Consider the following 247,951-nt stretch of genomic DNA (forward strand, 5'->3'; position numbering starts at 1 on the left):
ACACAACACGTGTAATGTCTCTCCCGCTGTGAATGGTGTGATGTTTTTTCAGGCTGCATAACTGGTTAAAGCTCTTTCCACAGTCAGTGCTCTGGAACACTCTCACTTGGGTGTGTGTGTCTCGGTGCTTTTCCAGTCTCACTGATGTTTTGAAGCCGACAGAAAAGACAAACATTTCTCCTTCTAGATTCTAAGTCCGGTGATATTCAGTTACAAGGAATTGAGAGACTCAAGTCAGATTGAGATGTGACGTTTGAGATTTCGGTCTGTAATTCCTCCTCTTCTAATATCCTGCAAAACCAATTTACAAAAGTTACTTTTCTTCCCCTCATTTTGGAGAAGGTGCCCTGAGGGTAACGACAGTCTGGCCGTGGGGTTAATCCTTCGGGTCCTCAGTCTTATTGAGGAATGTCCCCTTGGATCTATTGTGGTGGTGATTCTTTTGTATTTTTGTTATTATGGGAGGGTTTATGTGTTGTTGACTTTATCCTACTCTGGTACAGACGGGGCTTTTATCTGTGAAAGGAGCAGTTTGGGGAGACTTTGGTAAAGAGAGTTGGAGGAGGGGGTAATGGCGCACGCCTGATTGTGGCGTGAAAATCTGTTCCTGTTCTCTCTGTCGCCTAACTTAAAAAAAATTTTTTTTTTTAATTAAAGGTTTTCATAAAATATCAATAACAAAATGAGAAAGAAAAAGAACCCAACAGGGTTAAGTACAAAACACAATCTAAAAAAGCAACCCCCCAAACCCCTCCCCCTGTACATAAATAATAAATTAACATTAACACCCCGACTTAACACAACAGGTGTATACACCGCCTCAGACCCTCCAGTGTAAATAACATAAACAAAAATAAAGTAACCCCCCCCCGCCCCCGAGCTGCTGCTGCCATTGACCAATGTCTATCGTTCTGCCAGAAAGTCTAAGAACGGTTGCCACCGCCTAAAGAATCCTTGCACCGACCCTCTCAAGGCGAATTTCACCCTCTCCAATTTAATGAACCCTGCCATATCGCTGATCCAGGATTCCACGCTTGGGGGCCTCGCATCTTTCCACTGTAGGAGAATCCTTCGCCGGGCTACCAGGGACGCAAAGGCCAGAATTCCGGCCTCTTTCGCCTCCTGCACTCCCAGCTCCTCTGCCACCCCAAATATTGCGAGCCCCCAGCCCGGTCTGACCCTGGATCCTACCACTCTCGACACCGTCCTCGCTACGCCCTTCCAAAATTCCTCCAGCGCTGGGCATGCCCAGAACATATGGGTGTGATTTGCTGGGCTCCCTGAGCACCTAACACACCTGTCCTCACCCCCAAAGAACCGGCTCATCCTTGTCCCAGTCATATGTGCCCTGTGCAGCACCTTAAACTGTATGAGGCTGAGCATCGCGCACGAAGAGGAAGAATTCACCCTCCCTAGGGCATCTGCCACGTCCCCTCTTCGATCTCTTCTCCCAACTCCTCCTCCCTCTTACCTTTCAACTCCACCACCGAGGCCTCCTCCTCCTCCTGCATCACCTGGTAAGTTTCCGAGATCTTCCCCACTCCCACCCAGCCCCCCCGAGAGCACCCTGTCCTGTACTGTGTGTGGCAGTAGCCGCGGGAATTCCACCACCTGCCGTCTGGCAAACGCCCTTACCTGTAAGTACCTGAAGGTGTTCCCCGGGGGGAGCCTGTACTTCTCCTCCAGCTCACCCAAGCTCGCGAACTTCTCGTCCACAAACAGGTCCCCCAACTTTCGTATCCCTGCCCTTTGCCACCCCGAAAACCCTTCACCTGTTCTTCCTGGGGTGAACCGGTGGTTCCCCCGTAATGGGGTCCACGCCGAGGCCCCAACTTCCCCCCTATGCCGCCTCCAGTGCCGCCAAATTTTGAGGGCCGCCACCACCACCGGGCTCGTGGTATACATCCGTGGAGGGAGTGGCAGCGGCACCGTTGCCGGTGCCCCCAGACTCGTACCCATACAGGACGCCGTCTCCAGCCTCTTCCATGCAGCCCCCTCCCCCTCCATCACCCACTTGCACACCTTCGTCGCATTGGCGGCCCAGTAGTACCCACAGAGGTTGGGCAGCGCCAGCCCCTCCCTATCTCTACTCCGCTCCAGGAACACCCTTCTCACCCTCGGAGTCCCTCGCGCCCACACAAACCCCATTATACTCCTGTTCACCCGCCTGAAAAAAGCCTTTGGGATAAACACGGGGAGGCACTGGAACAGGAACAAAAACCTTGGGAGCACCATCATTTTGATTGACTGCACCCTGCCCGCCAAGGACAGCGGCAACGCGTCCCACCTCTTGAACTCCTCCTCCATTTGCTCCACCAGCTTTGTAAAGTTAAGCCTATGCAGGGCCCCCCAGCTCCTGGCCACCTGGACCCCCAAATATCTGAAGCTCCTCTCCGCCCTTTTTAGTGGGAGCTCGCCAATCCCCCTCTCCTGGTCCCCTAGCTGAACTACGAACAGCTCGCACTTCCCCATATTGAGCTTGTACCCCAAAAAGTCCCCGAATTCCCTAAGGATCCTCATTACCTCTGGTATTCCTCCTACCGGGTCTGCCACATACAGCAGCAGGTCGTCCGCATAAAGCAACACCCTATGCTCGTCCCCACCCCGCACCAACCCCCTCCAGTTCCTCGACTCTCTCAGTGCCATAGCCAGGGGTTCAATCGCCAGTGCGAAGAGCAGGGGGGACAGGGGACACCCCTGTCTTGTCCCTCGGTGCAACCAAAAGTACTCGGACCTCCTCCTATTTGTGGCCACACTCACCATTGGGACCATAAGACCATAAGAGATAGGAGCGGAAGTAAGGCCATTCGGCCCATCGAGTCCACTCCACCATTCAATCATGGCTGATTTCAACTCCATTTACCCGCTCTCTCTCCATAGCCCTTAATTCCTCGAGAAATCAAGAATTTATAAACTTCTGTCTTAAAGACACTCAACTTCCTGGCCTCCACCGCCCTCTGTGGCAATGAATTTCACAGACCCACCACTCTCTGGCTGAAGAAATTTCTCCTCATCTCTGTTCTAAAGTGACTCCCTTTTATTCTAAGGCTGTACCCCCGGGTCCTAGTCTCCCCTGCTAATGGAAACAACTTCCCTACATCCACCCTATCTAAGCCATTCATTATCTTGTAAGTTTCTATTAGATCTCCCCTCAACCTCCTAAACTCCAATGAATATTGGAGGGAGCGTGGTGCGGAGCGGGGTTGGCATCAATGGGGTCTTCAGGGACTTCTACGAGGAATTTTACCGATCCGAGCCCCCACGGGAGGAGGGAGGGATGGGCTGTTTCCTGGACCAATTGAGGTTTCCAAAGGTGGAAGAGGGACTGGTGGCGGGACTGGGGGCCCCGATTGGACTGGAGGAGCCCAATGGAGGAACTCCAATGGGACCTCATACAACAGCCTAACCCACCTGACAAACCCCTCCCCAAACCCGAACCTCTTCAGCACCTCCCACAGGTACCCCCACTCTACCCTATCGAAGGCTTTCTCAGCGTCCATCACTATCTCCGCCTCCCCCTCCCTCGCCGGCATCATGATAACGTTCAAAAGCCTCCGCACATTCGCGTTCAACTGTCTCCCCTTCACAAACCCTGTCTGGTCTTCATGGATGATCTGCGGCACACAATCCTCAATCCTCGTGGCTAAGACCTTTGCCAGCACCTTGGCATCTACATTTAACAAGGAAATCGGTCTGTAAGACCCACATTGTAGGGGATCCTTGTCCCGCTTCAGGATCAAGGAGATCAGTGCCTGGGACATCGTCGGGGGTAAAGCCCCCCCCTTCCTTGCCTCATTAAAGGTCCTAACTAACAGCGGGCCCAACTGGTCCATATATTTTTTATAGAATTCGACCGGGAAACCGTCGGGCCCCGGTGCCTTCCCTGCCTGCATGCTTCCTATCCCTTTGATCAGCTCCTCCAGCCCAATCGGGGCCACCAGTCCCTCTTCCACCTTTGCAAACCTCAATTGTTCCAGGAAACGGCCCATCCCTCCCTCCTCCCGTGGGGGCTCGGATCGGTACAATTCCTCGTAGAAGTCCCTGAAGACCCCATTGATGCCAACTCCACTCCGCACCACGCTCCCTCCCCTGTCCTTAACTCCCCCGATCTCCCTAGCTGCGTCCCGCTTCCGAAGTTGATGCGCCAGCATCCGGCTTGCCTTTTCCCCATACTCATAGACCGCCCCCTGGGCCTTCCACCACTGCACCTCCGCCTTCCTGGTGGTCACCAGGTCGAATTCGGCCTGGAGGCTGCGCCTCTTCCTCAACAATCCTTCCTCAGGCTCTTCCGCATACCTCCTGTCTACCCTCACCATCTCCCCCACCAGCCTCTCCCTCTCCTTCCGCTCCCTCCGCTCCTTGTGATCAGCTCTCCCCTCACCACCGCCTTCAGTGCCTCCCATACCATCGCCACTCGGACCTCCCCGTTGTCGTTGGTCTCCAAGTACCTCTCTATACTTCCTCGGACCCGCTCGCTCACCTCCTCGTCCGCCAACAGCCCCACCTCCAAGCGCCACAGTGGGGGCTGGTCCCTCTCCTCCCCCATCTCCAAGTCCACCCAATGCGGGGCGTGGTCCGAAATGGCTATTGCCGAATACTCGGTATCCTCTACTCTCGCTATCAGCGCCCTACTCAAAATGAAAAAGTCGATTCGAGAATAAGCCTTATGGACATGTGAGAAGAATGAAAATACCCTAGCCCCCGGCCTTGCAAATCTCCAAGGGTCCACCCCTCCCATTTGGTCCATAAATCCCCTCAACACTCTAGCCGCTGCCGGCTTCCTACCTGTCCTAGACCTGGAGCGATCCAGTGCCGGATCCAACACCGTGTTAAAGTCTCCCCCCAATATCAGGCCTCCCACTTCCAAGTCTGGGATCCGACCCAACATACGCCGCATAAAACCCGCATCATCCCAGTTCGGAGCATACACATTGACCAGTACCACCCTCTCTCCCTGCAACTTACCACTTACCATTATGTACCTACCGCCATTATCTGCCACAATGCTCGACGCCTCGAATGACACCTTTCCCACCAAGATCAAGATTTTTGGCATCTAGCCCCGAGTGGTTAGCATAATTGCTTCACAGCTCCAGGGTCCCAGGTTCGATTCCCGGCTTGGGTCACTGTCTGTGCGGAGTCTGCACGTTCTCCCCGTGTGTGCGTGGGTTTCGTCCGGGTGCTCCGGTTTCCTCCCACAGTCCAAAGACGCGCAGGTTAGGTGGATTGGCCATGCTAAATTGCCCTTAGTGTCCAAAATTGGCCTTGGTTGAGTGGGGTTACTGGGTTATGGGGATAGGGTGGTGTGGGCCTCGGTAGGGCGCTCTTTCCAAGAGCCGGTGCAGACTCGATGGGCCGAATGGCCTCCTTCTGCACTGTAAATTCTATGAATCTATGAAACACCTGACCTACCCACCCTTTCCTCAGTCTTACCTGGTCTGCCACCTTCAGGTGTGTCTCCTGGAGCATAACCACATCCGCCTAAAGCCCCTTCAGGTGCGCGAACACGCGGGCCCGTTTAACCGGCCCATTCAGTCCCCTTACATTCCAGGTTATCAGCCGGATCGGGGGCTACCCGCCCCCCTCCCCCGCCGACTAGCCATGACCCCTTCTCGGCCAGCCACGCGCCCGCACCCCACACCCGGCCCGTTCCCCACAGCGGCATACCCCTGTCTCGACCCCCCCCCCCCCACTCGCTCCAGCTCCTCCTTGACCTTAGCAGCAGCAACTCGATCCACCCCCCAGCTAGGACCCATCCTAGCTGGTGTACTCCCCATTGCACTTCCGCAAGTCAGCTGACTCCTGCTGACCCCGGCCACTCCCGCCTCCCCTTCGACTCCTCCCATTGTGTGGCAAACCCTCCTCTCCCGCTCCCCATCGACAGGCTCTCCCCCTCCCCCCTCCGTTCTAAGCGCGGGAAACAATCCTCGCTTCCCCGTCCCGGCCCCGCCCCCCAGTCTTCGGCGTGGGAAAAAAGCTTGCGCTCTCCACCTACCAGGCCCCGCCACCAACCAAAACAGTGCCCAACCCGCCCCATCCACCCTCCCCAACCCGAAAGAGAAAAACACAGAGAAAAAGAAACCCAAAACAATGCAAAGCCCCCCCCCCCCCCCGGCGAACCAAATATAGGCATAACATATCCACCGCAGTCCCCAATCGCCCATCCCGACCCTCAGTCTGTGTCCAGCTTCTCGGCCTGAACAAAGGCCCACGCCTCCTCCGGAGACTCAAAATAATGGTGCCGGTCCTTGTAGGTAACCCACAGTCGCGCCGGCTGCAACATGCCAAACTTTACCCCCTTCCTGTGCAGCACCACCTTCGCTCGATTGTACCCGGCCCTCCTATTCGCCACCTCCGCACTCCAGTCCTGATATATCCGAACCTCCGCGTTCTCCCACCTGCTGCTCCTCTCCTTCTTGGCCCACCTGAGCACACACTCCCGATCGACGAACCGATGGAACCGCACCAGCACTGCCCGTGGAGGCTCGTTAGCCTTGGGCCTCCTCGCCAACACTCTATGGGCCCCTTCCAGCTCCAGGGCCCCCTGGAAGGACCCCGCTCCCATCAGCGAGTTCAACATGGTGACCACATAGGCACCCACGTCCAGCCCCTCCCGCCCCTCCGGGAGGCCCAGAGTCCGCAGATTCTTCCGCCTCGACCGATTCTCCATCTCCTCAAACTGCTCCTGCCATTTCTTGTGGAGTGCCTCGTGCGCCTCCACCTTTACCGCCAGGCCTAAGATCTCGTCCTCATTGTCAGAGATCTTTTGTCGAGCCTCTCGGATTGCCACCCCCTGGGCCGTATGTGTCTCCAGCAGCTTATCAATAGAAGCCTTCATCGGCTCTAGCAGGTCCGTTTTAATCTCTCTGAGGCAGCGCTGGATACCCTCCTGTTGCTCCTCCGCCCACTGCCTCCACGCTGCCTGGTCTCCGCCCGCCGCCATTTTGCTCTTACCTGATTGTTAAGCCTCTTTCGAATTGAAGCATTTTAGAGGGTCAATTTGGAACTGAGTAAATAAGGCACCTTCAACCAAATTAAACCGAATCTAAATATTTATTATATACCCTTTAAAACAGAGATAGGGCCTCTAGGATGTGCAAGAAAGATTAGCAAGAAAGGATGATATCAGAACTGAGAGTGTAAGTTTCAGGAGGTATTGAACAGGTTGGGGATATATCCCCTGGGGAAGAGAAGGTTGAAGACTGACCTGATAGAGACTTTAATGGGTGTGATAGGATTGACATCATCAGGGTGGCATAGTGGTCAGCACTGCTGCCTCACGGTGCTGAGGATACGGGTTCACTCCCGGCCGTGGGTCAGTGTCCATGTGGAGTTTGCACATTCTCGCCATGTCTGCGTGGGTCTCACACCCACAACCCAAAAAGATGTGTAGGTGAGGTGGATTGGCCATGCTAAATTGCCCCTTAATTGGAAAAAAATAATTGGGTACTGTAAATCTATATTAAAAAATGTTTTTTTTTAAAGTCATCGCTGTGATTACAGAATAGAAATTCACAACTGACAATTCTAGTTGTCACAGAAAAGCCTTCTTCCTCTCAAACTATAAATGTCTGACCCCCCCCCCCCCACCCATGCTCTCCTCACTATTGATTTTAACACTAATTTATCCTTCTGTCCTCCTGCTTTTCCCCAAGTCTCCTCCCGTGAAGATGCTGACTCTCGGATTCAGTTTCACTCTCACCTATTGCCTTCCCCAGATGCTAAGGGCGAACGACACAATCAATCCCCGTGACTACCAACATGAACTTTGTGTCAGGGTGAGGTCACTGCACCTCCTCCATTTTTCATCCCAGTCCCAGGAGTTTGGACAGTGTCGGCCGCAGCTCCCACAATCCCCCGCGCGGGTGAACCCGCTCTATCCGCCGCACGGGCGGGTGATCAGGTACTGCGCATGTCCAAGAGTGAGGGGTAGCTGCGCATGTGTGGAGGAAAGCCCGCCCTCTGACCTGCCTGCTGAGGTATTGGCCAATGGAAAAGTGGGAGGACCGGAAGGACTCTGGTCCTCCAGCCAATCAGAAGGCAGACGTGTTAATGAAGACACAGGCTGAAACTTCTTCCTGTCTCCAACATCTGTGAGTAAAACACTTTCTTTTCTCTCTCTTTTCATTTATTTTCTCGTTCTGACCTTCAATTGGTGACTTGCAGCAGCTGAACGGAAAGGAAGTGAATCAAGGGAGGGTGCAGACTCTGCAAAGCTTGGCCCAGGTCTCTCTCTCTCTCTCTCTCTCAAAGACATTGACATCCTTTGCTCCCTCAGCTTGACACATTTATTTGTTTGGCTAAAAGGGTGGTCTCTTTCCTAATGTTCACAATTAAAAGGGTTGTTCCCCAGAGTTCTCCCTGTGTCTACGCGGGTTTCCTCCAGGTGCTCCGGCTTCCTCCCACAAGTCCTGAAAGACATACTGTCTGATAATTTGGACATTCTGAATTTTCCCTCTGTGTACCGGAACAGCACGGTAGCATAGTGGTTGGCACAATTGCTTCACAGCTCCAGGGTCCCAGGTTCGATTCCCGGCTTGGGTCACTGTCTGTGCGGAGTCTGCATGTTCTCCCGTGTGTGCATGGGTTTCCTCCGGGTGCTCCGGATAACAGGCGCCGGAATGTGGCGACTCGGGGCTTTTCACAATAATTTCATTGCAGTGTTAATGTAAGCCTACTTGTGACAATAAAGATTATTATTATTATTAGAGTTGGCTAAAATTTAAATGGACGGTAAATAAATGTCGGACAGAGATATGTCTAGTGTTTTTACATGGTACAGATTAGATATATTATGAAAACAAATTACTGTGAAGGCTGGAATCTTAAACAAAAACAGAAAATACTGGACAATCTCAGAAGGTCTGACGGCATCTGTGGAGAGAAAAGGGAACTAATGTTTCGAGTCTGCATGACTCTTTGTGACAGTTAGAGAGAACTGGAAATGGGGTCAGATTTGTACTGTAGTGGGGGAGGGGTGGAATGGAGCGGTGGGGCTGGATAGGGGCCAGCAATAGGTGGAGATATAGACAAAGATGTCGAGAACAGAAGATAAAAGGAATGCAAATGGTGGTAATTCAGGCTAAGAAGGGTGCTGATAGTGGAGATGCCAGTGTTGGACTGAGGTGAGCACAGTAAGAAGTCTTACAACATCAGGTTAAAGTCCATCATGTTTGTTTCAAGCACAAACACTAGCTTTTGGAGCACTGCTCCTTCCACAGGTGAGTGCTGATAGTGATACATAAAAAGGTTAGAATGTGCAAATGGCAGAATAAAGGTGAGCAGTGTGTCACGGGCAACTTGAAATAATTCGAATGGGGGGAGGGGAGGAAAATAATGGGGAGGGAAAAAACGATCAATGGAAGAAATGAAAATAAAAATGGGGTAAAGGTGGTGGAGAGTCTGAGGTTGTTGAACTCAATGTTAAGTCCGGAAGGGTGTAACATGCTGAATCGGAAGATGAGGTGCTGTTCCTCCAGTTTGCGCTGGGCTTCACCTGAACATTGCAGCAGGCCAAGGACGGACATGCGGACTGAGAGCAGGGCGGTGAGTTGAAATGGCAAGCGACAGGAAGGTCTGGGAACTGCTTGCGGATGGACTGGAGGTGTTCTGCAAAGCCTGGAAAAATATATTCATTTTGCTTCCGGTTTGCACCCCTCTATCACCTCCACATGGTCTGTCTCCGACACTTCCCTTTACTTCCTTGACCTTTCTATTTCAATTTCTGAGATAGACTGTCCACTAATACCAATTAAAGACTTACGACTCCCACAGCTACGTCAACTACAGCTCTTCACACCCCACATCCTGTAAGGGCTCCATCCCATTCTCTCAGTTCCTTCACCTCCGTCGCATCTGTTCCGATGATGCCACTTTCCAAAACGGTGCTGCTGACGTGTCTTTATTCTCCCTTAACCGTGGCTTCCCACCCACTGTGGTCGACGGGGCTCTCAACCGTATCCGACCCATCTCCCACACCTCTGCCCTCCCCCTCGCTCCTCTCTCCCAGAACCAGAATAGATCCCCACTGTCCTCACTTTTCACCCCACCAGCCTCCGCATTGAAGAAATCATCCTCCGCCAGTTCTGCCAACCCCAGCATGATTCCACCAGCAAACCCATCTTCCCCTCACTTCCCCGGTCAGCATTTGGAATTCTCTACCCCAGTGGACTGTGGAACATCAGTCATCAAGTATTTTCAAATCAGAGATTGATAACGTTTCAAGGGAGTGAAGATATCGAGGGATATGGGGGACTGTGCGGGAAAATGCTGCTGAGGTAGATCGGCCAATGCTGTCATTGAATGGTTGAGCAGGTTTGGTGGACCGAATGGCTGACTGCAGCTCAGATTTGTTCTGGTCTTTGTGTCCAGGACAGGAAGCAGTGAGCATGGATCTGTCAATCAGCCTGAATCGGCACCTTCAGGAGAATTGGGAGGGTGAATATTAGATACAGCAGAGTGAGAATGGAGGGAGAGTGTGTGGGACGGAGATTTACAGATGTTGCGGAATGCAAGAGGAAAGAATGTTCCAGAGAAACTAGAATTTTCTGTTCTGAATTTCTATCCTGTACTGACAGTGATGTATTTTGTAAATTGTTTTAACAGGAGATTCGAAGAGGACGAATTACAGACAGAAATCTAATACATGTCGTCTGGATCTGACAGTCCCTCAATTCCTTGGGACTTGAATATCATTGGCCTTCGAATCTAGAAGGAGAAATGTTTGTCTCATCTGTCAGCTTCAAAGATTTTAAACACCATTGTGACTGGAAAAACACCCGAGTGAGAGTGTTCCAGAGCACTGACTGTGGAAAGAGCTTTAACCAGTTACACAGCCTGAAAAAACATCACACCATTCACAGCGGGGAGAGACTGTACACGTGTTCTGTGTGTGGACGAAGCCTCAACTGATTGTCCGAACTGGACAGACACGAGGAGACCCAAAACATGGAGAAACCATGGACATGTGAGGACTGTGGGAAGGGATTCATAGCTCCGTCTGTGCTGGAAATTCATCGGCGCATTCACACTGGGGAAAGGCCGTTCACCTGCTCTCAGTGTGGAAAAGGATTCACTCAATTATCTGACCTGCAGAAACACGAGCGAGTTCACACTGGGGAGAGGCCGTTCACCTGTTCTCAGTGTGGGAAGAGATTCACTCGGTTATCCAGCCTGCAGACACACCAGAGAGTTCACACTGGGGAGAGGCCATTCACTTGCTCTCAGTGTGAAAAGGGATTCAGTCATTCATCTACCCTGCAGGCACACCAGAGAGTTCACACTGGGGAGAAGCCATTCACCTGTTCCCAGTGTGGGAAGGGATTCACTCAGTTATCCCAACTGCGTGCACACCAGCGAGTTCATACTGGAGAGAAACCTTTCATCTGCTCTCAGTGTGGGAAGGGATTCACTCACTTATGGAACCTGCGGACACACCAGCGAATTCATACTGCGGAGAAACCGTTCGCCTGCTCTCAGTGTGGGAATGGATTCAGACATTCATCCGCCCTGCAGAATCATCTGCAAGTTCACACTGGGGAGAGGCCATTCACCTGCTCTCAGTGTGGGACGGGATTCGCTCGGTTATCCAGTTTGCGGACACACCAGCGAGTTCACACTGGGGAGAGGCCATTTGCCTGCTATCAGTGTGGGAAGGGATTCACTCGATTATCCCACCTGCAGAGCCACCAGCGAGTTCACACTGGAGAGAGGCCATTCATCTGCTCTCAGTGTAGGAAGGGATTCACTCAGTCATCCAGCCTGAAGTCACACCAGCGGGTTCACACTGGAGAGAGGCCATTCACCTGCTATCGGTGTGGGAAGAGATTTGCTTGGTTATCCAACCTGCGGACACACCAGCGAGTTCACACTGGAGAGAGGCCGTTCACCTGCTCTGAGTAGGTGAGATATTCAGTGATCCATCCCAACTATGGAGACACCGCCGAGTTCTCACTGGAGAGAGGCCGTTCATCTGCTCTCAGTGTAGGAGAGATTTTGTGTTTCATCGCACATGCTCACACCCCAAGTTCACAATTGATTACAGGGGTAGGATTCCGCTGTTTTGCTCTCAATTGCATCCAGGACAGCATTTTGTTAATTCTGTCAGTTCAATAGGGATGGGCGGAGGGTTTCGTCCTGCTGGACTGGTTGGTCTCACAAATTTGCCTCCAGTGGCTGATGATCATTGAGCCACGTTGTGAATTCCTGGCTTCAGCTTTCACGAGGATCTCAGAGCGAAAGGGTGTTTGGTGGTTGGAAGATATTTAGTTCCCATTTCTGTTTGGAACCTCTGAAAGCATGCCACGTTGCCATTAAGATGGGCTATGGTGGTTACATGGTTCCTTTGTTTAATTATCCACATGTTTTTCACAAAGGAAACTGGCGAGGTTTGAAAGGCAAGTTGTCTGTGGTAGATTGGGACATTTCAACAATAGATATGACAATAGACAGGCAATCACTAATTTTTAAGGTATTATTACATGTTGACATCAAATGTAGACTCCTTTAAGGAACAAAAAGCCACAGGAAAAGTGATGCAACTGTGCCTAACGAGAAAATTTAAGGATTCCATTAGATCAAAGGAAGAGGCTCATAAAGAGGCCAAAATAGCCGTACGCCTGTGGATTGGGAATTGATTTAGAATTCAGCAAAGGAGGACCAAGAAACTGATAAAGAGAAAATAGAATATGAGAGCAAACTGATGAGAAACATAAAAACCAACAGGAAAAGCACCTATAGGAATGTGAAAAGGAAAGGATTAGCAAAGACCAATGTGGGTCCATTCCAGACAGAGACAGGAGAGTTTATAATGGGGAATAAGGAAATGTCAGAGAAACTAAACAATGTGTATCTGTCTTCACAGAGGAAGACACAGAAATCGTCCCAAAAACACGAGAGAACCAAGGGAACTAGTGAGCACGAGGAACTGGGTGTGGTCAGTTAATCCTTGTTCCACTTTTCTTCAATATTCTCTTGGCTGCCTGGGCGTGGCAGTGGTCACTTGATTGGCTCGGGCAGGGCAGGAATAACTGTGTTTATTGGGTCAGGCGGAGGGTCTGTTGGGTGGTGGAGTGAGTTTCCCTCCCTGAGTTGTCCCCTTTGGAGGCCCCTGGTCTGCTCCTCCTCTGGTCCTCCTCCACAGCCTGTATGGCAACTGCTCGAGGCAAGACCATTAGAAACTACAGAGAGTCGTGAACACAGCCCAGTCCATCACGTGAACCCGCCTCCCAACCACTGACTCTGTCTACACCTCCCACTGCCTTGGGAAAGCAGGCAGCAGAATCAAAGACCTCTCCTACCTGGGTTATTCTCTCTTCTAACCTCTTCTATCGGGCATGAGATACAAAAGTCTGAGAACACGCACTAACAGATAAAAAACAGCTTCTTCCCCGCTGTCACCAGACTCCTGAATAACTCTCTTATGGACTGAACTGATCTCTTCACACACCTTCTCCACTGAGTAGTACTGCATTCCATATGCTTCACCCGATTCCTGTGTCTATGTATTTACATTGTGTATTTATCTATGTCCTATGTTTTGTTTTTCATGGATGGAACGATTTGTATGGACTGTACGCAGAACAATACTTTTCACTGTACCTCAGTGCACGTAACAATAAAACCAATCAATCAAATCATCAATCAATCCTCTCTGGATAGGTTCCACTGGGGAGGTAGTAACCTGTGGGTTGGAGGGTTTGAGTGAGAGTTTGAGTGTTGTGGATCAATGATGTTGGAGCCCTCATTGAGTCTGAGGGTGAGGCTGAGGGGGGGGGATAGGCACCCTGCTCCAAGTGGGATTATATAGTGACTTCCTGAATGCCCTCCTTGTTGAAGCAGGGTCTCCCGTGGGGTGGCAGTGTTTTGACGCCAATGAGGCTACGTAGCTCTGCCCCGAGTATCCTTTTTATGACGGTGCACGGTGCAACGTTCTTTCATTGGGCTGATGTTGAATCTTGATATTGTCATGTGAATAAAGAACATTAGACTTTGTTTCATAAACATAGTTATTTATTACTAAGACTACACAAACAAATTACAAAAATGTCTAGGATTAATACAGTTGGAAATAATGGTCTAACACTAACTTACACTAAGATACTACAGAGCTACTCTAATATGCGACTGCTGCAAACTCCTCACCAACACCTTCTCCTGGAACCCATGGTGTCCGGGTCATGTGTCTGCATACTCATACCACCTGATGGTCGTATGTTGGAACTACAACAGTTATACATATATTATTATTTACGTACAGATGATAATATAGATGACAATCTACTTATCATCACATACGATGCTGGTTCTTGTCTGGCATCCTTTGGCCAATCCTGGTGTTCCTCTCTTTTGGAGTTACTTTTCCTTGAGGAGATAGCGTGCTGATGTAGGCCCCGATTTGGTACATTGTATCTCGGGGGTTTCCTTTGCCGTGAGCGGGGATTGAGGATCGCACTCCTCCCGTGATGCTGAGTTGTTGGGTGTCTTGACGAATTTTCCTCTCGTGGGTGGAATCTCCTTGGTGGAGGACGGCGTGAATCTTCTTGTGTGCGCTGCCCTCGGATGTGGTGAGAGAGGAGTGAGGTTGGGTGTCCTGGCACAGTGTGACTATCCTTGCTTTCCTGACTCCTGTGTACGAGGGTGTACAGGGCTGGGCCAGGTCTTGTACTGTGGTCACTTTCCTGTTGCCCCCTTTTGCTTAGGAGGTTCCTTCTTGGGCGGGGTGTCCTGAGAGGCTGAGTGATGTTTTGAATGAGCAGCTTTTTCCCTTTTTGTCTTGTGGTGAGGGGCGTACGTCAGGGGACCGTGTGCTCAGGGCTGTATTCTGGTCCCTGTTATCCTGAGATCCTCTGCTTTTGGTAGTACTTTTTAAAGTCCTGTTATTGTTAGTCTCTTGGAAGCTGCATCGATTAGAATTTGAACCAATTGTGTGAATATTTGCTGGTCTTCTCTGTGTAATTGTGTTGAGTGATGATTGTTCTGTGCTGTTCCGGTGTTGGGGCTTTATTGCGTCCTTTTAGGATGAGTGTCCTTGTTGATTTTTTTCCTGAAATTTAAGTATGTTATTTTGGGGTTGAAGAATCGTTGACCGTTTCCTGTAACGGTAGACAGGTCTTGTACCCGAGAAGGGGACATAAGGATGTGTTATTGATGCCTCTGGTGTGACTGGACCTGGGGGTTCAGTGTGTTCTGATGCCCGCCCGAACATGACGCCGTGATCTTATTCTGGTGGGTGGTGCGAGCACTCGCTACGTGGGAAGGTGTGCACCATGTTTTCATGGCCTTTTCCTCCTCTCCCTTGTTCTCCAGTATATCCATTGGTACATACGGATGCACCAAGCTTAATGATTATACTGACCCATCTGTATTGTCGTCCTCCTGTCCTCTCCTGTACTTCTGTATTGCTGAGAAATTTATGCTGTGCTGCACCAATCCTGAGCTTTTGTTGGATATATATAAATACAAAAACCTGCAAATGGCTAAAACATTGGCTCTTGTTCCTCCCAGACTAACTCACTCTCCGTGTCTTCCCCCATCGTGGAAGTCTCACTGCTGGAAAGATGGATCTCCCGCAACAGTAAACCTCCCTCTGAAGGAACATTCCATTAGACTTCGGATTCTGGACACATGGAAAACCATGACTTGGATTTTATTGTGGTCATTCCTGGAACCCTCTTCCTTTTTCCTCATCCCCCGTTTATTGTACGAATGCAAAAGTGGGTGGGTGTTGGGAAACCCCTCTCACCTAGTGTGTGTAGAAATAAACCAACCTCTTTATTTCATCTTACCTTGAGTTTGCTGTGCAAGGTATTCACAGAGAATTGAAACATTCTCCTTGGGAAAAATGGGCGAGGCCCCAGCACCGATCCTCTGACCGGAGAGGGGCTCGCAACCACGGACGTAAAACGCATGGCCTCCACAAAATAAATGGCCAGAGAATTGACGGGTCCTAAGCCGCGCATGTGCATGGCGATGACCTGCAGCAGTCGCCCTGTACAACATGGTGCCGGCCGCGCGCGGACCTGACCTACCAGATAGTGCTCCCCTGGACCTTGCCTGGGCCACCAGTTCCCCATGCCCTCGCTGAAGTGCCCCCCCCCCCCCCCCCCCCCCCCACTGTGGAGCCGCTGGACACAGTTTGCCACCATGCGGCTTCTCACACAGCTGGGACCACACGTCAACTATGCGGTCGGGAACTCGGCCCATCGGGGGTGGAGCAGCGGGGGAGGGCCTTTAGCTAACATCCTGAGGCCGTCCTAATGGCATGCGCCGTACTCCTCGATGACGCCGTTTTGGAGGGTGCGGAGCGTCCAAAAACAGGTGCCAACCCCCCCCCCCCCCCCCGATTTGGTTGGAAAAAGGAATTCTCTGCCTGATCGTTGAACCCCCGGCGGGGGTGAATGGGGTGTTTAGGGACTTCTATAGCAAGCTGTATGAGTCGGAATCCCCAGCCGGGGTAGAGGTGGTTTTTAGAGGGGTTGGAGTTCCCGAAGGTGGATGAAGAGCTGTTGGAGGCCCTGGGGGGCCCAATTGGACTGGTAGAAGCGGTGGAGGAGCTTGAAGCGATGCAATCGGGCAAGGCCCCAGGTCCGGATGGGTTGTTAGAAATTCTCGGGGGTATTGGGACTGCTGCTAGTAAGGGACTCGAACAAGGCAAGGGAGCTGGAAGTGCTCTTCCCCTGACGTTGTCGCAGTCTTCGATCTCCCTCATTTTGAAGCGTAAAAAGGACCCGGAACAATGTGAGTCATACAAACCGATCTCCCTGCTAAATGTGCATGCCAAACTATTGGCTAAGATCTTGGCCTTGAGAATAGAGCATTGTGTCCCAGGGTGCCAGGGGAGGACCAGACGGGGTTTGTGAAGGGGAGGCATCTAGCGGCCGACATCAGGAGGCTACTCAATGATACCTCCAGAGGGACGAGAGGTAGAGGTGGTGGTTGCCATGGATGCCGAGAAGGCCTTTGATCGAGTGGAGTGGGATTATTTGTGGGAGGTCCTGGGGCGGCTTGGATTATTTGTGGACTGGGTCTGGTTGTTATACCAGGCACCGGTGGCATTTATACAGACAAACCGGGCGAGTTCAGATTTTTTCAGGCTGCATGGGGGGACTGCCCTGGCTATAGAACCGTTGGCAACGGCACTGAGAGCGGCAGGGGTCTTGCAGGGGATAGTGGACATTATATAAGAGACCATCCTTTTAGCCAGACAAATAAATGTGTCAAGCTGAGGGAGCAAAGGGTGTCAATGTGTTTAAGAGAGAGAGAGAGACCTGGGCCAAGCTTTCCAGGGTCTGCACCCTCCCTGGATTCACTTCCTTTCCCTTCAGTTGAGGAAAGAAATGGAAAGGGGGAGATAAGAAAGTGATTTCCTCACAGATGTTGGAGACAGGAGGAAAGCTCTTTCTCGCTCGCGCTGATTGGTCAATACCTCAGCAGGAAGGTCAGGGGGTGGGTTTTCCCTCACACATGCGCAACCGCTCCTCTCTCTTGGACATGCGCAGTCCCGGGCCGGGGGGAAGATCACCGAGAGGCTTCTCGCTCTGGCCGGAGTTGTCAGCCGGTTGCCTGGAAACCTTGTCTCGGGGAGTGGGGCGGAGCTGATGTATCCGCCCGCCGGGCCTCCGCACTGGAACCGTGAGACGTCACCGCGGATGCCAATGCGTGCACCGGAAGGTTGCTGACCAATGGGAAGAGTTGGTGAGCCGGAAGGACTCTCTTCCACCATCCAATCAGCTCCCCCGTTGGCTGAATGCGGAAGCAAAACTGGGGCCTCGCACAGACTGAAAACTCCTGTCTCCAACATCTGTGAGTAAAACACTTTCTTTTCTTCCCCTTTCCATTTCTTTTCTCATTCTGACCTTCAATTGGTCACTTGCAGCAACTGAAGGGAAAGGAAGTGAATCCAGGGAGGGTGCAGACTCTGGAAAGGTCCAGGCCTCTCTCTGTCTCGTAAAGACATTGACATTCCTTTGCTCCCTCAGCTTGACACATTTATCTGTTCACAATTAATCAGTGGTTTCTCCAGGCGATTGCTGACATTTAAGAAGACAGTAAATTAATGTCGGACAGAGACATGTCTCATGTTATATGGTACAGATTAGATATATTATTTATGGTTCTCTATTAAAGTACATTTATTATTAGTTCTAACCTTGTAATATTGTACTGTCGCTATCATAGATTATCATAGAATTTACAGTGTAGAAGGAGGCCATTCGGCCCATCGAGTCTGCACCCTACCCAAGGTCAACACCTCCACCCTATCCAGGCCAATCCACCTAACCTGTTATTATTATTAGTCTCTGGATTTCTCTTCCACAGGGGCCAGTGGGGCGTGGGGGTCATTGAATATATTCATGCATGAGTTGGACAGATTTTGAATAAATTGTTATTTTTTAAAATCATGTTTTAAACAATGAATGCAACAGAGTAACAGAAAAAGTGGTGGGAAATGGGCACAAAGCGGAACAAGAGATATTGCCAACATAAATACAAGCAGCATATTGCAGAATTATTTTGGAACAGGATGTTTGAGGGCCCAGAGCCTCGAGATGAAATGCCAGATTAATTGAACAACCAATTAACAGGTTAAAATAGTGAATGGGGAAAGAAGGTAAGATTATATAAAAACGGAGGATAACAATTCAGTTTATAAACCCAAAAATATTGCAAACAGACTAACGGCTTAATCAAATTAAAATGAATAACACAACATAGATGACATAGAACTCCTATAGTGCAAAAGGCCATTCACCCCTCAAGTCTGCAGTGAGCCTCAGAAAGAGCATTTCACTGAAGCCCACTCCCCATTCTATCCTCGTAACCCGGTGCATTGATCATGGTCAACCCACCTAACATACACATCTTGGACAATATGGGCAATTTAGCGTGACCAATCCACTTTAGCTGCACATCTTTGGACAGTGGGAGGAAACCAGAGCACCCGGAGCAAACACACATAGACACGAGGAGAATATGCAAACTCCACACAGACAGCCACCCAAGGCTGGAATTGAACCTGGGTCCCTGGCGCTGAGATAGCAGTACTAACCACTGTGCCCTACTCCCAGCCTAAGTTAAATTGAATTCACTCTTGGAAAGCCCAGGAGGAGCAAGTCAGTCAAATTGGAGCCTATGTATTTGAGATGGGAGTCCCGTACTTGACCCAATGCATCAGACTCAGAATGAATTACAGACATTAAAAATTGCATGGAAATGCATTCCATAATCAGCCTATGCCAGTTTTTAATAGAGGGAGAACTGACTGGTCTGCTTCCGAATGAGCCTGATGAATGTTAGTCCATCCTCACCCAATCCATAAGACGAGAGCCCAATTGACGAAGCCTGATTTTCAGGAGACCATACCCTCCCTTAGCGATTGGAGCTTAACAAACTTGAGGCGAGGTTTCTTTTTGTTCCAGGTAGAGTTATAGATGTTTACAGCATGGAGCCAGGCCCTTCGGCCCAGCTAGTCCATGCCGCCCAATTTCTATCGCTAAGCTAGTCCCACCTGCCAGCATTTGGCCCATATCCCTCTCTACCCACCCTGCCCATGTAACTGTCTAACTGCTTTTTAAAGGACAAATTGTACCTTCCTCTACCACTGCCTCTGGCAGCCCATTCCAGATGTTCACCATCCTCTGTGTGAAGAAATTTCCCCTCTGGTCTCTTTTTTTTGTATCTCTCTCCTCTCACCTTAAACCTATGCCCTCTAGTTCTAGACTCTTCTACGTCAGGGAAAAAATGTTGGCTATCTTCCTTATCAATGCACCTCATTATTTTCTAGACCTCTATAAGATCACACCTAAGCCTCCTACGCTCAGGGAAAAAAAGTCCCAGCCTATCCAGCCTCTCCTTATAACTCAGATCATCAAGTCCTGGCAGCATCCTTGTAAATCTCTTCTGCGCCCTTTCTCATTGAACAATATTCTTCCTATAATAGGGTGACCAGAACTGAACACTGTATTCCATGTGTGGTCTTACCAATGTCTTGTCCAACTTCAACAAGACATCCCAACTCCTGTATTCAATATTCTAACCAATAAAACCGAGCATACTGAATGCCTTCTTCACCATCCTGTCCACCTGCGACTCCACCTACAAGGAGCTATAAACCTGTACTCTTAGATCTCTTTGTTCTGTAACTCTCCCCAACTCCCACCCATTAACTGAGTAGGCCCTGCCCTGATTTAATTAATTCCCCTAACGACTCTGGTTGACAGCAGCATAGGCAGCATCTGCAGAGGGTACAACAATCTGGGCAACACATTCACTTTAATGAAGGCGATCCTCCCTCACCATGAAATCGGAAGAGCCGACCACTGGGCAAGGACCCACCTAATAGTCACCATCAGCTTTGGAAAGTTGGCCCCATATAGCAGTCTCAACGAGGAGCCATTGACATTCCCAGGTTTTTAAATGGCATGGTGTGGGGGGGGGGGGGGGGGACATCTGAAGGGGAAGTTAGCAAGAGGAGGGGGCTTACCCCTCAACCTCTCCCCACCGGCATGGCCTCAGACTCAGTAAAATTGATCTCGATACGAGAGAGGATACTAAATCTATCCAATAATGTCCGGGCCTGAAACACTGGGATCGACACAAACAGCAGCCCGTCATCTGCACACAGCATGATCTTGTGCTGCCTCACCCCACCCCCCAATCCAGATATCAGAGGATCAAATCTAATATCCTCCGGCAAGGGCTCAGTGGCCAACTGTTGCTAACTTTTGCCTTAGTTTGTTTGTTGTTTTATCACCTTTGCTCTTGAGTCGCCAGGTATCTTTCTGATACCGCCACGTGGTTCAAGTCCGAGTAATGATCAATAATCCAATACACCGCTTAGTAAGATTTAAATCAAAGCACATTTATTATACACAGTAATCACTACTCGTGCATAAATTCTACGTCTAAGCTACTTCTACCACTAACAGGCCTATACTTAACTTGGAACTGGCCCACCAGGTCAGGGAAACGAATGGCCTTTCGTTCGGGTTCTGAGCCTGCGGGATTCGAAGTTGGTACAGATTGGTAGCTAGGAGCACCTATCTCATAGCGAGCGTTGAAGTAAGACTTACTAGTTTTCAGCGATGGCTGGACACCCGGTCACTGTCAAGGGTTGGTTCGCGTTGCTGAGTAACCCGGTCAAGAAGAGCGATTTGAACTTGGACTGTATTCTTATAGTCCCCAGGGGCTTCCTGCCTTTCGGGGCGGACCCTGTACCTGGTTCCAAGTGATTGGACTTTGTCCCAATCACTTGGTTCAATTTTCTCCAATGCTGGAGTGATTCCTTGATCGATGGGTGGTCTTGAGGTGGTCGCACACCTCCCTTTGTGTAGGCTTCTGCTGGCGCCACGGAGTCTGGGTTGGCTTTATGTTTCTAAATGTTGCTCATTGTTCCCGGGGATTGCTCATTAATATGCAGATGGCTGGTGTTTTGTTATGCTGATGGTTGCCGGTATCGATCTCGTCTGGCCTTTCCAGCCAGAGGTAAATATACACTCAACCCGCAGCTGCTTGTTTGTGTCCTGTTGGCTGACTTTCTCATCAGCCTTTGCCGTTCGGCATTTTAAATCGGGAGTTAGCCATTCTAAATCGGGAGTTAGCTATTTTAACTGGCTACACAACGCAAACAGCAAGGGAGACAGAGGGCAGCCCTGTCCCGTCCCTCTCTGAAGCTCAAACTTCGACACCCTTATACCATTGGTGAGCAGCGCCGCTGCCGGTCTGTGATGTAACAATTGAATCCACTCAATATAATCCTCACCCAACCCGAAGCCTCGCAGCGGATACACCAGATAATTCCACTCAACTCAAGGAAAAGCTTTCTCTCATCGAAGGAGATCACCAGCCCATCCAATGCATATTTCTGAAAAGCCTGAATCACATTCAGCTCCCTTCCAACATTGTTACTGGAAACTCTTCCCCGTATAAACCCAGTCTGGTCCTCCCGCACGATTGTCAGAAGGATGTCCTCCAGCCTTATCGCCAAAACATAAGATCGCAGTTTCAAGTCAACATTCAAAAGAGAGATTGGGTGAGGAGAGGCCCACTCCTCTGGGTCCTTGTCCACCTTCAGAATCAAAGAGATATTAACCTCATGAAGAGACGGTGGCAGTATCCCAGAGTCAAAAGAGTGACAATACATATCTACCAACGGGTCCAACAACAAATCCGCAAACCCCCGATAAAACCCCACAGCCATCTGGTCCCGGGGCTTTACCCGGCTGCAGCTCCTTCATGGCCTTTGACACCTCTTCCCTAGAAAGGGGAGCATTCAGATTTTCTGAGGCCTCCAGAAGCTTCAGGGAAGAGAACGACTGTTCCACACCCACCAACACATTACCAGACTGCTCAGACTTGTATAATCCTGCATAGAATTCCCCAAATCCCTGTTTATCTCCTCCGTCTTCATGACCCTTTTCCATCCCTTTGTCAAACGGACCAAGTATTTGCTCGGCTTATTCCCAAACTGGTACAATTTCGACCTCTCAAACTTTCAACTTTTCTCGGCCTGCTGAGTAAATAGGGAGTCCAAAGCCACTCTTGCTGCGTTAACCTCCTTCAGCAATAGCTTACTCGGGTCCTCCATATGATTCTCCTCCACCATCGCCAAACAAACCTCCAGACGCCGCTGGTTCTCCAGCATTCTGCACCTTTTATTAGCAGTGTGAGAAATGATCAGCCCCCGAGCATAAACTTTACACGTCTCCCACAAAATGGAGGGGGAAATACCAGGAGTCAAGTTAACCAAACTTTATTACTGACACAATATTAAAATAAATTTAACATCACACCAGAAAACAGCTGACAATTAGCCCTGAAACAATGCTAATCAATACAATGAATACAGTAACCCTTAACTGCTACCTTTATTCCCACTCAAACAACAAAAACACCATGTCAGCTCTCAATCCACCAGGAAACAAAGTTAGCCCTCAGAGATGTTCTTTGAGAAAGAGAGATCTTGTGTCACTGCTTTAAAGAAAAGATCTGAATCTTGTTAGTACCATGCAGAAAGTCTGGCTGTATTTCATCGGAAGCTGTTTCAGCTTGTTACAGCTCACCTTCTAATTCCACTCTGCTTGGAAAGAAACTGCTAATTTGGCTCCAGACATATCTTTTCAACTGAACTGGGATGCTTGACCTCTGCTCATATCTTCAACTCATTCTCAACTAAAACACTGCTTTCCTGCAAAACGCCTGATACCGTGGCTCCTCCCAGTACTGACATCATCTTACCAAGCTGAAACCTAATTAACTCCACAGGGAATCCCCTTCATCCAAACAACTTTCCATTAGCCCATGTTTTTTATGATGCTTTAATTGCACCTTTGGCACCAAAACTTAGTTGGCTTTCAAGCTAGGATTTCTTTTAGAAACATGACTGCAGCAGTCACACACACTAACTCAGGCTTTTAACCCTGACTGCGCCAAATACCCAGAATACAAAAACTCTGAAATTCCTACAGTCATCAAATTACAAGCCGAGGCCAACGGCCAAGGTTGCAGCGTGGGGGTGTTGGTGGTACCGGGAGTTTATCTACCAGAGGATTTAAGTGGCAGTTGAAGTCACCAACCACAAAAGCGTTCATTGAAGCTAACTCTGCAAAATCCTCAGTAATGAACTCCGGGGAGTAATTTGGGGATCCATAAAATTCATTATTGAAACAACATCTTAATTCACCGAACCTCTAATGATCACATATCCACCTTCTTTGTCCTTGATGCCGGTTTCAACCTTAAAAGTGATATTTTTATTAATAAGCATTTCCACACCCTTGCTACTTGACTGAATGGAGGCAGAAAACGTGCCCCACCCAAACCCGCCTCAATTGAAAGTGTTCCTCATCACCAGATGGGTTTCCTGCAATAAAGCTATGTCGACTTTCTCCTTAAGAAAGGAGAGGATCTTTTTCCTTCTGATTGGGTGATGGATGTCCCGTACATTCCCTGAGAAAATTTGCAGATTAACTGCTGCCATTAGTTAGGCGACAGTGAGAACAGGAACAGATTTTCACACCACAATCGGGCGTGCGCCATTACCCCCTCCTCCAACTCTCTTTACACCAGAGGCACCAAAGTTTCCCCAAACTGCTCCTTTCACAGATAAAAGCCCTGTCTGTACCAGAGTAGGATAAAGTCAACAACACATAAACCCTCCCATAATAACAAAAATACAAAAGAATCACCACCACAATAGACCCAAGGGGACATTCCTCAATAAGACTGAGGACCCGGAGGATTAACCCCACGGCCAGACTGTCGTTACCCTCAGGATACCTTCTCCAAAATGAGGAGAAGAAAAGTAACTTTTGTAAATTGTTTTTACAGGATATTAGAAGAGGAGGAATTACAGACAGAAATCTCAAACGTCACGTCTCAATCTGACTGAGTCTCTCAATTCCTTGGAACTGAGTATCACCGGACTTAGAATCTAGAAGGAGAAATGTTTGTCTTTTCTGTCGGCTTCAAAAGATCAGTGTGACTGGAAAAGCACCGAGACACACACACCCGAGTGAGAGTGTTCCAGAGCACTGACTGTGGAAAGAGCTTTAACCAGTTACACAGACTGAAAAAAAAATCACACCATTCACAGTCGGGAAAGACCGTACACGTGTTCTGTGTGTGGACGAGGCTTCAATTGATCGACAAACCTGGAGAGACAAGAGGACACCCCCACCCTGGAGAAATGTTGGAAATGTAGGGACGGTGGGAAGGGATTCAGGGTTCCATCTGCACTGGAAACTCATCGGCGCATTCACACTGGGGAGAGGCCGTTCACCTGCTCTGTGTGTGGGAAGGGATTCATTCAGTTATCCACCCTGCAGAGACACCAGCGAGTTCACAACGGGGAGAAGCCGTTCACCTGCTCTCAGTGTGAGAAGGGATTCACTCAATCATCCCACCTGCAGACACACCAGCGAGTTCACACTGGGGAGAGGCCATTCACCTGCTCTGTGTGTGGGAAGGGATTCACTACTTCATCAAGGCTGCAGAGACACCAGCGAGTTCACAACGTGGAGAGGCCATACACCTGCTCTGTGTGTGGGAAGGGATTCATTCAATCATCCGACCTGCGGAAACACCAGCGTGTTCACACCGGGGAGAGGCCGTTCACCTGCTCTGTGTGTGGGAAGGGATTCATTCAATCATCCGACCTGCGGAAACACCAGCGGGTTCACACCGGGGAGAGGCCGTTCATCTGCTCTGAGTGTGAGAAGGGATTCACTACTTTAAGGAGTCTGCGGATTCACCAGCTAGTACACACTGGGGAGAAGCCGTTCACCTGCTCTGAGTGTAAGAAGGGATTCAGTCAATCATCTGACCTGCTGACACACCAGCGAGTGCACACTGGGGAGAGGCCATTCATCTGCACTCAGTGTGAGAAGGGATTCGCTCAGTTATCTGCCCTGCAGTCACACCAGCGAGTTCACACTGGGGAGAGGCCGTTCACCTGCTCTCTGTGTGAGAAGGGATTCACTACTTCATCGAGCCTGCGGAGACACCAGCGAGTTCACACTGGGGAGAAGCCGTTCATCTGCTCTCAGTGTAAGAACGGATTCGCTCAGTTATCCGATCTGCAGAAACACCAGCGAGTTCACACTGGGGAGAGGCCGTTCATCTGCTCTCAGTGTAAGAACGGATTCGCTCAGTTATCCCACCTGCAGAGACACCAGCGAGTTCACACAGGGGAGAAGGTGTTAACCTGCTCTTAGTGAGAGAAAGGATTCAGATATCCAGACACCCTGCAGGAACACTAGCGAGTTCACACCCGGAAGAAGCCATTCACCTGCTCTGAGCAGGGGAGACATTCAATGATCCGTCCCAACTACGGAGACACGAGCGAGTTAATTATGGGGAGAGACCATTCATCTGCTCTCAATGTGGGGAGGGGTTTTGTGATTCATCACACCTATTGTGACTCCAACAAGTTCACAATAAATTACAGATGTTGGCTCCGTTGTTATTGTTTCTGCTCTCACTGACATCCAGGACTGCATTTTGTTCATTCTGACATCTGGTGAATGGTGATGATTGGAGGGTTTCTTTCTGCTGGACTGGCCGGTCTAACACCTCTGCCTCCAGTGGGCTGACTATTTTTGAGGCTCGTTGCGATTCACTGCAGTGGTCCTGTTTTTATTTTAAAGAAGGATCCTGTTTTGCAGGGCCTGGGTGTTTTTAGTCGCCAGAAGGTGAAATTGACAAAGGAATGTGTTTTGCAGTCTGGGCTAATGGACTGTGGTTTGACTGGGATAGTACTTGTGGAATTAATGTACTTTGCAGCCGTCAGGGATCATTTGTTTTCCAGCTTGGGGAGATGAGGTCATAGCTGGGTGGAACCAAGGAAGGCAGAAAGACATTTTAAAAATCTTTAGAGAGCAGTTTTTGGGGAAAGATTTGGAGGAGTTGAATTCTCGGTCCACAATTCTCCCACAGTGAGACAGATTGAGAGCTGTATCTTTCTTTTCCTGTTGTTTAATGAGAGATTCAGTAGTTGTGGTTAAATGGGTGATTGTAAGCTGTTGTTTTTGGGTGTGATGTTAAAATGTTTAATATTGTCGCCATAATAAAATTTTATTTTAAAAATAACCAAGCCCTATTTCTTCATGTGATCACTCCTGGAGCGAATCATTCTTTCCGCACAGTCTGACAAATAAACTGAAATATTGGGGTTTTGGTCCAGTATCTCAGCCACTGTTGGGGTCTGGTCTGGGATCGGAATAGTGACCGATGTAACAATTGGTTGGAGGCCCATTTCCCAGTCAGTCCTCCAGCGCCTACCTGACTCTGAATTAGTGCGACACACATGGCAGTTTCCCAACTGGGATGCAGACCCCGTTTTTCTCAGCTAAATTCAGCCCACAGCTCCATCTCCCGGCTGTCATTGATATGAGCAATAGAGACAGAAAGGTGCAGAGGAGCAAGTGGAAAGTCAAAACTTGTGGCTCGAAATCAATACTTCAACATTTGTCAGTGAAATATTTTTATACTGGAGTTTTTAATTATTAGACTTAGGCATCGGAGGCAAAGGGTGGAGGGTTTTAAAGTATAACTTCTCCTTTCTAACTAGTGTCCGCCATAGCTCAGTAGGCAGCTCTCTCACCTCTGAGTCAGAAAGTTAAGACCCAGTCAGGGACCTGTGGACAAAAACCAGTTCCAACATTCCTGGTCCGACCACGGAGTGAGTGCTGCACTGTCAGAACAGCCTTCTTTCAAATAAGATGTTAAACTGAGGCCCTGTCTGCCCCTCTCAGGTGGGTGTAAAAGTTCCCACAGCCACTATTTTGAAGAGCAGGGGAGTTATCCCCGGTGTCCTGGTCAATATTTATCCCTCAATCAACATCACCAAAAACAGATCATCTGCTCATCATCACATTGCTGTGTGTGGGATCTTGCTGTGTGTAAATTGGCTGCTGCGTTTCATACATTATAACAGTGACTGCACTTCAAAAGTACTTCATCGACTGTAAAGTATGTTGGGCCTGTTGCTCTTTTTAATAATGATGCTCTTTAAAGTCGCCAGATATCAAATGATACCACCACAAGGCTTTACCGGATATCGATCAAAGGACCACACAACCAGTTAGTCAGTTCAAGTTCAAAGATGGTTTATTTACGCACAAGGATTACTTCGACATGCAACACAAAACACGACAAGTTAAACTACACCTAACAACTACAATAACCTCTACTTAGCTTCAGGGCAACCGACTCTATGCAGATGGACAAGGCCTTTGTCTGGATCTTGTGTGGCTAGGTGGAAGAAGTGGCTCTTTCTGCTGGGCCCATCCATCTGGTAGCGATCGTTGGTCTTGAACTTGTCTGTCTGGTCGTTATACTGCATTTGGGTTGGCATAGGCCGGATCCAAGAGAGACCGAGCATGGCTGTGTCTCTTCTTATCCCTCTGGGATTTCGCGCTCTGGGGCGGTCCTTAACTTGGACCCAATAATGCGACAGGCTTCGATTTTGGCCCATAAAGGGGCGGGTGCCTTGATGGCTGGGCGTGTCCTCAGCGGTCATTGACCTTGGCTGTTTGGGCTCCCTGACCAAAGGGAGTGGCGTTACTTAGTCTGTATCTGTATCGGTTACCTGAGTACAGTTCTTTTGTTCTGGGGAAATGGGCCATTAGAATGCAAACGAGCGGGGGTTTCGATCGCGTCTAGCTATCTGGGTTGCAAATACACACACAAGCTCGGAGTCTGTCTGAGTCCTGGGTTGGCCATAATTCCCATGGTCCTTTGCACATGGCCATCTGAGCTGGCTACAGGACATCCTCAGGTGTGAAAGGCGCTATAGAAATGCAAGTTTTTAAATTGAAGATTTCTATTATCTGAACTTTTATCTGGAACTTAATTGATTTCAGACACCCACAAATTTCCATTTAATAAATTCACTTTGGTTCAGACAAACCAATTAAGGCAAGATCAGAATTCTCTAGATTTAAAAGTTTATTAAATGAAATGATTTACTGAACAACTTTCAGACATTGACTTTTACAACTTCATGTGGGTGATCAATCTGTAGAAGCATAACCCTCTCTGGCTCCTTCTTTGACAGTAATTCTTGTGGAATTCAGCCTCGCGAGTTTGGCTCCTTTGACAGTAATTTCCTCGGAACTCGGTCTCGGGAATCTTCAGTACTTGGCCAACAAGGAAGACCTTCGGAACCTCTACCTTTATCCCCAAAGTGTCCATTAACTCATGTCAGAGTTGGGCCTGTTGTAACATGATAATTGTCAATTTGGTCACAAGATTAATTGAATTGGATCCCCAATTACTTATACTGCCTACTCTCATTATCTTAGACAGGAATACAATAGAACTGTTTCATACCCTTAGTGTTGGGTGGGGTTACTGGGTTATGGGGATAGGGTGGAGGTGTTAACCTTGGGTAGGGTGCTCTTTCCAAGAGCCGATCCAGACTTGATGGGCTGAATGGCCTCCTTCTGCACTGTAAATTCTATGATACTATCCCTTTATCTGATTCTGTACAATCCCTTATTCATACAGTTTCAAATGTTGAGGTTAATCAGAGTTTGAAGGTCTCTCTTGCCAGTACATTTATCTTCATTTCACATTCTTTACATACACAGCAATTAAGCTTTTACATTTTTACAGCAAATAAAATTCAAGCTTTCACTATCACTACTGATTCACAGTGGATTCATTAGTTGCAAATCGATTAAGGCTCACTAGGTATTACTGCTACTGGCTGGTAGCTAATTAATACAGTAATCTAATTCATACATTTGGTTAATGCAAGATATACTGGTTTAAAAAGACAGTTTGTGGAAGGCAATAGCTTTCTTCTTTTCTAATTTTTGTTTTCATTAAAAAAAAATTTTAAGAAAAATAAATTTAAAGTACCCAATTCAGTTTTCCCAATTAAGGGCCAATTTTAACGTGGACAATCCGCTTAGCCTGCGGGGAGAATGTGCAACTCCTCACGGACAGTGACCCAGAGCCAGGATTGAACCTGGGACCTCGGCGCCGTGAGGCAGCAGTGCTATCCACTGCGCCACCGCGCTGCCCTCTTTTTTTTTTTTTTTTTCCAATCTTGATCAGGTTGAATAATAAGCTTATTCTTGAGTCAGACTTAGATAGAACATGATAGCCCGCTATTTATCAGAATACTTTCTTTGTATAAACAATTTCTGCTCGCTCTGCAGTTTAGAAACATTTGGGTTTGTACAATCTTAATTTATAAAACAATAATTTGGCCATTACAATATTATCTATTACATTGTTTTGCGAATTATAACTTAATCAGAGTTCATTGTTGCATAATCAACTGTTTTGTGACTGGCTTCTAACATGAAATCAATATGTGATTAACAAAGAAATGTTCCATAATCTGTGCTAGAAGCTAGATGTTACGAGTTTAAAATGACTTCCTTGACCTTGTTACTTATAGCCATGAATATGGAATTATAAAATTAAATGGATTTCCCAGTCCTACCTACAGTTTTGTACATTACAACAATGACTACACTTAGCACTACATTCATTAAGCTTCACCCGATGTCTGTGTATTTACATTGTGTATTTATTGCATGTCCTCTGTTTTCCATGTATGGAACGATCTGCTTGCACTTTATGCAGAACAATACTTTTTATTGTATCTCAGTACACGTAACAGTATATTTAAATCTAAAATCTAAATCTTTTGGAGGTTCTATGATGTTATAGAAAAGGATTTTTTTTTTTTAGATTTTCCTCAAACTTGGGATATATTACAGTTGGTTCCCTCATTAAAATGATTGATGAAGATTGAGGTTTAATTTTGAGTAATATTTTGATTCTCTCTGAAATTCTCAATGAAAATCTAAACATACTATATCCTGAATAATTTGTTTTTAAAATACAGGCAAGTTGTTGTGATCAGGAGTGCATTACCTGAAAAGGGTGCAAGAAACAGATTCAACTCTTTCTTCAAAAGGGAATTGGACAGATCCTTGAAACGAAAAGAACATTTCTGGACAATGGGATTAATTGGTTGGCTCTTTCACAGATCTGGCATTAGCACGATCGGCCGAATGGTCTCATTCTGTGTGACCTGAGCCTCGTATGCAGTTAACGTGAGTGGTAATGAGGGTAAAGAGATCTGGGTATAAATGGACCTGGGCATCCTGTCAATAAGTCACTGAAGGCTATCATACAGGTGCAGCAAGTTATTAGGAAGGTTAATGGGATGTTGGCCTTTATCACAAGAGGATTTGAGTACAGGAGAAGTGAAGACTTGCTTCAATAGTGTAGAACCTAGGTTAGACCGCAGCTAGAGTACTGTGTGCAGTTTTGCTCCCCTTACCTTAGGAAAGATAGTATTGCCACAGAGGGGGGGCAATGAAGGTTCACCAGACTTGTTCCGGGGATGGCAGGACTGTCCTATGAAGAGAGATTGGGGAAACTGGATGTGCAGTCTCCAGAATCTTGAAGAATGAGAGGTGATCTTAAAGGAATTGAAAGTCTGGAATCAAGGACCGGTCTCGGAGGATACATTTCTTTACTCAAGAGGGCTGTGGAAGTGCAGTCATTGAGTGTGTTTAAAGTAGAGACTGACCGCTTTCTAAATACCAATAACACAATGGGATGTGGAGATAAAGGAATTGAAGTGGATGATGAGCCATGAATGTATTGAATGATAGAGCAGGCTTGATGGGCTGAATGGCCAACCCCTGCTATGTTCCAATGATACAAAGGTAAGCAGGAAAGTAAATTGTGAAGAGGACATAAGGTTAAAAAGGAAGATGTTAAATGAGTGGAATAACACCTGCCAAATGGAGAATAACGTGGGAAAATGTTTAATTGTCCATTTTGGCCAGAAGAATAAAAAAAGCTTATTATCTAAATGGTCAGAGATTGCAGAGCTCTGAGACTCAGAGGGATCTGGGTGTCCAAGAGCATGAATCACAAAAGGCGAGTATACAGGTACAGCAAGTAATTAGGAAAGCTAATAGAATTATTGTTTGTGAGGGGAATTGAATACAAAAGTAGGGAGGTTATGCTTCAGTTATACAGGTCATTGGTGAGACCACATCTGGAGCACTGTGTATAGTATCGCTCTCATTTAAGGAATGATGGAAATGTGTTGGAAGCAGTTCAGAGAAGGTTGACTGGACTCATACCTGGAATTGGAGGCTGGTCTTATGAGGAATGATTGGACAGGCTGGGCTTGTGTCCGATGGAGTTTAGGTGACTTGATTGAACCGTATAAGATCCTGAGGTGCCTCGACAGGGTGGATGTGGAAAGGATGTTCCCTCTTGTGGGAGGATCTAGAAATTGGAGTCACTTTAAAAGTAACAAGTTGCCCATTTGAGGCAGAGGCTTGGGAGTCTTTGGAACTCTCTTCCTCAAAGGGCAGTGGAAACAAAGTCTGAATATTTTGAAGGCACAGCTGGATAGATTCTTGATAAGCAAGGGGGTGAAAGGTTATCAGAGGGGTCGGCGGGAATGTGAAGCTGAGGTTACAATCAGATCAGCTCTGAACTTATTCAATGGTGGAGCAGGCTCGAGGGGCCGAGTGGCCTACTCCTGTTCCTAATTCGTATGTTATCACATCCTTTATAATAGATTGTAGCATTTTCCATCCTGCTGATGTCAGGTTAATGGGTCTGTGGTTCTTCGTTTTCTCTCTCTCTCCTTAAATAGTGGGGTTACATTTACCACCTTCCAATCTGCAGGAACCATTCCAGAATCTATAGAATTTTGAAAGATGATCACCAATGTATCCACTATCTCTACAGCCACCTCTTTCAACACTCTGGGATGTGGATCATCAGCTTTTGGGGGTTTATTAACTTTCAACCACTGGGTTACGGGGTTAGGGTGGAGGTGTGGGCTTAAGTAGGGTGCTCTTTCCAAGGGCCGGTGCAGACTCAATGGGCCGAATGGCCTCCTTCTGCACTATAAATTCTATGAGAATTTCTCCAGTGCTACTTTTTCAGTTCCTCGTGCTCACTAGTCCCTTGGTTCTCTGGTGTTTCGGGGACAATTTCAATATCTTGCTCTGTGAAGACAGACACACATTGTTTAGTTTCTCTGCCATTTCCTTATCCACCATTATAAACTCTCCTGTCTCTGCCTGGAATGGACCCACATTGGTCTTTGCTAATCTTTTCCTTTTCACATTCCTAAAGTTGCTTTTCTAGTCGGTTTTTATGTTTCTCCCCAGTTTGCTCTGATATTCTATTTTCTCTTTATCAGTTTCTTGGTCCTCCTTTGCTGAATTCTAAAACAAGTTCCCAATCCTCAGGCCCGCTACTATTTACGCCACTTTATGAGTCTCTTCCTTTGATCTAATGGAATCTTTAACTTTTCTTGTTAGTCAGGGTCGCATAACTGTTCCTTTTGGAATTTTTGTTCCTTAAAACAAGCTATATTTAATGTCAACAGGTAATAATTCCTTAAATGCTGGCAATTTCCTGTCCACCATCGTGCCTTTTATTGTAATTTTCCAGTTTCCCACAGACAACTTGCCCCTTAGCTTGGCAGTTTTCTTCTGTGAGAAACACCCGAATAAATTAAACAAAGGACCATGTAATCACCATTGTCCATCTCTATGGCAACGAGCATAATTTAGGGGGGTTCCAAAATGAAATGTGAAGTAAATATATTCTTACCTCCAAACATCCTTTCACTCGGTGATCCTTGTGAAATTTGAAAACAAGTATTCACAACAAGGCTCAAAGAGCATCAGCCCACTGACGGTCTGGAATGCACTGCCTTTTCCTTCGCTCTAATGGAACCGTTAACTTTTCTTGTTAGCCATGGTTCCATCACTTCTGTTGGATTTCTGTTCCTTAAAGAAATCTATATTTATTGTATAGATGTGATATGAAAGTCTCCAAAATCCCAGAGGGCCATAGGTGGCTCTCCGCTTTGACAGAGAGCTGACTGGTGGTGATTTAACCTGAGGGTCAATGCACCTCAGGTGATGGGCAATGTTGAGAAGCTAGACCCTTCACGGATAACCTCAGCCGGTACTGGAGATGAAGTTGTGCTGTTGGCCCCTTCGCATCATGAACCAGCCATCCAGCCAACTGAGTTAACTGACCCACTGGTAGATATATAATACTTCCTTGAATATTAGCTATTGCCTGTGTCCCATCAAACCATTTAATGTGGTTTCCCAGTCCACCTCAAACAACATGTCCCTCATACCCTGATAGTTTTCTTCTGCGAGAAACACCCAGATAAATTAAACAAAAGAACCATATACCACCATAGCCCATCTTCATGACAATGTGGCATGCTTTGGGAGGTTCCAATCTGATCTTTGTGAAATTTAGCCAGGTATTCACAACAAGGCTCAAAGAGCATCAGCCCACTGGAAATAAAGTTATTAGTCCAGATAGTCAAGCAGAAAGAAACTCTCCAACCATCGCTATTGACAATATGGCAGAATTAACGAAATGCCATCCTTGATGCAATTGAGAGCAGGATTAACAACAGCAGAATACAATTCCTGTAATCACTTGTGGACTTGTTGGTACCTCCGTAGGTGGGATGGATCACTGAATGCCTTGTCACAGTGAGAGCAGGTAAATGGCCTCTCCCTGGTGTGAACTCGTAGGTGTGTCTGCAGCGACGATGAATCACTGAATCCCTTCCCACACTGAGAGCAGATGAATGGCCTCTCCCCGGTGTGAACTCGCTGATGTGTCCACAGGGTGGATGAATCAATGAACCCCTTCCCACACTGAGAGCAGGTAAATGGCCTCTCCCCGGTGTGAACTCGCTGGTGTACCCGCAGGTTGGATACGTGAGTGAATCCTTTCCCACACTAAGGGCAGATGAATGGCTTTTCCCCTGTATGAGCTCGATGATGTGTTCGCAGGGTGGATGAATCACTGAACCCCTTCCCACACTGGGAGCAGATGAAAGGCTTCTCCCCAGTGTGAATTCGTTGATGTACCCGTAAGTTGGATAAGTGAGAGAATGCCTTCGCACACTGAGAGCAGGTAAATGGCCTCTCCTGTGTGTGTACTCGCTGGTGTGACTGCAGGTGCGATAACTGAGTGAATCGCTTCCCACACTGAGAACAGGTGAACGGCCTCTGCCCAGTGTGAACTCGCTTGTGTGTCTGCAGGTGGGAGAACTGAGTGAATCCCTTCCCACACTTAGAGCAGGTGAATGGCCTCTCCCCAGTGTGACTGCGTCGATGAGCTTCCAACTCCGATGGGGCTTTGTATCCCTTCCCACAGTCTCCACATTTCCATGGTTTCCCCATGGTTTGTGTCTCGTTCACACAGAGAAAAAGGGTAGGGTCTCTCCCCGCTGTGAATGGTGTGATGTGTTTTCAGGCTGTGTAACTGGTTAAAGCTCTTTCCACAGTCAGTGCTCTGGAACACTCACTCAGGTGTATGTGTCTCGGTGCTTTTCCAGTCACACTGAGGTTTGAAATATTTTGAAGCCGACAGATCAGGCAAAGATTTCTCCTTCCACATACAAAGGCTGATAATATTCAGGTCCCAAGGAATTGAGAGACTCTGTCAGATGTAGAGATTTGGTTTGAGATTTTTGTTTGTATTTCCTCCCCTTCCAATGTCCTGTAAAAACAAATTACAAAAGACATCTGTCAGTACAGGACAGAAACTCTGAACAGACAATTCTACTTTCACTGGAACATTCTTTCCTCATCTGTTCCCAAATACCATCTCCGTCCCACACACTCTCTCTCCATTCTCACTCTGCTGTATCTAATATTAACCCTCCCAATTCTCCTTATGGTGCTGATTCAGGCTGATTGACATATCCAGAGTTGCCACTTCCTCTCCAGGACACTGGGACCATAAAAAGTAGCAGCTGCAGCGAGCCATTTGGCCCATCAAGCTAGCTCAAACATTTATGAGATCATTGGCCTAACTACCTCAGCACCATCTTCCCCCACTATCCCCCATATTCCTTTATATATTCAACATCTAGAAACCTATCAATTTCTTGAAAATAGTTGACGACTGAGGATCAATAGCTCTCCAGAGAGAGAATTCCAAAGCTTCACCACATCCTCGAATGAGGAAATCCCTCCTCACTTCAGCACTCTCTCCATTTTCCTACCTGTTCCCCACAACTTTTGACTCCCTCGTCAATCAGAAATCTGTCAAACAAATCGTTGAAAATATTCAATGACCCCCAGACTCCAGTGGTCCCTTTGGAAGAGAAATCCAGAGACTATCAACCCTCTGAGGGAAGAGATGACTGGAATATATAATGTAGCTACAGTACAACATAGCAAGACTAGAAATAATAATAAACATACTTTATTACTGAACCATAAATAAGATATCTAATCTGTACCATGAAACAACACGAGACATATCTCTGTCCGATATTAATTTACTGTCCCTTAAATGTCAGCCAACTCCTGGGGAAACCAGCCCTTTAATTGTGATCATTAGGGAAGAGACCATCCTTTTAGCCAGACAAATAAATGTGTCAAGCTGAGTGAGCAAAGGATGTCAATGTGTTTAAGAGAGAGAGAGACCTGGACCAAGCTTTCCAGAGTCTGCATCCTCCCTGATTCACTTCCTTTCCCTTCAGTTGCTGCAAGTGACCAATTGAAGGTGAGAATGAGAAAATAAATGGAAAGGGGGAGAAAAGAAAGTGTTTTACTCACAGATGTTAGAGACAGGAGGCGGTTTCAGTCTGTGTGAAGCTCAATGGACATTCACACAAAGCCCGCGCAGGAAGGTCAGTGAGGGGCCTCTACCCCGCACATGCGCAGCTTCCCCTCACACTTGAACATGCGCAGTCCCGGGGAGAAAGGGAGGGCACGGGGGATGCTCGCCCTGGCCGGAGCAGCCGGTTGCCTGGAAACCATCTCGTGGAGTTGCAGGGGGAGTGGGAAGAATGGGTGGGGGCGGGGCTCCCGTATCCGCGCGCCGGGCCTGCGCACTGGAATCCCGGGACGTCACTGCGGAGCAGAGTGATTCCTATTGGCTGCTTCAGGCAGGGTTCCATTTTAACGTCACGTCACAACACAGAAGTTGGAGGTAAGCTTCCCCCTCTGGGCAACATCTGGGAGGAAATCCATATTTCCCCCTTTCCATTTATTTTCTCATTCTGGGGGAACATTGGTGACTTACAACAACTGAAGAAAAGGAAGTAAATCCAGTCTGTATGTTACACACATTTTCAGTCCAGTTATGTAGGCATATATCTGTCTGGCAAGCCAACATGAAGATTTTCAGATCTCTGTGTCCAAGACAGGGAGCAGTGAGCATGGATCTGTCAATCAGCCTGAATCAGCACCTTCAGGAGAATTGGGAGAGTGAATATTAGATGAATATCAGGTGAAGGAGCAGCGCTCCGAAAGCTAGTGACATCGAAACAAACCTGTTGGACTTTAACCTGGTGTTGTAAGACTTCGTACTGTGCTCACCCCAGTCCAACGCCGGCATCTCCACATCATGGCTCTCTCTATTAATGCAAAGCAGTTTCCCAACTGGGGTGCAGGCCCCGTTATTCTCAGCTAAATTCAGCCCTCAACTCCGTTGCCTGGTTGTCATTGACAAGAGCAATAGAGAGACAGAAATGTGCCCGAGAGGCGGCATGGTGGCGCAGTGGTTAACACTGCTGCCTCATGGCACCAAGGCCCCAGGTTCAATCCTGCCCCAAGTCGCTGCTTATGTGGAGTTTGCACATTCTCCCCGTATCTGCGTCGGTCTCACTCCCACAACTCAAAGATGTGCCGGCTACGTGGATTGGACATGCTAAATTGACCCTTAATTGAAAAAACAATTGTGTATTCTAAATTTATTTAAAAGAAAGAAAGGTTCCCAAGGCTCACATGGGAAGTCAAAACTTGTGGCTCCAAACCGACACTTCTACATTTGTCAGTCAAATCCATGTTCATAGATTATCCTAGAATTTACAGTGCAGAAGGAGGCCATTCGGCCCATCGAGTCTGCACCAGCTCTTGGAAAGAGCACCCCACCCATGGTCAACACCTCCACACCCTATCTCCATAACCCAGTAACTCCATCCAACACTAAGGGCAATTTTGGACACGGAGGGCAATTTATCATGGCCAATCCACCTAACCTGCACATCTTTGGACTGGGAGGAAACCGGAGCACCCGGAGGAAACTCACGCACACACGGGGAGGATGTGCAGACTCCGCACAGACAGGTTATTTATACCTGGGGTTTATTACTAGATTTAAGCACTGGAGGCAAAGGGTAGGGGATTTAAAGGGTAACTTTCACTTTCTAACTTTGTATTGTCTATAGTGTCAGTCGTGGCCCAATGGGCAGCTCTCTCACCTCGGAGTCAGAAGGTTGTGGGTTCAAATCTCAGTGTAGAGGCCTGAGAGCAATATTCATCCCAGCAATGAGGGAGTGCTGCACTGTCAGAACATCCTTCTTTCAAATAAGATAATAAACTGAGGCCCTGTCTGCCCCTCTCAGGTGAATGTAAAAGTTCCCACAGTCACTATTTTGAAGAAGAGCAGGGGAGTTATCCCCAGTCTCCTGGTCAATATTTATCCCTCAATCAACATCCCGAGAAACAAATCATCTGCTCATTATCACACCGCTGTGTGTGGGATCTTGCTGTGTGTAAATTAGCTGCTGCATTTCCTACATTACAACAGTGACTACACTTCATTGGGTGCACAGCACTTTGGGACATCCTGTGGTTGTGAAAGGTGCTATAGAAATGAAAGTTTTTAAATTGAAGATTTGTGTTATCTGGAATTTAATTGATTTCAACCACCCCCAACTTACCATTTAATAAATTCACTTTGGTTCTGGTTATCATCAACTGCTAGGGGGGAGGAGGGGGTGGGGAGGGGAGGGAATGAGGTGGGGAGGGAATGAGGTGGGGAGGGGAGGGAGTGAGGTTGGGAGGTTGGTTCGGGTGTTGGGGGTGGGGTGGGTCTGGGGGTTTTGTGTTGCTTTTATTTTGTAATGTTCTGTGCTGTAATCATTAAAATGCTAAAATCTGAATAAAAATACTTTTTAAAAAAATCTATCCACTACTCCAATAATGGCCGGGACTGAAACACTGGAGGTCGACACAAACAGCAGCCCGTCATCTGCACACAGAGTGATCTTGTGCTGCCTCACCCCACCCTCCAGTCCTGATATCAGAGCCTCCGATGAAAGATCCTCCGGCAAGGGCTCAGTGGCCAACGCAAACAACAAGGAGACATAGGGCAGCCCTGTCTAGTCCCTCTCTCAAGCTCAAAATTCAACGACTGTAAACCATTGGTGAGCACCGAATGTTCAATTAAAGGTTGCCACCTCCGGGTGAGCCCCTCTACTGACCCCCACAAAGCAAACGTGACCTTCTCCAGCCGCAGGCATTCTGCCAGGTCGCTCACCCACATTCCTGCTTCTGGCTGCTCCGAGTCCCGCCAGCACAACAAAATCCGTCTCCGGGCTATCAAGGACGCAGAGGCCAAAACATCGGCACCTCTCCCCACCTGGAGTCCCGCATCCTCCGACACACTGAATATCGCCACCTCCGGACCCAGGGCCACCCCCACACCCATAACATCCGAGAACCCCTGCCCGAACCCCTCAGTCTCAGACACGCCCAGAACATGTGAACGTGACTCACGGGCCCTCCGCACACGGCCTCCCCACCTTCCACCCCCGCAAAGAACCGGCTCATCCTCACCACCATCATGTGGGCCCTATGCACCACCTTAAACTGGATGAGCTCAACCTCGCACACGGCGAGGACGCATTCACTTTCCGCACGACCTCGGCCCATGTCCCGGCTGCACCTCCCCTCCCAACCCCTCCTCCCATTTGCTCTTAATCTCCTCCCCCGGGGCACCCACCCTCTCCATCAATTCCCTGTAGATATCCGATACCGTCCCCTCCCCTATATCATCCTCTGAACTTGTCCTGCAACACCGGAGGCGGCAGCCCCGGGAAGAACAGCACCTCTCTCCTCAAGAAATATCTCACCTGCAGGAACCTAAAGCCGTTCCCTTTTGGCAACTCTCACAATTCCTCCAACTCCTCCAGTCTCGCAAATTTCCCCCCTGTGAACAAGTCTCTAAAGTTCTCTCTCCGACCTGCCGCCACCCCCGGAACCTCGTATCCAGCCCCGCCGGCACAAAGCTGTGGTTGTCAGGTATCGGTGCCCACACCGACATGTCCTCCAGCCCGAAATGCTGCCAGCACTGACCCCACACCCAAAACGCTGAAACCACCACCGGGCTCACGGAGTTCCTGACCGGGGAGAACAGAAAAGGTGCCAACAACTGTGCCCTCAAACCCGTGCCCCTACACGATGCTACCTCCACCCACCCACACACCGATCTCTCCTCCATCACCCATTTTCTCACCATCGCAATGTTCGCCACCCAATAATAATTTGTCAAATTCAGCAACACCCCGCCCCCTCCCATCCCATCTCCAGGAACACCTGCTTCACCCACGGGGCCCATACACATACACACAGACCTCCTTCAGCCCCAAACCCTCACCCCCTCCACCTTGGGGAACTCCAACCCATCCAGGAACCGTCTCGACCTCTCCTTCCTGGTTGGGGCTTAATCACGTACAGCCTCCTATAGAAGGCCTCAAATGCCCCATTCACCCCCTCCAGATGCCCCTCTCGTTCCTCACTGTTCCAATCTCCCTCGCCGCTGCCTGCTTCTTCAGCTGATGGCCCAGCATCCTGCTCGCCTTTTCCCCACTCATACACTGCCCCTCTGGCCCTCCGCAACTGCCCCGTGGACACCAACCAAAACTCCATCTGGAGCCTCTGTCTCTCCTTTAACAACCTCTCCTCCAGTGCCACCGAGTCCCTCTGATCCACCCTCAGAATATCCCCTACCAGCGTCGCCCTCTCCTCACGCTCCACCCTCTCTCTATGCACATCGATTGAAATAAATTCCCCCCCTAACTACTGCCTTAAGTGCCTCCCACAGCGTGGTGGCTGTGACCTCCCCCGTGTCGTTGAACTCCACATAGCCCCGTGTGGAAGCCGTCACTCGCTCACACACTCCCTCATTCGCCAACAGCCCCACATCTAACCTCTACTGCGGCCATTGGGCCTCCCGTTTCACCACCCACAAATCCACCCAGTGCGGCGCGTGGCCGGAAACCACAATCACCGAGTAGTCCGAGTCGGCCACCCCGGCCCACAGCACCTTGTCCATAACAAAACTGTCGATCCGGGAATACACCCGGAGCATACGGGAGAAATACGAAAACTCCTTCGCCCTCGGCCTCCCAAACCTCGGTGGGTCCGCCCCTGATGTGCTTCATGACCCTCCTCCCCCCTCCGACTTAAAACTCGACCGATCCAAACTCGGATTCAGGCTCGTATCAACATTACCCTCCATAATCATCCGGTGCATTGTCCAGGTCTGGGATCTTCTCTAACACCCGCCTCATAAAGTCGACCTCGTCCCAATTCTGGACATAAATCAGGACTACCGGCATCCCCCCCAACTTCCCACTAACGGTCACACACCTACCCCTCCAATCGGCCAAGATGCTCCCCACCTCAAAAGCCACTGTCATATTAACCAACACCACCACCGCCTCGTCTTCATGTCGAACCCCGAGTGGAACCCCTGCCCCACCCACCCCTTCCTCAGCCTCGTCTGATCCCCCAACTTCAGGATCGTCTCCTGCAAGAACACCACATCCGCCTTCAGGCTCCTCCAATGCGCAAAAACATGTGACCGTTTAACCGGCCCATTCAACCCTCGCACGTTCCACCTGACCAGCCTGGTCGGTGGGGCGCCTGACCAGCCTGGTCGGTGGGGGGGGGGGCCTGACCAGCCTGGTCCGGGGGGGGGGGCTCCCTTGCCGATCAGCCAGATCCCATTTTAAGCCAGCCCCCAACCCGGGTCACCAGGCCTGCCTTCTGAAATCTGCCACCATCTCGCCCTTCCCAACTGCGACACACCAACCGCAGTCAATTCAGAAACCCTCTTCCCCCCCCCTTCCCCCCACCCCCATCACCCAAACAAAAAAACAACCCAATCACCCCCCCCACCACCCCTTCCTCCTGGCAACCGCCCACTTCACTCCCGTTAACTAGCCCGCCCAGCTAGCATGGTGGCCCCCGGCCAAGGCCGCTGACTTCCCTCCGCCCTTACAGTCCACCCCTCCCCCATCCTCTCAGGCACAAACAAAGAGAAACAAAAGGCACGCTCACCATCACTGCTTCGCCATCGAAACCTGCGAGGGAGTCGAGGGTTATGGGGAAAAGGCAGGAAAATGGAGAGAAAGCTGAGATGAGGAGGGATTTCTTCACTCGAGGATGTGGTGAAACTTTGGAATTCTCTACCCCAGAGACCGTGGAGCCTCAGTCATCATGTATTTTCAAGCCAGACACTGATAGGTTTCTCGATATTGAAGTGATCGAGGGAACTGGGGAATAGTTGGGAAAATGGTGCTGAGGTAGATCGGCCAATTATCTCATTGAATGGTTGAGCAGGCTCGATGGGCTGAATGGCCAACTGCAGCTCCTATTTCTTATGATCTCTGTGTCCAGGACAGGAAGCAGTGAGCATGGATCTGTCAATCAGCCTGAATCAGCACCTTCAGGAGAATTGGGAGGGTGAATATTAGATACAGCCGAGTGAGAATGGAGGGAGAGTGTGTGGGATTGAGATTTAGAGCTTTTGGGGGAACAGAGGAAAGAATGTTCCAGAGAAATTAAAATAATCTGTTCTGAATTTCTATCCTGTACTGACAATGATGTCTTTTGTAAACTCCTTTTACAGGATGTTAAAAGGATAGGATTTACAGACAGAAATCTCAAACATCACGTCTAGATCTGACAGACTCACTCGGTTCATCAACCATTAAATCTGGAAGGAGAAATGTTTGCCCGACCTGTTGACTTCAAAAGATTTTAACCATCAGTGTGACTGGAAAAGCACCGAGACACACACACCCGAGTGAGAGTGTTCCAGAGCACTGACTGTGGAAAGAGCTTTAACCAGTTACACAGCCTGAAAACACATCGCACCATTTACAGCGGGGAGAGACTGTACACGTGTTGTGTGTGTGGACGAGGTTTCAACTGACTGTTGGACCTGGAGAGACACGAGGAGACCCAAAACATGGACAAACCGTGGAATTGTGGGAAGGGATACAGTTTCCCACCAGAGCTGGAATCTCATCGACGCAGTCACACTGGGGAGAGGCCGTTCACCTGCTCTCAGTGTGAAAAGGGATTCACTCAGTTATCCCACCTACAGACACACCTGCGAGTTCATACTGGGGAGAAGCCGTTCATCTGCTCTCCGTGTGGGAGGTGATTCACTTAGTTATCCCACCTACAGACACACCAGCGGGTTCACACTGGGGAGAAGCCATTCACCTGCCTTCAGTGTGGGAACGAATTTGGACATTCATCCACCCTGTGGAAACATCAGCGAGTTCACACTGGGGAGAAGCTGTTCATTTGCTCTCAGTGTGGGATGGGATTTATTCAGTTATCCACACTGCGGATACACCAGCGAATTCACACTGGAGAGAAGCCATTCACCTGCTCTCAGTGTGGGAAAGGATTCAGACATTCATCCAGCCTGCGGAGACACCAACAAATTCACAGTGGGGAGAGGCCATTCATCTGCCCTCAGTGTGGGAAGGGATTCAGACATTCATCCAGCCTGCGGAGACATCAGCGAGTTCACACCGTGGAGAGGCCGGTCACCTGCACGGTGCGGGGGAAGGGATTCACTCAGTCAACACACCTGCGGAGACACCAGCGAGTTCACGAGTGATGACAGGGGTTGGATTCTGCTGTTATTGCTGCTGTTAATCACATCCAGGACTGAACCATGTTCATTCTGACGGGGTTAAGTTTGTGAATAGGAGCTTAAATTTAATTTTAGTGGAGTCTTGTTATTCCCAAATTGATGTTTTATTGTTGCTAAGTCCCTCCTCCCTTCAGTGGCGGCAGCCAAATATTCGGCAATTGTCCTCTCTGACCGCGCCCCTCATTTTGTTGATTTTGGCCCTTCCCAACGCCCACCTTGGAGACTCGACACCACGCTGAGGTCTGATGATAAATGTTGTGAGTGGTTGTCTGCGGCCAAAGCTCAACAAATCAGAGTCAATATCTCCTTCCACACTCTGGGAGGCCCTAAAGATGTAATCATGGGGGAAATGATCTCACATAAAGCTCACACCATGAAAACAGAGATTGGAGCGACAAAGACTGGTGGACTCCATTTTGGAAGTTGACCGCCAATATTCACTTGTCCCAACACCGGAGCGACTGACGTACAGGATGAAATTACAGCTCCAATTTGAACTGATATCTATGGATAAGGCTGTGGGTCAGTTACGCTGTTCCAGGGACACCTTGCACAAACATGGGGAGAAGGCTGATCACCTTCGGAATAAGGAAGGTAACCTGGATCAGCTCCTCTCCAGGTTAATGCAGCTTTCGGTTCATATCTCCGTGAGCTGTATGAGTCGGAGCCTCCAAATACATCAGGTATGATGGTTTTTTTGGATGGTTTACATTTCCCGACCGGAGAGGGAGGCAGGAGATGGGAATTGGATTCCCCCCCCTGTGCCGGGCAGGAATATTGATGTGTATTGGGCAGCTGCAATCAGGCAAAGCCCCAGGTCCGGACAGCTTCCCAGCTGAATTTTAGAAATGTTCTCGGAGCAGCTCATACCTTTGTTAATGGACATGTTTAACCACTCGCTGTGCAGGGGGTCACTACCCCTGACCCTCACTCGAGCCTCAATTTCTTTGCTCCTCCAGGGGGACAAGGACCCAGTAGAAGGTGGGTCGTACCGACCCATTTCACTTCTGAACACCGATGTTAAGCTGTTGGCTGAGGGCGTCGTTCCAGCTGGAGCCGTGTCTCCCAGTTATCGTTCCTGAAGATTGGACAGGCTTTGTGAAGGGATGGCAGTTGTCGGCCAATGCTCAACGCCTCTTAAACATTGTCCTCTCCCCCTCCACTGCTCTGGAGCCTGAGGTCATTGTGTCTTTGGATGCTGAAAAACACTTGATAGGCTGGAATGGAACTATTTATTTGAGATTTTGGGGAGATTTGCAATCTGTCTTACATTTGCCTCCTGGATTCGTCTGCTGTATAATGCCCCCGAGGCCAATATTCATACAGATTTTAAAAATAAATAAATTCAGAGTACACAATTTTTTTTTTTCAGTTAAGGGGCAATTTAGCATCGCTAACCCACTTACACTGCACAACTTTGGCTTGTGGGGGTGAGACCCACGCAGACACGGGGAGAATGTGCAAACTCCACACGGACAGTGACCCAGGGCCGGGATCGAACCTGGGTCCTCGTCGACTGGTGTGTAAGGGAACCCTTGGGTGGCACTGAATGTAGAATGGGATTAGAACTTGAATAATTACCAATCATAGTGTTAGGTTAGTAGCATGAACTTTATTCATTTTGTTTAATTTCCATTAAAGTTTGTTTTGCTAAGAGGAATGTAATCCTGTGTTATGGTTCTTTTAGTTAATTACTGAGTGTTTGGATTTCTCTTTAAATATTAACAGTCCCGACCGGGATTGTAACAGCCTGGGAGAGCATATTTCTTTTTTTTTAAATATTTTACTGAAAATTTTTGGTCAACCATCACAGTACATTGTGTCTCCTTTACACAATAATATAACCGTATAAATAACAATGACCTGTTTTATAAACAAAGAATAAATAATATATAACAAAAACTAAAACTAAAACTAAATGGCAACTGCCTCGTCTCAGATAAACACTCTCCAAAAATATGATTTAACAGTCCAAAATACAATTATTTATAGCAACGACCTATACATATTATACATATATATTAACAAACCTGAGAGTCCTTCTGGTTCCTCCCCCCCCCCCCCCTCCCCCCCCTCCCCCCCTGGGCTGCTGCTGCTACCTTCTTCTTTTCCATTCCCTCTATCTTTCTGTGAGGTATTCGACGAACGGTTGCCACCGCCTGGTGAACCCTTGAGCCGATCCCCTTAGGACGAACTTAATCCGTTCCAGCTTTATAAACCCTGCCATGTCATTTATCCAGGTCTCCACACCCGGGGGCCTGGCTTCCTTCCACATCAACGGTATCCTGCGCCGGGCTACTCGGGACGCAAAGGCCAAAACATCGGCCTCTCTCGCCTCCTGCACTCCCGGCTCCTGTGCAACCCCAAATATAGCCAATCCCCAGCTTGGTTAGGCCTGGACCCCCACTACTTTCGAAAGCACCTTTGTCACCCCCACCCAGAACCCCTGTAGTGCCGGACATGACCAGAACATGTGGGTGTGATTCGCTGGGCTTCTCGAGCATCTCGCACACCTATCCTCTACCCCCAAAAATTTACTGAGCCGTGCTCCAGTCATATGCGCCCTGTGTAACACCTTAAATTGAATCAGGCTTAGCCTGGCACACGAGGACGATGAGTTTACCCTACTTAGGGCATCCGCCCACAGCCCCTCCTCAATCTCCTCCCCCAGCTCTTCTTCCCATTTCCCTTTCAGCTCATCTACCATAATCTCCCCCTCGTCCCTCATTTCCCTATATATATCTGACACCTTACCGTCCCCCACCCATGTCTTTGAGATCACTCTGTCCTGCACCTCATTCGTCGGGAGCTGCGGGAATTCCCTCACCTGTTGCCTCGCAAAAGCCCTCAGTTGCATATACCGGAATGCATTCCCTTGGGGCAACCCATATTTCTCGGTCAGCGCTCCCAGACTTGCGAACTTCCCATCCACAAACAGATCTTTCAGTTGCGTTACTCCTGCTCTTTGCCATATTCCAAATCCCCCATCCATTCTCCCCGGGGCAAACCTATGGTTATTTCTTATCGGGGACCCCACCAAGGCTCCCGTCTTTCCCCTATGCCGTCTCCACTGTCCCCAAATTTTCAAAGTCGCCACCACCACCGGGCTTGTGGTGTATTTCTTCGGTGAGAACGGCAATGGGGCCGTCACCATAGCTTGTAGGCTAGTCCCCCTACAGGACGCCCTCTCCAATCTCTTCCACGCCGCTCCCTCCTCTTCTCCCATCCACTTACTCACCATTGAGATATTGGCGGCCCAGTAGTACTCACTTAGGCTCGGTAGTGCCAGCCCCCCACTATCCCTACTACGCTGTAAGAATCCCTTCCTCACTCTCGGGGTCTTCCCGGCCCACACAAAACTCATGATACTCTTTTCGATCCTTTTGAAAAAAGCCTTCGTGATCACCACCGGGAGGCACTGAAACACAAAGAGAAATCTCGGGAGGACTACCATTTTAACCGCCTGCACCCTCCCTGCCAGTGACAGGGATACCATGTCCCATCTCTTGAAGTCCTCCTCCATTTGTTCCACCAATCGCGTTAAATTTAAGCTATGCAATGTACCCCAATTCTTGGCTATCTGGATCCCCAAGTAACGAAAGTCCCTTGTTACCTTCCTCAGCGGAAAGTCGTCTATTTCTCTGCTCTGCTCCCCTGGATGCACCACAAACAACTCGCTTTTCCCCATGTTCAGTTTATATCCTGAGAATTCTCCAAACTCCCGAAGTGTCCGCATTATCTCTGGCATCCCCTCCGCCGGGTCCGCTGCATATAACAACAAATCATCCGCATACAGAGATACCCGGTGTTCTTCTCCTCCTCCTCTAAGTACTCCCCTCCACTTCTTGGAACCCCTCAATGCTATTGCCAGGGGCTCAATCGCCAGTGCAAACAATAATGGGGACAGAGGGCATTCCTGCCTTGTCCCTCTATGGAGCCGAAAGTATGCAGATCCCCGTCCATTCGTGACCACACTCACCACTGGGGCCCTATACAACAGCTGCACCCATCCAACATATTTATCTCCAAAACCAAATCTCCTCAGCACCTCCCACAGATAATCCCACTCCACTCGATCAAATGCTTTCTCGGCATCCATCGCCACCACTATCTCCGCTTCTCCCTCTGGTGGGGGCATCATCATTACCCCTAGCAGCCTCCGTATATTCGTATTCAGCTGTCTCCCCTTCACAAACCCAGTTTGGTCCTCATGGACCACCCTCGGGACACAATCCTCTATCCTCATTGCCATTACCTTGGCCAGAATCTTAGCGTCTACATTTAGGAGGGAAATAGGTCTCATGCGGGTCCTTTTCCTTCTTTAGGAGAAGCGATATCGTTGCCTCAGACATAGTCGGGGGCAGCTGTCCCCTTTCCTTTGCCTCATTAAAGGTCCTCATCAGTAGCGGGGCGAGCAAGTCCACATATTTCCTGTAAAATTCAACTGGGAATCCATCCGGTCCCGGAGCCTTCCCCGCCTGCATGCTCCTAATTCCTTTCACTACTTCCTCTATTTCAATCTGTGCTCCCAGTCCCACCCTTTCCTGCTCCTCCACCTTGGGAAATTCCAGCCGGTCCAGAAAGCCCATCATTCTCTCCCTCCCATCCGGGGGTTGAGCTTCGTATAATTTTTTATAAAATGCCTTGAACACTCCATTCACTCTCTCCGCTCCCCGCTCCATCTCTCCTTCCTCATCCCTCACTCCCCCTATTTCCCTCGCTGCTCCCCTTTTCCTCAATTGGTGGGCCAGCAACCTGCTCGCCTTCTCCCCATATTCGTACTGTACACCCTGTGCCTTCCTCCACTGTGCTTCTGCAGTACCCGTTGTCAGCAGGTCAAATTCTACGTGTAGCCTTTGCCTTTCCCTGTACAGTCCCTCCTCCGGTGCCTCCGCATATTGCCTGTCCACCCTCAGAAGTTCTTGCAGCAACCGCTCCCATTCCCTACTCTCCTGCTTTCCTTTATGTGCCCTTGTTGATATCAGCTCCCCTCTAACCACTGCCTTCAGCGCCTCCCAAACCACTCCCACCTGGACCTCCCCATTATCATTGAGTTCCAAGTACTTTTCAATGCACCCCCTCACCCTTAGACACCCCCCCTCATCTGCCATTAGTCCCATGTCCATTCTCCAGGGTGGGCACCCTTCTGTTTCCTCCCCTATCTCCAAGTCCACCCAATGTGGAGCGTGATCCGAAATGGCTATAGCCGTGTACTCCGTTCCCCTCACCTTCGGGATCAACGCCCTTCCCAAAACAAAAAAGTCTATTTGCGAATAGACTTTGTGGACATAGGAGAAAAACGAAAACTCCTTACTCCTAGGTCTGCTAAATCTCCACGGGTCTACTCCTCCCATCTGCTCCATAAAATCTTTAAGCACCTTGGCTGCTGCCGGCCTCCTTCCAGTCCTGGACCTCGACCTGTCCAGCCCTGGTTCCAACACCGTATTGAAATCTCCCCCCATTACCAACTTTCCCACCTCTAGGTCCGGGATGCGTCCTAGCATACGCCTCATTAAATTGGCATCATCCCAGTTCGGGGCATATACGTTTACCAAAACCACCGTCTCCCCCTGTAGTTTGCCACTCACCATCACGTATCTTCCCCCGCTATCCGCCACTATAGTCTTTGCCTCAAACATTACCCGCTTCCCCACTAATATAGCCACCCCCCTGTTTTTCGCATCTAGCCCCGAATGGAACACCTGCCCCACCCAACCTTTGCGTAGTCTCACCTGGTCTATCAGTTTCAAGTGCGTTTCCTGTAACATAACCACGTCTGCCTTAAGTTTCTTAAGGTGTGCGAGTACCCGTGCCCTCTTTATCGGCCCGTTCAGCCCTCTCACGTTCCACATGATCAGCCGGGTTGGGGGGCTTTTTACCCCCCCCCCCCTTGTCGATTAGCCATCCCCTTTTTCCAGCTCCTCACCCGGTTCCCACGCAGCTGTGTCCCCCCCAGGCGGTGCCCCCCCGCCCATCCCACCCCATACCAGCTCCCCCTTCTCCCCAGCAGCAGCCCAATAGTTCCCCCCTCCCACTCCCCCCGCTAGATCCCCCACTAGCGTAGTTACACCCCCCATGTTGCTCCCAGAAGTCAGCAAACTCTGGCCGACCTCGGCTTCCCCCGTGACCTCGGCTCGCACCGTGCGACGTCCCCTCCTTCCTGCTTCCCTATTCCCGCCATGATTATCATAGCGCGGGAACCGAGCCCGCGCTTCCCCCTTGGCCCCGCCCCCAATGGTCAACGCCCCATCTCCTCCACCTCCTTTCCTCCCCCCACCACCTCCTGTGGAAGAGAGAAAAGTTACATCGCAGGATTAATAACATAAAACTCCTCTTTCCCCCCTTTTTACCCCCCTCTTCGCCCCCCATACTCGCCCCACCACTTTGTTTCAAACGTTCTTTTTTTTAATAACCCGCTCATTCCAATTTTTCTTCCACGATAAAAGTCCACGCCTCATCCGCCGTCTCAAAGTAGTGGTGCCTCCCTTGATATGTGACCCACAGTCTTGCCGGTTGCAGCATTCCGAATTTTATCTTCTTTTTGTGAAGCACTGCCTTGGCCCGATTAAAGCTCGCCCTCCTTCTCGCCACCTCCGCACTCCAGTCTTGGTATACGCGGATCACCGCGTTCTCCCACTTACTGCTCCGAGTTTTCTTTGCCCATCTAAGGACCATCTCTTTGTCCTTAAAACGGAGGAATCTCACCACTATGGCTCTAGGAATTTCTCCTGCTCTCGGTCCTCGCGCCATCACTCGGTATGCTCCCTCCACCTCCAGCGGACCCGCCGGGGCCTCCGCTCCCATTAACGAGTGCAGCATCGTGCTCACATATGCCCCGACGTCCGCTCCCTCCGCACCTTCAGGAAGACCAAGAATCCTTAGGTTGTTCCTCCTCGCGTTGTTCTCCAGCGCCTCCAGCCTTTCCACACATCGTTTATGGTGTGCCTCGTGCATCTCCGTCTTCACCACCAGGCCCTGTATGTCGTCCTCATTCTCGGCAGCCTTTGCCTTCACGACCCGAAGCTCTCGCTCCTGGGTCTTTTGCTCCTCCTTTAGCCCTTCGATCGCCTGTAATATCGGGGCCAACAGCTCCTTCTTTATTTCCTTTTTGAGTTCTTCCACGCAGCGTTTCAAAAACTCGTGTTGTTCAGGGCCCCATATTAAACTGCCACCTTCCGATGCCATCTTGGTTTTTGCTTGCCTTCCTTGCCGCTGCTCTAAAGGATCCACCGCAATCCGGCCACCTTCCTCTCCTTTTTTCATCCGTATACAGGGGGGATTCCCTTCTGGTTCACCGCACAGCACTTTTAGCCGTTAAAATTGCCGTTGGGGCTCTTATTAAAAGCCCAAAAGTCCGTTCCACCGGGAGCTGCCGAAACGTGCGACTCAGCTGGTCATCGCCACACCCGGAAGCCTGGGAGAGCATATTTCCACTGAGATTACCCTAAAAAGCTGATGAAGGACATTTATTTTACCCTGGATAGTAAATAGTGTTTTCCCCCCACTACAGTTGGATCTAAAATAAATACATTTGCCTCTGTTCCATTGAGTCTACAGCACAGGGTCAGGCCAGTCACCTTGATTGGTCTCTGTCAATATTAATGCTCCATATGAGCCTCCACCCACCCCTCTTCATCTCCCCCATCAGCATATCCTTCTATTCCTTTCTCCCTCATGTATGTGTCTAGCTTCCCCTTCAATGTATTCAAGCTGTTCACCTCAACCACTCGCTGTGGTAGCGAGTTCCACATTCTCACCACTCGCTGGGTAAAGATGTTTCTCGTGAAATCCCTCAGTTACCTGTGATCCAGTTAAGGAACAAATTGATGGAAGAAACTATATCGATGGAACAATTCTAGTAACGGACACTAAAGAGGCGGCGGAAGGTTTTGCAGAATTTCCAAATCAAACACCGGCACAGAAAGGACTGAAAGCTGATCCGAAACACCGTGGAAGTGGGAGAGTGTTCCAACTAGGGGCTGGTTTAGCACACTGGGCTAAATCACTGGCTTTTAAAGCAGACCAAGCAGGCCAGCAGCAAGGTTCAATTCCCGTACCAGCCTCCCCGAACAGGCGCCGGAATGTGGCGACTAGGGGCTTTTCACAGTAAATTCATTGAAGCCTACTTGTGACAATAAGCGATTTTCATTTCACCTGAAACACTGGTTTGTGTGGTGGCTTGTCTTTTTGGATATTAGTGAGAAAGGTCTGTGGAAACAATGAGAACTCAACCCTCTTTCATTAAACAACAATAAAAGTCTTCAATAAAGTAGATGAAAGATAATGAAACATTACAAAGAACAATCTTATACTTCGGTACATTAACAGTGAGCATTTAGTCTCTCAAAGACGGGGAACACAAAGGCATCTATTTCCCACATGATCCTCAACTCTACCGAGACCCCTCCTTTTCCCAAACAACAACCATAAATCCATTGGTCAAATCTAGCCAGTAGCTACCACACGGTACGGCCTAAGTGACCAGGACTTGGGAATGGTCTTCGGTTTAGCAAAGAAAATGATCTTTTGCACAAACTGGCCTTTTGTCTTCAGCACTTCATCTGTAGATGAGCTGTTTCCCTGGGGATGGCTTCCCCTCACTCTCTCTCTTACTTGTTTATTCAACACCTCATCTGTGACCAGCCTGCTTCCTGGCTCACAGCGCTCTGCAATTGAGACATTTAATAGTCAAAGAATAGCCTGTTCACTAATCTTTCCTGTTCCTTCTGTTCTCTTAGTTGCTGCCCAGACATGGTTTACAAAGTACTTGGCTGTTTGATTTTACTTGTGCAAAAAAACAAGACATTCATTTTAATAGCATCCTACCCTCCAGATCTCGGAATGAGCAGAAAGGGTTAATGACCATTAACACTGAACTAAATGGTCCTGTTAGTGAGATGCAGGATACAGCTGGAAAAAATCCAAACCACTGGACTGAGATCAAAAGACCAGTCACAACCTCAGAACGATTGGTGTAAACTGATTGGTGAAATGTGTGGAAGGTTCAGAAAGAAAATGCAAGATGCAAAACGAGGAGGCTGTTGATGTTGCTCAGGAAAAATTCAATGGAATCCGATCTGAATGGGATCAGGAGAAACTGACAGATTGAGAATGGTTTAAAGCTCAGACCAAACGAGAATATCAAACCTTTTTGCTTGAGCAGAAACAGCATCTGGATGATGTTCTTAAAGTGGCCCAAGGAAGATCTTGGCCAAATAAAGAACCAGTTCTTGGTTCAAAACGAAGCCATTTTGAACTTATCTCAAAAAGAGAATTTAAAATGTTTAAGGCTGGAAATTGAACTTTAATCTGAAACTATGAATTAGGAACAGCAGTCGGCCATTCGGCCCCTCGAGTCTGCTCCGCCATTTGATAAGATCATGGCTGATCCAATTGTATTTCAAGCTCCACATTCCCGATAACCTTTGATTCTCTAACAAAGAACAAGAATCTATCTACCTCTGTGTTAAACATATTCAGTGACCCGCCTTCTGCGGCAGAGTTCCAAAGTCACACATCCCTCTGAGGGAGAAAGAATCTTGTCTCTGTCCGAAAAGGACGGCCCCTAATTTTAAACAAGTGCCCCCTACTTCAGGACACGTCCACAACAGGAAACATCCTTTCCATATCCACTTTGTCAATACCGTTCAGGATCTTATTTACTTCAATCAGATCAACCCTCACTCTCCGAAACTCCAGCGGAAACAATCCCAGTCTGTCTATATGACTGTACGACAACATGTAACGAAGAGAGGGAGAGACAAGTTAACTACGGAATTAACAAAGATGTTTTTTGTCGAGTTGAAAGATGAGGATGTATGAGATAGGAGCAGAAATAGGCCATTCGGCCCCTCGAGCCTGTTCCACTTTTCATTAAGATCATGGCTGACCTGGTTGTGTCTCCAGTTCCATACTACCCAATGACCTTTGATTCTCTTGCCTAATAAACATCTAGCTACCTCCACCTTAAACATATCCAATGAACCTGCCTCTACCTTCTGAGGCAGAGAGGGCCAACATTGCACAATCCTCTGAGAGAAAAAGGACAATAAAGTTCAAATCTGAAATCAGCAGAGTCTGTTTTGAAGACAGGTTGAAAGTTCACCTGTGGAGAACAACGAGGAATCTTCAGTTGCACGCGGACCTTTGGCTGGAATGACTGCAAGAAGCAAACTTTCAGAAACCAGGTAAAAAGTGTGACATTTTTCATCTCAAAATGGACGTGGAACTCAGCAGAGAGCTGAAAGATGAGTGAATTTGGACAATGGGGGATTGATCAATGTGTATTTAATGCTGTTTCTCTCTGATTCCTATCACCCGATGCCATTAATCCTTCTCAAACACTCTGATTAGAAACATCAGCTATCGTTCAGGGGATACAATAATGACCTGATTGCGTAAACTGCACATCCACTGACTTTGTAAAACAATTGCTTTATCTTGCTCCCTATCCAGTTGTATTTGTGTCTTTTTATGGAAGGTTTACTCTACATAAAGATATTTCACTAGTCCTGATAAAGTGACTGACTCCAGCTATGCTGCATGGAATCCCCACTCTTTTTAGTGACTTCAATGTGTTGATATCACAAAATTGAAACAAGAAGAATTTTATACTCCTGAACCTTGTGTCGATCTTCACCATGTGGCGAATCTGGGTAACATTTCCAACAATCTGATCCACATACTGTTGGGTGCAGCCACCGTCTAACACAGCACAGTTGAATGAGTCTGTGACAAACACACTCATCACTGGATCACTTCATGCTGATCTTTCAGAAGGCCTTTGACAAGGTCTCACGTGGCAGATTACTGTGTAAAGTTAAAGCACAGGGGATTACGGGTAGTGTTTTGAGAAGGATAGAAAACAGGAAGCAAAAAGTTGGAATAAATGGGTCTTTTTCCGATTGGCAGGCAGTGACAATGGGGTACCGCAGGGATGTGTGCAAAGACCCCAACTGTCCACATTATATATTAATGATTTGGACGAGGGAACTAAATGTATTATCTACAAATTTGAAGATGGTACAACGTTGGGTGGGAGGGTGAGCTGTGAGGCAGATGCAGAGATGCTTCAGTGGGATTTGGACAGACTGAGTAAGTGGGCATGTGCATGATATGTGCAGTATAATGTAGATAAATGTGAGATTATCTGCTTTGGGAGCAAAAATGGGAAGGGCAGATTATTATTTGAATGGATGTTAATTGAAAGAGGTGAATGCTCAGCAAGACCTTGGTGACCTCATACATCAGTTATTGAAAGTAAGCGCGCAGGTACAGCAAGCAGGCAGTAAAGAAGGCAAATGTATGTTGGCCTTCATAGCAAAAGTATTTGAGTATCGGAATAGAAATGTTTTACTGCAATTGTATCGGGCACTGGTGAGGCCACACCTGGAGTATTGTGCGCAGTTTTGGTTTCCTTATCTGAGGATGTTATTGCTCTGGAGGGGAAGGTTTACCAGGCCGATTCCTGGGATAGCGGGACTGTCATGAGCAGAGACTAAATTGGTTAGGATTATATTCATTGGAGTTTAGACGAGTTAGAGGGGATCTCATAGAAACTTACAAAATTCCAACAGGATTAGACAGGGTAGATTCAGAAAGAACGTTCCCGATGGTGGGCGAGTCCAGAACTAGGGGTCATAATTGGGGGATAAGGAGTAAACCTTTTAGGTCTGAAGTGAGGGGAAATTTCTTCACCCAGAGAGTGGGGAATCTTTGCAATTCACCATCACAGAAAATAGTTGAGGCCAAAACATTGTGTAATTTCAAGAAGGAATTAGATACAGCTCTTGGGACTAAAGGGATCAATGGATATGGAGGGAAGTCTCAGGGTATTGAACTTGATAATCAGTCATGCATCATAGACATCCAACAGATCATCTTTCTTGTAAACCTCATCAATGAAACCCTAATGGAAAATCCAAACTTTAATCAGGATCCAACTGACGGGCACCCAGCTCCCAGAATACTTTGCTTCTGATTTTCCTTTTGTTAGGAAGTGAGGATGCCGAGGCCAGACCTTGTTTCCTCCTTGGTGGGGATGTAACCCCTGTCCACATCTCCACTTCATTCTTCCACTGGTCATATGGCTCAGACTCCGAGAACATCGGCGAGTAATCAGACCCTGACAATTTCCACTTGCTTCAGTTATTTCTCACAAAAACTACTGGGATTGTAAGATTCTGTCTGAACTATTATTTTTCAACCTTCACCATCCGGCAAGCATTCTGTGTTCCTATGTTACAATCCTGAGAGCTTTATGGTGAAGGAAGAAACTGGAGCCAATCTGTACTTGGTATGGATTTATTCACAGAGTGAAACATTACAGGTAGATACCTCCTGACCCCACTCCACGTCAGTCAGTGTTTCTTGTTACAGAAAGGAGGGGAATTAATTTAAACAGCTCTGATTTCTCCTCTCACTACTGGTCTGTAAACAGAATGGAGGTTTTAATTCCTGATCTCCCCCTTTATAAATGGTGGCGTATTTTTCTTCACCTTTCAGTTTGGTGTGAGCTCGAACCTCCATTAATAATCCAGCCTTAGGGTGGACTCAATCTCTATTTGGTGTGGATTTGTTCACAGAGTGAAATGTTCCATTTATAAACCACCTGATGTCAGTCAGCGTCTCTTTCTGCTCCTTTAAAACAAACAATAACATTGACTGGGCAGTGAAACAAAAAACAAATTATCAAAGTAAAGTTATAAAACTTGAAACTAAAATGTTATCTTGTGAGTCAATGATGCAGCCCAACCCCCGCAGTGCCCACCGGGCATGAAGAATGGCTCTTTATATTTGCTCAAGTAACCATCCAATCAATACTGTGGATACTGAAACCCAACAGATACAATTAACACCACAATCAGAGAATCTAAAATGTCTCTCATCAGTGTGACTGCCTTGGTGTCTCAGCAGCTCGGATGAACAAATAAATCCCTTCCCACACACAGAACAGGTGAACGGCCTCTCTCCACTGTGAACTCGCTGGTGTGTCTGCAGGTGGGATGACTGAGTGAATCCCTTCCCACACGCAGAGCAAGTAAAAGGCCGCTCCCCATTGTGAATTCGCTGATGTGTTTGCAGGTGGTAAGACTGAGCAAATCGCTTCCCACACTCAGAGCAGGTGAATGGCCTCTCCCCGGTGTGAACTCTCTGGTGTCTCTGCAGAGTGGATGAATCAATGAATCCTTTCCCACACATGGAGCATGTGAAAGGTCTCTCCCCACTATGAACCCGCTGGTGTGACAGCAGGTTGGATAACTGAGGGAATCCTTTCCCACACGCGGAGCAAGTAAAAGGCCGCTCCCCATTGTGAATTCGCTGATGTGTCTGCAGGTGGGATGACTGAGCGAATCCCTTCCCACACTCGGAGCAGGAGAACGGCTTTTCCCTGGTGTGAATTCGCTGATGTTTCTTTAGAGTGGATGAATCAATGAATCCCTTCGCACACTGAGAGCAGGTGTGTGGCCTCTCTCCCGTGTGAACTCTCTGATGTAACTTCAGGTTGGATGACTTGGTGAATCCTTTCCCACACTCAAAGCAGGAGAATGGCCTTTCCCGGGTGTGAGTTCGCTGGTGTAACTGAAGGTTAAATAACCGAGCGAATCCCTTCCCACACTCGGGGCAGGTGAACGGCCTCTCCCCAGTGTGGCTGCGTCGATGAATTTCCAGCTCGGATGGGACTTTGTATCCTTTCCCACAGTCCCCACATTTCCATGGTTTCTCCATTCGGCAGGTGTTTACGTGACTCGCCAGGTTTGGCAATCAGTTGACAGCTTGGCTCACACACACAGAACACGTATGGTCTCTCCCTGCTATGAATGGTGTGATGTTTTTTTCAGGCTGTTAAGTTATTTCCACAGTCAGTTAACTGGAAGACTCTCACTTTGGTGTGTGTCTCAGTGCTCTTTCAATCACACTGATGATTAAAATCTTTTGAAGTAGTCAAAACAAACATTTCTCCCTCGAGACTCAAAGGCCAATGATATTCAGGCTCTGTGAATCTGAATGTCTTTGTCAGATGCTGACATGATGTCTGGTTTGAGATTTCTGTCTGTAAATCCTCCTCTTGAAACATCCTGTAAAAGGAGATTCCAAAATTCATTACTCAGCACAGGATAGAAATTTAGAAAAGACAATTCTGTTTTTATGGAATATTATTTTCCATCTTGTTTCCCCCAAAACTGTAATTTCCATCCCACACACACTCCCTCCATTCTAGCCAGGCAAATAAATGTGTCAAGCTGTTGGAACAAAGAATGTCAATGTCTTTAAGAGAGAGAGAGACCTGGACCAACCTTTCCAGGGTCTGCACCCTCCCTGGATTCACTGCCTTTCCCTTCAGTTGCTGCAAGTCACCAACTGAAGGTGAGAATGAGAAAAGAAATGTAAAGGGGGAGAAAAGAAAGTGTTTTACTCACAGATGTTGGAGACAGGAGGAGGTTTCAGTCTGTGTGAAGCTCAATCTTTCAGTCACACAAAGCCCGCGCGCTGATTGGCTGGAAGACGAGAGTCCTTCCGGTTCCACAACTCTTTCCAATGGTCTAAACCTCAGACGGAAGGTCAGGAGGCGGGCTCTCCCCTGCACCTGTGCAACTTCCCCTCTTGCTTGGGACATGCGCAGTCCGGGGCCAGGGGGAGCTTACCGAGCTGCTTCTCGCTCTGGCTGGAGCCGTCAGCCGGTTTCTTGGAAACCTTTGTCTCGAGGAGGTACAGGGTGAAAACTGGTGGGGGTGGGGCTCCGTGTCCGCGTGCCGGGCCTGCGCACTGAGACCCGAACGTCACCGTTGAACAGAGTGATTCTTATTGGCTGATTCAGACCGGGTTCCCGTGACGTCACAAAGAGGACTTTGGAGCTGAAACTTCCTCCTGTCTCCAACATCTGTGAGTAAAACACTTTCTTTTCTCCCCCTTTATATTTCTTTTCTCATTCTCACCTTCAATTGGTCACTTGCAGCAACTGAAGGGAAAGGAAGTGAATCCAGGGAGGGTGCAGACTCTGCAAAGCTTGGCCCAGGTCTCTCTCTCTCCCTTCAAGACATTGACATCCTTTGCTCCCTCAGCTCGACACATTTATTTGTCTGGCTAAAAGGATGGTCTCTTTCCTAATGTTCACAATGAAGGGCTGTAGGAGATGGCTGACATTTAAGGGACAGTAAATTAATATGAGACAGAGATATGTCTAGTATTTTTAAATGGTACAGATTAGATAATTATGGTTCTGTAATAAAATACATTGATTATTATTTATGGTTGTGTAATATTGAACTGTCGCTATTTCTATATTTCCAGTCATCTCTTCCCTCAGAGGGTTGTTAGTCACTGGCTTTCTCTTCCACAGGGACCAGTGGAGTCTGGGAGTCACTGAATATGTTCAAGGATGAGTTGGATGGATTTTTAATATTTATTGTGTTATGCTTTTTAAAACTATTTTTAAAATAATGAATGCAATAGACTAACAGAAATATTGATGGAAAATGGGTATAGTGTAGAACAACTGATATTGCCGCATAAATACAAGCAACACATTGAGAATTAATTTGTAGCAGGATATTTTTGGGACTAGAGCTGCTATGTGAAATGCCAGATCAATTGAACAACCATTTAAAGGTTAACACAGTGAGTGGGGAAAGAGGGTAAGATTATATAAAAACAGAAGGGTAACAATGCACGTCCCAAAATATTACAAAACAGACTAACAGCATAGTCAAATTAAAATAACATGGATGACACAGAATCTCTATTGTGCAGAAGGAGGCCATTCGCTTCTTCAAGTCTGACCATCAGAAAAAGCACTCACCGAGGCAGACTCCCCACCCTATTCCCATAATCCGGTGCATTGATCATCATCAACCCACCTAACCTAACATCTTTGGACTCTAAGGGGCAATTTAGCATGACCAATCCACTTATCCTGCACATCTTTAGACTGTGGAAGGAAACCAGAGCACCCGAAGGAAACCCACGCAGACACGGGGAGAATGCGCATCTCCACACAGACAGCCACTCAAGGAATCAAACCTGCGACCCTGGCTCTGTGCGGCAGCAGTGCTAACCACTGTTCCTTACTCTGGGCTCCGTTGAGTTGAATTCACTGATGGAAAGCCCTGGAGGAGCAAGTCAGCCAGATTGGAGCACATGCATTTGAGATAAGGGTCTCATAATTTAACAAATGCATCAGACTTAGACTGAAGTAGACATTAAAAATTCCAATGGGATACATTCCGTAATCAGTCTGTGCCAGTTTTGGATAGAGGGAGAACTGACTGGCCTGCTTCCATATCGAGCCTGATGGATGTTGGGTCTATCCTAACCAAATTCCGTGTGAACCTAAGATGAGAGGCCAATTGATAAAGCCTGACATTCGGGAGACAACTCCCCACCCCCACCCCCCTCTTGGTATTTGGAGCTTAACAAACTTGAGATAAGGTTTCTTTTTGTTCCAGATAAATGTACTAATCATTCCATTAATTTCCTTAATGACTCTGGTTGACAGCAGCATAGGCAGCATCTGCAGAGGGTACAACAGTCTGGGCAACACATTCATTTTCATGAAGACGATCTTCCCTCGCCATGAAATCGGAAGAGCCGATCACTGGGAAAGGTCCCACCTAATAGTCACCATCAGCTGTGGAAAGTTGGCCCCATATAGCTATCTGAAAGAGGTGTCATTGACATTCCCAGATATTTAAATCCCAAGAGGGGAGCACCTGATTGGGAACTTAGCAAGAGGAGGGGGCTTACCCTTCAACATCCCCCTCTCCCCACCAGCATGGTCTCTGACTCAGTAAAATTCATCTTATAACCAGAGAAGTCACTACATCTATCCACAATCGGGTACAGCTGGTTAAGATGAACATTTTGCTGTGGTTTTTATTTTTATCTCGGTGCCTAATGGTCTTTTTGCCAAAATTGTTCTTTATGGGGGTGGATAGATTGGTTTAATCGTTTGTGTGGGCAGATAAGGTGGCAAGGATTAGGAAGACGGTGATTCAGAGAGGGCGACAGTCAGGCGGCTTGGCCCTGCTGAACCTGTTATACTATTATTGGGCGGCGACGCAGAGTAGGTGTGGAGTTGGAGCAGGGAGACGGAGGCTTTGTAGGCTTACATTAAAGGGTCGGTGGGGTTAACGGGTTACAGGGATAGGATGGAGACATGGGCTTATGTAGGGTGCTCTTTCGAAGAGCCGGTGCAGACTCGATGGGCCGAATGTTCTATAGTCCGGGGGGGGGGGGGGGGGGGGGGAATGCGGTCTGATCATGAGAGGGGGAACTTCACCACTGTTCACAGGATCCATTGACTGACAGATCAATCCCAGAACAGGGAAAATGACAGGCATGGCGAGGGAACTGAGAATGTTCATGGAGCAGACGGGGGCAGTGGACCCCTGGCAGTTCATGGAGCAGACGGGGGCAGTGGACCCCTGGCGGTTCATGGAGCAGATGGGGGCAGTAGATCCCTGGCGGTTCATGGAGCAGACGGGGGCAGTGGATCCCTGGCGATTCTTACACCCGGATGAGAAGGAATTCTCGTTCTTCTCACCAGTACACAAGGTCTACACTCACATCGGCTTCTTTGTTGTGGGGAAATCGGTGCTTCCCGAAATAGCAATCCACGATTGTAATCTCAGACCATGCTCCACATTACATGAATGTGAGGTTGGAGACAAGCCAAGCCCAATGCCCCACATGGAGGTTGGACACGGCCCTCTTGGCCGCCAAGGTCTTCTGCCAGCAAACATCACCGGCCATCAGCAAGTGCATCACTAACAACCAGAACGGGGAAGTCTCACCTTCCACGCTCTGGGAGGCACTGAAGGCTGTGATTAGGGGATAAATAATCGGCAAAAGGCTCGCAGAGACAGGGAAGAGAGAGCGGTTAGGCAGCAACTGATCAACTCCATTCTGGAGGTTAACAGACGATACTCCGAGGCCCTGACCATAGAGCTTCTGCTGGAGAGGAAGAAGCTGCAAAAGAACTTTCACCTGCTGTCCACCAGGAAGGCAGTGCACCAACTCCGCCAGGCACGGGGGACCTTTTGTGAGCACGGAGAGGGCTAGCCGCCTGCTGGTTCACCAGCTGAGAAAGAAGGCAGCCACGAGGGAAATAGCTCAGGTAAAGGATAACAGAGGCAGACTGGTTTAATAATAATCTTTATTATTGTCACAAGTAGGCTAACATTAACACTGCAATGAAGTTACTGTGAAAATCCCCAAGTCACCACACTCCGGTGCCTGTTCGGGTACACTGAGGGAGAATTCAGAATGTCCAATTCACCCAACAGTATGCCTTTCGGGACTTGTGGGAGGAAACCGGAGCTCCCGGAGGAAACCCGTGCAGACCAGGGGAGAACGTGCAGACTCCACACAGACAGTGACCCAAACCGGGAATCGAACCTGGGACCCTGGCGCTGTGAAGCAAAATTGCTGACCACTGTGCTACCGTGTCGCCCAACCATAGCCGTCCCGTAGCCCAACCAAAAAAGGTCAACCAAACATTCGAGGCCATCTACCGGGGACTGTACACCTCCGAGGACCCCCCTCCCTCCCCTCCCCCGGAGAGAGTTCGGAATCTTCTTGGGCTACAAACTCAACCTGGGCAAGAACAAAGATTTCCCGGTGAGGGGGAGGGGCAGAGCTGGAGGGCCTCCCAGTTAAAATAGCCCGAAACAAATTCCGCTACCTGGAGATCCAGGTTTCCCACGAGTGGACACGGATCCACAAGTGGAAGCTGACCAGAACGACCCACAGAGATGGGATGGATTCCTGCTTTCCCTGGCGGGGAGGATGCAGACGATCAAGATGAACGTACTGCCCAGGTTCCTCTTCCTGTTTGGATCCTTACCGATCTACATCCCCAAGGCCTTTTCCATTCAATAGATAAGGTGATTATGATGTTTGTGCGGAGGGGCAAGAATTCAAAAATCCCTAAAACAGTACTACAATGGAGAAGAAACATGGGAGGCCTGGCCCTCCCGAACTTGCAATACTATCACTGGGCAGCCACGGCCGAAAGAGTGAGGAGATGGGTAAAGGACCCTGACATGGAATGGTTGATGATGGACGAGTCCTCATGTACAGGAATGACCCTCCTGGCCCTCGCCACAGCAACACTCCCATCCCCGCCAGCACCAGCCCAGTGGTGGTAGCTACCCTGAGAACCTGGAACCAGATGTGGCAGCATTTCAGTCTGACCGATGTGTCCATCATGGCCCCCATCTGCGGCAACCATAGGTTTGCACCAGCCATTCTCGACACCACCTTCAAGAGGTGGAGACAGGACGGGGGAACACTGATGGTTAGGGACGTTTACACGGGAAATAGACTAGCGACCTTAGAGGAGCTGGCGGAGAGACTGGACCTACCAAACAGGGATGAGCTTCAGGTCAAAAACTTTCTCTGCAAGGAGACACCAGCACACCCAGAAACCCTGAGAAGCACAATGCAAGAGGAGTCACTGGACGCAGACAGTCTGGGGAAGGGAAACTGTGGGACCTGAACGGACAACTCTTGATAAGGATGCGCTCCTTACTTGACAAAACCTAGGAAAAATGGGAGGAAGAGCGAGGGACGGAAATAGGGTGGGGACTCTGGAGTGAAGCACTGAACGGGATCAACTCCACCTTCTCCTATGCAAAGCCAAGCTTCATGCAGCTGAATGCTGTGCACAGAGCACACCTGACAAGAACCCGAATGAGCAGGTTCTTCCCGGAGATGGAGGACAAATGTGAATGGTGCCAGCGGGGCCCGGCAAACCATGCCCACATGTTCTGGGTATGTCCCAGACTTGTAGAATTCTGCACAGCCTATTTAAAGGCTGCAGACTGGCTGGCAGACCTATCGGGATTTCTCCACTTGGAGAAGATCAAGCTCACCGTCCGAGGGTCAGAGGATTGTTCCCACAAAGTGTGGAGACCATTCACCAACTTGTTCCAGGACCTGTTTGAAGCCAGCGGCCAGTGGAACACTGGGGAGGGAGGTGGACGTATGGGGGCCAACGGGATCACGGAGCAGGCAGGAAAGGGATGTGGGGAGGGGCGGGGGGGCAGAAACCAACTGACACAGAGACCAGAGAGCAGAGAACAAAAACACAAGAATAGGAAGCCCCAAGGGAAGGTTTAAAACAGGACAGGGAGTGCGCGGGGTGGAAGGGGGAGGCCCATCAATGGGGGGGAAGGGAGGGCACCGTGCACTTGTAAATAACAGATAACTCCCATTGTACAGTGAAGGGCCCAGGAAAGGACCCAGAAACGACGAGTGAAGGGGGCGGAGGGGAGGGACGGGAGATGGGGGGACCGGCACAAAGGAAATTGACATGCACATTGTAATCGGCAGAGTTACCCTGACTGCTTGGAGAGTGTATAATAAGCATTGCCACAAGTCTGTTACTGGATGAAAAAGAGGTGAAAAAAAGCTGCCCCATCCAATCCCGCCTCAATTTAAAGTGTTTTTCCTCATCCAGGTGAGTTTCCTGGAATAAAGCGATGTCGACTTGCTCCTTTAGAAAGGAGAGAATCCTTTTCCTTCTGATAGGGTGATGGATGCCCCATACATTCCCTGAGAAAATTTGCAGATTAACTGCCGCCATTAGTTAGGTGACAGAGAGACAGGAACAGATTTTCACACCACAATCGGGCATGCGCCATTACCCCCTCCTCCAACTCACTTTACACCAGAGGCACCAAAGTCTCCCCAAACTGCTCCTTTCACAGATAATAGCCCTGTCTGTACCAGAGTGGGATAAAGTCAACAACACATAAACCCTCCCATAATAACAAAAATACAAAAGAATCACCACCACAATAGATCCGAGCGGACATTCCTCAATAAGACTGAGGACCCGGAGGATTAACCCCACGGCCAGACTGTCGTTACCCTCAGGGTACCTTCTCCAAAATGCGGAGCGGAAAAGTAACTTTTGTGAATTGCTTTTACAGAATATTAGAGGAGGAGGAATTACAGACAGAAATCTCAAACGTCACGTCTCGATCTGACTGAGTCTCTCAATTCCTTGGAACTGAATATCACCGGACAGTGAATCGAGAAGGAGAAATGTTTGTCTTTTCTGTCGGCTTCAAAACATCAGTGTGACTGGAAAAGCCCCGAGACACACGCACCCGAGTGAGAGTCTTCCAGAGCACTGACTGTGGAAAGAGCTTTAACCAGTTACACAGCCTGAAAAAACATCACACCATTCACAGTGGGGAGAGACCGTACACGTGTTCTGTGTGTGGACGAGGCTTCAACTGATCGACAAACCTGGAGAGACACGAGAAGACCCAAAACATGGAGAAACCGTGGAAATGTGGGGACTGTGGGAAGGGATTCAGGTTTCCATCTGTGCTGGAAGCTCATTGGCGCATTCACACTGGGGAGAGGCCGTTCACCTGCTCTGTGTGTGAGAAGGGATTCATTCAGTTATCCGCCCTGCAGTCACACCAGCGAGCTCACACTGGGGAGAGGCCGTTCACTTGCTCTCAATGTGAAAAGGGATTCACTCAGTTATCCGACCTGCGGAAACATCAGCGACGTCACACGGGAGAGAGGCCGTTCACCTGCTCTCAGTGTGAGAAGGGATTCACTGAGTTATCCAACCTGCGGAGACACCAGCGAGTTCACACTGGGGAGAAGCCGTTCACCTGCTCTCAGTGTGGGAAGGGATTCACTCAGTTATCCCACCTGCGGATACATCAGCGACGTCACACTGGGGAGAGGCCGTTCACTTGCTCTCAGTGTGAAAAAGGATTCACTCAGTTATCCGACCTGCAGAAACATCAGCGACGTCACACGGGAGAGAGGCCGTTCACCTGCTCTCAGTGTGAGAAGGGATTCACTGAGTTATCCAACCTGCGGAGACACCAGCGAGTTCACACTGGGGAGAGGCCGTTCACCTGCTCTCAGTGTGAGAAGGGATTCACTGAGTTATCCAACCTGCGGAAACATCAGCGAGTTCACACTGGGGAGAGGCCGTTCACCTGCTCTCAGTGTGAGAAGGGATTCACTCAATCATCCGACCTGCAGATACATCAGCGAGTTCACACTGAGGAGAGGCCGTTCACCTGCTCTCAGTGTGAGAAGGGATTCACTACCTCATCGAGCCTGCAGAAACACCAGCAGGTTCACACTGGGGAGAGGCCGTTCACCTGCTCTCAGTGTGAGAAGGGATTCACTCGGTTATCCCACCTGCAGAGACACCAGCGAGTTCACACTGGGGAGAAGGCGTTAACCTGCTCTTAGTGAGAGAAGGGATTCAGATATCCATACACCCTGCAGGAACACGAGTGAGTTCACACCTGGAAGAGGCCATTCACCTGCTCTGAGCAGGGGAGACATTCAATGATCCGTCCCAACTCCGGAGACACTAGCAAGTTAATTCTGGGGAGAGACCATTCATCTGCTCTCAATGTGGGGAGAGGTTTTGTGATTCATCGCACCTGTTGTTACTCCAACAAGTTCACAAATTACAGATGTTGGCTCCGTTGTTATTGTTTCTGTTCTCACTGACATCCAGGACAGCATTTTGTTCATTCTGACATCTGGTGAATGGTGATGATTGGAGGGTTTCTTTCTGCTGGACTGGCCGGTCTAACACCTCTGCCTCCGGTGGGCTGACCATTTTTGACGCTAGTTGCGATTATCTGGTTCCAAGTTTGACGAGGAGCACACAATGAAAAGGTGTTTGCAGGTTGGAAGATATTTAGTTCCCAAAGCAGCCACGTTGCCATGAAGATGGGCTATGGTGGTTACAGGGTTCTTTTGCCTAAGTTATCTGGGTGTTTCTCGCAGAAGGAAACTGTCATGGTATGAGGGGCAAGTTAGAATTTTCATAAAATTTACAGTGCAGAAGGAGGCCATTCGGCCCATCGAGTCTGCACCAGCTCTTGGAAAGAGCACCCTACCCAAGGTCAACACCTCCACCCTATCCCCATAACCCAGTAACCCCACCCAGCACTAAGGGCAATTTTGGACACTAAGGGCAATTTATCATGGCCAAACCACCTAACCTACACATCTTTGGATTGTGGGAGGAAATTGGAGCACCCGGAGGAAACCCACGCGCACACGGGGAGGATGTACAGACAGTGACCCAAGCCGGAATCGAACCTGGAATCCTGGAGCTGTGAAGCAATTGTGCTATCCACAATGCTACCGTGCTGCCCACTGTTGTCTGGTAGATTGGGTAATTACAATAAATATATCACTGAAAGTGGCAACGCAGGTGGATAAGGAGCTAAGAATGCAGACGGCATGCTTGTCTTCGTTGGTCGGGGTATTGAGTATAAAAATTGGCAAGTCATGCTGCAGCTGTACAGAACCTTAGTTAGGCCACACGTGGAATATTGCCTACAATTCTGGTCACCACATTACCAAAAGGATGTGGAGGCTTTGGAGAGAGTACAGAGGAGGTTTACCAGGATGTTGCCTGGCCTGGAGGGTATTAGCTATGGGGAGAGGTTGGATGAACTCAGATTGTTTTCACTGAGCGACAGAGTTGAGGAATGACCTGATAAAAGTTTACAAAATTGACTGGCACGGACAGAGTGGATAGTCAGAAGCTTTTTCCCAGGTTGGAAAAGTCAATTACCAGGTGACAGGTTTAAAGTGCGAGGGGCAAAGTTTAGAGATGTGTGAGGGAGGTTTTTTACACAGAGGGTGGTGAGTGCCTGGAACACGCTGCCGGAGGAGGTCGTGGAAGCAGGTATGATAGTGACGTTTAAGAGGCATCTTGATGAATACATGAATAGGATAGGAATAAACGGATACAGACCCTAGAAGCACAGAAGGTTTTAGTTTAGTCAGACATCATGATCCCAGCAGGCTTGGTGGACCGAAGGGCCTGTTCCTGTGCTGTACTGTCCTCTGTTCTTTGTTGTTCTTTGTATGACGATAGACAATAGACAGGCAACCACTCGCATTTTATTTACATAAAATATAGATTCCTTTAAGAAGCAAAACATAAACAGCAAAATGAAGCGATTGTGGCTAACCGGAAAAGTTAGATTCTATTCGATCAATGGAGGAGATTCAAAGTGGGTAAAATATTAATGAGCCTGAGGATTGGGAATTTGGTTCAGAATTCAGCAAAGGACCGAGAAACTGATAAAGAGAAAATAGAATATGCGAACAAACTGGTGAGAAAGATAAAAAAACAACTGGAAAATCTGCTATCGGAATGTGAACTGTTGCTCTTTTTAACCTTAGTCTATTGGCTCTGATTACGTCACCCTTGCTCATGAGTCGCCAGGTATCTTTATGATACCGCCACGTGGTTCAAGTTCAGGTTATGATTAATAATACAGCACACCGCTTAGTAAGAATTAAAACAACGGTCATTTATTATATACAACAAGCAATATTAATACCCTAATACTACTTTCTATATAATAAACCTATCACTACTGGCCAATACTTAACTTAGGAAGAGCCCACCAGGTCAGGGAAACGAATGGCTTGTCCAATCAGATCTGGCCCGCGGGATTCAAAAGGCTGCTACAGGTCGCTGGCTAGGTGTCTCTACCGGATAGCGATCGCTGGATTCAAACTTACTGTTGCCGGTTGCTGTTCTTGCGAAGGTCTCAAGCAGGCGAAGAGGAGAGAGAGAGAGAGATCTGAACTTGGACCTTCACTTTTATAGGGCCCAGGGGCTTCCCGCCTCCCGGGGCGGCCCTTGACCCCGAGTCCCAAGTGATTGGATTCTGTCCCCAATCTCTGTGGTCGATGTGTCCAATGGTGAGGCGATTCCTCGATCGGGGGGTGGTCGCTCACCTGTCTTTGTTTCGGCCACTGCAGGCGCCGACAGGTCTGGCCCGGTATTCAATTGCTAATATGTTGCAATTGTTCCCGGGGATAGCTGATTTAACTGTGGATGTCTGAATAGATTAGCTGCAAACAGTCCTGAATGCTACTGCGAATACCTGGGTTGATGGGCTGTTGATAGCCCTGTGTGTCGATCTGGGCTACCTTCCCAGAGCCGAATCTGCAAAACTGTCTGCAGCTGCCTGCTTGTGTCTTCTTGGCTGCTTTTCCCAGCAGTCTTTCGCGTTAGCCGTTTTAAACTGGGTTTTGGCCAGATTAATCGGAACGCAGCCATTTTACATGGCTACAGAACAGGAAAAGATTAGCAAAGACCAATATGGGTCCATTCCAGGCAGAGACAGGAGAGTTTCTAATGGGGAATAAGGAAATGGCAGAGAAACTAAACAATGTGTGTTTGTCTTCACGGAGGAAGATACAGAAATCGTTCCAAAAACACGAGAGAACCAAGGGACCAGTGAGCACGAGGGAATGAAAGAGATTAGTATCAGTGAAAAAATAGTACTGGAGAAATTAATGGGATTGAGGTTAATAAATCCCCAAAAGCTGATGCTCTACATCCCAGAGTGTTGAAAGAGGTGGCTGTAGAGATAGTGGATACATTGGTGATCATCTTTCAAAATTCTATAGATTCTGGAATGGTTCCTGCAGATTGGAAGGTGGTAAATGTAACCCCACTATTTAAGGAGGGTGAGAGAAAACGGGGAACCACAGATCCATTAGCCTGACATCAGGAGGAGGGAAAATGCTACAATCTATTATAAAGGATGTGATTAAAACGAATTAAGAGCAGGAGTAGGCCACTCGGCCCCTCGAGCCTGCTCCACCATTCAATAAGTTCACGGCTGATCTGATTGAAACCTCAACTCCACAGAGGCCCCTTAGAAAGTAAATCTGAGGAGAGGGTAATAATATTCTTTATTATTATCTTTATTATTGTTACAAATAGGCTTACATTAACACTGCAATGAAGTTACTGTGAAAATCCGCCAGTCCCCACACTACAGCACCTGTTTGGGAACACAGAGGGAGAATTCAGAATGTCCAATTCACCTAACAAGCACGTCTTTTGGGACTTGTGGGAGGAAAGCCACGCAGTTTTGGGAGAACGTGGAGACTCCGCACAGACAGTGACCCAAGCCAGGAATTGAACCCGGGCCTCTGGAGCTGTGAAGCAACAGTGCTAACCACCATGTGCCTCCATGTCGCTGTGTCAGTTATGGGGAACAAGGAAATGGCAGAGGAGTTAAACAGATTTTTTTGCATCAATCTTTATGGTGGAAGATACTTTGACTGTCCCATTAATACTAAAGAATACAAATGGAGCAATTAAATGCAATCACGAGAAGTTGTTTTGGACAAACTAATGGGGATAAGATAAGTCCCCTGGATGGCTGCATCCAAGGATCCTAAAAGAAATGGCTACAGAGATAGTGGATGCATTGATTGTAATTTTAAAAAAATCCTTGGATTCTGGAGAAGTACCAGAGGATTGGAAAACTGCCAATGTGACAACCCCCGATTCAGAATGGGAGGGAGGAAAAAAACGAGACACTATAGGATGACTAACCTAACATTTATTGTTTGAAAAAAATGTTGGAATCAATTATTAGGAAGTAATAGGAGCACATTGAGAAAATCATAATCTAATCAAGCAGAGTCAGCATGGCTTTGTGAAAGGGAAACCGTGTCTGACTAATTTATCAGAGTGTTTCGAGGAAGTCTCAACCAGAGTGGATAGAGGGGGACCAGTAGATGTGTTGTATTTAAACTTCCAGAAGGCCTTTGACAAGGTATCTCACAAAACGTTGTCATGCGATAAGAACCCATGGTGTTGGCATGGATAGAGAATTGGTTAATGAGCAGGAAATAGCGAGTGGGGATAAGGGATTCTTTTTCAGGTTGGTGACCTGTAACCAGTGGGGTTCCACAGGGATCAGTCCTGGGATTGTAACTGTGTACAATTTATATTAATGACTTGGAGGAAGGAAGCGAACGTACTGTGCCCAAATTTGAAGACAACACAAAAATAGGTGGAAAGGCAAGTTGCGAGGGGGGTACAAACAGTTTGCAAATAGCTATTGAGAGGTTAAGCAAGTGGACAAAAAGTTGCATGGAGCATAATGTGGGAAAATATGAAGTTCATTTTGGAAGAGAGAACAAAAGAACAGTATTATTTAAATGGAGAAAAACTGCAGAAAGCTGCAGCACAAAGGGACTTGGGGAACTTGTGCACGAAACACAGAAAGCTAGCAGACAGGTGCAGCAGGTAATCAGGAAGGCTAATGGAATGTTGGCCCCGATTCCAAGGGGGTTGGAGTCTCAGAGTCGGGAAGTCTTGCTGCAGCTGTACACGGTGCTGGTGAGACCACATCTGGAGAACTGAGAGCAGTTTTGATCCCCTTATGTTAGGAAATTTTTCATTGGAGGCTGTTTAGAGAAGGTTCACTAGAATGATCCCAGGTATGGAGGGATTGTCTTAGGAGCAAAGGTTAAATAGGTTGGGACTCTACTCATTGGAATTTAGAACAATGAGAGGTGATCTCATTGAAACATACAGGATTCTGAAGGGGCTTCACAGGGTAAATGCTCAGAGGATGTTTCCCCTCGTGGGAGAGTCTAGGATCAGAGAGCATCGTCTCAGAATAAAGAGGAGCCAAATTAAGACTGAGATGAGGAGGAAAGTCTTCTGAGAGTCTGTGGAACTAAGTTGTGGGGACAGAGTCCTTGTGTATATTTAAGGCTGAGATAGATTCTTGATAAGTGAGGGAACCAAGAATTACAGGGAAAGTGTGAAATGTCAGATCAGCTGTGATCCTATTGAAAGATGGGCCAGGCTGGAAGGGCTGAATGGCTGACTCCTGTTCCTATTCCGTCTGGTCTTAGTATGGTCTTATTCCCGCCTACCCACCCGATAATCTTTCACCCCCTTGCTTTTCAAGAATCTATCCAGTCTGCCTTCAAAATATTCAAAGACTTTGTTTCCACTGCCCTTTGAGGAAGAGAGTTCCAAAGATTCCCAACCCTCTGCCTTAAATGGGCAAGTTGTTACTTTTAAAGTGACTCCAATTTCTAGATCCTCCCACAAGAGGAAACATCCTTTCCACATCCACCCTGTCAAGGCCCCTCAGGATCTTACACGGTCCAATCAAGTCCCCTAAACTCCATTGGTCACAAGCCCAGCCTGTCCAATCATTCCTCATAAGACCAGCCTCCAATTCCAGGTATGAGTCCAGTAAACCTTCTCTGAACTGCTTCCAACACATTTACATCATTCCTTAAATGAGAGCAATACTGTACACAGTGTTCCAGATGTGGTCTCACCAATATCCTGTATAACTGAAGCATAACCTCCCTACTTTTGTATTCCATTCCCCTCACAATAAACAATAACATTCTATTAGCTTTCCTAATTACTTGCTGTACCTGTATACGCGCCTTTTGTTATTCCTGCTCTTGGACACCCAGATTCCTCTGAATCTCAGAGCTCTGCAATCTCTCACCATTTAGATAATAAGATTTTTTATTCTTCCTGCCAGAGTGGACAATTACACATTTTCCCTCATTATTCTCAATTTGCCAGATTTTATCGCGCTCATTTAACATAAACCTTTTTAACCTCCACCATTCAGTATTATCATCCACTTCAATGCCTTTCCACCCCCCCCCCCTCCCACACACACACTATTCCTGTGTGTTATTGCATCTTTACAAATACATGAATAGGATGGGAATAGAGGGATATGGACCCCGGAAGTATAGAAGACTTTAGTTTAGACGGGCACCATGGTCGGCGCAGGCTGGGAGGGCCGAAGAGCCTGTTCCTGTGCTGTACTTTTCTTTGTTCTTTGCTATTTAGAAATCTGTCAGACTCAGCTTTAAACACACTCAATGAGTGAGCTCCCACAGCCCTCTGGGGTAGAGAATTCCAAAGATCCACAACTTGTAGATTTATTTCGATCAAATGATTGCCCTGTTCTATTCCCGTATCCCTGTCAGTTTATTTCCCTCAAAAGCCCATCCAATTTCCTTTTGGAAACATTTCATCATCTCAGCTTCTACCCCCTTCGTAGGAAATGGGTTTCAGATATTTCCCAAATACTGCCAAACTCTCATTCAAGTCTAAGATTTTCTTCAAAAGTAAACGAGAACCAGAGAGCAAAGAAGGAGGCCATTCAACCTTCCATTCCCATGTTAGCTCTTTGAATGAACAATCGATTTGGTCCCATCACCCTGCAAGTTTATTTTCCCACAGAATCTGTTCAGTTCCCTTTTGAAAGCTGCAGTTGAATTTACTTCCTGCACCATTGTCAGGCAGTGAATCCCAAATCACAACAACTCGTTCTGTTTTAAATACTTTCACGATACGCTGTGTTTGGAGTTTCACAGGGGATTTGAAATGGAGTGAAAGATATGGTTGTTACATAAAATGAAGTCTGAGTCTTTACTGATGATTTTCGTAAGTGGACCGAGTGTGATATATCCAAGTTTGGGGACTAGTTCTAAAAAAAATTACATTTATTTGAGCGGCATAGTAGTTAGCACTGTTGCCTCACAGTACCAGAGGCCCATGTTCAATTCTGGCCATGGTCACTGTCTGTGTGGAGTTTGTACGTCCTCCTGTGTCTGTGTGAGTTTCCTCCGAGTGCTCGGGTTTCCTCCCACAGTCCTAAGATGTATGGGTTAGGTGGATTAGCCCTGATAAATTGCCCCCCAGTGTCCAGGGATGTGCAGGTTAGGTTATGGATGAGTGGATATGGGTAGAGTGCTCTTTTGAAGGGTTGGTGCCAACTCGATGGGCTGAATGGCCTCCTTCTGCACTCAAGGGATTCTATATCTCTTTCTATAACACCTTTCATGACCACACAATCCCCTAAAGCTTTTGCTTTGAAGTACTTTTGAAGTGTAGTCACTATTGTAATGTCGGAAATTCTGGATATGCCTCATTAATAATATTTCATTTTAAAAATCAATCACTCGTCAATTTTCACTGTTATAAGTAGCAAGGTTAAGGAAACCATGTTAAACTCTAAAATGTGACTGGACCTTTATTTTAAAAATTCATTCTGTATAAACCAAAGCTGAATGAGGCAAAATTGTTTCAAGTAACAAATTGTTCCAGAATTTTGTAAAGTTACAGAAGATCATATATTGCCAAAGTCTGGTTCAAGTCGAAGACTCAATGTTCAATCCAATCCAGGTTAATAAGAAAGAAAGGTATTGTCTTTCACAAAACTGTCTTTTTCAACTAGTGGATATTGTATTAACCAAATGTATTAATTAAAGATTTCTGTATTAATTAGCGACCTGTCAGTAACAGATGATTGAATAAGTATTGAGCATTAATTGAGTTACAATTAATGAATCAATAATGAATCAGTAGTTATAGTGAAAAACTGAGTTTTATTTGCTGTAAAAATGTAAAAGCTTAATTGCTGTGTATGTAAAGAATGTGCAATGAGGATAAATGTACTGGCAAGAAATTTACCCGTTAAAACTCCCACCCTTTGTCTCCCCTCTCACTCATTTTCCCTGAAGTTCACCAATGTGACATGAAAAGGGGTGGCACGGTCATAATAGAAACCCCAGTATAAATAAGATGGATTTGATTGGCAAATGTTGAAGTCTTGGTTTAGAGCCACAAGTATTGACTTCCCATTTGAGCTTCGGGCACCTTTCTGTGTCTATTGCTCGTCTCAATGACAGGCAGGAGACAGAGCTGGGGACTAAATTTAGCTGAGAATAATGGGGCCTGTGCCTCAGTTGGGAAACTGCCATGGACGTCGCACTAATAGAGAGACAGGAAGGTGCTGGAGGACTGACTGGGAAATGGGCCTCCAACCAATTGTTATATCGGTCACTCTGAGCTAAAGAGAAACCCGTCTCTTTAAATACATAAATAGGGAAGAGGCTGCAATGAAATCTGTCCCTTTTAACCTGCACAAAAGCAGGAGGCTCAGATTCACAGGCTGCAGTAGGAGTCCATTCAGCCCATCGTGCCCCTGCTGTCTCTCTGAAAGACACTCGGACTCATCCAACTGCTCTGCTCTTTCCCCACAGCCCTGCAAATTCTTCCCTTTCAAGTATTTACACTTCGGAAAGATACTATTGAATCTGTTTTCAGGCCGATCAGAACAACTCACTGTGTCAAAAAATAAAATAAAATCTCATCTCCCCCTCTGGCTCCTTTGCCAATTACCTTGGAAGGACTCACTTTCTGTTAAAGAGCCTGTCAACCTCTCACCCACTTTCCCTAAAGTACATCAACCTAATCATGAAAAGTGAAGAAAAATCAAATATTTTTACTGATAAACGCTCATTAATGAAACCGAACATGGTTAAAATAAAACAGAAAATGACTTGAGGATCAAAGACAACCAGAGTAAAAGGATGTTCACAATGATCTGGACCCAAATTAATTAATCTGGAGCCTGTTCCCTGCCCTCTTTGTGGAACAGCTCCACTCAGTCCACAAGCATGACCCTGACCTTCCGCTTGCTGCCATTAGAATTCGCCACCTTGCTCTCAGACTCACATTTCTGTCCTCGGCCTGCTGCAATGTTCTGGAGAAGCCCAACACAAGCTGGACAAACAGCCCCTGAGCACAGTGGGCTAAGCAGCTGGAATGTAATGCAGAACAAGACAGCAGCGTGGGTTCAATTCCTATACCAGCCTCCCCAAAAAGGCGCCGGGATGTGGCGACTAGGGGCTTTTCACAGTAACTTCTCTGAAGCCTAACTTGTGACAATAAGCTATTATTTTCCGATGAGGCACTTTACAGCCTTCTGGACTCAACATAGAAAGAGCAAGATGGTGGTGCAGTGGTTAGCACTGCTGCCTCGTGGCACTGAGGCCCCGGGTTCGACCCCGGCACTGGGTCACTGTCTGTGTGGCGCCTGCACATTCTCCCCATGTCTGCATGGGTCTCACCCCCACAACCCAAAAGGATGTGCAGGGTAGGTGAATTGGCCACGCTAAATTGGCCCTTAACTGGAAAAAGCAATTGGATACTCTAAATTTAGAAAAAAATAGAATACAAGAGCAGGGATGTACTGGACCCCATTTGGAATATTGTGAGCAGTTTTGGGCTCCGTATCTAAGGACGAATGTGCTGGCCTCGGAGAGGATGCAGAGGAGGTTCACAAGAATGATCCCTGGAATGAAGGACATATGAGGAGCGTTGAGGACTGTAGGTCTGTACTTGATGCAGTTTAGAAGGATAAGCGGGGGATCTCATCGAAATTTACTGAGACACTGTTATTACTGCATTATTAACCAATTATTACTGAATCATATAATCAACTTCAATTATTACTGAATTGTTATTGTCATTTATAATCACTTTTTGAATAAAACACTTTCAGAATGCTTGTAATGTTTGCAAAGCTATGCCCGCTCTATTGTTGAAGGCTGTTCTCAACCATTAAAGGCAATGTGAATGAGTTCCTCTCCATGCTTACTTCTATCCTGTCACATTTCTTTCTTCTATTCATTATTTTGATTCATCTTATTAATCTTTAGAAGAATCAAAAGGGGAGACTGATAGAAATCAGTGTTTTGTTCCCTGTGTGGTAGGTAACATGTGCTACTCAATCCTTGTTTAGTGATGAGGTATTCTGAATCTCGATGAAGAAGATTCAAACTCTTCCAGTAATAACAAAAGGTTTATTGAGTAACTACAACAATATTTACATGAGTTCTTAACTTTAACAAGATCTAATTATGGTACCTATACGTAACTCCACTGGCCAGTTAAACTAGTCTGCTGTTGCTATGATCACAGTACACCCAAGAGAGAGAGAGAGAGAGAGAGCCCCAATGTGGCTCCCTTTTATACCCCTGTTGGTCCGGTCCTCTAGTGATCATGTGGTGCTACTGATGACACATTAACCCCTTGTGTACATGCACACATAGAGATCACCACATCCCCCTCTTTTTCGTGTTACGTATTTTCTGTATGTTGTAAAGAAAATTGAACAAAACATAACGGATGCAGCTTGCAAAAGCATAACAGAAAATCAATGAGTTAGTCCATCAAATGTTAATACATTTAGTCTCAAGTTTTTTTTTTTTGCTTGCGTAAAATAGGTAGACAAATGACGTTATGTACAAGTTGTGATGATATTGATGATTATACAAAGCCAATTAATATTTATGAGTCCAGTCTTAATTTAAAGAATTGGTGGGAATCCATACTTTGAGTTTGTTCGGTCAAGTTGCTTTCATCTTCTGTTGTTGAAGTTGTGATGTTAATGTTGTTATTTCTTTGTGAATGTCATCAGTGTTCCTATGTTTAAGTAACCAAGAAGTCATCAATGAGGTATTTGAATGGTCGAATCACTTTGTTGTCTGATTTATGCTTTTCTTTCTATGCTTGTGGTAGCAATTCTGTGTTACATCTTTGTTGTCTGACCTGGACTTTTTTTTTGTGTTTGTGGTATTAATTCTGTATGGCAACTTTCTTGAAGGCTGGTTTGCTTGTTTGTTGTGGAGCAAATGTGAATTCGTGAGATTTGTTGCCATGGCATGTTTGTGCTCTTGCCATTGTTTTGCAGTGTGCGGTGGCATTGTCCTTTATGTGCAGAGTTGTACCATGTTGTACAGGTCATTGTTTCATTGTTGTTGTTCTTGTTGTTGTTTTCGTCATGCTTGTTGTTTCTGTTCTTGTTGTTTTTCTCGTCGTGCTCGTTGTTTCTTTTTTTTGTTATGCTTCTTGTTGTGTTTGTTGTTCTTGTAGTTTTTGTTCTTGTGCTTGTAGTTTTTGATGTTGCTATCGTTGTTCTTGTTTCCGCTGTGCTTCTTGCGGTTGTTGTTCCTGTTGCGCTCGATGAGTGTTCCGTGTGGATGACGTGAGTCATTGTCACAGTTATTGGTGTCAGTGTCCTTTGTGGCATCTGTTACATTGAGCGTTTCTTCTTGAGAATTGTGGGAATGATCTGATGTTGGTGACATCAGTCATTTGTGGTGGATTTGATTCCTCTTCTTTGTTTCCTTGGTACTCCTCTTCTAAAGTCATTTCTGGTTCACTTGAATTATCTGCGATCTCTTTGTGCTCCTCTTCTGGAGTTATTTCTGGTTCATTTGAATCATCTTTGGTTTCTTGGTGCTCCTCTTCTGGAGTCAAAATCTTCAAGATTTCTATTAACGTGGTCTCTCTGGACTCTTGGTGCTCCTCTTTTGGAGTCAACATCTTCACAATTTCATTTGACGTGGTCTCTCTGGACTCGTGAGTAGCCGTCCTCTAATTATTGAGTGCTTCAGTGCAGACGAACTGAGATGTGTCTGTCTCGCTGTGATCCTGCACATCCTGTATGGGAATTGTGATTTCTTGATTTCTTCATCTCACATACAGTGGGTAGATATTCAGTGTCTTCTTGTTGGTTAAATGAGCTGGGTAGACTTTCATAGTCTTCTTCTCGTGGCTCAAATAAGCTGGATAGATTTTATGGTCTTGTTTATGCATGGCGTTCGCTATGGAGTGTTTGCTTGCTTCCATTTTTTGAGTTTGTCACCGAGCTGTCTGTGGAGGTTTGCGTCGCTCTCTCTGTGGAGTCCTTCATCGCTCTCTCTGTGGAGTCCTTCATCGCTCTCTCTGTGGAGTCCTTCATCGCTCTCTCTGTGGAGTCCTTCATCGCTCTCTCTGTGGAGTCCTTCATCGCTCTCTCTCTGGAGTCGTGCAGTGTTCTCGCTGTAAAGTCAATCTGTGCTCTCTCAATGCAGTCGTTCTGTGCTCTCTGTGGGTCTTCGTCTTGGGTATTGCTGTCATCCAATGTATTGACGATCTGCCATGGCACCATGGTATTGGATTCATCTACCATGAGAAGAGTCGTGTTGAGCTTTTCAACCGAGCTTTTCAACAGTGTTGCTGATGCTGTAATCAGGATCTCCGAATAACTCAGCCATGTCTGAGAGGTATTGTGTGCATCGTTCGATAGACAAATCATCCCTTTTTGTTCGGAGTTGTTATCGTTCTCTTCATGTTCAATGAACAAATCATCTTCTTTGGTTTCGGATTTTTCATTGTGCTCTTCACTTTGGGTGGTGCAGACTGCTTGTTCCAGGGTGTTGTGAAAGTTATCAACTGCTGGTGTAAGTTCGGGCATTGTTCTGTCTTTTGAGGTACGAAAATTGAGTTTGACAGCTTTAAATTTCTTTTTGTTCATTTTCGTGCATTTCCCTTTTAAATGGGCGTGGTCCTGGTCCTCTGACATCATGACGCTTGTGAAGTCATGCGTATGACTCAAGCGCACATGCGCAATTCGAGGTTCCTTTACTGTGCTCTCTTTGCACAACTGTGCATGTGCGGCTCCTTTCACAAGATGGCTGCCGCTCAGAACAGTCTTTTGTTTCAACCCTGCCTTGCCTCGTGGTAAGTTTTGGCGCCGTTTTTTCCGATTTTCTTTTCTCGACACTGACTCTGTGTTTGTAAAGACTGACAGTATTGATTTTGTTTTTGTTCATAAGCAAGGCATTTTTGTATAGCAGGTTCTAGAGTTAGATGCTTATTTTGTGATAGTTCTTCCCTCAAATTTTTATCAGATAATCCAGAACTTAATTGATGCATTATCATAGTGTTTCTGAAATCAGCATAATCACAGCCTTGTGGTATTAACTTGAGATTTGTAATAAAATCAGTGATGGGCCCTCCGTTTCTCTGGAATTTATGACAATTGTTAAATCTTTCCAGCATCTCACCAGAGTGACTCTTACAGTGTTCATCAAATTTTTTGAGTATTACTTCTATTTTGGTGTCATCTTCACCTTCTAAGTAATTAAAGCAATTATAGATTTTTCTAGCTTCATGCCCTCCTATTGAGAGTAGTAGTGCTATTTTTGTTGCACTGGAGACCATGCTTAAACCATTAGCTGCGATAAATATTTGGAAAATCTGTTCAAATCTTTTCCAGTCATAACTTAAATTACCGGTTGTTTCCAGCTGCTCTAGAGGTCCAATGAGTCCCATAGTTAGTCGTCGAGGATTCATTTGCTGCGAAGTCTTTCACAGTCTTCTCTTTTTGTCTAACCTTGACGAATGTGATATAAAATAATTGTTTTAGAGATATTAGTTACTGTAATGTAGAGATAGGCCAGTCTCATTCTGGTGAGTTCACAGACAAAGGATTTCAGAACGCATGGCAAAGCAAGGAGGAGGTGTGTCCAGCTACGGAGGGAAAAAGGATGCTGAGTAATAGGGGCCAGAGGAAGGGATTGGAAGTGAGCCAATTAGGATGTATGGCCAGGTCAGGAGGGGTATAGGATGACCTATGGGAATCGTGTATGTGAAACTTGATGCCATTTGAATGTATCAGTAGAGACTTCTTTGTTCTACAGACTCACTTGATTCCGGAGGTACAGAAAGCAGGATGTGTTTTGTACCGCTGTGAACTGAGTCAGGCTTGCAAGTCAAATAAAATAACTAATGCTATACCTGCAAATCCATCTCGACTTTTATTGAGGCCAGACTGACAGGTAAAGAAAATTTTGATTTGTCAACCTTATCTAACTAGTTCTGTTAAAGCCACTCGACTGGTACCATGTTTTGTTCCCTGTGTGGTAGGTAACATGTGCTACTCAATCCTTGTTTAGTGATGAGGTATTCTGAATCCCAATGAAGAAGGTTTGAACTCTTCCAGTAATAACAAAAGGTTTATTGAGTGACTACAACAATATTTACATGAGTTCTTTACTTTAACTTTGATATTAGTGATAAGGTTAACAAGATCTAACTATGGTAACTGTATGTAACTCCACTGGTCATCTAAACTAGTCTGCTGTTGCTATGATCACAGTGCACCCAAGAGAGAGAGAGAGCCCTAATGTGGCTGCCTTTTATACCCCTGTTGGTCCGGCCCTCTAGTGGTCATGTGGTGCTACTGATGACACATTAACCCCTTGTGTACATGCACACATAGAGATCACCACAATCAGATTTTCGGGTTAGCTATAGATGAGGCAGATAGGGGTTTTTAATAAGAAATCATTGGGAGTAATTGACTGAATCATATTTACCATGAGATTAAGAGAAGCTGACTAACTGGGAATTAATCAGATAAGACTTAAAATGTTCATATTTTTGCAAGTTGTGTAAACTGCTAGAGACTGCCAGGTCAAATCACAGAAAGACCCTTTGTGTTAAGACCCGGGTTCGATCCCCGGGTTACTCTTGTGTTGAGTTTGCACATTCTCCCCGTGTCTGCGTGGGTCTCACCCCCACAACCAAAAGATGTGCAGGTTTGGTGGATTGGCCATGCTAAATTGGAAATAAATAATTGGGTACTTTAAAATAAAAAAACACACATTACCCTTCCCTTTGCCTTTTGTTCCAGGATAACTTTTATCATTTAATCTCACCCACCCTCTAACCAATCCCTGACTTTCCCTTTTGTTCTACTTGACCCTGCCCCTTTCTCACCAGCATCAAGCCCATCACATTTCTCCCTCGCTAGTTCTGAAGTAGAGTTACATTGGATGTGATTCATTAACTCAGTTTCAATTTCCACAGATGCTGCCAGACCTGCTGTGTTTTTCCAGTTCTTTCTGTGTTTATTTTAGATCTACCTGTAGTGGGGGGAAAAAAATCACTATTTACTATCCAGGATAAAATAAATGTCCATCATCTTTTGTCGATCATTTCAGTGGAAATGTGCTCTCCCAGGCTCAAAGAGCATCAGCCCACTGGAAGCAAAGTTGTGAGAACGGCCAGTCCAGCAGCAAGAAACCCTCCAACCCTCCTACTTCACCAAGTGTCAGAATGAACATGGTTCAGCCCTGGATATGATTAACAGCAGCAATAACAGCAGAATCCAACACCCAACATCACTTGTGAACTCGCTGGTGTATCCGCAGTGTGGATGATGTTTGAAACCTCTTTGCACAGTGAGAGCAGCTGAACGGTCTCTCCTCAGTGTGAATGCGCTGGTGGATCATCAGTACGTGAGAGCTTTTGAAACCCCTTCCACAGTCAGAGCATTTAAAGGGTCTCTCATTGGTGTGAGTGACATTGTGTCTGAGCAAGTTGGACGACTGAGTGAATCCCTTTCCACACACAGAGCAGGTGAAAGGCCTCTCCCTGGTGTGAACTCGCTGGTGTCTCTGCAGTGCAAATAAGTGAGTGAATCCCTTCCCACACACAGAACAGGTGAACGGCTTCTCCCCGGTGTGAACTCGCTGGTGTGTCTGCAGGGTGGATGACTGAATGAAACTCTTCCCACACACAGAGCATCTGAATGGCTTCTCACCTGTGTGAATTCGCTGATGTCTCCTGAGGCTGGATGAATCACTGAATTCTCTTCCACACTTTAAGCAGCTGAATGGCCTCGTCCCAGCATGAATGCGTCGATGAGTTTCCAGTGCAGATGGGTACCTAAATCCCTTCCCACAGTCCCCACATTTCCACCGTTTCTCCATGGTGCGGGTGTCTCTGAAGGCTAGACAATCAGTTGAAGGCTCACACAGGACAGTTTCTCCCCGCTGTGAATGGTGCAATGTGTTTTCAGGCTGTGTAACCGATTAAAGCTCCTTCCCCAGTCAGTGCACTTGGACAGCCTCACTCAGGTGTATTTGTGTGTCTCGATGCTTTCCCACTCACACTGATGGTTAAAGCATTCTGAAGTAAACAGAACAAACAATCATTTGTCCGCCTAGATTTAAAGACCGATAATATTCAGCACCCGATGAATTGAGTGACACAGTCAGATTTTGATGTGAATTTGGGTTTGAGATTTCTGTCTGTAAATCCTCATCTTCGGATACCCTGTAAAAGGAGATTACAAAAAGTTACCACTGTCAGTACAGGATACAAACTCAGAACAGACAATTTGAGTTTCCATGGAACGTATTTTCTTCTCTCAGTCCCCAAAAATCTCCTCCCCACACACACTCCCTCCATTCTTACTCTGCTGTATCTAATATTCATCCTCCCAATTCTCCTGAAGGTGCTGATTCAGGCTGATCCATGCTCACTGTTTCCTGTCCTGGACACAGAGACATGAAAATCTTCATGCAGGCTGCCATACAGATATGTGTGTTTAATATATAGCAAAACAGAAAACCTCAGCAAGTCTGACAGAAAAGGGAACTAACTTTTCGAGTCTCAATGACTCTTTGTCAAAGTTAGAGAGAACTGGAAATGGGGTCAGATTTATACTGTTGTTGGGGGGTGGTGAGCGTGGAGCGGTGGGGCTGAATAGGGAGCCAGTTATAGGTGGAGACAGATGAACCTCAACATCCACAGATGTGCAGGTTAGGTGGATTGCCCGTGATAAATTGCTCCTTAGTGTCCAACAAAGGTTAGCTGGGGTTATGGGGATATGATGGGATGCTCTTTCGGAGGATTGGTGCAGACACGATGGGCTGAATGGCCTCCTTCTGCACTGTAGGAGCACATCTCTGTCCTCATAGAATCAGAGAGTTTACAGCAGAGCAAGAGGCCCTTCGGCCCATCATTTCTGCACCAGCCATCAAGCACCTCTCTATTCCAATCCCACTTTCCAGCTCTTGGTCCGTAGCCTTGTATGCTGTGGCCAATCAAGTGCTCATCTCAATGCTTCTTAACTGTTGTGAGGGTCCCCGCGTCTTGCACACCTTCAGAGAGCGAGTTTCAGATTCCCACCACCCTCTGGGTGAAAATGTTTTCCCTCAAAACCCTCTAAATCCTCTGGCCCTTACCGTACATTTACACCCCCTGGTTATTGACCTGTAAGGGGAAAGGATTCTTCTTATCGACTCTGGCTAAAATGGCCTTCTCTAGTCCTTCATAAATTTGTACACCTCAATCACACCTCCCCTCAGCCTCTTCTGGTCTCAGGAAAGTAACTCCTAACCAGCCTCTCTTTTTTTCTCCCAGGTAACATCCTGGAGAGTCTCCTCTGAACCCTTTCTAGTGCAATCACATCCTTCCTCGAGTGTGGCGATCATAACTGCACACAGTACTCTAAATGAGGCCTAACGAGTGTTTCATACAGCTCCATCATAACCTCCCTGCTCTTATATTCTATACCTCAGCTAATAGAGCAAGTATCCCATATCCCTTTTTAACCACCTGATCAACCTGTCCTGTGGTCTTCTGGGGGATTTTCACAGTAACTTCATTGCTGTGTTAATGTAAGCCTACTTGTGACACTAAAAAATATTATTTTATTATATTTCCTTGTCTTGTTAGTCCTCCCAAAATGCATGACCACACGCTTTTCAAGTTAAATTCCGTTTGCCACTGTTCTGTCCATCTAACCAGCTCTTCTATGTGGTCCTGTAATCTAAGGCTTTCCACCTCACTACTTATCACACAACTAATTTTTGTGTCACAGAACAAAGAAAAGTACAGCACAGGAACAGGCCCTTTGGCCCTCCAAGCCTGTGCCGATCATGATCCCCCAACTAAGAACTTCAGACTGTCATCTGCAAACTTACTTGATCTTACCTCCTCCATTCACATCCAAATCATTAATGTACACTACAAACAGCAAAGGGCCCAGCACTGATCCCTGTGGAACACCACTGGACACGGGCTTCCAGCCACAAAAACAACCTTCAACCATCACCCTCTGCCACTCAGTCAATTCTGGGTCCAAATTGCCAACTGCTCTGGGTCCCATCTTGACCAATCTCCCGTGAGAGACTTGTCAAAAACCTCATTGAAATCCACGAAGACTACATCAACTGCACTACCCTCATCTATACACCTAGTCACCTCCTCAAAGAATTCAGTTCAAAGTTGTAAGACATGGGCCGGAACTCTCCCCCACCCGGCGGGGCGGGGGAATCCGGCGTAATGGAGTGGCGGGAACCACTCCGGCATCGCGCCGCTCCAAAGGTGCGGAATTCTCCGCACCTTTAGGGGCCAAGCCCTCACCTTGAGGGGCTAGGCCTGCGCCGGAGAGATTTCCACCACGCCGGCTGGCAGGAAAAGCCGTTGGCACCACGCCAGCCGGCGCCGAAAGGACTTCGCCGGGCGACGCATGCGCAGGAGCGTCAGCGGATGCTCACGGCATCCCCGCGCATGCGCAGTGGAGGAGGTCTCTTCCGCCTCCGCCATAGTGGAGACCATGGTGAAGGCGGAAGAAAAAGAGTGCCCCCACGGCACAGGCCCGCCCGCCGATCGGTGGACCCCGATCACGGGTCAGGCCACCGTGGAGGCACCCCCGAGGCCAGATCGCCCCACACCACCCCCCCCCAGGACCCTGGAGCCTGCCCGCGCCTTCTGCCCCCGCCGGTAAGGTAGGTGGTTCAAGCCACGCTGGCTGGCGAGTGTTGACAGCTGCGGGACTTCGGCCCATCGCGGGCCGGAGAATCGCCGGGGGGGAGCCCGCCGACCGGCGCAACGCGATTCCCGCCCCCGCCGATTCTCTGGTGGTGGAGAATTCGGGACCCGGCGGGGGTGAGATTCACGCCAGCCCCCGGCGATTCTCCGACCCGGCGGCGGGTCGGAGAATCGCGCCCATGATCTCCCTTTGACAAAATTATGCTAACTATCCTTGATTAATCGTTTCCTCCCCAAGTGGAGATTAACTCCATCCCTCAGAATGTTTCCAAAAGTTTCCCTACCACTTAAGTTAGAGTCACTGGCCTGGAATTGCATGTTTTTTTCCTTACTTCCCTTTGTGAATAATGGTACCCCATTATCTGTCTACCAGTCCTCTGGCAGCTCTGCTGTGGCCAGAGAAGATTTGAAAATTATTGTCTGAGCCTCTGCAATCTCCTCCCGTGCCTCTCACAGCAGCCTGGGAAATATCTCAACTGGGCCTGAGGATTTAAACAAGTGACCAATTGAAGGTCAGAATGAGAAAAGAAATGGAAAGGGGAGAAAATAAAGTGTTTTACTCACAGATGATGGAAACATGCGGAAGTTTCAGTCTGTGTGAAGCTCAATCTTCACTCAGAGCCAGAGGAGCTGTTGGACAGACAGTGGAGGAAGCTCCGTGCAGCGCTCCCAATGGGACAGTGTATACTGAGAACACCCCTCTGAGTCATAATGACGTTACAATGGAGCCCTGCCCGAATCAGCCAATAGAAATCACACTGCTCAGCGGTGACGTCTCGGGGTTCCAATGCTCAGGCTGGGCGCGCGGACACTGGAACTTCGCCCCCACCCGTCTTTCCACCTCCTCGAGACAAGGTTTCCAGGCAACTGGCTGACGGCTCCGGCCAAAGCGAGAAGCCGCTCGGTGATCTGCCCCGGCACTGCGCATGTCCAAGGGAGAGGGGAAAGTGCGCCTGTGCAGTGGACAACCCACCCTCCTTGACCTTCCTGCTGGGGTTTTGACCAATGGGAAACCGAGAGGGTCAACCAATCAGAGCGCGGGATTTGTGTGACTGGCTACTGAGCTTCGCACAGACTGAAACTTCCTCCTGTCCCCAACATAGAATTTGCAGTGCAGAAGGACGCCATTCGGCCCATTGAGTCTGTACTGGAAAGAGCATCCTACCCAAGGTCCACACCTCCACCCTATCCCCATAACCCAGTAACCCCACCTGACACTAAGGGCAATTTAGCATGGCCAATCCACCTAACCTCCACATCTTTGGACTGTGGGAGGAAACCGGAGCACCCGGAGGAAACCCACGCACACACGGGGAGAATGTGCAGACTCTGCACAGACAGTGACCCAGGCTGGGAATCGAACCTGGGACCCTGGAGCTGTGAAGCAATTGTGCTATCCACAATGCTACCGTGCTGCCCACATCTGTGAGTAAAACACTTTATTTTCTCCCCCTTTCCATTTCTTTTCTCATTCAATTGGTCACTTGCAGCAACTGAAGGGAAAGGAAGTGATTCCAGGAAGAGTGCAGACTCCGGAAAGGTTGGCCCAGCGCTTTCTCTCTCTTTTTATATAAAACATTTTATTGAGGTATTTGTGATTTTGTAACAATAACAGAAGAAACAGTGTACATACAAATATAAACATAGTGCAAAGACCGTCTTCCTCCCTCACAGGTCCCACCTTTCTTACATACTAAGAATACTAAACCGCCTCCCCCCCACCCCCTTCTCTGCTGATGGTTAATTTTCTCTAACAAAGTCGACGAACGGCTGCCGCCTCCGGACGTACCCTGACATTGACCCTCTCAGGGCGAACGTGATTTTCTCCAGACAGAGAAAGCTAGCCATGTCAGTGAGCCAGGTCTCTGACTTCGGGGGCTTTGAGTCCCTCTAAGCTAATAGTATCCGTCTCCGGGCTACCAGGGAAGCAAAGGCCAGAATGTCTCCCTCTTTCTCCTCCAGGACTCCCGGATCCTCCGACACTCCGAAAATCGCAAACCTCTGGACTTGGTGCCACCCTTGTTTTTAACACCTTGGACATGACATCCGCAAACCCCTGCCAGAATCCCCTGAGCTTCGGGCATGTCCAGAACATATGGACATGGTTATCTGGTCCTCCCGCACACCTTCTGCACCAATCTTCTATCCCAAAGAACCTGCTCATCCGGGCCCCCCACCCACCACCACCCACATCCTAATCATGGCTATATTTGCCGCATGTAGTAATTGTTAAAGTTCGGCAGCGCCAACTCACCCTTCCCCCAGCTACGCTCCAGCATCCCCTTTTCTACTCGCGGGGTCTTGCCCGCCCATACTAAGCCAGAGATCACCTTGTTTACCCGTTTTAAAAAGTCCCGTGGAATAATGATGGGGAGACACTGAAAACAAATCTCGGGAAGACCGTCATTTTCACTGTCTGTACCCTCCCAGCCAGTGATAGCGGGAGCATGTCCCACCTTCGGAAGTCTTCCTTCATTTGGTCCACCAGTCGGGTCAAATTTAGCTTATGTAGCTGATCCCATTGCTGTGCCACCTGGATGCCTAGATACTGAACGCTTGCCCCTACCACTCTAAACGGCAACTCCCCCAGTCACCTCTCCTGCCCCCTTGCCTGGATCGCAAACATCTCACTTTTCCCCATGTTCAATTTATAAACCGAAAACCGGCCAAATTCCCTCAGAATCCTCATAATTTCTCCCATCCCCTCTCGTGGGTCAGAAACATATAGGAGCAGTTAATCTGCGTATAGCAAGACTCTGTGTTCCACCCCTCCCCAAACTAGCCCCTGGAGGCTCTCAGCCAAATTGCCAGCGGCTCTATGGCCAGCGCAAACAGCAGTGTGGAGAGGGGGCATCTCTGCCTAGTCCCCCGGTGCAGCCTTAAATAGCCCAATGTCAACCTGTTTGTCTGTACACTCACCACAGGCGCCTGATACAGCAGCCTAACCCAGCCGATGAAGCCCCGTACAAACCCAAATCGCCACAGCACCTCCCACAGATAGGTCCATTCCACCCGATCAAATGCCTTCTCTGCGTCCATTGCGACCACTACCTTTACGTTTCTTCCCTCTGGGGGCATCATGATCACATTCAACAGTCTTCTAAGGTTGGCTGCCAACTGCCTGTCCTTAACAAATCCCGTCTGGTCCACCCCAATCACATCCGGAATGCAGTCTTTGATCCTCGAGGACATAATTTTGGCTAACAGTTTGAAGTCAATATTTAATAAGGAGATTGGTCTGTAGGACCCGCACAGCTCCGGGTCCTTCTCCCGCTTCAAGATCAGTGAGATCGTAGCCTGTGACATTGTCGGGGGAAGCCCCCCTCTCTCCCTTGCCTCATTAAATGTCCTCATCGGCAGCGACCCCAGCATCCCAGAGAACATTTTATAAAACTCCACCGGGTACCCGTCCGGTCCTGGGGCTTTACCCGACTGCATGGCCTTCAGCCCTTCTGATATTTCTTCAATCTCGATCTGGGCCCCCAGCCCTTCTATCGTCCACCTTCGGGAGCCTCAGCCCCCCTAAGAATTGCCTTATCCGTTCCGGCCTGGCTGGGGGTTCCGACTCATATAGCGTGTTATAAAACTCCTTAAATACCTTATTAACCCCTGCTGACCAACTTCTGGTCTCTGTTCTTCATTTTCCCAATCTCCCTGGCTGCCTCCCTCTTTCTGAGCTGCTGCGCAAGCTTTCTGCTGGCCTTCTCTCCATATTCATATATCGCCCCCCCTCACCTTCCTCAGCTGCTCCACCGCCTTCCCTGTAGTTAGCAAGCCAAACTCTGCCTGTAGCCTCCGTCATTCCCTTAAAAGCCCTGCCTCTGGGGTCTCTGCATAATCTCCTGTCAACCTAAAGTATTTCCTCTATCAGTCGATCCGTCTCTGCTCTATCTACCTTCTCCCTGTGGGCCCATATCAAAATCAGCTCCCCTCTGACCACCGCCTTCAGTGCCTCCCAGACCATTGCTGCCGAGACTTCCCCCGTGTCATTAACTTCCAGATAGTTCTGGATGCATGTCCTCACCCGCCCGCACACCTCCTCATCCGCTAACAGTCCAACATTCAATCTCCAATGCGAACGCTGGCCACACTCCTTGCTCACCTGTATGTCCAGCCAGTGCAGGGCATGATCCGAGACCGTGATCACTGAGTACTCAGTGTCCATTATCCCCCTTAGTAAAACCCGGTTCAAGGTGAAAAAGTCGATCCGGGAGTACACTTTATGTACGTGTGTGTAGAAAGAGAACTCCTTCACTCTCGGCCGCCCAAACCTCCATGGGTCCATAAGACCATAAGACATAGGAGCGGAAGTAAGGCCATTCAGCCCATCGAGTCCACTCCACCATTCAATCATGGCTGATTTCAACTCCATTTACCCGCTCTCTCTCCGTAGCCCTTAATTCCTCGAGAAATCAAGAATTTATCAACTTCTGTCTTAAAGACACTCAACGTCCCGGCCTCCACCGCCCTCTGTGGCAATGAATTCCACAGACCCACCACTCTCTGGCTGAAGAAATTTCTCCTCATCTCTGTTCTAAAGTGACTCCCTTTTATTCTAAGGCTGTGCCCCCGGGTCCTAGTCTCCCCCGCTATTGGAAACAACATCCCTACGTCCACCCTATCTAAGCCATTCATTATCTTGTAAGTTTCTATTAGATCTCCCCTCAACCTCCTAAACTCCAATGAATATAATCCCAGGATCCTCAGACGTTCATCGCATGTTAGGCCTACCATTCCTGGGATCATCCGTGTGAATCTCCGCTGGACCCGCTCCAGTGCCAGTATGTCCTTCCTGAGGTGTGGGGCCCAAAATTGCTCACAGTATTCTAAATGGGACCTAACTAATGCTTTATAAAGCTTCAGAAGTACATCCCTGCTTTTATATTCCAAGCCTCTTGAGATAAATGACAACATTGCATTTGCTTTCTTAATTGCGGACTCAACCTGCAAGTTTACCTTTAGAGAATCCTGGGACTAGCACTCCCAAGTCCCTTTGCACTTCAGCATTATGAATTTTGTCACCGTTTAGAAAATAGTCCATGCCTTTACTCTTTTTTCCAAAGTGCAAGACCTCGCACTTGCCCACGTTGAATTTCATCAGCCATTTCTTGGACCACTCTCCTAAACTGTCTAAATCTTTCTGCAGCCTCCCCACCTCCTCAATACTACCTGCCCCGCCACCTATCTTTGTATCACTCTCCCCATCTGCTCCATAAACCCCTCTAGCTCCTTTGCCATTGCTGGCACCCTGCCGTCCTTGAGCTCGACCGGTCTAGCCTTGGGTCAATGACTGTGTTGAAGTCCCCCCACCCCCATGACCAGTCCATGCGTCCAGGTCCGGGATCTTCCCAACATCCTCCTTATAAACTCCACATCATCTTAGTTTGGCGCGTAGACATTCACGAGTACCCAGGAATGGCAGTCCTTCCAGCTTCCCATTAACCATGATGTACCGACCTCCCATATCCACAACTATTCTTCCCACCTCGATTGACACTCGCTTATTAATTAGAATCGCGACCCCTCTAGTCTTAGAGTCCAGCCCCGAATGCAATACCTGCGAGTCTCACCCCTTCCTTAGTCTAGTCTGATTGATTACCCTAAGATGCGTCTCCTGTAACATTGCCACATCCGCCTTCAATCCCCTCGCGTGATCACGTGTGCCCTCTTAACTGGCCCATTAAGCCCTCTAATGTTCCACGTGATCAGGCTGGTGGAGGTGCTTCCCTTCCCTCCGCCCCCCTTCCCCCCCCACCGATCAGCCATCACCTTTCTTAGGCCAGTGTCCAGCTTGCACCCCGCGAACCCGCAGGCCCACCCCCAGGCAGCTTCCGTCCGCGACCTCCCTTTTGTCCCCCAGCAACAGTCCCTCCCCCATCAGCAGAGCAATTCCCCCCTCCCCCCAGTAACAGCATAGTAAAAACAGCCCCCTTCAACAAGCATAACATCTGCTCACCCACATCCCACTGCGCTTCCATGAGCCAGCCAGCCCAGCTAGCTTGGCAGCACCAGCCCATGGCACCAAACATTTTCCCACCTATTGTTCCCCCCCCCCCCCATCCCGCTCGGATACACATATGCAAGAGAAAAAACATTCCCAGCCCAATTATCCGAAAGAAACAAAAAGACAAGAAAGGCCCCACATTGAAAATTCACACCTCCATCCCCCACCAGTACAAATGCAAACTTTAACTTACAAAAATACGCAGCAGCTCCAGGATCGATACAGAAGGCATTACAAATCTAGTGCAAAAACAAAAGTATTTTTAACGTGAACACTGCAGCAAAGTTCAAACACCTCAGGCCCTGCCAGCCCTTTGCCGATGACATTCATGTCCTGTAGAATTGAGCAGTTCTGCAAGATCTTGATGTGACGTTTGTTGAGATTTGTGTCTGCAAATCATCGCTTCCTCTATCCTGCAAAAGGAGTTTACAAATGTTATCACTGACAGTACAGGATAGAAATTCAGAACAAACAATTCAATTTCCTATAGAACTCTTTTCTTCTTTCATTCCCCAAAAGTTGACCATCTCCATCCCAAAAACTCACCCCGCCCCATTCAGTTCTCAATCTGCTGTACCTAGTATACACCCTCCCAATTCTCCTCAATGTGCTAATTCATACTGATCAACAAATCCATGCCGACTGAAAATTTTATACAATGTACAATACTGAATTACGTGACACATGAGTGAGGAGAGGAAGAACCTACTTTGGGCAGAACATAATCATGTCCTGGAACTTATTGCCTAAGGTTGACAAAGTGAAGATGATCAATGAGTTTCAAGTGAAATTCGATAGGTGATTGAAGGAGAAATACTGCAGGAGAATGGGGATATAGAGGCTGGTTTAGCACAGGACTAAATCGCTGGCTTTGAAAGCAGACCAAGGCAGGGCAGCAGCACGGTTCAATTCCCGTACCAGCCTCCCCGAACAGGCGCCGGAATGTGGCGACTAGGGGCTTTTCACAGTAACTTCATTTGAGGCCTACTTGTGACAATAAGCGATTTTCATTTCATTTCATTTTTCATATAGAGGGTGAATGGGACTGACTGACTGACTGACTGCATTGGTACAGACTCGAGTTACCAAAGGGACTCCTTCTCTGTCTAAATGCCTCTATGCTTGGAAATAAATTGAAAGGTAGAATGAGAAAAGAAATGGAAAGAAGGAGAAAAGAATGGCTAGCACAGTAGTTGGCACTGCTGCCTCACAACGCCAGTGTCCCAGGTTCAATTCCAGCCTTGGGTGACACAGTCCAAAGATGTGTAGGTCAGGTCGATTGGCCATGCTAAATTGTCCCTTAATGTCCAAAGGCTAGGAGGAGTTACGGGGATTGGGCGGGGTTTTGGGCCGAGGAAGGGTGGCCTTAGCAGAGGGTCGGTGCGGACGTGATCGGCCGAATGGCCTCCGTCTGCACAAAGGGATTCTATGATTTAAAAATACAACACTTTACTAAAGAAGAAAATAATGCTACGAGGAGAACCATGAATAAAAAGTACATTATAACACACATCAATGCCCCATGGTAGCAAAATGTCCATTTAAATATCAGCCATCTCCTGGGGAAACATTGATTTCCCCCCAGATGTTTCACAGAGGAGGAAGTTTCAACCTCCAGCTCATTGAAACGTCACAATGGAGCACTACCTCAATCAGCCAGTAGGAATCACTCTGTTCCTCGGTGACGTCTCCGGGTTCCAGTGCGCAGGCCCGGCGCGCGGTCACGCGAGCCCCACCCCACCCCACCCCTCCTCGGACATCCACGAGACAAGGCTTCCAGGCAACCAGCTGACGGCCAGAGCGAGAAGCCGCTCAGTCTTCTCCCCGGCCCTGCCCATGTCTAAGGGAGAGGCGTTGCGCATGCGCGGGGAACACCCACCCCTGACCTTTCTGCTGAGGTATTGACCAAAGAGAGGAGTACCGGAAGGATTCTGACCCAGCAGCCAATCAGAACGTGGGTTCTGTGCAATTGAAGGTTGAAGTTCACGCAGACGGAAACGTCCTCCTGTCTACAACATCTGTGAGTAAAACACTTTCTTTTCTCCCCCTTTCCATTTATTTTCTCATTCTGACCTTCAATTGGTCACTTGCAGCAACTGAAGGGAAAGGAAGTGAATCCAGGGAGGGTGCAGACTCTGGAAAGGTTGGCCCAGGTCTCTCTCTCTATCTTAAAGACATTGACATCCTTTGCTCCCTCAGCTTGACACATTTATTTGTCTGGCTAAAAGGATGGTCTCTTTCCTAATGTTCACAATTAAAGGGCTGGTTTTCCCAGGAGATGGCTGACATTTAATATGGACAGAGAGATATCTGATGCTGTTATGTGGTACACATTCATAGAATCCCTAAAGTGCAGAAGGAGGACATCCAGTCCATCGAGTTTGCACCGTCCCTCCCAAAGAGCACCCTACCCAGGCCCAGTCCCCCACCCACTCCCCATAACCTCATACAACCATTGGACACTAAGGGGCAATTTAGCATGGCCGATCCACCTAACCTGCACATCTTTGGATATATGAGATATATTATTTATGGTTATGGATAATGTACATTTATTAGTATTTCTAGTCTTATAATATAGTATTGTAACTGTTAATTATTTCCAGTCATAGGTTCATTACAGTACAGAAAGCCCCCATTCAACAGCTCAAATTGGTTTGTTATGTAACCCTGCAAGTGCATTTCCTTGCAGTGCACATGCAATCATATTTTGAAATTATTGATCATATCTAAATGTTTACCCTCATAGGCAGCAAGTTCAAAGTCAAATAAATCGCTGCCTAAGTAGATATCTTTCTCACAAATCCCTGTACCTTCACCAACTGAAACAGGACTCGGTGACCATGAATCTGTCAATCAGTTTGAATCAGCACCTTCAAGAGAATTGGGAGGATGAATATTAGATTCAGCAAAGTGAGAATGGAGGGATTATGTTGGCCGGAGATTTACAGCTTTTGGGGAATGAGAGGAAAGACTTCCATAGAAACTGGAATTGTCTGTTTTGAATTTCTATCCTTTACTGCCGGTGCTAACTTTTGTAAACTCCTTTTACAGTATACCAGAAGTTGGATATCCTATAGACACAATTCTCCAAACAAATGTCATGTGAGTATTTGACAGAGTCACTTGATTCATCAGGCCCTGAATATCTTCAACCTTTGAATCTAGAAGGAGAAATATTTGTTTGTTCTGTCTGCTTTAAACAATTTCAAACATCAGTGCACTGACTGTGGAAAGAGCTTACGCCATTTAAACAAGCTGAAATATTATCACACCATTCAGTGAGGAGAGACCATACCCATGTTCTCTGTGTGGACAAGGCTTCAACTGAATGTTCAGCTTGAAAAATCGCAAGGATACCTGCACCATGGAGAAACCGTGGAAATGTGGTGATTGTGGGAAGGGATTTCGTGCCCCTTCTGATCTGGAGATTCATCGACGCAGCCACACTGGGGAGAGGCCGTTCACCTGCTCTGTGTGCGCGAAGGGGTTCAGTAGGTCATCCATCTTGCAGACGCACCAGCGAGTTCACAGCGGAGAGAGGCGGTTTACCTGCCCTGACTGTGGGAAAGGATTCACTCATTCATGGAACCTGCAGACACACCAGCGAGTTCACACTGGAGAGAGACCATTCACCTGTTCTGAGTGTGGGAAGGGGTTCAGTCGGTTGTCCAGCCTTCAGATACACCGGCGAGTTCACACCGGGGAGAGGCTGTTCTCCTGTTCTGCATGTGGGAAGGGATTCACTGATCCATCCAACCTGTGGAAGCACCAGCGAGTTCACACAGGGGAGAAGCCTTTCACCTGCTCCAAGTGTGGGAAGGGATTCTGTGATTCATCACATCTGCTGGCACACCAGCGAGTTCACACTGGCGAGAGGCCATTCATTTGCTCTCAGTGTGGGAAGGGATTCACTCAGTTCTCAAACCTACTCACACATCGGCGACTTCACACCGGGGAGAGGCCATTCACCTGCCCGGAGTGTGAGAAGGGATTCACTCAGTTAATATGCCTGCAGAAACACCAACGAGTTCACAAGTGATTAGAGGTGTTCGATTATGCTGTTAATCACATCCATGACTGAACCATGTTCATTCTGTCAGTTAATGAATAGGGAGAGTCAGAGGGCTTCTTGCAGTTGGACTGACCAGTCTCACAACTTTGCTTCAAATGGTTTGATGTACTTTGCGACTTACAGCAAAAATATAGCTACATGTTTCACATGGATCACCGAATCAAGGGATATTTTGAAGACAGAATATACTGACTGTGCTTTTATGTTTGGAACCTCCCAATTGTGCCACATTGGCATGGAAATGGTCTGTGGGGATTCGGAAGGTTCTTTTGTTTAATTTATCTGGGTGTTTCTCACAGAAGATTATTGCTGATTTGGTCCTGTGTAATTTACAGTTCATTTGCAGTTTGTGCAAGAGAAGAGGAGGCTGGATGATTTTCCTAGCTTGGAGCTCGAAACCTTCGGTGGTCCCCACGCTGAAAGACAGTGAGCCGAAGGCGGTCAGCTTGAACAGTGAGCTTGGAAAGAGGTGTGAAGCAGCTGCAGGATCTGACAGGGGAGGCAGTCAGTCTGTGCAAGAAGGCAGTGGAACATATAAAATAGAGGGGAGGCAGTGGCATATTGGTATTGTCACTGGGCTAGTAATCCAGAGACCCAGATAATGCCCTGGGGACTCGGATTCAAATCCACAGCAGATGAGCACATTTGATTGCAATAAAAAAAAGTGTGGAATTAAAAGTTGAATGATGACCATGAAATCATTGTCAGTTGTTGTAAAACCCCCCACCTGGTTTACTAATGTCCTTCAGGGAAGGAAATCTGCTGTCCTTAACCGGTCTGGCCTACATGTGACTCCAGACCCAAGCAACGTGATTGACTCTTTTTTTTTCTAAATAAATTTAGAGTGCCCAATTCATATTTTTTTCCAATTAAGGGTCAATTTAGCTTGGCCAATCCACCTAGCTTGCACATCTTTTGGTTGTGGGGGCGAAACCCACGCAAACACGGGGAGAATGTGCAAACTCCACATGGACAGTGACCCAGAGCCGCGATCGAACCTGGCACCTCGGCGCCATGATGCCGCAATGCTAACCCACTGCGCCACCGTGCTGCCCTACGTGATTGACTCTTAAAATGTCCTCTGAAATGACCTAGCAAGCCACTCAGTTCATGAGTAATTAGGGATGGGCAATAAATGCTGGCTCAGCCAGTGATGCCCAATCCTATGATCGAATAAAAATAAACATACAAACTAGGAGTTTGGCCACGAGAGTCTGTTCCACCATTCATATGATCTGATTTTAACGTCAACTCCACATTCCTGCTGCCCCTGTTCATCCTCTTGCTGGTCAAGAATTTATCCAGCTCTGCCTTCAAAATATTCAAAGACTCTGCTTCCACTGCCCTTTGAGGAAAAGAGTTCCAAAGACTCACAACCCTCTGAGAGAGAAAAAGGTTCTCCTCATCTCTGTCTTAAATGATCGATAACTTATTTTTAAACAGCCCACATCCACCGATGAAAACCCCTCAGGATCTTGAATATTTGATCAACTCACCTCTTTCTTTTCTAGATTCCAGTGGATACAATCGGAACCTGTCCAACCTTTCCTCATGAGACAAGCCGCCCATTCTTCTGAATTGCTTGTAAACCATTTCCATCTTTCCTTAAATAAGGAGACCGATACTGTCCACAGTGCTCCAGGTGTGGTCTCACCAGTGCCCTGTATAACTGAAGCACAACCTCCCTACTCTTGTAATCCAGTCTCCTTGCAATAAACAATATTCTGTTAGCTTTCCTAATTACTTGGAATCCTCACAGCGAGAAAATGTATTTAAAATGTATTTATTTATTTAAGGGGAAGTTATGGTGTTTTATTTTTCAATATACAATTGAAAATATTTTAATGCACCAGGTGATCTTCAAGCTGGTGCCATTGAAATTAAAATGAAAAATGAAATGAAATAAATCGCTTATTGTCACAAGTAGGCTTCAAATTAAGTTGCTGTGACAAGCCCCTAGTCGCCACATTCTGGCACCTGTTTGCGGAGGCTGTTACGGGAATTGAACCGTGCTGCTGGCCTGCTGTGGTCTGCTTGCAAAGCCAGCGATTTAGCCCTGTGCTAAACAGCCCAAAATGGATGGAGGGAAAGGAAAATGTTTTTAAAAATAATTAAAATGTTGCATTGTGAAGCTATGGTATTATCAGGAAAACTCTTTTAAAGGTTACATTTTAAAACTTTGGACTGAATTTTGTGAGGAACCCACCTTTGATAGAAATTGAGTGTGGGACATTCTCCCTCCTGAAGCAAGATTAACCCGAGGCTGGGAAGGTGCCGTTCTTCATAAAGCACGGGTCAATATACCCATCAACACGGGTCCAGTGGCGGACACCTGGACAGCAAAGAGAAGCTTTGTATATCCAAGTTAACAAAGAACTGCTGTTGCCGGGCGAAAGACTTTTCCTGGTTGGTTAACAAACTCCAGGCCTGAGAGAAGTATTCTGTGAACATTTTTATTATTTAAAACTCTCGGGACAGAGTGTGTGCACCTCGGCAGCCGGCTGCAAGAAGAAGTCTCTCTCTTCCTCCCACCTTTGTGTTACATTCGGTCTCGAGTGAGTTCATCTTTCATCCGAAATGTCTCATCAGAATAACTCCTCTTTTTTTTTGAAAGTCTGTAAAAGTGTGATAAATAAAAGTCATCAACGCCTGTTTCACCATAAATAGAACTTCCAACTCTAACCTGACAGAATTTAGTCAGATCAGCAGCACCAAGATCCTTCCGAGTTTTATCCTTTTAAATGAATGTTCTCAGGCCCCAGCTTCTGCAGGTGGCTGTGTTCTGTTATGTTTTTTGTTTGTGTGAGAGTGTCATGGGAGTATACCTTTCAGAAATAGGTGTTGGATTGTATCATGGGAGTGAAACTTTAAGAAATGGGTGTTTACGAACTAGCTGCAGTGATGTCATTGTGTGGGTGGAGCTGGGTTGTGTCTCTGACTTTCACTTTCGTTTTGAGCTGGAAGCTGTTTGTGGCTTTGTGTCTTATCTTCGTTTTAGGCAGTTGAAAGCTGAATCAGACCAGGAAGGTTCATTTTGTCTCTCTCTATGTTAAAAGGTACCCAGATCACTTGATAATTTAAAAGTGATAACTGTCTTGTGTAAAGAATTTAGACCTACTGCTTTGTTAAAAGGGGTGTTTGGCTGATGGATGTTATTAGGAAAGTTTTTAAGGGTTACATATAGAGTACCGTGTCTGCGGGGGTATTTGTGTTGGTAGTTGATAAAATGTTTACTGTGTGTTTATAAAATGTGAACTGAATTCATAGAATAAACATTGTTTTGTTTAAAAATACTTAAAGTCTCTGTTGCATCACACCTGGAAAGTGGGCCCTTGTGCTCCTCATAACCAAAATCTAATAAAAGTTGTGGGTCAGGAATGTAGGAATCTGTAATTTATGGGATCTTAACTTGTCGAACTACGCCAAGTTTGGGGGAAGATTAGTTGATGAATCAAAGTCCTGGCGCAATACGACAAGTTGTAAGATTTGTAATATTTGTGGACTATGCCAAGTTGTTCGATTCCTTGTATTATTCGACTGTGTAAAGTTGAAGGAATTTATATCATTTCTGCTATTCGGTTATCAGTAGCACTTTGCGAATACTGGAACTCAGCAGAAATTTCAGTTAAAACTTCTCAGGTGCCAAAAATAATTCTTTTATTTGTAGTTGCTTGATTACAATTTGAAAGTCATTTAAAAGGCAATTCGTAGACAATTCGAAGCTTTCAGAGAATTACAGGCATTATCTTTTTTACTTAGGCAGACAGCTCGAAAGTAACTTTTAAACGGTCAAAGTTTGGCAATGAAACATGAAGAGAGAGAGAGAAAGCTAATCTTCAGCTAAACTGACTAAACTAACAGAAAGACAACACAACACAAAGACAGAAATTAAGGACAGACAACACAAAAGACAACACACCAAAGACAACACTAAAATGGCGGGCGGAAACTTTTCAGTTATATACTTTCATATCTGTCTTAAGTCATCTAATCACACCCCAATATAATCCTAATTGGTTTGGGTTAGACTCAAACACATTTGATTTGATGGCAAGCCGTCCATCTTCAATGTGCAACATTAGCTTTTCTGACCTAGCTGTTATCTGCATTGTGAACAATGGTGCCTTCATGTTGCTGTGGTATTCAGTCTTTGTCCGTGACAATTAGCACAAGCAGTGTCAAATTGTCTTGCAACTGTGCTGTTTTAATGTCACACTGACTTTGAAAATATGCATTTGCCAGAACAACGGACCTCAGTAACAGTGAATTATGCTGTATAAGTGGGTATTTAAAACTGGAGCTTAATATCTATGCTTAAACAGCTATCTTTTACCTATACTAGTTGTATTCGAAATACCTGGCTTCTAGAGTCAGGTAAACTCCATGACATACTTTGGAGTTTTCTAAACCCAGGCCCATAACAAGAGTGTCTGGCAGTGTACGAGTATCTGTAATTTTAGAAAAAGGGGTTAATTATTACACTTTGAAACTACAACTTGTATGTTCACCAGCTTTATAACTTGTTTTTTAAAAAGATTATTTTACAATAAATCATTTTTTCTGTGTTCGCTGAAAGAAGCCTGGGAGTAACATTATCAAATTGGCCAGTTTTGTGGGTGAGTTAGATGTTTAAATTATTGCTGTGACCTGTGGAGAAGGGGGCTGGATTTAACTGTCGTAAAAACTCACCTAGTTCACGAATGTACTTCAGGAAAGTAAATCTGCCGTCCTTACCATGTGTGGCCTACATGTGACTCCAGACCCTCGCAGTGAAGTGGTTGACTGCTAACTGCACCCACCCCCCCCCCCCCCCCCCCTTCCACTGAAATGGCCGAGTAAGTCACTCAGTTCAAGGTCAATTAGGGGTGGGCAACAAATGCTGGCCGAGCCAGTGACGCCCACATCCCAAGAGCGAATTTTAAAAAATTTGAGACATTGTGTTTAGCTTAGTAATGACGATATAGTTAATGGGAGGGGATGAAGCAGTCAGGTGCTGGGCTTTTCAGTTTATTAATTCAGTTTTAGATCAGGATGTGCTCGCAGTACAGTTCAATTAAATACCTAACTGGGGATAGGCAGGAGAAGTCTTAGGCTGGCAGTTTAAACAGCAGGAGGACTTCTTAAAACAATATGTAGACAGTCCAACTAGGGAAGGGGCGGTACTGGACCTGGTATTGGGGAATGAGCCCGGCCAGGTGGTAGACGTTTCAGTAGGGGAGCATTTCGGGAACAGTGACCACAATTCAGTAAGTTTAAGTGCTGGTGGACAAGGATAAGAGTGGCCCTAGGATGAATGTGCTAAATTGGGGGAGGGCTAATTATAACAATGTTAGGCGGGAACTGAAGACCCTAGATTGGGGGCGGATGTTTGAGAGCAAATCAACATCTGACATGTGGGAGGCTTTCAAGTGTCAGTTGAAAGGAATTCAGGACCAGCATGTTCCTGTGAGGAAGAAGGATAAATACGGCAATTTTCGGGAACCTTGGATAACGAGAGATATTGTAGGCCTCGTCAAAAAGAAAAAGGAGGCATTTGTCAGGGCTAAAAGGCTGGGAACAGACGAAGCCTGTGTGGAATATAAGGAAAGTAGGAAGGAACTTAAGCAAGGAGTCAGGAGGGCTAGAAGGGGTCACGAAAAGTAATTGGCAAATAGGTTTAAGGAAAATCCCAAGGCTTTTTACACGTACATAAAAAGCAAGAGGGTAGCCAGGGAAAGGGTTGGCCCACTGAAGGATAGGCAAGGGAATCGATGTGTGGAGCCAGAGGAAATGGGCGCGGTACTAAATGAATACTTTGCATCAGTATTCACCCAAGAGAAGGAATTGGTAGATGTTGAGTCTGGAGAAGGGTGTGTAGATAGCCTGGGTCACATTGAGATCCAAAAAGACGAGGTGTTGGGCGTCTTAAAAAATATTAAGGTGGATAAGTCCCCAGGGCCTGGTGGATCTACCCTAGAATACTGAAGGAGGCTGGAGAGGAAATTGCTGAGGCCTTGACAGAAATCTTTGGATCCTCACTGTCTTCAGGTGATGTCCCGGAGGACTGGAGAATAGCCAATGTTGTTCCTTTGTTTAAGAAGGGTAGCAAGGATAATCCAGGGAACTACAGGCTGGTGAGCCTTACTTCAGTGGTAGGGAAATTACTGGAGAGAATTCTTCGAGACAGGATCTACTCCCATTTGGAAGCAAATGGACGTATTAGTGAGAGGCAGCATGGTTTTGTGAAGGGGAGGTTGTGTCTCACTAACTTGATAGAGTTTTTCGAGGAGGTCACAAAGATGATTGATGCAGGTAAGGCAGTGGATGTTGTCTATATGGACTTCAGTAAGGCCTTTGACAAGGTCCCTCATGGTAGACTAGTACAAAAGGTGAAGTCACACGGGATCAGGGGTGAGCTGGCAAGGTGGATACAGAACTGGCTAGGTCATAGAAGGCAGAGAGTAGCAATGGAAGGATGCTTTTCTAATTGGAGGGCTGTGACCAGTGGTGTTCCGCAGGGATCAGTGCTGGGACCTTTGCTGTTTGTAGTGTATATATAAATGATTTGGAGGAAAATGTAACTGGTCTGATTAGTAAGTTTGCAGATGACACAAAGTTGGTGGAATTGCGGATAGCGATGAGGACTGTCAGAGGATACAGCAGGATTTAGATTGTTTGGAGACTTGGGCAGAGAGATGGCAGATGGAGTTTAATCCGGACAAATGTGAGGTAATGCATTTTGGAAGGTCTAATGCAGGTAGGGAATATACAGTGAATGGTAGAACCCTCAAGAGTATTGAAAGTCAGAGAGATCTACGAGTACAGGTCCACAGGTCACTGAACGGGGCAACACAAGTGGAGAAGGTAGTCAAGAAGGCATACGGCATGCTTGCCTTCATTGGCCGGGGCATTGAGTATAAGAATTGGCAAGTCATGTTGCAGCTGTATAGAACCTTAGTTAGGCCACACTTGGAGTATGGTATTCAACTCTGGTCGCCACACTACCAGAAGGATGTGGAGGCTTTAGAGAGGGTGCAGAAGAGATTTACCAGAATGTTGCCTGGTATGGAGGGCATTAGCTATGAGGAGCGGTTGAATGAACTCGGTTTGTTCTCACTGGAACGACGGAGGTTGAGGGGCGATCTGATAGAGGTCTACAAAATTATGAGGGGCATAGACAGAGTGGATAGTCAGAGGCTTTTCCCCAGGGTAGAGGGGTCAATTACTAGTGGGCATAGGTTTAAGGTGAGGGGGGCAAGGTTTAGAGTAGATGTACGAGGCAAGTTTTTTACGCAGAGGGTTGTGGGTGCCTGGAACTCGCTACCGGAGGAGGTGGTGGAAGCAGGGACGATAGTGACATTTAAGGGGCATCTTGACAAATACATGAATAGGATGGGAATAGAGGGATATGGACCCAGGAAGTGTAGAAGATTGTAGTTTAGTCGGGCAGCATGGTCTGCACGGGCTTGGAGGGCCGAAGGCCCTGTTCCTGTGCTGTACATTTCTTTGTTCTTTGTTCTAGTTTGAGACGGGCAAGAATCTGCAGCTGGTAGCTGAAGGATATCTCTTTCTCCAAGTGGGGTATCTATTAAGCAAGTATGCCTGGGTCTGCTAACTGTATTTAAAGGTGGATTTTGACCGGAGATGGGTTTGTTTGAGTGGAGATAAAGATAGCAGTTACGGGTATTGTTTAATTGTAATGTTCGTAGAATCCCTGCAGTGCAAAAGGAGGCCATTTGGTCCATCGAGTCTGCACCCACCCTATGAAAGAGCTCTCCACACCGCCCTATTCCAATAACCCTTTAACTTAACCTGCACATGGGACTTCCGGTGACGGCGGGCGGGAGGCAGCCGCACATTGGAGGGCTTCCACTCAGGAATAGAATTTTCGGGGTTTTAACGCCCGGTCCGAGGGGCAACGGAGGCTGAGAAAGTTGTAAGAAGGCACAGTGAGGAGAAATGTCCAAGTTTGGGAAAAAAACGGCCGTGAAAAAGGGGTTAATGAAAGTCCGCCGGTGAGAGGAAAAGTCAGCGCGGGAACTATAAGGAAAGCGGAGGCTGGGGCACCAGGGGAGGCCGCATTGCTCACACAGAAGGTGTGGCCGTGCAACTTGAAAAACAGTTCACAAAGCACATGGAAGCGATGAAGAAGGAGATGGGGGCAGTATTGAAAGTGCTGGTGGAGGAGGCGATTGCCCCAGTGAGGTGGGCAGTATCGAGCGCAGCGGCTGAGGTGCGGGAGCAAGGTGAGGCACTGAAGGAAGTGGAAGAGGCACTATTGCAACACAGTGATCAACTCACCTTTATGGGGAAGGAGCTGCGGAGGGTGATATAGACCAATAAGGGCCTGCGAGCCAAAATGGAACACCTGGAAAACGGATCCAGGCAGCCGAATCTGAGGATCGTGGGTCTGCCTGAAGGGGTGGAAGGCCTGAGGCCAACGTAGTATTTTGCCACGATGTTGGCAGAGCTATTGAGGGAGGGGGACGATCCCTCCCGATATGAACTGGATCGGGCTCATTGGTCGTGGAAGCCTATATCAAAAGTGAGTGAGCCGCCAAGAGTAGTAACTGTTTGTAACTGCATTGAATATTAGGGAGTGGGGGGGAGGGAGATTGGGGGGTGGACTCTATATGTCAATGGTGACCATAGGTGATTCCTGATTCCTTTTTCTTTTTTTTTTCCTTGGGATGTTTCGTTTTATTTGTTGCTTATATTGTCAGGTGGGCTGTTGTTTGGGGGTTGGTGGGAGGATGGGATCGTTGTTGTTAATAAGGGGATTGACATTGTATTTGTTACCGTTTACGGTTTGTTGGTGGGGTGTAAATTTTGAAGAAAATGTGAAAATGGAGAATAAAAATAGTTTTTTTCTAAACTTAACCTGCACATCCCTGGACACTAAGGGCAATTTAGCACGCCCAATCCAACTAATCTGCACATCTTTGGACTGTGGGAGGAAACTGGAGCACCCGGAGGAAACCCATGCAGACTCAGGGTGAAAGTGCAAACTCCACACAGACAGTCACCCAAGTCAGAATTGAACCCAGATCCCTGCCGTTGTGATGCAGCAGTGCTAACCACTGTACCACCATGCTGTCCTGTTCAATGGGTTTGTAAGCTATTTTCTTTGTGATGCTTAAATTTGTAATACTGTGTTTGTCATAACGTTTGTTTTAATATACCAAATCCCTATATATGCGTGAAATTACTCCTGGAATGAAGTATCATTTCCTCACAGTCTTACAAATTAAATTAAATATTTTGGTTTCTGTCCAGTATCCTAGCAACTGTTGGGGTCTGGTCCAGGAGCATAAACCTGCCATGAAGTACAGAAAAAGCAGATCAAGCTGCCTGGACGCAGATACATCTCGAAACAGCTTCAGGACAGCAGAGAAGAAACTGCTCCTCAACAGGAAGGGAGAGACAGAGGCATCGAGAAACAGCAAAGGCTTCTGCTGTCAGTACCTGATGGACAGATTGAAAGTGCTGTGTCCACAGAACCAGAAACAAGGAACCACCTCTCGTCCAAAGATGTGCAGGTTGGGTGGATTGGCCATTCTAAATTGCCCCTAATATCCAAAATGGTTAGGTGGGGTTACTGGGTTACGGGAATAGGGTGGAGGTCTGGATTAATTATGTGGCTTTTTCCAAGGGCCAGTGCAGACTCGATGGGCCGAATGGCCTCCTTCTGCATTGTAAATTCTATTTATTTATGTCCCTGTGAATCCGATTCCATCTGTTAAGCTAACCTTTGAAAGTAACCTCTGGCCATTCAACAGTGGAAGGCATCACAGTGGCGGGGGCAATCCTACACCTCAAAAATCTTCCCCTCAGACAATGCAACATGGTAGCACTGTTGCTTCACAGCACCAGGGTCCCAGGTTCGATTCCCGGCTTGGGTCACTGTCTGCGGAGTCTGCACATTCTCCCCGTGTCTGCGAGGGTTTCCTCCGGGTGCTCCGGCTTCCTCCCCCAAGTCCCGAAAAATGTGCTGTTAGATAATTTGGACATTCTGAATTCTCCCTCTGTGTACCTGAACAGGCGCTGGAATGTGGCGACTGGGTGCTTTTCAGAGTAACTTCATTCCAGTGTTAATGTAAGCCTACTTGTGATAAGAAAGATTATTATCTCAACTTCAACAATCCCCAGCTGGCACCCACAATAGAGACTGAACGGATTCTGTATTTATAAGTCTCATTTTATCTTCATCTGTAATTAATCTTTGTGAGTGTGTAAATAACCTTCCGAGCAATTACGTGAAGTAAACTGACCTTTTCTTTGTATTATAAAGGCTTTGTTGCTGGGTGATTTTATATTGACTCTCTCATTCCAAGTGTGAAATGTCCACACTCATATACACGTCCATTGTTCACAGGAAACTGTGGGCAAACACCTTTTAAAGTACCGGGACACTGACATTTTATTTTCCTTCAGTATTTCGCCTTCACTGTTAGACAAACATTCTCTGTTATCGTGTTATAATCCTGACAGCCTGATGGTGAAGTAAAAAACTGCAACCAATCTTTTCTTGATATAGATTTATTCACGGTGAAACATTACAGGTATATACATCCTGACCCCATCCTATGTCATGTCAAAATGTCTCTCTCTACATGTGCTCAAGTGACCATCCAATCAAAACCTGCATATTGAACTTCGTTTGGCATAATTAACACCCACAGAGCACCAAAAATGTGTCTAATGTCAGAAAATGTGAAGTTATACACTTTGGTAGGAAGAATAAAAGAGCTGAATATTATTTAAATGGAGAAAGACTGCAGCACTGAGGGAGTTGGGGCTCCTTGCGCATAAGTCACAGAAGTCCAGCATGCAAATTCAGCAGGCCTTTATTTCCAAGATAATGGAGTATAAAAATAGGGAAGACCTGCTAAAACTATACAAGGCGTTTGTTACACCACACATGGAACACTGAACAGTTTTGGTCCCCTTATCTAAGGAGAGGTATAATGGCATTGGAGGCAGTCCAGAGAAGATTCACATGGTTTATCCCGGATATGGAGGTATTTTATGATGAGGAGAGGTTGAGTAAGTTAGGCAAGTATTCATTGGACTTTAGAAGAATGAGAGGTGACTGTTGAGACATGTAGGATTCTCAGGGGGCTTGACAAGGTCAATGCTGAGAGGGTGTTTCACCTTATAGGAGAGTCTCGGGGGGGGGGGGGGAAGCACGGTGGCGCAGTGGGTTAGTCCTGCAGCCTCATGGCGCCGAGGTCCCAGGTTCGATCCCAGCTCTGGGTCACTGTCTGTGTAGAATTTGCACATTCTCCCTGTGATTGCGTGGGTTTCACCCCCACAACCCAAATATGTGCAGGGTAGGTGAATTGGTAATGCTAAATTGCCCATTAATTGGAACAAATGAATTGGGTACTCTAAATTTTTATTTTTAAATAGGAGAGTTTTGGAGCAGAGGGCATAATCCAGAGTATGGGGTCGCCCATTTAAGACAGAGAGGAGGAGGAATTTCTTCTCAGAGAGTATTAAATCTGAGGAATTCCTGACCACAGGGGCCTGTAGAGGCAACACTTGTGTCTCAGCGGGCTGGATTAGTAACTGAATTGCTTCTCATGCTCGGAGCAGCTGAATGGCTTCTCCCTGGTGTGAACCCGCTGGTGTTCTAAATCTCTTCATTAAACCTCTTTATGCAGTGAGAGCAACTGAATGGTCTCTCCTCAGTGTGAATGCACTGATGGGACATCAGTTTTGCTGTACTTTTAAAAGCACTCCCACACTCAAGAGCATTTAAACGGTCTCTGTTGGTGTGAGTGACATGGTGTTTTAGTGGGCTGGAGGACTGAGTGAATCCCTTCCCACATTCATTGGATGTGAACGTCCTCTCTCTAGTGTGAACAAGTTGGTGTGTCAGCAGACTGGATAACTCAGTGAATCCCTTCCCACACATGGAGCAGGAGAACGGTCTCTCCCCAGTGTGAACTCTCTAGTGTGTCTTCAGGGAGGATAACAGAATGAATCCCTTCCCACACTCTGTACAGGTGAACGGTCTCTCCCCAGTTCGACTGCATCGATGAACTTCCAGTTCAAATGCAAATCTGTATCCATTACCACAGGCCCCACATTTCCATAGTTTCTCCCGAGTGTAGAACACTGAGAACTGTCCAGGTTCTGAAGTGAGTTGAAGTCTCGTCCACACACGGAACGCGGGCACGGTCTGACCTGAGTCAGTGCATTGGAAAACTTTAAAGTCACACAATGTTTCAAATCTTTTGAAGCAGACAGAACAGAAGAACATTTCTCCTTCTAGATTCAAAGACTGATTATATTCAGGTTCCGATGAATTGAGTGACTCTGTCAGATCTTGACATGATGTTTCTGTCTGTAATTCCCCCTCTTTTAATATCCTGTAAAAGGTGTGCACAAAAGTTATCGCTCTCATTCCAGGATAGAAATTCAGAACAGACAATTCTAGTTTCAGTGGAACATTAGGTGGGATTACTGTGTAACGGGGATTGGGTGGGGGCATGGGGAGGGTGCTCGTTCAGTGGGTCGGTGCAGACTCAATAGACCGAATGGTCTCATTCTGCACTGTAGGGATTCTATTCTATGAACATTCTTTCCTCTCTCATTCTCCCAAATCTGTAAATCTCCGTCCCACACACTCTCCCTCCATTCTCACTCTGTTGTATCTAATATTCACCCTCGCAATTCTCCTGAAGGTGCTGATTCAGCCCGAGCAACAGATCCATGCTCACTGCTTCCTGTCCTGGACACAGAGACCTAAAAAGCTTCCTGCAGGCTGCCAGACAGATATATGTCTATATGCCTGGACTAAAAATGTGTTTAACATACAGACTGGATTCACTTCCTTTTCCTTCAGTTGCTGCAAATCACCAATGTCCCCCCAGAATGAGAAACGAAATGGAAAGGGGGAAACATTGATTTCCTCCCAGATGTTGCACAGAAGAGGAAGTTTTAGATCTTTTAGTTTATTGACATTTCCACAATACAAAAGGACATAGCTAAATGCAGAACAACCCCCGCCCCAGCGGTAACAGCACAGCGGTGGAAACGTGCCCAACATGTATGTGGGAAAGCATGCGTGTGAAAAGCAGTGCATGCATGTCAGCAAGAGCGGGTGTGTGTGAAGGAGTATCTGAGCAAATGTCTGCATGTACCTGTCTGTAAGTGTGTGTGTGTGTGAGAGAGAGAGAACGAGCAGCACAGACCATCGGAAAAGGACACTGACGCGGGCACGGCGGAAGAGAGAGAGAGAGAACACCTCTCCCTCCCAAGAGGGAATACAGTTCAGACCAAAAAAGCAATTCCATTACCCAAGAGGCCAAGGTACAGGGTAGACACAAAAAAAACACAATGGACACAATGCAAAAATCATATCAACTGAACACCAGAGACAAATACCTCCAAACAATCAATAAGAAAACAAAGCCGCCAGCACCCGAGCCAGCAAACGCTCTCCGCCCTATCCCTGATTCCAGCAGCAGCCCCACATCGGTGGAAAGGCACCCAATACATTCGTATGGGAAAGCATGTGTGTGAACATCAGTGCATGCATGGCTGTGAGAACTGTGCGTTGCCAGAGTGTATATGAGTGAATGTCTGTGCATGCCTGTCAGAGTGTGTGTGAGAGTGAGCAGCACAGTCCACCGGGAAAGGACACACAGGCGTGGAGCATGGCTGAGGAATGAGAGAGAACCTCCCTCCCCCTCACCAGCACTGCGAGCTGACCACACCCCCAGTCCACAGAAGCATGAGGGGCCGCACCTGGCAAGCACACAGCCGCTGGTAAAAAAACAATAACACAATAGCAAACATACAATTCCCCACCAATTACACGGAGACCAACATCAGTACAAAACAAAAACATCAGCACCCTGCATAGCCCCCAAACCAGGAGCAGCCACAAACCAGGTCACCATGCTGGAACGGCTGTTGCTTCCGGATGTGGAAGGGGAGGGAAGAATTGGGGATATATATACAAGTGGCTGGGGGAGCAGAGAGGCGAGCGGGTGGTGAAGATCAAGGAGAAATGGGAAGCGGAGTTGGGAGGGGAGATCAATTGGGGAGTTTGGAATGAGGCACTGTGTAGGGTAAACGGGACCTCCTCTTGTGCAAGGATGAGCCTGATACAGTTTAAGGTGGTGCACAGGGTGCATATGACACAGGGGCGAATGAGTGGGTTCTTCCAGGGGGTAGCAGATAAGTGTGGAGGTGTGGGCGGGGGCCAGCGAATCACGTGTACATATTTTGGGGTTGCGAAAAATTGGGACGATTCTGGGTGGGAGTATTCGCGGTCTTAGCCAAGATAGTGGAGGAGGAGGTGGACCCAGACCCTTTGGTGGCAATATTTTGGGTTTCAGAGAAGCTAGAGCTCATGCAGAGAAGGAAGGCCGATGTTGTGGCCTTCGCCTCTCTGATTGCACAACGGCAAATTTTGCTGGAGTGACGGTCAGCATCGCCACCGGGGATGGCAGCTTGGTTGGGTGACCTGTATGACTTCCTGCGGTTAGAAGATATAAAGTATGAGTTAATGGGCTCTTATGAGGAAAGGTGGGGGATGTTTGTGACTATGTGTGAGGGGCTCTTTGTCGGGGGGGGGGGGGGGGGGGGGTGAAAATGGTGGAAAATCTGTACAGACTGTATAGTTGATTGCTGGGAAGCATGTTTTCCGGGGTGTTTATTTTCTGTAACCTGCTTTGATACATGTTTGTAATAAAATACATTAAAAACAAACAAACAGGAGTCACCAGTAGGTTATGAGATACCCTGATAAGACCTCAAGAGTTACACAGTCAATTGGGCCGCTGCCTTGCCTCTCCCACAGTACCAGAATCTGGTCTCCCGACACTGTCCAGTTCAAAGACTGCAAGAGTGAGCTCTCCTCCACCTTCAGCCCGGCAGCATGCCAACAAAAATCCGCCCCTTCCAGCAGGCATAGACATAGAACATACAGTGCAGAAGGAGGCCATTCGGCCCATCGAGTCTGCACCGACCCACATTAATCCCTCACTTCCACCTTATCCCCGCAACCCAATAACCCCTCCCAACCCTTATGGACACTACGGGTAATTTAGCATGGCCAATCCACCTAACCTGCACGTCTTTGGACTGTGGGAGGAAACCGGAGCACCCGGAGGAAACCCACGCGGACACGGGGAGAACGTGCAAACTCCGCACAGACAGTGACCCAGCGGGGAATCGAACCTGGGACCCTGGCGCTGTGAAGCCACAGTGCTAATCACTTGTGCTACCGTGCTGCCCAGGCTCCTCCTCCCCTTCATCAAATTGGTAGCAGGCTTGTACTCCCTTGCCCCAGTCCTGGCTGCAGTCAGAAAAAGGCAGTCACCATACAAAACACCAGGTCTGGAAACAGTGTTACAGCCAAAACGGCGCACACCGAGCCATGCTGCAGGCTTCAATACACTACAACCCACGACAATGTAGCTGTACAAATGGATAACTGCCGCATCACAGTGACATGAGGAAACCAATTACAGAAGAAACAAATACATAGTGAACAGGGCCCTCAGATTCGTTGTCCCCTCGCACTCGGCACAATTTTGGTCTGCCACAATCAGTGTGCCCTCGCCCTCAGTATGGCTTTGCGCTCGGTGTGCGCTCATGCTCGGTATGGCTTCGTGCTCAGTGTGCCCTCACGCTCGGTGTGCACTTGTCTTCGCATTGGTGTGCAGACGCATTGGTGTCCCCTCGCACTCGCACTCCTCCCACCTGCATTTCTCCTGCTGCTTTCCCCCCAATCCTTCTCCCCTGAAGGTACTGACTCTCGGGTTCAGTTTCACTCTCACCTATTGCTCTCCCCAATATGTCTCCCAGGTGCCTAAATTTTTCCACCTGAAGTTAACAAATTGTTTTGCTAAGGAGGGGCGTCACAATCAAATCCAGTGACTGCCGATATGTACTTTGTGTCAGGGTGAGGTGACTGCGCTCCCCACCCCAGTTTTCATCCCAGTCCCATGAGTTTGGTGACTGGTCTCCGGATGAGTAATGGCGTTCGTAGCTCCCAGGCTGCCCCGCGCTGGGGAAACCGCTCTATCCGCTGCGCGGGCGGGCGGCTCGGGAGTGCGCATGTCCAAGGGAGGGGGCAGCTGCTCACATGCGGGAAAGAGCCCTCCCCTGGATTGGATTGGATTTGTTTATTGTCACGTGTACCGAGGTACAGTGAAAAGTATTTTTCTGCGAGCAGCTCAACAGATCATTAAGTACATGAGAAGAAAAGGGAATAAAAGAAAATACATAATAGGGCAACACAACATTTACAATGTAACTACAAAAGCACTGGCATCGGATGAAGCATACAGGGTGTAGTGTTAATGAAATCAGCCCATAAGAGGGTCATTTAGGAGTCTGGTGACAGTGGGGAAGAAGCTGTTTTTGAGTCTGTTCATGCGTGTTCTCAGACTTCTGTATCTCCTGCCCGATGGAAGAAGTTGGAAGAGTGAGTAAGCCGGGTGGGAGGGATTTTTGATTATACTGCCCGCTTTCCCCAGGCAGCAGGAGGTGTAGATGGAGTCAATGGATGGGAGGCAGGTTTGTGTGATGGACTGGGCGGTGTTCACGACTCTCTGAAGTTTCTTGCGGCCCTGGGCCGAGCAGTTGCCATACCAGGCTGTGATGCAGCCTGATAGGATGCTTTCTATGGTGCATCTGTAAAAGTTGACCTTCCTGCTGAGATGTTGACCAATGAAAAAAGTTTGAGGACTGGTGGGACTCTGGTTCTGCAGCCAATCAGAGCGTGGGCTTTGTGTGAGTGATGATTTAGCTTCACACAAACTGAAACTTCCCCCTGTCCCCAACATCTGTGAGTAAAACACTTTCTTTTCCATCCCTTTCCATTTCTTTTCTCATTCTGACCTCAACTGAAGGGAATGGAAGTAAATCCAGGGAGGGTGCAGACTCTGGAAAGGTTGGCTCATGTCTCTCTCTCTCTCTTAAAGACATTGACATCCTTTGCTCCCTCAGCTTGACACATGAAAAAATGAAATGAAAATCGCTTATTGTCACAAGTAGGCTTCAACTGAAGTTACTGTGAAAAGCCCCTAGTCGCCACATTCCAGCACCTGTTCGGGGAGGCTGGTACAGGAATTGAACCATGCTGCTGGCCTGCCTTAGTCTGCTTTCAAAGCCAGCGATTTAACCCTGTGCTAAACCAGCCCCACATTTATTTGTCTGGCTAAAAGGATCGTCTCTTTCCTAATGTTCACAGATAAGGGGCTGGATTCCCGTGGAGATAGCTGACAATTAAGGGGACAGTAAGTTAATACGGGCTAGATATGTCCAGTGTTGTTATCTGGTACAGATTAGATGTATTATTTTTGGTTCTGTAATAAAGTATATTAACTAATATTTCTAATCTTGTAATATAATACTACAGCTACATTATATATTTCCAGACATAGAGTCATGACGGCACAGAACAAATCAATTTAATAGCTTGTCCATTCTGACTCTCTGTAGAGCTAAACAATCAGTCCCATTTCTCCTCGCTATCCCTGTTCCCCTGAAAGTTTATTTCCTTCATGTACCCATTCAATTTCATTGTGAAATTCTTAATCATCTCTGCTACCACCAACTTCAGAGGCAGGCGGTTCGAGGGCTCTTCCTCCAAAATAAAGTTATTCCTTGAAGCAACCCCATGCTGTCTTTAACCCCCCCCCCCCCCCCCCGCCCAAACATCCCTAAATGTCTAATCAAATAATACAGTTCTATATATTACCCAAACGTTTAGTCCAGTAATATAGACATATCATAGAATCACAGAATTTACAGTGCAGAAGGAGGCCATTCAGCCCATCAAGTCTGCACCAGCCGTTGGAAAGAGCACCCTACCCAAGCCCACACCTCCACCCTCCCTGTAATCCAGTAACTCCACCCAACCTTTTTGAACACTAACGGCAATTTAGCATGGCCAATCGACCTAACCTGCACTTCTTTAGACTGCAGGAGGAAACCGGAGCACCTGGAGGAAACCCACGCAGACACGGGAAGAATGTGCAGACCCCGCACAGACAGTGACCCAAGCCAGGAATTGAACCTGGGACCCTGGAGCTGTGAAGTAACTGTGCTAACCACTATGCTACTGTAGCTGCAGAAAGACTTTCAGGTCCCTGTTTTCAGGACAGGAGGCAGTGAACATGGATTTGCCTTTCAACCTGAATCAGCATCCTTCAGGAGAATTGGGAGGGTGAATATTAGATACAGCAGAGTGAGAATGGAGGGAGAGTGTGTGGGGTGGAGATTTGCAGTTTTTGAGGAATGAAAGAGGACTGAATGTTCCAGAGAAACTAGAATTGTCTGTTCTTAATTTCTATCCGATGCTGACAGTGATGACTTTTGTAAACTCATTTTACAGGGCATCAGAAATCTCAAGCCAAATCTCACTTCAAGATCTGACAGTCACTTGATTCATCAGGACATGATTATCATCGGCCTTTCAATCTAGAACGAAAAATAATTTTACTGTTCTGTCTTCTTCAAAAGGCTTTATTAAACATCAATCTGACCAGAAAAAACTACCAAGACCCAGGCATCTGATTGAGAGTCTTCCAGTTCACTGACTGTGGAAAGAGCTTTAACCAGTTACACAGCCTGAAAAAACATTGCACAGCGGGGAGAGACCGTACTCACGTTCAGTGTGGATAACTCAGCTGATCATCGAACCTGGAGAGCCACCATGAAGAAACCGTGGAAATGTTGGGACTGTGGGAAAGGATTCTGCTCCCCATCGGTGCTGGAAACACATCGACATGTTCACACTGGGGAGAGACCGTTCACCTGCTCTGTGTGTGGGAAGGGATTCAGTCATTCATCCCAACTGCTGACAGACCAGCGAGTTCACTCCGAGGAGAGGCCGTTCACCTGCAGTGTGTGGGGGAAGGGATTCTCTCAATTAACCAACCTGCTGACACACCAGAGAGTTCACTCCGAGAAGAGGCCGTTCACCTGCTCTGTGTGCGGGAGGGGATTCACTCAGTCATCCATCCTGCTGAGACATCAGCGAGTTCATACAGGTGAGAAGCCATTGACCTGCCCTCTGTATGGTAAGGGGCTCAGTGATTCATCCCAACTGCAGAGACATTGGCGAATTCACACTGAGGAGAGGCCATTCACCTGCTCTCAGTGTGGGAAGGGATTCACTGAGTTATCCCACCTGCAGACAGACCCTTTAAATGCTCTGACTGTGCGAACGGCTTCAAAAGCTTTTGGGAACTGATGGCCCAACAGCACAGTCACATTGAGGCGAGACCATTTAGCTACTCTCTGCACACAGAGGTTTAGAACATCATTTACACTGTGGGTACATCAGCGAGTTCACACCAGAGAGAGGCCATTCACCTGCTCTCAGTGTGGAAAGGGATGCACTCAGTTATCCAGCCTGCTGAGACACCAGCGAGTTCACACTGGGGAGAAGCCCTTCACCTGCTCTGTGTGGGAAGGGATTGACTCAGTTTCCAGCCTGAAGAAACATCAGCGAATTCACAAGGCATTGGAGGAGTTGGACTCTGCTACAATTTCTGCTGTTAATCACATCCAGGACTGAACCATGTTAATTCTGACACTTGGTGAAGTGGGAGGGTCGGAGGGTTTCTTTCTGCTGGACTGGCCGGTCTCACGACTTTGCTTCAAGTGGGCTGATGCTCTTAGAGCCTGGGAGAGCACATTTCCACTGAAATGGTCCACAAAGGCTGAGGAAGGACATTTATTTTATCCTCGACAGTAAATAGCATTCCCCCCCACTACAGACAGATATAACATAAATACAGAAAGAACTGAAAAATGTAGCAGATCTGGCAGCTGTGGAAAGAGGAGAGGGCGTGATCTCACGGAAAAGTTTCAAAGTGTTATTTGTGGCCAGTTTGTTCTGAGTTTCTCCCTGACTCTGTCGGCGAGTTCTCTGCCGCTATTTAACCACATTTGGTCACTTTTTTGGTTCTGGGGGAATTTCTCCCTGGTCAGGCCCACACTGAGAATTATCTTCATCACTGGGGAGCTGAACTCGCCGGTCAGACCGGCTTCTCACAGATCCGCCCACCGTTTGGAAAGGGTGCCCCAATCTCTATAAGTGAGCTTGAGGCTCCCCCACCCACGAGCAATATCACTCCCCACACACATGACGTTATCCCACAACTCCCCATGGGCTATGGGGTCACTGATGACCCCCCTTTCTCAGGGCTTCCAATGTCTGTGTGGACCAGTACTGAACGGCGCGTGGCTGGGGTTTCCCTGGTGACGCTGATAGATGCTGGGAGCCGATAGATCCTGGGTTTTAAACCCAGTTAAGTGTGCGAGGCTCGATCCCGCACATTGTGGGCACGATCCTGATTGCGACGCCTTGCGAGACCCGGTTAGATCTCATGGGAGATCTCTCCCAACATCTACCGGCCACACGGCGCCTCCTGTTCGGGCGCAACACAGCAGTTAGACCATACCCAGAGTTAACGTTTCACGTCCAATGTAACTCTACTTCAGAACTAAAGAGAGGGAGAAATGTGATGGGTTTAATGCTGATGAGAAAGGGGGAGGGTCAGGTAGAACAAAGGGGAAAGTCAGGGATTGGTTAGAGGGTGGGCGAGATTAAAAGGCAAAAATGTCCTGGAACAAAAGGCAAAGGGAGAGGTAATGGTTGTAGTAAAGAATCAAAGCATTGGGGCAGAGTAAGTGTTAATGGCAGAATAAAGGACAGCTCTGTCTGCAAGCAAAAAACATGAAAACATGATGCAGATTGGCACTCGGCAAAAAACAAATCAAAATGGAGGAGAGAGTTCAGGGTGTGAAGTTGTTGAACTCAATGTTGAGTCCAGAAGGCTGTAAAGTGCCTCATGGGAAGATGAGGGGCTGTTTGTCCAGCTTGTGTTGGGCTTCTCCGGAACATTGCAGCAGGCCGAGGACAGAAATGTGAGCCTGAGAGCAAGGTGGTGAATTCTAATGGCAGCAAGCGGAAGGTCAGGGTCATGCTTGTGGACTGAGCGGAGATGTTCCACAAAGAGGGCAGGGAACAGGCTCCAGATGAATTAAAGAGAAACAATTTGGGTCCAGAACATTGTGAACATCTTTTTACTCTGGTTGTCTTTGATCCTCAGCCATTTTCTGTTTTTTTAAATCGTGTTCTGTTTCATCACTAAACATTTATTCGTAAAAATATTAGATTTTTCTGTACTTTTCATTAGATTGATGCACTTTAGGGAAAGTGGGTGAGAGGGATTGACAGGCTCGTTCCAGAAAGTGAGTCCCTCTGTGGTAATTGGCAAAGGAGCCAGAAGGGTAGATGAAACTTTGTTTTATTTTTTGTCTGCGAGTTGTTCTGATCTGCCTGAAAGTATTTTTAATAGTATCTTTCCAAAGGAGAAATATTTGAAAGGGAAGAATTTGCAAGTCTGTGGGTAAAGAGCAGAGCAGTTGGATGAATCAAATAATTCTTTCAAAGATAATAGTAGTACAAATGGACTCCTCCTGCAGCCTGGGAATCTGAGCCTCTTACTTTTGTGGGGGTTAAAAGGGACAAATTTCAAGGGCAACATGGTGGCGCAGTGGTTAGCATTGCTGCCTCATAGTGCCAAGGTCCCAGGTTTGATCCTGGCTCTGGGTCACTATCTGTGTGGAATTTGTACATTCTCCCTGTGTTTGCATGGGTTTTGCCCCCACAACCCAAATCTGTGTAGGTGGATTGGCCACGCTAAATTGTCCCTTAATTGGAAAAACAAAATTAATTGGGTACTCTAAATTTATTTTTCAAAAAAGGGACATATTTCATTGCAGCCTCTTCCCTGTATACGTATTTAAAGAGATAGGTTTCTCCAAGTGACCTATATAACAATTGGTTGGAGACTAATTCCCAATCACACCTCTAACAACTTCCTGTTTCTCTAATAGTGCGATCCCCATGGCAGTTTCCCAACTGAGACACAGGCCCCGTTCTTCTCAGCTAAATTCAGCCCTCAGCTCCGTCGCCCGGCTATCATTGACACGAGCAATAGAGACAGAAAGGTGCCCGAGGCTCAAATGGGAAGTCGAAACTTGTGGCTCTAAACCAACACTTCAACATTTGCCAGTCAAATCCATGTTATTTATACTGGGGGTTTTATTATTAGATTTAGGCACTGGAGGCAAAGGGTGGGGGTTTTAAAGGGTAACTTTTCCTTTCTAACTTTGTATTGACGACAGTGTCAGCTGTGGCTCAGTGGGCAGCTCTTTCACCTCTGAGTCAGAAGGTTGTGGGTTCAAATCCCAGTCCAGGCACCCGAGGACAAAAATCACATCCAACATTCCTCGTCCCAGCACTGAGTGAGTGCTGCACTGTCAGAACAGCCTTGTTTCAAATAAGGTGTTAAACTGAGGCCCTGTCTGCCCCTCTCGGGTGGGTGTAAAAGTTCCCACAGCCACTCTTTTGAAGAAGAGCAGGGGAATTATCCCCGGTGGCCTGGTCAATATTTACCCCTCAATCACTAAAAACAGATCATCTGCTCATTATCACATTGCTGTTTGAGGGATCTTGCTGTGTGTAAACTGGTTGATGCGAGTCCTACATTGCAACAGTGACTACACTTCAAAAGTACTTCATTGAATGTAAAGCACTTTGGGATGTCCTGTGGGTGTGAAAGACGCTATAGAAATGTAAGTTTTTAAATTGAAGATTTCTGTTATCTGATCTTGTTATCTGGAACTTAATTAATTTCAGCCACTCTGAACTTAGCATTTCATAAATTTACTTTGGTTCGGATAAGGCTTTCATCAATTAAGGCAAAGACAGAACTCACTGGTAAGAAAATTTACAAAATAAATTTATTAAATGAAAAATGTTTACTGAACAACTTTCAGACATTGACTTTTACAACTTCATGTGGGTGATCAGTCTGTAGAAGCGTAACCCTCTCTGGCTCCTTCTTTGACAGTAATTCTTGCAAAATTCAGCCTCGGGGGTCTTCAGTACTTGGCCAGCAAGGAAGACCTTCGGAACCTCTACTTTTATCCCCAAAGTGACCATTACCTCACGTCAGAGTTGGGCCTGTTGTAATATGACAATTGGTCAATTTGGTCATTGGATTAATTTAATTGGATCCCCACCTTCTCTCATTATCTTAGACAGAAATACAATAGAACTGTTTCATACTATCCCTTTATCTGATTCTATACAATCCCTTATTCATACCGTTTCAAATGTTGAGGCTAATCAGAGCTTGAAGGTCTCTCTTGCCAGAACATTTATCCTCATTGCACTTTCTTTATATACACAGCAAGTAAGTGTTTACATTTTGACAGCAAATAAAACTCAGTCTTTCACTCAAACTACTGATTAATTAACTGTAACTCAATTAAGACTCAATACTTATTCAATCATCTGTTACTGACAGGTCGCTAATTAATACAGAAATCTTTAATTAATACATTTATTAAATACAAGATACACTCGTTCAAAGAGATAGTTAATGGAACATTGAGCCTTATTTCTTTTTATTATTTATTCATGGGAACGTGGACGTCGCTGGTGAGGCCACCATTTATTGCCCATTTCTAATTACCCTTGAACTGAGTGGTTTGCTTGGCCATCTCATTTACAAGTCAAGCACAACATTGCTGTGGATCTGGAGTCACATGTAGGCCAGGCCACACAAGGACAGCAGATTTCCTTCCTTACAGGTCATTAGTAAAACAGATGGGTTTTTACAACAATCGACAATGTTTCCATGGTCATCATTCGACTTTTAATTCAAGACTTGTATTAAATCTCAATTTCACCATCTGCTGCAGCTGGATTTGAACCCAGAGCATTAATCTGGGTCCCTGGATTACTAGCCCAGTGACAATGCCACTACGCCACTGCCTCATCCACATACCCTTGGCAGAATATTATGTCCAGTACCTTCTCAAACTTCTAAAATACTTTATTTATTCAAACAAATTCTGCTAACTCTGCAGTTTTTAGAAACATTTTGGTTGATAGTGTTAATTTTTAAAATAAAGATCTATTCTTTACAATATAATATCCGAATACACCAATTTACTACTGATAATTATTGTTCACAAATGAATAATCATTGGTTTAATGACTGACTATTTTGGTATGAAATCAATACAGAGTTAATCTAGAAAAGATACAAAATGTGAAATGGCTGCAAGGAGCCACATTTTAGAAGTTAAAAGAGCTTCCTTGACCTTGTTCCTTGTGACACTGAATACACTATGAAAATAACAATTTAAAAACTATATTTGATTACACGTGTTATTAGTTTCCGACATTACAGCAGTAAATGTTTCAAAAGTACTTCATTGTCTATAAAAGACTTTAGAAGGTCCAGAGGTCATGAGAGGTGCTCTTGAAATGCACCGGTTCTAATTGTCAGCAAACTAGTATATATTACACTCGGTGTCCTCACCAAAATCATTGATAAAGATTGAATCTTAATTTTTGTAATAACTGTGTTTTTGACACCATTTCGATCACTCTGTGAAACTCCAGACACATTATATCCAATTATTTGTTGTAAAACACAGCGAGGTGTGATTTGGAATGCACTGTCGACAAACGGTGCTGGAAGCTGATTGAACTGGATCTTCAAAAAATAAATTTAATGCATTCATGAAAAGAAACAAAGTAGTCGAACAATGGGATTAAATGGGTAGCTTTACAAAGAGCTGGCATGGGAAACATGGGCCAAGTGAATTCCTTCTCTGCTCTGGGAGCCTTGTGTACATGTGGAGTGGTAATGACCCGGAACCTACTTCCTATGAGGGCAGCAAATGGAGAGGTGATAGAAGAATTTCAAAAGGAAATTGGATGGCACTTGAGGGAAATGAATGCTCAGGGATTCGGGACAATGGGGCTGACTGGTTGGTTCTATAGAGAATTGGCATGGATTCAATGGGCTGAATGGCCACATTCCCCACTCTCCAGATTCTGTGAGCTCAGAAGAGAAATTTCAGCTGCTCTAGTCTCTCCAACTCCCTCAAATTCCTCATCCCTGGTGTCATTTTCTTAATGGTGGCACCCTCTCTGAGAACTTCACATCTTTCCTAACGTGGGGGGCCCACATATAGGGTTCCATTCTAGAGGGGTAGAATTGAAAAACAGGGAGGTGATGTTCAATTTGTTAGTACCAGGATTAGACTACACTGGGAGCACTGTCAACATTTGTGATCCCCATTTAGTAAAAGGAAATCGAGGCACTGGAGAAGGTACAACAGAGATTCACAAGAACAATACCAGAACTGAGAGTATTTCACCCTCAGGAAAGGCTGGGGCTGCTTTTCTCTAGAAAAGAGAAGACTGAAGGGTGACCCGATGGAAGTCTTTAAGATGAGAAAGGGGTTCAATAATCCAATAGGGATTTGATGAGAAACCTCTTTACCCAGCGAGTGGTGAGAATGTGGAACTCGCCACCACAGTGAGTGGTTGAGGTGAACAGCATGAATACATTGAAGGGGAAGCTAGATACATACATGAGGGAGAAAGGAATAGAAGGAGATGCTGATGGGGGAGATGAAGAGAGGTGGGTGGAGGCTCATGTGGAGCATTGATACTGACAGAGACCAATCGAATCGTCTGGCCTGGTCTTGCAGACTCAATGGAACAGAGACAAATACATTTATTTCAGATCTACCTGTAGTGGGGGAAAAACACTATTCACTATCCAGGATAAATTAAATGTCCTTCATCAGCTTTTGTGGATCATTTCAGTGGAAATGTGCTCTCCCAGGCTCAAAGAGCATCAGCCCACTGGAAGCAAAGTCGTGAGACCGGCCAAAATAAACCCATTGCATAGAACCTTGGTTAAACCCCAGCTGAAGCAGTGTGTGCAGTTTTAATTCCCTTACCTTCGAAAAGATATTATTGCTTCACAGAGGGAGTGCAACGAAGGTTCACCAGACTTGTTCCTGGGATGGTTGAACTGTCCTATGAGGAGAGATTGGGGAAACTGGGCCTGTATTCTCCAAGTTGTGAAGAATGAGAACAAAGAACAAAGAAAGGTACAGCACAGGAACAGGCCCTTAGGCCCTCCAAGCCTGTGCCGACCATGCTGCCGAACTGAACTAAAATCTTTTACACTTTCGGGGTCCGTATCCCTATATTCCCATCCTATTCATGTATTTGTCAAGATGCCCCTCAAACATCACTATCGTCCCTGCTTCCACCACCTCCTCCGGCAGTGAGTTCCAGGCACCCACTACCCTCTGTGAAAAACTTGCCTCGTACATCTCCTCTAAACCTTGCCCATCACATCTTAAACCTTTGCCCCCTAGTAAATGACCCCTCTACCCTGGGAAAGAGTCTCTGACTATCCACTCTGTCTATGCCCCTGTCTATAATTTTGTAGACCTCTATCAGGTCGCCCCTCAACCTCCGTCGTTCCAGTGAGAACAAACCAAGTTTATTCAACCGCTCCTCATAGCTAATGCCCTCCATACCAGGCAACATCCTGCTCAATCTCTTCTGCACCCTCTCTAAAGCCTCCACATCTTTCTGGTAGTGCGGCGACCAGAATTGAACACTATACTCTAAGTATGTCCTAACTAAGGTTCTGTACAGCTGCAACATGACTTGCCAATTTTCATACTCAATGCCCTGGCCAATGAAGGCAAGCATGCCTTACGCCTTCTTGATTACCTTCTCCATCTGTGTTGCCCCTTTCAGTGACCTGTGGACCTGTACACCTAGATCTCTCTGACTGTCAATACTTGAGGGCTCTACCATTCACTGTATATTCCCTACCTGTATTAGACCTTTGATTGAGAACAGAAACAGTAACAGCAAATCCAACCCCTGTAATCAATTGTGAACTTGTTGGTGTCTCAGCAGGTGCGATGAATCACAAAATCCCTTCCCACATTGAGAGCAGATAAATGGCCTCTCCCCAGTGTGAACTCGCTGGTGTCTCTGCAGGTTGGATGACTCACTGAATCCCTTCCCACACTGAGAGCAGGTGAATGGCTTCTCCCCAGTGTGAACCCGCTGGTGTGACAGCAGATTGTGTAACTGAGTGAATCCCTTCCCACACTGAGAGCAGGTGAATGGCTTCTCCCCAGTGTGAACTCGCTGGTGTGAGTGCAGGTTGGATGAGTGAGTGAATCCCTTCCCACACTGAGAGCAGATGAATGGCCTCTCCCCAGTGTGAATGCGTCGATGAGCTTCCAGTTCTGATGGGGCTCTGAATCCCTGTCCACAGTCCCCACATTTCCACGGTTTCTCCATGTTTTGGGTGTCCTCGTGTCTCTCCAGGTCAGACAATCAGTTGAAGCCTCGTCCACACACAGAACACGTGTACGGTCTCTCCCCGCTGTGAATGGTGTGATTTTTTTTCAGGCTGTGCAACTAGTTAAAGCTCTTTCCACAGTCAGTGCTCTGGAACACTCTCACTCGGGTGTGTGTGTGTCTCGGGGCTTTTCCAGTCACACTGATGTTTAAAATCTTTTGAAGCCAACAGGTCGGGCAAACATTTCTCCTTCCAGATTAAATGGCCAATGAACCGAGTGAATCTGTCAGATCTAGACGTGATGTTTGAGATTTCTGTCTGTAAATCCTATCCTGTAAAAGGAGTTTAGAACAGACATCACAGTCAGTACAGGATAGAAATTCAGAACAGACAATTCTAGTTCCTGGAGAACATTCTTTCCTCTCTCATTCCCCAAAGCTGTAAATCTCCGTCCCACACATTCTCCCTCCATTCTCACTCTGCTGTATCTAATATTCACCCTCCCAATTCTCCTGAAGGTGCTGATTCAGGCTGATTGACAGATCCATGCTCACTGCTTCCTGTCCTGGACACAGAGATCATAACAATTAGGAGCTGCAGTCAGCCATTCGGCCCAACAAGCCTGCTCAACCATTCAATGAGATCATTGGCCGATCTACCTCAGCACCATTTTCCAACACTACCCCCCCCCTTGACATTGTCAATATCTCGAAAACTGACAATCTCTGTCTTGAAAATTCATTGATGACTGAGGCTCCAGAGTCCTCTGGGGTAGAGAATTCCAAAGCTTCACCACATTGTCTTTAAATTCATTGCTGGGGGGCACAGTGGATTAACCCTGCTGCCTCTCAGCACTGAGGTCCCAGGTTCGATCCCGGCCCCGGGTCACTGTCCATGTGGAGTTTGCACATTCTCCCCGTGTCTGCGTGGGTCTCACCTCCACAACCCAAGAAAATGTGCAGGGTAGGTGGATTGGCCATGCTAAATTGCCCCTTAATTGGAAAAAAAAAGAATTTGGTAGTCCAAATTTTTTTTAAAACAATTAATTCATTGACAGGGGATTTGGGGGTCGCAGGTTAGCCCAGCATTTATTGTCCATCCCTAGTTGTCCTTCAGAAGGTGGTGGTGAGCTGCCTTCTTGAACTTCTGCAGTCTCTGAGGTGTAGGTGCACCCACTGTGCTGGTAGGGAGGAGTTCCAGGATGTTGCCCCAGCAACAATGAAGGAAGGGCGATATATTTCCAAGTCAGTCTGGTGAGTGACTTGGAGGTGACCCTCCAGGGGGTGAGGTTCCAGGTATCTGCTGCTCTTGTACTTCTAGATGGTAGTGGTTGTGGGTTTGGAAGGTGCTGTCTATGGAACCTTGGTGAGTTACTGCAGTGGTACACACGGCTGCCACTGTTCATCGGCGGTGGAGGGAGTGAATGTTTGTGGAAGGGGGAGCAATCAAAATGGCTGCTTTGTCCTGGATGGTGTCGAGCTTCTTGAGTGTTGTTGGAGCTGCACTCATCCAGGCAAGTGGAGAGTATTCCATTGCACTCCTGACTTGTGCCCTGTAGATGGTGGACAGGCTTTGGGGGTTCAGGAACTGAGTTACTTACCGTAGGATTCCAAGCCTTTGACCTGCCCTGGTAGCCACAGTATTAATGTGGCTAGTCCACTTCAGATTCTGATCAATAGTAACCCCCCAGGGTGTGGGTTGTGGGAGATTCAGCGATGGGAATGCCATTGCATGTCAAGGGGCGGTGGTTAGATCCTCTCTTGTAGGAGATGGTCATTGCCTGGCACTTGTGTTACATCCTTGAGTGAAGAAATCCCTCCTCATCTCAGCTTTCTCTTCATTTTCCTGCCGGTTCCCCATGACCCTCGACTCCCTCGTCAATCAGAAATCTGTCTGTGGGGGACCACGTGAAGTGGTGGTGCTCACCAATGGTTTAAGGGCAACAAATTCTGAGCTTCAGAGAGGGACTAGACTGGGCTGCCCTCTGTCTCCCTTGCTGTTTGCGTTGGCCATTGAGCCATTGCCAGAGGCTATTAGATCGGATCCTCTGATATTGGGACTGGGCGGGAGGGGGTGTGGGGGGGGGGGGGGGGGGGGTGAGGCAGCACAAGATCATGCTGTGTGCAGATGACAGGCTGCAGTTTGTGTTGAACCCAGTGTTTCAGTCCCAGCCATTACTGGAGTCGTGGATAGATTTAGCGGCTTCTCTGGTTACGAGATCAGTTTTACTGAGTCTGAGGCCATGCCAGTGGGGAGGGGTTGAGGGGTAAGCCCCCTCCTCTTGCTAACTTCCCCTTCAGAAGACCCCCCCCCCCCCCCCCCCCCCCGCCCCCCACACCATGCCATTTAAAAACCTGGGAATGTCAATGGCCCCTCTTTCAGACAACTGTATGGGGACAACTGAAATGAAAATCGCTTATTGTAACAAGTAGGCTGCCCACTATGCTACTGTGGGCAGCATCGTAGCATAGTGGTTAGCACAGTTGCTTAACAGCTCCAGGATCCCAGGTTCGATTCCCGGATTCAGTGTGTGTGTGGGTTTCCTCCGGGTGCTCCGGTTTCCCCTCACAGTTCAAAGATGTGCGGTTTAGGTAGATTGGCCATGCTAAATTGCCCTTAGTGTCCAAAAAAGATTAAGTGGGATTACTGAGTTGCAGGGATAGGGTGGAGGTGTGGGCTTGCGTAGGGTGCTTTTTCCAAGGGCCGGTGCAGACTCGATAGGCCGAATGGCCTCCTTCAGCACTATAAATTGTATGATTCGATGAAATGAAGTTACTGTGATAAGCCCCTAGCCGCCACATTCTGACGCCTGTTCGGGGAGGCTGTTACGGGAATTGAACAGTGCTGCTGGCCTCCTTGGTCTGCTTTAAAAGCCAGCTATTTAGCCCTGTGTTAAACCAGCCCCATAGCTTTCCACAGCTGATGGTGGCTATTAGGTGGGACCTTGCCCAATGGTCGGCTCTTCCGATTTCATGGTGAGGGAGGATCGCCTTCATTAAAGTGAATTTGTTGCCCAGACTGTTGTACTCTCTGCAGATACTGCCTATACTGTTGTCGACCAGAGTCATGAAGGAAATTAATAAAATTAGGCAGGACCTACTCAGTTAATGATAGGAACAAAAAGAAACCTTGCCACAAGTTTGTTGAGTTCCCATCACCAGGAGCTAAGGGAGGGTATGGTCGCCCAAAAATCAGGCTTCATCAATTGGCCTCTCGTCTTAGGTTCATAAGGGATTGGGTTAGGATGGAGCCAACATTCATCTGGCTCAATACAGAAGCAGACCAATCAGTTCTCCCTCGATTCAAAACTTGCATAGGTTGATTATGGAATGCATCTCCATGCAATTTGTATTGTCTGTAGTTCATTCTGAGTCTGATGCATTGGGTAAAGTATGGGACTCCTATCTCAAATCATAGGCTCCAATTTCACTGACTTGCTCCTCCTGGGCTTTCCATGAGTGAATTCAATTTAACTTAGGCCAGGAGTAGGGTACAGTGGTTGGTACTGCTACCTCACAGCACCAGGGACCCAGGTTCAATTCCAGCCTTGGATGGGTGTCTGTGTGGAGTTTGCACATTCTCCTCATGTTTCCTCCGGGTGCGCCGGTTTCCTCCCATTGTCCAAAGATGTCCAGAAAAATGGATTGGTTACACTAAATTGCCCCTCAGTGATCAAGATGTGTAGGTTACGTGGGTTGACCATGATCAATGCACCAGGTTATGAGGATAGGATGGGGCGTGGGCTTCAGTGAAATGCTCTTTCTGAGGCTCAGTGCAGATGTGAAGGGGTGAATGGCCTTCTGCACTACAGGAGGTCTATGTCATCTATGTTGTGTTATTCATTTTAATTTGATTATGCTGTTAGTCTGTTTGTAATATTTTTGCGTTTACAAACTGAATTGTTATCCTCCGTTTTTATATAATCTTACTCTCTTTCCCCACTCACTATTTTAACCTGTTAACTGGTTGTTCAATTAAACTGGCATTTAAGAACATAAGAACTAGAAGCAGGAGTAGGCCATCTGGCCCTCGAGCCTGCTCCACCATTCAATGAGATCATGGCTGATCTTCTGTGGACTCAGCTCCACTTTCCGGCCCAAACACCATAACCCTTAATCCCTTTATTCTTCAAAAAACGATCTATCTTTATCTTAAAAACATTTAATGAAGGACCCTCTACTGCTTCACTGGGCAAGGAATTCCATAGATTCACAACCCTTTGGGTGAAGAGGTTCCCTCTAAACTCAGTCCTAAATCTACTTCCCCTTATTTTGAGGCTATGCCCCCCTAGTTCTGCTTTCACCCGCCAGTGGAAACAACCTGTCCGCATCTATCCTATCTATTCCCTTCATAATTTTATATGTTTCTATAAGATCCCCCCTCGTCCTTCTAAATTCCAATGAGTACAGTCCCAGTCTACTCAACCTCTCCTCATAATCCAACCCCTTCAGCTCTGGGATTAACCTAGTGAATCTCCTCTGCACACCCTCCAGTGCCAGTACGTCCTTTCTCAAGTAAGGAGACCAAAACTGAACACAATACCCCAGGTGTGGCCTCACTAACACCTTATACAATTGCAGCATAACCTCCCTTGTCTTAAACTCCATCCCTCTAGCAATGAAGGACAAAATTCCATTTGCCTTCTTAATCACCTGTTGCACCTGTAAACCAACGTTTTGCGACTCATGCACGAGCACACCCAGGTCTCTCTGCACAGCAGCATGTTTTAATATTTTATCATTTAAATAATAATCCCTTTTGCTGTTATTCCTACCAAAATGGATAACCTCACATTTGTCAACATTGTATTCCATCTGCCAGACCCTAGCCCATTCACTTAGCCTATCCAAATCCCTCTGCAGACTTCCAGTATCCTCTGCACTTTTTGCTTTACCACTTATCTTTGTGTCGTCTGCAAACTTGGACACATTGCCCTTGGTTTCATCTCGAGGTTCTGGTCCCTCAAATGTGTAGCTTGTATTTATGTTGGCACTATATCTTGTTCCACTGTGTGCCCATTTGCCACCATTTTTTGTGTTACTCTGTTGCATTCATTGTTAAAAAAATTATTTTAAAACAATTTATTAAAAATCTGTCCAACTCATCCGTCAATATATTCATTGACTCTCACACCCCACAAGTCCCTGTGGAAGAGAAATCCAGAGACTAATAACCCTCTGAGGGAAGAGATGACTGGTAATATATAACATAGCGACAGTACCATATTACAAGGCTAGAAATAACAATAAATGTACTTTAATGTACTACAGAACCATAAATAACTATATCTAATCTGTACCATATAACACGAGACATGTGCCTGTCCGACATTAATTTACTGTCTTCCTAAATGTCAGCCATCTCCTGGAAAAGCCAGTCCTTTAATTGTGAACAAACAAATGTGTCAAGCTGAGGGAGCAAAGGATGTCAGTGTCTTCACGACAGAGGCCTGGGCCTTTCCAGAGTCTGCACCCTCCCTGGATTCACTTCCTGTCCCTTCATTTGCTGCAAGTCACCAACTGAAGGTCAGAATGAGAAAAGAAATGGAAAGGGGGAGAAAAGAAGGTGTTTTACTCACAGATGTTGGAGACAGGAGGAAGTTTTCAGTCTGGATGAAGCCCCAGGTTTCCTCATTGTCCAGCTTCCGCATTCAGACGAGGGAGCTGATTGGATGGAGGAAGAGAGTCCTTCCGGTCCATCAACTCTTCCCATTGGTCAGCAACCTTCCGGTGCACGCATAGGAATCCGCGGTGACGCCTCAGGGTTCCAGTGCGCATGCCCGGCGCGCGGACACAGCAGCTCCGCCCCACTCATTCTTCCCCCTCCTCGAGACAAGGTTTCCAGGCAACCGCTGAAAGCTCCGGCCGGAGCAAGAAGCCTCTCGGTAATTTCCCCTCTCCCCCCCGGCACAGGACTGCGCATGTGCAAGGGAAAGCTCACCCCTGATATTCCTGCTGATGTATTGACCATTGGGAAGAGTTAGGACCGGAAGGACTCTTGTCCTCCATCCAATCAGCGCGACCTTTCTGTGAATGGAGATTGAGCTTCACACACACCCAAACGTCCTCCTGTCTCTAACATCTGTGAGTAAAACACTTTCTTTTCTCCCCCTTTCCATTTCTTTTCTCATTCTGAAGGGAAAGGAAGCGAATCCAGAGAGGGTGCAGACTCTGGAAAGCTTGGCCCAGGTCTCTCTCTCTCTCTAACACATTGACACCCTTTGCTCCGTCAGCTTGACACATTTATTTGTCTGGCTAAAAGAATGGTCTCTTTCATAATGTCCACTAACCCCTGACGCTCTCAGTCCATCGCCAACGGTTCTTTTGCCAGGCAAACAGCAGCAGGAGAGTGGGCACCCCTGCCTCGTCCCCCAGTGCAGCCTGAAATAATCTGAACTCACCCGGTTCGTTCGTATAAATGCCACCAGTGCCTGGTATAACAACCAGACCCAATCCACAAAACCTGCCCAAATCCAAACTGCCCGAGGACCTCCCACAAATAGTCCCACTCCACTCGATCAAAGGCCTTCTCTACATCCATTGCGACCACCAACTCTACCTCTCGTCCCTCTGGAGGTATCATGATCACATTGAGTAGCCTCCTGATGTTGGCCGCCAGATGCCTCCCCTTCACAAACCCCGTCTGGTCCTCCCCTGTCACCCACGGGACCCAATCCTCTATTCTCGAGGCAAAGATCTTAGCCAACATTTAGCAGGGAGATCGGTCTCTTTGACACACATTGTTCCAGGTCCTTTAAGGAAAAAGGAAGAGGGTTCCAGGAATGACCACAATAAAATACAGGTTTTCCAAATATCCAAAATCCAAAGTCTAATGGAATGTTCCTTCAGCGGGAGGTTTACTGTTGCGGGAGATCCGTCTTTCCAGCAGTGAGACTTCCATGATGGGGGAAGACACGGAGAGTGAGTCAGTCTGGGAGGAATACGTTCCAATGTTTCAGCCATTTGCAGGTTTTTTAATTTATATTTTTATTGATTTTTTCCATTTTAACAAATATCCAACAAAAGCTCAGGATTGGTGCAGCACAGCAGAAATCTCTCAGCAATACAGAAATACAGGAGAGGACAGGAGGATGACAATACAGATGGATCAGTATAATCATTAAGCTTGGTGCATCCGTGTGTACCAATGGATATCCTGGAGAACAAGGGAGAAGACGAAGCTCGCATCGACCACCAAAATCCAGGATAAGATCACGGTGCCAAGTTCAGGCGGGTGTCAGAACACATCTCCCCCATCTCCAGTCACACCAGAGGCATTAATAACACATCCTTATGTCCCCTTCTCAGGTACAAGACCTGTCTATACCTTTGCAGGAACCAGTCAACGATTCTTTAACCCCGAAATAGCAGAGACATAAATTTCAGAAAAATATCAAGAAGGACACTCGTCCTAAAAGATACAGCACAGAACAATCATCATTCAACACAATTACACAGAAACCAGCAAATATTCATACAATTGGTTCAAATTCTAATGATGCACCTTCCAAGAGACTAACAATAACAGGATTTTTTAAAAGTACTACCAAAAGCAGAGGATCTCAGGATAACAGGGACCAAGATACAGCCCTGAGCACACGGTCCCCTGATGTACACCCCTCACCACAAGCCTCATTCGAAACCTCACTCAGCCTCTCAGGACACCTCGGCCAAGAAGGAACCTCCCAAGCAAAATGTGGCAACAGGAAAGTGACCACAGTACAAGACCTGGCCCGGCCCTGTACACCCTCGTACACAGGAGTCAGGCAAGCAAGGATAGTCACACTGTGCAGGACACCCAACCTCACTCCTCTCTCACCACATCCGAGGGCAGCGCACACAAGAAGATTCACACCGTCCTCCACCAAGGAGATTCCACCCACAAGGAGAGGAAAATTCGTCAAGGCACCCAACAACTCGGCATCTCGGGAGGGGTGCGATCCTCCATCCCTGCTCACAGCAAAGGAAACCCCCGAGATACAATGTACCAAATCGGGGCCTACATCAGCACACTATCTCCTCAAGGAAAAGTAACTCCAAAAGAGAGGAACACCAGGATTGGCCAAAGGATGCCAGGCAAGAACCAGCACCATATGTGATAAGTAGATTGTCATCAATATTATCATCTGTACGTAAATAGTAATATATGTATAACTGTTGTAGTTCCAGCATCCGACCATCAGGTGGTATGAGTATGCAGACACATGACCCCGACACACCATGTGTTCCAGGAGAAGGTGTTGGTAAGGAGTTTGCAGCAGTCGCATATTCGAGTAGCTCTGTAGTATCTTAGTGTAAGTTAGTGTTAGACCATTATTTCCAATTGTATTAATCTTACACATTTTAGTAATTCGTTAGTGTAGTGTTAGTAATAAATAACTGTGTTTATGAAACAAAGTCTAATGTTCTTTATTCACACGACAATATCAAGATTCAACATCAGCCCAATGAAAGAACATTGCACCGTGCACCGTCACAAAAAGGATACTCAGGGCAAAGCTGCATAGCCTCATTGGCGTCAAAACACTGCCTCCCCACGGGAGACCCTGCTTCAACAAGGAGGGCATTCAGGAAGTCACTATATAATCCCACTTGGAGCAGGGTGCCTATCTCCCCCCTCAGCCTCACCCTCAGACCCAATGAGGGCTCAAACATCAATGATCCACAACACTCAAACTCTCACTCAAACCCTCCAACCTACAGGTTACTACCTCCCCAGAACCTATCCCGAGAGGATTGATTGATGATTTGATTGATACAGTGACAAGTATTGTTCTGTGTACAGTCCATACAAATCGTTCCATCCATGAAAAACAAAACATAGGACATAGATAAATACACAATGTAAATACATAGACACAGGCATCGGGTGAAGTATACGGAGCGCAGTACTACTCAGTGGAGAAGGCGTGTGAAGAGATCAGTTTCATCCATAAGAGAGTTATTCAGGAGTCTGGTGACAGCGGGGAAGAAGCTGATTTTTATCTGTTTTTTTATTCCAGGTGTGGCCTCACCAAGGCCCTGAATCATTGCAACAATACATCCCTGCTCCTGTACTCGAAACCTCTCGCAATGAAGCCAACTTACCATTATCCTTCTTTACCGCCTGCTGCACCTGCATGCTTACCTTCAGCGGCTGGTGCACAATGACACCCAGGTCCCACTGCACACTTCCCTCTCCCAATTTACAGCCATTCAGGTAGTAATCTGCCTTCTTGTTTTTGCTTCCAAATTGAATAACCTCACATATATCCAAATTATAGTGCCATTGATTTACCCAACCTGTCCAGATCATGCTGAAGGATCTCTGCATCCTCGTCACAGTTCACCCTCCCACCCATCTTGGTATCATCGGCAAACTTTAAGATGTTACATTTTATTCCCTCGACCACATCATTAGTGTATATTGTGAGTAGCTGGGGTTCCAGCACCGATCCCTGTGGCACTCCACTAGTTAATGCCTGCCAATTTGAAAAGATCCTGTTAATGCATACTTTTTGTTTCCTTTCTGTCAACCAGTTTTCTATCATTCTCAATACACTTCCATCAATGTGCTTTAATCTTGCAAGATAATCTCTTACGCGAGACTTTGTTGAACGCTTTCTTAAAGTCCAAATATACCACATTCACTGGCTCCCCCTTGTAAACTCTACCAGTTGACTACTCTTCGTGGCATTTTGCAGCTCGGCCTCATGAGCTCACAGATATTGAGTCAGCACACTCAGTCTCTGGTCAGTGACACGGAAAATGTTGGCAGTCATTATTTTCACCACCTCAGAAAGAGTCCCGGAGAGCGCAGAGTTGAGAGATCGCCTGAGGGTCAGGCCGCCATGTTGAAAAAGTGTCTCCAGGCCCTCTCTGACGCCTGTTCGGGTACACTCGGGAGAATTCAGAATATCCAATTCAACTCACAAGTACGTCTTTTGGGACTTGTGGGAGGAAACCGGAGCACCTGGAGGAAACCCACGCAGACACGAGGAGAAGGTGCAGACTCCGCACGGACAGTGAACCAAGCCACGATTCGAACCCGGGTCCCTGGCATTGTAAAACAACAGTGCTACCCACTGTGCTACCATGCCTCAGTCATCAAGTATTTTCAGGACCGAGATTGATATGTTTCCAGATATTGAAGATATCAAGGGATATGGGGTATAGTTTGGGAAAATGGTGCTAAGGTGGATTGGCCAATGAGCTCATTGAATGGTTGAGCAGGCTCGATGGGCTGAATGGCCGACTGCAGCTCCGATTTGTTATGGTCTCTGTGTCCGGGACAGCGAGCAGTGAGCATGGATCTGTCAATCAGCCTGAATCAGCACCTTCAGGAGAATTGGGAGGGTGAATATTAGATATAGCAGAGTGAGAATGGAGGGAGAGTGTGTGGGACGGAGATTTACAGCTTTTCGGAATGAAAGAGGAAAGAATGTTCCATAGTAACTGGAATTGTCTATTTTGAATTTCTATCCTGTACTGACAGTGATTTCTTTTATAAATTGTTTCTACAGGATATTAGGAGAGGAGGAATTACAGACAGAAATCACAAACATCACGTCTCAATCTGACTGAGTCACTTGATTCATCGGGGCATGAATTTCATCGGCCTTTGAATCTCGAAGGAGAAATGTTTGCCCGATCTGTCTATTTTAAAAGATTTTAAACGTCAGTGTGACTGGAAAAGCACCGAGACACATACACCCGAGTGAGAGTGTTCCAGAGCACTGACTGTGGAAAGAGCTTTAACCAGTTACACAGCCTGAAAAAACATCTCACCATTCACAGCGGGAGAGACGTTACACGTGTTCTGTGTGTGGACGAAGCTTCAGATCGTCAGAGCTGGAAAAACACAAAGAGACCTCAAACATGGAGAAACCGTGGAAATGTGGGGACTGTGGGAAGGGATATACAGCCCCATCTAAGCTGGAAATTCATCGACGCAGTCACACTGGGGAGAGGCCGTTCATCTGCTCTCAGTGTGGGAAGGGATTCACTCAATTATCCAGCCTGCAGAGACACCAACAAGTTCACGCAGGGGAGAGGCTGTTCACTTGCTCTCAAGTGTGGGATGGGATTTGTTCTGTTATCCACCCTGCGAAGACACCAGCGAGTTCACACAGGGGAGAGGCTGTTCAGGGGCTGTTTAGCACAGGGCTAAATCGCTGGCATTGAAAGCAGACCAACGCAGGCCAGCAGCACGGTTCAATTCCCGTAACAGCCTCCCCGAACAGGCGCCGGAATGTGGCGACTAGGGGCTTTTCACAGTAACTTAATTTGAAAGTCTACTTGTGACAATAAGTGATTTTCATTTCATTTCATTTCACCTGCTCTCCGTGTGGGAAGGGATTCACTCAATTATCCCACTTGCAGAAACACCAGCGAGTTCACACTGGGCAGAGATCGTTCACCTGCTCCCAGTGTGGCAAGGGATTCACTGAGTTATCCAGCCTGAAGTCACACCAGCGAAATCACACTAGGGAGAAGCCATTCACCTGCTCTCAGTGTGGGATGGGATTCATTCAGGTATCCAAGCTGAAGAGACACCAGCGACATCACCCTGGAGAGAAGTCATTTGGCTGCTTTCAGTGTGGGAAGGGATTTACTCAGTTATCAAACCTGCTGACACACCAACAAGTTCACAAGTGATTACAGGGATTGGATTCTGCTGTTATTGCTGCTGTGAATCACATCCAAGATTGAACCATGTTCATTCTGACACTTAGTGAAGTGGGAGGGCTGGAGGGTTTCTTTCTGCTGGACTGGCCGGTCTCACGACTTTGCTTCCAGTGGGCTGATGCTCTTTGAGCCTGGGAGAGCACATTTCACTGAAATGATCCACAAAAGCTGGTGAAGGACATGTATTTTATCCTGGATGGCAAATGGTGGTTTTACCACTACTACAGATAGATCTAAAGTAAAAACAGGAAGTGCTGGCAAATGGGATTACGTCAGCAGGTCAGGTGTTTTCCATGTGTTGGTGCCGACACGATGGGCTGAAGGGCCTCTTCTGCTCTGTATTATTCTGTGATTCTGTGGTAGAAACACCATCTTTACTGACAGTAGATGAGGCTCCAGCTCCGGATGCATCCAGAGATACTGAGGGAAATGAGTGGAAATTGCACAAACACGAGTGATAATTTTCCAGTCTTCCTTAGACACAGGGCTGGTGTCAGAGGACTGGAGAATTATGAATGTTACACCTTGTTCAAAAATGGATGTGAGGATTAAGACGGCAACTACAGACCAATCGGTCTGACTTCAGTGGTAGGGAAACTTCTGGAAACTATAGTTTGGGGCTGAATCAATAGTCACTTAGACAAGTGCAGAATAATTAAGGAAAACCAGACTGGATTCATTGGGAGAAAATTATGATTAATTAACTTGCTGCGGTGTTTTGAGGAGGTAACAGAGAAGGTTGATAAGGGCAGCACTGTTGATGTAGTGCATACGATTTTCAAAAGACATTTGACAGAGTATCACACAACCGACTTGTGAGAAAAAAATCTAATTCATGGAATAACAAGGAAAGTCAGCACTTGGATAAGGAATTGGCTGAGTGACAGGAACAGTGTCTTAGACTTTATTAATGGGAGAGGCGGTGACGCAGTGGTATTGTCACTGGACGAGTAATCCAGAGACCCAGGGTGATGATCTGGGGACCCGGGTTCGAATCCCACTACGGCGGGTGCTGGATTTAAACTCAATAAAATATCTGGAATTAAAAGTCTCATGATGACCATGAAACCATTGCCGATTGACGTAAAAACCCATCTGGTTCACTTATCTCCTTCAGGGAAGGAAATCTGCTGCCTTACCTGGTCTGGACTACATGTGACTTTAGACCCACAGCAATGTGGTTCACTCTTAACTGCCCCCTCAAGGGCAATTGGGGATGGGCAATAAATGCTGGCCCAGCCTGAGAAGCCCACGTCCCATAAACAAATTTTTAAAAATGAATTGGGGCAGTGAGCACAAGGTCATGTTGAATTTGTATAAGTTAGGGCACATCTGGAGCACTGTATCCAATTCTGGTCACTGTGAATGAGGAAGGATGTGAAGATGTGCGAGTACAGAGGAGATTCACCAGAATGATTCCAGGGATAAAGATGTAGCTATGAGGATAGATTGGGTCTGTTTTCCTTCGAGAAATGAAGGCTGAGACTTGTTAGAGGTTTTCAACATCCTGAGGGGTTTGGACAGGGTAAATAGTGAGAATCTATTCCCACTGAAGAGAGAATCCGGAACAAGAGGGCACAGATCCAAAATAATTGGCAAAAGATTAAAAGTGCGGAGAGGGAATTTTTATTCACCCACAGGGTGGTTGGAGACTAGAATGAACTTCCTGAGAGGGTGGTGGAGGCAGATTCGATTGAGGTATTTCAAAAGAGAATTGGATTGATATCTGAAAAGAAAGAATGTGGAAGGTTACGGGGATAAGACAGGGGAGTGGGACTGGGTAGAATTCTCTGCCAGAGAGCCAGAGCAGACTCGATGGGCCAAATGGCCTCTTCCTGCACTGTGAAGATTCTGTGATTCAGTGAAGTAAGTACACCAGCTGATTCTGTACAGTGGGTCGCACTCTCGCCTCTGAGTCAGGAGGTGGGGGGAGTTGAATCTCCTCTCCAGAGACTCGAGCCCCCACAGTCAATCACAGTCAATCTCCCGGTGTCAGTACTGAGGGAGTGTCGTCCTGTCAGAGGGACCATCTTTAGAGTGAGACATTAACCGTGCCGCCCCTTTAAAATATGCCCCTCCTTCTAAACTGACAGAGGGCCTCAAGGAGGTGCAAGAAAGCTTCACAAGGATGATAGCAGGACTGAAATTACATGATAGCTGGAATAGGTTGGTGATATTTCCTCTGGGAAAGAGAAGGCTGAAGACTGACCCGAGAGAGACTTTAATGGGTGTGATTGGATTGACATCATCAACTCATCACTGTGATTGCAGGATGGAAATTCAGAGCTGACAATTTTATTTATCACAGAAAATTCTTCATCTCGAACTATAAATCTCTGTCTCCCTGAGACTCCCTCCTCCCTATTGACTGTAACATTAATTCATCCCACTATCCTCCTCCTGTTTTTCACCCAATTCTCCTCCCCTGAAGGTGCTGACTATCGGGTTCAGTTTCATTCTCACCTGTTGCCCTCACAGATATGTCACCCAGGTGCTTAAATCTTTACACCTGAAGTTAACAAACTGTTTTGCTAAGGGGGACATCACGATTAAATCCAGTGACTACTCACATGTACTTTTCCTACAGTCCAGATGTAGAGGTGTTGTGGGGCAGGGTTGATGAGTCGGATGTACTGCCTCCTCCGAGTCTATCTCTGTATTTCGAACGGTTGTGTGAGATTGGTGATGGTGAATAATGGCGATGACATTACCCATAATCCACTGCAGTTCAGAAACCCCCCAATCTGTCACATTGAAGGAGTCTGTGTCGGGGCCGAGATGAGGGGTGGGGGATGGGGTATCACTCTGGCTGCATCATCAATAATGTCACATGACTGCGGTGTCACTGCAACTTGTGATTCAGAGGCCGGTCTGGGATCCTCAGTTAGGGTTATCAGAGGTCAGTGTATATCCAGGGTTAGGGTTGCTGTTGGTTTAAGGTTGTGTTTCAGGTTAGGGTCATATTTGGCATTAGTAAAGATTCGGTTTTAGGGTTTGGGTTATCAGGAGTTAATGTTAGGTTATGGTTAGGATTAGTTTATGCTTGTATGGTTATAGGCGATTCGGGGTTAGGGTTTAGTTATAAAGAGTTAGGGTTAGTAGATAATCAGTGTTTGTTTTAAGAAGTTTTATGATCAGTGGATACTTCAGATGATGAGTGATTAAAGTGAATGGATATTTACGGTGGTGATAGTGGGCATTCGCGGTTAAGGTTATTGAGGATGTTAGTTAATTTTAATTAATAATAGACTTCCGGGTGCGGCTATGCAGAGCTAGGTCGCATATTCGGCAGCTCCTGCTTGGAACGGACTTTTGGGCTCTTTTACAGGGCCCCCACGGCATTTGTTTGACATTTCCCGGTGTGGGAAGAAGGCGGCAATATTCCCCCGACAGTGTCCCCCAGGAAGGGTATGTCTTTTGGTTGCCAGACACACGCAGAAACAGTAAAAGATTTGGCTGCAACTGCAGGATAAGCAGGGCCTCTTCCAGCATGCAGGCGGGGGAAGGGCAAGCTTAAAGCTGCAAGCTGACCTGAGGGCCTGTATCAAAGGTGAATTCTAGCAGCAGAGGGAACAACTGTGAAAAGACCTCATCAAGGCCACTGAAGGGACTTCCGGTTGCGGTGATGCCTAGCTAGCCGCACGCTTCGGCGGCTCCAGCTCCGACGGACCTTCGGGCTCTTTTAAGAGCCCCAACGGGGAATTTTTCGACGACGCAACCCGGTGTGGGGCGTGTGAGAAGGGAGTCCCCCCCCAAACGAAGGAGGAAAAAACCGGCGGCGGCGGCTGCAGCGCGAGGAATCGTCGACCAAAGGGTCAGAAAGAGAGAAGTACAAGATGGCGGCGGAGAAAGCGCAGGCGACATGGGGGCCTGAGCATGAAATTGTGAGACGGTGCGTGGAGCTGCTGAAGAGGGAGGTGCTGACCCCGTTGCTACAGGCAATTGAGGGGCTCAAGGAGACATTAAAGACCCAGGAGACAGAGCTCCGTGTGGTGGAGCAGAAGGTGACAGATATTGAGGACGAGATCCTGGGCCTGGCGGTTAAGACACAGACGCACGAGGCACTTCATAAAAAGTGTACTGAAAGGATCGAAGCCCTAGAAAATGGAGCGCGAAGGAAGAACCTTCGGATACTGGGTCTCCCTGAGGGTGTGGAAGGAGTGGACTGTGGAGCGTACGCAAGTACGATGCTGAGCTCACTGATGGGTGCTGAGGCCCCTACGGGCCCCTTGGAGGTGGAGTGGGCAAATCGGATTCCGGCGAGAAGACCAAAAGCGGGAGAACCACCCAGGGCGATAATCGTGCGATTTTACCGCCTTAAGGATAGAGAAGAGGTCCTGAGATGGGCTAAAAAGGTGCGGAGTAGCAGATGGGAGAATGCAGTGGTACGGGTATACCAGGATTGGAGTGCGGAGGTGGCGAGAAGGAGGGCGAGCTTCAACCGAGCCAAAGAGGTGTTGCATAAAAGGAAGGTGAAGTTCGGGATGCTGCAGCCGGCAAGACTATGGGTCACGTATCAGGAGAGACACCATTATTTCGAGACGGCGGAGGAAGCATGGACCTTCATCAAAGAAGAGAAATTGGATCGGAACTGAGGGACTGATGCTGCAGGAAATGTTATTGTTAATGTTACGGTGGAAGTTAATTGAGAAGTAAACAGGGAAGGGGGGAGACATTGGGGAAATGTGGGCGCCGGTGAGGGGGGAAAGACGGGACATAGTTGGAGAATGGGGAAGGGGAGGGGGAGGGGAAAGGGAGCTGCGCCATAAGAGGCGGGTCAGGTAAAGGGATGTTCCCGCACCAGAAAGAATAAGGCGGGAAGACAGGCGCAAGGCGGATGGGAGTTCCCCACATGGGGGGGGTCGAGGAGTGAGCAGGAGTAGCCGGGGTCAGTTGAAGTCAGCTGACTTACGGAAGTAATATGGGGGGAGCAATCATGCTAGAAAGAGATCTAGCGGGGAGGGGAGGAGGGAGGGGGAAGGGGGGGGGACAACTGGGTTGCTGCTGCGGAAATCCAAAAGGAAATGGCTAAAGAGTGGGTGGGCGGGGATGGTGTGCGACGCTGGGGGAGCGAGCGGGAGCGCGGAGGCGGGATATGGGACTGGCCTAGAGAAGGTAATGGCTAGTCGACACGGGAGGGGGGCAGGTAGCCCCCTAGTGAGGCTGATCACGTGGAACGTGAGAGGCCTGAACGGACCGATAAAAAGGGCCAGAGTGCTCGCGCATTTGAAAGGACTAAGGGCAGACGTGGTTATGCTCCAAGAGACGCACCTAAAGGTGGCGGACCAAGTTAGGCTAAGGAAAGGATGGGTGGGACAGGTGTTCCACTCAGGACTGGACGCAAAGAATAGAGGGGTGGCCATTTTGGTGGGGAAACAGGTCGCATTTGAAGCAAAGAACATCGTAGCAGATAGCGGAGGTAGATATGTAATGGTGAGTGGCAGGCTGGAGGGAATGGAGGTCGTGTTGGTTAACGTGTATGCCCCAAACTGGGACGATGCGGGATTTATGAGACGGATGCTGGGGCGTATACCGGACCTGGAGGTAGGAAACTTGATCTTAGGAGGGGACTTTAATACGGTGCTGGACCCGGGGCTAGATAGATCCAGCTCAAGGACCGGAAGAAGGCCGGCAGCGGCCAAGGTACTTAAGGGGTTTATGGACCAAATGGGGGGAGTGGATCCATGGCGATTTCTTAGACCTAGGGCTAGGGAGTTTTCCTTCTTCTCCCATGTCCATAAAGTGTACTCCCGGATAGATTTTTTTGTTTTGGGAAGGTCGTTGATCTCTAGGGTGGAAGAAGCTGAGTACTCAGCCATAGCGGTTTCGGATCATGCCCCACATTGGGTGGACCTGGAATTAGGAGAGGAAAGGGAGCAGAGAACACTCTGGCGATTAGATGTGGGACTGATGGCGGATGAGGGAGTGTGTGCAAGAGTGCGGGGGTGTATTGAGAAATATCTGGAGGTCAATGACGACGGCGAGGTCCCTGTGGGAGTGGTATGGGAAGCACTAAAAGCGGTGGTCAGAGGAGAGCTGATCTCCATTGGGGCCCACAAAAGGAAAACAGAGGCCAAGGAAAGGGAAAGATTACTGGGGGAGATTTTAAGGGTGGATAGGGAATTTGCAGAGACCCCGGAGGAGGAATTGTACAGGGAGAGGAGACGACTCCAGACGGAATTTGCCCTTCTGACCACCAGAAAGGCGGAGGTACTGTGGAGGAAGGCACAGGGGAGGAGGTATGAATATGGGGAAAAGGCGAGTCGCCTGTTGGCTCATCAATTGCGAAAGAGGGCAGCAGCGAGGGAGATAGGAGGAATTAGAGACGAAAGGGGAGACACGGTGCGAAGGGCAGGAAAGATAAATGAGGTGTTCAAGACCTTCTATGAGGAACTGTATAGGTCTCAACCCCCAGAGGGAGAGGAGGGGATGCGGCAGTTCCTGGACCAATTGAGGTTCCCGAAAGTGGAGGAGCGGGGGGGTGGTAGGCCTGGGGGCACCGATTGGGGTGGACGAGGTTATTAAGGGACTGGGAAGCATGCAAGCAGGGAAGGCCCCAGGACCAGACGGGTTCCCGGTGGAGTATTACAGAAAATATGTGGACTTGTTGGCCCCGTTGATGGTGAGGACGTTCAATGAGGCCAGGAAAGGGGGGACTCTACCCCCGACGATGTCGGAGGCGACGATATCGTTAATTTTGAAGAGGGATAAAGATCCGTTGCAGTGCGGGTCCTATAGACCCATTTCATTGTTGAACGTGGACGCCAAATTGTTGGCAAAGGTACTGGCATCGAGGATAGAGGACTGTGTCCCGGGGGTGGTGCACGAAGACCAGACAGGGTTCGTAAAAGGGAGACAACTGAATGTTAACGTGCGACGACTATTAGGGGTGATAATGATGCCCCCAGTGGAGGGGGAGGCAGAGATAGTGGCGGCAATGGACGCAGAGAAGGCATTTGATAGGGTGGAGTGGGAGTATTTATGGGAAGTGTTAAGGAGGTTTGGGTTTGGGAACGGGTTTATTAGCTGGGTTAGACTTCTTTATGGGGCTCCAACGGCAAGCGTAGTTACAGGTCGACATAGATCGGAGTATTTCCGACTATATAGGGGAACAAGACAGGGATGCCCGCTGTCTCCATTGTTGTTCGCGTTGGCAATTGAACCTCTGGCCATGGCGTTGAGAGACTCCAGGAAATGGAGAGGGGTGATTAGAGGGGGAGAAGAACACCGAGTCTCGTTATATGCGGATGACCTATTGTTATACGTGTCGGACCCAGCAGGGGGAATGATAGAGGTTATGCGAATTTTGAGGGGGTTCGGGGATTTCTCGGGGTATAGGCTAAACATGGGGAAGAGTGAATTATTTGTGATACATCCAGGGGACCAGAGTAGAGAGATAGAAGGCTTGCCTCTAAGGAAAGTGGAAAGAAACTTCCGATACCTGGGGATTCAGATCGCTAGGAGCTGGGGAACCTTGCACAGACTTAATCTGACACGGTTGGTAGAACAAATGGAGGAGGACTTCAAGAGGTGGGACATGCAGCCTCTATCGCTGGCGGGCAGGGTGCAAGCAATTAAGATGATGGTCCTCCCGAGGTTCTTATTTGTATTTCAATGTCTCCCTATACTAATCACTAAGACCTTTTTTAATAAAATAGACAGGAGCATCACGAGCTTCGTGTGGGCAGGGAAAGTTCCGAGAGTAAGGAGGGGGTTCCTTCAGCGTAGTAGGGACAGAGGAGGATTGGCACTACCGAACTTGGGCGATTACTATTGGGCCGCCAATGTGGCAATGATACGTAAATGGATGATGGAGGGTGAGGGAGCGGCGTGGGAAAGACTGGAGAGAAAGTCCTGTAAAGGGACAAGTTTAGAGGCGCTGGTGACGGCGCCGCTACCGATCTCACCTAAAAAGTTTACCACAAACCCGGTGGTGGCAGCAACATTGAATATCTGGGGACAGTGGAGGCGACAGAGAGGGGTGCGGGGAGCCCTGGTGGGGTCCCCAATCAGGAACAACCATAGGTTCGCCCCAGGAAGAATGGATGGAGGATTTCAGAGCTGGTTCCAGTTGGGAATTAGGAGGGTGGGAGATTTATTTATAGATCGGACTTTTGCGAGCTTGGGAGCATTGGAGGAAAAGTATAAGTTGCCCCGGGGAAATTTCTTGAGATATATGCAGGTGAGGGCATTTACTAGACAACAGGTGAGGGAATTTCCATTGCTCCCGACACAGGGGATACAGGACAGGGTGCTTTCAGGGGTGTGGGTCGGAGAGGGCAAGGTGTCAGAGATTTACCGAGAGATGAGGGAAGAGGGGGAGGAGTCGGTGGGCGAACTAAAAGGAAAGTGGGAAGAAGAACTAGGGGAGGAGATAGAGGAGGGTATGTGGGCTGATGCCCTAAGCAGGGTAAATTCCTCTTCCTCATGCGCCAGGCTTAGCCTGATTCAATTTAAGGTGCTACATAGAGCACACATAACGGGAGCAAGATTGAGCAGGTTCTTTGGAGTGGAGGACAAATGTGGGAGGTGTGGCGGGAGCCCGGCAAACCACGCACATATGTTTTGGGCATGCCCGGCACTGGAAGGGTATTGGAAGGGAGTGACGGGAGTGATTTCGCGGGTGGTGAAGGCCCGGGTCAAACCAGGCTGGGGGTTAGCTCTATTTGGAGTTGCGGAAGAGCCGGGAGTGCAGGAGGCGAAAGAGGCCGACGTTGTGGCCTTTGCGTCCCTAGTAGCCCGGCGCAGGATCCTACTCATGTGGAAGGAGGCAAAACCCCCCGGACTGGAGGCCTGGGTAAATGATATGGCGGGGTTCATTAAACTGGAGCAGATAAAGTTTGCCCTGAGAGGATCGGCTCAAGGGTTCACCAGGCGGTGGCAGCCATTTCTCGACTACCTAGGGGAACGTTAGAGGGAAGACAGATGACCAGCAGCAGCAACCCAGGGGCGGGGGGGGGGGGGGGGGGGGGGTTTAGTTTAGGTCAAAGATAAAGGGGTTTTGTTACTTGTGTATTGTTTAAAATTTCTGTATTGTTATTGTTGCGTTTGCTTTGTAAGAGGGGAAAAATTGTTGTTTGGGAAAAAATTTTCAATAAAACATTTATAAAAAAAAAAAAATTTTAATTAATAATAATCTTCACTATTGTCACAAGTAGGCTTACATTAACACTGCAATGAAGTTACTGTGAAAAGCCCCTAGTCGCCACATTCCGGCGCCTGTTCGGGTACACTGAGGAAGAATTGAGAATGTCCAAATTACCTGACAAGCACATCTTTCAGGCATTATGGGAGGAAATCAAAGCACCCGGAGGAAACCCATGCAGATACAGGGAGAACGTGCAGACTCCACACAGGCAGTGACCCAAAACGGAATCGAACCTGGGACCCTGGAGCTATGAAGTAACAGTGCTAACCATTGTGGTTGTTATGATTAGATTAAGAGTATTCGGTGTTATGATTTGGATTATTAGAGGTTAGGATTAGTGTTATTAAGGTTAAGGTTAGTGCTTTTATAGGTTCGGGTGATTTTGGGTTATCAGTTAGCATTGAGGTTATTGTTTTTGGGACTGAGAGTCAGAAACAGCAATTGGCAACATCCAACATCACTCTGTTATTTCCTCCTGTCATTGTTAACCATCATTTTTACCAACAATATGTATATATGAACCACACGTGCTGTAAATATTGAACGTAAAGTGTTACTGTGTATAAATTGAAAATGCCAATAAAAATATTTTTAAAAAAGCCATTTTTACAATATGTGACTTCTAACTAATCAGTTTCCTCAAAGCCTAATCCTAATCAGAGAGTCACAACTTGTATCTATCGAATGTCTTTAACCAGTAAATATTTCAAGAGAAATCAAAACACCCAGTAGTTAACTGAAAGAGCTAAACCACAAGGCTTAATGTCTTTAAACAAAATCAAATTTTAATGTGATTTTTTTTTTTAAAAGCACATAATGTAACACTACATTTTGTAATTACCTAAGTTGTAAAGTCCGAACTGTATCGTCGTTCTACTGAAGAGATTCTTTACACATTGTGAGATCTTGAAGGTTTGTTTACTTTTTCAGGGATTAACCCAAAGGTATGCCACAGCCCTCTGGAATGCACATAATTTTCTTCTCAATATTTCAGCAACTATTCTCAGGCCCAAGGATTCGTCCACATCTTTCCATTAGCTTTTGGTAAATTGAGCCTCCAATGCTTGATGACTCTGGATTACTCAGCACAAGATTGAGCCTCACTGCCTTCTGGTTCTGACTTTGGGCAGACAGATATTTTTTTCCAACCAGCACCCAGATCTTCTTCACTCCTCATTTCAAGCTCACTGTTGAAGCTGATTGCTTCCACTCCCAGAGAAACCAACTGTGCCGGTCACTGTAGGTTTCTTCATCTAGCTCCAAGCTAGGTAAATCTTCCAGCTTTTTTCCCCTCACGAAGTCCAAGGAAACTTGAAAATACAGTAGACCAAATCTTCAATTGCCTTCTGTGAGAAATGCCCAGATAAATTCAACAAAAGAACCTCCCAAACCCTACAGCCCACCTTCATGGCAATGTGATATGTTCACAGAACGTTCCAAACACAAAAGCAAAGTGAATATGATTTACCTTCAAAGCAACCTTTCATTCTGTGATCCACATTAAATATGAAATTAGATTTTCGCAACAATTCTCAAAGAGGATAAGTGGGCTGGAAGCAAACTTATGAGATCAACCAGTCCAGCAGGAAGGAACCATCCCACTTCTACTAGCTGTCAGATTGAACATGATCCAGTCATGGGAGTGAGAAACAGCAGCAATAACAATAGAATTCGAACACTGTAATCACTGGTGAGCTTGTTCAGGTCTCAGTTCAGATAACCGACTGAATCTCTACCCACACAGTGAGCTGGAGAATTGTCTCTCCCCAGTGAGAACTCGTTGGTATGTCAGCAGATTGGATGACCAGGTGAATCCCTGCCCCCACTCATAGGGAGCTGGTCAAGGGCCTCTCCCCGGTGTGAACTCACTGATGTGTTAGCAGATTGAACTGTTGCTAACACAATTATATGTTTGTTTTCAAACAAGGTGAAGAAGCAGTGCACAATATTTTAGATGTGGCCTCACCAAGACCCTGCACAACTTCCATTCCCCTTCTACTAGCAAACCAACGTTTTGTGATTCCTGTACCAGGACACCCAGATTTCTCTGTACCACTTAGTATTGCAATCTCGCTCCATTTAAATAGGATACTGTTTCTCTATTCCTCTTGCCAAAGTGAACATGCTCATATTCTCTCACATCATATTCCATCTGCATTTTTCCCCCACACACTTAACCTGCCTGCATCTTTTTGTAGACATAGAATTTACAGCGCAGAAGGAGGCCATTCGACCCATCAAGCCTGCACCAGCCCTCGGAAAGAGCACCCTACTTATCCCCACCCTTCCACCCTATCCCCCTAACCCGTTCTAACCAAGCAGTTAAACTGGGACTCACTGACATCTCATCTGAAAGATGGTACCTCCAACAGAGCAGCACTACCGCAGTGCTGCACTGCAGTATCAGCCGAGTTTTGTTCTACAGTCCTGAATGGGAAGATGAGCCCAGAACTTTGGAACTCAAGAGGTAGGAGTGTTACCCACTGAGTTCTGACTGACAGTGAAGGTGAAGAGGACTGGGAGGAGGTATGTGCGGAGCATCAAAACCATCGCAGACCAGGTGGGCCGATTGGCCTGATTCTTTGATGTCCATTCTATGTCATTTCAACCAGTGGAACATTTCAGCCACTGAATGATCAATTTCATATTAAGGATTGTTTGGGTGTAATGCTGAAAGCAAACTTTTTTTGTAAAATAATTTCAGCTGAGTGTTTCTGAATGAATGAGGCGAGATCACAGGCAGCAGTTCTTAAAGAGACAGCAGTTCTTAAAGAGACAGCAATTCTGAAAGAGACACCGATCACCCAGAAAATCTGCAGCCCAAGTGATCCCACATCAATGATATCACACAGGTTGTTCAATCCAAATCTGTTTTTTTGACATAATCCAGAATATTAAACTCTAGTCCAGTTACAGGGGGCTGTAACTTCAGCAGAATGGCACTCCAAGTGGCAGAATGAATAAGGTTTGATCCTGAACAGCAGCAACAACAGTAAAATCCTTCTCCCTCTCAAATGTTTTTCCCAACACACTCCCTCCTCCTTGTTGATTTTAATACTGATTCATCCGAATATCCGCCTCCTGCTTTCCTCCCAATTCTCCTCCCTTGAAGGTGCTGACTCTCGGGTTCAGTTTCACTCTCACCCATTGCCCTCCCCAAATGTCACCCAGGAGTCTAAATCTTTACACCTGAAGTGAACAAATTGTTTTCTTTTTTTTTAAACAAACAATTTTATTGAGGTATTTTAGGCATATAGAAAAAGTGACATTGTACAGTACAAAAAAAAAAAGTCAAGACACAAATTACAATTTAAACATAGTGCAAACCTCGGCTCTGTTCACGCATGGACCTGCCTCAATATCCCCCTACTCTACTCTACTCTACCCTAGCCCCCCTCCTCCCACCCCCCCCCCCCCACTGCTGACGCTTATAAATGGCTGCCACCTGAGGGTGAACCCTAGTAGCGAACCTCTTAAGGCGAACTTGACTTTCTGTAGGCCAAGAAAGCTTGCCATGCCCGATAGCCATACCTCAGCCCTCAGGGGCTTTGAGTCCCTCCATGCTGACAGTATTCGTCGCCGGGCTACCAGGGAAGCAAAGGCCAGTACATCGGCCTCCCTTTCTTCCTGGATTCCCGGGTCCTCCGAAACCCCAAAGATTGCCACCTCCGGGCTCGTTACCACCCCAGTTTTCAACACCCGGGACATGACCTCTGCGAATCCCTGCCAATACCCCCCGAGTTTAAGGCACGACCAGAAACATGTGTACATGTTTAGCCGGACCTCCAGCTCATCTAGCACACTTGTCCTCCAGCTTGAAGAATTTACTCATCCGGGCCACCGTCATGTGGGCCCGGTGCACGACCTTAAACTGGATCAGGCTGAGCCTGGCGCATGTTGCGGTCGTGTTTACTCTGCTCAGGGCTTCTTCCCAAATACCGTCCTCCAGCCCCCCCCCCCCCTCCCACTTAAGCTTCACGTCCTCGGTCTGCGCATCCTCAGCTCTCATTAGCTTCTTGTAGACGTCCGAAACTCTACCCTCTCCCCATGAAACTATCCTGTCCTACCACCCTTTCAGCGGGAGGCGTGGGAAAGACGGCACCAGTCTGCATACAAAATGCCTCACCTGCAAGTATCTAAAGTCGTTCCCTCTCGTCAGCCCAAACTTCTCCTCCAGCGCCCTCATGCTCGGAAAGCTCCCTTCCAGGAACAGATCCCCCATCCTCACAATCCCCGCCCTCCTCCACAGTCGATACCCCCCCCATCCATGTTCCCCAGGGCAAATTGGTGGTTGCCGCAGATTGGGGTCCACACCGATACTCTTACCTCCCCTACATGCCACCTCCACTGGCGCCAGATCCGAAGAGCCGCCACCACTTTCGGGCTGGTGGAGTACCGTGCCGGCGAAAGTGGCAGAGGCATCGTGACCAGGGCTGCTAAGCTAGTGCCCCTGCACGAAGCAGCCTCCATCCACTCCCAAACCGACCCCGCACCCACCATCCATTTCCTTATCATCACTGTGTTGGCTGCCCAGTAATAGTTGCTGAAGTTCGGCAACGCCAGCCCCTCTTCTCCTCTGTTCCTTTCAAGCATCGCCCTCTTCATCTGCGGGGACTTCCCAGCCCATACAAATCCCAGAATAAATTTATTCAGCCTCTTAAACCTCTTTAGGGCAGCACGGTAGCATTGTGGATAGCACAATTGCTTCACAGCTCCAGGGTCCCAGGTTCGATTCCGGCTTGGGTCACTGTCTGTGCGGAGTCTGCACATCCTCCCCGTGTGTGCATGGGTTTCCTCCGGGTGCTCCGGTTTCCTCCCACAGTCCAAAGATGTACAGGTTAGGTGGATTGGTCATGATAAATTGCCCTTCGTGTCCAAAATTGGCCTTAGTGTTGGGTAGGGTTCCTGGGTTATGGGGATAGGATGGAGGTGTTGACCTTGGGTAGGGTGCTCTTTCCAAGAGCCAGTGCAGACTCGATGGGCCGAATGGCCTCCTTCTGCACTGTAAATTCTATGATGATAAAGAAGGACCGCGGGATAAAGATGGGGAGACACTGAAAAACAAATAAGAACCGCGGGAGAATCGTCATCTTAACAGTCTGCACCCTCCCCGCCAATGACAGCGGGAGCGCATCCCACCTCCGGACCTCCTCCCTCACTCGTTCCACCAGTCGGGACAGGTTGAGTTTGTGCAACCTGCCGCAGTCCCATGCCACCTGAATCCCCAAATATCGAAAACTCTCCCCCACTAGCTTGAACGGCAACCCCTTCAGCCTACTCTCCTGCCCCCTCGCCTGAATTACAAACAACTCACTCTTAGCCGTGTTCAGTTTGTATCTGGAGAATCGGCCAAATTCCCTCAGGGTTGCCATAATACCGTCTATCCCCACCATTGGGTCTGATACATATAACAGCAGATCATCCGCGTATAACGAGACTCAATGTTCCACTCCCCCCGGACCAGCCCTTTCCAGTCCCCAGAAGCTCAGCGCAATTGCCAGCAGCTCGATGGCCAGCACAAACAGCAGTGGGGAGAGAGGGCAGTCCTGTCTTGTCCCACAGTGCAGTCTAAAGTAGTCCGATGTCATCCTGTTCGTCCTTACACTCGCCTTCGGGGCCTGATACAATAGCCTAACCCAGTCGATGAACACCCTGCCCCCCCCCGAACCGTCCTTGTACCTCCCACAGATAATCCCACTCGACCCGGTCAAAAGTCTTTTCAGCATCCATGGCTACCACTATCTCTACCTCCCTACTCTCCGGGGGCATCATAATCACGTTGAACAGCCTTCTTATGTTGGCCACCAGCTGCCTCCCCTTTACAAACCCGGTTTGGTCCTCCACAATTACAGCCGGTACACAGTCCTGAACTCTGGTCGCCAAAATCATGGGCAGTAACTTGGCATCTACGTTAATCAAAGAGATCGGCCTGAATGACCCACAGGCCTCCGGGTCCTTACCCCGTTTCAGAATGAGCGAGATGGTGGCCTGCGACATCGTCGGGGGTAAACTCCCTCTGTCTCTTGCCTCATTGAAGACCCTGACCAGCACCGGCCCCACTATCCCGGCAAATTGTTTGTAAAACTCCACCGGATACCCGTCCGGCCCCAGGGCTTTACCCAACTGCATTACCTTCAGACTCCCCAACACCTCTTCGATCCTGACCAGGGCCCCCAGTCCGTCCACCAACACCCTCCCCACTCTTGGGAATGTCAGTCCATCCAAAAATCGCCTCATCCCCCCGCCCCCCCCCGGCCCCGGTCGGTTCCAAAGTGTACAGCTTCCTATAAAAGTCCCTAAAAACCTTGTTCAGCCCTGTTGGATCACCCACTAGATTACCTTCCCCATCCACTACCCTCCCTATTTCCCTAGCCGCTTCCCTCTTCTTCAGCTGCTGCGCAAGCATTCTACTGGCCTTCTCCCCATGCTTATAAATCGTGCCTTTTACCTTTCTAAGCTGCTCTACAGCCTTGCCTGTAGTCAGCACCCCAAATTCGGCCGGCAGCCTCTGTCGTTTCCTGAGTAACTGTGGCCTTGGGGATTCCGCGTAACTCCTGTCTGTCTGTAGAATTTCCTTACTCAGTCGGTCCGTCTCTGCCCTACCTGTCCTGTCCCTGTACGCCCGGATTGAAACCAGCTCCCATCTCACCACTGCCTTCAGTTCCTCCCAGAGCACCGCTGCCGAGACATCTCCAGTATCATTCACCTGCAGGTAATTCTGCATGCATTTCCTCAGCCCCTCGCACACCGCCTCGTCCGCGATTAGTCCAACTTCCAGCCTCCATGGTGGGCGCTGAAAGCTGTCCTTACAAAACTGCAGGTCTACCCAGTGCGGAGCATGGTCCAATATGGCAATTGCCGAATATTCTGCCCCCACCATTCCGGCCAGCAGGTCCCTACTCACAACAAAGTAGTCAATTCGAGAACACACCTTGTGGACGTGGGAGTAGTACGAGAACTCCCTTGCCGTCGGCCGGCTAAATCTCCACGGATCTGCTCCCCCCATTTGCTCCATGAACCCTCTCAGTTCCTTTGCCATCGCTGGCAACCTGCCCGTTCTTGAGCATGACCGGTCCAGGCTCGGGTCCAGGACTGTATTAAAGTCTCCACCCATGATCAGCTTACGCGAGTCCAAGTCGGGGATCATCCCGAGCATCCTCCTAATAAAATCCACATCGTTCCAATTAGGGGCATACACACTGACCAGGACTACTCTCACCCCTTCGAGCTTACCCCTCACCATAACGAACCTGCCACCCCCATCCACAACTGTGCCCTCCGCCTCAAATTGTACCCTTTTATTAATCAGGATCGCAACCCCCCTCGTCTTAGAATCAAGCCCCGAATGAAAGACCTGACTGACCCAGCCCTTCCTTAACCTAACCTGCCACTTTCAGGTGCGTCTCCTGCAACAAGACTATGTCCGCCTTCAGAACCCGCAGGTGCGCAAACACACGCGCCTTCTTCACTGGCCCGTTTAACCCTCTAACGTTCCAGGTGATCAGCCTGGTTGGGGGGGCACTGCATTCCCCCCCCCCCCCCCCCTTGCCGATCATCCATCCCCTTTCCTTGGCCAGTTCCCCAGACATGTGTCGCGCTTTCTCAGGCCCGCCTCCTGGTCGGCTCCACCCATGACCTCCTCTCGGTTACCATGCCCAGTTCTTATCCCCGTCAGCAGAACAACCCCCCCCCCCCAGCAACACCATCCTATCACCTAACTTTTGCCCTAATCGAACTATATGGACACCCCCCACCTCGGCTCCCGTTGACCAGCTGCACTCAGCTAGCCTGGGGCTCCCAGCCTCGGCTCCAGCCCGTCTCCCACCGATTGTTCCCAGTCACCCCGACCCCTCCACATCACTTCCCCAGATCAGCCCGACTGAAGCAAACGCTCTATACAAGTCATAAACAACCCCCGCAATAGCACAATTCAAGTTAAACAAGAAAAAAAGAGATAAGAACTAACAGGCACTCTCATACAGACACAGAAAAAAAAATTGCACAAAGTTCCCCTGAAGCATCCATTTTAACCCAACCCTTTTAAACTGTTTTCTTTAATTCCCCTCCAGCCAGACTCCAACTAAGCAAAGAGCCCAAACAGGAAACATTGAGGTAAACCACGCAAAAAACCACAACAAAAAAAAAGATACATCCCAAAACAGGAGAGACACCACATATACTTAAAAGCTCTAACATGAGTCCAAACGCCCTCAGCTCAGGGCCAGCCCTTGCTTCTTAACGAAGTCAAGCGCGGGAACACCTTGTTCCCCAGCAACTTCTGAAACATACCCTCTACATATGCGGCAGCGTCTAGCCCCTCTGGCCCCTCCGGGAGGCCCACGATTCTCACGTTCTGCCGGCGAGATCTGTTGTCCAGGTCCTCCAGCCTTTCCAGAAGCACTTTTTGCTGGTCCCTCAGCCTCTGAATTTCCACATCCGCCACCGTTTGAAAGTCAGCCTGCTCCTCCACTGACTTCTCCAACTGCTGGAGCTTCTCAGCCTGATCATCCAGCCTTTTTCCCATCCGATCAATCGACTTCTGAAGTGGCTCCAAGTTGTCACGCTTCAGAGCCAAAAAGCCCTCCTGCATAGTCTGCAGCAGCTGCTCCATTGTGGGCTGGGCTGTCGGCTCCTTGCTCTGAACACCAGCCATGCTAGTCTCTCTCACAGCCTCCACTGTGCCCTTACTCGACCACTTCTTCTGCTGTTTACGGTCCCTCCGGCTTCTTAAGTCCATACAATTCTGTATGGGTCCAGTGCCTGAGTACTATTGCTTTCCAGTTCCGCGCTCAAAAGCGCAAAAAAGTCAGGAGAAAAGGTCCAAACATCCGACCGAAACGGGAGCCACCAAATGTGCGACCTACTCCCTCATAGCCGTCACCGGAGGTCCGTATTCTTTTGTATTAATGGGATAGTCAAAGTATCTTCCACCATAAAGACTGATGCAAAAAAATCTGTTTAACACCTCTGCCACTTCCTTGTTCCCCATAACTGACACAGTGGCATGGAGGCACATGGTGGTTAGCACTGTTGCTTCACAGCTCCAGGGACCCAGGTTCAATTCCCGGCTTGTGTCACTGTCTGTACGGAGTCTCCATGTTCTCCCCAAAACTGCGTGGGTTTCCTCCGGGTGCTCCGGTTTCCTCCCACAAGTCCCAAAAGACGTGCTTGTTAGGTGAATTGGACATTCTGAATTCTCCCTCTGTGTACCCGAAAAGGTGCCGGAGTGTGGCGACTGGCGGATTTTCACAGTAACTTCATTGTCGTGTTAATGTAAGCCTATTTGTAACAATAATAAAGATTATAATAATAAAGAATATTATTACTATCTCCTCAGATCTATTTTCTGAGGGGCCTGTGGAGTTGATGTGTCAATCAGATCAGCCGGGAACGTATTGAATGGTGGAGCAGGCTCGAGGGGCCGAGTGGCCTACTCCTGCTCCTAATTCGTATGTTATCACATCCTTTACAATAGATTGTAGCATTTTCCATCCTGCTGATGTCAGGCTAATGGGTCTGTGGTTCCCCGTTTTCTCTCCCTCCTTAAATAGTGGGGTTACATTTACCACCTTCCAATCTGCAGGAACCATTCCAGAATCTATAGAATTGTGAAAGATGATCACCAATGTATCCACTATCTCTACAGCCGCCTCTTTCAACACTCTGGGATGTGGAGCATCAGCTTTTGGGGATTTATTAACTTTCACTCCCATTATTTACTCCAGTACTACTTTTTCACTAATACTAATCTCTTGCAGTTCCTCGTGCTCACAGGTCCCTTGGTGCTCTCGTGTTTTTGGGACGATTTCTGTATCTTCCTCTGTGAAGACAGACACACATTGTTTAGTTTCTCTGCCATTTCCTTATTCCCCATTATAAACTCTCCTGTCTCTGCCTGGAATGGACCCACATTGGTCTTTGCTAATCTTTTCCTTTTCACATTCCTATAGGAGCTTTTCCAGTTCTCCCCAGTTTGCTCTCATATTCTATTTTCTCTTTAACAGTTTCTTGGTCCTCCTTTGCTGAATTCTAAAACAAGTTCCCAATCCTCAGGCTCACTACTATTTTGGCCACTTTATGAGTCTCCTCCATTTATCTACTGGAATCTTTAACTTTTCTTGTTAGCCACAGTAGCTTCATTTTTGCTTCTGAAAGGAATCTATATTTTATGTAAATAAAATGTGAGTGGTTGCCTGTCTATTGTCTGTCGTCATACAAAGAACAACAAAGAACAAAGGACAGTACAGCACAGGAACAGGCCCTTCGGCCCACCAAGCCTACTCGGATCATGATGTCTGTCTAAACTAAAACCTTCTGTGCTTCCAGGGTCTGTATCCGTCTATTCCCATCCTATTCATGTATTCGTCAAGGTGCCTCTTAAATGTCACTATCGTACCTGCTTCCACCACCTCCTCTGGCAGCGAGTTCCAGGCACTCACCACCCTCTGTGTAAAAAAATGTCCTCGCACATCTCCTCTAAACTTTGCCCCTCGCACCTTAAACCTGTCACCTGGTAATTGACTTTTCCAACCTGGGTAAAAGCTTCTGACTATCCACTCTGTCCATGCCACTCAATTTTGTAAACTTTTATCAGGTCGTCCCTCAAGCTCCGTCGCTGGAGTGAAAACAATCCGAGTTTATCCAACCTCTCCTCATAGCTAATACCCTCCAGGCCAGGCAACATCCTGGTAAACCTCCTCTGTACTCTGTCCAAAGCCTCCACATCCTTTTGGTAATATGGTGACCAGAATTGTCGGCAATATTCCACGTGTGGCCTAACTAAGGTTCTGTACAGCTGCAGCATGACTTGCCAATTTTTATACTCAATGCCCCGACCAATGAAGACAAGCATGCCGTCTGCCTTCTTAGCTCCTTATCCACCTGCGTTGCCACTTTGTGATATGTTTACTGTAATTTCCCAATCTACCACAGACAACTTGCCCCTCAGACCATGACAGTTTCCTTCTGCGAGAAACACCCAGATAAATTAGACAAAAGAACCCTGTAACCACCATAGCCCATCTTCATGGCAACGTGGCTGCTTTGGGAACTAAATATCTTCCAACCTGCAAACACCTTTTCATTCTGTGCTCCTCGTCAAACTTGGAATCAGATCATCACAATGAGGCTCAAAAATGGTCAGCCCACCGGAGGCAGAGGTGTTAGACTGGCCAGTCCAGCAGAAAGAAACCCTCCAATCATCACCATTCACCAGATGTCAGAATGAACAAAATGCAGTCCTGGATGTCAGTAAGAGCAGAAACAATAACAACAGAGCCAACATCTGTAATTTATTGTGAACTTGTTGGAATCACAACAGGTGTGATGAATCACAAAACCCCTCCCCACATTGACAGCAGATGAATGGTCTCTCCCCAGAATTAACTCGCTGGTGTCTCCGTAGTTGGGACGGTTCATTGAATGTCTCCCCTGCTCAGAGTAGGTGAATTGCCTCTTCCAGGTGTGAGCTTGCTCGTGTTCCTACAGGGTGTATGGATATCTGAATCCCTTCTCTCACTAAGAGCAGGTTAACGCCTTCCCCCTGTGTGAACTCACTGGTGTATCTGCAGGTGGGATAACCGAGCGAATCCCTTCCCACACTGAGAGCAAGTAAAGTGCCTCTCCCCAGTGTGAATTCGCTGGTGTGTCCGCAGGTTCGATGAAGTAGTGAATCCCTTCTCACACTGAGAGCAAATGAATGGCTTCTCCCCAGTGTGAACTCGCTGATGTATCCGCAGGACGGATGATTGAGTGAATCCCTTCTCACACTGAGAGCAGGTGAACGGCTTCTCCCCGGTGTGAACTCGCTGGTGTATCTGCAGATTAGATGAAGTCGTGAATCCCTTCTCACACTGAGAGCAGGTGAATGGCCTATCCCCAGTGTGAAGTCGCTGGTGTGTCCGCAGGCTCAGTAAAGTACTGAATCCCTTCTTACACTGTGAGCAGATGAACGGCCTCTCCTCAATGTGAACTTGCTGGTGTGTCCGCAGGTTCGATGAAGTAGCGAATCCCTTCTCACACTGAGAGCAGGTGAACAGCTTCTCCCCAGTGTGAAGTCGCTGATGTATCCGCAGGTTGGAAAACTGAGTGAATCCCTTCCCACACTGAGAGCAAATGAATGGCTTCACCCCAGTGTGAATTTGCTGGTGTGTCTGCAGGCTGGATAACACAGTGAATCCCTTCTCACACTGAGAGCAGGTGAATGGCCTCTCCACAGTGTGAACACGCTGGTGTCTCTAGAGTTGGGGTAACACAGCGAATCCCTTCTTACACTGAGAGCAGGTGAATGGCTTCTCCCCAGTGTGAACTCGCTGATGTATCTGCAGGCTGGATAACCGAGTGAATCCCTTCCCACACTGAGAGCAGGTGAACGGCCTCTCCCCAGTGTGAACTCGCTGATGTCTCTGCAGATAGGATAACTTACAGAATCTCTTCTCACACTGAGAGCAGGTGAATGACCTCTCTCCAGTGTGAACTCGCCGGTGTGACTGCAGGGCGGATAACTGAGCGAACCCCTCCTCACACTGAGAGCAGGTGAACGGCTTCTCCCCAGTGTGGACTCGCTGGTGTTTCTGCAGGTCGGATAAAGTAGTGAATCCCTTCTCACAATGAGAGCAGGTGAACGGCCTCTCCGCAGCGTGAACTCGCTGGTGTCTCTGCAGGGTGCATAACACAGTGAATCCCTTCCCACACACAGAGCAGGTAAATGGCCTCTCCCCAGTGTGAATGCGATGATGAATGTCCAGCTGAGATGGAGCCATAAATCCCTTCCCACAGTCCCTACATTTCCACCGTTTCTCCATGTTTTGGGTCTCTTCGTGTCTCCCCAGGTTTGACGATCAGTTGAAGCCTGTAAAAGAAAAATGGGAAAATATGTCATTTGAAACATGGAAGTCTGGCAATACCTGGATAAGGTACATGAGAGAATGTAGGGAAAAATTCCATGAAGGGTTAACAGCTGCTGCAAAAGAAAGTTTTGAAATGCAGATAGCCTTTATCAAACAGGCGTTAAGAAAACAGCTTGTGACTATTCAAGCTGCAAAACTGATGTATGTCTTTTAAGTCACAGCAGATTGAACTTTTAGTTATATGGAAAAAAGCAATATTTCGCACCTTCTTTGAAGTTAATTATTTTAGTAAGCAGCAAAAAAAGAATTGCTAGGATTTTCAGTTGAATTGGGTGACAAATGTTTAGGTGTGAAATTCTGCTGACGCCAGGTGAATATGGGAAGCTGGACCCAACGTGTCCACGGGAACACAGGTTAGCCCCAAATTGGAGTCAGAGTTCTGAGCTGGGGGCAAAAAGCACCTTTAGAAATGACAGAAACTAGATGTAACACCCCTCTGGGATCAAAGTACTTTTGAACATCACAAAGGAAACAATGGAATCAGAGTTCGATGAGCTGAAGTCATGCTGAATATGAATACATAGTCATGTTAGAAATAATTCAGATTAAAGGTACCTTGTTCAATCACGAGTAAAATAAAGTTACTTTATGATAATGTCATATCAACTTAATAACTGCTGGAAGAGAATATAAACCCTAAAAACGGGGATAGCCAGCAGAGCCAGCTCTCATAGCTCGGTCATGGAAAGAATAGAACATAGCAACCGAGCAGAACAGCGAATCCATCTGAGGAAGACCAACAGCTAAAGAAGAGAGAATCAGCTCTCATAGCTCGGCCATGGGAAGGATAGAGCATAGCAACCGAGCGGAACAGCTAATCCATCTGAGGAAGATCAAAAGCTAAAGAAGAGAGATTGTCAAGGTGGACCTGAAGGTCTTTTCAACCAACCAGGAGAATCCAGAAGCAAGATCTTTTTACTTTTCTGTAAATACAGTGATTGCATCTTTTAAAAGAAAAAATATATAAAATAACTGAAAAGTGTTAACCTGAAACAGTGGTTATTACAAAGTCTACTTTACTTACTTAGCAACGCGGGATCCAGGATCGATGCTACAAAGTGGTAAGTAGATAAAATTCTCCGATGAAGATATGGGTTATACCGGGGGATAACTTGAAAATACAGTTTGACCTGAATAGCACCCACCTAAGTCTGCATAGGAGTCAGGGAGTGAGAATCCCTGTTCACCATTTAGAATGTCTTATTGTCCCTTTTTGGTATAGGGGGAATTCTAAGAATAGTGGTGAGTCTTTTACTTCAAGCCTCGTCCACACAGAACATGTGTACGGTCTCTCCCCGCTGTGAATGGTGTGATGTTTTTTCTGGCTGTGTAACTGGTTAAAGCTCTTTCCAGTCAGTGCCCTGAAACACTCTCACTCGGGTGTGTGTGTCTTGGTGCTTTTCCAGTCACACTGATGTTTAAAATAATTTGAAGCCGACAGAACAGACAAATATTTCTCCTTCTAGATTTAAACTCCGGTGAAACTCAGTTCCAACGAATTGAAAGACTCAGTCAGATTGAGACGTAAAGTTTGAGAGTTCTGTCTGTAATTCCTCCTCTTCTAATATCCTGCAAAACAATTTACAAAAGACATCATTGTCAGTACAGAATAGAAATTCAGAACAGACAATTCTAGTTCCTAGAGAACATTCTTTCCTCTCTCATTCCCCAAAAGCTGTAAATCTCCATCCCACACACTCTCCCTCCATTCTCACTCTAATATTCTAACATTATCTAATATTCACCCTCCCAATTCTCCTGAAGGTGCTGGTTCAGGCTGATTGACAGATCCATGCTCACTGCTTCCTGTCCTGGTCACAGAGATCATAACTAATCGGACCTGTAGTCACCCATTCGGCCCATCGAGCCTGCTTGTCTATTTTGTTGGATCATTGGCCGATCTATGTCAGCAAATTTATCCGTGTTACTGACCAGAGGCTGACTGTGCTGACTCAATATCTGTGACCTTATGAGGCCAAGCTGTAAAACACCAAGGTAAGGATCGACGATCCCAAGGAGAGATTCCTGAATGTTGAGCAAGATGCCTCCTCGGGGGAGGCAAGATTTAAATCCTTGGAGAACCGGCTGAGTGGAGTGGGGGAGGTCATAGATCATTGAATTTACAGTGCAGAACGAGGCCATTCGGCCCATCAAGTCTGCACCGGCTCTTGGAAAGAGCACCCTATCCAAGCCCACACCTCCACCCAAGCCCCATAACCCAGTAACCCCATCCGACACAAAGGGCAATTTTGGACACTAAAGGCAATTTAGCATGGCCAATCCACCTAACCTGCGCATCTTTGGACTGTGGGAGGAAACCGGAGCACCCGGAGGAAACCCACGCACACAAGGGGAGAACGTGCAGACTCCGCACAGTGACTCAAGCCGGGAATTGAACTTGGGATCCTGGAGCTGTGAAGCAATTGTGCTAACCACTATGCTACCGTGCTTCCCCTGGAGGTCTTGGAGAACCGAGGGTCAGAGAAAAAACATCCGAGTTGTCGGCCTGCCAGAAGGTGTGGAGGGTAAGGTTCCGATTAGGTTCTTCGAGGACCGGCTGCCACATTTTCTCAAGCTGGATGTGAAGCCTGGGTGTTTCAAATTAGAAAGGGCATCGGATCCTGTCTTTGAGGCCGAGGGATAGTTTTCATCCCAGGCCTGTAAACTTTCACTTCCACAGCTTGAAAGATCGGCAGAAGGTCCTGAAGACGGGTAAGGTGAGGATGGACCCGGCTCCATGAGGGAGTGAGGATTTCCTTCTTCCAGGACTTTTCGGCAGCCACACAAACGAAGCATCGAGGCTTCGATGAAGTTTGAAGGGAACGCAAGGCTGCGGGAGTGAATTATGTCGCTTTATCCTGAGACCCTGAAAATTGAGTCTGACAACTCGGGTCAAGTCTTTTGATAATCCGACTACTGCCTTGGCCTTCATTAAATCCATGAAGGGCAAGGATTTGGAGGGATGGTTTGCAGCTCGGACTAACTCAGGCTCTAATCCGGACTCTTTCCCTATCATGGTGTTGTTGTCTGAATTTGCTATCTTTTATCCTGTTGAAGGGAGTTGTTATTCTGTGAGGGCCAATTGAATGTCTTCTTCTCCTCCCTCGAGTGTTACAGGGACTCATATTATCTTATCTCAGTTATGGTAGATGTATCCCGAGGGTAACGATAGTCTGGCAGTGGGGTTAACCCTCCAGGTCCTCAGTCATATTGAGGAAAGTCCCCTTGGATCTATTGTGGTCGTGATTCTTTTGTATTTTTGTTATTATGGGAGGGTTGATATGTTGTTGACTTTATCCTACTCTGGTACAGACGGGGCTTTTATCTGTGAAAGGAGCAGTTTGGGGATACTTTGGTTCCTCTGGTGTAAAGTGAGTTGGACGAGGGGGTAATGGCATATGCCTGATTGTGGTATGAAGATCTGTTCCTGTTCTCTATGTCGCCTAACTAATGGCGACAGTTAATCTTCTAATTTTCTCAGGGAAAGTACGGGGGGCATCCATCACCCTATCAGAAGGAAAAAGATCCTCTCCTTTCGTAAGGAGAAAGTCGACATGAATGAATGAAAAATCGCTTATTGTCACAAGTAGGCTTCAAATGAAGTTACTGTGAAAAGCCCCTAGTCGCCACATTCCGGCGCCTGTTCGGGGAGCATAGCTTTATTGCAGGAAACTCATCTCGCTTAAACTCATTTGGTGCGGCAATGTGGCACAGTGGTGAGCGCAGGTGCCTTACAGCGCCAGGGACACAAGTTCAATTCAGGCCTCGAGTGACTGCATGGGTGGAGTTTGCACCTTCTCCTCGTGTCTAGCTGGGTTTTCTCTGGGTTCTCCGGTTTCCTCACACAGGGCAAAGATGTGCAGGTTAGGTGAATTGGCCATGCAAAAAAGCCCCTCAGTGTTCAAATAGGTTAGCTAGGGTTACTGGGTGACAGTGATCGGGTGGAGGCTTGGGCCTAGGTAGGGTGCTCTTTCAAAGGCAGATGCAGAATTGGTGGGCTGAAAGACATCCTTCTGCACTGTAGGGATTCTATGATGAGGAACAATTTAAATTGAGGCTGGATTGGTTGGGAAGGATTTTCTTTGCCTCTTTGTCATCAAGTAGCAGGGGTGTAGCAATCCTTATTAATAAAAATATCCCTTTTAAGGTTGAAACCTGCACCAAGGACAAAGGAGATAGATATGTGATCATTAGAAGTTCGGTGAATGGAGATGTTGTTTCAATAATGAATGTTTATGGATGCCCGAATGACTCCCCGGAGTTCAACTCGAAGGCGTTTGTGGACTTTGCTGTTAGCTTCGACTAACTCTTTTGTGGTTGGTGACTTCAACGGCCACAAATATCCTCTGGTAGATAAGCTCCCGGTTACCAGGAAATCCCCCACGCTGCAAGCTAGGGCGTTGGTCTCGGCTTGTGAGGAGGTGGGTTATGTGGATATTTGGGGAACTTTGCACCCGAGGGGTGGAGATTTTACCTTCTTTCCAGTCCCACGGCAATGTCAGACTAGAATCGCCGACTTCTTCGTGCCGAGGACGGCCTGGTGTCCGCTTGCACCACAGGGAACATCATAAATGCGGCCCATCCCCCCCGGTTTTTCAGGAGGATCTGCTGGAGGGCTCACCCCCAGGACGAGAAAGTGGAGGTTTGATGCCTCCCTGATCAGAGATACTTCATTCACTGCACATTTTCAGGAAGAGTTTGAGCTCTTCCGTTAACTCGGCCCCTGGTATTTCCCCCTCCAGACGTGTAAAGCTCAGGCCGGGGGGGTGATCATTTCTGTCACTGCTGATGAAAGGTGCAGAATGCTGGAGAACCAGCGGCGTCTGGAGGTTTGTTTGATGAAGGCCCAGGAGGAAGTTTCCGCCGGAGTGAAGCTCAGTCACACAAACCCCGCGCTCTGATTGGCTGGAGGACCAGAGTCCTTCCGGTAGTGCAACTCTTCCCATTGGTCAATGCCTCAGCAGGAAGGTCAGGAGGTGAGCTCCTCTGTATATGCGCAGCTTCCACTCTCCTTTAGACATGCGCAGTCTCAGGCAGGGGGGAGATCACCGAGCGGCTTCCAGCTCTGGTCGGAGCCGTCAGCCGGTTGCCTGGAAACTTGTCTCGAGGAGGTGTGGAGGGAAGGGGTTGAACGGGCGGGGCTCCCGCGTCCGCGCACTGGAACCCAGTGACGACTCCGCGGAATAGAGTAATTCCTATTGGCTGATTCAGGGAGGGCTCCATTGTGATGTCACAGGGGAAGTGAAGGTAAAACCTCATCCTGTCTCCAACATCTGTGAGTAACTCTTTTATTGTCGTCACAATTATTACAGAAACCAATTTACAAGGCTCCAGGCCTCATTACACTTCAAATTGACGATTAAACACACTTCAAATTGACGATTAAACAGTCACTTAACACAAAACAGCTGCAAGACAAGGCCCAATTACATTTCACAATAACGTTGTAACAGTCATTGAACACAAACAGCTGCAAGGCACAGGGCCGAAATACGTTTCCAGATACCAATTAACCAGTCACTTATCACAACCAGCCGCAAGGCACAGGCCCTACGCATAGTTCAAGTAACAATCAAACAGTCACATAACACGAACAGTCGTGAGGCACAAGGCCTCGAAACCCAACGACCATTCCAAAGAAAAAAGGAACAAAAAACCACAAGACACGAGTACATTTCGAGGTAACGGCCTCTAAACACATAAAACAAGCAGTCGCGAGGCACAAGGCCTCGGAACCATACGACCACTCCAAAAGAGATGAAACAAAATCCACAAATAAAATCCACAAAACACAAGTACATTTCAAGGTGACGACCTCTAAACACAAGACAAGCAGTCGCGAGGCACAAGGCCCCGATACAATACGGCCGCTTTGGAAACAAATATTACCCACAGGGCCTCGATACATTTTAACAGTGTCATATCAAACCCAATCACCAGGCACCAGGCCTCAATTCACCCCAGAAAATATTTAACAGGATAGAATCAATCACTGAACACTAATTCCCGCTCACCCACCCCCGTCCACCCTGCCCTGCAGCCGACACTCCAGAGGAAAGGCCCCTCCTCGCGAAGAGCACAGACCACCGGAGAGCCAGACCCGGGCGTGGCGGAGGAGAGAGGGTTCCCCCCTCCTGGACCCCGCCCGTAGGCACGGGACCATTCGGAGGGAGAGCAGTTTCCCACCAATTAGCATTCCACCACCAATACTAAATAACATTTCAGAGTAAACCAAAATGAGTTGTATGTCCTAGGCTGACAAAGAAAACGAAAAACAAAGAAAACAAGAAAACAAATCCCTTAGTACACATAGAAAAGTCCATAAAAAAGAATCCATCAATTTACACGTTCCACATCATGACCCCGGCGCTCCAGCCGAAATTTCACAAGGAACAACATGTCCTCAAAGTCCTCCAATGGCAGCGGCCAGAGTCGCTCCAATGTTGGCAACAGTCGACAATGGGGAAGAAAGTCCCAGAGAAAGTCCCAACCGCCCACAGGGCGTCCAAGGGGACCGAACCCTCGGAGACCCCAGGAACGGCAGCAACCCACCCCGGGCTGCAGGCCGCGGGCCGCCCGTCGGGCATCCACTCCCGGTCCCGACCCGCCGCTTCCAGCAGCCTATCCAGCTGCCATCCTTCCTCCATTCCTTCGTCCTCCATTGGGCAAACTCAAAACCGTCGACAGTAAACCTCGCAGTCCGAAGCAGCGTCTCCGCAGCTCGACCGCTGACTTGAAACACGACTGGTTGCAGTACTCCGAAGCCGGTATTCTCCCCTTCCCTCGGGGACCAGGAGCGATGGGCACCGAGTTGCTGTTCCACCCCATCCAGGAAGCTCCCAGAGGCGGCCTGCCTTTCGAATCGGCCCAGCGGCGGACACCAAGCTCGCACACAACCGCCCAAGCCTCCTCCACTTGTCATCCCAGGAGTTTGGACAGTGTCGGCCGTAGCTCCCACAATCCCCCGCGCTGGGGAACCCGCTCTATCCGCCGCACGGGCGGGTGATCAGGTACTGCGCATGTCCAAGGGTGAGGGGAAGCTGCGCATGTGTGGAGGAAAGCCCGCCCTCTGACCTTCCTGCTAAGGTGTTGTCCAATGGGAAAGTGGGAGGACCGGAAGGACTATGGTCTTCCAGCCAATCAGAAGGCAGATGTTGTGTTAATGATGATTGACCATGACACGGGCTGAAACCTCTTCCTGTCTCCAACATCTGTGAGTAAAACACTTTCTTTTCTCCCCCTTTCCATTTATTTTCTCATTCTGACCTTCAATTGGTCACTTGCAGCAACAGAAGGGAAAGGAAGTGAATCCGGGGAGGGTGCAGACTCTGCAAAGCTTGGCCCAGGTCTCTCTCTCTCTCTCTCTCTCTCTCTCAAAGACATTGACATCTTTTGCTCCCTCAGCTTGACACATTTATTTGTTTGGCTAAAAGGGTGGTTTCTTTCCTAATGTTAACAATTAAAAGGGTTGGTTTCCCCAAAGTTCTCCCTGTGTCAATGCGGGTTTCCTGCAGGTGCTCCGGTTTCCTCCCACAAGTCCCGAAAGACGTACTGTCTGGTAATTTGGACATTCTGAATTTTCCCTCTGTGTACCCGAACAGCATGGTAGCATAGTGGTTGGCACAATTGCTTCACAGCTCCAGGGTCCCAGGTTCGATTCCCGGCTTGGGTCACTGTCTGTGCAGAGTCTGCACGTTCTCCCATGTATGCATTGGTTTCCTCCGGGTGCTCCGGTTTCCTCCCACAATCCGACGATGTGCAAGTTAGGTGGATTGGTAATGCTAAATTGTCCTTCGTGTCCAAAATTGCCCTTAGTGTTGGGTGGGGTTACTGGGTTATGGGGATAGGGTGGAGGTGTGGCCTTGGGTAGGGTGCTCTTTCCAAGAGCTGGTGCAGACTCGATGGGCCGAATGGCCTCCTTCTGCACTGTAAATTCTATAACAGACGCCGGAATGTGGCGACTCAGGGCTTTTCACAATAATTTCATTGCAGTGTTAATGTAAGCCTACTTGTGACAATAAAGATTATTATTATTAGAGTTGGCTAAAATTTAAAGGGACAGTAAATAAATGTCGGACAGAGATATGTCTAGTGGTTTTACATGGTACAGATTAGATATATTATTATGAAAACAAATTACTGTGGATGCTGGAATCTTAAACAAAAACATAAAATACTGGACAATCTCAGAAGGTCTGACAGCATCTGTGGAGAGAAAAGGGAACTAATGTTTCGAGTCTGCATGACGCTTTGTGACAGTTAGAGAGAACTGGAAATGGGGTCAGATTTGTACTGTATTGGGGGAGGGGTGGAATGGAGCGGTGGGGCTGGAATAGGGCCAGCAATAGGTGGAGATACAGACAAAGATGTCGAGAACAGAAGATAAAAGGAATGCAAAGGGTGGTAATTAAGGCTAAGAAGGGCTGATAGTGGTACATAAAAAGGTTAGAATGTGTGAATGGCAGAATAAAGGTGAGCAGTGTGTAAAGGGCAACTTGAAATAATTTGAATGGGGGAGGGGAGGAGAATAATGGGGAGGGAAAAAACGATCAATGGAAGAAATAAAAACAAAAATAAATTGATAGATAAAAATGGGGTAAAGGTGGTGGAGAGTCTGAGGTTGTTGAACTCAATGTTAAGTCCAGAAGGGTGTAACATGCCTAATCGGAAGATGAGGTGCTGTTCCTCCAGTTTGCGCTGGGCTTCACCTGAACATTGCAGCAGGCCAAGGACGGACATGTGGACTGAGAGCAGGGCAGTGAGTTGAAATGGCAAGCGGCAGGAAGGTCTGGGAACTGCTTGCGGATGGACTGAAGGTGTTCTGCAAAGCCTGGAAAAATATATTCATTTTGCTTCGGTTTGCACCCCTCTATCACCTCCACATGGTCTGTCTCCAACACTTCCCTTTCCTTCCTTGACCTTTCTGTTTCAATTTCTGAGATAGACTGTCCACTAATATCCATTACAAACCTACCGACTCCCACGGCTACGTCGACTCCAGCACTTCACACCCCACGTCCTGTAAGGGCTCCAACCCATTCCCTCAGTTCCTACACCTCCGTCACATCTGTTCCGATGATGCCACTTTCCAAAACAGTGCTGCTGACATGTCTTCATTCTTCCTTAACCGTGGCTTCCCACCCACTGTGGTCAACGGGGCTCTCAACCGTGTCCGACCCATCTCCCACACCTCTGCCCTACCCCTCACTCCTCTCTCCCAGAACCAGGATAGAATCCCCACTGTCCTCACTTTTCACCCCACCAGCCTCCGCATTGAAGAAATCATCCTCCGCCAGTTCTGCCAACTCCAGCAAGATTCCACCACCAAACACAGCTTCCCCTCACTCCCCCTGTCAGCATTTGGAATTCTCTACCCCAGAGGACTGTGGAACCTCGGTCATCAAGTATTTTCAAGACTGAGATTGCTAACGTTTCAAGGGGGTGAAGTTATCGAGGGATATGGGGGATAGTGTTGGAAAATGGTGCTGAGGTAGATCGGACAATGCTCTCATTGAATGGTTGAGCAGGTTCGAATGGCTGACTGCAGCTCCGATGTGTTATGGTCCCTGTGTCCAGGACAGGAAGCAGTGAGCATGGATCTGTCAATCAGCCTGAATCAGCACCTTCAGGAGAATTGGGTGGGTGAATATTAGATACAGTGAATTGAGGGAGAGTGTGTGGGATGGATATTTACAGATGTTGTGGAATGCAAGAGAAAAGAAAGTTCCAGAGAAACTAGAATTGTTTGTTCTGAATTTCTATCCTGTACTGACAGTGATGTCTTTTGTAAATTGTTTTAACAGGAGATTCGAAGAGGACAAATTACAGACAGAAACCTAATACATGTCGTCTGGATCTGACAGTCCCTCAATTCCTTGGAACCTGAATATCATTGGCCTTCGAATCTAAAGGAGAAATGTTTGCCTCATCTGTCAACTTCAAAACATTTTGAAGTTGACAGATGAGGCAAACATTTTTCCAAGAGACTGGAAAAACACACGAGTGAGAGTGTTCCAGAGCACTGACTGTGGAAAGAGCTTTAACCAGTTACACAGCCTGAAAAAACATTGCACAATCCACAGCGGGAAGAGACCCTACACGTGTTTTGTGTGTGGACGACGCCTCAACTGATTGTCCGAACTGGACAGACACAAGGGGACCCAAAACATGGAGAAACCATGGAAATGTGAGGACTGTGGGAAGGGATTCACAGCACCATCTGTGATGGAAATTCATCGGCGCATTCACACTGGGGAAAGGCCATTCACCTGCTCTCAGTGTGGAAAAGGATTCACTCAATTCTCTGACCTGCAGAGACACCAGCGAGTTCACACTGGGGAGAGGCCGTTCATCTGCTCTCAGTGTGGGAAGAGATTCACTTGGTTATCCATTCTGCAGACTCACCAGCGCGTTCACACTGGGGAGAGGCCGTTCACCTGCTCTCAGTGTGGGAAGGGATTCACTCAGTTATCCAGCCTGCAGAGACATGAGCGAGTTCACACTGGGGAGAAGCCGTTCACCTGCTCTCAGTGTGGGAAGGGCTTCACTCAGTTATCCCACCTGCGGAGCCACCAGCGAGTTCACACTGGGGAGAGGCCATTCACCTGCTCTCAGTGTGGGAAGGGATTCTCTCGGTTACCCACCCTGCGGACACACCAGCGAGTTCACACTGGGGAGAGGCCGTTCACCTGCTCTGAGTAGGTGAGATATTCAGTGATCCATCCCAACTACGGAGACACCGCTGAGTTCTCACTGGGGAGAGGCCGTTCACCTGCCCTCAGCGTGGGAGGATTTTGTGTTTCATCGCACATGCTCACACACCAAGTTCACAACTGATTACGGGGGTTGGATTCCACTGTTCTGCTCTCAATTGCATCCAGGACTGCATTTTGTTAATTCTGTCAGTTGATCAATAGGGATGAGCGGAGGGTTTCTTCCTGCTGGACTGGTTGGTCTCACAAATTTGCCTCCAGTGGGCTGATGATCATTGAGCCATGTTGTGAATTCCTGGCTTCAACTTTCACGAGGATCACAGAGCGAAAGGGTGTTTGGTGGTGTAGCCATCTGGGATGGCCATTTACAAAGAAACATGGACATTTGCAAAGCCTCAAGGGAAATATAGCCAATGTAAGATTCAGGCAGGCTCAGAGCCTAAATGTATATTTGTGAACAGAAGCAGACGGGATCGAAACCCCCAGCCGATTTGCATGCTAATGACCCATTTCCCTAAGACAAAGGAACTGGTACTCGGGTATCCGATACAATTCCAGACACATCGGCGCCACTCCCTTTACTCAGGAAGCATAAACAGCCACGGTCAATGACCGCTCAGGACCCGCCCAGCCATCAAGGCACCCGCCCCTTTATTGGCTCCAATCGAATACAGTGATCGAAGTCTGCCGAATTATTGGGTCCAAACCTAAGGACCGCCCAAAAGAGTGCGAAACCCCCCCAGGATAAAGAGAGACACTGCCATGTGTTCGGTCTCTTTTGGACCTGGCGCTCCGGCAATGGCTGACTCCATCTGCAGCACCACGACCAGAAGCAAGTTCAAGTTCAACGCTCGCTACCAGACAGATGAGCCGAGCTGAACCACAGTTACTTCTCCAGACCCAGCAGATCCAGATTCGAACAAAGGCCACTGTTCCTCTGACCTAAGCCGGGTGCCTGAAGTTAAGTACAGGTTGTCATAGTGATAGGTGTAATTTAGCTTGTGTTTATGTTGCAGGTGTAAGTTAATCTTGTGTGGAAATAAAGTATTATTGATCTTGAACGAACTAACTGGTTGTTTGGGTCGTTGATCGATATCCGGTTGAACCTTGTGGCGGTATCATTTGATACCTGGCGACTCTGAAAGCATATCCTATTCATATCTAGATTAAGAAGGGCAACCTTATTAGCTGCCATATTTATAGCAAGTAAATATAGCAACAGTGGTTGGAAGATATTTAGTTCCCATTTCTGTTTGGAACCTCTGAAAGCATGCCACGTTGCCATGAAGATGGGCTATGGTGGTTACATGGTTCCTTTGTTTAATTTATCCACGTGTTTTTCACAAAGAAAACTGTCGAGATTTGAAAGGCAAGTTGTGCTGTGGTAGATTGGGACATTACAACAAAAGGTATGACAATAGACAGGCAATCACTAATTTTTAAAGTATTATTACATGTTGACATCAAATGTAGACTCCTTTAAGGAACAAACAGCCACAGGAAAAGTGATGCAACTGTGGCTAACGAGAAAATTTAAAGATTCCATTAGATCAAAGGAAGAGGCTCATAAAGAGGCCAAAATAACCGTACGCCTGTGGATTGGTGATTGATTTAGAATTCAGCAAAGGAGGACCAAGAAACTGATAAAGAGAAAATAGAATATAGGATCAAACTGACGAGAAACATAAATGCCGACTTGAAAAGCTCCTTTGAGAACGTGAAAAGAAAAAGATTAGCAAAGACCAATGTGGGTCCATTCCAGGCAGAGACAGGAGTGTTTATAATGGGGAGTAAGGAAATGTCAGAGAAACTAAACCATGCGTATCTGTCTTCACGGAGGAAGATACAGAAATCGTCCCAAAAACACGAGAGAACCAAGGGGACTAGTGAGCACGAAGAACTGGGTGTGGTCAGTTAATCCTTGTTCCACTTGTCTTCTTCAATACTCTCTTGGCTGCCTGGGAGTGGCAGTGGTCACTTGATCGGTCAGGGCAGGAGTAACTCTGTTTATTGGCTTGGGCGGAGGGTCTGTTGGGTGGTGGAGTGAGTTTCCCTTCCTGAATTGTCCCCTTTGGAGGCCCCTGGTCTGCTCCTCCTCTGCTGCTCCTCCACAGCCTGGTATGGCAACTGCTCGGGGTAAGACCATTAGAAACTAGAGAGAGTCGTGAACACACCCCAGTCCATCACGCGAACCCGCCTCCCATCCATTGACTCTGTCTACACCTCCCGCTGCCTTGGGAAAGCGGGCAGCATAATCAAAGACCTCTCCCACCCGGGTTATTCTCTTTTCCAACCTCTTCTATTGGGCAGTGAGATACAAAAGTCTGAGAACACGCACTAACAGATCAAAAACAGCTTCTTCCCCGCTGTCACCAGACTCCTGAATAACTCTCTTCTGGACTGAACTGATCTCTTCACACACCTTCTCCACTGAGTAGTACTGCGCTCCGTATGCTTCACCCGATGCCTGTGTCTATGTATTTACATTGTGTATTTATCTATGTCCTATGTTTTGTTTTTCATGTGTGGAACGATTTGTATGAACTGTACACAGAACAATACTTGTCACTGTACCTCGGTGCACGTAACAATAAAACAAATCAATCAAATCATCAATCAATCCTCTCGGGATAGGTTCCACTGGGGAGGTAGTAACCTGTGGGTTGGAGGGTTTGAGTGTTGTGGATCATTGATGTTTGAGCCCTCATTGGGTCTGAGGATGAGGCTGAGGGGAGAGATAGGCACCCTGCTCCAAATGGGATTATATAGTGACTTCCTGAATGCCCTCCTTGTTGAAGCAGGGTCTCCTGTGGGGAGGCAGTGTTTTGACGCCAATGAGGCTACGCAGCTCTGCCCCGAGTATCCTTTTTGTGACGGTGCACGGTGCAATGTTCTTTCATTGGGCTGATGTTGAATCTTGATATTGTAGTGTGAATAAAGAACATTAGACTTTGTTTCATAAACATAGTTATTTATTACTAACACTACACTAATGAATTACTAAAATGTCTAAGATTAATACAGTTGAAAATAATGGTCTTGACGAATTTTCCTCTCCTTGTGGGTGGAATCTCCTTGGTGGAGGACGACGTGAATCTTCTTGTGTGCGCTGCCCTCGGATGTGGTGAGAGAGGAGTGAGGTTGGGTGTGTAGTGAGTCCTGGCACAGTGTGACTATCCTTGCTTGCCTGACTCCTGTGTACAAGGGTGTACAGGGCCGGGCCAGGTCTTGTACTGTGGTCACTTTCCTGTTGCCCCCTTTTGCTTGGGAGGTTCCTTCTTGGCCGGGGTGTCCTGAGAAGCTGAGTGAGGTTTCGAATGAGGCTTGTGGTGAGGGGCGTACGTCAGGGGACCGTGTGCTCAGGGCTGTATCTTGGTCCCTGTTATCCTGAGATCCTCTGCTTTTGGTAGTACTTTTTTTAATCCTGTTATTGTTAGTCTCTTGGAAGCTGCATCAATTAGAATTTCAACCAATTGTATGAATATTTGCTGGTCTTCTCTGTGTAATTGTGTTGAATGATGATTGTTCTGTGGGTCTGAGTGTCCTTGTTGATTTTTTCCTGAAATTTATGTCTGTTATTTTGGGGTAAAAAAAAAAATCGTTGACCGGTTCCTGCAAAGGTATGGACAGGTCTTGTACCCGAGAAGGGGACATAAGGATGTGTTATTGATGCCTCTGGTGTGACTGGAGCTGGGGGAGATGTGTTCTGACACCCGCCTGAACCTGGCACGGTGATCTTATCCTGGATTCTGGTGGGCGATGCGAGCACTCGCTACGTGAGAAGGTGTGCACCGTTTCACCATGTTTTCATGGCTTTTTCTTCTTCTCCCTTGTTCTCCAGGATATCCATTGGTACACACGGATGCACCAAGCTTAATGATTATACTGATCCATCTGTATTGTCGTCCTCCTGTCCTCTCCTGTACTTCTGTATTGCTGAGACATTTCTGCTGTGCTGTACCAATCCTGAGCTTTTGTTGGATATTTGTTAAAAGGGAAAAACATCAATAAAAATATAAATTAAAAAACCTGCAAATGGCAGAAACATTGGCTCTTGTTCCTCCCAGACCGACTCACTCTCTGTGTCTTCCCCCATCGTGGAAGTCTCACTGCTGGAAAGACGGATCTCCCGCAACAGTGAACCTCCCTCTGAAGGAACATTCCATTAGACTTCGGATTCTGGACACATGGAAAACCATGACTTGGATTTTATTGTGGTCATTCCCGGAACCCTCTTCCTTTTTCCATATCCCCCATTTATTGTACGAATGCAAAAGTGGGTGGGTGTTGGGAAACCCCTCTCGCCCCCGTGTGTGTAAAAATAAACCAACCTCTTTATTTCATCTTACCTTTTTCTGTGCAAGTTATTCAGAGAATTGAAACATACTCCGATTTTGGGCCTGTCTGGAGAATCTGGCGTTTTACGTGGGAAAATGGGCGAGGTCCCAGCACCGATCCTCTGACCGGTGAGGGGCTCGCAGCCGCGCCACGTAAAACGCACGGCCTCCACAAAATGAATTGCCGGGTTCGTGGCCGCACATGCGCATGGCGACGACCTGCAGCAGTCGCGCTGTACAACATGTCGGCTACGTGTGGACCTGATCTGCCAGATAGTGCCTCCCTGGACCTCCCCTCGCTGAAGCCCCCCCCCGCCCCGGCCAGCAGCAAGGCTCCCCCCCCCCCCCCCCCCCCCCCCCCCCCCCCCCGCTGACTGTGGAGCTGCTGGACAGAGTGCGCAGCCGCCACGCAGGTTGTCGCACGGCTGGGCCCACACGTCAACTGCGTGGTCGGGCACTCGGCCCATCGGGGGCGGAGCATCAGGGGAGGGCCTTCAGCTAACATCCTGAGGCCGTCCCAATGGCATGCGGCTACTCCTCGATGTTGCCGTTTTGGAGGGGGCGGAGCGTCCAAAAACCGCCGCCACCCCCGATTCAGTCGGAAAAAGGAATTCTCTGCCTGATCGCTGATTACAAAATCGCTGTCGGCAAGCAGAGAATCCCGGCCCCTGTCTCTTTAATCAGTGAGAGATCCTGGGCCAAATTCTCCAATTCCGAGGCTAAGTGCGGAGGATCTGTGGCATTTTACATGGAAACAATCGGTGCAACCCCCTCACCGATGCTGCGACCGGTGAGGGGTTGGCAGCCACGCCACAAAAAGCTCCCGGCCTCCACGAAATACATAGCCGGGTCTGTGGCCCCCCCTGGCCATACCATCACCAGAACAGAGATCCTGTCCCTTTAATCAGAGCGAGACCCAGTTGCTGGAACAGAACAGAGATCCTGTCCCTTTAATCAGAGAGAGACCCAGTCCCTGGAACAGAACAGAGATCCTGTCCCTTTAATCAGAGAGACCCTGTCCCTGGAACAGAACAGAGATCCTGTCCCTTTAATCAGAGAGACCCTGTCCCTGGAACAGAACAGAGATCCTGTCCCTTTAGAGATCCTGTCCCTGGAACATAGACCGATCTCCCTGCTAAATGTTGGCTAAAATCTTGGCCTCGAGAATAGAGGATTTTGTCCCGGGGTGATAGGGGAGGACGAGACAGGTTTGTGAAGGGGAGACATCTGGCGGTCCACATCAGGAGGCTAGTGATCATGATACCTCCAGAGGGACGAGAGGTAGAGGTGGTGGTCGCAATGGATGCAGAGAAAACCTTTGATCGAGTGGAGTGGGACTATTTGTCGGAGGTCCTGGGGCGGTTTGGATTTGGGCAGGTTTTGTGGACTCGATCTGGTTGTTATACTAGGCAGCGGTGGCATTTTACGGACGAACCGGTGAGTTCAGATTATTTCAGGCTGCACTGGGGGAGGAGGCGGGGGTGCCCACTCTCCTGCTGCTGTTTGTCCTGGCAAAAGAACCGTTGGCGATGGACTGAGAGCGTCAGGGGATAGTGGACATTATAAAAGAGACCATTCTTTTAGCCAGACAAATAAATGTGACAAGCTGATGGAGCAAAGGGTGTCAATGTGTTAGGAATAGTAAGGCGAAAAGGTCACTGATAGGAGTAGTCTATAGGCCACCAAATAGTAACAGGATGGTAGGGCAGGCAATAAGCAAAGAAATAACGGATGCATGTAGAAATGGTACAGCGGTTATCATGGGACATTTTAATCTGCATATCGATTGGTTTAACCAGGTTGGTAAAGGCAGCCTTGAGGAGGAGTTTATAGAATGTGCCCGGGATAATTTCCTGGAACAGTATGTAATGGAACCTACAAGGGAACAAGCGGTCCTAGATCTGGTCCTGTGTAATGAGGCAGGATTGATTAATGATCTCATAGTTCGGGATCCTCTTGGAAGGAGTGACCACAATATGGTGGAATTTAAAATACAGTTGGAGAATGACAAGGTAAAATCAAACACTAGTGTTTGGTGCTTAAACAAAGGCGATTACAATGGGATGAGAGAAGAACTAGCTAAGGTAGACTGGGAGCAAAGACTTCATGGTGAAGCAGTTGAGGAACAGTGGAGAACCTTCCGAGCGATCTTTCACAGTGTTCAGAAAAGGTTCATACCGACAAAAAAGAAAGACGGTAGAAAGGGGAAAAATCGACCGTGGCTGTCTAAGGAGGTGAGGGAGAGTATCAAATTGAAGGAAAAAACATACAAAGTGGCAAACATTAGTGGGAGACTAGAGGACTGGGAAGTCTTTAGGGAACAACAGAAAGCTACTAAAAAAGCCATAAAGAAGAGTAAGGTAGACTATGAAAGTAAACTGGCTCAGAACATAAAAGCAGATAGTAAAAGCTTCTACAAATATATAAGACAAAAAAGAGTGGCTAAGGTAAATATTGGTCCTTTGGAAGATGAGAAGGGAGATTTAATAATAGGAGACGGGGAAATGGCTGAGGAGCTGAACAGGTTTTTTGGGTCAGTCTTCACAGTGGAGGACACAAATAACATGCCAGTGACTGATGGAAATAAGGATATGATAGGTGAGGACCTTGAGATGATTGTAATCACTAAGGAGGCAGTATTGGGCAAGCTAATGGGGCTAAAGGTAGACAAGTCTCCTGGCCCTGATGGGATGCATCCCAGAGTGTTAAAAGAGATGGCTAGGGAAATTGTAAACGCACTAGTGATAATTTATCAAAATTCACTAGACTCTGGGGTGGTCCCAGAGGATTGGAAAGTAGCAAACGTGACACCACTGTTTAAAAAATGAGGTCGGCAGAAAGCGGGTAATTATAGGCCGGTAAGCTTAACTTCGGTTGTAGGGAAAATGCTGGAATCTATCATTAAGGAGGAAATAGCGGGGCACCTGGAGGGAAATTGTCCCATTGGGCAGACGCAGCATGGGTTCACAAAGGGTAGGTCGTGTCTGACTAATTTGGTAGAATTTTTTGAAGCCGTTACCAGTGCAGTACATAACGGGGAGCCAATGGATGTGGTATATCTGGATTTCCAGAAAGCTTTTGACAAGGTGCCACACAAAAGGTTGCTGCATAAACTAAAGATGCATGGCATTGAGGGTAAAGTGGTAGCATGGGTAGAGGATTGGTTAACTAACAGAAAGCAGAGAGTGGGGATAAATGGGTGTTTCTCTGGTTGGCAACCTGTAACTAGTGGGGTCCCTCAAGGATCAGTGTTGGGCCCGCAGTTGTTCACAATTTACATAGACAATTTGGAGTTGGGGATCAAGTGCAATGTGTCAAAGTTTGCAGATGACACTAAGATGAGTGGTAAAGCAAAAAGTGCAGAGGATACCGGAAGTCTGCAGAAGGATTTGGATAGGTTAGGTGAATGGGCTAGGGTCTGGCAGATGGAATTCAATGTTGCCAAGTGTGAGGCTATCCATTTTGGAAGGAATAACAGCAGAATGGATTATTATTTAAACGGTAAGATGTTAAAACATGCTGCTGTGCAGAGGGACCTGGGTGTGCTGGTGCATGAGTCGCAAAAAGTTGGTGTGCAGGTGCAACAGGTGATTAAGAATTCTAATTGAGTTTTGTCTTTCATTGCTAGAGGGATGGAGTTGAAGACTAGTGAGGTTATGCTGCAATTGTAAAGTGTGTTGGTGAGGCCGCATCTGGAGTATTGTGTTCAGTTTTGGTCTCCTTACCTGAGAAAGTACATATTGGCACTGGAGGGAGTGCAGAGGAGATTCACTAGGTTGATCCCAGAGTTGAGGGGATTAGATTATGACGAGAGGTTGAGTAGACTGGGACTGTACTCATTGGAGTTTAGAAGGATGCGGGGGGATCTTATTGAGACATATAAAATTATGAAAGGAATAGATAGGATAGATGCGGGCAGGTTGTTTCCACTGGTCGGGGAAAGCAGAACTAGGGGGCATAGCCTCAAAATAAGGGGAGGTAGATTTAGGATGGAGTGTAGGAGGAACTTCTTCACCCAAAGGGTTGTGAATCTCTGGAATTCCTTGCCCAGTGAAGCAGTTGAGGCTCCTTCTTTAAACGTTTTTAAGAAAAAGATAAGATGCCTTTCTAAAGAATAAAAGGATTTGGGGATATGGTGTACGGGCCGGAGAGTGGAGCTGAGTCCAAGGATCAGCCATGATCTCATTGAATGGCGGAGCAGGCTCGAGGGGCCAGATGGCCTACTCCTGGTCCTAATTCTTATGTTACAGAGAGAGACCTGGGCCAACCTTTCCAGAGTCTCCACCCTCCCTGGATTCACTTCCTTTCCCTTCAGTTGCTGTAAGTGACCAATTAAAGGTCAGAATGAGAAAAGAAATGGAAAGGGGGAGAAAAGAAAGTGTTTTACTCCCAGATGTTGGAGACAGGAGGAAGTTTCAGTCGGTGTGAAGCTCAATCTCAATTCGCAGAAAGCCCGCGCTGAATGGATGGAGGAATGGAGTCCTTCCGGTCCTAACGATTCCCTTTGGTCGATACCTCAGCATGACGGTCAGGGAGTGGGTTTTCCCTCGCACATGCGCAGCCTCTCCTCTCTCTTGCACATGCGCAGTCCCGGGCCGGGGGAGGGAAAATCACCGAGAGGCTTCTCGCTCTGGCAGGAGCTGTCAGACGGTTGCCTGGACACCTTGTCTCGAGGAGGGGGAACAATGAGTGGGGCGGAGCTGCTGTGTCTGTGCGCCGATCATGCGCACTGGAACCCTGAGACGTCACCGTGCATTCCTATGCATGCACCGGCAGGTTGTTGACCAATGGGAAGAGTTGGTGAACCGGAAGGACTCTCTTCCACCATCCAATCAGCTCCCCCGTTGTCTGAATGCGGAAGCTGGACAATGAGCAAAACTGGGGCCTCACACAGACTGAAACCTCCCTCCTTTCTCAAACATCTGTGAGTAAAACACCTTATTTTCTCCCCCTTTCCATTTATTTTCTCATTCTGGAGGGAAAGGATGTGAATCGAGGGAGGGTGCAGACGCTGGAAAGCTTGGCCCAGGTCTCTCTCTCTTAAACACATTGACATCCTTTGCTCCCTCAGCTTGACACATTTATTTGTCTGGCTAAAAGGATGATCTCTTTCCCAATGTTCACAATTAAAGGGCTGCTTTCCCCAGGAGATGGCTGACATTTAAGGGGACAGTAAATTAATATCGGACAGAGATATGTCTAGTGTTATATGGTACAGATTAGATATATTATTTATGGTTCTGTTATAAAGTACATTTATTATTATTTCCAGTTGTGTAATATTGTGCTGTAGCTATGTTATATATTTCCAGTCATCTCTTCCCTCAAGAGGGTTATTAGTCTCTGGATTTCTCTTGAAAATAAAATGAAAATGAATGAAATGAAAATCGCTTATTGTCACAAGTAGGCTTCAAATGAAGTTTCTGTGAAAAGCCCCTAGTCGCCACATTCCAGCTCCTGTTCGGGGAGGCTGGTACGGGAATCGAACCGTGCTGCTGGCCTGCCTTGGTCTGCTTTAAAAGCCAGCAATTTAGCCCAGTGTGCTAAACCAGCCCCTTCCACAGGGACCAGTGGGGTGTGGGGGTCATTGAATATATTCACGGATGAGGTGGACAGATTTTTAATAAATTGTTATTTTTTAAATCATTTTTTAAACAATGAGTGCAACAGTGTAACAGAAAAAATGGTGGAAAATGGGCACAAAGTGGAACAAGAGATATTGCCAACATAAATCCAAGCAACACATTGCAGAATTAATTTGGAGCAGGATATTTGAGCGACCAGAGCCTTGAGATGAAATGCCAGATCAATTGAACAACCAGTTAACAGGTTAAAATGGTGAGTGGGGAAAGAGGGTAAGAGTTTCTAAAAACAGAGGATAACAATTCAGTTTGTAAAATATGACAAAACAGACTAACCGGATATACAAATGAAAGTGAATAACACAAAATGAATGACAGAGAACTCCAAGAATGCAGATGGCCATTCACCCCTCAAGTCTACCGTGAGTCTTGGAAAGAACAGTTCACTGAAGCCCACTCCGCATCCTATTCTCTTAACCCGGTGCATTGATCATGGTCAAGCCACCTAACCTGAACATCTTGGACACTAAGGGGCAATTTAGTGTGACCAATCCACTTTAGCACAGTGGAACCCCCTTCAGCAATGGCAGCACTCAGTTCTGCCATGATTAACACTTGGATAATAGAAGAAAGACAATAGATAATAAGCACACGGCACATCTACCATAACTGAGATAAGATAACACGAGTCCCTGGAACACTCGAGGAGAAGAATAACAACTCCCTTCAACAGGATAAAAGATAACAAATTCAGACAACAAATCCATGATAGGGAAAGAGTTCAGATTAGAGCCTGAGTTAGTCTGAGCTGCAGATCAGCGCTCCAATCCTTGCCCTTCAAGGATTTAGCGAAGACCAAGGCAGTATTAGGATTATTGAAAGACTTGACGGAGTTGTCGGATACAATTTTCAGGGTCACAGGATAAAGTGACATAATTCACTGTAAGGTGAGATGGGAGCCAGGTCTCACCTCACCGTACCCGTCTCCAGGACCCTCTGGTGATCTTCAAGTTGTGGAAGGGAATGATTACAGGCCTGGGATGAAAACTATCCCTCGGCCTCAAAGACAGGATCCGATGCCCTTTCTAATTTGAAACGCTAAGGCTTCACATCCTGCTTGAGAAAACGTGGCAGCCGGTCCTCGAAGAACCTAACGGGGGCCTTACCCTCCACACCTTCTGGCAGGCCGACGACTCGGATGTTCTTTCTCTGACCCTCGGTTCTCCAAGTTCTCCAGGAGTCCACCACACCACTCAGCCAGTTTTCCAAGGATTGAATTCTTGCCTCCGCCGAGGCTCAACGTTCAGGATTCTCTCCTCCGGATCATCAAGTCTCTTCATGGTGTTTTACAGCTCGGCCTCATGAGCTCACAGATATTGAGTCAGCTCACTCTGCCTCTGGTCAATAACACGGATAATGTCGCTGACATAGACCGACCAATGATCCCACAGAATAGACGAGCAGGCTCGATAGGCCGAATGGCCAACTGCAGCTCCTATTTGTAATGGTCTCTGTTTCCAGGACAGGAAGCAGTTAGCAGGGATCTGCCAATCAGTCTGAATCAGCATCTTCAGGAGAATTGGGAGGGTGAATATTAGATACAGCAGAGTGAGAATGGAGGGAGAGTGGGATGGAGATTTACAGCGTTTGGGGAATGAGTGGAAAGAATGTTCTCTAGGAACTAGAATTGTCTGTTCTGAATTTCTATCCTGTACTGACAATGATGTATTTTGTAAATTGTTTTTACAGGATATTGGAGGAGGAGGAATTACAGACAGAAATCTCAAACGTCACGTCTCAATCTGACTGAGTCTTTCAATTCCTTGGAACTGGATATCACCGGACTTTGAATCTAGAAGGAGAAATTTTTGTCTGTTCTGTCAGCTTTAAAACATTTTAAACATCAGTGTGACTGGAAAAGCACCGAGACACACACACCCGAGTGAGAGTGTTCCAGAGCACTGACTGTGGAAAGAGCTTTAACCAGTTACACAGCCTGAAAAAACATCACTCCATTCACAGCGGACAGAGACCGTACACGTGTTCTGTGTGTGGACGAGGCTTCAACTGATCGTCAAACCTGGAGAGACACGAGGAGACCCAAAACATGGAGAAACCGTGGAAATGTGGGGACTGTGGAAAGGGATTCAGAGTCCCATCTCAGCTGGACGTTCATCGACGCAGTCACACTGGAGAGAGGCCATTCACCTGCTCTGTGTGTGGGAAGGGATTCACTCAATTATACACCCTGCAGACACACCAGCGAGTTCACACTGGGGAGAGGCCGTTCACCTGCTCTGTGTGTGGGAAGGGATTCACTGTGTTATGCACCCTGCAGACACACCAGCGTGTTCACACTGGGGAGAGGCCATTCACCTGCTCTCAGTGTGAGAAGGGATTCACTAATTTATCCATCCTGCGAAGTCACCAGCGAGTTCACACTGGGGAGAGGCCGTTCAGCTGCTCTCAGTGTGAGAAGGAATTTGCTCAGTTATCTAACCTGCGGAAACATCAGCGGGTTCACACTGGGGCAAGGCCGTTCACCTGCTCTCAGTGTGGGAAAGGATTCACTCAGTTATCCAACCTGCGGAAACATCAGCGAGTTCACACTGGGGAGAGGCCGTTCAGCTGCTCTCAGTGTGAGAAGGAATTTGCTCAGTTATCCAACCTGCGGACACATCAGCGAGTTCACACTGGGGAGAGGCCGTTCAGCTGCTCTCAGTGTGAGACGGAATTCACTCAGTTATCCAGCCTGCAGTCACACCAGCGAGTTCACACCGAGTAGAGGACCTTCACCTGCTCCCAGTCTGGGAAGGGAATCCATGATTCATGGCGCCTGCTGAGACACCAAGTTCACAAGTGATTACAAGGGGTTGGATTTTGCTGTTATTGTTTCTGCTTCAGTTACATCCAGGACGGCATTTTGTTCATTCTGACAGTTCATCAATGGGGAGGGTCGGAGGGTTTTGTTCTGCTGGTCTGATGGTAAATGAGCTATACTGTACACAGTGCTCCAGATGTGGTCTCACCAATGTCCTGTATAATTGACATTCTTACAGACTTCTTACTGTGCTCACCCCAGTCCAACGCCAGCATCTCCACATCACTGTATAATTGAAGCATAACCTCCCTACTTTTGTATTCAATTCCCCTCACAATAAACAATGACATTCTACTAGCTTTCCTTGCTGGACCTGTATACTCGCCATTTGTGATTCATGCTCTTGGACACCCAGATCCCTCTGAGTCTCAGAACCATGTGGGCTCTCCTGTGTTTCTAACAGACCCTCATATTCAACCAATACATCACATATCTCTGCCTTCCTAGCTTCAGCTGGCATCTCTAATTTCATTCACCTGCCAATTCACCAGCTTGCCGTTTTGAAACCCTTTTCAAGAAACCAAAGACAGGCCGTCCACCTGAAAAAAACTCTCAGCAGCCTCCAGCGCCATCCTTATACCACTACAAACTTGGTGTGTCTTTTTAATTTATACTGTACCCCCATCATTGGCGTCTGCCATTCCAAAGATCAAGGACCTGAGCCCCAAGTTATATTGCAACCCCCGGCCTGGTGTGTGGCCAGTTCTAGCCCCGGAGGACTTCCGGTGGTGGCTATGAAGGAGTAAGTCGCACATTTGGTGGCTCCCGCTCTGGTCGGACTTTTGGACCTTTCCCCCCTATTTTTTAACGGAGTTGAATTGTAGAACGGATGTTTGTGGCAATTCTCTACTGAATTCCCATTTCGGTGCATGGAGAAAAGGACTAGAAGTGTTCGTAAGGGCAGAAACAAAAAGACAGAAAAGACTTGGGCTGTAGTTGCAACAGGAGACAACATGGCGGAGAGGCGAACCTCTGGCTTGTCGACCCAGCAGTCTATGGAGCAGCTGAGGCAAGTCATTCAGGAGGGCTTTGCGACACAGAAACGGGACTGCTTGGACCCAATAAAAGCATCGGTTGAGTGGTTGGAGCTCAGATTGGACGCCCAGGATCGGGCGATCCAGAAGGTGGAGAAGGCGCTGGCTGAGCAGGAGGAGCATCAGACTGCGGTGGAGCTGGAGGTGGGGATGCTGAGGGACCAGCATAAGAAGCTTCTAGAGAAGGTGGAGGACCTAGAGAATAGAACCTAAGAATTGTCGGGCTCCCGGAGGGGTCTGAAGGAACGGCGCTGGGACATACGTCGCAGGCATGTTTGAGAAGCTGCTGGGGGATGGGGCATTCTCCCGGCCCTTGGAGGTGGATAGGGCTCACAGAGCACTCGCGAGGAAGCCGCGGATGGGAGGCCTCCTGAGGGCTATGGTGGTGAGATTCCACAGGTTCTCGGATAAGGAGTATATTCTGCAGTGAGCCAAGCAGACACGGAGCTATAAATGGGACAATAGCATCCTGCGGGTTTACCAAGACCTGAGTGTGGAGGTGGCCAGGAGGAGGGCAGGCTTCAATCAGATCAGGACGATCCTTTTCAAGAAAAAGGTGAAGTTTGGACTGTTATACCCAGCCCGTCTCTGGGTCACGCATGAGGATCAACACTTTTACTTTGAGTCGCCTGAGGACACGTTGGACTTTGCAAGAAAGAAAGGGCTGGCGAAGGACTGAGAACTTTTGAACTTGGCTGCAATGTTCATGTTTTTGTTTCTCTGTTTTGTTCCTCTGTTTTTGTAAAAAGTTTCTCGTTCTGCGTTTTATGGAAGATGGGTTTGAGGTGCCATTTGCACTGATTTGGAACCAGAAGTAGAGCTGAGTGAGTTAAGGTTTTCATTTGCACTGTTGGGGGATGGAGGTGTGCTTGTTTTGATCTTGGTGTTTTTTCTGTTGGGCAATTGTGTGGGGATTGTTTGATGCTGGAGTTTGTTTGTATGAGTGGGGGGGAGGGGGGGGTGCAGGGGAGGGGGGGGAGAGAACAATAGGTGGAAGACTATCTGCCGCCGGGGATGGGGGCCGCCAAGCTAGCTGGGTGAGCTAGCTCTCGGAAGTGCAGTGGGGGGGGGGTGCATATGTTTGGTTTAGGAAAGGGGTTGGGTTACAGGGTGTTGTTGCTGGGGAGGGGGGGGGGGTGAATGTTCTGCTGACAAGGGAGGGACTTGGGCTGAGGGACAGAGAGGAGGTCGGGGGCTGCCTGGGGGCGGACCGGTGCAGGCGCGGAACACGGGCTGGAGGTGGGCCTAAAAAAGGGGGTGGCTGAGCAGCGGAGGGTGGGGGGGGGGGGGGGGGGGGGGGCAATGAGCCCCCCAACTAGGCTGATCACCTGTAATGTTCGAGAGTTAAATGGGCCAGTTAAAAGGGCACGTGTGCTCGCGCAACTTAGGAGATTGAAGGTGGACGTGATAATGTTGCAGGAGACGCACCTTAAGATAACGGACCAGGTTAGATTGGGGAATGGCTGGGTCAGCCAGGTGTTTCACTCGGGACTAGATTGAAAGACTAGAGGGGTCACGATCCTGATCAATAAACGGGTGGTGTTTGAGGCGGGTAGAACAGTCTCGGACGTGGGAGGTCGGTACATTATGGTCAGTGGGAAACTGGAGGGGGTGCAGCTGGTATTAGTAAATGTATATGCGCCAAATTGGGACAATGTGGAGTTTATTAGGAGGATGCTGGGAAAGATACCGGACCTGGACTCGCACAGGTTGGTCATGGGAGGAGACTTCAATACAGTTATGGACCCTGGCTTAGACCGGTCAAGCTCAAAAACGGGCAGGGTTCCAGCAATGGCAAAGGAACTAAGAGGGTTCATGGAGCTGATGGGCGGGGTGGATCCATGGAGATTTAGGCAACCGAGGGTGAAGGAGTTCTCCTTCTCTCACGTGCATAAAGTGTATTCCCGGATTGATTTCTTTATTTTGAGCAGGGTCTTTCTGACTGGGGTAGTGGACACGGGGTATTCGGCGATTACAATCTCAGACCATGCACCGTACTGGGATGACCTGCAGGTTGGCAAAGACAGTAACCAGCGCCCGCACTGGAGGTGGGACTTTTGGCGGATGAAGGGGTGAGCGAGCGGCTGAGGAAATGCATTCAGAACTACCTGCAGGTCAATGACACGGGGGAAACTTCGGCAGCAGTGGTTTGGGAAGCACTGAAGGCGGTGGTAAGGGGGGGAGCCGATCTCGATCCGGGCTCATGGGGAGAAGGTTGACAGGGCAGAAACGGACAGACTGGTAAAGGAGATACTACAGATCGATAGGAGGTATGCGGAGACCCCCAGAGGCAGGGCTATTAAGGGAACGACGGAGGTTGCAGGCGGGGTTTAGTTTGCTGATCACAGGTGGAGCAGCTGAGAAAGGTGAGGGGGGCGATTTATGAACATGGGGAGAAGGCCAGTAGAATGCTCGCACAGCGGCTTAGGAAGAGGGAGGCAGCTAGGGAGATAGGGAAAGTAAAGGACTGAGATAGGAACCTGGTTGGTGATTCGGTAGGGGTGAATAAGGTGTTCAGAGATTTTTACAGCAGGCTGTACAGGTCGGAAACCCCTGCGGGGCCGGAGGGGATGAGGCGCTTCTTGGAGGGGCTGAATTTCCCAATGGTGGACGTGGAGCGGGTAGAAGGGCTGGGGGCCCCAATTGGGCTGGAAGAGATAGTGGCCAGCTTGAAGGCCATGCAGGCGGGTAAGGCCCCGGGTCCGGACGGGTACCCAGTAAAGTTCTATAAAAAGTTCTTGGGGATATTGGGGCCAGTGTTGTTGCGGATGTTCAATGAGGCAAGGGAGAGAGGGGAGCTGCGCCCGACGATGTCACAGGCAATGATTTCGCTGATTCTTAAGCGGGACAAGAACCCGGAGTTGTGTGGGTCCTACAGGCTGATCTCCCTGCTGAATGTGGATGCCAAGTTGCTGGCCAAAATCTTGTTCTCCAGGATTGAGGATTGTGTTCCGGATGTTATTGGGGAGGACCAGAAGGGGTTTGTTAAGGATAGGCAGTTGATGGCCAATGTAAGAAGGCTGTTAAATGTGATCATGATGTCCCCGGAAGGTAGGGAGATTGAGGTAGTGATCGCAATGAATGCAGAAAAGGCTTTTGATGGGGTAGAATGGGACTATCTGTGGGAGGTACTGGGACAGTTTGGATTTGGGCGGGGCTTTATTGACTGGGTCAGGTTACTGTATCAGGCTCCTGTGGCAAGTGTGTGGACGAACAGACAACTTCGGACTATTTTGGACTGCACCGGGGGACGAGACAGGGATGCCCCCTCTCCCCACTGCTGTTTTTGCTGGCTATAGAGCCACTGGCAATTGCTCTGAGAGCTTCAAGGAGCTGGACTGGTTGGGGGTGGGGTGGAGCACAGGGTTTCGCTCTATGCGGATGATCTGCTTCTGAACGTTTCGGACCCAGTAGAGGGGATGGAGGAAATCATGAAGATTTTTGGGGAATTCGGCCGGTTTTCGGGGTATAAGCTAAACATGGATAAGAGTGAGATGTTTGTGGTTCAGGCGAGGGGACAGGAGGGGCGACTGGGGAGCTGCCGATCAGGTCGGTAGGGAGTCGTTTTGGGTACCTGGCATCCAAGTGGCACGGGAATGGGACCGGCTGCATAACTTGAATCTGGCCCGGCTAGTGGACCAAATGAATGACGATTTTCGGAGATGGGACGTGCTCCCGTTGTCTCTGGCCGGGAGGGTGCAATAGGTGAAAATGATGGTCCTCCCGAGGTTCCTATATGTATTTCAATGTCTCCCCATTTTTATTCCGCGTTCCTTTTTTAAGTGGGTCAACACGGTGATCACGGGCTTCGTCTGGGCGGGCAAGACCCCACGGCTAAGGAAGGTAACGCTCGAGCGGACCCAGGGAGAGGGCGGGCTGGCGCTGCCAAATTTTAGCAATTATTACTGGGCAGCTAACATAGCCATGATCAGGAAGTGGGTGGTGGGGGAGGGGTCAGCGTGGGTGCGTAAGGAGGCGACTTGTAAGGGCACCAGTCTGGGGCGTTGGTAACTGCATCTCTGCCATTCCCGCTGGCACGGTACTCTTCCAGTCCAGTGGTGGTGGCGGCCCTGAGAGTTTGGGGCCAGTGGACGTGGCATGTGGGAGCAATGGGAGCATCGGTCTGGGCCCCAATTTGTGCTAACCACCGGTTTGCCCCGGGGAGTATGGATGGGGTGTTCCGGGTATGGCGGAGAGCGGGGATTGAGAGGATGGGGGATGTGTTCATAGAGGGGAGTTTCCCAAGTATGAGGGTGCTGGAGGAAAAGTTTGGGCTGGCGAGGGGAAACAAATTCAGGTATCTGCAGGTGTGGGACTTCCTTCGTAAACAGGTGTCAACCTACCCGCTCCTACCACTGAGGGGGATTCAGGACAGGGTAATTTCCAGAGGGTGGGTAGGGGAGGGGAGCGTCTCAGACATCTATAAGGAGCTTATGGGGTCGGAGGAGACGCAGACCGACGAGCTGAAGCGTAAGTGGGAGGAGGAGCTGGGAGGTGAGATAGAGGATGGTTTATGGGCAGACGCGTTTCGAGTCAACACGTCTGCCACATGTGCCAGGCTCAGCCTGATACAATTTAAGGTTGTGCACCGGGCTCACATGACAGTGGCCCGGATGATCAGATTCTTTTAGGTGGAGGACAGGTGCACCATGTCCACATGTTTTAGACATGTCCAAAGCTTCGGGGATTCTGGCAGGGGTTTGTGTACATCACGTCCACGGTGTTAAAAACAAGGGTGGCGCTAGGTCCAGAGGTGGTGATTCTCGGGGTGGCGGAAGTTCCGGGAATCCAGGAGGAGAGAGAGGCGGATGTTCTGACCTTTGCTTCCCTGGTAGCCCGGAGACGGATACTTTTGGCATGGGGGGACCCAGAGTCCCCGAAGTCGGAGACCTGGTTATCGGACGTGGCTAGCTTTCTCTGTATGGAGGAAATTTAGTTTGCCTTGAGAGGTTCACTATTCGGGTTCACCCGGAGGTGGCAACCGTTCGCGACTTCCTTGCGGAAAATTAATTGTCAGCAGACGGGGGTGGGTGGGGAGAGTAGGTTAGGTTAGAGTCGGGGGTCAATAAGGGTGAGACCTGTACCAAAGGTAAACGGTTTTTGCACGATGTTTATGGTTTCATGTATCTTTTCTATTTTGTTGTTGTTTCTACATGCGCACGAACAGACTCAAAAACAGCTTCTTCCCCGCTGTCACCAGGCTCCTAAATGACCCTCTTATGGACTGACCTCATTAACACTACACCCTGTATGCTTCATCCGATGCCAGTGCTTATGTAGTTACATTGTATATGTTGTGTTGCCCTGTTATGTATTTTCTTTTATTCCCTTTTCTTCCCATGTATTCAATGATCTGTTGAGCTGCTCGCAGAAAAATACTTTTCACTGTACCTCGGTACATGTGACAATAAACAAATCCAATCCAATCCAAAATACCTCAATAAAATGTTTATTAAAAAATAAAATTAGGGCTGGACCGTTCAAGAGAGATGTTAGGAAGAACTTCTTCACTCAAAGAGTTGTAGAAGTTTGGAACTCTCTCCCACAAACTGCAGTTGAAGTTAGATCAGTTGTTTATTTTAAATGAGATAGATAGATTTTTGTAAATCAAAGAGGTTAAGGGATATGGGCCAAATGCAGGTATATGGAGTTAGGTTACAGATAAGCCATGATCTCATTGAATAGCGGGACAGGCTCCAGGGGCTGAATGGCCTGCTCCAGTTCCTATGTTCCGAAAAGTTGTAAATCTCCATCCCACACAACTCTCCCTCCATTCTCATTCTGCTGATTTTAATATCAACCTCTCAATTTTCCTGAAGGTGCTGATTCGGGCTGTTTGACAGATCCATGCTCACTGCTTTATAATAATAATCTTTATTGTCACAAGTAGGCTTACATTAACAGTGAAGTTACTGTGAAAAACCCCGCATCGCCACATTCCGTCGCCTGTTCGTGTACACAGAGGGAAAATTCAGAATGTCCAAATCACTGAGGGACTGGTTCAGCACAGGGCTAAAAAGCTGGCTTGTAAAACAACAAGGCCAGCAGTGCGGGTTCAATTCCCGTACCAGCCTCTCCGAACAGGTGCTGGAATGTGGCGACTAGGGGCTTTTCACAGTAACTTCATTTGAAGCCTACTTGTGACAATAAGTGATTTTCATTTCATTTTTCATTTCACCGAACAGCAAGTCTTTGGAGACTTGTGGGAGGAAACCGGAGCACCCGGAGGAAACCAACGCAGACACGGGGAGAACGTGCAGACTCTGCACAGACGGTGACCCAAGCCGGGAATCAAACCTGGGACCCTGGAGCTGTGAAGCAACAGTGCTGATCACTGTGCTATCATGTGTTTCAACACAGAATAAATAGGAGCTGCATTTGGCCCATCAAGCCTGCTCAACCATTCGATAGATAATTGGCCCCTCTACCTCAGCACCATTTTCCCTGTGTTGCAACCCTACAGGAGACCAAGGAATCTGCAACCTCAGATTCCCTCAGGCCTCACCCGAGTACCACCTACCTGGATGAGGCGGGCAGAGCTACACCCTTAACCCAGGGGCCTTTGTGACAAAAACACTTCAGCCCAAGTGTGGGTCATGGACAGGAGACCCTTCAGGCGACCGCCGGGCCAAGCACATCGGAACCACCCAGGGGTTCAGTCCAAAATCCTGGTCCCACCGTCTGTGCGGCGTCTGCACGTTCTCCCCGTGTCAAGTTGAGGGAGCAAAGGATGTCAATGTCTTTCAGAGAGAGAGAGAAAGATCTGGGCCAAGCTTTCCAGAGTCTGCACCCTCCCTGGATTCACTTCCATTCCCTTCAGTTGCTGCAAGTGACCAATTGAAAGTCAGAATGAGAAAATAAATGGAAAGGGGGAGAAAAGAAAGTGTTTTACTCCCAGATGTTTGAGACAGGAGGAGGTTTCCGTCTGTGTGAAGCTCAAACTTCGTTCACACAAAGCCGGAGCTCTGATTGGCTGGGGGACCAGAGTCCTTCCGGTCCTCCAATTCTTCCTATTGGTCCAAACGTTACCAGTAAGGTCAGGGGTGGGCGCTCCGCCCCACGGACGCGGCTTCCCTTCTTCCCCGCACATGCGCAGTCCCGGGCCGGGGGAGGGGAAGGTCACTGACTGGGTTGTCCCCGCGTCAGACCCGCAGCACCGACCGGCGATACCGAGCAGTGAGTCCCGAGACTCTCAGCAGCTTGACCAGGCTGCACGGAAAGAGCTGAAGCGGCTTCCTGACTCCCTGTCGGAAGGGAAGCCGCGCACCTCCCGCCAGATACCCGTACATGTAAATATTTTTATTACTTTTCTTTTCAACATTTTTCAAACAATGAAAGCAGCAGAAAAACTGGCGGGAAATGGGCCCAGAGAACAAGAGATATTGCCGCAGAAATACAACCAGACATTGAGAATTCATTCAGAACAGGATATCTGAGGGAGCACAGCCTCCAGATGAAATGTCAGCAATTCAACAACCAGTCAACATGTTCACATAGTGAGTGGGGAAAGAGGGTTAGATTCTATCAAAACAGGAGGATAACAATGCAGCTCACACACCCCAAAGTATTGGGGAACTGACTAACAACATAGTCAACTTGAAATGGATCTGTCCTGTGTCTTGCATTTTTGTGCGCCCTTTCTTTTAATTTTAAGCTGTCCCTAACCTCTTATTTGTCCGTGGCTGTTTTTATTTGTGAAGCGGAGCCTTTTCCTCTCGGGGATATACTTGCTCTCTATCTCGTTAAATGTTTCTTTAAATATTCTCCACTGATCTTCAGTTGTTTGACCCAGTAGCCGATCTCCCCAGTTTACCGTGGACAGTCTCTGTCTCATCCCGTTAACGTCAGCCTTACCCAATTCTAAAATTCTACTGTCTGTAACGTGCTTTTCACTTTCAAACACTACAGTGAATTCAATCATGTTGTGATCACGATTTGATAAATGTTTGCGCAGTTAGGCTACCAACTAAATTAGGGTTATTACTCATAATTAAATCTTTTTTCAAATATATTTAGAGTAACCCAATTCTTTTTTCCCCAATTAAGGGGCAATTTAGCGTGGCCAATTGACCTACCCTGCACATCTTTTTGGGTTGTGGGGGTGAGACCCAGACAGACAGGGGGAGAATGTGCAAAGGCTTTTATACTCTTAGCTCAGATTCTCTGCCCCTCTGAGTCCCGTCCCTGGAGACTAGGCTGTGAATCCCGAGGTACGGTTGTTATACTTACTGCTCCAATACTCCATTCCTTCCTGGAGACTAGGTATGGGGGAATGAGAGAGGAAAGAATGTTATGCAGAAACTAGAATTGTTTATTCTGAATTGTTATCCGATACTGAGTTGACTTTGTAAACTCCTTCTGCAGGATATTACAAGAGGAGGAATTACACACAGAAGACTCAAACGTCACGTCTCGATCTGAAAGAGCCACTTGATTCGTTAGCATCTGAATATCATCGGCCTTTGAATCCAGAAAAATTAATGTATACCCAATCTGTCGGCATCAAAACATTTAAACCATCAGTGTGACTGGAAAAGCACCGAGACACACACACCCGAGTGAGAGTGTTCCAGAGCACTGACTGTGGAAAGAGCTTTAACCAGTTACACAGCCAGAAAAAAACCACACCATTCACAGTGGGGAGAGACCGTACACGTGTTCTGTGTGTGGTCAAGGCTTCAACTGATTGTCCAACCTGGAAAGACACGAGGTCACCCAAAACATGGAGAAACCGTGGAAATGTGGAGACTGTGGGAAGGGATTCAGAGTCCCATCTGCACTGGAAACTCATCGACGCAGTCACACTGGGCAGAGGCCCTTCACCTGCTCTGTGTGTGGGAAGGGATTCAGTCAGTTATCCCACCAGCAGTCACACCAGCGAGTTCACACTGGGGAGAGGCCGTTGAACGGCCCTCAGTATGGGAAGGGATTCAGTCTGTTATCCACCCTGCGGATACAGCGAGTTCACACTGGGAAGAAGCTGTTCATCTGCTTACAGTGTGGGAAGAGATTTAGACAGTTATCCAGCCTGAAGTTACACCAGCGAGTTCACACTGGGGAGAGGCCATTCACCTGCTCTCAGTGTGGGAAGGGATTCAGTCAGTTGTCCACGCTGCGGATACATCAGCGAGTTCACACTGGGGAGAGGCCATTCACCTGCTCTCAGTGTGGGAAGAGATTTAAACATTTATCCAGCCTGAAGAAACACCAGCGAGTTCACACTGGGGAGAGGCCGTTCACCTGCTCTCAGTGTGGGAAGGGATTCAGATATTCATCCAACCTGCGGAAACACCAGCGAGTTCACACTGGGGAGAAGCTATTCACGTGCTCTCAGTGTGGGAAAGGATTCAATCGGTTAACCCACCTACGGACGCACCAGCAAGTTCACACTGGGGAGAGGCCGTTCACCTGTTCGCAGTGTGGGATGCGATTCATTCACTTATCTAGTCTGAAGACACACCAGCGAGATCACACTGGGGAGAGGCCATTCACTTGCTCTGTGTGTGAGAAAGGATTCACTCGGTTATCTAACCTGAAGACACACCAGCGGGTTCACACTGGGGAGAAGCCATTCACCTGCTCTGTGTGTGAGAAAGGATTCACTCGGTTATCTAACCTGCAGTTACACCAGCGGATTCACACTGGGGAGAGGCCGTTCACCTGCTCTGTGTGTGAGAAAGGATTCACTCGGTTATCTAACCTGAAGACACATCAGCGAGTTCACACTGGGGAGAAGCCGTTCACCTGCTCTCAGTGTGGGACGCGATCCACTCACTTATCTAGTCTGAAGACGCACCAGCACGATCACACAGTGGAGAGGCCATTCAACTGCTCTGTGTGTGGGAAAGGATTCACTCGGTTATCTGACCTGAAGACACACCAGCGGGTTCATACTGGGGAGAAGCCATTCACCTGCTCTCAGTGTGGGATGCGATTCACTCGCTTATCTAGTCTTAAGACACACCAGCGAGATCACACTGGGGAGAGACCATTCACCTGCTCTGTGTGTGAGAAAGGATTCACTCGCTTATCTATTCTGAAGAGACACCAGCGAGTTCACACTGGGGAGAAGCCGTTCACCTGCTCTCAGTGTGGGAAGGGATTCAGTGATTCATCCAACCTGCAGACACACCAGCGAATTCACACTGGGGAGAGGCCGTTCACCTGCTCTCGGTGTGGGAAGGGATTCACTCAGTCATCCAACCTGCAGAGTCACCAGCGAGTTCACACTGGGTAGAGGCCATTCACCTGTGGGAAGGGAAAGCATGATTCATTGCATCTGCTGAGACACCAATAAATTGACCAGTGATTACAGGAGTTGGATTCTGCTGTTATTGTTTCTGCTCTCAGTTACATCCAGGACTGCATTGTGTTCATTCTGACAGTTGGTCAATGGGGAGGGTCGGAGGATTTCTTTCTGCTGGACTGGCCGGTCTCATGGCTTTGCCTCCAGTGGGCTGATGTTCTTTGTCTTGTTGCGAATACCTGGTTTCAAATTTCATAAGGATCACAGAGTAAAAGGATGTTTCGCAAGTGAGAAGATATTCAGTTTGCATTTCTGTTTGGATCCCCCAAAATCATGCCACATTGCCATGAAGATGGGCCGTGATGGTTACATGGGTTTTTTTTTGTTTAATTTATCTGGGTGTTGCTCACAGAAGAACGCCATCAGGGTATGTGGGGCAAGTTGTCTGAGGTGGACTGGGAAACTGATGGGAGACCTAGAATAGCTAATATTTAAGGAATGATTACATATTTACCAGGGGCTCTCTCTCTATTGAGATTTTTGTGGTATACAGAAGAAGGATCAGTGTGTACGTACAGACACGGTTGTTCTTTCTCTCGCATTATTCACAGTGGTGGTTGTGGTTTCCTGTTTTTCGTTCCCCACTGTTTATTTTTGTTCCGGCTGTTGCCCCGCCCCCCCTTGTTTCTCATGCTTCTTTTGTTGGGCGTGGTTGGGTTCCATGTCTCCTGCCCCCCTCTCATTCCCCTATCCCACCCACCCCCTCCCCCTCCCTTACTGTGTCATGACTGCCTTCTCCTGTTCTTTGTCTTGTAAGCTGTTGGGCTACAAACAGGTCTTGGAACAACCGAGTGAATGGCTCCCACGTTTTGTGGAAGCCCTCTTCCGACCTCGGATGGCAAACTTTTGCTTGACTCTTCCGAATTTTATTAACTATTACTGGGCGGCCAACATATCGATGGTTAGTGTTGAAGTCCGATTTAGAAAGAAGATTTTAGATAAAGGTACCCTGGCTTGGATGCCTGGACAAGAGGCAATTTGTAGGAATAGATAGTGTATAACATGCTTGTGATTTTATAACCGAAGCATTACTAATATCAGAAAGGACACAAAATGGCTGTTAGCTGAGCTAGGCACATTGCTGAACAATCATTAGCTGGGTTACTTGCAAACTGGTACAAATAACATCATTTAATTACAGACAGCAGAGTTAGTCAGGGAAGCAGGAATGATTGATATCAAGGAATTGAATGTGAAACATACATGGGAGTTTTTAGGGAGGATTTTACCAGCACTGATAACAGCTCCACAGGACAAAGAGCAGAATGTATCCTCACCAGCTCAAGGTCTCCAGGTGCAGGCAGGAGACATAACTTTAAGTTGGTTTTGAGTGACTTCTTCATGAAGTTAGGGGTTGGTAAGACACCAACCCACTTTACATAATGTCAAATTTAATTGGATATATATCTAATGTATGTAATCTATAATCAGTATTATTGGACAAGGTCCGGCCGGAATGGGCTGTGTAGCTGTTTTGAAAAATATAAGAATGGATGTTTTCCTTTGTTCAGTGGAGAGATGGTCTGGGACTGTAACAGACGCCATCTCCCCGCCGGCGAAATGAACCGTTTGGTGCGAGGACCAGTAACCCTGGGCGTTGAGTGATTTCTTTGAGATTCTCTCCCGCTAACAGTTAGGAAGTGGGTAGTGGGGGAGGGGGTCGGTGTGGGAACGAGTGGAGGCAGCATCTTGTAAGGGTACGAGTTTGGAGGCTTTACTAACGGCGCCTCTGCCATTCTCGCCGGCTTGGTACTCCACAAGCCCAGTGGTAGTGGCAGCCCTGAGAGTGTGGGGGCAATGGAGGCGGCACATGAGACTGGAGGGGTCACCGACCTGTGACAATCACTGTTTTATTCCGGGAGGATTGGTCGGGGGCTTTAGGAGATGGCAGCGGGCAGGGATCGAGGGATTTGGTAATCTCTTCATTGAGGAGGGTTTCCGAGCCTGGAGACACGAAAGGAGGAGTTTGAGTTGCCGGGTGGGAACGGGTTTCACTCCCTGCAGGTTTTGGACTTTGTCCAGAGACAGGTCCCAAGTTTTCCCTGCCTCCCCCTAAGGGGACGACAGGATATGGTGATGTCAAAAACAGGGGTTAGAGAGGGTAGGGTCTCGGAAATATACAAGGAATTGATGGAGTGGGAAGGGGTCCCAAATGGGGAGGCAAAGAGGAAGTGGGAGGAAAAGTTGGGAGGGGTGTTGGAAGTCGGACTATGGGAAAAGGCCTTGATGAGAGTCAATTCATCCTCGTTGTGTGCCAGGCTTAGCCTGATCCAGTTCAAGGTGGTTCATGGGGCTCATATGACTGTGGCCCGGATGAGTAGGTTTTTGAGGAAGTGGAGGATAGGTGCGGGCAGTTTGGGGGTAACCCGGCGAACCACGTACACATGTTCTGGGCATGTCCGAAGTTGAGGGGATTCTGGCAGGGATTTGTGGACGTCATGTCAGAGGTCCTGGAAGGGAGGGTGACTCCGAGTCCAGAAATGGCAATATTTGGGGTATCGGAAGATCCGGGGGGGAGGGGGAGGTGAGGAGAAGCCGACGTTTTGGCCTTTGCCTCCCTGGTGGCTCAGAGACAGGTTTTGTTGGGATGGAAGGATTCAGAGCCTCCAATGTCAGTGACATGGCACGGTTTCGCAGGCTGGAAAAGATTAAGTTCGCCTTGAAAGGTTCAATTCAGGGGTTCGCTCGGAGGTGGCAACTGTTCATTGATTTCTTCAAGGAAAACTGTCCGTCAGCAGTAGGAGAGGGGGGCGGGGGGGGAATGGGAGGCACAGCAGTGTAAAATAAGGATGGGGAATCTAATATACGGGTAGTTAGGAGCTCGGGCGGAGAGGGCAGTTGGGTATTTTATGGTGATGTTGTTGCGTGTGTCGGTCCGCTCGCTTGTTTAGAATGTTAAATTGTTAAACTGTGAAAATTACAAATGCTTCAATAAAATGTTTTCTAAAAAAAAAAGGAAGAGGAACCTGGGCAGTACATTCATTTTGATCGTCTGCACCCTCCCCGCCAAGGTGAGTGGGAGTGTGTCCCATCTCTGCAGGTCCTGTTATACTTCCTCCACCAGGCTGGTCAGGCTCCACTTGTGGATCCCTGTCTTGTGATGAGCGATTTGGATCCCCAGGTAGTGGAATTTGTGCCGGGCCTGTTTAAAAGGTAAACCTTCCAGCTCTGCTCCTCTCCCTTATGGGTTCACCGGGAAGATCCCGCTTTTGCTCAGGTTAAGTTTGTCACCCAAATAGGTTCCAAACTCTTTCAAAAGCCCCATAATTCATTCCATGCGGTTTGCAGGTCCGAGATGTAGAGGAGGCCATCTGCATAGAGCAAAGCTCTGTGTCTCCTCTCCGGATCCCTTTCCAGTTCTTTGCCACCCTAAGCGCGATCTCGAGTAATTTGATCGCCAGGACGAACAGTAGCGGGGATAACAGTCATCCCTGCCTTGTGCCTCTGTGCGGCTGGAAGTATTTAGAGCTGGTGGGGGGGGTTAAACGGGGGTTTCATCCAGGCAGTGAATCCTGTTCCAAGCCCGAACCGCTCCAGTACCTCTATGAGGTACTTCCGCTCAACTCTATCAAAGGTCTTTTCTCTGTCCAGGGAGAAGATCACCTCAGGTTTTCTCTCCACGGATGGGGTCATGATCACGTTCAGCAGGCGCCTGATGTTCAGATTTTTAACCTCCTTATGTCCTCTTCACAACTTACTTTCCTGCCTATCTTTGTGTTATTGAAACATAGGAGCAGGAGTTGGCCATTCAGCCCGTCGAGCCTGCTCCACCATTCAATACGATCATGGCTGATCATCCACTTCAATGTCTTTTCCCCCACACTGTCCCCATATCCCTTTGTGTTATTGGGTCTCTGTTTGTCAGTCTCTGCTTTAAACACGCTCAATGGCTGAGCTCCCACAGCTCTCTGGGGGAGAGAATTCCAAAGATTCACAACGTGTAGATCTCTGTAGATCAAACCAACATTCCATCATCTCTGCTCCTACCCCCCTCGTAGGAAGTGGCTTCCAGGTATTTCCCACTTTCTTCAAATGCAAACGAGTCAGAGAGCACAGAAAGAGGCCATCCCGCCCATTGTTCCCATGCTAGCTCTTTGAGTGAGGTATCTAATTAGTCCCATCGCCCGGCAAGTTTCTTTTCCCACAGAATCTGTCCAGTTCCCTTTTGAAAGTTACAGTTGAATTTACTTCCTGCACCTTTGTCAGGCAGTGAATCCCAACAGCTCGTTCGGTTTTAAATCTAATTATTTCATGATATACTGTGTTTGGATTTTCACACTGTATTTGAAATGGAGAGAAAATCAAGCCTCAGTCTTTATGAGTGATCTTCATGAATGGGCAGAGTGTGATATACCCAAGTTTTCAGTGCCAAGGTGCCATCCGGCAGTGCCAAGGTACCCATGTTCCCGGGGAAGGCCAGGGGTCCGCCCTGACCATTCAAGGGCTTCCAATGGCCGGGAGACCCCTCAGGTGCTGTGATGCCTGGTCCATGTCTGTGTAGACCAGTAACACTCGGCGCCCGCATGACCGCTTGCTGGGGAGCTAGTTAGATCACCGGGGGCTATTAGAGGGTCCTTCCGTTAATGGGATGGAGATTGGCCTTCATTGGAGCTCGACCTCGCCAACGGGAGTGGGCCGGTTAGATCGGAAAGCGATTAACGCTTGGCGTGGTTACCAATTCCGGACTCTCCAGCGGTCTAACCGGCTCGCCTGGCTCAATATGGCCATTAGATCATGGCTTGAGTTTTATTTGCTGTAAAAATGTAAATACTTAATTGCTGTGTATGTAAAGAATGTGCAATGAGGATAAATGTACTGGCAAGAGAGACCTTCAACCTCTGATTAGCCTCAACATTTGAAACTATGAATAAGGGATTGTATAGAATCAGATAAAGGGATAGTATGAAACAGTTCTATTGTATTCCTGTCTGAGATAGAGAAGGTGGTGTCAGGAATTGGAGATCCAATTAAATTAATCCAGTGACCAAATTGACCAATTGTCATGTTACAACAGGCCCAACTCTGACGTGAGGTAATGGTCACTTTGGGGATAAAAGTAGAGGTTCCGAAGGTCTTCCTTGCTGGCCAAGTACTGAAGATTCCCGCGGCCGAGTTCCAAGGAAATTACTGTCAAAGAAGGAGCCAGACTCCCGAGGCTGAATTCCACAAGAATTACTCTCAAAGAAGGAGCCAGAGAGGGTTACCCTTCTACAGACTGATCACCCACATGAAGTTGTAAAAGTCAATGGGCTGGATTCTCCGATCACCGCGATTGGCCGGAGAATCCACTTTTACGGCAGAAGTGGCGGCATTTTTGCGATTCTCCGCCCACTCAAAAACAGCGAACTCGAAGAGGTCACCTGAGACCCTCCCCAGATACTCCGCCCCCGATGGGTCGAGTCCCCGACTGCGTCACTCGCCTGTGCTCACACCATTAGGGGACCTCGCGTGGCAGCGGCGGACTGAGTCCAGCGTCGCCACAGTCACGGGGGGAGAGGGAACTGTTCTGCTGCCATGGGGGGCTTCAGCGGGGGACTGGTGGGGGTGGCGAGGCTGGTTACAGGGGGGCAGTGTTTGGCAGGCCGGGTCCGCTCGTGGCGGGCGCCATGTTGCGCGGCGCGGCAGCCGGCATGCACATGCGGAGCCAATGACCCGGCAATTCTGCGACCGTTCATCAGGTAAAGCCGGGCTTTACGCTGCGTGACTACAAGCCCCCCCACCGGGCGGAGGATCAGCGGTGTGGACTTGGCCGCAGGATCGGAAAATCCAGCCCAGTGTCTTAAAGTTGTTCAGTAAACTTTTCATCTCATAAACCTCTTTTGAAATTTACTATCCAGAGAATTCTGCCTTTGCCTTAATTGGTTAAAGTCTTGTCTGAACCAAAGTGAATTTATGAAATGGTAAGTTGGGGGTGGCTGAAATCAATTAAGTTCCAGATAACAAGATCTTTTAACATAAATCTTCAATTTAAAAACCTGCATTTCTATAGCACCTTTCACAACCACAGGGCGTCCCAAAGTGCTTTCCAGCCAATGAAGTACTTTTGAAGTGTAGTCACTGTTGTAATGTAGGAAACACAGCAGCCAATTTACACACAGCAAGATCCCACACACAGCAATGTGATAATGAGCAGATGATCTGGTTTTAGTGATGTTGATTGAGGGATAAATATTGACCAGGACACTGGGGATAACTCCCCTGCTCTTCTTCAAAATAGTGGCTGTGGAACTTTTACACCCACCTGGGAGGGACAGACAGGACCTCAGTTTAACATCTTATTTGAAAGTAGCTGTTCTGACAGTGCAGCACCCCCTCAGTGCTGGGACGAGGAATGTTGGATGTGATTTCTGTCCTCAGGTCCATGGAGTAGGATTTGAATCCACAACCTTCTGACTCCGAGGTGAGAGAGCTGCCCACTGAGCCACGGCTGACACTATAGACAATACAAAATTAGAAAGGGGGATATCCGGTGGCGGCCACGGTGTGAGTGGTCGCACATTTGGTGGCTCCCGCCTGTGGTGGAATATTCTGACTTTTTCCCCTTGTTAATGGGTGGATTTGTTGATTTATAAAGTTGCAGGAGGAGTGGAACAAAGAACAAAGAAATGTACAGCACAGGAACAGGCCCTTCGGCCCTCCTAGCCTGTGCCGACCATGCTGTCCGACTAAACTACAATCTTCTACACTTCCTGGGTCCGTATCCCTCTATTCCCATCCTATTCGTGTATTTGTCAAGATGCCCCTTAAATGTCACTATCGTCCCTGCTTCCACCACCTCCTCCGGTAGCGAGTTCCAGGCACTCACTACCCTCTGTGTAAAAAAACTTGCCTCGTACATCTGCTCTAAACCTTGCCCCTCTCACCTTTAACCTATGCCCCCGAGTAATTGACCCCTCTACCCTGGGGAATAGCCTCTGACTATCAACTCTGTCTATGCCCCTCAGAATTTTGTAGACCTCTGTCAGGTCGCCCCTCAACCTCCGTCGTTCCAGTGAGAACAAACTGAGTTTATTCAACCGCTCCTCATAGCTAATGCCCTCCATACCAGGCAACATTCTGGTAAATCTCTTCTGCACCCTCTCTAAAGCCTCCACATCCTTCTGGTAGTGTGCCAACCAGAATTGAACACTACACTCCAAGTGTGGCCTAACTAAGGTTCTATACAGCTGCAACATGACTTGCCAATTCTTATACTCAATGCCCCGGCCAATGAAGGCAAGCATGCCGTATGCCTTCTTGACTACCTTCTCCACCTGTGTTGCCCCTTTCAGTCACCTGTGGACCTGTACACCTAGATCTCTCTGACTTTCAATACTCTTGAGGGTTCTACCATTCACTGTATATTCCCTACCTGCATTAGACCTTCCAAAATGCATTACCTCACATTTGTCCGGATTAAACTCCATCTGCCATCTCGCCACCCAAGTCGCCAAACAATCTAAATCCTGCTGTATCCTCTGACTGTCCTCATCGCTATCTGCAATTCCACTAACCTTTGTGTCGTCTGCAAACTTACTAATCAGACCAGTTACATTTTCCTCCAAATCATTTATATATACTACAAACAGCAAAGGTCCCAGCACTGACCCCTGCGGAACACCACTGGTCACAGCCCTCCAATTAGAAAAGCATCCTTCCATTGCTACTCTCTGCCTTCTATGACCTAGCCAGTTCTGTATCCACCTTGCCAGCTCACCCCTGATCTCGTGTGACTTCACCTTTTGTACTAGTCTACCACGAGGGACCTTGTCAAAGGCCTTATTGAAGTCCATATAGACAACATCCACTGCCCTACCTGCATCAATCACCTTTGTGACCTCCTCGAAAAACTCTTATCAAGTTAGTGAGACACGACCTCCCCTTCACAAAACCATGCTGCCTCTCACTAATACGTCCATTTGCTTCCAAATGGGAGTAGATCCTGTCTCGAAGAATTCTCTCCAGTAATTTCCCTACCACTGAAGTAAGGCTCACCGGCCTGTAGTTCCCTGGATTATCTTTGCTACTCTTCTTAAACAGAGGAACAACATTGGCTATTCTCCAGTCCTCCGGGACATCACCTGAAGACAGTGAGGATCCAAAGATTTCTGTCAAGGCCTCAGCAATTTACTCTCCAGCCTCCTTCAGTATTCTGGGGTAGATCCCATCAGGCCCTGGGGACGTATCTACCTTAATATTTTTTATGACGCCCAACACCTCGTCTTTTTGGATCTCAATGTGATCCAGGCTATCTACACACCCTTCTCCAGCCTTCTCTTTGGTGAATACTGATGCAATTCGCCCATTTCCTCTGGCTCCACACATAGATTCCCTTGCCTATCCTTCAGTGGGCCAACCCTTTCCCTGGCTACCCTCTTGCTTTTTATGTACGCATAAAAAGCCTTGGGATTTTCCTTAACCCTATTTGCCAATGACTTTTCGTGACCCCTTCTAGCCCTCCTGACTCCTTGCTTAAGTTCCTTCCTACTTTCCTTATGTTCCACACAGGCTTTGTCTGTTCCCAGCCTTTTAGCCTTGACAAATTCCTCCTTTTTCTTTTTGACGAGGCCTACAAGGACAGAGGGTACCACCGGTGGATATATTTGTGGACCAGAAGTTGTCTAAAAAGAAAGGAACAGTTGGAGATAGTTGGGGTGGTGCCTGCGACACAGGAGAAGGTGGCGGACGGTCATGGACTGATCCTGCCCTCTCAATGGTCGACGGAGCAGCTGGTGGGCTTTCTGAACAAGAAGTTCACCCAGCAGAGGAAGGAGAATCTGAAGGACCTGGCTAGGGTGGTGGACCTGATTAAAAGCGGGATCGAACGTCTGGAGACAAGGCTGGAGGCCCAGAGCCAGGCGATCTGGAAGGTGGAGGAGATGGTGGGGTAGCACAAGAAGCAGCTCACTTCAATGGCAGCGGAGATGGGGTTGATGCGGGATAATCAGAGGTGGCTGCAGGAGAAAGTGGAGGACCTGGTGAATCGGTCTCGCAGGCAAAACCTGCGGATCATGGGACTCCTGGAGGGCAGCGAGGGAGCGGACGCTGGCACGTGTGAGGCTCGCTTGTTTGAGAAGTTGCTGGGTGAGGGGACATTTGAACGCCACTTGGAAGTGGATCGGGCACACAGGGCGCTGATGAGGAAGCCGCAGGGGAGCGAGACGCTGAGGGCGGTGGTGGTGCGGCTGCACCAGTTCCTGATAAGGAGCGGATCCTGAGGTCAGGCAGGTGAGGTGATGTACCTGGGAGGGCAGTGAAATCCGCGTGTACCAGGACCTGGGTGCAGAGCTGGGCAAGAGGAGAGCGGGCTTCAACAAAGTGAAGGCGGCCCTCTTTAAGAAGGGGGTGAAATAACTTCCGGATGCGGCGATGCGGAGCTAAGCCGCACGATTCGGCAGCTCCCACGATCACGGACTTTCGGGCTCTCTTGAAGAGCCCCAACGGGAATTTTTTGAAGACGTTCCGTGTGGGAAGGGGAGAGTGAGGTCCTCCTTCACTGTTTATGGATCAGACAAGAAGTGAAACGGCCAAAAAAGTGGCGTTGGAGCAACGGGAGAAGCAAGGGAAGTAAAACAAGATGGCGGCGGCCGGAGATAAAGTGGAATGTGGGCCGGAGCTGCAAGAGTTCATTAAGCGCTGTTTTGAGGAGCTGCGGAAAGAGATGCTGGCGCCTATGCGGTCGGCGATTGAAGGATTGGGGATGACCCAGAAGGCCCACGAGGTAAAGATCCAGGAGGTGCAGAAAAAAGTTAATGGGAACGAGGATGAGATCTTGGGCCTGGCGGTGAGGGTGGAGGCGCACGAGGCGCTGCACAAGAGGTGGGCGGGAAGATACGAAGACCTGGAGAACAGGTCGAGGAGAAAGAATCTTCGGATCCTGGGTCTGCTGAGGGAGTGGAGGGGGCCGATGCCAGGGCATATGCGAGCACGATGCTCGAGTCGATGATGGGCGCGGAGGCCCCTTCGAGGCCTTTGGAGCTGGATGGGGCACACCGGGTGTTGGAGAGGAGGACCAAGGCTAGTGAGCCGCCAAGGGCTATTGCGGTGAGGTTTCACCATTTCACGGACAGAGTGAGGGTCTTGAAATGGGCCAAGAAAGAGCGGAGCAGCAGCTGGGAGAATGCGGAGATCCGAATATACCCGGACTGGAGCACGGAGGTAGCAAAGAGGAGAGCGGGTTTCAACCGGGCCAAGGCGGTGCTGCACCGGAAAGGAGTGAGATTCGGAATACTGCAGCCAGCGCAATTGTGGGTCACATTCAAGGATCAACATCACTATTTGAAATGCCTGAGGAGGCTTGGACCTTTATTCAAACTGAAAAGTTGGACTCAAACTGAGGGTTTGTGAGGGTGGGGGGGGTGTTTGATGTTTGTTGCACATGGGGTGTTAATCACGCGCAGGAAACGTTCCACGGGCTGGGGGGTGGATGGGAATGGGGAAAGGGACCGGGTGAGTAGACCGTACGAGACGGCGGGCGCTGGTGCTGGAGGGAGAGGAGGCTCGGGGATGGGGGAAATGAGACAAGGCCGCGACAGGAGCTGTGGCAGAGGGGGCGGGGCAGGCTTAGGAAAGCACGGGCTTTTTCCCGCGCCAGGGAAAGACGGGGGGGGGGGGGGGGGGGGGGGGGACGGGGACGGAGGAGCGAACACTGATTGGGAGATTCCCACACGGGGGGGTCAATGTGACGGCGGGGGAAGCCGGGGTCAGCAGGCGTCAGCTGACTTACGGGAGTGCTATGGGGGGAGCAAAAGAGCTAGACACGGGTCTAGCGGGGAGGGGGGGGGGAAATAGGGTTGCTGCTGCACTGGCCGAAGGGGAATGGGACACAGAAGAGGTGGGCGGGGGTCGCCCATCTGGGGGACTGGAGGGTGATGGCGGCGCGGGCATGGGACTGGCCTAGAAAAGGAGATGGCTAGCTGGCGAGGGGGGGGGGGTGGCCCCCTCCGGCTGATAACGTGGAATCCAAGGGGCCTGAATGGGCCGGTAAAGAGGGCCCGAGTGTTTGTGCACTTAAAGGGACTGAAGGCAGACGTGGTCATGCTCCAGGAGACACATTTGAAGCTGGCGGATCAGGTCAGGTTAAGAAAGGGATGGGTAGGACAGGTATTCCATTTGGGGCTGGATGCGAAGAACAGAGGGGTGGCAATATTGGTGGGGAAGCGGGTGTCGTTTGAGGCCAAGAATATCATAGTGGACAATGGAGGTCGATACGTGATGGTGAGCGGTAAGTTGCAGGGGAGGTGTGTGGTATTGGTAAATGTATACACCCCGAACTGGGACGATGCCGGATTCATGAAGCGCATGTTGGGGCGCATTCCGGACCCGGAGGTAGGAAGCTTGATAATGGGCGGGGATTTTAATACGGTGTTGGACCCAGCACTGGCTCGCTCCAGATCTAGGACCGTAAAGAGGCCGGCTGCGGCCAAGGTGCTTAGGGGGTTTATGGATCAGATGGGGGGAGTGGCCCCGTGGAGGTTTGCCAGGCCGCAGGCCAGGGAATTTTCTTTTTTCTCCCACGTGCACAAAGCCTACTCCCGGATAGATTTTTTTGTTCTGGGCAGGGCGCTGATCCCGAAAGTGGAGGGAACGGAGTATTCGGCCATAGCCATTTCAGATCACGCCCCGCACTGGGTGGAACTGGAGTTGGGAGAGGAGAGGGACCAATGCCCGTTGTGGCGGTTGGATGTGGGACTGCTGGCAGATGAGGCGGTGTGTGGGAGGGTGAGGGGGTGTATTGAAAGGTACTTGGAGGCCAGCGACAATGGGGAGGTGCGGGTGGGGGTGGTATGGGAGGCGCTGAAGGCGGTGATCAGGGGAGAGCTAATCTCCATCAGGGCTCATAGGGAGAAGATAGAGGGCATGGAAAGGGAGAGGTTAGTGGGGGAGATTTCAAGAGTGGACAGGAGATACGCAGATGCCCCTGAAGAGGAATTACTTAGGGAAAGGCGACGCCTCCAGATGGAGTTTGACCTGTTGACCACAGGGAAGGCAGAGGCACAGTGGAGGAAAGCGCAGGGGGCAACGTACGAGTATGGGGAGAAGGCGAGTCGGATGCTGGCACACCAGCTCCGTAAGAGGATGGCAGCGAGGGAAATAGGTGGAGTCAAGGATGGAAGGGGAGCTACGGTGCGGAGTGCGACAAAAGTAAATAAGGCATTCAAGGCCTTCTATGAGGAGCTGTACAGATCCCAGCCCCCAGCGGGGGAAGAGGGGATGAGACGATTCTTGGACCAACTGAGGTTCCCGAGGGTGGAGGAGCAGGTGGCGGCTGGTTTGGGGGCATCAATTGGGTTGGAGGAGCTGAGCAAAGGTCTGGGGAGTATGCAGGCAGGGAAGGCCCCGGGACCGGACGGGTTCCCGGTTGAGTTCTGTAGGAAGTACGTAGACCTGTTGGCCCCGTTGCTAGTGAGGACTTTAAATGAGGCAAGGGAGGGAGGGACCCTGCCCCCGACAATGTCGGAGGCCACCATCTCTTTGATCCTGAAGCGGGACAAGGACCCACTGCAATGTGGGTCGTACAGGCCGATCTCGCTCCTCAACGTGGATGCTAAGTTGCTGGCAAAAGTGCTGGCTACGAGGATCGAGGACTGTGTCCCGGGGTGATTCACGAGGACCAGACAGGATTTGTAAAGGGCAGGCAGTTAAATACCAATGTGCGGAGGCTCCTAAACGTGATAATGATGCCATCGGTGGAGGGAGAGGCGGAGATAGTGGCAGCTATGGACGCGGAGAAGGCCTTTGACCGAGTAGAGTAGGAGTACCTCTGGGAAGTGCTGCGTAGGTTTGTGTTCGGGGGAGGGTTTATTAGTTGGGTTAAGCTCCTTTACAGAGCCCCGGTGGCGAGTGTGGTTACAAATCGGCGGAGGTCGGAGTATTTTCGGCTGTATCGTGGGACGAGGCAGGGGTGCCCCCTGTCCCCCCTGTTGTTTGCATTAGCAATTGAACCCTTGGCCATGTCATTAAGGGAGTCTAGGAAATGGAGGGGGGTGGTCCGAGGGGGAGAGGAGCATCGAGTGTCGCTTTATGCAGACGACCTGTTGCTGTATGTGGCAGATTCAGTGGAGGGGATGGTGGAGGTCATGCAGACTCTAAGGGAGTTTGGGGATTTTTCGGGCTATAAGCTTAATGTAGGGAAGAGTGAGCTTTTTGTAGTACAGTCAGGAGACCAGGAAAGGGGGATAGACGATCTACCGCTGAGGAGGGCGGAAAGGAGCTTTCGGTACCTGGGGATCCAAATAGCTATGAGTTGGGGGGCCCTACATAAACTGAATCTGACGAGGCTGGTGGAGCAGATGAAGGAGGACTTCAAACGATGGGACATGTTGCCGCTCTTGCTAGCGGGTAGAGTGCAGTCGGTCAAAATGGTGGTCCTCCTGAGGTTTCTTTTTGTGTTCCAGTGCCTTCCAATTGTAATCACCAAGGCCTTTTTTAAGAGGGTAGGCAGGAGTATGATTGGTTTTGTGTGGGCGAATAAGACCCCGAGGGTAAGGAGAGGGTTTCTGGAGCGCAGTAGGGACCGAGGAGGGTTGGCGCTGCCGAATCTGGGTGGCTACTACTGGGCAGCAAATGTGGCAATGATCCGTCAGTGGGTGATGGAGGGAGAGGGGGCGGCATGGAAGAGGTTGGAGATGGCGTCCTGCAAAGGAACGAGCCTGGGGGCGCTGGTGACGGCACCGCTGCCGCTCTCGCCGACAAGGTACAGCACGAGTCCGGTGGTGGCGGCAACGCTAAAGATCTGGGGGCAGTGGAGCCGACACAGGGGTGCAATGGGAGCCTCGGTGTGGTCCCAGATCAGGGGTAACCATCGGTTTGTCCCAGGGAGGATGGACGGGGGGTTTCAGAGCTGGCATCGAGCAGGGATTAGAAGAATGGGGGACCTGTTCATTGATGGGACGTTTGCGAGCCTAGGGGCACTGGAGGAGATGTTTGGGCTACCCCCGGGAAATGCTTTCAGATACATGCAGGTGAGGGCGTTTGTGAGGCGACAGGTGAGGGAATTCCCATTGCTCCCGGCACAGGAGATTCAAGATAGGGTGATCTCGGGTGTATGGGTCGGAGAGGGCAAGGTGTCGGCGATATACCAGGAGAGGAAAGAAGAGGGGGAGGCCTTGGTAGAGGAGCTGAAGGGTAAATGGGAGGAGGAGCTGGGGGAGGAGATTGAGGAGGGGCTATGGGCTGATGCCCTAAGTAGGGTTAATTCCTCCTCCTCGTGTGCCAGGCTTAGCCTAATACAATTTAAGGTGGTTCATAGAGCGCACATGACGGGGGCGAGGCTGAGTAGGTTCTTTGGGGTGGAGGACAGATGTGGGAGGTGCTCAGGAAGACCGGCAAACCATGTCCATATGTTTTGGTCATGCCCGGCACTGGAGGGGTTCTGGAGGGGAGTGGCGGGAACAGTATCTAAGGTGGCGAATGTCCGGGTCAAACCAAGCTGGGGGCTAGCAATATTTGGAGTAGTGGACGAACCGGGAGTGCAGGAGGCGAAAGAGGCCGGCATTCTGGCGTTTGCGCCCCTAGTAGCCCAGCGAAGGATCTTGCTAATGTGGAAGGAGGCGAAGCCCCCCAGCATGGAGGCCTGGATAAATGATATGGCAGGATTTATCAAGTTGGAGAGGATAATGTTTGCCTTGTGAGGGTCTGCGCAGGCGTTCTACAGGCGGTTTCAACCGTTCCTAGACTATCTCGCGGAGCGTTAGATGAAGGTCGGTCAGCAGCAGCAGCAACCGGGGGGGGGGGGGGGGGGGGGGGGGGATGTCTGGGGGGTCTTTGAGCAAGAAAATACATGAAGGATCTGGAAAACTGACATGTACGGGAGGAATCCAATGTACAAAGCTCTGTAACATATCGTTTTACCATGTTCATGTCTTGCTATGTGCGCTTTCTTTCTTTCTGTTACGGGGGGGGGGGGGAGGTTTTGTTTATAAGGGTGAAAAATTGTGTTAAAAATCTTAATAAATATATTTTTTAAAAAAGAAGGGGGTGAATTTCGGTATGCTGTACCCGGCGGGCCTGTGGGTGACCTATAAGGGTCGGGAGCTGTACTTTGGGATGCCGGAGGAGGCGATGGAATTTGTCAGTGACAATGAACTGGCAGGAGAAGGAGGACACTGAATGTTTGAGGAGATGATCGCTTTCTGTTTGTTTTTGTATTGTGTTTGGGACCATTGCTCGGAATCTGTTCTTGTTCTTTTCTTTGTGTTGGGTGGGTGTTGTTAAGTTTGCACTGGGAGGATGTTTGAGCGGAGGGGAGGGGAATCAGTGGGGTGTAAGATGCTAGGTGCCATGGGTGGGGGCTACCAGGCTTGCTGGGTGGACTAGCTCACGGAAGCACAGTGGGGGGTGAGCAGGTGGTTAGTGTGTTGATGGGGTTTGGTGTTGTTATTTTGTGATGGGGGAGAGGGGGAGGTAGTGCTGACAGGGGAGGGGTTTCTAGAAGGTGGTAGGGGAGGGGTTTCTAGAAGGTGGTAGGGGAAGGGTCAATGACGGTGGGTGCCTGAAGGTGGGCCTGAGGTGAGAGGTACCTGCCCTCCCGACCCGGCTGATTACATGGAACGTGAGAGATATGAATGGGCCGGTCAAGAGGGCCAGTTTGTTTGCACATTTAAAGAGTCTAATGGCGGACATAGCTCTGTTACAGGAGACACATATGAAGTTTGGGGATCAGACTAGGCTGAGGAAAGGGTGGGTAGGGCAGGTATTCCATTCAGGATTAGATTCTAAGACGAGGGTTGTGGCAATTTTGATGAACAAACGGTGGCGTTCGAAGAGGCTGACTTTGGGGGGGAGGTATCTGATGGTGAGTGGGAAATTGGAGGGGATGCTGTTGGTGTTGGTGAATATTTGTGCTCCGAACTAGGACGATGTGGAGTTTATGAGGTGGGTGTTGGGGAAGATCCCTGATCTGGACTCGGATCAGTTGATAATGGGGGGGATTTGGACCCAAGGCTGGATCGGTCGAGTTCGGGGTCGATGAGGGTGTCGGCGGTAGCGAAGGAGCTGAGGGGGTTTCTGGAGAACATGGGGAGGTGGGGGGGGGGGGTCTGTGGAGGTTTGGTAGGCCGAGGGCAAAGGAATTTTTGTTCTTTTCACATGTACACAGGGTGTACTCCAGAATTGACTTTTTGGTCCTGTTGGTGGGGCGAGTCGATGTGGAGTAGTCAGCGATTGTTGCATTGCAGCGATTGTTGCATTGGATCATGCGCTGCATTGGGTTGGCTTGCGGGTGAATAAGGGAGGGGACCAGTGCCCACAATGGAGGCTAGATGTGGGGCTTTTGACAGATGAGGAGGTTTGTGAGTGGGTGAGGGAGGCCATTAGGGGGTTTGTGCAGCGAAACGACACAGGGGAGGTCTCGCGGCCACTTTGCGGGAAGCATTGAAGGCAGTAGTGAAGGGGGAGTTTATCTAGATACGGGCGCACAGGGGGAAGGCAGTGCGGCTGGAGATGGAAAGGCTAGTGGAGGTGATCCTGCAGGTGGACAGGAGGTATTCGGAGGCCCCGGAGGTGGGGCTGTTGAAGGAGCGGCAGAAGCTGCAGATGGAGATCGGATTGTTAGCCACAGGGAAGGCGGGTGGGGCAGCTGAGAAGGGCGAGAGGGACGGTTCATGAATATGGGGAGAAAGCGAGCAGGATGCTGGCGCACCAGCTGAGGAAGCAGGAGGCAGCGAGAGAGATCAGGAAAGTGAAGGACGGGAGGAAATGGGTAGTGGGGGAGGGGGTCGTGTGGGAGCGGGTGGAGGCAGCCTTGTGTAAGGTCTCGCGTTTAGGGGCACTGTTAAAGGCACCTTTGCCGTTCTCACCGACCAGGTACTCCACAAGCCCTGAGGGTGTGGGGACAATGGCGGCAGCACATGGGGCTGGAGGGGGCGTCAGTGTGGGCACCGATATGTGGTAACCACTGGTTTGCTCCAGGGGGGCTGGATGGGCGTTTCGGGGGTGGGAGTGGGCGGGGATGGAGCGATTTTGAGGATTTGTTTATAGATGGTGGCTTTCCGTGTTTGGGAGAGTTGGAGGAGGAGTTTGAACAGCCTGCTGGGAATTGGTTTGGCTACTTGACGGTGAGGGACTTTGTGCGGAGGCAGGTTTCAACCTTTCCGTACCCACCGCCCCAGGGGCTACAGGGTAAGGGAGTGTCAAAAGCGGGAGTGGTGGAGGGGAAGGTATCGGAATAAAGAACAGATAAACGCTAGATGTGATATATGTAAGAAATATAGAAGAACGCCATCCCAACCCATAGAGAGTATGCCCTCAGTGAAAGATTTTAATGAAGTTGTAGCCGTGGACCTTATGGTGAGGGATAAAGAAAAGAACATTTTCATTCACACTTTGTCAACTTGGCAACTAAGTAGGGTCAGTCGATAATTCTACACAGTAAAGAAAAGAAAATAATTGTGGACAAACAAGACCGGACGGCAGCTTTGGTGTTTTAGAGGCTAAGCACTGAAATGAACGATCCTAAAATTGAAGAAACTATTGCAGCAAACAAAACTTTGGCAAAATTAAAATTGGAGAATTGTGTTTTGAAATTCCCATCTTTAAGTAAGATTAGACAATGGAAACTGATTGTTTACAGGGACACATCTTATGCTAATCTCTGTGATGGCTTTTTGAGTGCAGGAGGATTTATAGTTTTCCTCCAGGGGGAGAAAGATGAATGTTGCCCTTTGACACGGGAAACTAAAATGATAAGAAGAGTGGTAAAAAGTACATTGGCAGCAGAGACACTTGTCTTTGTGGAGGCAGTAGATATGGCATTTTTTATATCCAAGATCCTGGCAAACATTTTCAATGGAACAGGACATTATGGGAACAATACATATAGAGTGTCACATAGACAATAGATATAGAGTGTCACATAGACAATATGTCCCTTTGGGAGAATGTCCTCTCTGCAAAAAGCTTCAATGAAAAGAGACTGCAGATTAACATAGCGATCCTAAAACAGATGCTCGAGAACAGGGAGATTGACAAGATCAAGTGGTGTTGATAGCAGTTCCATTTATCTGACTGTCTGACATGAAAAGGGGAAAGTTTGAAGAAGTTATTAGAAATTGTTAAAGAGGGGAGTCTTTTCCCTTAAGGAAGAGAATGTGAGGGTGGATATTAAAAAAAAATGTTTTAAGAACAAGGAATAGGGTGCATTTATTGTCAAAACGAAAATAGATACATTTGTATAATTTGTTGTGGTAATTTACATCAAACTTAGAAATTATTATTTGCAAATCTGTTAGGAAAGAGTTAATGTTCCCCAGTGCTTAAATTTAGTTGCTTAATCGACCACATTGTTTGAGAGATTGCAAATATGTGTAAAGGGGATACAGGTGGAGGAGAAGTGATTGTAGAACACAATAAAATTGGAGTTGAAGAAGACTTGCTTTCTAGTTCTTATCACAGAGGTTCCACCTGAGTTTAACACCGATGTCTCAGCAGGTGGGATGACCGAGCAAATCCCTTACCACACTTAAAACAGGTGAACAATCTCTGCCCGGTGTGAATTCGCTGGTGTATCCGCAGGTTGGATGAATCCCTGAATCCCTTCCCACATTCAGAGCAGGAGAACGGCCTCTCCCCAGTATGAACTCGCTGGTGTCTCAAGAGGCTGGATAAATGACTGAATCTCTTGTCACACACTGAGCAGGAGAACGGCCTCTCCCCACTGTGAATTCGCTGGTGTCTCACCAACGCGGAAGAATCTCTAAATCCCGTCCCACATTCAGAACAGGTGAATGGCCTCTCCCCAGTGTGAATTCGTTGATGCATTTGCAGTTTGGTCAGCTGAATAAATCCCTTCCCACACTCAGTGCAGGTGAATGGCCTCTCTCCGGTGTGAACTCGCTGGTGTTCCAGCAGGTTGGATGACCATCTAAAACTCTTTGTGCAATGAGAGCAGCTGAATTGTCTCTCCCCAGTGTGAACTCGCTGGTGCGTCAGCAGGTTGGATAACTGAGCGAATTCCTTCCCACACTCAGAGCAGATGAACGGACGCTCCCCAGTATGAACTCGCTGATGCTTCTGCAGGGTGGATGAATGTTTGAATCCCTTCCCACACTCAGTGCAGTTGAACGGCCTATCCTCGGTGTGAGTGCGCTGGTGTCTCAGCAGGTGGGATGACCGACTGAATCTCGCCTCACACTCAGAGCAGTTGAATGGTCTGTCACTCGTGTGAACTCGCCGGTGTGTCAGAAGGTGGGATGAATTTGTGAATCCCTTCCCACACACAGCACAGGTGAATGGCCTCTCCCCAGTGTGACTGCGTCGATGAATTTCCAGCTTTGATGGTGATATGAATCTCTTCCCACATTCCCCACATTTCCATGGTTTCCCCATGGTGCAGGTGTTCTTGTGGCTCTCCATGTTCAACAATTAACTGAAGTGTCCACACACAGAACTTGTGGATGGTCTTTCCCTGCTCCAAAGGGTAATGGTTTTTTCAAGCTGTGTAACTGCTTAAAGCTGGAATTCTCACACTCGGGTGTGTGTGTCTCGGTACTTTCCCAGTCACACTGATGTTCAAAAACTTCTGAATCAGACAAACATTCCTGATGAGTTGCGTGACTCTTTCAGATCTTGATGAAAAATTTTGGTCTCCATTTCCTGTCTGAAAATTCTCTCCTTCTGATATCCTGCAAAAGGAGTTTACAAAATTCATCACTGTGAGTAGAGGATAGAAATTTAGAACAGGCAATTCTAGTTTTTGTGGAACATTCAGTCCTCTCATTCCCCAAAAGTAAATCTCCATCCAACACACTCTCCCTCCATTCTCATTCTGTTACATCTAATATACACCCTCCCAATCCTCCTAAAGGAGTGATTCATAGCCTGGAGACAGACACACAAAAATCTTAATATAGGCTTTACGTTATATGTTGTGTTGCCCTATTATGTATTTTCTTTTCTTCCCATGTATTTAATGATCTGTTGAGCTGCTCGCAGAAAAATACTTTTCACTGTACCTCGGTACACGTGACAATAAACAAATCCAATCCAATCCAATACAGATATATTTCTATGTACATCATGAGCTGCACAACAGATTTTGAGATACAGGACTGTATATCCTAATTAGAGATATAGTGCGGGTGTGAGGAAGAACTTTATTTAGACATTGAGTGGGCAAAATCTAAAAATCACTTTGTACGCCAGTGGTGGCGGTGAATAAGAATAATTTCAAACTGAAATTGGACGTGCAATTAATCTTGCAGGAGAACGGGGCTATAGTGGGGAATGGAACTGACTGGATTGTTGTACCCAAATTCGGCATAGGCTCTGGTTACTGGATGGACCCTGCCTGTGCCACAATGAATCGACGCCTGGAAATATATAATGTAGCTACAGTAGAATATTACAAGACTAAAAATAATAATAAATATCCTTAATTACAGAACCATCAATAATCTATCTAATCTGTATCATATAACACTAGACATATCTCTGTCCGATATGAATTTACTGTCCCCCTTAAATGTCAGCCCTTTAATTGTGAACATTAGGAAAGAGACCATCCTTTTTAGCCGGACAAATAAATGTGTCAAGCTGAGGGAGCAAAGGTCTTTAAGAGAGAGAGAGAGAGAGACCTGGACCAACCTTTCCAGAGTCTGCACCATCCCTGGATTCACTTCCTTTCCCTTCAGTTGCTGCAAGTGACCAATTGAAGGTCAGAATGAGAAAAGAAATGGAAAGGGGGAGAAAAGAAATGGAAAGGGGGAGAAAAGAAAGTGTGTTACTCACAAATGTTGGAGACAGGAGGCGATTTCAGTCTGTGTGAAGCTCAATCCCGTTCTGATTGGCTGGAGGTCAAAAGTCCTTCCGGTGCTCTGACTCTTGCCATTGGTCAATACCTCAGTAGGAATGTCAAGGGCGAGCTCGCCTCCGCAACTTCCCCTTTCCTTGGACATGCGCAGTCCTCGGCCGATGGGAATGGGAAATCATCGAGCGGCTTCTCGCTCTGGCCGGAGCCGTCACCCGGTTGCTTGGAAACCTTGTTTTGCGAGGTGTCAGGGGAGCGGAACATTGGCTGGCGGGCGGCGGGGGCTCAGCCGCGCTGGGCCTGCGCATTGGAACCCAGAGACGTCATCAAGGAGCAACATGATTCCAATTGGCTGATTCAGGCAGGGCTAGATTGTGACGTCACACTGCGGAGGTTGGACAATGAGTTTCAGATTAAAGCTCCCTCTTCTGGGCAACATCTGGGAGCAAATCAATGTCTCCCCCTTTCCATTTCTTTTCTCACTCTGGTCAGACATTGATGACTTTAATAGGGCAGGTCTCTGGAAAGGTTGGTTCTCTCTTAATGACATTGTGATACTTGAGTGAGAGTGTTCCTGTGCACTGACTGTGCAAAGAATTTAACCAGTTACACAGCCTGAAAAACATCACACCATTCACAGCAGGGAGAGACAGCACACGTGTTCTGTGTTTGTCTGGCCTTGAGCTCATCTTGGAATTTGAGTGACACAAGAACGTTTGCACCATGGAGAAACCTTGGAAATGTGGAGACTGTGGGAATGGATTCATATCCCCATCTCATCTTGGAATTCATCGACGCAGTCACACTGGGGAGAGGCCGTTCACTTGCTTTGTGTGTGGGAAGGGATTCATTCATTCATCCCACCTAGTGAGACACCAGCGAGTTCACACTGGAAAGAGGCCATTCTCCTGCACTGAGTGTGGGAAGGAATTTGTAGCTTTATCTGGCCTGCTGACACATCAGCGGGTTCACACTGGAGATAAACCATACCCCTGCTCTCTGTGTGGAAAGGGCTTCAGTCAGTTATCTCACTTACAGATACACCACAGAGTTCATACTGGAGAGAGGCCATACACCTGCTCTCTATGTGAGAAGGGATTCAGTCAGTTATCTCACTTGCAGACACACCAGCGAGTTCACACTGAGGAGAAGCCGTTCATCTGCTCGGAATGTGGGAAGGAATTCAATGATCCATCTAACCTGCGGACCCACCAGCGAGTTGACACTCGGGAGAGGCCGTTCACCTGCTCTGAGTGTGGGTAGCGATTCACTCAGTCATCTCACCTGCTGAGGCACCAACGAATTCACAAGTGATGACGGGGGTTGGATTCTGCTGTTAATCACAACCAGGACTGAACGATGTTCATTTTGAAAGTTGATGAAGTCGGAGGGTTTCTTTTTGTTGGACTGGTCCTTCCCTCAATTTTCTTCCAGTGGGCTGATGCTCTTTGAGCCTGGGAGAGCACATTTCCACTGAAATGATCCCTAAAATCGGATGAAGGACATTTATTTTATCCTGGAGAGTAAATAATGATTTCCTACCACTACAGGTAGATCTGCCCAGAGGGCAGATTATCGACTTCTCTCGGAAAAATTAAGCTGTCAGCAGTGGGAGGGGCAGGGGCGGGGGCGGGGTGGGGGGGTGGGGGTGGGGGGAGGTGAGGGGGAACTGGGATTTGGGTGTCGTTGATGTAAACCATGTCGACTAGGGCTTTGTTGGTTGGGTGTGTGTTCATTTTGTTATTTTATTATCTTGTTAAAATTGTTACAATTCTAATATAAATGCCTCAATACAAATATATATATATATATATATTTTTAAACTACAGGTAGATCTAAAATTTGTCACTTTTCCATTTGTTGTCCGGTGAATTATCAGATACTTTGACCAGTTTATTATTAAATATTTTACCCAGTTGTCCTTACTTATGAGACAAACAAAGGACAAAACAGATTCATGGGTTCACCCAATTTTATTCACAATTCTCTGATTGTTTTGCTGTTCTTCTGTTTTATTTGGGCATTACAATCTTCAACAGCACTCACACTGAATATGACTCAGACTCACAGCTGAGCTCCAGGTATTACCCGCACTTCGTGAAGTAAGCTGGCCAGGCCACGATCACTCAATGTGGATACCTTCTTCTCTGAGCTCGGAGCCCAGGGTCCCTTCTTCTTGTGATAGTTGTGCCTGGGAGATTCCCAGGTTGTCACTCGCGACAGGTTTCAATGTTCCTTCTTCTATACCAGTTCTGCTAGCACTGAGTTGTAAGTACACACCCACATCTGGCCTGAGTTCTATTGTCCCATCCAGACTTAAACTCAGAAATAGGAATAAACAGGATACTCCTGTTCACCCAGGGTGATTCAAACAAGATCCATTGTCCTCTGAAACACTCTTGGCTGACCAGCTATTAGTCCATTATGGAGTCTGATATCGTTTGCATGCTGTAAAGTTGATTACTTCTGCCTCGTAGTTAATTAGGTATTCATAATATGTTTTTTTTGCCCTTTTGTGTAAAACTGTTAACTACTGTAAGTGGAATCACAAAGTTCCATATAGTGTAATGAATTTCTGTACTGACCTGGGTGCTCTGGCAGATGTCCAGTATCGAATTTAGCCAGGGCCTTATTTGGCAGTTCCTATTTTTCGGCCTATGTGTGTTTTTCTTCCTTGTCAGCCTGTTCCCAGTATCACATTTCCCCCTTTGATCCCATAAATATAAACGTATGGGGCCACTAGTTTGGGCAACTGTATTTCCCAGTGTGAGTCGAAGATACATCATTTCTTTACATTATTCAAAACGTATTCAATTACATACTTAGTTACAGTTATTAAAAGCTTGTTTAATTATGTATTTTTATATTTAGAAACAAATCCCTACGTCTCATTACCTATTCCACATTGAATCTCTCTTCCATTTGCCTTTTTCCATCTCTTAAACCTAATTATCATTGAAGCTTGATGTATAGTTACAAGAACAACAGCAATAACAAAATGCAATGTGACCTGTATCCAAGGTGTATGTCCATATTAGAGCCCCAATCCCAAATATTGTCCGACCAAGTTGTCTCCTTTGTCTGCTTGATGTTATTATTAATCTCCTCAGTTTCCTGTTCTACCTGAACATGTGTCTTGTAGACCCTTTTTTATATAATAAACATTTTATTGAGGTAGTTCTGGTATTACAACAACAACAAAATAAACAATGTACATGAATCTATAAACATAGTGCAAAAGATGTCTCCCTCCCTTACAGGTCCCACCTTTATTAACCCCCTACTCTAAACTAACCTAACCCCACCTCCTGCTGACGATTAATTTTCCGCAAAGAAATCGACGAATGGTTGCCACCTCCGGGCGAACCCTAACATTGACCCTCTCAAGGCGAACTTGGTTTTCTCCAAACAGAGAAAGCTAGCCATGTCCGCTAGCCAGGTCTCCGACTTTGGGGGCTTGGAGTCCCTCCATGCTAATAGTATCTGTCTCCGGTAATTACGCTAGCGGGGGGTCTAGCAGGGGGGGGGGGGGGGAGGGGGGAATTACTGGGTTGCTGCTGCTGGGGAAAGGGGGGAGTGGGGACGGGAAAGGATGGGCGGGGGGGCACCGTCTGGGAGAGATACAGCTGCGTGGGAACTGGGTGAGAAGCTGGAAAAAGATGATGGCTAACCGGCAAGGGGAGGGGTGGGGGGGGGGGGTGGGAAGCCCCCCAACTCGGCTGATCACGTGGAACGTGAGGGGGCTTAACGGGCCGATAAAGAGGGCACGAGTACTCGCACACCTTAAGAAACTTAAAGCAGATGTGGTTATGCTACAGGAAACGCACCTGAAACTGATAGACCAGGTTAGGTTGCGCAAAGCATGGGTGGGGCAGGTGTTCCATTCGGGGCTGGATGCGAAAAACAGGGGGGTGGCTATATTAGTGGGGAAGCGGGTAATGTTCGAGGCGAAGACTATAGTGGCGGATAACGGGGGCAGATACGTGATGGTGAGTGGCAAATTACAGGGAGAGATGGTGGTTTTGGTAAACGTGTATGCCCCGAACTGGGACGATGCCAACTTTATGAGGCGAATGCTAGGACGCATCCCAGACCTAGAGACCGGAAAGCTGATAATGGGGGGAGACTTTAACACGGTGTTGGAACCAAGGCTGGATAGGTCGAAGTCCAGGACTGGTAGGAGGCCGGCAGCAGCCAAGGTGCTTAAGGATTTTATGGAGCAGATGGGAGGGGTGGACCCGTGGAGATTCAGTAGACCTAGGAGTAAGGAGTTCTCGTTTTTCTCCTATGTCCATAAAGTCTATTCACGCATAGACTTTTTTGTGTTGGGTAGGGCATTGATCCCGAGGGTGAGGGGAACGGAATATACGGCTATAGCCATTTCGGATCATGCCCCACACTGGGTAGACTTGGAGATAGGGGAGGAAACAAGAGGGCGCCCACCCTGAAGAATGGACATGGGACTAATGGCGGATGAGGGGGTGTGCCTAAGGGTGAGGGGATGCATTGAAAAGTACTTGGAACTCAATGACAATGGGGAGGTTCAGGTGGGAGTGGTCTGGGAGGCGTTGAAGGCGGTGGTTAGGGGGGAGCTGATATCAATAAGGACACATAAAGGGAAGCAGGAGAGTAAGGAACGGGAGCGGTTGCTGCAAGAACTTTTGAGGGTGGATAGACAATATGCGGAAGCACCGGAGGAGGGACTGTACAGGGAAAGGCAAAGGCTGCATGTGGAATTTGACTTGCTGACTACAGGCACTGCAGAGGCACAATGGAGGAAGGCGCAGGGTGTACAGTATGAATATGGAGAGAAGGCGAGCAGATTGCTGGCACACCAATTGAGGAAAAGGGGAGCAGCGAGGGAAATAGGGGGGGTGAGGGACGAGGAAGGAGAGACGGAGCGGGGAGCGGAGAGAGTGAACGAAGTGTTCAAGACATTTTATAAAAAATTGTATGAAGCTCAACCCCCGGATGGGAGGGAGAGAATGATGGATTTTTTGGATCGGCTGGAAATTCCCAAGGTGGAAGAGCAGGAAAGGGTGGGACTGGGAGCACAGATCACGGTAGAAGAAGTGGTGAAAGGAATTAGGAACATGCAGACGGGAAAGGCTCCGGGACCGGACGGATTCCCAGTTGAATTTTACAGAAAATATTTGGACTTGCTCGCCCCGCTACTGACGAGGACCTTTAACGAGGCAAAGGAAAGGGGACAACTGCCCCCGACTATGTCAGAAGCAACGATATCGCTTCTCTTAAAGAAGGAAAAGGATCCGCTACAATGCGGGTCCTGCAGACCAATTTCCCTCCTCAATGTGGATGCCAAGGTCCTGGCCAAGGTAATGGCAATGAGAATAGAGGAATGTGTCCCGGGGGTGGTTCATGAGGACCAAACTGGGTTTGTGAAGGGGAGACAGCTGAACACGAATATACGGAGGCTGTTAGGGGTAATGATGATGGCCCCACCAGAGGGTGAAACGGAGATAGTAGTGGCGATGGATGCCGAGAAAGCATTTGATAGAGTGGAATGGGATTATCTGTGGGAGGTGTTGAGGAGATTTGGGTTTGGAGAGGGGTATGTTAGATGGGTGCAGCTGTTGTATAGGGCCCCAGTGGCGAGTGTGGTCACGAATGGACGGGGATCGGCATATTTTCGGCTCCATAGAGGGACAAGGCAGGGACGTCCTCTGTCCCCATTACTGTTTGCACTGGCGATTGAGCCCCTGGCGATAGCGCTGAGAGGTTCCAAGAGATGGAGGGGAATACTTAGGGGAGGAGAAGAACACCGGGTATCTTTATATGCGGATGATCTGCTACTATATGTGGCGGATCCAGCGGAGGGGATGCCAGAAATAATGCGGATACTTGGGGAGTTTGGGGATTTTTCAGGGTATAAATTGAACATGGGGAAGAGTGAGCTGTTTGTGGTGCATCCAGGGGAGCAGAGTAGAGAAATAGAAGACCTACCGTTGAGGAAGGTAACAAGAGACTTTTGTTACCTGGGGATCCAGATAGCTAAGAATTGGGGCACATTGCACAGGCTAAATTTGACGCGGTTGGTGGAACAGATGGAGGAAGATTTCAAGAGATGGGATATGGTAGCATTGTCAATGGCAGGGAGGGTGCAGGCGGTTAAGATGGTGGTCCTCCCGAGATTCCTCTTTGTGTTTCAGTGCCTCCCGGTGGTGATCACGAAGTCTTTTTTCAAAAGGATAGAAAAGAGTATCATGGGTTTTGTTTGGGCCGGGAAGACTCCGAGAGTGAGGAAGGGATTCTTACAGCGTAGTAGGGATAGGGGGGGGGCTGGCACTACCGAGCCTAAGTGAGTATTATTGGGCCGCTAATATTTCAATGGTGAGTAAGTGGATGGGAGAGGAGGAAGGAGCGGCGTGGAAGAGATTAGAGAGGGCGTCCTGTAGGGGGACCAGCCTGCAGGCTATGGTGACAGCCCCATTGCCGTTCTCACCAAGGAACTATATCACGAGTCCGGTGGTGGTAGCTACACTGAAGATTTGGGGACAGTGGAGACGACATAGGGGAAAGACCGGAGCATTGGGGGGGGTCCCCGATAAGAAACAACCATAGGTTTGCCCCGGGGGGAATGGATGGGGGATATGGAATGTGGCAAAGAGCAGGTATAACGCAATTGAAAGATCTATTTGTGGATGGGAAGTTCGCGAGTCTGGGAGCGCTGACTGAGAAATATGGGTTGCCCCAAGGGAATGCATTCAGGTACATGCAATTGAGGGCTTTTGCGAGGCAACAGGTGAGGGAATTCCCGCAGCTCCCGACATAAGAGGTGCAGGACAGAGTCATCTCGAAGAAATGGGTGGGGGATGGTAAGGTGTCGGATATATATAGGGAAATGAGGGATGAAGGGGAGACTATGGTGGACGAACTAAAAGGGAAATGGGAAGAAGAGCTAGGGGAGGAGATCGAGGAGGGGCTGTGGGCAGATGCCCTAAACAGGGTAAACCCGTCGTCCTCGTGCGCCAGGCTAAGCCTGATTCAGTTTAAGGTATTACACAGGGCACATATGACTGGAACACGGCTCAGTAAATTTTTTGGGATGGAGGATAGGTGTGCGAGGTGCTCGAGAAGCCCAGCGAATCATACCCATATGTTTTGGTCATGCCCGGCACTACAGGGGTTTTGGATGGGGGTGACAAAGGTGCTTTCGAAAGTAGTAGGAGTCCGGGTCGATCCAAGCTGGGGGTTGGCTATATTTGGGGTTGCACAAGAGCCGGGAGTGCAGGAGGCGAGAGAGGCCGATGTTTTGGCCTTTGCGTCCCTAGTAGCCCGGCGCAGGATATTGCTAATGTGGAAAGAAGCCAAGCCCCCGGGGGTGGAGACCTGGATAAATGATATGGCGGGGTTCATAAAGTTAGAGCGGATTAAGTTCGTCCTAAGGGGGTCGGCTCAAGGGTTTACCAGGCGGTGGCAACCGTTCGTCGAATATCTTGCGGAAAGATAGATGGGGGAAAAAAGAAGGCAGCAGCAGCAGCCCAGGAATTGGGGGTGGGGGGGGGGGAGGGGGTTGGTGGCCTGAGACAAGGCAGTTGCTAATTAGGGCTAGTTTTTATTTTTGTTATTTAATATTTATTTATTTGTTGTTGTTTTCTTTTGTTCTTGTTTAAATAAAAAAGGTCATTATTATCTGTATTGTTATAATGTTGTGTAAAGGATGCACAATGTACTGTGTTGGTTGACCAAAAATTTTCAATAAAATATTATTTAAAAAAAAAAATAGTATCTGTCTCCGGGCTACTAGGGCAGCAAAGGCCCGAACGTCTGCCTCTTTCTCCTGATTCCCGGATCTTCTGACACCCCGGAAATCACCACCTCTGAACTCGGTGCCACCCTTGTTTTTAACACCGTGGACATGACATCTGCAAACCCCAGCCAAAATCCCAGAAGCTTCGGACATGCCCAAAACATGTGGACATGGTTCGCTGGTCCTCCCGCACACTTTGCACACTTGTATTCCACCCCAGAGAATCTGCTCATCCAGGCCCCTGTCATGTGAGCCTGATGAACGACCTTGAATTGTAATCAGGCTGAGCCTGGCACATTGCTCAAAGCGTCTGCCCACAGACCATCCTCTATCTCTCCTCCCAGTTCCTCCTCCCACTTGCGCGTCAGCTCCTCGGTCTGTGTCTCCTCTGACCCCATAAGTTCCTTATAAATGTCGGAGACACTCCCCTCTCCCACCCACCCTCTGGAAACTACCCTGTCCTGAATCTCCCTTGGTCGTAGGAGCGGGAAGGTTGACACCTGTCTACGTAGGAAGTCCCGCACCTACAGGTACCTGAATTTGTTTCCCCTCGCCAACCCAAACTTCTCCTCCAGCGCCCTCATATTCGGAACGCTCCCCTCTATAAACATATCCCCCATCCTCTCAATCCCTGCTCTCTGGCATACCCGGAACCTCATATCCATACTTCCCAGGGCACACCGGTGATTATTACAGATTGAGAACCAGACCAATGCTCCATCTGCTCCCATGTCTCCTCCATTGCCCCCAGACTCTCAGGGCCGCCACCACCACGGGGCTGGTGAAGTACTGTGCCGGCGGGAACAGCAGAGGCGCAGTTACCAATACACCTAAACTGGTGCCATTGCATGAAGCCGCCTCCATACGCTGCTATGCCGACCTCCCCCCCCCCCCCCCCCCCAACCCACTTCCTGATCATGGCTATATTCGCCACCCAGTAATAGTTACTGAAATTTGGCAGCGCCAGCCCGCCATCTCCCCAACTCCGCTCAAGCATTACCTTCCTTATTCGTGGGGTATTGCCCGCCCAAATAAAGCCAGTGCTCACTTTGTTAACCCGTTTAAAAAAGGACCTCGGAAAAAAAATGGGGAGACACTGAAATACAAACAGAAATCTCGGGAGGACCATCATCTTCACCATCTGCACCCTCCCAGCCAGTGACAACGGAAGCGCGTCCCATCTCCAAGAATCGTCCTTCATTTGGTCTACTAGTCGGGCCAGATTTAATTTATGCAGCCATTCCCATTCCCGCACCACATGGATGGCTAGATACCTAAAGCATTTCCCCACTAATCTAAACGGTAGCTCCCCTAATCGCCATTCCTGTCCCCTCGCCCGGACCGCAAACATCTCACTTTTCACCATATTTAGCTTATACCCTGAAAACCAGCCAAATTCCCCAAGAATCCTCCTGATTTCTTCCATCCCCTCTATTGGGTCCGATACATACAGAAGCACATCATCTGCATAAAGCGAGACCCTGTGCTCCCCCCCCCCCCCCCCCCCCCCCCGGCCCCTTCCAGCCCCTTGAAGCTCTCAGAGCAATTCCAGTGGCTCTAATAGCTAGCGCGAACAACAGTGGGGAGAGGGGGCATCCCTGTCTCGTCCCCCGGTGCAGTCTAAAGTAGTCCAATGTTGTTCTATTCGTCCGTACGCCTGCCACAGGAGCCTCATACAGCAACCTGACCCAGTCAATAAAGCCCCGCCTAAATTCAAACCGTCCCAGTACCTCCCACAGATATTCCCATTCTACCCGATCAAAAGCCTTCTCTGCGTCCATTGCGACCACTACCTCCACCTCCCTACCTTCCGGATAATAGAAAGATCCTGAACAGTCCCATTGTTCTGCTCCAAGGAGCAATTTACATAAATGGTTAAATCCAATAAAATTAACCCAATAAAAACAATAACCAATTGTCTGATTACAACAGGTCTTATTCAGATCAGGGAATGTTAATTCAAGAGGTAAACGTGGGATTTGTGAGTGATCTTGGGCGTTGCAAGTTGGACTCTAGTCATGGAGATACTCAGTGCTCCTGTGGCAGGATTTTGGGAAATCGCTGTTTCACACTCCTACCTGGGGTGGTCGGTCAATTGAAGGGGTGAACAACACCAGATCCATTCGAGTATTGCCCTCTGTAATTGTTTCTCTGGCACCCAAATGTATATGTACCTCCCCAGTTCCCCCCTCCCCCACAAACAGATGCCTACTTATGTGTTAAAAATAATATTGCCAATTGTACAGAGTTGCTGTTGTTGAGCTAGTGCATAATACCCTACCAGCTATTTTATTTTATTATTTTTTGTTTGTGTGTGCTCTTCTATATATATATATATATATGTATATTTTATTCTGTGTACATAACAGTAAATATACTTTGTTCAAAAACCCACTGAAAAACATGTTTAAAAAAAGATTGAAGGGGTGAAAGTCGTTCATGTTTTTTAAATAAACATTGATATTGTTAGCTGTCTTCTCAGATGGTGAAGTCACTTGAACTAAAGCATTGATAGTATTTGCTATTTCACAGTTCTGTCTTGCCAGATGTTTAAGGCTTTTCCTAACTAAACCTTTAGGAGGGTCAATTTAGAATAGAGAAATTAGGCACCTGTAACTAAATTATACTAAGCCCAAATATTAATTATCTGCTCGTTCAAACGGAAAGACAACAAAGAACAAAGAGAAGTACAGCACAGGAACAGGCCCTTCGGCCCTCCAAGCCTGTGCCGACCATGCTGCCCGTCTAAACTAAAATCTTTTGCACTTCCGGGGTCTGTGTCCCTCTATTCTCATCCTATTCATGTATTTGTCAAGATGCCCCTTAAACGTCTCTATTGTCCCTTCTTCCACCAGCTCCTCCGGTCGCGAGTTCCAGGCACCCACTACCCTCTGCGTAAAAAACTTGCCTCGTACATCTACTCTAAACCTTGCCCCTCTCACCTTAAACCTATGCCCCCTAGTGACTGACCCCTCTACCCTGGAAAAAGTATTTGACTATCCACCCTGTTTATGCCCCTCATAATTTTGTAGACTTCTATCAGGTCGCCCCTCAATCTCCGTCATTCCAGTGAGAACAAACCGAGTTTATTCAACCTCTCCTCATAGCTAATGCTCTCCATATCAGGCAACATCCTGGTAAATCTCGTCTGCACCCTCTCTAAAGCCTCCACATCCTTCTGGTAGTGTGGCGACCAGAATTGAACACTATACTCCAATTGTGGCCGAACTAAGATTCTATACAGCTGCAACATGACTTGCCAATATTTATACTCAATGCCCGACAATGAAGTCAAGCATTCCGTATGCCTTCTTGACTATCTTCTCCACCTGTGTTGCCCCTTTCAGTGATCTGTGGACCTGTACACCTAGATCTCTCTGACTGTCAATACTCTTGAGGGTTCTACCATTCACTGTATATTCTCTACTTGCATTAGACCTTCGAAAATGCAAAACCTCACATTTGTCCGGTTTAAACTCCATCTGCCATCTCTCCGCCCAAGTCTCCAAATGATCTAAATCCTGCTGTATCCTCCGACTGTCCTCACTGCTATCCGCAATTCCACCAACCTTTGCGTCATCCGCAAACTTCCTAATCAGGCCAGTTACATTTTCCTCCAATTTATTTATATATACTATGAACAGCAAAGTTCCCAGCACGGTTCCCTGCGGAACACCACGAGTCACAGCCCTCCAATCAGAAAAGCACCCTTCCATTGCTACTCTCTGCCTTCTATGACCTAGCCAGTTCTGTATCCATCTTGCCAGCTCACCCCTGATCCCGTGTGACTTCACCTTTTGTACCAGTCTGCCATGAGGGACCTTGTCAAATGCCTTACTGAAGTCCATATAGACAACATCCACTGCCCTACCTGCATCTCTAGAAAGTTTCACAGGGATGATACCAGAACTGAGAGGGATTAAGTTACAGGATATGTTGAACAGGCTGGTAATATTTTCTCTGGAAAAGAGAAGGTTGAAGACTGACCTGATAGAGACTTTAATGGGCGTAATAGGATTGACATCATCAAGTCATCACTGTAATTATAGAATAGAAATTCAGAATTGATAATTCTTGTTGTCACAGAAATCCTTCTTCCGAAACTATAAATCTCTATCCCCCACACACTCCCTCCTCCCAATTGATTTCAACACTAATTAATCCCACTATCCCCATAGAACATACAACATACAGTGCAGAAGTACTTCCTGCTTTTCCCCCAATTCTCCTCCTGGAAGGTGCTGACTCTCGGGTTCAGTTTCACTCTCACCTGTTGCTCTCCCCAATATGTCACCCAGGTGTCTAAATCTTTACACCTGAAGTTAACAAACTGTTTTACTAAGGGGGGCGTCATAATCCAATCCAGTGACTACCCCCCCCCCCCCAAAAAGTCCCAAGTCCAAGGAGTTTGGAGACTGGGCTCCGAATGAGTAATGGCGGCCGAAGCCCCCATAATGCCCCGCGCTGCGGAAACCACTCTATCCGCCGTGCAAATGTGCGGCCCGCAACTGTGCACGCCCAAGGGTGAGGGGAAGAGTTGGAGGGCCAGGACAGTCGGAGCGCGGGCGTGTGTGAATGAAGACTGAGCTTCACATCGACTGAAACGTCCTCCTGTCTCCAACATCTGGGAGTAAAACACTTTCTTTTCTCCCCCTTTCCATTTCTTTTCTCATTCTGACCTTCAATTGGTCACTTACAGCAACTGAAGGGAAAGGAAGTGAATCCAGGGAGGGTGCAGACTCTGGAAAGGTCGGCCCAGGTCTCTCTCTCTCTTAAAGACATTGGCATCCTTTGCTCCCTCAGCTTGACATATTTATTTGTCTGGCTAAAAGGATGGTCTCTTTCCCAATGTTCACAATTAAAGGGCTGGTTTCCCCAGGAGGTGGCTGACATTTAAGGGGACAGTAAATTAATATCAGACAGAGATATGTCTCATGTTGTTATATGGTACATATTAATGATAATAATCTTTATTGTCACAAGGAGGCTTACATTGAAGTTACTTTGAGAAGCCCCTAGTCGCCATATATGTATTATTTATGGTTCTGTTATAAAGTACATTTATTTCCAGTCTTGTAATCTAGTACTGTTGTTTTGTTATATATTTCCAGCCTCAGAGCATTGCAGCACAGAAGGAGTTAGTCAGCAACTCGAGTCGATGCCAACTCTCTGTCGAGCAATTCTGTCAGTCTCACATTTGTCCAATTCTGTAGCCCTGCAGTGCCCTTCTGATTTTATTGCAAAATTATTGATCAGCTATTTGCAGGCAAGGGGACAGCTGGCAAGTGGGAGTCTTTCAAAAAGGTGTTAACTAGGGTTCAGGGTGAGCACATTCCTCTTAGGCTGGTAGAGGAGGGAACCCTGGATGACTCGGGATATTGAGGCTGTGGTCAAAAAGGAGGCATATGGCATGCATACGCAGCTGGGATCAAGTGGATCCCTTGAAGAGTGCAGTGTTTGTCGGAGTAGAGTTAAGACAGAGATCAGGAGAGTAAAAAGGGGACATGAGATTGTCTTGGCAGATGAGGCAAAGGAAAATCCAAAGAGCTTTTACAGAGACATAGAGGGTAAAACAGTGACTAGGGAGAGGGTAGAGCCTCTTAAGGATACACTAGGTCATCTATGTACAGATCCACAAGGGATGGGAAAGGTCCTAAATGATATTGGCCTTCTGGAAGTTTAAATACAACACATCTACTGGTCCCCCTCTATCCACTCTGGTTGAGACTTCCTCGAAACACTCTGATAAATTAGTCAGACACGGTTTCCCTTTCACAAAGCCATGCTGACTCTGCTTGATTAGATTATGATTTTCTCAATGTGCTGCTATTATTTCCTAATAATTGATTCCAACATTTTTTTCAACAATAAATGTTAGGCTGATCGTCCTATTGTGTCTCGATTTTTGCCTCCTTCCCATTCTGAATCGGGGGGTTGTCACATTGGCAGTTTTCCAATCCTCTGGTACTTCTCCAGAATCCAAGGATTTTTGGAAAATTACAATCAATGCATCCACTATCCCTGCAGCCATTTCTTTTAGGATCCTAGGATGCAGCCATCCAGGGGACTTATCTTATCCCCATTAGTTTGTCCAATACAACTTCTCCAATGATGGTATTTAATTGCTCCCTCCATATTCTTTAGTATTAATGGGATATTTTAAGTATCTTCCACCGTAAAGACTTTTGCAAAATATCTGTTTAACTCCTCTGCCATCTCCTTGTTCCCCATAACTGACACAGCGGCATGGAGGCACAGTGGTTAGTGCTGTTGCTTCACAGCTCCAGGGATCTGGATTCAATTCCCAGCTTGGGTCACTGTCTGTGCAGTCTCCACGTTCTCCCCAAAACAGTGTGGGTTTCCTCCCACAAGCCCCAAAAGACGTGCTTGTTAGGTGAATTGGACATTCTGAATTCTCCCTCTGTATACCCGAACAGGTGCCGGAGTGTGACGACTAGCGGATTTTCACAGTAATTTCATTGCAGTGTTAATGTAAGCCTACTTGTGACAATAATAAAGGTGATTATAATAAAGAATATTACTATCTCCCAAGATACAATCAGATCAGCCATGAACCTTTTGAATGGTGGAGCAGGCTCGAGGGGCCGAGTGGCCTACTCCTGCTCCTAATTCGTATGTTATCACATCCTTTATAATAGATTGTAGCATTTTCCCTCCTACTGATGTCAGGCTAATGGGTCTGTGGTTCCCCGTTTTCTCTCTCCCTCCTTAAATAGTGGGGTTACATTTACCACCTTCCAATCTGCAGGAATCATTCCAGAATCTATAGAATTTTGAAAGATGATCACCAATGTATCCACTATCTCTACAGCCGCCTCTTTCAACACTCTGGGATGGAGAGCAGCAGCTTTTGGAGATTTATTAACTTTCAACCACATTAATTTCTCCAGTACTGCTTTTTCACTAATACTAATCTCTGCTCACTAGTCCCTTGGTTCTCTAATGTTTTGGGGACAATTTCTGCATCTTCCTCCATGAAGACAAACACACACTGTTTAGTTTCTCTGCCATTTCCTTATTCCCCATTATAAACTCTCCTGTCTCTGCCTGGAATGGACCCACATTGGTCTTTGCCAATCTTTTCCTTTTCACATTCCTATAGGAGCTTTTGCAGTTCTCCCCAGTTTGCTCTCATATTCTATTTTCTCTTCCATCAGTTTCTTGGTCCTTTGCTGAATTCTAAAACAAGTTCTCAATCCTCAGGCTCACTACTATTTGGGCCACTTCATGAGTCTCCTCCATTGATCTAATGGAATCTTTAACTTTCCTTGTTAGCCACGATAGCTTCATTTTGCTGTTTAATTTTTGTTTCTTAAAGAAATCTATATTTTATGTAAATAAAATGCGAGCAGTTGCCTGTCTATTGTTTATCGACATACAAAGAACAAAGGACAGTACAGCAAAGGGACAGGCCCTTGGGCCCACCAAGTCTGCTCTGATCATGATGTCTATCCAAACTAAAACCTTCTGTGCTTCCATCTATATCCGTCTATTTCCATCCGATTCATGTATTTGTCAAGATGCCTCTTAAACGTCACTATCATACCTGCTTCCACCACCACCTCCGGCAGCGAGTTCCAGGCACTCACCACCCTCTGTGTAAAAAACTTCCCTCGCATGTCTCCTCTAAACTTTGCCCCTCACACCTTCAACCTGGTAATTGAGTTTTACAACCGGGGAAAAAGCTTCGGACTATCCACTCTGTCCATGCCACTCTTTTATCAGGTCGTCCCTCAACTCCGTCGCTCTAGTGAAAACAATCAGAATTTATCCAACCTCTCCGCATAGCTAATACCCGCCAGGCCAGGCAACATCCTGGTAAACCTCCTCTGAACTCTCTCCAAAGCTGATGCACGATCAATTACACAAAGACGAGAGTTGGATGCAATCGAGGCTTTATTACACTGAGATGTGTGGCCTCCTACAGCAGCTGGCGAAATGGCTGCTATACTGGGAGCACACATATTTATACTCCGCCTACTGGGCGGAGCCAGCAGGCAAGGAACTACCCCTGTATCTGTAGTACAGGGCCTCACCATAAAGTATCTACATCGACATTCTCTATATACAATACATACATCAGTGGTGACTACCACATTCACCCCCTGTTAAAATTGAGTCCGGCGGGGGTGGTGGAGAACTATATGCAGAAAGATGTGATTTCAAATACAGAAAATATTACAAGTTCAGGCGGTCCGGAGCCTTGATCTGCTGTTGAGAGCAGTGCTGGCGGTGACTCCGGCGTTGGTTTGGTCTTTGGTGACTCCGGGAGCGTGGCAAAATCCTCTTCATCCCCGGGTGTGAGCCGGGGGAGGACGGATTATCCTGGAGCGGGAACTGCGGTGGGGTGCGCCGGAGCAGGGGGGTGGGTGGTGGAACCAGCTGGTGCCAGGTCCCTGAGGGAGACTGTGTCTTGGCGGCCGTCGGGGTACGCTACGTAGGCGTACTGCTGGTTGGCGTGAAGTAGCTGTACCCTCTCAACCAACGGGTCCGCCTTGTGGAGTCGAACGTGCCTACGGCGGATAACGGGTCCCGGAGCTGTCAGCCATGTCGGGAGGGACACAGAGGTGGACTTCCTAGGGAAGGCAAAGAGACATTCATGAGATGTTTCATGAGTCGCAGTGCACAGGAGCGACCGAATGGAGTAAGGGCGTCGGGGAGGACCTCCTGCCAGCGGGAGGCCGGGAGATTTCTGGACCCTAGAGCCAGCTGGAAGGCCCTCCAAACCGTCCCATTCGCCCTTTCCACCTGCCCGTTTCCCCGGGGGTGGTAGCTGGTCATCCTGCTCGAGGCGATACCCCTGTTGAGCAGGAACTGGCGCAGCTCATCGCTCATGAATGAGGATCCCCTGTCGCTGTGGAAGTAGGCGGGGAAGCTGAACCGAGTGAAGATGGTGTTGAGGGCTTTGATGACGGTGGCAGACGTTATATCAGGGTATGGGATGACGAAGGGGAATCTGTAATGTTCATCGACCACACTGAGGACGTAAGTGTTATGGTCGGTGGAGGGGAGGGGCCCTTTGAAGTCCACGCTGAGGCGTTCAAAGAGGCGGGAGGCCTTCACCAGGCGCGCACGGTCTGGCCAGTAGAAGTCCGGCTTACACACCGCGCAGACCTGGCTGTCTCTGGTGATTGCCCGGACTTCCTCGATGGAGTAGGGCAGGTTGCGGGCCTTAATGAAATGGTAAAAACGTGTGATCCCTGGGTGACAGAGGTTGTCGTGCAGAGTCCGGAGTTGGTCCACCTGTGCGCTGGCACATGTACCTCGGGATAGGGCATCAGGGGGCTCGTTGAGCTTACCGGGGTGATACAAAATCTCGTAGTTGTAGGTGGAGAGCTCGATCCTCCACCTCAAGATTTTATCGTTTTTGATCTTGCCCCGCTGTGTGTTGTTAAACATGAAGGCAACTGACTGTTGGTCAGTGAGGAGAGTGAATCGCCTGCCAGCCAGGTAATGCCTCCAATGCCGCACAGCGTCAACGATGGCTTGGGCCTCTTTTTCAACGGAGGAATGCCGAATTTCGGAGGCATGTAGGGTGCGGGAAAAGAATGCCACGGGCCTGCCTGCCTGGTTGAGGGTAGCGGCCAGAGCGACGTCTGATACATCGCTCTCGACTTGGAATGGTAACGTCTCGTCGACTGCGTGCATCGCGGCCTTGGCGATGTCGGCCTTGATATGGGTGAAGGCCTGGTGGAGCCTCAGCCGTCAGGGGAAAACAGTGGATTGAATGAGTGGGCGGGCCTTGTCCGCATAGTTTGGGACCCACTGGGCGTAATATGAAAAGAACCCCAGGCATCGTTTGGGGGCCTTGCAGCAGTGGGGAAGGGGGAGTTCTATGAGGAGGCGCATGTGATCGGGGTCGGGCCCCAGAACTCCGTTCTGGACCACATAGCCGAGGATGGCTAAGCGGCTCATGCTGAACACGCACTTCTCCTTGTTATAGGTTAGGTTGAGGAGAGTGGCGGTGTGGAGAAATTTGGCAAGGTTGGCGTCATGGTCCTGCTGATCGTGGCCGCATATGGTGACATTGTCCAGGTACGGGAAAGTGGCCCGCAGTCCGTACCAGTCAACCATTCATTCCATCTCCCGTTGGAAGACCGAGACCCCGTTAGTGACGCCAAAGGGAACGCTAAGAAAGTGGTAAAGGTGGCCACCTGCCTCGAAGGCTGTGTATGGGCGGTCCGCCTTGCGGATGGGGAGCTGGTGGTAGGCAGATTTCAGGCCCACAGTTGAGAAGACCCGGTACTGTGCAATCTGATTGACCATATGAGATATGCGTGGGAGGGGGTACGCGTCGAGCTGCGTGTACCGATTGATGGTCTGGCTGTAGTCAACGACTATCCTGTGTTTCTCCCCAGTTTTAACGACTACCACTTGGGCTCTCCAGGGGCTGTTGCTGGCATCGATGATGCCCTCCCGAAACAGTCACTGGACTTCGGACCTGATGAAAGTCCTGTCCTGGGCGCTGTATCGTCTGCTCCTGGTGGCGACAGATTTACAATCCGGAGTTAGGTTTGCAAATAGGGGAGGTGGGTCGACCTTTAGGGTCGCGAGGCCGCACACAGTAAGGGGTGGTAGGGGCCTGCCCCATTTCAGTGTTAGGCTCTGGAGGTTGCACTGGAAGTAGCAGGGCAGCGCAGAGGTTAGGAAGGACGTAGAGACGGAAGCCGCTGAACTCCACGCCTTGGACAGTGAGAGTGGCGATGCAACACCCCCGGATCGCCACGGAGTGGGACCCGGAGGCCAGGGAGATTCTCTGGTTAACGGGATGTAGCGCGAGGGAGCAGCACCTTACCGTATTGGGGTGAATGAAGCTCTCGGTGCTCCCGGAGTCCAGCAGGCAGGAGATCTTGTGCCCATCGACCTTCACTTTGGTTGAAGCAGTTGCAAGGTTGTGTGGACGAGACTGCGGAAAGCGGATAGATCCAAATGGACTTTGTCCTGAGATGATCCCACTCGTATCAGTTAACCACTCTAACGGTTGTGTGGGGAAAATGAAGGATCCCTTTGAGTGATGTGCACTCTCTCCTAATTATGATCCAAATTCTTGGAGGATGTTTCTTTTTGCGACCGTGACCGAGGCGAGACGCGGCTGGTCATCGGTGGTTGCGGGCGATGAGCAGCTGGTTGAGGTGCCGGATGGGCAGGGGTCCTGGTGGGAACACGATGGCGGCACCCACGGGCCGCACGTGCGTGGGGAAAACAAGATGGTGGCGCCCATTGGTCCTGGGGGGAACAAGATGGTGGCACCCTTAGGTCGCACGTGGTCTGAGGAAGGGAAAATGGCGGAGCCCACTGTCCGCACGTGGCGGGTGCCGGAACAATAGTGGCAATTGAGCGGGCCTGGCACACTGCAGCAAAATGATCGGTTGGCTGCCGCGTGGCACAGGCGTGGGGTTGGCGGAGGGCGTTCGCTTATAGGGTCCATGATGGGGCGGCCGTCTGCGGAGTCCATGATGCACAGGGGGGGGTGGGCCGCTCGGCCGGGTGCATAGGCTGGACGTTGCATGAAGCGACCGTGAGTGAGAGCGCTAGCTTTTTGGTTTCTGCGAGGTCGAGCGTGGACCGTTCTAAAAGGCGCTGGCGGATGTGATCGGCCCCTATGCCCGTAACAAATGCATCTCTCATGAGCAAATTCGAGTGTTCCATGGACGAGACGGCCTGACAGTAACAGTCTCTAACTAGGGGAACCCGGGCACGCCAGAAATCTTCCACTGACTCACCAGGAAGTTGACGACACGTGGAGAGGAGGTGCCTGGCGTATAGTGTGTTCGGCCGCTGAGCATAGTTTTCCTTCAGTAGCGCCATGGCTTCTGCGTAGGTCATCGCGTCCTGGATAAGTGGAAAGACGTTGGAGCTCAGCCGCGTGTAAAGGATCTGGATCTTCTGTGGTTCTGGGATTGGGGCTGGCGCAGACCCGATGTAAGCTTCGAAACAGGCTAGCCAGTGTTGATACTCCTTTCTGGCGTTGTCTGCTTGCGGATGCAGCTGCAGGCGATCCGGCTTGATGCGGAGGTCCATCTTCCGAAAACTTAGTGTAATAAATTGGTGCACGATCAGTTACACAAAGACGAGAGTTGGATGCAATCAAGGCTTTACTACACTAAGATGTGTGGCCTCCTACAGCATCTGGCGAAATGGCTGCTGTACTGGGAGCACACATATTTATACTCCGCCTACTGGGCGGGGCCAGCAGGCAGGGAACTACCCCCATACCTGTAGTACAGGGCCTCACCATAAAGCATCTACATCGACATCCTCGATATACAATATATACTTCAGTGGTGACTACCACGAAAGCCTCCACATCCTTTTGGTAATGTGGTGACCAGAATTGTAGGCAATATTCCACGTGTGGCCTAACGACAGCTGCAGTATGACTTGCCAATTTTTATACTCAATACCCCGACCAATGAAGACAAGCATGCCGTCTGCCTTCTTAGCTCCTTATCCACCTGCGTTGCCACTTTCAGTGATTTGTTTATTGTAATTTCCCAATCTACCACAGACAACTTGCCCCTCATACCCTGACAGTTTCCTTCTGCGAGAAACACCCAGATAAATTAGGCAAAAGAACCCTGTAACCACCACAGCCCATCTTCATGGCAACATGGCTGCTTTGGGAACTAAATATCTTCCAACGTGCAAACACCTTTTCATTCTGTGCTCCTCGTCAAACTTGGAACCAGGTAATCGCAACGAGGCTCAAAAATGGTCAGCCCACCGGAGGCAGAGGTGTTAGACCGGCCAGTCCAGCAGAAAGAAACCCTCCAATCATCACCATTCACCAGATGTCAGAATGAACAAAATGCAGTCCTGGATGTCAGTGAGAGCAGAAACAATAACAACGGAGCCAACATCTGTAATTTGTGAACTTGTTGGAGTCACAACAGGTGTGATGAATCACAAACCCCTCCCCACATTGAGGGCAGATGAATGGTCTCTCCCCAGAATTAACATGCTAGTGTCTCCGTAGTTGGGACGGATCATTGAATGTCTCCCCTGCTCAGAGCAGGTGAATGGCTTCTTCCAGGTGTGAACTCGCTAGTGTTCCTGCAGGGTGTCCGGATATCTGAATCCCTTCTCTCACTAAGAGCATGTTAATGCCTTCTCCCCGGTGTGAACTCGCTGATGTCTCTGCAGGTTGGATAACCGAGTGAATCCCTTCTCACGCTGAGAGCAGGTGAACGGCCTCTCCCCAGTGTGAACTCGCTGGTGTCTCCGCAGGCTCGATGAAGTAGTGAATCCCTTCTCACACTGAGAGCAGGTGAATGGCCTCTCCCCAGTGTGAACTCGCTGATGTATCCGCAGGTTGGATAACTGAGCGAATCCCTTCTCACACTGAGAGCAGGTGAACGGCCTCTCCCCACTGTGATCTCGATGGTGTCTCTGCAGGCTCGATGAAGTAGTGAATCCCTTCTCACACTGAGAGCAGGTGAATGGCTTCTCCCCAGTGTGAACTCGCTGATGTATCCGCAGGTTGGATAACTGAGCGAATCCCTTCTCACACTGAGAGCAGGTGAACGGCCTCTCCCCAGTGTGAATTCGCTGGTGTGTCTGCAGGACGGATAACTGAGTAAATCCCTTCTCACACTGAGAGCAGATGAATGGCCTCTCCCCAGTGTGAACTCGCTGGTGTGTCTGCAGGCTGGATAACCGACTGAATCCCTTCTCACACTGAGAGCAGGTGAACGGCCTCTCCCCAGTGTGAACTCGCTGGTGTGTCAGCAGGCTCGATGAAGTAGTGAATCCCTTCTCACACTGAGAGCACGTGAATGGCCTCTCCCCAGTGTGAACTCGCTGGTGTTTCCGCAGGCTGGATAACTCAGTGAATCCCTTGCCAAACTGAGAGCAGGTGAACGGCCTCTTCCCAGTGTGAACTCGCTGGTGTAACTGCAGGGTGGATAACCGACTGAATCCCTTCTCACACACAGAGCAGGTGAACGGCCTCTCCCCAGTATGACTGCGTCTATGAACTTCCAGCTGAGATGGAACCCTGAATCCCTTCCCACAGTCCCCACATTTCCACCGTTTCTCCATGTTTTGGGTCTTCTTCTTTCTCTCCAGGTTTGACCTGTCAGTTGAAGCCTCGATCACACACAGAACACGTGTACGGTCTCTCTAAGGGGCTGGTTTAGCTCACTGGGCTAAATCGCTGGCTTTTAAAGCAGACCAAGGAAGGCCAGCAGCACGGTTCAATTCCTGTACCAGCCTCCCTGAACAGGCTCCGCAATGTGGCGACTATTGGCTTTTCACAGTAACTTCATTGAAGCCTACTTGTGACAATAAGCAATTTTCATTTTCCCCGCTGTGAATGGTGTGATGTTTTTTCAGGCTGTGTAACTGGTTAAAGCTCTTTCCACAGTCAGTGCTCTGGAACACTCTCACGCGGGTGTGTGTGTCTCGGTGCTTTTCCAGTCACACTGATGGTTAAAATCTTTTGAAGCCGACAGAACAGACAAACATTTCTCCTTCGAGATTTAAAGGCCGATGATATTCAGTTCCAAGGAATTGAGAGACTCAGTCAGATCGAGATGTAAAGTTTGAGATTTCTGTCTGTAATTCCTCCTCTTCTAATATCCTGTAAAAACAATTTACAAAAGACATCACTGTCAGTACAGGATAGAAATCCACAGCAGACAATTCTAGTTCCGAGAGAACATTCTTTCCTCTCTAATTCCCCAAAAGCTGTAAATCTCCATCCCACACACGCTCCCTCCATTCTCACTCTGCTGCATCTAATATTCACCCTCCCAATTCTCCTGACGGTGCTGATTCAGGCTGATTGACAGATCCATGCTCACTGCTTCCTGTCCTCGGCACAGAGATCATAACAAATACGAGCTGCAGTTGGCCATTTGGCCCATCGAACCTGCCCGTCTATTCTGTGGGATCATTGGCCGATCTATGTCAGCGACATTCTGCATGTTACTGACCAGAGACTGAGTGTGCTGACTCAATATCTGTGAGCTCATGAGGCCGAGCTGTAAAACACCATGAAGGGGCTCGATGATCCGGAGGAGAGAATCCTGAACATTGGGCAAGATGCCTCCTCGGCGGAGGCAAGAATTCAATCCTTGGAAAACCGGCTGAGTGGTGTGGTGGACTCCTGGAGAACTTGGAGAACTGAGGGTCAGAGAACGAACATCCGAGTAGTCGACCTGCCAGAAGGTGTGGAGGGTAAGGCTCCTGTTAGGTCCTTTGAGGACCGGCTGCCACGTTTTCTCAAGTTGGATGTGAAGCCTGGGTGTTTCAAATTAGAAAGGGCCCCGGATCCTGTCTTTGAGGCTGAGGGATAGTTTTCATCCCAGGCCTGGAATCATTCCCTTCCACAACTTGAAAGATCACCAGAGGGTCATGGAGACGGGAAAGGTGAGGTGGGAACTGGCTCCTACCTCACCTTACAGTGAATTATGTTGCGTCATCCTGTGACCCTGAAAATTGTATCCGACAACTCCGTCAAGTCTTTCAATAATCCGACTACTGCCTTGGCATTCGCTAAATCCATGAAGGGGAAGAATTGGAGCGATGATTTGCAGCCCAGACTAACTGAGGCTCTAATCCGGACTCTTTCCCTATCATGGTGTTGTTGTCTGAAATTGTTATCTTTTATCCTGTTGAAGGGAGTTGTTATTCTGTGAGCGCCGATTGAATGTCTTCTTCTCCTCGTGTGTTCCAGGGACTCGTATTATCTTATCTCAGTTATGGCAGATTTGCCGTGTGCTTATTATCCGCCGTCTTTCTTCTATTATCCGAGCATTAATCACGGCAGAACCGAGTGGCGCTATTGCCGAAGGGTGGGAAGTGGCGGATGCAGGTCTTCACGGGTGGGCCTAAAATGTGGGAGGGACATTCGATCCCCATTCCCTTGTTGGCCCTTCTTTTCTTCTCCTCATTTTGGAGAAGGTATCCTGAGGGTAACGACAGTCTGGCCGTGAGGTTAATCCTCCGGGTCCACAGTCTCATTGAGGAATGTCCCCTTGGTTCTATTGTGGTGGTGATTCTTTTGTATTTTTGTTATTATGGGAGGGTTTATGTGTTGTTGACTTTATCCTACTCTGGTACAGACGGGGCTTTTATCCTTGAAAGGAGCAGTTTAGGGAATCTTTTGTGCCTCTGGTGTAAAGTGAGTTGGAGGAGGGAGTAATGGCGCACGCACGATTGTGGCGTGAAAATCTGTTCCTGTTCTCTCTGTCGCCTAACTAATGGCGGCAGTTAATCTGCAAATTTTCTCAGGGAATGTACGGGGCATCCATCACCCTATCAGAAGGAAAAAGATCCTCTCCTTTCTGAAGGAGAAAGTCGACATAACCTTAGTACAGAAAACTCATCTGGATGATGGGGAACAGTTCTGGTCAGCCTATTATAGGAAGGATATTGTTAAACTAGAAAGAGTGCAGAAGAGATTTACGAGGATGCTGCCAGGTCTTGATGGTCTGAGTTATAAGGAGAAGCTGGATTGGCTGGGACTTTTTTCCCTGGAGCGTAGGAGGTTTAGATGTAATCTTATAGAGGTCTATAAAATAATGAGAAGCATAGATAAGGTATACAGTCGACATCTTTTCCCTCAGGTAGAGGAGTCTAGAATTAGAGGACATACGTTTAAGGTGAGAGGAGAGAGATACAAAAGAGACCAGAGGGGAAATTTCTTCAGATGGAAGGTGGTGAGCATCTGGAATGGCTGCCAGAGGCAGTGGTAGAGGCGGGTACAATTTTGTATTTAAACCCCAGTTAAATGGGCAGGGTGGGTATAGAGGGATATGGGATAAATCCTGGCAAGTGGGACTAGCTTAGTGATAGAAACTGGGTGGCATGGACAAGCTGGGCCGAAGGGCCTGTTTCCATGCTGAAAAAAATCTATGACTCTATCTGGAACACAAAGAAACCTCGCCTGAAGTCTGTTGAGCTCCAATTACCAGGAGCTAAGGGAGGGTATGGTCTCCCGAAAATCATGCTTCATCAATTGGCCTTTCGTCTTAGGTTCATAATGGGTTGGGATGGACCCAACATTCATCTGGCTCAATACAGAAGCAGCCCAGTCAGGTCTCCCTGTATCCAAAACTGGCACAGGCTGATTATGGAGTGCATCTCCATGCAATTTTTAATGTCTGTAATTCATTCAGAGTCTGATGCATTGGGTAAAGTATGGGATTTCTACCTCAAATACATAACCTCCAATTTGACTGACTTGCGCCTCCTGAGCTTTCCATGAGTGAAGTTAATTTAACTTAGGCCGGGAGTAGGGCACAGTGGTTAGTACTGCTACCTCAGTGCCAGGGACCAGGTTCAATTCCTGCCTTGGGTGGGTGTCTGTGTGGAGTTTGCACATTCTCCTTGTGTCTTTGTGGGTTTCCTCCGGTTGCTCCAGTTTCCTCCCACTGTCCAAAGATGTGCAGCGAAAGTGGATTGGTCACACTAAATTGACCCTTAGTGTCCAAGATGTTTAGGTTAGATAGCTTGACCATGATCAACGCACCGGTTTACGAGAATAGGGTGAGGAGTGGGCTTCAGTGAAGTGTTCTTTCTGAGACTCACTGCAGACTTGAGGGGTGAATGGCCATCTGCACTATCGGAGTTCTCTGTTATCTATGTTGTGTTATTCATTTTAATTTGTATATGCTGTTAGTCTGTTTGTAATATTTTACAAACTGAATTGTTATCCTCTGTTATTATATAATCTTACCCTCTTTTCCCACTCACTATTTTAACCTGTTAACTGGTTGTTCAATTGATCTGGCATTTCATCTCGAGGATCTGGTCCCTCAAATATCCTGTTCCAAATTAATTCTGCAATGTGTTGCTGAATTAATGTTGGCAATATCTCTTGTTCCGCTCTGTGACCATTTTCCACCTTTCTTTCTGTTACTCTGTTGCATTCATTGTTTAAAACATGATTTAAAAAATAACAACTTATTAAAAATCTGTCCACCTCATCCGTGAATATATTCAATGACCCCCACAGGTCCCTGTGGAAGAGAAATCCAGAGACTAATAACCCTCTGAGGGAAGAGATGACAGGAAATATATAACATAGCTACAGCACAATATTACAAGGCTAGAAATAATAATAAATGTACTTTATTATAGAACCATAAATAATATGATGTGGAGATTATATATAAATAAGATGTCTAATTTGTACCATATAACAACACGAGACATATCTCTGTCTGATATTAATTTACTGTCCCCTTAAATGTCAGCCATTTCCTGGAGAAACCAGCCCTTTAATTGTGAACATTGGGAAAGAGACCATCCTTTTAGCCAGACAAATAAATGCACGGTAGCATTGTGGATAGCACAATTGCTTCACAGCTCCAGGGTCCCAGGTTCGATTCCGGCTTGGGTCAGTGTCTGTGCGGAGTCTGCACATCCTCCCCGTGTGTGCGTGGGTTTCCTCCGGGTGCTCCGGTTTCCTCCCACAGTCCAAAGATGTGCAGGTTAGGTGGATTGGCCATGATAAATTGCCCTTAGTGTCCAAAATTGCCCTTAATGTTGGGTGGGGTTACTGGGTTATGGGGATAGGGTGGGAGTGTTGACCTTGGGTAGGGTGCTCTTTCCAAGAGCCGGTGCAGACTCGATGGGCCGAATGGCCTCCTTCTGCACTGTAAATTCTATGATCAAGCTGAGGGAGCAAAGAATGACAATGTATTTACGAGAGAGAAAAGCTTTCCAGAGTCTGCACCCTCCCTAGATTCACTTCCTTTCTCTTCAGAATGAGAAAAGAAATGGAAAAAGGGAGAAAAGAAAGTGTTTTACTCACAGATGTTGGAGACAGGAGGAAGCCTCATCGTCCAGCTTCCGCATTCAGGCAACGGGGGAGCTGATTGGATGAAGGAAGAGGGTCCTTCCGGTTCACCAACTCTTCCCATTGGTCAACAACTGTCCGACGCACTTACAGGAATCCGCGGTGACGTCTCAGGGTCCAGTGCTCAAGCCCGGCGCGCGGACACGGCAGCTCCAGGACACTCATTAATCCCCCTCCTCCAGACAAGGTTTCCAGGCAACCGGCTGACAGCTCCGGCCAGAGCGAGAAGTCACTGGGTGATTTTCCCTCCCTCCGTGCCGGGACTGCGCATGTCCAAGAGAGAGGAGCGGCTGCGCATGTGCGAGGGAAAGCCCACCCCCTGACCTTCTTGGTGCGGTGTTGACCAATGAGAAGAGTTAGGACCGGAAGGACTCTGCTCCTCCAGCCAATCAGCGCGAGCTTGGTGTGCATGGAGATTTAACTTCACACAGACTGAAACCTCCTCCTGTCTCCAACATCTGTGAGTAAAACACTTTCTTTTCTCCCCCTTTCCATTTCTTTTCTCATTCTGACCTTCAATTGGTCACTTGCAGCAACTGAAGGGAAAGGAAGTGAATCCAGGGAGGGTGCAGACTCTGGAAAGCTTGGCCCAGGTCTCTCTCTCTCTTAAAGTTATTGACATCCTTTCCTCTCTCAGCTTCATAGAACCAATGAATTTACAGTGTAGACGGAGCCCATCGAGTCTGCACGGCCCTTAGAAAGAGCACCCTACCTAATCCCATGCCTCCACCCGATCCCTGTAATCCAGTAAACCGACTTAACCTCTTGGACATTAAGGGCAATTTAGCATTATCAATCCACCTAACCTGCACATCTTTGGACTGTGGGAAGAAACCACAGCACACAGAGGAAACCCACACAGACACGGGGAGAATGTGCAAACTCCACACAGACAGTCTCACAAGGCCAGAATTGAACCCAGGTCCCTGGAACTGTGAGGCAGCAGTGCTAACCACTTGATACATTTGTTTGTCTGGCTGAAAGGATGGTCAGTTTTCTAATATTCACAATTAAATGGCCGGTTTCCCCAGGAGATGATTGACATTTAAGGGGGCAGTAAATTAATATCAGACAGAGAAATGTCCAGTGTTGTTATATGGTACAGATTAGATATATTATTTATGGTTCTGTAATAAAGTACATTTATTATTATTATTAAATCTGCACTGACCCGCAGAAAGAGCATTTCACTGAGGCCCACTCTCTGCCCTATCCCCATAACCTCGTGCATTGATTATAGACAACCCACCTAACCTACACCAGCACAGTGGGCTAAACAGCTGGCTTGTAATGCGCAACAATGCCAGCAGCGCGGCTTCAATTCCCGTACTGGCCTCCCTGAACAGGCGCCGGAATGTGTTGACTAAGGGCTTTTCACAGTAACTTCATTGAAGCCTACTTGTGACAATAAGCAATTATTATTATACCTCTTTGGTATAAAGAGGGCACTAAGGGGCAATTTAGCATGACCAATCCACTTTAACTGCACATCTTTGGACTGTGGGAGGAAAACGTAGCACTCAGAGGAAACACACGCAGACACAGGGAGAATGCCTATCTTCACACAGACAGCCACTCAAGGAATCAAACCTGGGTCCCTGGTGCCGTGAGGCAGCAGTGCTACCCACTGTGCCCTATTCCTGGCCGAAGTTGAATTTAATTCATTCATGGAATGCCCAGGAGGAGCAAGTCAGTCAAATTGGAGCCTATGTATTTGAGATAGGAGTTCCATACTTCACCCAATGCATCAGACTAGGAATGAATTACAGACATTAAAAATTGCATGGAGATGCATTCCATAATCAGCCTATGCCAGTTTGGGATTGAGGGAGACCTGACTGCTCTGCTTCTGTATTGAGCCAGATGAATGTTGGGTCCATCCTAACTCAGTCCCTTATGAACCTGAGACGAGAGGCCAATTGACATAGTCTGATATTCGGGAGATCCAACCCTCCCTTAGCTCCTGGTGACTGGAGCAGAACAAACTTGAGACCAGATAAATGTACTAATCGTACCATTAATTTCCTTAACAACTCTGTTCGACAGCAGTATAGGCAGCATCTGCAGAGGGTACAACAGTCTGGGCAACACATTCATTTTAATGAAGGTGATTCTCCCTCACCATGAAATCAGAAGAGCCGACCACCGGGCAAGGTCCCACCTAATAGTCACCATCAGCTGTGGAAAGTTGGCCCCATATAGCTGTCTGAAAAAGGGGGACATTGACATTCCCAGATATTTAAATCCCAAGGGGAACCATCTGAAGGGTAACTTAGCAAGAAAAGAGGGCTTACCCCTCAACTCCTCAAACCCCCTCCCCCACTCTAATAATGTCCGGGTCTGAAACACTGGGTTCGACACAAACAGCTGCTCGTCATCGACACTCAGAGTGATCTTGTGCTGCCTCACCCCACCCTCCAGTCTCGACATCAGAGTGTCTGATCTAATATCCTCCAGCAAGGGCTCAATGGCCAACGCAAACAGCAAGGGGGACAGAGGGCAGCCCTGTCTCGTCCCTCTCTGAAGCACAAACTTCGACACCCTGAAACCATTGGTGAGCACCGCCGCTGCCGGTCTGTGATGTATCAATTGAATCCACTCAATATAAACCTCACCCAACCCGAAGCCTCGCAGCGGATACACCAGATAATTCCACTCGGCTCGAGCAAAAGCTTTCTCTGCATCGAAGGAGATCACCAGCCCATCCAATGCATATTTCTGAAAAGCCTGAATCACATTCAGCAACCTTCCAACATTGTTACTGGAAAACCTTCTCCTTATAAACCCAGTCTGGTTCTCCCACACGATTGTCGGAAGGATGTCCTCCACCCTTTTCGCCAAAACATAAGATCGCAGTTTCAAGTCAACATTCAAAAGAGAGATTGGGTGATGAGAGGCCCACTCCTCTGAGTCCTTGCCTACCTTCAGAATTAAAGAGATATTAGTCTCACAAAGAGTCGGTGGCAGCATCCCAGAGTCAAAAGAGTGACAACACATATCTACCAATGGGTCCAACAACAAATTCTCAAACCCCCGATAAAACTCACACCCACAGACATCCGGTCCCGAGGCTTTACCCGGCTGCAGCTACTTCTTGGCCTTTGACACCTGTTCCCTAGAAATAATATAACAATCTTTTATTGTCACAAGCAGGCTTACATTAACACTGCAATGACTTTACTGTGAAAAGCCCCAAGTCGCCACATTCAGGCACCTGTTTGGGTCACAGAGGGAGAATTCAGAATTCTCAGCCGGTATGGGAATTGAACCCACGCTGCTGGCCTTGTTCTGCATTACAAACCAGCTGTCTCATGAAGATTTTCTGAGGCCTCCAGAAGCTTCAGGGAAAAGAAAGACTGTTCCACACCCACCAACACATCACCAGACTGCTCAGACTTGCATAATCCTGCATAGAATTCCTCAAATCCCTGTTTATTTCCTCCGTCTTCATGACCCTTTACTGCATTGAGCAATTGCTGCATCGAGCAATTTGCTCTAAAGTCGGCCTTTTTCTTTGTCAGACAGGCCAAGTATTTGCTCGGCTTATTCCCAAACTCGTACAACTTCTGACTTTTCAACTTTTCTCGACCTGCTGAGGAAACAGGGAGTCCAAAGCCACTCTTGCTGCATTAACCTCCTTCAGCAATAGCTTACTAGGAAGCTTCTTATAATTCTCCTCATCTTCGCCAAACCAAACTCCAGACGCCGCTGGTTCTCCAGCATCCTGCACCTTTTATTAGCAGTGTGAGAAATGACCAGCCCCGAGCATAAACTTCACGTCTCCCACAAAATGGAGGTGGAAATACCAGGAGTCGAGTTAACCAAAAGGAGGAACTCAAACTCTTCCCGAAAGTGCATAATAAATGAACTCGGGGAGGCTCCAAACCTCCACATTCTCGACCTGGGGATGAGCCCTCGAGCAGAAACTCCAGACAAATGGGGGAAGGTCTGTGATTACGATGCTCCATGTGATGCAAGTGGACACCAGGTGTAGGATCGTCCTCGGCACAAAAAAGTCAGCGATTCTAGTCTGACATTGCTGTGGGGCTGGAAAGAAGGTAAAATCTCTGCTCCTCGGGTACAAAGTTCTCTAAACATCCACATAACCCACCTCCTCACTGTTATGATCCCGGACCAGACCCCCAACAGTGGCTCAGATACTGGACACAAACCCCAATATTTTATTTGTGTTTTGTCAGACTGTGAGGAAAGGATACCTCAGGATGTCAGGAATAAAAGAATGACTAGGGAAAGAGTAGAGCCAGTCAAGGACAGGGATGGGAAGTTGTGTGTGGAGTCTGAAGAGATAGGCGAGATACTAAATTAATATTTTTTGTCAGTATTCACTCAGGAAAAAGATAATGTTGTGGAGGAGAATGCTGAGACCCAGGCTATTAGAATAGATGGCATTGAGGTAAGTAGGGAAGAGGTGTTGGCAATTCTGGACAGGCTGAAAATAGATAAGTCCCTGAGGCCTGATGGGATTTATCCTAGGATTCTCTGGGAAGCCAGGGAAGAGATTGCTGGGCCTTTGGCTTTGATTTTTATGTCATCATTGGCTACAGGAATAGTGCCAGAGGACTGGAGGATAGCAAATGTGGTCCCTTTGTTCAAAAAGGGGAGCAGGGACAACCCTGGCAACTATAGACCGGTGAGCCTCATGTCTGTTGTGGGTAAAGTCTTAGAGGGGATTATAAGAGACAAGATTTATAATCATCTAGATAGGAATAATATGATCAGGGATAGTCAGCATGGCTTTGTGAAGGGTAGGTCATGCCTCACAAACCTTATCGAGTTCTTTGAGAAGGTGGCTGAACAGGTAGACGAGGGTAGAGCAGTTGATGTGGTGTATATGGATTTCAGTAAAGCGTTTGATAAGGTTCCCCATGGTAGGCTATTGCAGAAAATACGGAGGCTGGGGATTGAGGGTGATTTAGAGATGTGGATCAGAAATTGGCTAGCTGAAAGAAGACAGAGGGTGGTGGTTGATGGGAAATGTTCAGAATGGAGTTCAGTTACAAGTGGCGTACCACAAGGATCTGTTCTGGGGCTGTTGCTGTTTGTCATTTTTATCAACGACCTAGAGGAGGGCGCAGAAGGGTGGGTGAGTAAATTTGCAGATGACACTAAAATCGGTGGTGTTGTCGACGGTGCGGAAGGATGTAGCAGGTTACAGAGGGACATAGATAAGCTGCAGAGCTGGGCTGAGAGGTGGCAAATGGAGTTTAATGTAGAGAAGTGTGAGGTGAGTCCCTTTGGAAGGAATAACAGGAATGCGGAATATTTGGCTAATGGTAAAGTTCTTTGAAGTGTGGAAGAGCAGAGGGATCTAGGTGTCCATGTACATAGATCCCTGAAAGTTGCCACCCAGGTTGATAGGGTTGTGAAGAAGGCCTATGGAGTGTTGGCCTTTATTGGTAGAGGGATTGAGTTCTGGAGTCATGAGGTCATGTTGCAGCTGTACAAAACTCTGGTACGGCCGAATTTGGAGTATTGCGTACAGTTCTGGTCACCGCATTATAGGAAGGACGTGGAAGCTTTGGAGCGGGTGCAGAGATTTACCAGGATGTTGCCTGGTATGGAGGGAAAATCTTATGAGGAAAGGCTGATGGACTTGAGGTTGTTTTCGTTAGAGAGAAGAAGGTTAAGAGGAGACTTAATAGAGGCATACAAAATGATCAGGGGGTTAGATAGGGTGGACAGTGAGAGCCTTCCCCCGCGGATGGAAATGGCTAGCACGAGGGGACATGGCTTTAAACTGAGGGGTAATAGATATAGGACAGAGGTCAGAGGTAGGTTCTTTACGCAAAGAATGGTGAGGCCGTGGAATGCCCTACCTGCAACAGTAGTGAACTCGCCAACATTGAGGGCATTTAAAAGTTTATTGGATAAGCATATGGATGATAATGGCATAGTGTAGGTTAGATGGCTTTTGTTTCGGTGCAACATCGTGGGCCGAAGGGGCTGTACTGCGCTGTATCGTTCTATGTTCTATGTTCTCACTCCAGGAGCGATTTCACAAAAAATACCTGGAAGGCGGTACGTCAACTGAGGCGAACAAGGGTGCAGTTTATGAACATGGAGATAAGGCGATGTTAGCAGGTCAGCTCCGGAGGGAAGCAGCGGCAAGGGAAATTGTTCAGGTGAGGGATAGGGCAGAGAAGTTGGTGGTGGCTCTGGATTTGATTACAAGGTCTTTGAGGAATTCTATGAGAAGTTGTACAGGTCAGAGCCACCTGGGGCAGACCGGGTGATGCAGTAATTTCTAGATGGGTTGGAGTACCTGAGGTTAGGGGAGGGGGACAGGGCTACATTAGAAGGAGCGATAGTGGAGCAGGAGATAAAAGATGCGATTGGGAGGATGCAGTCGGGGAAGGTGGCAAGGCCGGATGGGTTTCCGGTGGAATATTATAAAAAATTCAAGGATAAGCTGGTACTGCTGATGGTGGGGATGTTTGAGGAGGCGATAGGGAGGGGGGTGTTGCCGCAAACCTTGGGGCAGGCATCAATTTCCCTGTTGCTAAAAAAACATAAGGACCAGACGGAGTGTGGGATGTATAGGCCCACATCACTTTTAAAAGTGGACGCGAAAGTACTGGCTAACGTACTGCCGGGTAGGCTGGAGGAGTGCCTCCCGAAGGTGATAAGTGAAGATCAGATGGGGTTCGTGAGAGGGAGGCAGCTCTTTTCGAACATTAGGAGGGTATTGAACATGGTTATGGTACCGGCGGAGGGGAAGGAAACAGGTGGTTGTGGCATTGGACGCCGAGAAAGCGTTTCACCGGGTAGAATGGGGGTACTCCAGAGCGGTTTGGAATTGTACCCAGATTTGTGGACTGGGTAAAGCTATTATATAAGGAGCCGAGGGCCAGTGTCCGCACAAACAATACCAGCTCAAAATACTTTCCTCTCCACCGTGGGACGAGGCAGAGATGTCCTATGTCCCCCCTGCTCTTTACACTTGCGATTGGGCCATTGGCTATTGCATTAAGATGTTTGGGGATATGGAAAGGGATAGTGCAGGAGGGGATAGAGCATAGGTTGTCCTTATATGCCGATGACTTGTTATTATACATGTCGGAACCAAGTGTGTCAATAGGGGAATACTGGAGCTGCTTCTGGTGTTTGGGTCTTTCTTGGGGTACAAATTAAATCGAGACAAGAGTGAATATTTTGTGGTGTTTCGGTCGGGGGTGGTGCGGCAGGGGTGAGGGGCTACCGTTCCGTAGGGCAGGGACCTGGGGGTGCAGGTTGCCCGGCAGTGGGGCGGGGGGCGGGGGGGGGGGGGGGGGGGGGGCGGCGGGGGGGGCCTCCACAGGTACAACATTTCTAGTTTGATGGGGAGAGTGAATGCTGATCTGGCAAGGTGGGATGGTCTCCCTCTGTCACTGGCAGGTCGGGTACAGGCGGTTAAAATGTATGTGCTGCCGCGATTCCTGTTTATTTTTCAATGCCTGCTGATTTTCCTGCCAAAGGCATTTTTTAGAGAGATTGATAGGATGATTGATCATTCACATGGGGAGGGAAGGTGGCTAGAATTAAAAAGGTGCTGCTACAGAGGGGAAGGCAGGCAGGGGGTTTGGGTCTTCCGAACCGGATGTATTATTACTGGGCGGCGAATGTGGAGAAGGTACAGAGCTGGATCAGAGGGATTGACTCCCAATGGGTCAGAATGGAAGAGAGTTTGGGTAGGGGGTCGGGATTGAAGGCGCTAGCGACAGCGCCGCTCCCGACGGCCCCGGGAGATACTCAGGGAATCCAGTAGTAATAGCTTTGTTGAGAATTTGGAGACAGTTTCGACAGCACTTCGGGTTGGGGGCAGGGTCAATGGAAATGCCGATTCGGGGGAACATAGATTTGAACCAGGGAAGTGGGATGGAAATTTTCGGAGATGGGAGGAGAAAGGAATTAGGATACTAAAAGATTTATTTCTTGGGGGTCGTTTTGCGGGATTGAAGGAGCTGGGAGTGAAGTACAGGCTGGAGCAGGGGGAAATATTTAGATACATGCAGGTTCGAGACTTTCCCAGAAAGGAGATACAGAGCTTCCCAGTAGAACCGGCTTCCACATTGCTGGAGGTGGTGCTGACGACAGGGGGACTGGGGAAGGGGGTAGTGTCGGCGGTTTACGGGACTATTTTAGAGGAAGAGAAGGCACCGCTTGAAGGGATCAAGGCAAACAGGGAGGAAGAGTTTGGTGAGGGTATGGAGGAGGGGTTCTGGTGTGAGGTGCTCCGGAGGGTGAACGCCTCCACCTCGTGTGCGAGGTTGGGGCTGACACAGCTGAAGGTGGTGTATAGCGCACACCTTAAAGGATGAGGATGAGTCGGCTCTTTGAGGGGGTAGATGTGTGTGAACGTTGCGGGGTGGCACCGCAAACCACGTTCATATGGGTTGGTCCTGTCCAAAGCTGGAGGATTACTGGAAGGAGGTGTTCAGGCTAATCTCTAAAGTGGTGCAAGTAAAACTGGATCCGGGCCCTCGGGAGGCCATATTCGGGTGTCGGACCAGCCGGGGTTGGAAATGGGTGCGGAGGCAGATGTTGTAGCCTTCGCCTCGTTGATCGCCCGAAGGCGGATTCTGTTAGGGTGGAGATCAACCTCTCCACCCTGTGCACTGGCGTGGCGGGGGGACCTGCTGGAATTCTTAACGCTTGAAAAGGTCAAATTTGAACTGAGGGGAAGGATGGAGGGGTTCTACATTTCATGGGCGTTATTCATTGTGCACTTTCGAGAATTGAATCACATCGAACATTAGTGGGGTTGGGGGAGGGGGGCTGTGTGTGTTATTGGTGACTATGGGTGAGTCCTGATTCCTTTTTGTCATTTGTTTATGTTAACATGCGGGCTAATGTCTGGGGTTTGGTGGGAGGGTGGGATCGTTGTTATTGATATATGGATTGGTATTACATTCGTTACTGATTGTTTATTGTTGGGTGTAAATTTGGGCGAAAATGTGAAAAAGGAGAATAAAAAATATTTTACAAAAGAAATCTACAAGTTGTGAATCTTTGGAATTCTCTACCCCAGAGGGCTGTGGGAGCTCAGTCATTGAGTGTGTTTAAAGCAGAGACTGACAGATTTCTAAATCCCAATAACACAAAGGGATATGGGGATAGTGTGGGGGAAAAGGCATTGCAGTGGATGATCAGCCATGATCGTATTGAATGGTGGAGCAGGCTCGACGGGCTGAATGGCCAACTCCTGCTCCTATGTTCCAATGGTACAAAGATAGGTAGGAAAGTAAATTGTGAAGAGGACATAAGGTTAAAAAGCCATATGTTAAATGAGCAGGATAAAATCTGGCAAATTGAGAATAATGTGGGAACATTTGTAATTGTCCACTTTGACAGGAAGAATATAAAGGTTTATTATCTAAATGGTGAGAGATTGCAGAGCTCTGAGATTCAGAGGGATCTGGGTGTCCAAGAGCATGAATCACAAAAGGCGAATATACAGGAACAGCAAGTAATTAGGAAAGCTAATAGAATGTTATTGTTTATTGTGAGGGGAATTGAATACAAAAGTAGGGAGGTTACGCTTCAGTTATACAGGACATTGGTGAGACCACATCTCGAGCACTGTGTACAGTATTGCTCTCATTTAAGGAATGATGTCAATGTGTTGGACGCAGTTCAGAGAAGGTTTACTGGACTCATACCTGGAATTGGAGGCTGGTCTTATGAGGAATGATTGGACAGGCTGGGTGTCCGATGGAGTTTAGGTGACTTGATTGAACCAGATAAGATCCTGAGGGGCCTTGACAGGGTGGATGTGGAAAGGATGTTTCCCCTTGTGGGAGAATCTAGAAATTGGAGTCACTTCAAAAGCAATAACTTGCCCATTTACGGCAGAGGATAACTTTTTTCTCTCAGGGTTGTGAGTCTTTGCAACACTCTTCCTCAAAAGGCAGTGGAAGCAGAGTCTTTGAATATTTTTAAGGCAGGTTGGATAGATTCTTGAAAATCAAGGGGGTGAAAGTTTATCAGGGTAGGTGGGAATAAGACCACACTAAGACCATAAGGAATAGGAGTAGGCCATTCAGCCCTTCCAGCCTGCTCCACATTTCAATAGGATCATGGCTGAAACCAACATTTCTCACGTTCACTTTCCTGCCCTTTCCCTGTAATCCTCGGTTCCCTGACTGATCAAGAATCTATCTCAGCCCGAAATATACACAAGGACTCTGTCCCCTCAACTCTCACGTTCCAAAGACTCTCCAAAAGAATTTCCTCCTCATCTCAGTCTTAAATTGACATCTCTTTATTCTGAGACTATGCCCTCTGGTCCTAGATTCTCCCACGAGGGGAAACATCCTCTCAGCATTTACCCTGTGAAGCTCCTTAAGAATCCTGTATGTTTCAATGAGATCAACTCTCATTCTTCTAAATTCCAATGAGTAAAGTCCCAACCTGTTTAATCTTTGCTCTATGACAATCCCTCCATACCTGGGATCATCCTAGTGAACGTTCTCTAAACAGCC

At 48.1% G+C, this 247,951-nt stretch overlaps 7 protein-coding genes and 3 long non-coding RNA genes across 16 annotated transcripts; 4 read left to right on the forward strand and 6 right to left on the reverse strand.

Annotated features, from left to right (window-relative positions):
* The first annotated feature begins 8,047 nt into the window (after nt 1-8,047).
* LOC140422016 (uncharacterized) lies at nt 8,048-13,992 on the forward strand. Its single transcript, XM_072506984.1, has 3 exons — nt 8,048-8,093; nt 10,606-11,901; nt 12,863-13,992. Exon 2 carries the CDS (start codon nt 10,948-10,950, stop codon nt 11,899-11,901), a length of 954 nt encoding a protein of 317 aa, XP_072363085.1. The 5' UTR covers nt 8,048-8,093; nt 10,606-10,947; the 3' UTR covers nt 12,863-13,992.
* A 10,649-nt stretch (nt 13,993-24,641) lies between these two features.
* Nucleotides 24,642-167,070, forward strand: LOC140417962 (uncharacterized; the record flags this gene model as incomplete). The annotated part of the gene is made up of 4 exons (XM_072501394.1): nt 24,642-25,711; nt 93,375-93,425; nt 93,654-94,359; nt 165,428-167,070. Coding segments are annotated over 4 exons (2,394 nt in total), but the record flags the coding sequence as incomplete, so codon positions are not given.
* Nucleotides 27,589-57,672, reverse strand: LOC140422028 (uncharacterized). Its single transcript, XM_072507018.1, is given in 4 exon segments — nt 27,589-32,504; nt 33,118-34,717; nt 56,124-57,323; nt 57,543-57,672. Coding segments are annotated over 2 exon segments (1,599 nt in total). The 5' UTR covers nt 56,974-57,323; nt 57,543-57,672; the 3' UTR covers nt 27,589-32,504; nt 33,118-33,968.
* On the forward strand, nt 57,800-65,866 carry LOC140422018 (uncharacterized). Its single transcript, XM_072506986.1, has 2 exons — nt 57,800-58,128; nt 64,182-65,866. Exon 2 carries the CDS (start codon nt 64,531-64,533, stop codon nt 65,479-65,481), a length of 951 nt encoding a protein of 316 aa, XP_072363087.1. The 5' UTR covers nt 57,800-58,128; nt 64,182-64,530; the 3' UTR covers nt 65,482-65,866.
* LOC140422034 (uncharacterized) lies at nt 81,462-92,157 on the reverse strand. The gene is made up of 3 exons (XR_011947233.1): nt 91,968-92,157; nt 90,514-90,733; nt 81,462-81,811 (listed from the first exon to the last, which is right to left on the reverse strand). It is a non-coding gene; the product is annotated as an uncharacterized lncRNA (long non-coding RNA).
* Nucleotides 117,144-121,152, reverse strand: LOC140422041 (uncharacterized). The gene is made up of 2 exons (XR_011947239.1): nt 120,196-121,152; nt 117,144-117,388 (listed from the first exon to the last, which is right to left on the reverse strand). It is a non-coding gene; the product is annotated as an uncharacterized lncRNA (long non-coding RNA).
* A 1,885-nt stretch (nt 167,071-168,955) lies between the features above and the next one.
* Nucleotides 168,956-175,015, reverse strand: LOC140422038 (uncharacterized). The gene is made up of 2 exons (XR_011947236.1): nt 174,858-175,015; nt 168,956-169,976 (listed from the first exon to the last, which is right to left on the reverse strand). It is a non-coding gene; the product is annotated as an uncharacterized lncRNA (long non-coding RNA).
* On the forward strand, nt 174,992-193,082 carry LOC140422009 (uncharacterized). Of its 5 annotated transcripts, none has more exons than XM_072506965.1 (2): nt 174,992-175,266; nt 188,204-193,082. In XM_072506965.1, the coding sequence occupies exon 2, from the start codon at nt 188,562-188,564 to the stop codon at nt 190,074-190,076; it is 1,515 nt and encodes a 504-aa protein (XP_072363066.1). In that variant the 5' UTR covers nt 174,992-175,266; nt 188,204-188,561; the 3' UTR covers nt 190,077-193,082. The 5 variants fall into 5 exon arrangements, with proteins under 5 accessions (XP_072363066.1, XP_072363064.1, XP_072363062.1 ...); XM_072506963.1 differs by lacking the exon at nt 174,992-175,266 and adding an exon at nt 178,714-180,663; XM_072506961.1 differs by lacking the exon at nt 174,992-175,266 and adding an exon at nt 186,971-187,128.
* Nucleotides 193,083-208,239: 15,157 nt separating this feature from the next.
* LOC140422019 (uncharacterized) lies at nt 208,240-211,114 on the reverse strand. 3 transcript variants are annotated; one of them, XM_072506990.1, is made up of 2 exons: nt 210,962-211,114; nt 208,240-209,746 (listed from the first exon to the last, which is right to left on the reverse strand). In XM_072506990.1, the coding sequence occupies exon 2, from the start codon at nt 209,475-209,477 to the stop codon at nt 208,533-208,535; it is 945 nt and encodes a 314-aa protein (XP_072363091.1). In that variant the 5' UTR covers nt 209,478-209,746; nt 210,962-211,114; the 3' UTR covers nt 208,240-208,532. The 3 variants fall into 3 exon arrangements, with proteins under 3 accessions (XP_072363091.1, XP_072363090.1, XP_072363088.1); XM_072506989.1 differs by lacking the exon at nt 210,962-211,114 and adding an exon at nt 210,852-210,952; XM_072506987.1 differs by lacking the exon at nt 210,962-211,114 and adding an exon at nt 210,708-210,843.
* An 18,028-nt stretch (nt 211,115-229,142) lies between these two features.
* LOC140422017 (uncharacterized) lies at nt 229,143-237,869 on the reverse strand. The gene is made up of 2 exons (XM_072506985.1): nt 237,426-237,869; nt 229,143-233,243 (listed from the first exon to the last, which is right to left on the reverse strand). Exon 2 carries the CDS (start codon nt 232,700-232,702, stop codon nt 231,752-231,754), a length of 951 nt encoding a protein of 316 aa, XP_072363086.1. The 5' UTR covers nt 232,703-233,243; nt 237,426-237,869; the 3' UTR covers nt 229,143-231,751.
* Nucleotides 237,870-247,951: the final 10,082 nt, after the last annotated feature.

This window comes from Scyliorhinus torazame, chromosome 5, assembly GCF_047496885.1.
Source record: "Scyliorhinus torazame isolate Kashiwa2021f chromosome 5, sScyTor2.1, whole genome shotgun sequence".
In the NCBI taxonomy this organism is placed as follows: domain Eukaryota; kingdom Metazoa; phylum Chordata; class Chondrichthyes; order Carcharhiniformes; family Scyliorhinidae; genus Scyliorhinus; species Scyliorhinus torazame.

Coding starts and splice junctions, on each gene's coding strand:
- LOC140422017 (XM_072506985.1), bottom strand. CDS start 232,702: ATGGAGAAACGGTGGAAATGTGGGGACTGTGGGAAGGGATTCAGGGTT.
- LOC140422009 (XM_072506965.1), top strand. CDS start 188,562: ATGGAGAAACCGTGGAAATGTGGAGACTGTGGGAAGGGATTCAGAGTC.
- LOC140422019 (XM_072506990.1), bottom strand. CDS start 209,477: ATGGAGAGCCACAAGAACACCTGCACCATGGGGAAACCATGGAAATGT.
- LOC140422018 (XM_072506986.1), top strand. CDS start 64,531: ATGGAGAAACCGTGGAAATGTGGGGACTGTGGGAAGGGATTCAGGTTT.
- LOC140422016 (XM_072506984.1), top strand. CDS start 10,948: ATGGAGAAACCATGGACATGTGAGGACTGTGGGAAGGGATTCATAGCT.